Consider the following 288,358-nt stretch of genomic DNA (forward strand, 5'->3'; position numbering starts at 1 on the left):
AAGGATCCATTTTTTTCAAAACTTGCCGGATTGTCTGATGTGTGAAAGTAGCCTTAAGCTGAAACCAGGAGCTGTAATTATGCTCCTGCGTAATCTTAACAGAATGCGTGGCCTTTGTAATGGCACAAAACTTTATATGCAAAGCAAACGTTATTCATGCCGTTGCTTTATATGGAAAAGCAAAGAGTCAGACAGTTCTTATTCCAAGAATTGACCTGATTTCTAATGATAACAACTTGCCAGTCCAGATGCGACGGCGTCAGTTTCCTGTCATGTTGGCTTTTGCAATGAACATCAATAAATCTCAGGGACAGTCCTTGGATATTTTAGGAATTTATTTGCCTCTCCCAGTGTTTTCACACGGGCAGTTATATGTGGCTTTCTCCGGGGGAAGGAAAAGCCAACAAATAAGGGTCAAAATATTTGAGACACAGAAGGTAAACTTATTCCGAACGTTGACAAAAAGTTTACTGTCAACTGTGTTTTATTAAAGGGAACCTGTCACCTGAATTTAGCGGGACCAGTTTTGGGTCATATGGGCAGGGTTTTTCAGGTGTTTGATTCACCCTTTCCTTACCCGCTGGCTGCATGCTGGCCGCAATATTGGATTGAAGTTCATTCTCTGTCCTCCGGAGTACACGCCTGCGCAAGGCAATATTGCCTTGCGCAGGCGTGTACTCCGGAGGACAGAAAATGAACTTCAATCCAATATTGCGGCCAGCATGCAGCCAGCGGGTAAGGAAAGAGTGAATCAAACACCCAAAAACCCCGCCCATATGACCCAAAACTGGTCCCGCCAAATTCAGGTGACAGGTTCCCTTTAAGCTTTTTAACAATTGTAAAAGCCAAAAAATGTTGTACACAAAAGCGGGACTAACTCCTAGCCGCATTCTACGGACCAAACATTGGACATGGGCAGGGCCTTGGGGGCAGATTCCAAGTGCGCTCAACCATGTGAAATAGCTTACGCTCAGGAACATTGAGGAATAGCGCTATTGGATAGCTCTACCCGTTCATTTCCATTAGGAATAGGGCTATGGGATAGCTCCACCTGTTCACTTTCTTCATGGATAACGCTATCGGATAGCTCTACCCGAACAGTATTTACTGCAGAGCTTTTTCATACACAAGGTAGGAGTGGCAGGGGCGGTACACCAGTTAAGTATGTTTGCTATTAGTCTGCACATACGCCAGTCTGGAGCGTGGGTACATTGCGAGGTCAGTCTGCTGCGTGATTACACCCCATTGCGTAGTTTGTAATCACAGCGCGCGCCATAAGGGCGCGCAATCACTTGTTTATGCTATGTTAAACAAATAAATATGAATAGCAAGTCATAGGTAGAGATGAGCAAACCTTTCAAGGTTTCATTCGATTCAGATTTGTCAAACAGACCACCATTCGCCAAACGGTTCGCCTATCGGTTCGTAGAACTTACCTGAACCCCATTAGATTCAATGGGAGGCAAAACCAAATGTATAGACAACACCTTAAGGGGTGACAAAAAGCTTCCCAAACGGCTAAAACTAGGGGCAGACACCATGAAAATGGGCATCAATTGACCCAGAGTAGAAATTTGCAAATGGCACAGCAGCAGTCAGCCATGGGCCATGCATGAGGTATCAGGGCCTGGCCCAGCATTTACAGCTTGGAATTAAAGTTTTAATGAGGACATGGTGATTAAGGAAGCGGTGTAAGCCTTCTTAGGTTCGAGACCTCATACCTCGTGTAACACCTCCATTTTTTTTTATTCCAGCCACACTCAGATGGCACAACCATCAGTTTCATGGACTACTATTGATAGAAAAATGTAAGACTAGTAACACAGGTAGTTGACTGATCAATTGACCCACAGTAAAACCTGTTATAATTGCACACAAACAGTCAGCCATGGGTCATGCATGAGGTATCAGGGTCTAGCCCAGCATTTACAGCTTGGAATTTAAGTTTTATTGAGGACTTGGGGGTTAAGGGAGTGGTGTAAGCCTTCCTAGCTGGGAGACCTCACACCTCATGCAACACCTCCAATTATTTTTTATTATTTAGTCCAGCCACACTCAGATGGCACAAACATCAGTTTTACAGACGAGTGATAGAAAAAGGTAAGAATAGTAACAGGTATTTGACTGATCAATAGTGTTGAGCATTCCGATGCTGCAAGTATCGGGTATCGGCCGATACTTGCTGTATCGGAATTTCCGATACCGAGATCCGATATTTTTGTGATATCGGGTATCGGTATCGAAACAACATTAATGTAAAAATGTGTAAAAGAAAGAATTAAAATAAAAAATATCGCTATACTCACCTGTCCGACGCAGCCTGGACCTCAGCGAAGGAACCGGCAGCGTTGTTTGTTTAAAATTCGCGCTTTTACTTGGTTACGTGAATTCCCGGCTTGTGATTGGTCAGGGCGGCCATGTTGCCGGGACGCGGACCAATCACAGCAAGCCGTGACGAAATTACGTCACGGCTTGCTGTGATTGGTCCGCGTCCCGGCAACATGGCCGCCATTAACCAATCACAAGCCGTGACGTCACGGGAGGCTGGACTTGCGCACTTTTTAAAAAACGCGCGTGTCCAGCCTCCCGTGACGTCACGGCTTGTGATTGGTTAATGGCGTCCATGTTGCCGGGACGCGGACCAATCACAGCAAGCCGTGACGTAATTTCGTCACGGCTTGCTGTGATTGGTCCGCGTCCCGGCAACATGGCCGCCCTGACCAATCACAAGCCGGGACGTCACTGGAGGCTGGACACGCGCGTTTTTTAAAAAGTGCGCAAGTCCAGCCTCCCGTGACGTCACGGCTTGTGATTGGTTAATGGCGGCCATGTTGCCGGGACGCGGACCAATCACAGCAAGCCGTGACGTAATTTCGTCACGGCTTGCTGTGATTGGTCCGCGTCCCGGCAACATGGCCGCCCTGACCAATCACAAGCCGTGACGTCACGGGAGGCAGTGACGTCTTCTAAGGTATTTCAAGCGCTTGAAAGACCTTAGGTGACGTCACTGCTTTGTGATTGGTCGCGTAGCAGTCACGCGACCGCTACGGACCAATCAGAGCGCAGTGACCTCATCTAAGGCCCTTCAAGCGCGCATTCTTAGGTACAACGGCTCCCGGTTACGGCGGTAAAGTCCAGGCTGCGTCGGAGGGTGAGTATATCCCTATTTTTTATTTTAATTCTTTCTTTTACACATTGATATGGATCCCAGGGCCTGAAGGAGAGTTTCCTCTCCTTCAGACCCTGGGAACCATACAGGATACCGTCCGATACTTGAGTCCCATTGACTTGTATTGGTATCGGGTATCGGTATCGGATTAGATCCGATACTTTGCCGGTATCGGCCGATACTTTCCGATACCGATACTTTCAAGTATCGGACGGTATCGCTCAACACTACTAACGACCTGGGCAGAGTTAAATAGGGAAGCGAGCAGAAGCAATAAATGAGGGCAGCTGAGAAAGCCAACCACAAAGATCAGCAGTTCCACTCAAAGCCACCAGAGGGTGTCCAAGGACAGAACTCACCAAAGTACCATTCACGACCACAGGAGGGAGCCCGAGAACGGAATTCACAACAGTACCCCCCCTTGAGGAGGGGTCACCGAACCCTCACCAGAGCCCCCAGGCCGATCAGGACGAGCCAAATGAAAGGCACGAACCAAATCGGCAGCATGGACATCGGAGGCAACAACCCAGGAATTATCCTCCTGACCATAGCCCTTCCATTTAACCAGGTACTGCAGCTTCCGTCTCGAAATACGAGAATCTAAAATCTTCTCCACCACATACTCCAACTCCCCATCAACCAACACCGGAGCAGGAAGATCAACGGAAGGAACCATAGGCGCCACATATCTCCGCAACAACGACCTATGGAACACATTATGGATGGCAAAAGAAGTTGGAAGGGCCAAACGAAACGACACAGGATTGATAATTTCAGAAATCTTATAAGGACCAATTAAATGAGGCTTGAACTTAGGAGAAGAAACCTTCATAGGAACATAACGAGAAGACAACCAAACCAAATCCCCAACACGAAGTCGGGGACCAACACAGTGACGGCGGTTAGCAAAACGTTGCGCCTTCTCCTGAGACAACGTCAAATTGTCCACCACGTGAGTCCAAATTTGTTGCAACCTGTCCACCACAGAATCCACACCAGGACAGTCAGAAGACTCAACCCGCCCTGAAGAAAAACGAGGATGAAAACCAGAATTACAAAAAAAAGGCGAAACCAAAGTAGCAGAATCAGCCCGATTACTAAGGGCGAACTCGGCCAATGGCAAGAAGGTCACCCAATCATCCTGATCAGCAGAAACAAAGCATCTCAGATAGGTTTCCAAGGTCTGATTGGTTCGTTCGGTTTGGCCATTTGTCTGAGGATGGAACGCTGAAGAAAAAGACAAATCAATGCCCATCTTAGCACAAAAGGACCGCCAGAACCTAGAAACAAATTGGGAACCTCTGTCCGACACAATGTTCTCCGGAATGCCATGCAAACGAACCACATGCTGAAAAAATAATGGAACCAAATCAGAGGAGGAAGGCAATTTAGGCAAGGGTACCAAATGGACCATCTTAGAAAACCGATCACAAACCACCCAGATGACAGACATCCTGTGAGAGACAGGAAGATCAGAAATAAAATCCATGGAAATATGTGTCCAGGGCCTCTTCAGGACAGGCAAAGGCAAAAGCAACCCACTGGCACGAGAACAGCAAGGTTTGGCCCGAGCACAAGTCCCACAGGACTGCACAAAAGAACGCACATCCCGTGACAAGGAAGGCCACCAAAAGGACCTGGCAACCAAATCTCTGGTACCAAAAATCCCAGGATGACCAGCCAACACTGAACAATGAACCTCAGAAATAACCCTACTAGTCCATCTATCAGGGACAAACAGTTTCTCCACTGGGCAGCGGTCAGGTCTATCAGCCTGAAACTCCTGCAGCACCCGCCGCAAATCAGGGGAGATGGCAGACAGAATCACCCCCTCTTTAAGAATACCAGCCGGCTCAGGGACTCCCGGAAAATCAGGTAAAAAACTCCTAGAAAGGGCATCAGCCTTCACATTCTTAGACCCGGAAAGTATGAGACCACAAAATCGAAACGGGAGAAAAACAGTGACCATCGAGCCTGTCTAGGGTTCAACCGCTTGGCGGACTCGAGGTAAGTCAGATTCTTGTGATCAGTCAGGACCACCACGCGATGTTTGGCTCCCTCAAGCCAATGTCGCCACTCCTCAAATGCCCACTTCATAGCCAACAACTCCCGATTGCCGACATCATAATTACGCTCGGCAGGCGAAAACTTTCTAGAAAAGAAAGCACACAGCTTCATCAAGGAGCCATCAGAACTTCTCTGAGACAAAACAGCCCCTGCCCCAATCTCAGAAGCATCAACCTCGACCTGAAAAGGGAGCAAAACAACTGGCTGACGCAACACAGGGGCCGAAGTGAAACGACGTTTAAGCTCCTGAAAGGCCTCAATGGCCGCAGGGGACCAATTCACCACATCAGCGCCTTTCTTCGTCAAATCAGTCAAAGGCTTAACCACACTAGAAAAATTAGCAATGAAGCGACAGTAAAAATTAGCAAAGCCCAGGAACTTCTGAAGACTCTTCACAGATGTAGGTTGAGTCCAATCATAAATGGCCTGAACTTTGACAGGATCCATCTCGATAGTAGAAGGGGAAAAATGAAGCCCAAAAAGGAAACCTTCTGAACTCCAAAGAGGCATTTAGAGCCCTTCACAAACAACGCATTAGCACGAAGGACCTGGAACACCATCCTGACCTGCCTTACATGAGACTCCCAATCATCCGAAAAGACCAAAATATCATCCAAATATACGATCATGAACCTATCCAGATACTTCCGGAAGATGTCGTGCATAAAGGACTGAAACACAGAAGGAGCATTAGAAAGCCCGAATGGCATCACCAGGGACTCAAAATGGCCCTCGGGCGTATTAAATGCTGTTTTCCATTCATCGCCCTGTTTAATACGCACAAGATTATACGCCCCTTGAAGGTCAATCTTGGTAAACCAACTAGCCCCCTTAATCCGAGCAAACAAATCAGACAACAGAGGCAAAGGGTACTGAAATTTGACCGTGATTTTATTGAGAAGGCGGTAATCTATACAGGGTCTCAGAGAGCCATCCTTCTTGGCCACAAAAAAGAACCCTGCTCCCAACGGCGACGAAGACGGGCGAATATGCCCTTTCTCCAAGGACTCCTTTACATAACTCCGCATAGCGGCATGTTCTGGCACAGATAAATTGAACAGTCGGCCCTTAGAGAACTTACTACCAGGAATCAAATTAATAGCGCAATCACAGTCCCTATGAGGAGGTAGGGCACTGGACTTGGGCTCATCAAATACATCCTGGTAATCCGACAAAAACTCAGGGACTTCAGAAGGAGTGGAAGAAGAAATTGACATCAAAGGAACATCACCATGTATCCCTTGACAACCCCAACTAGACACAGACATTGATTTCCAATCCAGTACTGGATTATGAACCTGTAACCAAGGCAAACCCAACACGACAACATCATGCAAATTATGCAACACCAAAAAGCGGATATTTTCCTGATGTGCGGGAGCCATGCACATGGTCAGCTGAGTCCAGTACTGAGGTTTATTCTTGGCCAATGGCGTAGCATCAATCCCCCTTAAGGGAATAGGACTCTGCAAAGGCTCCAAGGAAAAACCACAGCGCCTGTCAAACTCCAAGTCCATCAAGTTCAGGGCAGCGCCTGAATCCACAAATGCCATAACAGAGTAGGACGACAGTGAGCAAATCAGGGTAACAGATAAGAGAAATTTAGGCTGCAAAGTACTAATGGTGACAGACCTAGCGAACCTCTTAGTGCGCTTAGGACAATCAGAGATAGCATGAGAGGAGTCACCACAGTAAAAACACAGCCCATTCTGACGTCTGTGTTCTTGCCGTTCAGCTCTGGTCAAAGTCCTATCACATTGCATAGGCTCAGGCCTCCGCTCAGAGGACACCGCCAAATGGTGCACAACTTTGCGCTCGCGCAAACGCCGATCAACCTGAATGGCCAAAGACATTGACTCATTCAGACCAGCAGGCGTGGGGAACCCCACCATAACATCCTTAAGGGCTTCCGAAAGACCCTTTCTGAAAATTGCTGCCAGGGCACACTCATTCCATTGAGTAAGCACAGACCACTTTCTAAACTTCTGGCAATATACTTCTGCCTCATCCTGACCCTGACATAGAGTCAGCAAGATCTTTTCTGCCTGATCCACAGAATTAGGTTAGTCATAAAGCAATCCAAGCGCTAGAAAAAATGCATCCACATTAAGCAATGCAGGATTTCCTGGCTCAAGGGAGAATGCCCAGTCTTGCGGGTCACCACGCAACAAAGAAACAATAATCTTTACTTGCTGAATGGGATCACCAGAGGAGCGGGGTTTCAGAGCAAGAAACAGTCTGCAATTATTTTTGAAATTCAAAAATTTACATCTATCCCGAGAAAACAAATCAGGAATTGGAATTCTAGGCTCTAACATCGGATTCTGAACTACATAATTTTGAATACTCTGTACCCTATCAGTGAGTTGATCCACACAAGAGGACAAACCTTGAATATCCATATCTACACCTGAGTCCTGAACCACCCAGAGGTTAAGGGGAAAAGAAAGACAAAACAGGCTGCAAAGAAAAAAAAATTGACTCAGAACTTCTCTTATCCCTCTTTTGAGATGCATTAACACTTTGTTGGCCAGCTGTACTGTTATGACCTAGTGGTTAGGAGCACCCGAAGTGACCTGATGGTTAAAACAGAAAACCTGGGACAAGCTCTGAGGGAGTTGTAACTCTACTGACCGCAATCCCTAATCCTATCACACACACTAGAAATAGCCGTGGAGCGTACCTAACTCTCCCTAGACGCCTCTTCACAGCCTAAGAGCTAACTACCCCTAAAGATAGAAATAATAGCCTACCTTGCCTCAGAGAAATTCCCCAAAGTAAGGTAGCCCCCCACAAATATTAACTGTGAGTTAAGAGGGAAGTGACAAACACAGGAATGAAACAGATTTTAGCAAAGGAGGCCGAATCTTCTCTAGAAAGACAGAGGATAGGAAAGGGAACTATGCGGTCAGTATAAAAAACTACAAAAACCACGCAGAGTGTGCAAAAAGACCTCCACACCGACTCATGGTGTGGAGGTGCAGCTCCGCACCCCCAGAGCTTCCAGCTAGCAAGGAAATATCATAATAGCAGGCTGGACTGAAACATAACATGTACTGAAAAATATATTCAAAAAACCAATGAACAGCAAATGATTAGCAAGGACTTAGCTTCTGCTGGAGTAGTCAGGTCATCTGAGAATTCCAAGAGAGATCTGAACCAGTACTGAGACATTGACAGCTGGCATGGACTAACGACCTGGGCAGAGTTAAATAGGGAAGCGAGCAGAAGCAATAAACGAGGGCAGCTGAGAAAGCCAACCTCAAAGATCAGCAGTTCCACTCAAAGCCACCAGAGGGTGTCCAAGGACAGAACTCACCAAAGTACCATTCACGACCACAGGAGGGAGCCCGAGAACGGAATTCACAACAGTCCATCACCTCATCCTCCTCAATTTGTTCCTGCATCTTAACAAACAGTTTGTCTGGTACCATGAACCCTCTTGATCATTGTAAGCCACCCTCCCATGGCCCCGCCTGTGCGACGACAGTCCGGAAACTTGAGATATTGTTATCCCTTATGCATCCTCCTCTGCTTCCAACACTTCCTCTGTGACCATCACCTCTTCATGCAGACTATTCAAAGTGTGCTCCAGCATGTAGATGACCAGAAGAGTGATGCTGATTATGGCATCATCAGCACTAACCACCTTAGTAGCCATTTCAAAACTGTGCAAAAGGGTGCAGAGGTTCTACACCTGTGCCCACTCCGCAAGTGTGATTTGCACCACATCCAGACTGCATTGGCCCAGGCTTTGCAGAAGGACAAACTGCTCCAGCCGCTGCAACATGTGCAGAGTGGAACTCTACCGTGTTGGAACATAGCTAATAAAACAGTTAAATGGTAGGCTGAAAGACCTCTGTAGCGATGCAAGTCGATGACCTGTGGGGTGAGATCATCAGAAGTGAGCCCACAAAGACAGTGCTTTCTGTAGCAGGCGCATCTAGGCTGGGATAGTGGGGTAGAAATTGCTGAACCAACAGGTTGAGGACATGCAAGTCACATGTGTGAGGTTGCAACGGCATAGGGCTGCCACCAGGTTTGCACCGTTATCGCATACGGCCTTCCTTGGCTCCAGGTTTAGCAGAGAAAGCCATTGCTCTTGAGTTGTGTCACTGCGATCTCCAAGGCATATTAATTTAAACACTGCCTGATTGCGGTGAGCCATGGCTGTGCAGTACAGAAATGGGGGAGATACTATGCATTGTTAGTACACATGTCTGATTAAAGGGAACCTGTCACCCCCAAAATCGAAGGTGAGCTAAGCCCACCAGCATCAGGGTCTTATCTACAGCATTCTGGAATGCTGTAAATAAGCCCCCGATGTATCCTAAAAGATGAGAAAAAGAGGTTAGATTATACTCACCCAAGGGCAGTTCTGGTATGATAGGCGTCGCAGTCCGTTCCGCGGCCTCCCAACTTCAAATGATGACGTCCTCTTGTCTTCACGCTGCAGCTCCGGCGCAGGCATACTTTGTCTGCCCTTTGAGGGCAGAGCAAAGTACTGCAGCGCGCAGGTGCCGCAAAAAGGTCAGAGAGGCTCGGCGCCTGCGCACTGCAGTACTTTGCTCTGCCCTCAACAGGGCAGACAAAGTACGCCTGCGCCGAAGCCGCAGCGTGAAGACAAGAAGAGGACGTCATCATCTGATGAAGATAGAAGGTACCGGACCGCAACACCCATCGGACCGGACTGCAGCAGGAACACCCCTGGGTGAGTATAATCTAACCTCTTTCTCATCTTTTAGGATACATCGGGGGCTTATCTACAGCATTCCAGAATGCTGTAGGTAAGCCCCTGATTCTGGTGGGCTTAGCTCACCTTCGATATTGAGGGTGACAGGTTCCCTTTAAGGGAGAGGTTGAGGTCACAGGTGGAGGCCCTAGAGGTGGAGGCAGAAGCAGTGGAGGAAGTGTTAGATACAGAGGTTTGTCCCACAAGCATTGAGGATTCAAAGACTTATGGAGCAGCCCTTTGACTGCCTGCCCTCACAGCCACCAGAATCACCCAGTGCCCAGTCAGTGAGATGTAAGGCCTCTGCACATGTTTGCTCGTCCAGGTGTCAGTGGTTAAATGCACCCTGGCAGACATAGATTTTTTCAGGGAATGGGTGATGTTGTCGGTGACATGCTGGTGTAGCGCAGGCACACCTTACTTAGAGAAGTTATGGTGACTGGGTAACTGCAACAGCCATAAACTTTCGGAAAAAGTCTATATCCACCAGGCACAAAGGCAGCATTTCCGTGGCCAACAGATAGGAGATGGTGGAGTTCAAACTCTTAGATTTGCCATGTGTAGGAGTAAGCATTCTTTTACGTGACCACAACTGTGCTACCGAGAGCTGGCTGTTGTGCTGAGAGTGGGCGGAGTAGAGACCAGAACAAACTGCTGGACTATGAGTGAGGTGCAGGCAGAGATGCTATGGTGGATTGAGAAAGAGGTGTTGTGCTAGGTGACACAAAAGCAGCATTATGTCTACTTCCATAACAGCTGACCGGCTGTCACTCACCCCGACTGTGGTGGGTAAACAATTGTAGTTTCTGCTGCCAGAGATCTATGTGTGAAGACTTGGAATGGTGATGGAGCAAGAAGCAGTAGATGGAGTTGATGGGGTGGCATAGACCATTAGTCTGCATTTTAGCTTAGTGAGATTCCCACACTAAGGCATGTGTCGGGCCAGGCATGTAGTTGTCAAATTATTGCTATTTTTTACTCCACTGAAGTTTTTTTTTTTTTTACAAATTTGACAGATAGCATGTGTTGGGTCATCCTTTGCGGTCTCAAAAAATGCCCAGACTAGGCAATCCTTGCCTCCCCTGTGAACTGCATACTCGCAACCGGTGCTGGCCACAGAGTTGGGGCTGAGGATGCAGTGCTTGTCGTGGTTGCATCACTTTCATGTCTGTGTGAGAAGCTTCAATGTAACCTCTTCATCTTCCTCTTCCCCCACCTACTCTGCTGAGCTACTCAGCCGTGTACCTCTGAGTTCAGACCAAGTGGGATCTACAACCTCATCGTCATCTTTTCTGTTCTCACACTCCTTATCCTGAAAATCACCCTCCACCACTTCCTACCCTGGCGCCACAGTACAGTCCATGTGCACCTCTGGCATCTGAGTCTCATAGAAACACCTCCACCCTTGGTGGTTAACATCTGGTGATGAGGGTCTGGATTCTGCTTGCATCCTACTTAGTCCGGCCCCGGATACAACATGAAAAAATGTGGGCATTGGTGCAAATGCTTTCCTTCTCTGGATTCTGATTCTTTGGAGCAGACCTCTGATGCCCATGGAATACAATGTGTGAACAGCAATTCAGAATTGCCCATCTGAGGTTCCCCATAGTCAGCGTTTGGAAATGTTTGACGTGGGGGGAAACCAGGGTCATTGAGGTGCCACCTCTGAGGGTTGTACTGTGTGCGATGTCAAGGTGGAGGAAGAGAAGAGGCCACTTGATGCAGTGCTTGCCATCCACTGGAGCACATGCTCTTTCTGAGCCTCATCTACAAGGCATACCGCTGTGCGGCTGCCAAAGAAAGGGAGTCGAGAAGGCCGGCCAGTAACAGATGTTGTCAGTGGTCTTTGAATAGGACGAGACAGTGTTTGTTCAGTTGAGCTTTCATTCACATTAACACCTAACCCATGTACACATCGAACACCAAGTCTATTCCCCCTTCCACAACAACCTCGTCTTTTTCCATTCATGTTGTAAGTAGTCTTCCCCTTTTCACAACATTAGGCCTGCATCTGTCAGTCACCTGTCACTAAATGAAAAATCACTATTTATTTTCTTAGATAGTGTGGCTGAACCACACTGTTATACCTAACTATTTTTAAGTGGAAATCCGGCCTTCTGATTTGCCACTGAAATACAGTTTTAGCACAAACGAATTGGAGCAGCTAATTGGGCCTCGTGGTTGCACAACTATATTAGGTCTAACAATTTTTAAGTGGAAATTTGGCCTTGTGTTTTGCCACAGAAACACAGTTTTAGCAAAAATTATTTGGAGTAGTTAATTGGGCCTCGTGCCTGCACCAGTATACTAAGCTTAACAATTTTTAAGTTGAAATCTGGCCTTCTGTTTTGCCACTGATACACAATTTTAGAACAAATGATTTGGAGTAGCAAATAGGGCTTCTGGAGATTGCAACACATTTTTTCCCCACAATCTACTTCACACAGGACCAGTTTACGTTCAGAAGCACTAGCACAACAGCAACCTCTCTGCACTGTGACACTGAGCAAATGTCCACTTTTTATATGGCCAGGGACATGTGACTTCGGCAACCAATCACAGAAGACCTTGTGTCATGATGTTGTAGATGGTTTCTGGGCCCTGATTGGTTGCCGGAATCAATACACATAAAGTTAAGTGAAAAAAAAGCCGCTCGTGTAATCTCTTTAGATGTTCCTTTAACCTCTCCACACACCCTCCCCTCATCAAATGCATCAGCTTGTCCCTCCCACTCATCATACAGCACGATTATTCTAGCCAAAGTCATACAAAACCATTATTGGAAATGCGATGATTTACCGAACTGTGACCGACTTTTGCCGACTTTGAGTAAAAATGCTTGTGAAAGCGAACACAAATCCGAATGGCTATGTTCGTGCCGAATTTGAGATTGGCAAACCTTTTCTGAACATGTTTACTCATCTCTAGTCATAGGTCCACTTTAAAGGTAAGTAGATTGATGTTGACTGGACTATAGGCAGCAGGCTCCAGTAAAATAAATATGTATGATTTATTCTGAAACAGTTTGTACAGGGAACTGGGAACCAAACTATGAGATGACAAGTCACGAGGGGTGGGTCCCTGCCGACTTTTTCTTGCCTGACATTTGACATTTCTGAGGTTTGACAGTTACGAGCTGATATACAACCCCCAATTATCAAAAATCTACTTACTATATAAAATAGTCATCTTTCTTTCAGTCTCAGAATCAAGTAGACATGTTTATTCTTACAAGAAAGCTTTTAAGATGCTGGAGCATGAGTTATGGAGGAACAGAAGTTTATAATTACACATTTTTAGGGATGACCTGTTCTCCCATGCACAGTAAGAACTACATTGTGCAAATACCTTATTACAAAGAAATTGGACCTCTTTCTGTCTTACTGGACCGATTTTTCACTATTAAAAAAAAACTATTGTCAAAAGGTTGGATTAGAATAAGAAAAGATAAAAATTAGATAAAATTTGATAAAAAAAGACAAATTCTGCATGTTCCGTGAAGGCCTCAGAGGTTTGTTTGAGAGCATTAGGGATCAAAAGCATCATGGAATTCAAGGAACACACAAGACAGGTCAGAGATAAAGTTGTAGAGACGAGAAAAGCAGGATTAAGTTATAAAAAAGATAGCCCAAGTTCTGAACATCTCACTGAGCACTGTTCAATCAATCATCCAAAAATGAAAGGAGTATGACAACTACAAACCTGCTAATACATGGTTGTCCATCTAAACTGACATCCCGAAGAAGGAGAGCACTAATTAGAAAAGCAGCCAGGAGGCCCATGGTCACTCTGGAGAAGCTGCAGAGATACATAGCTCAGGTGGTAGAATCGGTCCACAGGACAACTATTAGTTGAACATTCCACAAATCTGGCCTTTAGAGAAGAGTGACAAGAAGAAAGCTATTTTGAAAGAAAGTCATAAGAAGTCCCGTTTGCAATTTGCTAAATGTCATGTACGGGACACAACTAGCATATGGAAGAAAGTGCTCTGACCAGATGAGACCAAAGTAGAACTTTTTGCGTTAAACGCAAAACGCTATGCATGGCAGCAAATTAATTACTGCAAATCACTCTGAAAACACCATTCCTGCCATTAAACTTGGTGGTAGCAGCATCATGCTGTGACGATGCTTTCCTTCAGCACAGACAAGGAAGCTGGTCAGAGTTGATGGAACATAGATGGAGCTAAATACAGGGCAATCCTGGGGAAAAAAAACTGTTAGAAGCTTCTTATGGCATGACACTGGGTCGTAGATTCACCTTTCAGCAGGACAAAAACATACTGCTAGAGCTACTATGGAATGGAATAGATCAGGGGTGCACAACTCCAGTCCTAAAGGGTCATCAACATTGCAAGTTTTCAGGATTTTCTTGGTAATGCACATGTAATAATTAAATCACCTGCAGAGGTGAGGATTCCAACATCTTGTGCAATGCTAAAAAAATCCTGAAAGCATGTGTTGTTGGTGTCCCTTGAAGACTGGAGTTGTACTATACTGGTTTATATCAAAGCCAGGAGAGCAGCTACTAGGGGGGCTGGATGCCCATAGAGTTAAAAGTACTGATGAGACAGGAAGCCCTCTCTCATCATTCTCCCTCTGCGTCTAACGTGAGTGACGCAGACACTGAATAAGGTCACGATGACGTCATTACTTGGCGCCCGCTGTCCTGAGAAGAGTGGGTGCTCTGAGGAATGGGGAACCAGGAGTGAGTATTGCATTTATTTAGTTTTTTTTATGGAGAGTACATTTTACTATATAGAGTCTACCTATGGGGAGTGCATTATACTACATAGAGTCTGCCTATGGGGGTGCATCATACTATATAGAGTCTGCCTATGGATGTGCATTATTCTATATACTTCACAGAAGAACATTAAAAAAGGATTATTTACGGTTATAGCATGCATGCTGTGAGGGTTTGCATATTCAATGCCTATTGACATTTAGGGACTAGTGATGGGCGAACCCCCCGATGTTCGGGATCGGAGGGTTAGCCAGAGTTTTTTGTAAAGTTCAAGTTCAGGGCCAGAGATTATGTGAACTTGTTTCCGAACCCCGAACTTGGACTTTACATATATGGGATGGGGAGGGGGAGCTGTAAAAAAAAAGCAGAAAATTAATAATAAACATTATAATTATACTTACATGTTCAGCGACGCGTCCACCTGTCCCGTTGTCTCCTGGCCGCATCTGCTTCTGGGGCCCCTCATTAACTGCCGGCAGTATTCATGGCACTCGGCAGTCTTCAGTTTTTTCCGGCAGTGTTTGTGCGGTGATGTCAGCCCGAACTGGACCCGAACTGTAACACGGGTTTCCCTTGGAAACCCATGTTCGGGACCGTGTGTTCGGTACGGTCCCGAACTTTACAGTTCGGGTTCGCCCATCCCTAGTAGGGACTGCATATCCATGTGTATGCTATTCTGTGTTATATAATTTTTGCTATATGCACATTAATATTACTATTTTAGAATACTAATTTAATCATCACTTTGTAGCACGTCACTTTATTTAATACCACAGAGTACTAGCATTAAGAGGAGTATTGATATATTTATATTTAAGTAGTGATCTATATTCCTTTGTGATTCCTACTATTGATTTTGCACTTTTGCACATACAGTACCTGTCCACAGCATTTTTTACCTTTTGCAATATCATACTGATCAACCACACTGAATTAGTATGGAATACATCTCCTATTCATCCTTATTTACTTTATTACCCTCTAATCATGTATTTTACTATTTTGTGATTTTTCGTTTCCCTTACTGATGTTATCATTGTACATATATGTGACTCAAAATATTTATGTTGATTATTATTATTGTGTCATGTTAATAGGTAATAAAAATGCACATTATCAAAGCATCTAATGGCACCTTTTAGCTAATGAATATGTACACAGTGATACACTTGCATATAGCTTTGTCAGAAAGTCATATCACACAATTTACTACAAGGCTCATATCTGAACGAAAATGCTTACAAAATGAAATTTATCAATATAAAAACATTGTACTTTATAACATTGTATTAGAATTTACAACACATAATAGTATAGGCCACCTAGAAATGGTAGTAATTAGTGATGAGCGAACGTGCACGGATAAGGTGTTATCTGTTCATGCTTGGGTGCTAACCGAGTGTCTTCAGCATGCTCGAATAATATGTTCAAGTGCCCACACGTCTCGCGGCTGTTCGGCAGCTGCAACACATGCATGGATTACCTATTTGCTATATGTTGAACAGCTGCGAGACATGCAGCCACTGGGACTCCAATATATATTTTTTTAGAATGCCGAAGACACTCGGTTAGCACACGAGCATGCCCAGGACACCTTATCCAAGCATGTTCACTCATCAATACTAGTAACGTCTAATTTATACATTTACTCTGGAGAGTTTAAATGTTGTGGAACTATGACCTGCACTAATTCTACAGGCTCACTAGGAATGTTAAATTGCTTATACAATAGTCTCAATTTTATTAAGACAAAGCATTCTACAATTGTAAGAAATATTTGCATCAATGTAGTACTACAATAGAGTAGATAGCAAATGATGTTGCCATAAGGAAGCCTGCATGTGTGTAACATTGTAACCTTGCTGTGTAACTCATGACATGATGACCTTCTTCCAGTACAGTTCATAGATGGTTTTTCACTGTTATTCCTATTATTCCAGTTTGCTGTATGTTCAGTAACAGAGTTGTCTATTTCATTAATATGTTCCGTCGGAGAAGTGATAGTAGAGGTCATCCTGTCATATGTACTAAAATTATCCCATGAATTTGACAATGTTGTTAGCATATAGGAACTGCTCTCCTGCCCTTTAATTGTTATGGAGGGACAAAATATTGCTCCTACTGCCATTACAGGTATAGCCTTCGACACCGGAGGGTTTATACAAAGAAGTGCCATATGGTTCGCAATCTTTTCTGTGTTGTTTTCTAACCAGGACTTAAAGTCTTTCAGCTTGCAATCACACATCCAAGGATTGTCCTCAAGATGAACCCTTTGAAGCTTGGGTAACACACTGAACAAGTTTCCTGGAAGAGTAGTTATTTTGCTATTATTCATATACATATATTGAAGATTAGGAAGAGGTTTCAATAAGTTTTCAGGGAGGTCATCAAATGTATTATTGTACAGTGAAAGAATTTCAAGACTTCGTAGATCCTGGAAGAGTCCCACAGGAAGAGAGCTTAAGCTGTTGGTGTGTAAATACAGTTCTACAAGGTTGGTCAGACTACTGAAAGTATCTTTTGGAAGAGAGTATAGTTTTGTGTTCTTCGTTAGGACAAGAACTTTCAAATTCGTTAAGTTGCTAAAAATGAAATTCGGTATCGTTGAAAGGGAAGTGCCCCATAAACTTAAGGACCTGAGGTTCTCTATTTTACCAAACAGCACATTCGGCAGTTCAGTTAATGGATTTCCATATAGTGACAATGTTTCTAACTGATACACGTAGATAATCCGTCAGCCAATGTTTTTAGATGATTTTTTTGCAGTAATAACTTTTTTAATTTTGGAAGCTGGTAAAATGCTGCTTTGTCAATAATCTCAATTACATTTGACTGTAGATGAAGTTCAACCAGTTCCATGAGGTTATCAAACATCCAATATAGGATTTCTACCAACAGATTATCATTGAGCATGAGAATTGTTAATTTAGACAAGGATTTAAAAATATTTTTAGGCAAAGCTTGGATCTTATTAATAGACAGGTTTAAGATTTCCAATCTGCTCAATGTATTAAATATGGATGGATCAAGGTAAAATAATGCATTTTCATCCAGGTACAAGTGTTCTAGGTTCATTAATGCACTAAAGGTTCCAGAAGGCAGAGAGCTCACATTGTTTTTCGATAGCCTAAGTGTTTTCAGCAGAGGAAATTTTTCAAAAGCTCCTGGTTTTATTAGAGAAAATTGATTGCTCTGTAAGAACAGGCGTACAGTAAAAGGCATTTGTTGGAAGCTGGACTCTGTTAACTCTGTAGCTTGTGTGCCACTTACACGGACATATGTAAAATTATGAGGAATATTGAAAGTGGCTATGTCTGTAACTGCTTGATCCTCGCAAGCTACGGAATCTTTCACAATGCATTTGCATCTATCAGGACAGACTGTAGCTGCAGCAGCAAAGCTTGGCATGGTTAACAGAAACAATAAAATCATGACTCATGAAGACCCTAGAAAGCAGAATGAATAAAGATTGTGCTTTAGTATTAAATTATGAAATGCATAAAATATAAAAATGTATTACACTTATTTAATAGTAAATTATAAAAAAAAATAGATTAAAAAAAAACAAAAAAAACAACAGCAGTGCATGCACCTACAGAATATAAATTAGCCTACCTGTGCAGACACTGTGCCACATTAAAGAGAGATGTCATAAAAAGAATAAACTATGGGTCTGCCTTTATATAGAAAGGCAACAAAGTGCATCCTGCTGATAAAGCCAATGCTGTCAAAGGTCTAAAGACAAAGTTAGAAATATCATCCTCACATCCTTAGAAGAAACAGAACAAAGGCAAATGAAAGTTGGCATATTCATTAGCTTATCACAAATAAGAAATTGGCAATAAAACATTAACTTATTACATGCAAAATCTATGTGCACACGTAGAAAATGTGGTGCAGAATTTTCTGCACTAAATCTGCATCTGCAGATTTGATGCAGTTTCTGTGCAGTTTCTGTGCAGTACAATGTAAATCAATGTGAAAAAAAAGAAGCTGTGCACATGGTGCAGAAAAATCTGCGCAGAAACGCTGCAGAACTGCACAAAAGAAGCGACGTGCACTTCTTTGAAATCTGCAGCGTTTCTGCACAGCTTTTTTTTTTCACATTGATTTACATTGTACTGTAAATCACAGTGCAGTTCTGCAGCGTTTCTGCAGCAGAAAAACCTGCAGTTCTGCACCAATTCTGCACTAAATCTGCATCGTGTGCACATACCGGTTCAGAGCAATAGTATTGAAACATCTAGGATGGAGAACAAGCGTTTATGGAATGAAAATGACATTCTCTGTTACTTTTTGGGAACAGATGAAACATAACATATGCATAAATAAATATGTCTTACTACCTAAAGCTGATCATAAAGAGAGATGGGTGAACCTGAACAGTAAAGTTCTGGGTCCGTACCAAACACTTACTGTTCAGGCACAGACCCCGAACACAGACTTCTCCAGGAAGTACATGTTACTGTTCAGGTTCAGCACCCTGAACATCTGGTGTTTCCCACACTGTCATCTGCATGACAGCTCGATCGGCGGTAAAATTACCACTGTTGATAATGCTGCAGGCTCCCAGATGACAGCTTGAGCCAGCAGCTGTGACCGGAGGTAAAAAGTTTACCGCCAGTCACAGGTGTCAGATGATGGGAGTACCACTAATAACAGCGAGAGCAGGCGGCGGCATTTGGGAGTATTCATCAGCCAGCGCCTGCTCTATAAATAAATTACCAAATAAAAAACAGTCATGGGCTCCGCTATATTTCTGATAACCAGTATGGCAAAACTTACAGCTGCGAGTTGCAACTCTCAGCTTTATTATGGCTGGTTATCAAGAATAGAGGGGTCCCCCCATTACCTTTAATTATTTAACTAAATTATTTAAAAATGGCTTGAGGTTCCCGCATTTTTTACAACCAACCAAGCTAAGGGGACAGCTGGCGGCTCATATTCTCAGGCTGGAAAGGGGCCATGGATATTTCCCCCAGCCTTAAAGTATCAACTCACAGCAGCACCAGAAAAGGTGCATCTATTAGATGCGCCAATTCTGGCACTTTGTCCAGCTCTTTCCACTTGCCATGTGGTGATGGCAAGTTGGTTTCATATTTGTGAGGTTGATATCAGATGTTATATGGCCGTTGACAAAAAACCCACAAGATAGCAATGGAGAGGCATTTATAAGACGCCTCTCCATTACCAACTCCATAGTCAGATTGTATATAAACACACATCCAGAATAGTCATTTATTTGAAATAAAAATACACACCGTTTAATCTTATTTAAAAATAAAAAACAAAGTTATACTCACCTTATGCTCATTCCATTGAAGCCCTTGTCCCCTGTAAAAAAAACCCTGAAAATAACAAACAATATTACTCACCTAGTGCCCAGCCCATGCCATTGAATGACAAAATACTGACTTTCACTGGAAATGCCAGTCAGTCTTTTGTCATTTGTATATTATCTCTCTGACCAAGCACTCCGCCCTCCAGCATGTGGTGGATTTTAATTGCAACAGGGTCCTGCCTACCCATAAAATTAGACTTTGAAGAGAGGTATTCACATCTATCCAGGAATTCAGACTTAAGTCTTAGAGTGGTATTCACACTAGACATGTAAGACCCAGCAGATTTGAGACTGCCTTGTCGTTGGCTGCTGGGCATGCATGAATTGGTTAAATTATGTGCTAAGCATCTCATTTGTTTCCTAGTATCCAGAAGCAGTATTTATATTCATATTTCATATATTTCATATTAACATACTTTAGCACTACAGCATGCAACTTAATTTGGTTCATTCCATTGAAGCCCTGGTCCCCTGTAAAAAAATAAATAAATAAAAAACAACCATATCCCTCACCTGTCTGACATACTGTCGCACACTATAATCCATGTCTGCAATAAGTGGTTTTCAACCTGGACAGTCCCAAGATGTGACCATCCAGGTTGAAAACCATGGTAGAATGAGCTGCTGCGAGTGGAGCATTAGTGACAGCGATGAAGTCATCGCGGTAACTATAGGTCACTGAGGCTGAGTTCCCAGCTCACTTCAGTGTGAGCCGGGCCAATGAACTGCGGTGACCTCAGTGAGCACCTAAGGCAGTGTTTGCCGCACTGTCTTGCAGATGACAGAGTGGCAAACAATGGAAGTTCATCTGAATGGGGTACTGTTCTGGTACCTGAACCAAACTTTTTTTTTTTCTGTTCAGCCGAACTCGAACATCCACGGGTTCGCCCACCACTAATCATTAATATAAGAATAACGATCGGCCAAAAAATAGATAATCGTACACCAAGTTGTTCTAAATATTTCGTACACCGCAATACTAGCCTAAACTGTCAAATCAAAGACATAAAACAAAAAGTGTAATGTGCTTGTGGAAATGTAGCTGGACACTCATGCCATAAAGGACTAGTTTTAGCTGATTAAAAAAAAGGAAAAAAATTCCTGCATCACAAAGCATTGCAAATGATAGTTTTGATGTAATTTTAACACTTGAGTAAATTAAAATAAATATTTAAGACAGACAAGTGGATATCATCTTTCATGTAGTTTATTTTAATCAAAACGTACACTTGACAAGCCAAAGCATTGTTCACAAAATCTACTAACACTACATGTTAAGACTTGCTTAAAGAGGATGTTTCAGCAGTTTGAGCATGGTAAACTGGCCAAATCATGGAATAGTGGCTACAAAGCCAAGTAAAATGCAGTTTTAATTTTTTAATTTGTCCTCGCCGTTGCGGAGATATTAACTTGTCAAGCTTAGGTTCTTATTTATGTTAAGTCCAAATGGGTGTTACCAGATTCTACACTGGTGGCATGTACTTTTTTTCCTATTGACCAATCATAGACAGGCAGAAACATGATGGGGGAAAAATAACATGAACCCACCGTAGCTTAGAACAGGCTTTTTTCCTGTATAAGACATGTGATGACCGACAGTCAGATCCCACTGTTATTACTGCAGAGCTGTGTGTGATTACAAAGGGAACATAGCAGAAATGAGTAGGAGTAGAGATACATTAGAGCTTTCATCTCACAACAGTTAGTGTAGAGGGAGGGGGAATACTGCAGAACTGAACACAACAGAACATAAATTACACATTGAGCTTTCATATAACAGCAGTCAGTGTGGGGGAGGTGGATACAATGGAGCTGACAGAACTGTTAGAAGAGAGCTGCAGACACAGAGGTGTTTATAATGAGACAAAGTTCAGCTCTGCTCTACTGCCCTTTCCACACTCTGACTGCCCGAGATAAAAGTCAAAAGGGGATGTAATAACACTAATCTCTGCTTTGCTCACAGCACTCGTAAATCACTCTGCAGCGAGATCAGAGAAGGGATTAGACTGTCTGTCATTACATGTCTCACATATAAAAACCTGTTCCTGTTCTAAGCTATTGTGGGGACCTATTCTTTTTTCACCAGTTTGTTATTGCCTGCTTATGATTGGTTAACGTCAAACAGGGGAAGAAATGCACGCACCCAAGAAAATTCCTGGTAATGAACCCTTATCCTTAGCATAAATTATAATCTAAATTGGAAAAGCTAGTATCTCTGCAAAGGAGAGGAGCGATTAAAATGTAAAACTGTTTTACTCAGTTCTGTCGACAGTTGTACATATTTAAACTGATGATGAAAGGTCCTCTTTAAAAATTACACTTTCTGCTTAAATATTTTGGCCTGGAGAGAAAGAACTCAATGGAATTAACATGCGTACTAATATTACAGGTTGATTAAAAATATGAAAGTATTCATAGAGTTTCCTAATTTTCAGCAAGCTGAAGCATGTTACAAGTACATAGAATATTTGCATTAACAAGTTGAACAAAATAACAAAGTAAATGATTTTGCCATATGGGAGATCATATCTAAAAACCTTTCTAGCCTGTATATTATGTGAATCATTATCAAAGAAAATTCTTACAGTGGTTGTATTCAGATTGCTTAGTAACAGTGGACTTGTACTGTTATATAGATGCTGGTCTAAGGAAGCATCAGACATAGAAACACCTATTTTGCTTACAGCATGATCTATTACAGTAGAGTTCACCTCCTGGTCAGGGTGTAACACAGTAGGAAAACCATGCCATTGACTAGCAGCAGTTGACGAGATATAGTAGTCCACCTTATTCATAGTAGTATAGGGACATATCAGTTCCTCAGCTTTGAATATGGGTATTCCTGCCAGAATTGAAGGACTGTGACAAACAAGGGAGGAAGTGTTGTATACCTTCTCCACATTCTGTGCTAGCCACACCTTGAACTCTTGGAGTCTGCAATCACACATCCAGGGATTACCATCAAGATAAGCTTTTTCAAGAGTCGGTGCCAACTCGAAAATTTTTCCTGGCAGGGTCATTATTTTACTATTATTTAAATGAACAGTTTGAAGATTTAAAAGTGGTCTAAAAAGATTCTCTGGGAGATCACCAAAATTATTACTGTACATGGAAAGCTTCTGTAGACTTTGTAGATCCTGGAAGAGATCTTCAGGAAGAGAAGTAATGTTATTTGTATGCAAAGATAGACCCTTAAGTCTGCGTAATCCACTGAAAGCATCTGATGGAAGGCTAGAAAGATTTCTGTTTCTGGTGAGGATAAGGATCTCCAAATTCGTTAAATTACTGAAGATAAAATTTGGGATTGTTGAAAGTGTTGTGTTATAGAGCCACAGAGAGCTCAGAGAGTCCATTTTACCAAACAGTATATTAGGAAGTTGAATTAATGGATTTTCATAAAGTGACAATGATTCCAATTTATTAACAGAAAGAAATAATCCATCAGCCAGTGTTGGAAGACAATTTTTATGCAAGGCCAATTCTCTTAGTTTGGGGACCTGATTAAAAGCATTTTTATCAATTACTGTGATTAGATTGGAATACAGACTAAGCTTGACCAATTCGGTGAGATTCTGGAACATTGAGGGTGTTATCTCTGTCAAAAGGTTTTCATACAGTGTTAGGCTTGTTAATTTATATAGAGAGCTAAAAATATCTTTAGGTAAACTAGACAACTTATTTCTAGATAAATTTAGAATTTTTAGATTTACTTGATGAGTTAATAAGTCAGTAGACAACTCTGTAAGGCGATTTCTGTTTAAGGCCAGTTCTGTTAGATTTGTTAAGTTCTCAAATATATCTGGATCGAGGTACAACAATAAATTTCTATCCAAGAACAACTGTTCTAGATCAATTAATGTATGGAATACTCCAGAAGGTAGAGAGTGTAAAGCATTGTTTGAAAGCTTGAGTGACTTCAGTAGTGGAAAGTCTTGAAAAGCTCCTGGTGTTATTGTGGAGAGACGGTTACTTTCCAAGGAGAGTCGTAAAGTAATCGGCATTTGTCGGAAACTGTCATCAGTCACTTCCATAGCTTGAGTGTCACTTATATGTACAAATGTAAAGTTGTGAGGAATGGCTAACTTAGCAATGTCAGTAATGGATTTATCCTTACAATACAGAAGATCTTTCTTTGAACAGTCACATTTAACATGACAGAAGGCTCCAGCTACCATAAACCTTGCCATCACAAGCAGGAAAATCATGACTGTCACCGATTGTACACGAATCTAAAAAAGAATGAATTAAGTTAAATTTGTGTTCCTTTTCTAAGCAAACAGTATATTTGTAAAAAAAAAAAAATTCCAATGGAATAAGAATATATTAAATAACAATATATTTATAATAATTCAATTCTTACCTGAGCTTTGTACCACTCCTGGGTATGAAGAAAGCATGAAGCATATGGAAAAGGGAAGGGCAGAGTTTATACAGTATGATAAGGGAGTGCATCCTGCTGATAACCATGTAGCTGTCATCATTCTATGAAGGGAACCCAAAATAGAAGCTACTGCTCTTCACTTTTTAGATGAAAACAAGAGTGGAATAGGCACCCAAAGGTGAAGCAGATTCTTTCGATTTAAGTAAATCCAATAAGAGAGAACAATATACCTAGCAGAAGCAATACATGTACAACAATAATACAAAGTTTACTGCAGGAGCGAAATAGATATTGGGGAAACATCTTGACTCTTCCAATTGCAGTGTGCACACAGGTACCTTGCTGCAGCAGAGTTGAATGAGCAAACATTGCTATGAATGATTAGAGATGAGTTGGTAGATGGCATGTGGTTTTAGTAGAGCTGGATCTGTGGACAGAACTCATGATCTGCTCGGTAGACAACAACTAGGCACATGGCTGTAGCACAGACAGGGAGGAAGTGCACATAGTAGCGGTGCACAACTGCATGAGCTTGCAGTAAAAGACGGGAGATGATGACCTCAGAGTTGTACGCCGGGTTACAATTGTAATTTGGCATGGACTAGCACATAGGAAATCGGATGTAGGGGTAAGGTAGAAGCACAGCAATACTTGGGACCTAGACAAGGCAGAAGCAACAGCGCAGTGTCTAGCAACTGCACATACTCCACAGTATCCAAATTTTTCTTTTAATAAAGTTTGTATCACGGGCATGTTAACTATTCTTTTTGCAGTGATATGGCTGTTTTATATAACCTCTAACAGTTGGCAGCTAGCTAGTGGGCCAATGTGAACTAATAAGTATTGCAGTCAAAATACTGCAATTACAAAACCTACAAAAGCGATTGCAATTGTATAAAATGATAACTTTATTGTTTCAAGTAACATAAAAAATAAATAGTAAGGGGTGGTATCATCACGGAAAAACACGCACCAAACAAGACATACGATATTACAACTGGTATGTAAGCAACAATCTCAAGCAAATGCATAAACCAGGCATGTGAAGAAAATCTGCTATAGATGATTAATATCATACATTCAATAAGGTGTAGAGAAATATACGGGATAGATCAAATTAATCCGAGAAAAGTACAGTAGGGAAAATAAGTATTTGATACACTGACGATTTTGTAAGTTTTCCCACCTACAAAGAATGGAGAGGTCTGTAATTTTTATTGTAGGTACACCAACTGTAAAAGACAGAATCTAAAAATATAAAACAGAAACTCACTTTGTATGATTTTACATGTTTAATCTGCATGAAACAAGTATTTGATCACCTACCAGCCAGCAAAAATGCTGGTTCTCACAGACCTGTTAGTTTTTCTTTAAGGCTACTTTCACATTTCCGTCTTTCTGCTCCCGTCGCAATACGTTGATTTTTGAAAATGCAGGATCCTGCATTTTCCCATAGACTTGTATTAGCGACATATGGACTCACATTTTGCAGGATCCAGTGCACGGAGGACAAAACATGACAGCCCGTCTTTTGCAAAAAAAACGCTGAAGGGAATGTTTTTCTGTACGTTGTATCCTGTGTTTCCGACTGCGCATGCCCGGCAGGAAATCTTGCTCTCTCTCTTTCCTCCCCGGGGACTTTAGACTGGACGGTGGACCCGTTGAAAAACTGCGTTCGCTGCTCACGATATACACTATTTCACAAACGTCCATCGGTGCTTTGTGACGACCGACTACCGTCAAAAATGTGAAAGTAGCCTAAGAAGCCCCTTTTACTCTGCACTCATTACCTGCACTAATTGTACCTGTTTGAACTTGTTACCTGTATAAACGACTCCTGTACACAGTTATTCACACTCAAACCTCTCCACCATGGCCAAGACCAAAGAAAAAAACAAGTGTGAACAGGTGCAAGCTAAGAGAGCTATTCTATATAACAAATGAAATCTGCACTCTGAAACGCTATATTATGTAAAAACTGAATATGTGAAATTGGAACTGCATTACTGCTGTAGAAAGCATGTTAAAAAATGAATGTACTTAGCGCACAAATTGGCCAATTCGTGTGAACCCAACAGCCAGTGACAAGGCATACCCCTTTGTCGGGAACATGTGGGAAATGTTACTTATTATGTATTTTGTGTGACATATCTCTGTGACTTAAGGGTATAAAAATTAAAAGTTGGAAAATTGTGAAATTTTCAAAATTTTTGCCGAATTTCCGTTTTTTTCACAAATAAACGCCAGTAATATCAAAGAAATTTTACCACTATCATGCAGTACAATATGTCACGAGAAAATGTCAAAATCATCAAGATCCGTTGAAGCGTTCCAGAGTTATAACCTCATAAAGGGACAGTGGTCAGAATTGTAAAAATTAGCCGGTCATTAACGTGCAAACCACGTTTGGGGGTTAAGGGGTTAAAATACTTGAAGAGGTCACATTGCCTTATGCTGAAGAGGAAATGCCCTTGAAATGGGTGTTTGAACAAGACAACGACCCTAAACACACCAGTAAAAGAGCAAAATCTTGGTTCCAGACCAACAAAATTGAGGTTATGGAGTGTCCAGCCCAATCCCTGGACCTTAATTCGATAGAACACTTGTGGGGTGACATCAAAAACAGTAATTAGACTTACTGGTAATTGTATTTCCAGGAATCCATCCTGACAGCACACTGGAGGACGTCCTTCTTATCCATGATGGGACAGGAAACACGAGAGGTTAAAAGGACCCTCCCCCTACCACCCTTCAGTGTTTTTCCAAAGTAACACATCTGGATGGATGCAAAAAAAACAAGTTTTATTCCAAGAACATAATCAATCATACAAATGTTACATCACATAAGTATAAAGATCAAACAATAGGGAGGGAACTAACAGTGCTGTCAGGATGGATTCCTGGAAATACAATTACCAGTAAGTCTAATTACTGTTTTCCGGGTCACCACCTGACAGCACACTGGAGAAATACCAAAGGAGAATGGTATTTAGGGTGGGACCACTGCTTGAAGAACCTTTCTACCAAAGGCCAACTGAGGCGAAACTACATCTAACTTATAGTTTTTAGAAAAGGTACTAAGATTAGACCATGATACAGCTCTACAGATCTGGTCTGCCGTAGCCCCCCCTTTCTCCACCCATGATGTGGCCATGGCCCTAGATGAGTGGGCCTTAAGATTAACTGGGGAATTCAGACCTTTAGCTTTGTAGGCTAAATTAATTGTAGATTTTATCCACCGTGCGATAGTCGCTTTAGACGCTTTTTTCCCCTTATTTGGACCCCTGAACTGAACGAACAAGTTATTGTCCCGTCTCCAGGGTCTAGATAAATCAAGGTACCTGAGTACTGACTCTCTTACATCAAGGTTATGGTAAAATCTTTCTTTTTGGTTTTTAGGGAATTGGCAAAATGATGGTAAAACAATCTCCTGATTCATATTAGTATCTGAGACGACCTTAGGGAGAAAGGCCGGATCAAGCCTTAGTACTATTTTATCCTCAAAGATCTGTAAATACGGGTTCTGTACCGAAAGAGCCTGTAGTTCCCCCAATCTTTTTGCCGATGTGATCGCAACTAAAAACGCGGTTTTAAGAGAGAGTTTGTTAATATCTATGTCTCCAGTTATATCCCAGGACTGATCACACAGAAAATTCAGGACCAGATTAAGATCCCACGGCGGGACTGATTTCCTAATTAATGGCCTTAGCCTCTGGACTGCTCTAGAGAATCGACTAATCCAGGGGTGGGTAGATAGAGAAAAATCAAAAAATACACTCAGGGCCGCTATCTGGACTCTTAATGTACTTGGTCTAAGACCTTTTTGAAATCCTGACTGCAAGAAGTCAAGAATTTTTGGGATATCTGGATGGTCAGTATCAACTGTCATCTCCCCGCAGAATCCACAAAATCGTTTCCATATTTTTGTGTAGATAGCAGATGTCACCGGCTTTCTGCTGGCTTGAAGGGTAGAAATGACGTCATCTGAAAGACCTTTTGCCCTCAAGACCTTCCGTTCAGGATCCAGGCTGCCAACTGAAGTGCTCCTGGGTTCTGGTGTAGAACTGGACCCTGTAGAAGAAGATCCTCTCTTTCTGGTAACAGGAGGGGTTCTTCCACTGATAATTTTTTTAACAACGGAAACCAACTTCGTTTCGGCCAGTGAGGAGCTATGAGAATGACTTTGGCCCCGTCCTCGCAGATTTTCCTGAATGTTCTTGGAATCATTGCCAGAGGCGGAAACGCATACAGAAAACCGTTGTTCCAGGGTTGTAACAGGGCATCGATCGCAGCTGGGCTTTCCCAGGGGTTTAGGGAGTAAAAGGTTTTGACCTTTGCGTTTTGCTTTGTAGCAAATAGATCCACCGTCGGTTTCCCCCAACGATGACAAAGACCCCTGAATACTTCGCTGTTCAGTTCCCACTCTGTAGGGGATACACTTTTTCCTGCTCAGGAAATCCGCCAACTGGTTCTTGGATCCCTCCAGATGTACAGCCGAGATTGACAGTACCGACTTCTCTGCCCATCTGAAGATCTGTTCCGCCAGATCTTGTAATGCCAAATGTCTTGGGCCCCCCTGATGTCGAAGGAAGGCTCCAGTCGTCGTATTGTCTGAGAAGACTTTTACATGCTTGTTCTCCAGCAAGTGTTGTGCCGCCGTTAAGACCTCCCAAACCGCATGCAACTCTCTGTGGTTTGATGACTTCTTGCTGTCCTTTCTTTCCCAACGACCTTGGAAATATCTTCCTAGGACATGACCTCCCCAACCTTGCTGACTTGTGTCTGTCGTGACTGACACACTCGGGGTTTGAAGCCATGGTACCCCCAGCCGGAGATTTTTGGAGAGAGTCCACCACACCAGAGATCTCTTGATCTGAAATGAAAGATTCAGTCTTTGATTTAGAGAGTTCTGTCTTCTGTTCCAGCTCCTCAGAACTCCCTGCTGAAGCTGCCGGGAATGAAACTGGCTCCATCTTACGCAAGGGTTGCAGGCCGTCATTAACCCCAGTATTATCATCCCGTCTCTGATCGTATTTCGGCCTCGGGAGAAGTGATGGACCTTTTTTACTATACCCTTTAGCCTGTCTTCCAGAAGGTAGGACATTCTTGTTTCTGAATCGAGCATGACTCCTAGGAATTTTATTCTGGATTTCGGAATTAGATCTGATTTCTTCCAATTTATAATCCATCCGAGACTCTCTAGTGTGGAAATGAGGGATTGACAGTTGATCCTGAGCTGGTGTACTGACTCTGCCGCTACTAAAAAGTCGTCTAAATAAGGGATTACCATCAAATCCTGATTTCTCAGATATGCGACCACCTCTACCATAAGTTTTGTAAAAACCCTGGGAGCCGACGCCAGGCCGAAGGGGAGACAGCGAAATTGAAAGTGGTAGATCTTCCCTTCCATGTTTACCGCGAACCGCAGGAACTTTTGGTGGTTTAAGCAAATGGGAACATGGTAATATGCACTCTTTAGATCTAGAGTGCACATCACCATACCCCTTCCCAACAGAGGAATGGTAGACCGAATTGACTCCATTTTGAATCTTTTGTATACCACCCAATTGTTTAGGTGCTTCAGATTTATTATCGTTCTCGATTCTCCCGATGGTTTTGTTATCGAGAAGAGATTCGAGTAATGACCTCTGTACTCTTCTTGAGAGGGGACCGGAACAATTGCTGCCATTTTTAGGAGGTCCTGTATATCCGACCACATGGGGGATGATGATTTTAGATGTGAGCTGGACACCAGAAACCTTTCGGGCGGAAGGGAGGTAAATTCGATTTTGTATCCCTGGGACACCACCTGTAACACCCAAGGACTTGTTGTTATTTCCCTCCAACCTTCTAGGAATCCGGCTAGACGACCCCCTACTTTGATGGCGTCATTTTCTACGGTAGCTCGATCTCGGACCTGAGTAACTCGAGTCCTTGGTTTTGGGTCTACTATCCCCCCCTTTCTGGTAGCTCCATCTACCTTGTTTTCCTTTACCCCTGTAATCTGGTTTTTGATTATAGCGGGGTCTCCGAAAGGGCTGGAATTTTTTAGGCTTTTCTTCTGGGAACCCCTTTTTTACATCTGAGGCCTTCTCTAAGATATCGTCGAGGACCGGTCCGAAGACCCTGCCCCCAGAAAAGGGTATGGAACACAATTTATTTTTGGAGTGCATATCACCCGACCAGCTTTTGAGCCAGATAGCTCTTCGGGCTGCATTAGACAGAGATTGACCTCTAGCCGCAAACCTAACAGTCTCTGCGGACGCGTCTGCCAAAAAGGTGGTTGCCAATTTTAACAGAGGCAGGGATTTCAGGATAGTATCCCTAGGAGTTTTGGCTATTAATTGATTCTGAAGATCATGTAGCCACAGGTCCATGGAGCGAGCCACTGATGTCGCTGCAATATTTGCTCCAATAACTGCCGAAGAACTCTCCCAGGCCCTTTTTAAAAGGCCATCTGCTTTCCTATCCATGGGCTCTTTCAGATTGGAAGAGTCCTCAAAAGGGATTGAGGTTCTTCTGGATACTTTAGCCAATGGAATGTCTATTTTAGGAATATCGACCCATTCTTTAACTTCATCTGGGTCAAACGGCAAGCGGAGTCGGAAATCTTTAGGGATAGTCAGCCTCTTCTCCGCCTCCTCCCATTCATCCAGAATCATGGATCTGATATGGGAATTTACCGGAAACACCTTCGCAGTCTGCGAGCGCAAGCCACCAAACATTTCATCCTGAACCGAACAAGATGGTTGTGGTTCCTCAATTTGCATAGTATGCCGAACAGCCTCCAACAGTTCTCCTGTGTCCGCCGCGGAGAATAAGTATCTTCTCCCTTTCTCCGGAGGGTCTCTGCTCTCCTCTTCCTCCTCTATATCCGACACAGAAGATGACGAGTCTCCTGAAGAGTAATCGACCCTCTGCCTTTTGCTCGGTCTCTCCGAAGGTGAGGCTTGAGGTAGTACCAGACCTGATACGGAAGCCTGAACCTCCTCTCTTATCATGGCTCTCATATTTGACATAAGAGAAGCCTGCTCCTCTCCTATGATTCTGCAGGTGCACGCTTCACATAGGGGTTTCTGCCAGGTATCTTTCAGCTTGGCTGCACAAATAGGACACTTTTTGCTTTTGCCAGGCTTCTTTAACGGTTTTTCAGGTAATGAGGCCGCCTATAGGAAATAACAAACTCTAGCATAATGCCCCATTTTTTTTTTTTTAAGATATCCATAATACAGGGTCCCTGCTCTACTTACTAGCGCCGTGGACTCCTGCCCCTCTGCTCTAGCTGCGTCCTCCATGATGCACTGGAGATCGCTTACTGCCCCGCACATACCTTTATATTTCTGTTCCTCTGTTCATCTGTACAGCGCTCCTGCGCTCACTACCGCTTCCTGTTGCAGTGACGCCGCCCGCCCCCCTCAGCCGCAAACCGGAAGTGACGCGCGGCCGGAAAGAGAGGATGGTGCAGCGAGGATTTGCTTCCCCATGCCGGCCGCATGGAGACACCGACATCAGCAGAGGCCGCCGCTGGGATCGCATGCACCAGGGGGCGCGACGGAAGGATCGAGAGCCCCCGGCAGGGAGAAGCGATCCTCATACCAGGAGCAGCGCTACACTGGTAGGCAGAGGGACCCTCGGTCGGGTGTCGGCCAGCGGGTGCCTCCTGGAGGGAAGGGTGAGGCAAAGCCCCCCCGATCCACATCCCCCCGCACAGAACGGTAGCTTCCTCTCGTCCGTTCCTATCCATAATGGGACAGGAAAAACACTGAAGGGTGGTAGGGGGAGGGTCCTTTTAACCTCTCGTGTTTCCTGTCCCATCATGGACAAGAAGGACGTCCTCCAGTGTGCTGTCAGGTGGTGACCTGGAAAATTCTGTTTCAGAGGCAAAGCCAACAAATGCCAAAAAATTGTGGGACACAGTCAAAGCATCATGGGTTGGAATAACAGGTTCCAGAATTTGGTTGACTCTATTCAACATACAGTGAAGGAAATAATTATTCGATCCCTTGCTGATATTGCAAGTTTGCCCACTGACAAAGACGTGAGCAGTCTGTAATTTTAAGGGAAGGTTAATTTTAACATTGAGAGATAGAATATCAAAAATAAAATCCAGAATATCACATTGTATAAATTATATAAATTTCATTTTACAGTGAGAAATACGTATTTGATCCCTCTGGCAAACAAGGCTTTATACATGGTGGGAAAACCTTTATTGACAAGCACAGCAGACGCTTTTTGTAGTTGATGATGAGGTTTGCGCACATGTCAGGAAGAATTATGGTCATCTCCTCTTTGCAGATCATCTCTAAATCATTAAGATTTTGAGGCGGTCACTTGGCGACTCGAAGCGTCAACTCCCTCCATAAGTTTTCTATGGGATTAAGGTCTGGAGACTGGCTAGGCCTCTCCATGACCTTAATGTGCTTCTTTTTGAGCCACTCCTTTGTTGTCTTGGCTGTATGTTTTGGGCCATTGTCTTGCTGGAAGACCCAGCCACGACCCATTTTTAATGTCCTGGCGGAGGGAAGGAGGTTGTCACTCAGTATTTTACGGTACATGGCTCCATCCATTCTCCCATTGATGCGGTGAAGTAGTTTTGTGCCCTTAGCAGAGAAACAGCCCCCAAAACATGTTTCCACCTCCATGCTTGACAGTGGGGAGAGTGTTCTTTGGGTCACAGGCATTTCTGTTCCTCCAAACACGCTCAGTTAATGCCGAAGACCTCAATTTTTGTCTCATCTGACCACAGAACCTTTTCCCAATCACTCACAGAATCATCCTGGTGTTCATTGGAAAACTTCAGACAGGCCTGCACATGTGCCTTCTTGAGCAGGAGGATCTTGCGGGCACTGCAGGATTTTTTAACCTTTACGACATAATGTGTTACCAATGGTTTTCTTTGTCACTGTGTGGTCCCAGTGTAGTTTTTGGCTTATCTCTCACCTTCCTCTTGATCAAGTATACCCCACGAGGTGAGATTTTGCATGGTGCCCCTGATTGATGTCGATTGACAGTTATTTTGTATTTCTTCCAATTTCTTACTATTGCACCAACAGTTGTCTCCTTCTCACCCAGCATCTTAGTTATGGTTTTGTAGCCCATTCCAGCTTTGTGCAGGTCTATGATCTTGTCCCTGACATCCTTATAAAGCTCTTTGGTCTTGTCCATGTTGTATAGGTTAGAGTCTGACTGATTGAATCTGTGGACAGGAGTCTTTTATAAAGGTGACTATATAAGACAGCTGTCTTTAATGCAGGTAACAAGTTGATTAGGAGCGTCTAACTGGTGTGTAGGAGTCAGAACTCTTATTGGTTGGTAGGGGATCAAATACTTATTTCTCACTGCAAAATGCAAATACATTTATATAATTTATACAATGTGATTTTCTGGATTTTATTTTTGACATTCTCTCATTGTTAAAATTATAGACTGTTCATGTCTTTGTTAGTGGGCAAACTTACAAAAGCAGCGAGAGATAAAGAGATAATAATTTCCTTCACTGTAGAGGTGAAGCAGCACTTAAAAAAACTGTAGTTATACAAATAAATATTAGGAAAGTAATTCACAGGAATGCTAAATCCTCAAAAAAAGTACACATTGTGAATTTGCAAAGAAAAATGCAGACGCTACATTTTTTTTTCTTTTATAGAACTGCCCAATGTTCATTTTTGTTATTCTCTGTAGTTAAAAAATATATATATATTTCTCTTCGTGTTTTGACTTAGAAAACAGTGTGCAATGTTCCCAATGCATGGAAATAAAAACTAGTATAAAGATTTTGTGATTAACTCATGTGTTTGTACACACTGCTATTATGTTGAACACTACTTTATGAAGCACCTGGGGGTTCAAGGTGCTCATTACACACCTAGATATGTTCCCTGAGGGGGCTAGTTTTCAAAGTGGTGTCACTTTTGGGGAGTTTCCACTGTTTAGGCACATCAGGGGCTCTCCAAACGCGACATGGCATCCGCTAATTAATTCCAGCTAATTTTATATTCAAAAAGGCAAATGGCAATCCTTCACTTCCGAGCCCTGCCGTGTGCCCAAACAGTGGCTTGCCTCCACATATCGGGGATTGTTGTGATCAGGAGAAATTGCACAGCAAATTGTATGGTCCATTTTCTCCTGTTACCCTTGTGAAAGTAAAAAAAAAGTCTAGTAATATTTTTGCTAAAAAAGTTAAGTTTATTTTTTCCTTTCATATTTCATTAATTCCTGTGAAGCACCTGAAGGGTTAATAAACGTCTTGCATGTGGTTTTAAAGGGAACCTGTCGCCCCCAAAATGGAAGGTGAGCTAAGCCCACCGGCATCAGGGGCTTATCTACAGCATTCTGGAATGCTGTAGATAAGCCACAGATGTATCCTGAAAGATGAGAAAAAGAGGTTAGATTATACTCGCCCAGGGGCGGTCCGATGGGCGTCGCGGTCCGGTCCAGCACCTCCCATCTTCTTACAATGACGTCCTCCTCTTGCATTCACGCTGCGGCTCCGGCGCACTTTGTCTGTCCTGTTGAGGGCAGAGCAAAGTACTGCAGTGCACAGGCGCTGGGAAAGGTCAGAGAGGCCCGGCGCCTGCGCACTGCAGTACTTTGCTGTCCTCAAAATGGTAGACAAAGTACGCCTGCGTCGGAGCCGCAGCGTGAAGACAAGAAGAGGACGTCATTGTAAGATGGGAGGCCCCGGACAGGACCGCGACGCCCATCGGATCGGACCACCCGCATGAGTATAAATCGAACCTCTTTCTCATCTTTCAGGTTACATCGGGGGCTTATCTATAGCATTCCAGAATGCTGTACATAAGCTCCTGATGCCGGTGGGCTTAGCTCACCTTTGATTTTGGGGGTGACAGGTTCCCTTTAAGCACCTTGAGGGTGCAGATTTTAGAATGGTGTGAATTTGGGGTATTTTTTGTCATATAAGCCCCTCAAAGATACTTCAAATGTGATGTGGTTTCTATAAAAATTGGTTTTGTAAATGTTGTAAAAACGAGAAATCTCTTAACTTTTAACCCTTTTAAGTTCCTGCCAAAATTTTATTTTTTTTAAAGTAGACATGCGGGAAACGTTACTTATTAACTATTTTGTGTGACATGACTCTGATTTAAGGGCATTAAAACTAAAAGTTTGAAAATTGCAAAATTTTCAACATTTTTGCCAAATTTCCGTTTTTTTTCCGCAAATAAACATATTTCAGATCAAATAAATTTTACCACTATCATGAAGTACAATATGCCTTTCAAAAAAATAAAAAAAAATCTCAGAAACGGTGGGATCCATTGAAGCGTTCCAGAGCTATAACCTCATAAAGTGATGGTTGTCAGAATTGGAAAAATTGGCTTGGTCAGGAAAATGAAAGCAGGCATGGGAGTAAATGGACTTAGAGAAATTGACTTCTTTCTCGGCCAGAATTAATCAGCAGGAGCTGTGGTATGATCTGACCATGTTCCTGCAGGGTCAGACATGGCCATTACACAGTACACAGCAGGGGCACATGGAGCTTTCACGCTCAATTCAAGGCTTAGATCTGTAATATCTTTTAATTGAAGACAGATTTTCCCATTACTGATATGGAGGATGACAGTTGCTGCTCATCAGATTCTATGAAGAAAAAGAAGCTGAGAGAGGGAGGAGCTACTGGTTTTACTTATGAATTGAGTTAAAGTTCTACCCAGGAGCAGAAATATAACAGATTTCTCAAAGACAGGGATTCCCAATCTGTGGCTCATGGCTGTCTGCATCCTCGGAACACTAGTATTGTGTATAGCAAACCGCTATGAGCAAGACAAAGAAGTGGAGGACAAGCCCTGAAAAGGTTTCAGCTGCCTCCTCCTCCTTGCTGGTGACATCGTTCCCTCTCAGCTTGCTCCGTCTCCTGATGTGTGTGTGCCCTCAACATTGCAGGAGAGGTAGGGGACACCGGCACGTCTGTGAGGGGAGAACACAGAATAATTTACAAGTGCTGCCGCCACTGTTTATCGAGTGCTAGTAGGAGCCTGTGCAAACACGGAGACTGTCAGCAGTAGGAGGCCGGTTCTATCCATGACATCTAATGGTGCCGAGTATCAGTCTCATTGCCTGTGTGGGGCTGCTACTAGCACTCACTGGAAAAGCAGTAGGACACCGCACAGAGGTTCCTCCAATCCACCACCACTTCCAAGAGATGATTGTTTATGTCCCTCCTTTGTCTGCTCATAGTATGAAAATGCAGAGCTGCTAATCAGAGGGGAGCACTGAGGGATTTATGGTCGCCTCCCACTCAGATAAGCGGCACATGTAGTCACTGAACAGCCCTCATCACCTTGTATTAAGGGATGTCTACTTTTAGTAAAAATAAATACCAAAGTGTGAAAAGTACATAACTCATCAGGTACTCCCCCACAACCTTCAGGGTGCAGAGCCAGCTTCCAGCCACCACTGCAGTCCTGAGGTTGTGACCAGTCACATCAACACTCTAGTCAGCCACTGTATTCCGTGCTCGTGTAGATGTCGTTGGCACACGATGGCACACGAGGTTGAGCTCAATAAGTCGGCGACCAGAGGGGTGACATCACCCCTTTAATCACAACTCCAGCACCGCAGCTATGGCAGCACCCGATTTAGAGAGATAGAAATGGCTCCAAAAGGTTGCCATAATGATATGTCTGCCCCGGTGTTACATTCTCATATGAGATAAAGGTCCTGGCTGGATATTCAGTTTCTGCATAGACTGAACAGTGTGGAAAGCTTCAATGGCTAAAGGAGGAGCATGACAATTAGTCCTCGTGGACCGAGAATGTTTGGTTCCATGGGGGTCTCCCTCTTCAATTATTTTATTGGCATAATTTGTATATGTTTTGAAATGTATAAAAAAAAACAAAAAAAAAACAATTTTGTCTACTATTTGATTTGAAAGCTGGACTTTTTTGTCCTCCTCAAACTTTCCACCCACTCTTCACTTTTCCTACTACTCATGTGCCCTATAATTGGAGCTGCCCTAGTTGCCTGTTACAAATTGATATGGCCCTGACATGTGACAACTCACAGTAAGGATTGTGCTGTGGGTGATTAAACCCAGGAGAACTGTCAAATGTCCAGCCATCCAGCAAAAAAGCTCAGAAAAGCATGGTACTCGTACATGTGAATGGAGAAGGAAGAAATTATCCTTGAGGTGGTATGTGTGAGGACATCGTCCGGTTGCGCACCATAACCTTGGGCAGACATACAGGGCCCTAACAACCTTTATAAGCTCCTTATAGAGATTAAGGGGAAAACGCTGTGTTCTAAACTGCAATTTGTGTAAAACCAGAAAGTGAGAGCATACACTTTATCATACTAGTTCCTTGTTTCAGTGTAACTGCCTGTGTCCCATTCCTCTTCAGTGTGTGTGTCACCATTCCCCCAAAAAGGACAGTGAACATGTAAGAAAACCCAATACGGTTAAGTGCAGGATCAGGTATTGAAGAAGGAACACCTTTCAGCAGCAAAAAGCAAAAAAAAACAAAACAACAAACATTTGAATTTTGTGTTTTTATTTAAAAGGGCTTTAATCACAAAATTATTTTACATGACTATATACATGATATATTTACATTTTTGCAGGTATGGTTTCTTTTTTACAGTAGGGTACCATAAAGAGCAGCACTTTGTTCATTTTGATATGCAGCATCCATTTCTTTTGTATCTCTTATTCGTGGGCAAAAGCCATAAAGGTTAAATTACAAGCAGTTGAGATGCAGGGCACAGTGTGGCAACAACAAAAAATCCCCAAATTATACTACTCAGTGGAACTGGAATGTTCTACTGTAAAAAGAGGCATTCCAATCTCAAAGATCCTATCCCATCTAAATAAGTAGTAGGTATAATAATAATCATATTAGCAAATACCTAAAATTAAAAATATAGTATAGTTCTCCTGATTCACCATGGCGCTTACCCCATGTGCAGGGAATTCCAGTAGCTTTGGTATCCATGGTTACATCTACTCATAGTGACCGTTAGTTGTTATTGGCCGTAACAATGGATACCTAAGCTACCACAATGCCCTGGACATGGGGTAAGCGACATAGTGAATCAGAAGAACTATACTACATTTTTAACTGAAGCATTTGCTAATATTATATCTACTACATATTGCGAAAGTATCTTGGCGATGGTAATATGCCTTTAAAGTTTTTTTTGTTTTCTGGCTTGAGTAGAATTGACTTAGTACTTTAATATTCAATTTTTTAAGGGGGAAAAAAGAAAAGAAAAATGGTAAGCGTTCATAACAAGAAGTTACCATATGGTTTAAATGAATGCATTAACAAACCATAACTTAAGAGGCCCTGTACTCTATTTGTAGTTAAACAGGCATGTAAACTGCAAGTCTACTCAGGTAAGTAACTAATGACATGCACAAATACAAATATGGAGGACATTTAGCAACTTTAGGTTGGAGATCACAAGAGCCTATGTTTTACTACAGCACAATTGTGGGGATTAAAGAGTGGATGGCCACTGTAGGAAATTCACAGATTTATGTGCCAAGGGTTAACCATCTGAGCTCACATAATTGCAATATAATGACATATCAGCCACAGACGCCAACCCTACATATACAGATCGCAAGAAAAGCCTTCAGTGCACGTAGACAATGGGTGACGGAGTCATCTGATTATATCATGATCATTGATCTATCATCGTGGCTACATTATTTACATAAAGCAGTGGGTTTTCTACACTGGTTACGTGGCTAAAAATCGATATATACAAATCTAAAATGCGCCTTCTAAAATGTTACTTTGTTCTAGTTTCTAAATGAAAAGGTCTTGGCGTTTTAGGCAGTTTCAACTGTCGCTTGCCACTATTATGAGATCTAATTAAAATGTGATGGATTAGGAGGTCCCCGCTTTGGTCTGTGCTTTCACAAGCCATGTCACTATGTGCAGTGCATCATCAACATAGCTAAAAGGACTGTGCTTAAATTTGAGTGTCCCACAGTGCAATGGTTTGTAGCAAAGAGGATAGGACATAACCCTCTGTATGGAAAGGATACTGCATGACTAAGATTTAAAAAAAAAACAAAAAACACCACATTTATAATACAACAAACATATTACAGATTAGCACAGTCTGAAGCACAAATGAGGAAAACAAATAAATAAAATAAATTATTGAAACAATTATCAAAACACACACAAGCAAATATGAAAGAAAAATGCAAAATCGAACCCACAACATCCCACCCCCCCCGGACGGATTGTTAAGCATCGCAAAGTTATATATATATCTATAGGCAAAGGGGAAAAAAAACAAGTCTTCTGGGCAGTGACGCAGGTCCTTTATTTGAAAGAACTGCAGAATGTTTAAAGAAATGTAAAATAAAAACAAAACACAATACAAAGCATTACTGAGCATTTAAAAGGGGCGTTCAGCTCCAAAAGTGGAATTTTCAGCAAACACTGTAGCCTGCTGAATCCTAACGGTTTATAATATACAATGTTAGGGCTCGTGCAGCATGCGCGATCTGCATGCGATAACTGGCTCACACTCGGTCATGCAAGTCAGTGAGTGCATGGAAGCATCGGCCTGCACTCGGATGACATCCCACTTAGGTGCCATTTGCATGGACTGACAGAATGGAGAAGATGGAGATTTTTTTCCCCCCTTCTTCTCATCCAGGAGAATTCGATCACACTCAGTGTGATTAGCACGATCGGACCGATCTTTCTCAGATGAGAAAATACGGTCGTGTGATTCTAGCTTTAGAGTTCGGATCTGATGCCAGTTCTAGCATTCATCACATGACCACAAATGTGTAATTTGCATACTTGTAGTCACATGGCAACTAGATTTTCATCCACTTTGCTCAATAGAACATCGAAAGAAGTGGATGAGAATCTAGTCGGCATGTGACTTGAATATGCAAATTACCTACTTGTGAAGGCCACTGTAACCGGCAAACGGAGCTGAATTCTGTGTGTACATTACACACTGTTAGGATTCAGCAAGACACCACGATGGCCAAAACTTCCACCGGGTCGGACAATGCCTGTAACATATTGCTTTGTGGTAGCTTAATTTACATTATATTATTCCAGAGTTACTTAGAGTTGGCTAAACAAGCATACACATCTGTGAAGATTAATTTCAGCCAACATTCTATGCGTGGCAGAATTAATATACTTGTATAAATAGAATAAACTGTTACTACAGCAACCATTTATGTTTAAGAAAAAAAAAAAATTGTTTAAAAAACTTAAAATTGCACTGTGGTTGCTATGAGCGACAAGGCCAGTTTAACCAATGGCAAATAAGCAGATTCTTAATTCTCACACAGTGGCTATAGCAGAAAATTTACTAGTGAAACACAGGGGGCTTACACCAATCATTCATAAGTAGCCAGTTTGGTTTTTTGTTGGCTATTGAACATAAAAGAAATGTTAGTACATTGCCTACATACCTGGTGTATTGTTCCTTAAAGGGGTTTTGCCACCATAGTAACAAATTACTCATCTCTAGGTTTGGCTATTACTTAAGGTGTCCATAAACATCAATTGTAAGAAGGTCAAAACCACCAAGTTTGGTGGGATCGGTCTAATTATCGAGGTGTATAGGTGTTTCCACACTATATTTGGATATATTCCGATAGCACTGAAAATGCTGGAATAGCGGTTTGCTATATACCACTATATAATGTGTATGGGCCGCTTAACTAACTGGTGGGAGTCCGAATGCCAGGAGACTAATCTGGAACTTGAAAGGACCAAGGCCCCTTTTTTGATCTAGATCAGGTTGGACATGCACCAGACGGTTGGCTATAAGATATATTAGCAGTAAGCCATTACATTCTATGACAAAAAAGACCCTTTAAAATAAAATTAAATGTGTGCCTGCCTAGTATCCGTTCTATCCAGGTGTATTCCTATAGCTGGCCAAGAATGAGGCACTGAAGCAGGAACCTCGCCAATATGAAAGGGTACAAGAACTAAGACTACAACTTGTAGAGAGCACAGGGATAAAGCAAAAACATTCTGCATGTACAAACGCAGGAATCAGTTCTGCAGTGCACTTTAGCAATTGCTAGTTTCAATGAAATAAAATTAAATTAAATGAAAATGTAAAAAATAAAAACCCTGAGGGGTACTTATATTTATTTCATAGACAATACAAGAAAAATAATCTTAATATATTTATATAGAACACATTTTGTTGCAAAAGCTAGAATTCTTTTTTTATACATTTGTGCGCTCATTTTATCCAGCAAAATATACATACTTTGCTTAAGTACAGAACCTTAGAAAAGGGAGAACACGTGGTTTAGCTGGTTAGCAACTGTACTGTTGAACTTAGGAACTGCAAGAATTTGCAGAATGACCACAGTTTTATCAGACAGAATCACTAGTTTGTGACATTTTCACGCAGAAACTCTACGGCTGTTGGTGAGCCTGCAACAACATGAAATCGTTAAAAAAAGGCCACTTTTCAAAGCCCTTATACAGAAAATGAGCTGCCTTTTTCTTGTACATGTTTTGGGGTGAAGCAGGCAAACAAACACGCAGTCATTGCCAGTCAGAATGGAAAGCTCCAGGCACATAAAGGGTTAAATCGTGAAGGCACAAACCAGCGCAATACACAAGGGCAACCGATACCTGCTGGCACACCTGGCTGCGATGGATAGGTTCAGAGTTGGGGATAGTCATGGAATACAAAGGGTTAACATCAGAATATATAACATTATTATTATCCCACCGCAGTGTTTCACTTTCAATAAATTATATTCATGATATATGTTTAGAATGCAGGACTTTTGTTTTTAATTGTATAAGTTACTTAGAATTGCTAAATAAATGTACTGTACATTGTCCTATACACATTTTTACAAGGCATCGCCTACGTACATATGCATGTATATTTTTACACGCATGCAGATTTTTTTTTTACCCCTTCACGATCTTGTGATTTTCCGTTCTTGTTTTTTTGGTCCCCTTTTTCCCAGAGCCGTAACTTTTTCACTTTTCCGTCAATATGGCCAAGTGAGGGCTTGTTTCTTTTTTTTTGTTTTAGAGATGAGTTGTAATTTTGAACAACACCATTGATTTTACCATATAATGTACTGGAAAACAGGAAAAAAAATTCCACATAAAAATTGGGGAAAAAAAGTGCAATTCCACACCTGTTTTTTACCATGTTCACCAAATGCTAAAACTGACCTGCTGTTATGATTCCCCAGGTCATTAAAAGTTTGCAGATAACAAACATGTATAGGTTCTTTTTTCTTAAATGGTTAAAAAAAAAAATTCCGATGTTTGTATATAAAAAATAAAAAAGCGCCATTTGTCTATTTTTCAGCTGAGGGCTTATTTTTTGCGTGCCGAGCTATTTTGGGGTAGATATGATGTTTTAATCGCCCGTTATTGCATTTTATTGCAATGTTGTGGTGACCAAGTAAACCCGAAGTTCTGGTGTTTTGATATTTTTTTCTTGTTACACCATTTACCAATTGGATTAATTTATTTTACGTTTTGATAGATTGGACATTTCTGAACTCTGCGATACCAAGTATGTATTTTTTTTTGTTATAGTTTTAATGGGGCAATAGGGGTGATTTTAACTTTTGTTTTTTTTTAATATATTTACTTTTTTATTTTTACGGTGTATAAAAGTCTCCTTGAAGCTGCGATCAGCCTGTGCATCAGCACTGCTATGTACAGCAAAAATCAGGCGCTCCTATGAACACCGGCCACAGGCCAGCGTTCACAAAAGGATTGTGAAAACAGACAACGGTGTTCAGCAGACCCCTGGCTGTCATTACAACCCATCGGCGCGCCACGATCACGTGTTGGGCAGGATCAAGCGTGGGTTAAATGTCCGTTAGTGATTGACAGTGACATTTAACTGGTTAACAGCTGTGGGTGGAACAGCGCTCCACTCGCATCTGTTAGAGGCACTTGATGACTAATTAAATCAGCTATCAATTGCGGGGAAAGATGCAGGCTCAGCGTGAGCCCACATCAAAGCAGGCACACAGTCAATGACGTGCATGTAAGTCATCGGTCGTGAAGGGGTTAATATAAGCAACAGGTCATGCAATATTAAGAAAAACAAGCTGTTCTACCCTAAATTAGATCCCTTCAGACTGCCAAGCATGGCAGGTGGTGAGAGAGGTAGCATAACGAAAAATAAGACAATGCAAATCACACACACACAAACAAAAAAAAAAAAATAGAATTTTGTTTCAAAATGTCAAGAATATGTCTTTAAAGTCGTACCCTTTAGGTTATGTGCACACGTTGCAGATTCCACTGCGTATTTTCCCCCGCGGATTTTGTGCAGTTTTAGTGCGGATTTCGCCTGCGTTTTTTTACACCTGTGGATTCCAATTATGGAATAGGTGTAAAACGCTGCAGAATCCGCACAAAGAATTGAAAATAATCCGCTGCATTTCTGCGCGGAATTATCCGCAGCATGTGCACTGCGGATTTGGTTTTCCATAGGTTTACATGGTACTGTACACCGCATGGAAAACTGCTGCAAATCCGCAGGGCCAAATCCGCTACGTGTGTACATACCCTTAGACTCTAGGTCAGTCTTGGACTTGAGCTCAACATTTGTGTTTCACTGACAGTGTATGGACCACAAGGCCCAGACTGACCGAGGGTCTTCTGACTCGCACTAAAAGCCAAATATGCATATTAGGCTGTAAATGCAGGTCACTAGGTAAGCACATACAATTCCTCTGGTTCACAGACCCTGTCTGTATTATCTGTTGTGTGCGGTGTTTAAACTTTCCAGTGTATTTCAACAAGACGTTGTTTCAGGCATTGTCATGTGTATCCAGCTTCTAAAAGAGAACATGGAAAAACCTATCACAAGCAGGAGGCAGGGGAAAAATCTGAAGATTTAACAAATATGAACACAGGTTCTAGAGCAGTGGTGCACAATCTTTTCTTACTGTACTTAATGTGAGTTGCTGAAATGGGTTTCATTACTCCCATAAAACTACATTGGAGAAAAAGTATCATGCATGTATGACCACCTCTCCACATCACCTACTCATTCCTGGAGTGCTACAAAGGGGACAGGACACCCACATTGTGCTAATATTGGGGGGTTCCAGAAAAGGACATGTAGTGAAACCGATACTTATCTATCCCTGCACTGCAATATACCAAACTTTTCTCTGGCAAGGAATATACATGACAGAAACCAACAGACACAGACAAGCAAGTCCATTACCAGAGGTTTTGGAGTTGCATAGAACAAGGGAACAATGATAGAGGGCAAGAAAAACTAAACAAAATGGCATCTACAGCAGGAGTCAGAAACCTGCAGGACTCCAGCAGTTGTGAAACTACATGTCTCAGATTTAAAAAGGGCTAAGTTTGTCAATTGGCACAACTTTTGGTTTCACAATGTCCAAGGATGGGTTTACATTATGAGATCTGTGTTGCTAAACGATCACCGATGGGTAGATATTTCCTAATCATTGGTTATTTAGTAGTCTGTTTAGGAAGGCAGACTGCAAAAAACTGTGCACATGGTTTAGACTTACCACTGCACTCCATTATGAAAGCCAGAGGAACTGGGTCACCAAACATGGAAAATGTATGGTCAATTTTCAGTCCTGGCATAGAAGGTATTTTTAAAAATGTTTCCCACTACAAACATATAGGCTGCTGTATCCTCTACTGCGGGCAGTGGTCGTGCATATGAACACAAACTGAGTCCACAAAAGTTAAGTATGCAGTTGAGAGAGTGCTCTCAGCTGCTTCTATATCTCACATTAAGTCAATTGGGTTATATCAGGAAGACCCCAAAAATTCCTTATCCTCAACTGAGTTGTGATGATGCTGTCAACAAGTGTTAAAACTACTACAGATTTAGCCCTGTTATATCTAGTAGTAATGTTACATTATATATATTTAAAAAACGTTAAAATGTAGGTAACCTAATACTCATCTCTATATCATGATGAATACTGTTGCTTAGATTAAAAATGGGCCAAGCCCATTGATTTAGGCATGACCGTATGACCATCCAATGTGTATAGAGGGGCCTCATAACACAACATTGAGTAATGATCTTAAAAGGGGAACTTTAGGGATTGTTGAATTTCAAAGCTCGGTTCTTTTGCTCTCAGGGAGGACAAGCTGTCACTAAAGATTTCTAGCAGTTGCTTACTCCACTCTCCCCACTGGAAACACTTGCACCCTTGACTGAGCGTGCATGTCTAAGGAGGGTTTGGGAGACACAGCATTTGTCTCAGTTATCCAAGGTACATATGGGTACCTTTAGGAACACACAGCAAGAAAATTTACCACATGCTGCTAAAGATTTATACGCATCCCATATAGAGACAGATAGATGCGATTTGGTTTATGCCCATCTTTAACTCTTTAGTGCCTGGAGAAGGAGCAGAGAGATCTTTTGAAGTACAGCAGGGGTGGGGACTCTTTGTCAATGACCATTTGGATATTCATACCATCGTTCAGTGGCCATACAAATCATGCGCTAACAGCCCTCAAAGTACGTCCTGATGCTGGCACTGGTGTCAGGACAATCATTCATTGCACATGCCTCTGTTCGGTAGTGAACGCTGTGTGTATGTGAGCACAAAGCAAGAAGAAATTAATGGGCTGATGGCCATCACAAGCACTGCGGTCTCTGGGAATCTGCCTGGGGCCGGATAAAAGGTCATCGTGGGCCATAAACGGCCTGCGGTCCTGAGTTCCCCACCCCTCTTGTACAGCATCAGAACTCAACACAGCAAAATTCACAGCTCTAAGGTCTGAAATGCATAGATTTATAGCTGGAAAAAAAAATAGAAATTTTAGTTTTCTTTTTACTGGTACATTTATAAAACATCTACTCGCTTTCATAGAATCTATTCCAAAGAATTCAGAAATGACTTCTAGTGCAAACACTTGATGGTTTCAGGGAGCAATAAATGGAAGAATTGTAAGCAGAGACCGCCATTACACAGACAATGTATCCTCTGAAAATATATCCAGTATCACTGCATGTAACAGAAGTCTAATTACTACAACAAGCAACTGATGAAAAGTTACAGGCGTCGGGTGTAAAAATAAAAATAACCTCAAGTAGATTCTTAAAAACGTGAATACGGGTGACAGACTATAGCGTAAAAACGGAAAATTAATCTTTGGTACTGAACATGAGTTGTTAATGCAAATGAATCAGGGTGGATGGGAGATTTAACTTAAAAAGGCACGAAGGTAAACATTATATGCAACTTTAAAAATGAGGGGGTAAAAAAGTCAATATTACAGCAGTGGGATGCTAGCAGCGCAGTAGGATAGCCTCAGACTGTGTAAGCGACCTCAATGCTTACGCCGGTAGAGTAATGCAGGGTCAAAAATGAAATCAATAAGAGAACATTGAAAGACTATGATATTATGTTACAGCAAAAAGTTTTATTTAGGCGCCATGGAAAAAAGTAAAAAAAATAAAAAAAAAATTTACAAATGAAATAAAATGGTCCCAAGGTCTGATGGCTGCTCCCTTCACCATCAACACACTGAGTGCTGCAGTGGTACATAAAAAAATTATTTCATTTCTGAAGTCTTTGCAAAACGTTATCCGTTCAGACATAATGTACAGACATGTGTATGAATGGAGGCATTATGAAAGCGGTCCAGGGCTCTGCGGTGAGCTGCTCCACAATACAATGCAGACATCCCATGCAGCGCGCACAAATTACCCATCCTAAAGACAATAGGACTAATAAACCCGATAGTAGCTGCTACGTAATTGTGACAACTTGGTAACTGCCATTCTCCAGAGAAGGTGGCTTTGCTTCTGTAGTAGTTCTTGGCTTAGGTGGCCAGTCTGGATCGACCAACAGCTCCTGTGCTAAGTGCATGTATTTGGCTTTAGGAGTCTTCTTTTTACAGAAACACAAGAAGGACAAGAATCGCGCTGCCCACAGATCATTTGCCTCCTATAAAAACAAAAAAACATCTGATCAACGCACTTTGAAATAGCAGACTCCCTAATCTGCAGACAGAATGTAAATGGACAACTATGATCACAAGTCTGTTCTGTATGTGGTAGAATAGCTCAAAACCAGAACCCGGAATAAAAGGTTTCGTTATGTGCATTTGTTAGTACAGACCTGAGGAGAGACTTTATTGCAAGCATTTACATGAAAAGCAATAGCTGCCCTTCCACCAATGCAATCCTTTCACCAAGTCACACACCATGCAGTAACACAGATGGAGTGAGGAGATGAGCAGGCACACAGATAACAAGCACATGACACCGCTAACACAACAGATAAGGGGGCCGCAGAGCGGAAGATGCCCGATACATATGAACAGTGAGGTTCCAACCTGTGGGGGGTGGGTGACCTTGTGGGACTCTCCCTGCTTGTCTCGGTTGAACACAAGTTTCCAGAGTATGATATCAAGGACGATAGTCTGCGAGAAATTGTGGGTGGGTGGGAAGAATTAAAAGCACCAGTTCATTAGAAACATGCAAATTAGATCAAATATTTTACAACAGGTCAACAACTCATTAGGACACAATCACAGTGCTCAATTAACAGGTACATGGGAAGAAATACTTGTATGGTAGAAATGCTTGTGATTTCACGCCTTCACTCTATTAGAACAGAGCAGATTGGTGACATATTGACACTTTTGCCAAGTGATTTTGGAATTTGAAAAATACTAAAATCTAAAATTGACAAGGACATAAAGTCCATTCTCACAGCTAAAGAATATAAATGAAATATAAAGCCACTTTGCAAATTGTTCGCATGATGTGTCCTATCAATTTAGTGCTATGCATCACAATGGACGGCTACAACAACCACCCACTTCTTGCCAAGGTGCAGCCACACTCGTTTGGCAGAGTCCAGATCAAAGCTAGCAAGAATTCGAGAAGGTACAAAGAGTATGGCAGCAGGGTCAGAGGACACATTTTATATTTTGCTACCTTGTGAGATGCACAGGTCTGAATAATGGCTGTATACACAAAATGCAGGGACACCTTTAATTCAGGACTATTTGCAAAGTTGATTAATTTTCATTTGAATTGTACGGGGATGATGAAAATATGTTGCAAAAGTTTACCAAACCTTTAAAAAACAATAAAATTATGGGGTTATTCAGCTTTCATTTTTTCTGTTTTAAACAGCAGCAAATGGTATAAAATAAAATCGCAAACAATGTCATTCTGCAGATTTTTCTTTCCAACAGCTCTGTATGTGCCCGCTAAGGACATTTAGTGGCCACAGTGTTTATGTTCCGTACTACTGGAATAACATGCTGCTCACTTGTAACCAAATACCAGAAGGACTGGCGGAAAGAAGAGGAGAGTATACCGTATATACTTGAGTATAAGCCGAGAGGGGCACTTTTAGCCCAAAAAAATATTGACTGAAAATCTCAGCTTATACTCAAGTCATTGTTCCAGGGGGTCGGCGGGGGAGCGGCAGCTGTCACATCATACTCACCTGCTGCCGGCGCGGTCTCCGCACGTCCCTGCTTCTCCGATGGTCTCAGGCACCTGCAGCTCTTCCTGTGTTCAGCGGTCACGTGATACCGCTCATTAAAGTAATGAATATGGACGCGACTCCACTCCCATAGGCGTGGCGCACATATTCATTACTTTAATGAGCGGTACCATGTGACCGCTGAACACAGAAACAAGCTGCCGGCGCGCCGGAGACCATCAGAGAAGCAGGGACATACAGAGAAACCGCACCAGGAGGGTGAGTATGACGGGGGAGGGTGAGCCATGCGATATTCACCTGTCCCTGTTCCACCGCCACGCTGTGTCTTCCACATCCTCTGGCTGTGACGTTCAGGTCAGAGCGTGCGATGACGTATTTAGTGTGCTCCCTCTGCCTGAACAGTCACTATAGAGACCCAGAAGACCGCGGCACGCGGTGGTGGAACGGGGACAGGTGAATATTGCAAGTGCCAATGTCCTGAGCCAGCAGCGACTCTGGCACCTGACCCCCATAGCGCACCGGTGTCCCCGCCAGGCCCCCGACACTTGGCGCCCAGCGATGAGAGGAGAGTATGTCTTTTTTTTTTTTATCGCAGCAGCAGCATCAGGGGCATATTATTCTATGGAGCATTTTATGGAGCCATCAACCTTTGTGTAGCATTATATGGGGCATAATATTCTATGGAGCATCTTATGGAGCCATCATTAACCTTTTATGCAGCATTATATGGGGCCATCATTAACCTTTTATGCAGCATTATATGGGGCATATATTAATATGGAGCATCATATGGGGCCCTTTATGAACTGTATGGAGCATTATATGGGGCTCCTGATTCAATATGGATATTCAAAAACACTTAACCTACTGATGTCTCAATTTTACTTTTATTGGTATCCATTTTTAGTTTTGAAATTTACCAGTAGCTGCTGCATTTCCCACCCTAGGTTTATACTAGAGTCAATAAGTTTTCCCAGTTTTTTGTGGCAAAATTAGAGGTCTCAGCTTATACTCGGGTCGGCTTATAATCGAGTATATACGGTAATTTTCGCTGTATTGAACACCATTGACAGCAGTATTTAATTAAACGGCATCTGTCAATAGGATCAAAGACCTCCAATGTCATCTATATGGACATGCAGGTGATAGGAAGCTGAAAAACGATACCTTTATATCTGCGATTCAGTGTCTTATTCCAGAGAAATCAACTTTTTCTTAATATGTAAGGTCTATGGGCCGGACATAGATCTCCCCAAGAATCTCCCTCCATAGCTTATTGTAAATGAAAGGGGGCACTGCAGTGAGATCAGGCTGTCAGTCATTACATGTCTCACACTGGTAACTCCACCTTTCATTGAAAATGAGCTCTGGAGGCAGATTCTCTGGGAGATCAGTGTTAGACATCGGATCGCATACAACATTTTAATGAAATTTATGACTGACAGGCCCATATAGATGGCTTGGGAGGGTTGTTCCCACTAACCGATTCCCTTTATTAAAAAAAAAAAAAAGTTGAGACATAAGAAAAGTTAGTACTTAAGAGTAAGTTAAGAACTTATTCCTGATATCACACCCAGTGAAACGGAGTAACAAGGGTGATAAAAGTATTTAAAGGGAAAACCCCTTGAGTTAGACAGTGAAATATGTTTGGCTGTTCACCATTCACTTGGCAAAAGAGAATTCAGTAATATCTGGTTAATTCATTCAGTTTCATTTAAAAATACAAAGTAAATTTCCCTTGACCTAGTCCATTAGATCGCTTAATAAAGGAGGATTCTGAATTATACGTGTATATACCGTATATACTCGAGTATAAGCCGAGATTTTCAGCCCAAATTTTTGGGCTGAAAGTGCCCCTCTCGGCTTATACTCGAGTCATGGTCGGCGGCGGGTGAGGGGGAGAGAGGCTGTCACATACTCACCTACTCCTGGCGTTCCTGACGTGGTCCCCGCATGTCCCATGGTCTTCGGGTGCCGCAGCTCTTCCTCTGTTCAGCGGTCACATGGTACCGCTCATTAAAGTAATGAATATGGACTCCACCCCCATAGGGGTGGAGCCGCATATTCATTCCTTGTAATGAGCGGTACTAGTGACCGCTGACAGAGTTAGAAGCTGCCGTGCCCGGAGACCATCTGTCCGGGAGAAGAAGCCAGGGACCGCGCCGGAGCAGGTAAGTATTTCATATTTACCTTCCCTTGTTCCACACGCCGGGCGCCGCTCTGTCTTCCCGTCCTCTTGCTGTGACTGTTGAGGTCAGAGGGCGCGATGACTTACTAGTGTGCGCGCCGCCCTCTGCCTGAACAGTCAGTGCGGAGAGACGGGACGCCGAGGAGCAGCGGGCAGCAAGAGAGGTGAGGATGTCACTTTTTTTTTTTTTTTTTTATTACAGCAGCATTAAATGTGGCACAGTTTTATTTGGAGCATCTATGGGGCAATAATGAATTGTATGGAGCGTCTATGGGGCAATAATGAATTGTATGGAGCATCTATGGGGCAATAATGAATTGTATGGAGCATCTATGGGGCAATAATGAATTGTATGGCGCATCTATGGGGCAATAATGAATTGTATGTAGCATCTATGGGGCAATAATGAATTGTATGGAGCATCTATGGGGCAATAATGAATTGTATGGAGCATCTATGGGGCAATAATGAATTGTATGGAGCATCTATGGGGCAATAATGAATTGTATGGAGCATCTATGGGGCAATAATGAATTGTATGGAGCATCTATGGGGCAATAATGAATTGTATGGCACATTATATGGAGCATCTATGGGGCAATAATGAATTGTATGGACATCTATGGGGCAATAATGAATTGTATGGAGCATCTATGGGGCAATAATGAATTGTATGGAACATCTATGGGGCAATAATGGATTGTATGGAGCATCTATGGGGCAATAATGAACTGTATGGAGCATCTATGGGGCAATAATGAATTGTATGGCGCATTTATATATCTATTTTTATTTTTGAAATTTACCGGTAGCTGCTGCATTTCCTACCCTAGGCTTATACTCGAAACCTATAAGTTTTCCCAGTTTTTTGTGGCAAAATTAGGGGGGTCGGCGTATACTCGGGTTGGCTTATACTCGAGTATATACGGTATATAGCAATTTTGATTTGTGCTCACTTTTGTTTTTTGTTTTTAATGTCAATGAAGCAAAACAGAGTGACATGGGAACTTGCATTTGAGGGACCAGAGTGAACAAAGGCCTTGGTATATTACACAACTTTAGTAGTGGCATTTTTATTCCAATCATAAAACATTGCACTGAGGTTTACATTCTGCAAGTTAATGTTACCCATATCCAATGTTATGTTCTCCAAGGGGCTGACGAGTTACAGATTTCACACATGGGGGAATAAAAGGATTCCATGATAAACCATCAACACATGGGAAATGGAGGAAGAGAGGTTGCTACATATTATATTGTAGAGAATTCGTAGCTGGCACCCTTTAGAACAGAGGCCTGCAAACTGGGAAGCTGACTGCCGTGAAACAAACTCCCAGCATGCCATGACAACTGCAGGCTGTATGTGTCTGTTGGGAGTTGCAGGTTCACAACAGCCGAGTGCCAAAGCTTGCTGACCACGGCTTTAGAAGCTTTTGGCATATAGTACATGTTATTTGGGTATAGATGCGATTCTCTCCTGATAAAGTGAGCATTATGATTAGATCTCTTTTTGGGAAAGGGACATAACCAGACATTTCACGATATGTAACAAAATACTGTAAAACACTAGAGTTGAGCCAAAAGATCTGCAGGACCTTGTTTCAGTGGCTAGGTCAGTAGCCCGTGAGCACCAGACGAGAGCCCCGTGAGCCTCCTCCTATCTGCCGGCATCTCTGGTGTCTCTTCGGACATCGTTTTGACACTATGCCGAACTTTGCTCCAAGCCTATTAATCAGAATATGTGTTGGGCCCTGAAAATCTTTTTGCTCGACTGACACTTCTACTGTTAACAGTTTTTTCTCTATGGCCAGCAGCAATCAAACATTACTGAACAGAAAACACCAGAGTCTCCAAGTAAGGGTAAAATAAGCCATAAATAAGTAACCAGCCCAGCACAAACGGGTACCCGAAGTCTGACCGTATGACAAGATGTGGGCAGACTGTAGTTTTCACATGCTGATTAGGAATACATGGATGCACAGAACACTTCTGACAATATATGACTGCGCTGAAGTATATGAAGGCGATGGGTGTCGCTGAGCAAACACACAACCAAAACAATTGAGCAATATGCAGCATGCCGGAAATGCAGCAATGTAGAATTTGGTGCTATATAAGCATTAGGCAATCGGAAAGCACTTTTGAGCTTAGCAATAAATATGTATAACAATCATACTTTTCTTCATTTTTGCCAATACGGGTAATAATTTAATATGAGAACTATCACAATATATCAAATAAGTGAAAAGTTTATTGAATTCAATTTGCACATATTTTTATAAGATAAAAAAAAGTTTTACAAACAGAATTTCTTCCACTTCTCTCTACATTAGTCATGCTCCAGTTACGTGTAATATCTGCCTTCTGCAGCTGCCCTACTTCCCAATCTTTGGGAGAACACTTCCTGTTTTGTGGTCTTCTGGTTCAGCGTCCGAACATTGGGTGGAATCAAACCGCCATCGGTACATCGGTCACTGTGACAACACGGAACTTCACACCTCCTAAGGCAATTCCCATTTAGGTTTGACCTCTTCACCTCAAAACTACATCGAAGAGGAGACCTTGGAACATCATGTTTGGCCGTGTCCACACTTACGTTCTGACATTCCTCTTGTCCCATTCCAGGAACAGACAAATGGATGCAATATCAAAAACAGATCTGTTGCATCACAGATGCCAACAGAAAAGGAGACAAACGGATTATTATGGGGTGCGTCAAAAAAACTGACCAGCACCGCAAGTGTGAACAGGAGCAAGCTGTGACTATACGATACACAAACCAAAGGATAAAGCAGCACTCCTTATACGCTAAAAAGTATGCAGACATTGAATATATGAAATTTAGACTGCATTACTGCTATAAAATGAAGGTGCTTTTTAGAAGTAAACTATTTATCAGCACCACCGTGTGTGGTTCCACCATTACTCCAAAGCAACATGGCCGCTGCCTTGGGGTCATCCTTGATTCCGAGCTTTCATTCACCCCCCACATCCAATCACTGGCTCGCTCTTCTTATCTGCATCTCAAAAACATTTCTAGAATTCGCCCTTTTCATACTTTCGACTCTGCAAAAACTCTTACTGTTTCACTTATTCATTCTCGTCTGGACTATTGTAACTGTCTACTAATTGGCCTCCCTCTTACCAAACTCTCCCCCCTCCAATCTGTCCTGAATGCTGCTGCCAGGATCATATTCCTCACCAACCGTTACACCGATGCCTCTACCTTGTGCCAGTCATTACACTGGCTACCCATCCACTCCAGAATCCAGTACAAAACTACTACCCTCATCCACAAAGCACTCCATGGCTCAGCACCACCCTACATCTCCTCTCTGGTCTCAGCCTACCACCCTACCTGTGCCCTCCGCTCCGCTAATGACCTCAGGTTAGCATCCTCAATAATCAGAACCTCCCACTCCCGTCTCCAAGACTTTACACGTGCTGCGCCGATTCTTTGGAATGCACTACCTAGGTTAATACGATGAATCCCCAATCCCCACAGTTTTAAGCGTGCCCTAAAAACTCATTTGTTCAGACTGGCCTACCGCCTCAATGCATTAACCCAACTATCCCTGTGTGGCCCATTAAAAAAAAACAAACAAAAAAAACAATAAAACAATCAGGTTCCTCGCATCATGTTCTCATACACTTTATGCAGTTAATAGCCCTCTGTGTCTGTACTGCTACATACTTAGGCTGTTAACTGGTTCATGCAGCTTTACATGAACACCCGAGCCTTACACTATGGCTGGTCCAAATAACTGAAGCAATTGTTACCATCCACCTCTCGTGTCTCCCCTTTTCCTCATAGTTTGTAAGCTTGCGAGCAGGGCCCTCATTCCTCCTGGTATCTATTTTGAACTGTGATTTCTGTTATGCTGTAATGTCTATTGTCTGTACAAGTCCCCTCTATAAGTTGTAAAGCACTGCGGAATATGTTGGCGCTATATAAATAAAATTATTATTATTATCATCAATACAATGTAAATTTCATATATTTAATGTTTGCATATAGTAATCAATAGGGTCCCACTGCTTCCGTTTGTGTCAGTTACGCAATGGATCAGTTTTTGACAGGGTTATTCCCATCTCCAAGATGTTTTCCCAATAAGTAGTAGGTGTAATAACAACATTAGCAAATACCTCCAATTAGAAATGTAGTAATGTTTTTCTGATTCACTATGTGACTTTCCTCATGTACAGGCATTGTAGGACCTTCGGTATCTATGTTTACAGCCACTTACAACTAGCTAACCGTCACTATATCAGTGGTCGTAACCATGGATACCTAAGGTCCTGCAAATGAGAAAGAGACCTAGTGAACCAGAAAAACTATACTACATTTCTAATTGGAGGTATTTGCTAATATTATTATTACACCTACTACATATTGGGATAGGATCTCGGAGATGGGAATACCCCTTTCAGTTTCTGTTCCTAAAAACAAAATAGAAAAGAAGTGTCCTAACAGGTGTCAATGGTAGCATCAGTAAATTTAAGTGATTGAGACTAGCAAGAATAATGTGTAAAAACGAAAAAGGAGACAAAACGTCTAAATACCAGCTTTTGATATAATTTATATATACACACACATTTCTTTTGTTTGTTTGGCTGTACATGATCAGACAAAAAAAAAACATTGCAAAAAGACACACACTGGAGTACTTTCAACGAATTAGGTCAAAACACTTCATTTGGTCTCTCCACCTCCAAATCTATAAAAAATGTCACTATTTAACCCCTTCAGTGAATAATGTGTAAAAAACAAAATGTGGCAACAAACTATTCTTTTTCATCATACCGCCGAAGAAGTGTGATAAAAGGCAATTAAAAAGATGAATGTAAATAAAATTGGTATCTTGTCCATCATCTTATCCAGCAAAAAAACAAGTCCCCATACAGCTTCATTAGAAGAAAAATAAATAAAATAAAAAAACACCTTTAAGCTCTCAGAATATAGCAGTGTAAAAAAAAAAAATTTTCTTAAAAGTTGAAAAAGTCAAATGGCGCTCCTTCCCTTCCGAGTCTTGCACCCAAACAGTAGTTTTCCCCCCACATATGGGGTATTTGTGTATTCAAATTGCACATCAAATTATATGGTTTATTTTCTTCTATTATCTTTATGAAAATAAAAACTTAGTGGCAAAAACAACATTTGTGTGGAAAAAAAGTAAAATGTAATTTTTTTCCTTACACGTTGCTTAAATTCCCGAGAAGTACCAAAAGGGTTAATAAACTTCTTGAATGTGTTTCTGAGGACTATGAAGGGCGCAGTTTTTAGAATGGTGTCACTTTTGGGTATTTTCTGTCATACAGGCCACCCAGTCATTTCAAATGTGATGTGGCTAGAAAAATTGCAAATAAAAATGTTTCAAACATGATGATGTAATGTAGACATGTGGTAAGTGTTATTTATGTTATGTGATATAACTATTTGGTTTAAAAGCATAAAGTTGGAAAATTGCGAAAAATTCACAGTTTGTCAAATGTTCTTATTTATGAAAATATCGTCCAAAATTAATTACAACTATCATTAAGTACAAATTGTCAAAAAAAAACCCACTATCTCAGAATCACTGGGATATGTTGAAGCGTTCCTGAGTTTTGACCTCATGAAGTGACACTGGTCAGAATTGCAAATTTTGGCCTGGTCAGGAAGGTGATGACAGACTTGAGGCTGAAGTGGTAACGTTTTATCAACAAAAAGGTAAAAAAAGGAATGTTTTTAATATACTAAATTCTTCACGTTACAGCTTTGTACTTTTTAGCAGTGAATGGAGACATTCCTATTTACATCAAGAGGCTAGCAAAAGTGCAGGACGTGGCCAGTATGTCAGCCTATTGTGCACTTGTGAGACCAGCATGGCAGCGCTATAGGTTTTCAGACTGAGTAATGCAAGTTACCTCACACCGACTGAAGAGACTAACTTTTTAGTATCAGTATACCACAAAAATCTACTGCCCAAAGTATTTCTTGGACTTACCTCAACAAGAATGGAGACAATGGCATTACCAATAATAATGAAAAGCATTACAATCCGCCATTGAAATGGAACACAGACCAACTACAAGAATAAAATAGAAGTGTTAGAATCTACATGAACAAGGTAATTTACATATGTAGAAGGAGGAGACAAATGGGTCATTACCATATATCTTACCTCAAAGAAGTCGTCGATCGATTCAATGGGATACAGCATGAAGAATAGTATTAAGGCATAAATAGCCAATACAGAGATTACAAATAGATCTATGGAGAGACAAGAGCAGGGGCTGTTACACATTTTATATTGGTTTGCAATCAGTATTCTATAGAACATATCTTGTACGTTAAAGGGAACCTGACAGCTGATCCATGCTGCTCGACCCGCGGACATCATGCATAAGCCTTGTATGTCTGACTCTGAAACGCTACATGTGTACAGGGAGAGACCTGATGGGAAGAAGCCATCAGAGACCCAACTGTTCAGCGACTTACCCGAGCGGCTCGGTCCCCAGCGGCTTGTAAAGTAGGTTTTTCTCCGAGACGCTGCAGCGTTTTTGAGTCAATCAAAGATGGCTGAAATCACACAGCCAGTGTCTCATACATGCTTTCTGTGGTTCGGGCAACATGAGCCTGGTGTTCGGTTACCTTTAACAATTAGGCCAGGCTCACATTATATCTATGTCCCTGTTCAAGTCTTTGCCAGGAGGCGTACGATGTGTCACTGATGGATCAATTGACTTCAATTAGACTGCATTAAACCTCACTGAAATCAATGGCTGCATCAGGCGCCCGTCTGAATCCTCTAAAATCAGCCCTCCCACAAAAGTTATGAATGGAAACAAAGAATTAAAGGGGTTTCTATTACATGGACAACCCCTCACAATTCACTATGTTTTCCCTAATTAAAATAACTCCTATACTCACCTCCGATGCTCAGGACAGCCAAAGTCAAAAATGCTGGAATGGCGCTGGCACCGGAGGGGAGTATAGGTGTTATTTCACTGGGGGAAACATAAGGATTCAGTAGGGGTTGTCGGAGTAATGAATAACCCCTTAATGTGAACTCAGCCTTACCAAGACAATTTACCCCACATGGAGAAATGTGTTTTTTACTGAATACAAGTTGAGACAATGAAGAGTGTATGAACGTATTAAGGAATTAAAAGGCACGTGAGCGCATCATAAATGCAGATACTATAGATCAGTCTGCTGCCATCTTCAGATACTATTTTGACAACTGATTATGTAAACCTTTTGGATGTAATGAAGTCTTTAGTACTGCATTATCATCACTGCTACAGTTGTGGCCAAAAGTATTGACACCCCTGCAATTCTGTCAGATAATACTCAGTTTCTTCCTGAAAATGATTGCAAACACAAATTCTTTGGTATTATTATCTTCATTTAATTTGTCTTAAATGAAAAAACACAAAAGAGAATGAAGCAAAAAGCAAAACATTGATCATTTCACACAACTCCAAAAATGGGCCAGACAAACACCGGATTACGTACCGGTAATGCTCTTTTATAGAGCCACGACAGCACCCACTGAGAGAGGGGATCCGCCCCTAGGAACAGGAAACCCTACGGAGAGATAAAAGGGGCGGCCCCCCCTCGCTCCCACAGTTTGGGTTACAGAGATTGCGAGGAACCGCCCACAAGTTTTAGTAGGTCATTCTATATTAACATTTCATCTTTGACTTAATCACGTATATTTACAAGAACCAATCACCCTTATCAGTGCTCATATGTAAACTAATATATAAGGGAGGGAAGTGAAGGGGTGCTGTCGTGGCTCTATAAAAGAGCATTACCGGTACGTAATCCGGTGTTTTCTCTTCGCCACGACAGCACCCACTGAGAGACTTTCAGAGATAGCTATTTGGGGGGGATTATCGTGTTAAGAACTGATCTACCGAAACACAAATCAGTGGAAGCAGATAGATCTAATCTATAGTGACTATAGAAGGTAATAGGCGAAGACCAGGTTGCGGCCTTACATATGAGTTCTATTGGAACCTCTGCTCGCTCTGCCCAGGATGATGCTATTGCCCGGGTTGAGTGTGCCTTTACAGTCTCGGGTGGATCTTCCCCTTTAGATGAATAGGCCAGGTATATCGCCTCCCGAATCCATCGAGATAATGTGCCTTTTGTGACACCAGCTCCTTTCCTTTGACCCTGGAAGGAAACAAAGAGAGCCCTGCTCTTCCTCCAGGCGCTAGTCCTGTCTAAGTAAGTCATTACAGCCCTTTTCACATCTAAGGTATGGTATTTCTCCTCTTCCTGATTTGTAGGATTATCATAAAAAGTAGGAAGAAGAATTTCTTGAGATCTATGAAATTTAGTACATCTCTTAGGTAGGTAGGAAGGGTCTGTTTTCAGGACGATTCTATCTGGAAATATTGACAGAAAGGGAGGATCTACTGATAGTGCCTGTATGTCACTTACCCTTCTTGCCGATACTAATGCGACAAGAAGAGTAGTTTTGAGAGTAACGTGTTTAATGTGAGCTGAGTGTAGTGGCTCAAATGGGTGACCTGTCAAGGCCTCAAGGACTAGATTAACATCCCAAGGCGGTATGCGGGGAATCTGAACTGGTTCTGACCTCTGGCAGGCTGAAATAAATCTAGTTATCCACCTATCACCCGCTACATTGTGACTATACAATGCCCCTAGAGCAGAGACTTGTACTTTTAAGGTATTAACTGAAAGACCTAAGTCACGTCCTTTCTGGAGAAATTCTAAAATGTTAAGTATAGGAATTTCGTTTGACAAGGCCAATGGATAAAGACTTAGAAACTTCCTCCATACTCTTACATATATAGAAGTAGTGGATCTTTTCCTACTTAATAATAGAGTATTAATTACTTGATCAGAGAAACCCCTTAATTTCAACAATTGCCTCTCAAATTCCAGGCTGTCAACCGTAGACCCTTCACATGAGGGTGGTTGAATGGCCCCTGGAAAAGAAGATCCTGATCCTCTGGGAGAATCCATGGATCTGAGATGGACATAGCTCTGAGCAGGGAGAACCATGGTCTCTTTGGCCAAAATGGGGCAATCAGGATTATATTGGCTTTGTCCTCTCTTATCTTCCTGATTACTGTTGGTAGAAGTATCAGAGGAGGAAAGGCATACGCTTTCTGAAATGTCCAGGGTACCTGGAGAGCATCGAGAAAATCGGGTTTGTCGGATTGGAACATTGAAGCGAACTTTTTTAATTGCCTGTTGTCTCTTGTAGCGAAGAGATCTACCTCTGGTAAACCCCATTTTACGGTTATCATTTTGAAGATTCGATGATTTAAAACCCACTCCCCTTGGTGGAGGGTATGGCGACTGAGGAAGTCCGCTTTTGAATTGTTCACTCCTCTGACATGTAGTGCTGATAGAGACAGTAGATGTTTCTCGGCTATAGTTAGGATGTCTTCGGCTATAGACATGAGTGTTCCTGATCTTGTTCCTCCTTGATGATTGATATACGCTACTGATGTCATGTTGTCTGACAGAATCCTTGTATGTGTTCCGTGTAGCTGCGGAAGGAATTCACAAAGAGCGTGATGGATAGCTTTCAGCTCTCTTATATTAGACGAGTCGTCTGACTCCGTAACCGACCATAGACCTTGGGCTACCTGATCTCTCATATGTGCTCCCCAACCACTAGGACTGGCATCCGTGAATATTGTGTTTGAAGGTTTAACTACCCAGGGGACCCCACTAACCAAGTGATCTGGTTCTAGCCACCAGGATAGAGATTTAATTACGTCTTCAGAAAGGGAAATTTTACCGTCTAGATGACCTTGTAATTTTATTTCCTCATGTAAAATTGCATATTGTAAACACCTTGAATGAAATTGGGCCCATGGTACTGCTGGGATACATGACGTGAAGGAGCCAAGGAGGGACATGCCTTGTCTTAAAGATATTAGAGGTTTATCTATTACCGACTGTACCTTATTTCTTATTGTCAATTGCTTGGATTGTGGTAAGAAACATTTTTGGCTTATGGAGTCTATTATAATCCCCAAGAATGTTTGTCGAGTAGTTGGAAGAAGTCTAGACTTTTCCCAATTCACCAACCACCCTAGCCTCTGCAGGGACGAGACCATATTACACAATCGTTGGTGACATTGTGATGGGGAACTTCCTACCACTAAAAGATCATCAAGGTACGGAATTATGAGGGTATCTTTTACTCTTAGGTATGACATTACTTCCGACATTAACTTAGTGAATACCCTTGGAGCTATTGATAGTCCAAAGGGCATTGCTGTATACTGAAAGTGTCGTATACGTCCATTCAACACAATCGCCACGCGGAGATATTGTTGATGTTCTATAAAAATTGGCAGATGGTAATACGCATCTTTTAGGTCGAGTACCGTCATAAAACAATGGGGAGACAACAGTTTTATGGTGGATCGGATAGACTCCATTTTAAAGGTTTGATTCTGCAAAAAGGTGTTCAATTTTTTAAGGTTCAATATGGTTCTGAAAGATCCATCTGGCTTTGGGATTAAAAATAGAGGGGAATAGAACCCCTTTTTTTGCTGAAGAAATGGGACTTCCACCAAAACCCCTTTGGCTAGAAGGTTCAATACCTCCTGCTCCAAAGCCTCCTGCTGTAACTGGGTTTTTAAAGAAGTCAATAGAAATGAGTCCGGCGGGACTCGGGAAAATTTTAATTTTAGGCCGAAGGTGATGATACTATTTGCCCAAATGTTCGAAGTTATTTTCTGCCATTGATCTGAGAAGGAAGACAATCTACCTCCGACAGGCAGATCTGTTCTAACGGGGTTTTTCCTCAGTTTTGTAAGGGCGCTTCCCAAAAAGTGCTCCTCTCTGTCTGGTGTCTCTAGTGGCCCAGCGATCTTGGCTCTTGAAATCCTTCCTCTTGTTAAACATGGGCTTTCGGAACGCCCTCCTATAAGATGGAAGGTAATTATTATTAGGGAAGCCCTTTTTCCTCTCCCCTGCTTTAGTCAGGATCTCGTCCAGCTTAGTACCAAATAGGTACTCACCCTGACATGGAAGACCACACAATTTGGATTTTGTCTGGGGATCGCCTTTCCAGCCCTTAAGCCACAGGGCTCTATGTGCTGCATTAGTCAGCCCCGCCGACTTGGCCGCTAATCGTATTGAGTCAGCAGATGAGTCTGCCAGGAAGGCTGTAGCACCCCTAATTAAAGGTATAGAGGCTCTCAACTTGTCTCTAGAGAGACCGTTTTTAAGTCCTTCTTCCAAGTCATTTAGCCAGACTAGCATGGACCTAGCGGTGCATGTAGCTGACACAGCCGGTTTTAGGGCTCCCGCACAAGATTCCCACGCTCTTTTAAGGAGAGAGTCGGCTTTGCGGTCCAAAGGATCTTGTAGTGAACCTGAATCCTCCACAGGTAGCAGGGATTTTTTAGATGTGGAAGCCACTGCTGCGTCTACTTTTGGGGCTTTTGACCAGGTCGAGAATTCCTCATCATTAAAGGGATAACGTCTCTTTGAAGATGGTGGTAGTCCCCTCTGCCCCTGGCTTTCCCACTCTTTTTTAATTAAATTTTTAACTGCTTCTATCACCGGAAAGGAGGGTCTTTTCCTTTCGGACAGCCCAGCGAACATTATGTCCTGCTGTGTTTTAGGGGTCTTAGAATCCTCAATGCCCATAGTGTTACAGACGGACTTCACCAGGTTATCTATACTGTCGGTGGGGAAGCACGTATCTTGATCCTCATCCGAGGAAACATAATCCCTAGAAACATCCGAATCTGCATTCTCTAATTCGGAAGATTGGTCAGATATGGGTGAAACATACTCTCTTGTCCCCTTAGGACGCGTTTCTTTTCCCGAACTATGCAGGGCTTGTAGTTCTTCTCTAATCAACACTCTAATGTCCTCAGATTTAACCGAGGCCTCTTCCCGTAAGGTGGAATCAATGCATGGTTTACAAAGTTTCTTTGTGTAACTATCCGGAAGGGGCTGAAGACATATCGCACACTGTTTGTGTTTCGTTTTTTCAGTACATTTTGCCTAGAGTGTTAGAGAAGAGGGGACAGCAATCAGCTTAATAGGGTAGATGTACACTCACCCCAGTGAAGCGTCTGTGAAGGTACCGGCTGACGGGGAGGAGACTGCAGAGGCTTGCTCTTTTTAGAAGATCCACTCCGCTTGGAGCGGCTGCTGCTGCTGGCATGGCTGCGAGGAGTAGTTGCGGTGGCCTCAATAGAAGACATCGCAGGGTCCTGTGCCGAATCCATATTGGACGCCGGAGTGTTACCGCCGGCGTCCTTTTCACATGGGGGCCGCCATCTTCTTCCTGTTGAACCCGGAAGTGCTAATCACTTCCGGGTCGCGGCCATATTCCATATGCCCGCGCTGTCACCGGCACCAGCGCCGTCTCCTCCCTCTCCTCGGAAGCTTTTCAGCTTATACTTCCGGGGGGCATACTGGGGCTCCACGCCGTATAAGCGCTCGCCGAGGACGGCGCAGCGTTCCCCATTACAGCGCTAACTCCCCGCAGACGTTCCGGATGACTTTCTGTGAGCCAGCACTCTCCAGCCCTGGCCTCACAGCGTCTGCCAGCAGAGGGGGGAAGCTGACACCAGGACCCCCGACGCTGCTTCCAGCTCTGGAGCCCTTGCCGTCCTCACAGGTAAACCGCGCAAGCGGCATCCAGGCTAGGCATCCTCTTCTCCGTGGATTTCCCATAGGAACAGGAAACCAAACTGTGGGAGCGAGGGGGACCGCCCCTTTTATCTCTCCGTAGGGTTTCCTGTTCCTAGGGGCGGATCCCCTCTCTCAGTGGGTGCTGTCGTGGCGAAGAGAAAAAGTATTGGCACCCTCAGCCTAATACTTGGTTGCACAATCTTTAGCCAAAATAACTGCGACCAACCGCTTCCGGTAACCATCAATGAATTTCTTACAATGCTCTGCTGGAATTTTAGAACATTCTTCTTTAGCAAACTGCTCCAGGTCCCTGATATTTGAAGGGTGCCTTCTCCAAACTGGCATTTTTAGATCTCTCCACAGGTGTTCTATGGGATTCAGGTCTGGACTCATTGCTGGCCACCTTAGAAGTCTCCAGTGCTTTCTCTCAAACCATTTTCTACTGCTTTTTGAAGTGTGTTTTGGGTCATTGTTCTACTGGAAGACCTATGACCTCTGAGGGAGACCCAGCTTTCTCACACTGGGCCCTACATTATGCTGCAAAATTTGTTGGTAGTCTTCAGAATTCACAATGCCATGCACACGGTCAAGCAGTCCAGTGCCAGAGGCAGCAAAGCAACCCCAAAACATCAGGGAACCTCCACCATGTTTGACTGCAGGGACCGTGTTATTTTCTTTGAATGCCTCTTTTTTTCTCCTGTAAACTCTATGTTGATGCCTTTGCCCAAAAAGCTCTACTTTTGTCTCATCTGACCAGAGAACATTCTTCCAAAACGTTTTAGGCTTTTTCAGGTAAGTTTTGGCAAACTCCAGCCTGGCTTTTTTATGTCTCGGGGTAAGAAGTGGGGTCTTCTTGGGTCTCCTACCATACAGTCCCTTTTCATTCAGATGCCGACGGATAGTACGGGTTGACACTGTTGTACCCTCGGACTGAAGGGCAGCTTGAACTTGTTTGGATGTTAGTCGAGGTTCTTTATCCAACATCCGCACAATCTTGCGTTGAAATCTCTTGTCAATTTTTCTTTTCCGTCCACATCTAGGGAGGTTAGCCACAGTGCCATGGGCTTTAAACTTCTTGATGACACTGCGCACGGTAGACACAGGAACATTCAAGTCTTTGGAGATGGACTTGTAGCTTTGAGATTGCTCATGCTTCCTTACAATTTGGTTTCTCAAGTCCTCAGACAGTTCTTTGGTCTTCTTTCTTTTCTCCGTGCTCAATGTGGTACACACAAGGACACAGGACAGAAGTTGAGTCAACTTCGATCCATGTCAACTGGCTGCAAGTGTGATTTAGTTATTGCCAACACCTGTTAGGTGCCACGGGTAAGTTACAGGTGCTGTTAATTACACAAATTAGAGAAGCATCACATGATTTTTCGAACAGTGCCAATACTTTTGTCCACCCCTTTTTTTATGTTTTGTGTGGAATTATATCGAATTTGGCTTTAGAACAATTCTTTTTGTGTTTTTTCATTTAAGACAAATTAAATGAAGATACTAATACCAAAGAATTTGTGTTTGCAATCATTTTCAGGAAGAAACTGAGTATTATCTGACAGAATTGCAGGGGTGTCAATACTTTTGGCCACAACTATACATACGTTCTGTCTTTAAAGGGAATCTCCCTCTGGGACGTATATGACCTATTAATATGGGCATACAGGTAATAGAATTGTTAAACTAGCCCAACCTGTATGCCTCATATTAATGGTCTTGTTGTAGGGAAAAGTTATATTCTTTCTTTATGCTAATGATTTCTTCCAGGCTCCGGGGTGTGCGGTGCCTGGAAGAATTCCCTTCCTTCTGTCTTCATTGTAATACTACCCCAGAAGATCCCCGAATGCAGTGCCAATAGAAGGGAGAAAAAGGTACATAATGTGGAGGGAGTGCAGTTGCAGGATTCCAGCGCCACAACTGACGTGCATGGGATGGGGGTAGTATTACAGTGAAGTCAGGAGGCAGGGATTTCTTCCAGGAACCGCACGCCCCAAAGAATGGAAGAAATCATTAGTATACAGAAAGAATATAACATTTCTCTACAACAAGATCACTAATATGAGGCATACAGGTAGGACTAGTTTAACATTTCCATTACCTGTATGCCCATATTAATAGGTCATAAATGTCCCAGGGGGTGACAGATTGCCCAAAAAGCAGCAGATATGGCACAACTGCACGAGTGCAGGGCTACAAACGTCCATTACAACAATTTTTACAAAGCTGCAACACTGTAATATAGCTGCTAGTAGTAATGTAGCAACAAAAGAGTAATGCAACATAACATTCCAGGCACAGCCATTGTCTTGTTTTATACAGAAATTATTTAATGTTTCAGTAGAAGAAAAAAATTTAAGTTAGAACGTAAACATTACAGTATAACAGAACGGGAACACGTACAATTTCTGTAGCTGGGTTGGCGAAAAGGTTTTCCTTTTGAGAACACAACTGCCACAATGAGGTATTGGAAGCAGGACACGTAGAAAAGAGTGGTGTTTTCATAGTTCTTGATGTTGTGCTCATCATGTTCAGTGTGATTTTCATGGTGACTCTCCATGGATATATTACATGCACTGAAAAAACAAAACCGTAAGTATATATTGTAAAATGATTAACTATCTCTTAATGTTCACTTTCAGGCGGCACCACTCACTTGCTGCTGGGGCTCCAGACCTCGTACCAGGGCTCCTGTTTTACCAGCAGAAAAGCCATGGTCTGGAATGCCAAGCAAATAATGATTTGGGACAGGACAGAGAAGAGAAGGGCTGCCGAAATGAGGCCAGATGGAGGTCTTTGTGCAACCAAGTCTTTCCAGGCTGGGTTTAAACTCACTGGAAAAGAACAAAATGTCATCTTAAACCTTGGAACATACTTTTCATTTGATCTAGAAAATAAAACTAAAAACGGTTCTTCATGTAAATATATGTCCACCAGATGCAAGAAACATACATTACTTTAGTTACCATATATGATATAAGTTACCAAATGAAATTGGTGTGACACAAATGACAATTATGGCCGTTAATTCTACAGAATTTCACGGGAGAACAGTAAAGGACATAGGACACATGGAATAAATTCTGCCAGGAAAAGCTCACAGAGAAAACAAAAAAAATAGTTAAGTTGAATGTAAAACATGCATTGCCTGCATTTTAAGAGAAAACCACAATTTTCAATTTTTTTTTAGCCACATGTGTAACAGATGGAATAACTCCCACCCCAAAATATCTTCCCAGTAAGAACTCCACTCCACAGCATGTACTTTTTGGCTAAAATCCATGTATTATACTGTAAGAATATCTATTTATTTTCTAGTAGCCATGCACTGGAGTGTGAGACATTGGAGATAGAGGACAGCTGACCCCATAATGTGACTGCATTACAGATATAATCCTGGGCACAATTACACAGCCCTACAGGGAAACTGTCTGCCAACCAGGGTAGCGCAAAATAAGAGATACCTCAAAGCTGGCTGCTATAGGCAAAAGAGTCATTTTACCGGGTTCATCTTCCTCTTCCTCCAGAAGAGCATAAACAGGAGAAGATCTGTAAGTCTTGCTCAGATGATCAACAGATTATACCAAAAATGGCACTAATGCACGGCAGAGACTAATGAGCATAAGTACATACTTTGGATGGATTTGAACAAACTTACCTGATAGAAAAAGCAGATACATCACCTTTCAGATGATTAATGTAGTTAGCATTAGTTCTTGGTAATATACATATACATAAATACATATGTATCTTATAGTCCGTATTTTTCGGACTATAAGACGCACCCCAAATTTTCAGAAGGAAAATATGTAGAAAAAAAAAATGTGTCAAATGGGGGTACGTCTTACAGTCCGAATTCAGCTTACCAGGGAAGGGATCGGCACAGGTGAAAAAGTGGTCACAGGGGTCGTTCGGTGGTCCAGGCTGATGCACTGGCCTCTGGGAAATCCCATCCCAGGCTGGTGTGGTGCTGGTGCTCTGTGGGGTGCCTGGGATCTGTGAGGCGGCAGCACTCTGTGGTGTGGTGGTGGCGGGGCTCTGCCGGCATTTCGTCAAAGCCCGGAAGCCCCCACAACTCCGTTGCTGCGATGCGGCGGCTCCGGGAAAATGGCCGTCAGGGTGGCGCATGCTCAGATTCAGATCAGCCCCGCCACCACCACACCAGCCTAGGAAGGGAGGCTACATCGGGACCACCTCCACAGGATTTGTAAGTATATTCCTACCATAAGACGCACCCCCATTTTCCCCCAAAAAAATGTTGGGAAAAAAAATGTGTCTTATGGTCCCGGAAATACCGTACCTCGGCGTATACACAAGTCATTGTCCCAGAGGACGGCAGGGGAGGGGAAGAGGCGGATCACAGGAGAAACGAGCCGGCTGCTGCAGCTATCTCCTGTGCCCGCTGCTAAAGAGAAATGAATATTCACTGCACTGGCAGTAAACATTCATTTTTCTTATAGCGCACACAGTGACAGTAGCCGGCTTCCAGCAGCTGCCGGGCTATCACGGGTGTGCAATACTTAAGAGTTATGAATATTCACCTCTCTCCACTCCCATAGGCGTGGAGTGAACATTAATTAACTTAATGAGCAGGGACACGTGATCGCCTGTCCACTGGAGCTGTGGGCACCAGAACAAGATGCAGCGAGGGCATGCAGGGATGGCAAGTTTGATTTTTTTTTTTTATGTATTTTTTTATGCATGAAAAGTCATGCATACAAGGATAGGGATGAGAAGCCAAGCATACAAAGATGGGGATGAGGGGGCCATGCATACCAAGATAGGGATGAGGAACCATGCATACAAGGATGGGGAGGAGGAGCCATGCAGACAAGGATGGGGAGGAGGAGCCATGCAGACAAGGATGGGGAGGAGGAGCTATGCAGAGAAGGATGGGAATAAGGAGCCATGCAGACAAGGATGGGGAGGAGGAGCCATGCAGACAAGGATGGGAATAAGGAGCCATGCAGACAAGGATGGGAATAAGGAGCCATGCAGACAAGGATGGGGAGGAGGAGCCATGCAGACAAGGATGGGAATAAGGAGCCATGCAGACAAGGATGGGGAGGAGGAGCCATGCAGACAAGGATGGGAATAAGGAGCCATGCAGACAAGGATGGGGAGGAGGAGCCATGCAGACAAGGATGGGAATAAGGAGCCATGCAGACAAGGATGGGGAGGAGGAGCCATGCAGACAAGGATGGGAATAAGGAGCCATGCAGACAAGGATGGGAATAAGGAGCCATGCAGACAAGGATGGGGAGGAGGAGCCATGCAGACAAGGATGGGAATAAGGAGCCATGCAGACAAGGATGGGGAGGAGGAGCCATGCAGACAAGGATGGGAATAAGGAGCCATGCAGACAAGGATGGGGAGGAGGAGCCATGCAGACAAGGATGGGGAGGAGGAGCCATGCAGACAAGGATGGGAATAAGGAGCCATGCAGACAAGGATGGGGAGGAGGAGCCATGCAGACAAGGATGGGAATAAGGAGCCATGCAGACAAGGATGGGAATAAGGAGCCATGCAGACAAGGATGGGGAGGAGGAGCCATGCAGACAAGGATGGGAATAAGGAGCCATGCAGACAAGGATGGGGAGGAGGAGCCATGTATACAAGGATAGGGAGGAGGAGCCATGCAGACAAAGATAGGGATGAAGTTACGATCCATATCCGGCTTATACTCGAGTCAAGTTTTCCCAGTGTTTTGTGCCAAAATTAGGTGCCTCGGCTTATACTCTCTCTGGTCATATACACATATACATACACACAGGTATATTTTTCACACTCTTCACCCACAAAATATTGCTAAAAGCTGGGGAAAAAAAAGAAACTTACTTGTAAACACTACCACCAAGATAATTGCCAGGTCTATAAAGAGAAACTGGAAATCTCCAAGGTTGCTGAGAATCTAACAATCAAAAAAGATTTGGAAATAATCATGCCCTTATTACTATACTGTAGGCAATGTGCATTTCACAGGAGAAGACATTAAGGAGCTATTTATATTATGTCATAACTAAACAGAGGAGCTGATCTTCAGCTATAACTTTTATTAAAGGGAACCTGTCACCCCCAAAATCGCAGATGAGCTAAGCCCACCGGCATCAGGGGCTTATCTACAGCATTCTGTAATGCTGTAGATAAGCCCCCGATGTAACCTGAAAGATGAGAAAAAGAGGTCATATTATACTCACCCAGGGGCGTTCCCGCTGCGGTCTGGGTCCGATGGGCGTCGCGATCCGGTCTGGGGCCTCCCATCTTCATATGATGACATCCTCTTCTTGTCTTCATGCTGCAGCTCCGGTGCAGGCGTACTTTGCTCTGTCCTCAACAGGGCAGACAAAGTACTGCAGTGCGCAGGTGCCGGGCCTCTCTGACCTTTCCCGATGCCTGCGCACTGCACTACTTTGCTCTGCCCTTAACAGGACAGACAAAGTACACCTGCGCCGGAGCCTCAGTGTGAAGACAAGAAAAGGACGTCATCTGATGAAGACAGGAGGCGCCGGACCGCGACACGGTGGATGAGGATGAGGAAAAAGCCAATATGCTAAATGACTTTTTTTCATCAGTATTTACACAAGAAAATTCCATGGCAGACAAAATGTCCAGTGATAAAAATTCCCCATTTAAATGTCACCTGCTTAACCCAGCAGGAAGTACGGCGGCGTCTAAAAATCACTAAAATTGACAAATCTCCGGGCCCGGATGGGATACACCCCCGAGTACTGCAGGAACTAACTATAGTCATTGATAGATCATTATTTTTAATCTTTAAAGACTCCATAATAACAGGGTCTGTACCACAGGACTGGCGTACAGCAAATGTGGTGCCAATATTCAAAAAGGGGACAAAAACTGAACTCGGTAATTATAGGCCAGTAAGCTTAACCTCTACTGTGGGTAAAATCCTGGAGGGCATTCTAAGAGATGCTATACTGGAGTATCTGAAGAGGAATAACCTCATGACCCAGCTTGGGCTGATAAATGGCAAATGAGCTTTAATGGGGATAAATGTAAGGTCGGGTAGAAGTAATAAGATGTATAACTATGTGCTTAATTCTAAAACTCTGGGCAAAACCGTCAATGAAAAAGACCTGGGTGTATGGGTGGATGACAAACTCATATTCAGTGGCCAGTGTCAGACAGCTGCTACAAAGGCAAATAAAATAATGGGATGTATTAAAAGAGGTATAGATGCTCATGAGAACATAATTTTACCTCTATACAAGTCACTAGTTCGACCACACTTAGAATACTGTGCACAGTTCTGGTCTCCGGTGTATAAGAAAGACATAGCTGAACTGGAGCGGGTGCAGAGAAGAGCGACCAAGGTTATTAGAGGACTGGGGGGTCTGCAATACCAAGATAGGTTATTACACTTGGGGCTATTTAGTTTGGAAAAACGAAGACTAAGGGGTGATCTTATGTTAATGTATAAATATATGAGGGGACAGTACAAAGACCTTTCTGATGATCTTTTTAATCATAGACCGGTGACAGGGACAAGGGGGCATCCTCTACGTCTGGAGGAAAGAAGGTTTAAGCATAATAACAGATGCGGATTCTTTACTGTAAGAGCAGTGAGACTATGGAACTCTCTGCCGTATGATGTTGTAATGAGTGAGTCATTACTTAAATTTAAGAGGGGACTGGATACCTTTCTGGAAAAGTATAATGTTACAGGGTATATATAAGATTCCTTGATAGGGCGTTGATCCAGTGAACTAGTCTGATTGCCGTGTGTGGAGTCGGGAAGGAATTTTTTTCCCCAAAGTGGAGCTTACTCTTTGCCACATGGGTTTTTTTTGCCTTCCTCTGGATCAACATGTTAGGGCATGTTAGGGTAGGCTATGGGTTGAACTAGATGGACTTAAAGTCTTCCTTCAATCTTAATAACTACGTTACTATGTTACCCATCAGACCGCAGCGGGACCGCCTCTGGGTGAGTATAATCTAACCTTTTTCTCATCTTTAAGGTTACATCGGGGACTTATCTACAGCATTCCAGAATGCTGTAGATAAGCCCCTGATGCCGGTGGGCTTAGCTCATCTGCGATTTTGGGGGTGACCGGTTCCCTTTAACATCATTTTAATGAACACACAACCTAGAAATGACTAAAGAAGTACTCCTCCCATCAACGTTTTTATCTTCTTAATATATTGCAATCACCACATTATATAGCACTGTGTACTTACTATTGCTCATTTTATCTTTCTATCTAGCAACTTCACTTATCTGCTCTACGTAGAAACAGGAAGTCTCTTTTTCCAGCAAAAATCATTCCCTTCTTCAACTCCTGGCCTAGTTGAAAATTATAGAGGCGATAAACACGTATGTACAAAAAAAAGCCTCAAAATCTGGTTGGTCAGGAACGGGGAAAGATGACCCCGGTCACGAACTGGTTGTGGAATAAGTCATCTAGACTTCTACTAAATGAGGGGCAAGAACCTAAATTAGGTATCTGCAAATGCATGTCTTGCTTTAGAAGATTCTGGCTTGGCTTTATGTCATGTCGGTAAGCTCATCTTCAGTGGTACGTCACTTACTGGGCTCCTTGATGTAGTTTTGATATCATCCCCATTATCTGTTAGTCCTCTCAGTGGCAGCTTTCTGGCTATGCAGTGCACAAGGAAAGCTGTCACTCAGTGGTGGGGGTAGGGATAGCTAGAGTTCACCAATATCAAGGACTACATATCAGGAGCTCATCATTGACAGAAATAACAGGGCAGCAGCAGATGTACAGTGTTTTATTAAAACTACAGCAAAAAGCAACAGTGGTGGAATCAGGATCTCTGCCCATTCTTTAAGTTGCTCCAAAAACATGGTAACTAAACAACTGTAGAACCACACACACCAATATACTAATACCCAGAGAGTGAAAGATATGGTGTACAATATATACACACATACATATAATGTATATAACAAGTATAATATAACAAATATAATGGGAGAGGGGGAGAGAGGGGGAGAGAGGGGGGGGGGGGGGAGAGAGAGAGAGAGAGAGAGAGAGAGAGAGAGAGAGAGAGAGAGAGAGAGAGAGAGAGAGAGAGAGAGAGAGAGAGAGAGAGAGAGAGAGAGAGAGAGAGAGAGAGAGATATATATATATATATATATATATATATATATATATATATATATATATATATATATATATATATATATATATATATATAGGTGAGTGGAACCCACTTAGTGCATAGAGTAAAACCAAAACCCAAGAACAAGGACTAAAAGAGGGAGAAATACCAGGCTAGGATATGCATACATTTTTCTTTTTTTTAATAGCAGATGGTCAAATTACATAACATGATAAACAGTAAATGAAAAAAAGAAAAAAAAAAAGAAAGAAGAAAGGATGTGCACTACAGGACATATAATAATATTGGTAATGAATAAAAAATGGTAACCCACAATGAAATGTTAGGAGACCTGATACTAAAAAACGTATGATGTTAAAAATAAATAACAAAATATTTTGTTTAAAATTTACACAAGTGCATGTAAAATTGGCGTATAATTTAACTATTTGGTGCACTTAATTATTTAATTATATGCCAATTTTATATGCACTTGTGTAAATTTTAAACAAAATATTTTGTTATTTATTTTTTTTAACATCATATTGGATGTTTCTCACTGTCCTTTGTTCACCTCCTTTTACCACACTTTTTTCTAAGTTTTTTTAGTATCAGGTCTTCTAAGATTTCATTGTGGGTTCCCATTTTTTATTCATTACCAATATCATTATATGTCCTGTAGTGCACATCCTTTCTTCTTTTTTCATTTACTGTTTATCATGTTATGTACTGTTTATCATGTTATGTAATTTGACCATCTGCTATCAAAATAAAGATAAATATATGCATATCCTAGCCTGGTATTTCTCCCTCTTTTAGTCCTTGCTCTTGGGTTTTGGTTTTACTCCAAAAACATGGTGACAGGTTCTCCTTAAAGGATCAATATTGACATCTAGGATTGCTATTTTCGATAGGAGGCGAAAGAGACTATGTTCTCTTCCTCTGTGAGAATAATTGCATATTCTTTTTCCAGGGAATATTGCATGGCCTATAAGTGTCCCTACACTTGCTTGCGGGTCTACTTATTGAGAAACTCTTTCCCATTATAAAAAAATAAGTTAACGGGGTAGCGGTGCCAGTATAAACATATGGGAATAGCAGCGGGTAATGTTCCGTACCACACAAAGGAATGGATAATTATAAAAAAGTAAAAATTATGTGTTTACCTGCGCTATGGAATAAAATGCATTCGCAGATGTTTGTCTAATGCATTTTATTCCATAGCGCAGGTAAACACATAATTTTTTCTCTTTCCCATTATACCCAGCTTTTCTTTTAGTAGGTATATGACCAACTAATTATACACTAAAAATTAGTGAAGGATGTCAAGAGCTATCAATCCAAGGATAGCTGTATGATGCCCTAATAGAGAGTTATATTGGCAGGCAATTACCGCAAGTGCAGAAACCCCTGGATAACATTCATAGGGAGCAATAATCAAAGATTATAGTGATGTAATCATATAATACCTGCAATAAATACTCACAGAATACAGTAGAGTAACTGTGAAGTACTGGATAATACTGTACAGAGCCATGAACTTAAACACACAGAAAGATGTAATTAGCGCTGCCCGTCCTTCCCTGTAACAAGAGAATAGAGTGAGAGGCATGTCATGGAGTCCTATGGAAACATGTACACCAATCATTCAAGCTCTGCACGGAAATTCATTTTCTGTCCATCTGATTGGTCAATTCCCCTTGTTGCTATGATGAGCTTTTTTTGCAGCATTTACCCCCATACATTTTGGGAGATTCTCAAGTTTAGGAGTGGTCCCCTATTTAGGTGGAAATTACGCTATTACTTATCATTGATATTTGGACACAGGCTTTTAACTGCTACCTAATATATAACATATGGACAAATATGACTCCCTGCATGAAAGAAGGATATTTTTTACAAATTGTTCTGGAAAAAAAACGAAAAAAAAAAACCATCTGCCTTCTGAAGAGCAAGGAAGAAGCAGACAGGAGCCCTACAATCATCTAGAAATGTGTGGAGAAAGAAAGCTGCACAAGGGAGGAAGAGATCACCCAAGCTGAACTGTATTCACGTATGAAGGAGGGAAAAAAAACCTGCTGACTGATTCCCTTTATGTAAGCATGTAAGCTAGAGACAGCAAAGGCGTAAGTTCACACTGGGCGGTTTTTGTCTGCAGCAAAACCTGATTTCTTGGCAGGAAAGAAGCTGGGGAAAAACACGTTTGCATTTTTTTCATGCGTTTTTGGGGCTCTCTCGTGTCTTTGTGCATGCTAATAAAGTGGAGAGCCCCTAGAGAAAAAGAAAAAACCTACTTCCTGTAATACCGTACCTCTAGATCCTTTGAAAAGCTGGCAATTCATATGCCGCGTACAGTAAAATCAATGACAGGTTACCATAGAGTCGAAAGAATAGATATAAACACATAGAATACATAGATGTATAGATGTCAGTGGCACACACGTATATCTATGTATATATATATTACATGGATAGATAGATGAAAAGCCGGTAATTCATCTGCAGTGTTCGGTAAAATCACTGCAGGAGCCGACAGGATAGAAGAGATGGATTACACACAGTAAATACATATAGATATACAGATGTCTGTGACAAAAATGATTAATACAGTGTGTGCAGCTTACTGTACATGTATTTAATTATTAAAAGATTATTTTTCTGAAAAAAATTGCATGGGCTCCCGAATAATTTTCTTAACCAGCAGACGGAAAGCCGACGGTTGGGGGAAGATGTTTATAGCCTGGGAAGGGGGTAACACCCATGGAGCTTCCCAGGCTATCAATATCAGCTCACAGCTGTATACTTAGTCTTTACTGGCTATTAAAATGAGGGACCCTAAAAGAAAAAAAAGAAAAAATGAAAATGACGTAGGGTCCCCCTACAATTAATAACTAGCAAAGGCTATGGAGACCGCTGTAGGCTGATATTAATAGCCTAGGAAGGGGCCATTGATACTGCCCCCTCCAGGGCTAAAAACATCAGCTCTCAGCCACCCCAGAAAAGGCGCATCTATAAGATGTGCCAATTCTGGCACTTAGCCTCGCTCTTCCCACTTGCCCTGTAGCGGTAGCAAGTGGGGTGGGTGATAGGTGGGGGGGGGGTTCATGTCACCTTTGTATTGTCAGGTGACGTCAATCCCCAAGGTTAGTAACGGAGAGGCATCAATAAGTCACCCCCATTACTATCCCCATAGTCATATTGTAAGAAAACAGACACCCAGAAAAAGTCCTTTATTTGAAAGAATGACAAAGCCTCCTTTAATAATCTTAATTAAACCATACTTATGACTTTGCCTAATTCCACCAAGGCCCTTGCTCTCCTGTAATAAAGCAAAAATAAAATACAACAATGTCCCTCACCTATCCAACATTCTGTCCCATGTCGTAATCCATATCTGAGGGATAAACAGTTTTCAACCTGGACGATGCCAAGATGCGACCGTTCAGGCTGAGAACCACTGGTGAATGAGCTGCTGGGAGCGCAGCGTCAGTGACCGGCGGTTATGTCATCGATGTTACCTCCGGTTACTGAGGCTCCGTTCCCAGGTGGGCCGAAATGCAGTGACCTTGACGAGATGCCCGCTAGCACCGGGTGAAAGTCGCATGGTGCAGAGGCGAATTCACCGCAGTTGAAATTCACCACAGTGAAATTCTCCAGGAGAACTTGACTTTGCACCGTGCAACTTTCTCACGGTGCTAGCGGGGATCTCGCCAAGGTCACCGCAGTTCAACCCAGCTGGGAACGGAGCCTCAGTGACCGGAGGTAACCTCGATGACGTCACTGACGCGGCGCTTGCAGCAGCTCATTTACCACTGGCTCTCAGCCTGGACAGTGGCACCTTGGCACTTTCCAGGTTAAAAACGGTTTTTCCCCCAGATATGGATTACGGCGTGGGACAGAACAACGGATAGTTGAGGGATATTGTTGTTTTTTTATTTTTGTTTTATTACAGGAGAAAGAGTGCTTCGGTGGAATAGGCGTTAGGTGAGTATAATTGTGTTTGTTATTTTTAAATAAAAATGGAAAAGTGTGTTTTGTTTTATTTCTATTTGTTCTGGCTGTGTCTTTATTTACCATATAACTATAGGATTAGTAATGGATAGGTGCCTTATAGACACTTCTCCATTACTAAGCCATAAGCTTGATGTCACCTGACAATACAAAGGTGAAAATGTGACAAACCCCACAAATATGAACTCCAAAATTGGCACATCTAATAGATGTGCATTTTCTGGGCAGCTGCGGGCTGCTATTTTTAGGCTGGGGGGGTTGGGGGGGGGGGTGCAACATCCATGGACCCGTCCCAGGCGGAGAATACCAGCCTCCAGCTATCGGCTTTAGCAAGGCTGGTTGTCAAAAACAGGAGGACCCCACGCAGGTTTTTTTAAATTATTTATTTAAATAATTTAAAAAACAGCGTGAGGACCCTTCTATTCTTGATAACTAGACTTACTGAAGCTGACAGCTGAGGGTTGCAGCCGCCAGCTGCGAGTTTTACCTGGCTTGTTACAAAAAATAGGGGGAACCCACGCAGGTTTTTTTTAAATTATATATTTACAGCGTAGGAGCCAGCTAATGAATACATCCATCATCCGCTCCTGCTCTCCCTGTTATTAGCGGCAGCAGGTGTTGGATGATGGGAGCAGTAGTACCATCGGCTGACACCAGTGAGCGGAGATAAACTGTATACCTCCGATCACAGCTGAGTGCTCCCTCTGTCTTTTGACAGCGTGGGAACCGCGGCTCTCTGACCAGTGGGGATGGTTTCACCGCTGGTCAGAAGCGGTGTTTGCTGTGCTGTCATGCATATGACAGCGTGTCAAACACTGTAATGTCGGGCCCCTCATTCAAGTGAATGAGGTTTGGGTACGCTCTGCTGGATGACAGGCCGTATTGATGCATCATGCAGCCTGCCATCTAGTTGTAGATGGGGCTGACTGTGGGGTCACATCCTGCTGTCCTTTACTTTTCTGCAGCAAATACGCTGCAAAAAAGTCAGCCTGTGTATTTGCAGGGTTTTCTCACTATCCATTCATGTCAGTAGGTGAAAAACGCTGCAAAAACGCTGAAAGAAGTGACATGCTCTAAGTGAAAAAAAAAAACGCTGCAAAGCACAAAATCCTGATGACAAAGAAAACTGTGTGTGCATGAGATCTCAGAAATCTCATAGGCTTTGCTGGTACTGTAAACAGCAGCTGAAAATTAGTATAAAAAACGGAGCAAAAACGCCCAGTGTGAACTTACCCTAGGGGTTATATAAAAAAAAATAAAAATAAAAAAAAAAAGATTTCAGCAATGCTTTTTTTCTTTTTTTAATATCAAGCTCAGTGGTTTTGTTTGTCTGCAATGATTGTCTTAGCTTCAGTAGGTTATTGTACCTCCTGGTCCGATACCCTCCCTCCTGAGATAGGCAATTGTCTGTGGACATTGTATATACAGAGCCTGATGTGGGCGGGGATAGCTTCCTCAGCTCTGCTTCACTGCTAAATCTAGAAGCTCTGATTGTATCAAAATGGCTACACCCAGTAATCAAGCGATACATCGTTGGATTTACGGTCTCTCTGCCTACATAATACAATTTTTAAAAAGGTATTATCATTATACCAAATGCTCATGGCTCTTAAGATTTTTTTTTCACAGGACTGGAATATAGATAAATTGTTGTTGTAAGGAAGTAGATGATTATACCGTATCAGGTCCGGCACACATTTTATGTTAGGAGTCTTGGAGGTGAAAGGTGATGCTACAGACGCCTCTAATTCAGACAATGATATCCCTCCATGTGCCCTCTTCAGTGCCTGAGAACATATGCAATGTCATAAACAAGAACACGTATCAAAGTCAGAATATGTAAAAATAGTGTTTCTAAGCTACTACTAAACGTCATCAGCAATCAGATTACAAAGCTCTAGTATGGGAAAACAACATATTTTGTAATATATGCCTCTTCATAGATCACCCCATTGGATGGATTGCGGCCAGAACCAGGCCTCATTTCACTGCAGTAGCTACATCAGCCTGATCTAGCGAGATGTTAAAGAGATGAACAAAAAGGTCTATGAAAGAATATAGCTATTAGACGTATCACTTACCCCACAATCATTTGCTCCATCTCCACACATGCCAACATAGTAACTGTAAAATAAGTAGGCAAGCCATTAAAATACATAATACTATGATGGGCCAGGAGTAAAACAAAACAAGATTGTTATTTGGGTTCTGCAACCAAGTTCTAGGACAGACAGTTACCGAGGACCTCAAACGTACCGTAATACCCTAAAAAAATGGCATACTCAACCATAATATGACTGGACACGCACTCTAAAGATGTTCAAGATTAGTGATGAGCGAATATACTCGTTACTCGAGATTTCTCGAGCACGCTCGGGGGTCCTCAGAGTATTTTTTTTAGTGCTCAGAGATTTAGTTTTTATTGCCGCAGCTGAATGATTTACATCTGTTAGCCAGCATAAGTACATGTGGGGGTTGCCTGGTTGCTAGGGAATCCCCACATGTAATCAAGACCATTTTAGGTTTTTCGCATATCTAGTTTGAAGCGCTCTAAATGTCATTTTTATACAATTTTTTGAATCAACTGATATCAGGGTGAGGGATGGAATTTAAAAGGGAAAAAAGTCATAGTTACTCACCGTTAACGGTGTTTCTCGGAGCCCATGACAGCACTACGGAGAGAGGGGATCCGCCCTTCAGGGACAGGAAACCTACAGATAAAAGGGCGGTACCTCTCCCTCGCATCAGTTGGTTTACAGAGCATCAGAGGACCTCCAGGTTAGTTACAACAGAGAGAACATTATATTATAACATTTCTTAAAAGAGGAACCCCGTGCCTAAACTTATAGTATATACATCATATAAATTATATAAATTATATTTTAGAAAAGTGCTCACCGCACTCGTGATGGGAGGGAATAAGCAGGTGCTGTCATGGGCTCCGAGAAACACCGTTAACGGTGAGTAACTATGACTTTCTCGGTCTCCCATGACAGCACTACGGAGAGAATTGCAGAGATTAAGCTTAGGGAGGGACCACCGCCTCAAGGACCCTTCGTCCGAAGGTTAAGTCAGATACAGAGGCTAGATTTAGTCTATAGTGCCTAAAAAAGGTTGATGGTGATGACCAGGTGGCCGCCTTACAGATTTGCTCTATTGATACCTCTGACCTCTCAGCCCATGAGGTAGCTACTGCTCTTGTGGAATGCGCTTTTATACCATCCGGGATTGTATTCCCCGAAGATGAATATGCCAAGGCTATTGCCTCCTTAATCCATCTGGCTAAGGTCCCCTTGGACGCCCGGAATCCTTTTCTGGGACCCTGAAAACAGATAAACAAAGAGCCTTCCTTCCTATACTCCCTGGTGGAATCTAGGTATTGGACTAGGCATCTTCTAACATCTAGATTATGGAAGTTTAGCTCTTTCTCGTTTTTCGGGTCTGGACAAAAGGATGGTAGGGATACCTCCTGTGACCTGTGAAATTTTGATGTCATCTTTGGCAAGTAGGCTGGGTCGGGTCTAAGAATGACTCTATCATCCAAGATTTTAGTGAAAGGTGGATTAGAGGAGAGGGCTTGGATGTCACTTATACGGCGCGCAGATGTTAGAGCTACTAAGAGAATAGTTTTAAGTGATAATGTTTTCATGGAAATCGTTTGTATGGGTTCAAATGGAGGGCCCGTTAATGCTGAAAGGACTAAATTTAGGTCCCATGAGGGTGTTTTTTGAATAACTAAGGGTTTTGATCTTGTAACCGCCTTAATAAATCTTATTACCCATGGGTTAGCAGCAATGTTTTGGTTATATAAGGCTCCTAAAGCTGCTATTTGTACCTTAAGGGTACTGACTGCCAGCCCCTGCTCCAGACCTTTTTGTAGGAACTCCAGAATTTTAGGAATTGAAGGCCTGTCCTGGATCTTTACCTTGGAGACAGATAGGAATTTCCTCCATGTTTTCCCATAAATTTTAGTGGTGATGGGCTTTCTACTTTTTAAGAGTGTAGCCACTAAGTTATCTGAGAAACCTCTTTCTCTTAATAGTCCCCGTTCAAAAACCAGGCTGTCAAATGGAGGTTCGACTCCTGTGGGTGGAAGATTGGACCTTGATGTAGAAGGTCTGGCATATCCGGTAGAACCCACGGGTCTGATATCGATAGTATCCTTAGCCAGGAAAACCATGCTCTTTTTGGCCAGAATGGGGCAATCAGGATCATTTTTGTTTTGTCCTCTCTGACTTTCCGAATGACTGCTGGAATCAGAATGGTTGGCGGAAAGGCGTATGTCAGTTTGTGTGTCCATGGAATCAGAAAAGCATCCAGAGCCTGGGGATTCCCTTCTGGGCTTAGAGAACAAAATTTGCCTACTTTTTTGTTTTTGCAATTGGCGAACAGGTCTATTGTTGGTGTCCCCCACATTTTTGTGATCTGATTGTAGATGGATTGGTTTAGGGACCACTCGCCTTGTTTTAACTGAGTCCGGCTCAGGTAATCTGCCCTTTCGTTGTTTGAACCCTGGATGTGTAGTGCCGAGAGGGATAGTAAGTTTTCTTCCGCCAGTTTGATAATTTTGGCTGAAGAACTCATCAGTGAACGAGACCTTGTTCCCCCCTGGTGGTTTATATAGGCTACAGTCACTTTGTTGTCCGAAAGAACTCGGACATGGTGTCCCTGAATATCGGCTAGGAAAAAAAGAAGAGCATGATATACCGCCCAAAGTTCTTTTTGGTTTGAGGATGCCAATAGTATTTGATCTGACCAATTTCCCTGGGCTATTTTGTCCCCCAGGTGGGCCCCCCACCCTTTGGGGCTCGCATCGGTTGTTATTATCCGAGAGATGTTTGGTACCCAAGGGACTCCCTTTGACAGGTTTTGGTCTTTTCCCCACCAGAGAAGGGAATGAATAACTGACGAATCTAGGGTGAGCCGGCTTTCCAATTTGTTTTTTAGTAATAATTGCCATTCCAGGATGTGCCACTGAAGCTCTCTTGTATGAAATTGCGCAAAGGGTATCGCTGGTAGGCATGAGGACAGAGAGCCCAGAAGCGACATTGCCCTCCTTAGAGTCATTGAGGGATTGTGTAATGTTCGCGCTATCATGGACAGTATGTTGTCTTTTTTGGGACCCGGAAGTCGGCATTCTTGGACCCGAGAGTCCAATGTCAGTCCTAGGAACTCTTGTACTTGACAGGGTTCCAATTTCGATTTTTTTACGTTTATAAGCCATCCCAAGTCCGTCAGGATGGTCATCACTTGGTCTCTCTTTTCTCTGCAACTTTGTGCTGAGTTGCTTGCGATAAGAAAGTCGTCCAGGTAAGGGACTATTAGTATATCTTGTTCCCTCACGTGGGCCATCATTTCCGCTATTATTTTTGTAAATATACGTGGGGCTATTGAAATCCCGAATGGAAGAGCTTTGTATTGAAAAAACCTTATTTGGCCCTTTATGGAGACTGCCATCCTGAGGAATTTTTGGGATTGATTGTGGATGGGCACATGATCGTATGCGTCGGTTAGATCTATTACGACCATGTAGCAGTTCGGGAAGAGAATCTTTATAGTGGACCTTATCGTCTCCATTTTGAATTTGTAATTTATGACGTATCTGTTTAGGTTTTTTAGATTTATAATTGTCCGAAAGGACCCGTCGGGCTTTGGTACTAAAAATAGAGGGGAGAAAAACCCCTCCCCTACCTCCTGAGGAGATATTTCCCGAATCACCGATTTTTGTAGTAGGGTCATGATTTCCTCCTCTAATGCAGTCTGTTCTGCAGCCGAAGATCTTGTTTTTGTTATCACATAGTTCCGGGGAGGGAAAGACACAAAATCTATTTTTAGGCCATACCGTATGAGATTTAGGATCCAGATGTTGTTGGAAATTTTTTCCCAGGCGGGAAGGAACGATGTTAGTCTTCCTCCCACCGGAGGATAAATGTCATTTGGAGAACTTTTTGTCACGGGAGGTGTTGCCAAAGAGGTAACCCCTATCCCTTCTCCTTCCTTCTTCCCACTTATTCTGCTCTCTGGGGGGTCTACGACGAAAAAATCTGCGGCTCCGAAAAGACTGTTTAAAAGGAGTTGGACCCAGATTTGGAAACCCCTTCTTCTTATCCCCCGCCTTTTGGAGGATGTCATCCAGGGTTTCTCCGAATAAAAAATTGCCCTCACATGGGATAGAACATAACTTTAATTTTGTCTGTAGATCTCCCGGCCAGCTCTTTAGCCACAAGGTTCTTCTGGCAGCGTTGGAAAGAGCAGCGGCCTTAGATGTTAGGCGTACAGAGTCCGCCGAGGAGTCTGCCAGGAACGCTGCTGCTGCTCTCATTGCAGGGAACGAATCCAGCAATTGTTTTCTGGGTAACCCGTCTTTGATCTGACTTTCCAGCTGGTCGATCCACACCATAAGGGATCTTGAGGTGCAAGTAGCTGCAACAGCAGGTCTCAGGCTACCCCCAGCTGATTCCCACGCTCCCTTGAGGAAAGTATCCGCTTTTTTATCTAGTGGGTCTTTGAGGGTACCCATGTCCTCGAATGGCAGCGCGAATTTTTTCGAGGCTTTGGCCACTGCAACATCTAGTTTTGGTGCCTTATCCCAGAAAGAGGAAGCCTCATCCTCGAAGGGATATTTTCTTTTAAGGGAGGGTACCGAGGAATTTCTTCTGTCCGGTTTCTCCCACTCTTTTTTAATTAATGTCTGGACATTAGGATTTAGGGGAAAGGTTCTTCTCTTTTTTTGTCCCAGACCTCCAAACATCACATCTTGGGCCGTTTTGTCGGGTTTGGGATCTTCCACCCCCATAGTAGCCCTAACTGCTCTCACTAAGGAATCCACTTCTTCTAGTGGGAAGCAATGTCGGCCCGACTCTTCCTCAGATGAGGAAAGGGGGGACTTTGAATCGTCCGAATCAGCATTTTCGGATGACGATCGGGCCGAGTGGGAATGTACTGATTCCTTCACCTTCTTCACCTCTTTTTTGGAGGATAGAAGGGCATTCTGAACCTCAGATCTGATTACGTTTTTAAGTTCAGAAGCGAAGTCGGGGGTCTCCTCACATAGTAAGCGTTGAATGCATGACTTGCAAAGCTTTTTCTCCCAGGTTACTGGTAAAGCTTTGTTACAGGTGGGGCAGACCCTATTTTTCCTTTTCTCCGTGCTCTTCTTACCCTAATAAGGGAGAAGAGGGAGCCCCATTATAAATATGTACATTCACGAAGATCACTCACCACCTGGACGTGGAGGCAGGTACCGGTTCTGGAGGGGGACTCGGGCCTGTTAAGGAAGGTGCTTGAGACGGAGTATCAGTCTTCGCAGCGGATCTGCTGCGCCGTGTGGAACGGCTGCTAGATCCACTCCTGGTGCTCTTTTGGCGCTGCTGCCCTGGCTGCAGCTCCTGTGGATCGCTGTCCTCCATGGTTACAGGGAGAAAGTGCGACCCTCATGTGCGCACAATCTCCCTTTTTGAAACCGGCGCCAATCCCCCGGCGTCTGCCGCACTTCCGGTTCCTGCTCCCAGGGAGAAGATTTTACTGCGCATGCGCGCGCGATGACCCGGAAGTCCTTGCCGCATTTCCGGTGCGGCGGCCATCTTTGTACACCCGGAGCGTGCAGCAGTCGGCGCAGGAGCTCCGGGTGATCAGCGCCCCTTCTTCCTATGGAGTCTGGCGGCGTTCTCCCCTCGCTCACCCTGAAGGACCCCTCGGTCCCAGCGGTGGCGGCTTCGGGAGCCGGACAAGCCGTGGCAGGAGCCTCCTCGCTGCCAGAACTCGACCGCCCGGTCCCGGTCTCGGTCCATCGGTCTTCATGTCAGGTACCGTCCGATAGAGAGGTTCCCTGTCAGGGACAGGAAACCAACTGATGCGAGGGAGAGGTACCGCCCTTTTATCTGTAGGTTTCCTGTCCCTGAAGGGCGGATCCCCTCTCTCCGTAGTGCTGTCATGGGAGACCGAGAAAATGAGCATTATTATCCCCCTTTTTTATATACCATATATACTCGAGTATAAGCAGAGATTTCCAGCCCATTTTTTTTAGGCTGAAAGTGCCCCTCTCGGCTTATACTCGAGTCATTGTCCCAGGGGGTTGGCGGGGTAGGGGGAGTGGTAGGAGTGGCGGCTGTCACATCATACTCACCCCCTCCTGAAGTGGTCTCTGCACGTCCCTGCTTCTCAGATGGTCTCGGCGCCAGCAGCTCTTCCTGTGTTCAACGGTCACGTGATACCGCTCATTAAAGTAATGAATATGGACGCGCCTGCACTCCCATAGGCGTGGAGAGCATACTCATTACTTTAATGAGCGGTTCCATGTGACCGCTGAACACAGGAAGAGCTGCTGGCTCCGAGACCATCTGAGAAGCAGAGACTGCGCCAGGATGGGGTACGTACGACAGGGGAGGGTGAGCCATGTGATATTCACCTGTCCCCGTTCCACCGCCGGGCTCTCTTTTGCGTCCTCTGGCTGTGACGTTCAGGGTGTGATAACGTGTTTAGTGCGCGCCCCCTGCCTGGACAGTCACTGCCGAGACCTGGAAGAGACAGCGGTGGTGGAATGGGGACTGGTGAATATCGCAAGTGGAGGAAGCCTGAGCCAGCGGTGACTACGGCACCTGGCCCCCATAGCACGTCTGTGTCCCCGCCTGCTCAGGACATCGGCACCACCTGGCCCCCAGCAACGAGAGGCGAGTATGTCATTTTTTTTTTATCGCAGCAGCAGCAAATGGGGCATATTATTCTATGGAGCATCTTATGGGGCCATCATTAACCTTTGTGCAGCATTATATGGGGCATATTTTAATATGGAGCATCTTATGGGGCCATCAACCTTTATGGAGCACTATATGGGTGCACCGATAGAAGAAAAAAAACAATCATATGGACCAGAAGTATACGGGACAAATAATATTAGTTTAAAATATTAATTTATTAATACAAAAATGTGGTAACAAATGACACCATTTCACAAGGGTGTCGGCACAGAAATGAAATTGAATAATTATACAATAAAAAAATTGATTAAAAAAACTCAGCCAAAACAGAAGCCACCAGGTAATCATCTATATTCTAAAGTGGAAAAATATGTATGCATGTGCCTACTAAAAATAAAAAATAAAATAAAGAATACACCAGCAAATATATAACATCGGAAAGGGATGATTTAGAATACAATTATTTGCTACTGTTTCATGGAGTAGTGGCACTGTGTAAATATTCAGATATCTGAAAGGGAGACCATGGAGCAAGCTGTTGAACAGCACGCCCATGAACATCAGGTGTCGAGTCGGGATGAGGGAAGACTTTTCCCTGTTGACTATCCAGCCATGACTAGCAAGACTTTGATCTGAAGACTGAGGAGGATGGACCTTTAATCATCAGATCGTTCAGATAAAGGATAATGAGTGTTCCCCTGGATCGAAGAATGGCCATGAAAGTTGCCATAACATTTGTGAAACACCCTGGGGACAGATGCCAGGCCGAATGAAGCTGAAGGAAATGGCTATGAATTGGTAGAGCTCCTCCTGGATAGCGAACCAGATAAATCTCTGATGTTGGGTGCAAATAGGGATGTGCAGGTAAGCATCCTGAATGTCCACCGAACAGAGAAACTCCTCGTGTTTCATAGAGGCGATTACCGAGTGCAGAGACTCCATGCGGTAGTGATGAAGACGGATTTAACGATTTGATCTTGTAACCTGAGGTCACAATCTCTCTGAACCAGGCGTCGTTGACCACCGACAACCATGCATCCCAGAAGAAGAGAAGCCGGCCCCCACCCTGGGAGAATTCAAAGGTGGGAGTGACCATTTCAGTTATGTAGAGTAAAACCTGTTGGAGTGGGACCCTGAGGGCTTCGAGGATCGACCCATTGGACACCAGTGAGGGGCTGGCTTTAAGGATGGCTTCCTCATCTCCCGCTGGGCAGGAGAATGGTCCTGATGGGATAAGGCCCCGAGAGGGGTAAAACGGAAGAAAGGAATGAAACTGGAGAGAACATTTCCTGGTGAAGGGGTGTTTTGGCTTAGGCTGAGGAAGGGAAGTGCTCTTACCGATGGTAGCGTTTGAAATGATCTGATCCAGCTTGGACCCAAAAAGCCAAGAACCCTGGAAAGGAGGATTGGTAAGAGACTTCTTGGAAGGTGGATCTGCATTCCAGGCCTTTAGCCAAAGAATCCTTTGTATGGCAACGATATTGCTGGTAACACGAGCAGAGCAACCGGCAGCGTCCGAGGACGTAGTCAGTAGATATTTGCCTGCATTAGCGATCTGATCCGCAAGGTCAGCTAGCTTGTCAGGAAAGGCTGCCGATAAAATACACTGTCGGAGGAGTTTTGGCCAGGCAGAGATGGACTTGGCTACCCAGGTGGAAGTGAAGACTGGACAGAGGGAGGCGCCAGCAACATCAAAAGCTGGCTTAACCAGAGATTCGATCTGTCGGTCAATGGAGTCCTTGAGGGAGGATCTGTGGCAGAAATAGTGCTGTCCTTGAGGACAGCCAGGAGACTGGTGGATCGACGGTCGGGAACTCTGTCCATTTGTTAATGATATCCAAACTAAAGGGATAAAGAATATCCAGTAATTTCCTACTAGGTAAAAACTTTTCTGGATGTTCCCAATGTTTGGTGAAGAGTGCCTCAAATTCCCAGTGGTTGGAAAAACGTCCATGAAGGAGGCATTACCCTCTTGGGTTGAGAAAATCATCCTCTTCAATAGGAAGGGTCTGGTTAATGACCATTATGAGGCTGTCAACCATATCCTGTAGTTTGGAGTTCTGGTCCATGTCGGGAACAGATTCTGACTGGGAATCTGGATCAGACCCCAGGTCCACCCGGGAAGAGGAGGCATGGGATATCGAGGAGAATGTAGAGGGCCCCGTAGAGCTGGATGAGAAACTGGCGTTAGTCCGCTTTCTGGACTTAGTTCTTGAGGGTGGTGTTTAGGTGCATGGGAATCACCGTTCAGAGCACTGGTGGAGGCGGACAAGTTTGGTAAGCAGCGTTCTAGAACTTAGACCACTATGACATCTTGGTCAGGTCAGAAACTGATTGCGACATAGCAACAGCCCACTCTGGCTGATGGGGTGTGCTCTCATCCCGGGCGGTGGAGGGTTCCTGTGATGCAGGCAAGATAGAAGGGCTGCAAGTCTGGCAGAAGGATTGAAGGCACAGGCGTAGTGGATTATAGTAGGAGCGGGGTTGGAATGGCCATCCCTGGGATTGGGCATAAATGAGGGCCTTAGGGATACTGCTGTGGAGGGCTATGCCCTGAAGAAAGAGGTAAGCGACAGTCATGACAGAGCCTACATGATGTCAGTGACGGTCCAGCTGTAGCTGCGTGGGATGCGGTGTCCCCCAGATCCGTGTCTGTAAGCTGAAGAGAGCAGGGCTGCATGCAAGCTGTAGTGTCCCCAGAACTGCAGCTGGAGCTGATAGAAGAGGCAGGCACTGGACGCTGTGGAGATGAGCAAACAGTTGTATAGGCTGGGTAGGGCACGTGTAAGGTCTTGCCTGCTGATTGGCGGTCCCGCCAAAGACATGGACTGGTCTGAAAGAAAAGGCCTTGTGATAGGCCAACTCTGCAATGATAATCTAAAAAGTCTAATCAGAATTGGAGGATTTTTCCCATGAAGAATAGATCTTGGAATAAGAAGTTGCACAATTGGATGTGTTTTTTTTCAAGGTTCCTGTGCTGAGATAATCTTCTAAATGTGTCCCTGCTGTGTACTGTGTAATGGCCGTGTCTGACCGTACATGAACATGGTCTGATCATATCACAGCTGCTGGGTAGGGGAGGCAAAAGCAACGGAGAGTACACAGACCGGACAGCAGGAGATCAAAGCTGCTGGTTTATATGAGGTAGAACATTTTTCTGCCTGTCTAAAAACTTGTTTTACCTCAGAAACAAACCTGTAACTCCATGCTTTAATGTCTGTGTACTCGCTTTTGCATCCTCCACGGTCCAGGATTTGTGGTATGATCAGAACGTGTTCCTCCACCATGAGACATGGCCATTACACAGTACAAAGAAGTGGCACATGTATAAGGTTACCTACCTCAGCACAGGAACTTTTTGTTTTTTTTCTTTAAACATATCCATTAATAAAATGTACTTTGTTCATGGAACAACCCAATTAAACACAGAAAGCCCAGACGTTTAAAATCATTGGGCAGTTATTAGATTTGCTAGCAGCTCTCAAAAATTACAGTATACATGTCTAAATAAACCTCTGATATTTATTTAAAAAAAAAAACAAAAAAAAACAACATGACTACTTCTTTCAAAGTGAGCCCACCAAGGCGATCAGCTGTTGCCCCCACGTTACCGATTAATTTTGAAATGTAGCTGCAATATGAAACCACGAAGCATGAGCTATATTGTAGAGCTATACCAAGTGTAACACACACGATCGGAAGTCATTACTTACTCTACATTCTGCAACTCTTCCACCAGCTGTGTCTTTTGATCTGGTGCCATCCGTGCAAACACCGTGCCATGCAATACCAACTAAAAACAAAGTCATACATTATGACACTTGTATATTAGGGAAGAACATTTCTTAGATGATAAATTATCTACCGTGTTTTTCTAATATGTGAGAATTCTCACATATTTGCTGTAATAGGGTCCATTGAGCGAGTCTGACAATATACAATTAATTTGCAATGTAAAGTGTTTTTTTTTAATCTGTAATATCCTGGCTTACCTTTGGAAGCAGGTCCTGAAAGTGTTCCAAGATGACAGCAAAAGACTTTCCATTCATTGCAAAATGGTAATCAATTGCCAGATCCTCTTCAAGACTGTCATTCTCTGGCTTTATAGGAATAACCTGAGGATTGAAGAGGCATGAGGTTTATGGGGTTGTCCACAATTTGGACATCATTCCTCACGTTTGGCCTCGTTAAAATAAAAAAACGCACAGTACAGACCAAAGGTTTGGACACACCTTCTCATTTAAAGATTTCTCTTTATTTTCGTGACTATGAAAATTGTACATTCACACTGAAGGCATCAAAACTATGAATTAACACATGTGGAATTATATACTTAACAAAAAAGTGTGAAACAACTGAAATTATGTCTTATATTCTAGGTTCTTCAAAGTAGCTATCTTTTGCTTTGATGACTGCTTTGCACACTCTTGGCATTCTCTTGATGAGCTTCAAGAGGTAGTCACCGGAAATGGTCTTCCAACAATCTTGAAGGAGTTCCCAGAGATGCTTAGCACTTGTTGGCCCTTTTGCCTTCACTCTGCGGTGCAGCTCACCCCAAACCATCTCGATTGGGTTTAGGTCTGGTGACTGTGGAGGCCAGGTCATCTGGCGTAGCACCCCATCCCTCTCCTCCTTGGTCAAATAGCCCTTACACAGCCTGGAGGTGTGTTTGGGGTCATTGTCCTGTTGAAAAATAAATGATGGTCCAACTAAACGCAAACCGGATGGAATAGCATGCCGCTGCAAGATGCTGGTTCAGTATGCCTTCAATTTTGAATAAATCCCCAACAGTGTCACCAGCAAAGCACCCCCACACCATCACACCTCCTCTTCCATGCTTCACGGTGGGAACCAGGCATGTAGAGTCCATCCGTTCACCTTTTCTACGTCACACAAAGACACGGTGGCTGGAACCAAAGATCTCAAATGTGGACTCATCAGACCAAACCACAGATTTCCACTGGTCTAATGTCCATTCCTTGCGATCTTTAGCCCAAACAAGTCTCTTCTGCTTGTTGCCTGTCCTTAGCAGTGGTTTCCTAGCAGCTATTTTACCATGAAGGCCTGCTGCGCAAAGTCTCCTCTTAACAGTTGTTGTAGAGATGTGTCTGCTGCTAGAACTCTGTGTGGCATTGACCTGGTCTCTAATCTGAGCTGCTGTTCACCTGCGATTTCTGTGGCTGGTGACTCAGGTAAACTTATCCTCAGAAGCAGAGGTGACTCTTGGTCTTCCTTTCCTGGGGCGGTCCTCATGTGAGCCAGTTTCTTGTAGCGCTTGATGGTTTTTGCCACTGCACTTGGGGACACTTTCAAAGTTTGCCCAATTTTTCGGACTGACTGACCTTCATTTCTTAAAGTAATGATGGCCACTCGTTTGTTTTTCGTTACTTAGAATTTGTATTATGGCAAGAAAAAAGCAGCTAACAGTCTATTCAGTAGGACTATCAGCTGTGTATCCAGCAGACTTCTGCACAACACAACTGATGGTCTCAACCCCATTTATAAGGCAAGAAATCCCACTTATTAAACCTGACAGGGCACACCTGTGAAGTGAAAACCATTCCCGGTGACTACTTCTTCAAGCTCATCAAGAGAATGCCAAGAGTGCCCCTATATAAAGCCTTTCTGTTCTCCCCTCTTGGTCACTTTCAGAGGAAGCAACTTGTGAAACGCACATTGGGGTGTATGGCAGGGGAAGTGGGAAGTCGCCATTTAATATAATCACAGGTCTGGAACGATGGTTTTGATTTATTTTTTTTTTACAGGTCTCTGTCTATATTGGTACCCATGGGATTATATCCATACTCTTTATGAAATTACTATTGCACTTGCACTTTACTTTTGCACTGAAACATATATTAGATCGCCAGATAGATTACATAGTTATACCCATATTTATGTGTATTTCAGTCTGCATCATTGACCCATGAGATTAGTCTTCAATTACCATTGTGGTTTTGCACTTGCACATTATATTTTGCCCTGAAATATACAATTTATTATATACTATATTAACGTGCATTAATTATATTTTTGTAATTTAACTTTGTAGCATTCAAAATTCTTGTCATTTCTATATTTCCATGTTTTCATTACATTTTTTCATGGTCTTCTCATTTTTGTATTTACATCATGGTTTTTTGGCGACATTTGTGACTGTCATTTTCAATTTTCTTTTTTGCTTTAATATATGATATAATTGGTATAATTATTAATATTTGATGGAGTATTTTTATTATGTGTCTTTACAATGTATCAGCTTAAGATGTGGGGAAACATATGCTATTAATCCTTCTGATTAAAACACTAACCTCTTGGTTTATTGCATTCAGATTGTTCCTTGGCATGGTGTCTGCATAGTGCCAGTTAATCTTGGCAGCTTGGCCATCTTTAGGAGGTAGTGCTTCAGCTACAATAACTTTATCATGAGGTAGGATCATTCCGCAGTCTCGGGCAACAGAAATCGCAGTTAACATGTTGTCTCCTGTAGAAACAGATCCACATAAGAATACTATTTGAAACCCCCAAAAATTGTTGCTAAAAGAAGGGCTTTATATAACAGTTTAAACTTAAAGCTGGAGTATAACACACCAAATTTATTAAGGGGCAGACACCTCACAACTTGTGTGTGCTTTAGGTGGTCCCAGAAGTTTACATCTAAGGCTGTCATGAGCTGGCCTAGATTTGTGCTCAAGTTTCAGCTAATTTCTTTCGCGTGACAAAAAAATTTAAAATTGGTTGAACCAAAAATCACTTCACCCTCTCCAGCCTTACCCCAGACACCCTTCGCATAAAAAAAATAAATAAAATAAAAAAAAAAGAAAAGTTAATTACATTATTTGAGCAACTATGTATCAAAATGTGCGACTTTTCCAAATCACTAATGCAAGTGGTTTAATATACTCTGGTGGAACGTTTTCATTCTGCATTTGCTCGGCTCACCTGTGACCATGACCATACGGATATTGGCTTTGCGCAGGTCTTCAAGAACAGCTGGAGTTTCTGGTTTCAGCTTGTTTTGCATAATGATCAGACCCAAAAACGTCATGTTGTTTTCAATGGCATCCCTGCAGAAAAGGTTTCAGAAATTAATCCTTAGACTAGCCAATTTTAGTTTTTATACTCGCAATTTTTTCCATCTTCCTCCAGCCATTTTGGCTGACATAGCCATGTGAGGGTTTGTCTTTTTTATTTATATTTTTAAAGGACAGGTTGTAGCTTAGAATGACACCATGTACTTTACCACAACATGTATAGAAAAAAAGTGATGGGTTTGGTTTTTACAACATTCAATGTATCGTAAAAACAATCTAGAAACACGATTTTCTTTTGTGGCCATTTTTCACAATTGAGCTGTGCGTTTTTGTTTTGTTTTTGGATGTGGATCTTACAGTTTTATTGATACTAATTTGGGGTACATACAATGTTTTGAATTATTTTATTCTTTTTTAGCTTTAAGAGAGGATCAGTGAGCGAAAAAAGAAATCTGGCGTTTTGATTTTTTTTGCCATACATGTGAATCATTTTGCGCTACCATGCTAAATTGTACAATGTACTTTCTCCACTTTCCCAGAATCAGTTTTATTATTTGGACCTGACATAATGACTTTGGGGGCCCTAATTGATCTGGGATGGAAAGGACGACACTGGCGTTATTAGCACTGGATGCAAACATCTTGTCCATGTGCAGAGAATGTTTAAAATCCCAAAAAGGCTTCCGAAGCACGAAAGCCCCAGAGATCAGCCAGCTGGGACAAAGCTGCAAGTCACACTGCATTAAAAAAGAATACTACATGTACTCTGCTAGTGATTTTAAGTGAAGCTTGACTATAAAGACTACAGATTATTATACATTAATGGTTTACTGGTAAGGCTTCTTTCAGACTTCAGTTGTTTGGCGTCAGTCTGCTCCGACAGTGACGGATCCGTCACAATCGTTGAGAAAACGGTTCTAACGGATCCGTTTGTTTTTTTGACGGATCCCTTACTTGGGGGTTGTCTGGGAAAAGTATCTACTTTTTGCAGCATGCGCAATTGAAAAAGCGGATTGGGGCGACGGATCCGCCGAAATGATGGTCGCGACGGATCATAGGCGGCCATTCTATGGAATGGCGGACGCGACGGATCCGTCGCGAACCGCCATTTCGGCGCAGACAAAAAACGTTATAGTGTCCGTCTCTGTCTAGATAACGTCCGTCAAATTTCGACGGATCCGTCACATGGCGGATGGAACGGACGACCATCCGTCACTAATGCAAGTCTATGGGAAAATAGCGGATCCGCCAAAACAAAAATGGTGGATCCGCTATTTGATGAAAACGGCGGATTCAAACGGACGCCAAAAGACTGAAGTGTGAAAGAAGCCTAAGGCTTCTTTCACACTTCAGTTGTTTGGCGTCAGTCTGCTCCGACATAGTGACGGATCGACGGTTCCGTCACAATTGTTGAGAAAACGGTTCTAACGGATCCGTTTTTTTGACGGATCCGTTACTTGGGGGGTTGTCTGGGAAAAGTATCTACTTTTTGGAGTATGCGCAATTGAAAAAGCGAAATGACGGTCGCGACGGATCCGTCGCCCATAGGCGGCCATTCTATGGAATGGCGGACGCGATGGATCCGTCGCGAACCGCCATTTCGGCGCAGACAAAAAAACGTTCTAATGTCCATCAATGTCTAGACAACGTCCGCCAAATTTCGACGGATCCGTCGCATGGCGGATGGAACGGACGACCATCCGCCACAATCCGTCGCTAATGCATGTCTATGGGAAAATAGCGGATCCGCAAAAAAAAAAAAATGGCGGATCCGCTATTTGAGGAAAATGGTTTCAAACTGACGCCAAAAGACTGAAGTGTGAAAGAAGCCCAACGATCATTAATGTAAACCTTTTAAAATACAAACACTATCCAAGATACATACTGGTACAATTCTGCAAAGCAATGAACACAAACTCTTCATACCTACGAATGTTTTGTACTTTGTGCCATGAAATTTTTGATTCTAATTTTCTGTGTGCAAGTGCAATGACACGGTATCCCTGCTTGGTGTAGTCTTCTAAAACAATGGCAAAGTCAGAAGGTACTGCAAGAAAAAGAGAATCATGTGGGCATGTACTAGTTACTGGAAAAACGTATGATAAAAAAAAGAAATGTTGGAAGGAAACGTATGACATTCGGTATCTTTATTATGGATTCCTGTCCCATAACTTAGTGGGCAAACATTTTACTCTTGATCAGCGGTTCCCAAACCAAAAGTTTTCAGGATTCCCATAGAGTTGCATAGGTGAGAGAATTCCTGATGCCTTGATGGATACTTCCATCACATGGGCAATACTAAGAAAATCCTGCGAACATGATCTGTTGGGGGCCCTGAGGACTGGAGTTTGGGAAACACTGATCTATTACACAAGTATTCATTGCAAGTGATAACTCAAAGGGGAAAAAAAGGATTACAAAATTATTACTGTTACACAAGTGACATGTCAGGAAAAAACCCAATATATAATAATGGGGACGTTATATTTCACACCCATTCACGTGTAAGAAATAAGAACACCTTGGTGTATGAGCTTCGACCTCAGTGGGGGAAATAAGTATTTGATCCCTTGCTGATTTTGTAAGTTTGCCCACTGTCAAAGACATGGACAGTCTACAATTTTAAGGGTAGGTTAATTTTAATATTGAGAGAAAGAATATCAAAAATAAAATCCAGAAAATCACATTGTATAAATTATATAATTTGCATTTTGCAGTGAGAAATAAGTATTTGATCCCCTACTAACCATTAAAGGTATGTGCACACGTTGCGGATTTCCTGCGGATCCTCAACGTTTTTTGCAGTGCAGAAAAGCTGCAGATCCGCAAGCGATTTACAGTACAATGTAAATCAAAGGAAAAAAAATGCTGTGCTAATGGTGCGGAAAATTCCACGCGGAAACGATGCGGATTAAAAGAAGTAGCATATCACTTCTTTTTTGCGGATCTGCAGCGTTTTTGTACCCATTCCATTATAGAAATCCACGGGGTAAAAAACGCAGTAAATCCGCAAAAAAATCAGCACAAAATCCAATCAGCACAAAATCCGCAGCAAAACCGCACAAAAAACATGTCAAATCCGCACCTGCGTTTTCTGCGAAGAGATGCAGAATCCGCACCAGAAATTCCTAAGCCTAATCCGCAACGTGTGCACATAGCCTAAGAGTTCTGGCTCCTACAGACCAGTTAGACGCTCCCAATCTACTTGTTACCTGCATTAAAGACAGCTTTCTTACATAGTCAGCTTTATAAAACACTCCTATCCACAGACTCAATTAATCAGTCAGACTCACCTCTACAACATGGGCAAAACCAAAGAGCTTTATAATGATTTCAGGGACAAGGTCATAGACCTGCACAAAGCTGGAATGGGCTACAAAACCATAAGTAAGATGCTGGGTGAGAAGGAGATAACTTTTGGTGCAATAATAAGAAAATGGAAGAAATGAAAAATAACTGTTGATCGACATCGATCTGGGGCACCAAGCAAAATCTCACCTTATAGAGTATCCTTCATCATGAGGAAGGGGGGAACTTGTTAATGATCTCAAGGCAGCTGAGGTCACAGTCACCAAGAAAACCATTGGTAACACATTACACAGTAAAGGTGTAAAATCCTGCAGTGCCCGCAAGTTCCCCCTGCTCAAAAAGACACATGTGCAGGCCTGTCTGAAGTTTGCCAATGAACACCTGGATGATTCTGTAAGTGGTTGGGAGTAGGTGCTGTGGTCAGATGAGACAAAAATTGAGGTCTTTGGCATTAACTCAACTATGACCCAAAGAACACCGTCCCCACTGTCAAGCATGGAGGTGGACACATTATGTTTTGGTGGTTTCTCTGCTAAGGGCACAGGACTACTTCACCGTATCAATGTGAGAATTGATGGAGCCATGTACCGTAATTCCTGAGTGACAACCTCCTTCCCTTTGCCAGGACATTAAAAATGGGTCGAGGCTGGGTCTTCCACCAAGACAATCACCCAAAACACAGTCAAGGCAACAAAGGAGTGGCTCAAAAAGAAACACATTAAGGTCATTGAGTGGCCTAGCCAGTCTCCTGACCTTAATCCCACGGAAATTTTATGGAGTTGAAGCTCCGAGTTACCAAGCGACAGCCTCAAAATCTTAATGATTTAGAGATGATCTGCAAAAGAGGAGTGGATCAAAATTCCTCCTGACGTGTGCAAACCAACTACAAAAAACATCTGACTGCTGTGCTTGTCAACAAGGGTTTTGCCACCAAGTATTAAGCCTTGTTTGCCAGAGGGATCAAATACTTATTTCTCACTGCAAAATTCAAATAAATTTATATAATTTATACAATGTGATTTTCTGGATTTTATTTTTGATATTCTGTCTCTCAATATTAAAATTAACCTACCCTTAAAATTACACACTGTTTATGTCTTTGTCAGTGGGCACACTTACAAAATCAGCAAGGGATCAAATACTTATTTCCTTCACTGTACGTTTTCCAACAATGAATGATCTCTACACAATGCTTTACCTCCTTTGGCACTCAGACTTCAAGTTATTGGAAATCTGACAATTTATTCGAAGGGAAATTGAAGATGAAAATTTTGTTTAGAAACTTTTCTTACATATTGCGTTGGCACTGCTCAGGCTTCATAAGGAACAAAACTGTCAGTTCCAGAAATTAGTGGAGGCCCTAGAACACCAAGCCATCAAACTGAACTTCCAAGAAGGATCATTTTGATAGTATTTCTACTCTATGTGGTTCTACACTGTCACGAAACTTTAGAGAACGGTATGGTTGTGACACAAAAAAAAAGCACGCAGCTGACTAAAAGCCGTTTTAGCACACAGAAACCTGGTCACACTGGGTTTATTAACCACATGGGAAAAATCTAAAATTATAACTTCTTTATGGTGGATATCCGGGCCAATCACCTGCTAAAAAACTTGCAGTACTTGCATGTTTGTTTATGTAAAAAACACCATGCTGTCATCCACACACTATTTTTACGTATCAAGCCTTTCCGTGTAACATTTTGCTCATTAAATAAATTGCTGTTAACCTGTTTCTGGCCTGCATAGACCAGCTACCACTTCTGGGGCCCCCTTCACATAGGCATCCATGCGTTTTTCTCCAAGTACTTTGGCAACGACTGCCATTCGCTGCAGAGCTGACGAGAAGGGAAACTGTCGTACAATTCCAATTTCATAAGAGGTCTGTAGGTGAAACAGAGGAAAACAAATCAATAATTCACAACATCCATGTTTTAGGGTCATAACCCAAGAACACAGCACCATAGTAAAGTACTAAGTATCTAAGAGGATGTGTCAAAATAGCAGGATGTTTAAAGTCGCAATACAGGGAAGACAAGAAGGTGCCAGGGGTATCTGGCAGAGGTTTTCCCTCCTCTCACCATTGTAAATTCATCAGTGCTCTGAAAAATATTCATGTTCATGGCGGAATGAGGAGAGAACTTTTGGCACTCCAATGTCAAAGTAAATCAGTCATCAGGTTTCACAATACAGGCTGTATAGATTATTAAAACAGCTCTCTTAAGCCTGATGAGCCTGGTGTACTTATTTTGAGAATCCATGACAAAGGCTGTATATTCCTAATATTATAATGAGCATTCTAGAAATCCAGCTGGAGCTTTACTATTAGGCAAGAGAACTTTCAAATAGAACTATACAGTCACCTATCATGGATTTTCAAAGTCAAGTCTAAGAAATCTATTTAAAGGGAACCTGACATGAGATTAATGCAGCCTAAACCCCTGGCAGCATGAATCAGGCATTAATGCAACCACATATGTTTTACTTGAAATGTTGTGCTGTTTCAGAGCTAACATACGGTACTTTGCAAACCAGCCATTTCTGACGACTTGTCCAACGTAGGTCCCCAGTGGCTTAATCCCACCCTACTCTCCTAGACACACAATTACAGAGACCTGTCAGTCATGGGAAGTGGGGCGGTGAAAAACTACTGGGAGCCGCCCTTGGACAAGTCTTCCAAGATGCATTGACCCCTGCTGGTTTTTTAAAGTATGTTTTCTCTGAAACACCGTTGTTTGGGCAGCAGTTTACATTGTGACATCCGGTGACAGATCCATTTCAAACTAAATCTTGCATGCCAAGAGATTAAAGTTAGATACATGTTATATCTGGAATGTGAGAACAAAAATAATTGTAGCTCCACAATTACAAGCAAGGAAGACTAACACTTGTGATATGCTCCCATCCTTAGGACAGTGATGTGTCCGACTGAGACTTCAAGTGTTCTTCAACGAAGAAAATGATGGAAACATCTGAATTAAAAGTTATTGCTAAGCATCCAGAAGGAATCAGTCCAGATTTTCAGTTCACTGCTTAGTAATGGGTCTTAAAATAAACCTTTTATTAGCATACTCCCATAGTCCATAAATTGTGTGGTTACCATGTGGCCATTTAATACACATTATTAATGTAGGGATCGGTCCTTTCCTAAAGCTGCATGTTTATTCCATTAGGTCACCAGCCTCCCACTCACGCCTGTGGTCTGTAACCAGTAAGATCACAATGCTACTTATAACCGGACATAAGCCTCACAGAAAAAAGGTTCCGAGAGCGATGAGAGAAATCTTGGACACTGGCTTAGCGGTAAAGGACAGTTTACACTCAAGCTGCAGATGTGATCGCAGATCAGTCCACGAGCCTAATCTGCACTCCACAGCTGGAGGACATCAAGGTCTCCATCTAATACGTTAGGAGGAAAGAAAACAACAAAATGTTGCAGACTGTAAATTACCACTAGAAACAAAGAATGACTTATTTTATAAACTGATAATTCGCAGCCTGAAAAAGGTTCACACATCCAAAGTTTGCAGAGGAAAAAAACTGCACTAATAACCACAGCATAGCAGATTTTGGCCAATACTTGGACAGATTAGTTGGCACGTGGCAAAATTCAGACTGAGGCCAGGAGATCTCAATATAAAAACAACGCCAAAAAAAAGTAAGTAAATCCTCCAAAAATTCAAGAATTAGGGTATGTGCACGCCGTGGAATTTTCTGTGCAGATTCTGAATCTCTTGGCAGCAAACGCAGGTAAAAATCCGAGCAGATTTCATGCGTTTTTGGTGCGGATTTTCATGTGGATTGAATGTGTTTTTGTAAGCTAAATAAAGATCTATTTAAAAAAAAAAAAGAATTGTGATGTAATTTCTTGTCCAACCGCTTCATTTACATACTCCATTGAAGAATAATGTTTACACACACAGATAGAGGATAGATAGATAGATAGATAGATAGATAGATAGATAGATAGATAGAGGAGCTCTGCACGCCACTGTTAACCAATTAACCTCTGCAGTCAATCTCTGACAGTGGCATTTAACACCTGCCAACAGGAGCGTGTGTTCTACGCTCCCATCAGTGCGCCCGTGATAGGATTGGGGTGCGCCAATGAGTTGTCGTGACAGCTGGGGGTCTACTGAAAACCCCAGTGCCTGTCATTATGACCATCCAGTGAAAGCTGGCATGTGGCTGGCATTAATAGGAGATTGTGATTTTTTCTATAAACAGCAATGCGCTAGCCCTGCGATCGCATGATCACAGCATCAAGTCCCCTTACAAAGAAAACAAACAAAAAACACATTTAGTGTCACTTTGTTAAAAGTCCAATCTATCAAAATATAAAATAAATTAATCTGATCGGTAAACGGCATAACAAGAACAAAAATAAAAAAATTGAATGAGATGCAATAAAAGGTGATCAAAACAACTCTGCGCCAAAATGGTATCAGTAAAAATATCTTCAAGTCCACAAAAAAAGAAGCCCTCGCGCAGCCAGAGATCCTGAAAATTGCAAACATTAAGGGTCTCTATAAATACCACAAAAGCAAAAAAAATTCTTACAAACTTTCAATTTTTTCCCATTTTTTTCCATAAACTTTAAAAAACAAACAAAAAAAAAACCCCACACATATATATTTTTGGTATCTGCGTACTCGTACTGACCTGGAGAATCATATTACCAGGTCAGTTTTACCATATAGCGAATATGCTAAATAAAAAAATACAAAATTGTGAAAATGCTTTTTCTTGCAATTTCACTGCACTTAGATTTTTCCTGTTTTCCAATACACTATGTCATAGAATGAATGAGGTCATTCAAAAGTCCCGCAACTTGTCCCGCAAAAAAACACGCGAGGGGGAGGATAAAAAAAAAAAAAAAACACCATGGCATAAAGAGGTTAAAAGGCATCAACCACTGAGGACTCAAATTTTAATATTTTTCTATGTATTTCTTTGCGCATACAAATAATTTAAAAAAAAGATAATAGAATGAAGGTTGGATCCTTACATGAAGGCCTTTAAGATGTGCTAATTTGTAAATCTTGGAAAAGAAAAAATAAATATACTGCCATCTATTGGATGAAGTGGACATTGTAACATTTGTTTGTTCATTCCTTTTACAAATTACCTTATTTTTGTTTTCAAGCCAAATTTTTCAAAGACATTGTGTCTCATCTGCATGTAGTCTTGCTGTTATTGCCTAGACCCCTGAACTGAATGAGGGGGCCATTACCAGCGACCTGACAGTGCAGTTTTTCTCTGTGGGGACATGGGCAAACACAGAAATCACACTGTGAACCCAGCCTAAATCGCCACACATGAATGGAGATGGATTTTGCAGAATTTAGTGGCAGGTTTCACTCACTGCAGTAAATATCATCTACAGGGACAACATGCAGCATTTACATGGCAGACCGGATATGCTCCAGGCCCAAAAATCCACAGCATGTTTAGACTAAGAGTGGATGGGGAGGGGGGTGGAAAACGTTTCCTAGTCATTTCCATTGGAAAAAAAGGAGTTTTCTCACATACAAAGTACATTTTAATCACTAAATCTTAGAATAATAATAAGTTCCACAATTAGACGTGTTAAGAAAAATGTTCCTGTGCGGAGCTAATCTTATAAATGTGCCCCTGCTGTGTACTGTGTAATGGCCGTGTCTAACTGTGCAGGAACATGGTCTGATCATACCACAGCTCCTGGGCAGGGGAGGAAGCAAGAGAGTATACAGACCAAGACTGTCCATCCCCCAGCTTTTCTGTAGATAGGAGAAAACTTTTAACTTTAAGAATGCCCCTTTACTCTTGGTGGGAAGAAAAAACAGAAGTGAATAAAGCGAGTGTCAATTCTTTGAAGAGGATTTTGCCGGAAACCACACCAAACTAGCCACTCAAAAATTAAGCTGCAAAGAAGGTTTCACAAAAAAGAAAACCTCCTCCAAAAAGTGAGTTTTCTGGAGCGGTTTCCGCTTGAAAAAAAAATAAATAAAAAAACAGATTTCTGAAGGCCTCAAAAAACCTCTGCACAAACATAGCCTGAGAACCGGAGGCAGATCTCTAATGCCAACATTGTGCCTTACATTATTGCAGAATTCCGGAGCAGTTTCTACAACAAGTGTCATGTTCGAATCCAGCCTAACGCAGAAGCTCCACAGACTGCAATGCTGCTTTGTCACTATGCATTTAATGGTTCCCTATGGAACTGAACTGAAACTAGGTGCTAGGCAGGGAAACAACAGCTCAGCAAGTGCTCCCTCATGCTCAGAGCACTTAACGCCACATTTGCATAATTATTTATATGCCAATTTCTCAGGAATCCAACAAGGGGAGAGGGGAAAATGACATTCTATTTAAAGCAGTAAATGTGAAAACATGATAATAGTTACCTGTAATTCGAACAGTTCCTGGGGAAAAAAAAAATAAGACATTTTGAGAGGAATGAAAAATGTGATAATCTGATAACAATAGATACATGTGTGGGAATTAGCAGCTTTAAGTCATTGTGCCAAAATGGAAAAAAAATATCTGCAGTGAAATTTACAGGGAACATGGAAACCTTCCTTAGATTTCCAGGCGTCAATGGCACCCAAACCCTGCCATGTCAGGACAGGGCAGGGCAGAAACAGGAAAGCCCCCGTACCATCTCCTCGCTGTCGGCAGGCTTGGGCTCACTGGCAGGCTGTTTTGGAGGTTTGACAACAGTTGGCATCATCTTGTTGTGAAGGGCGGTCTCTTCTTCCGTGGCTTCTTCCAGAATCTAAGCAGGAAATACACACGTATTAGAGTAATGATTTCACAATGTAAGGCTGCAATATACTGCCTTATGTTAGTGCTACTTTCTCATAATCCACTGTATATGAAGACGGAAATGTGACAGCCAATAACAGCCACCAAGGTGGATCAGCATAGTGATGGTGCAATAATGTGGGGTCAGATTATACAGGTGGATGGGGACCAGCGGTGTAAGAACAGTGCAGGATCATTAAGGGGTCATTGCCAAAATTCAATGTTATTAGCAATAGGCAAAAACTGATCTGTAGGGATCAGACCACTGAGACCCCCATCAAACTAAGTCAACACTAAAGGCAATAAAGTGACCACTGTTCTATTTTGAAGGGCAATTTCCGAGCGCCATTCTCAGAATCAGTGAGAGTTCCAGTGGTCATACTCCCATTGATCAAAAAGCTGAAAGTTATTATCCACAGAATAGGAGATACCTCAAAGGGTTACACCCAACATTGAAAATTAAAAGGGTTGTCCATTCTTTTAAAGGGAACCTGTCACCCCCAAAATCAAAGATGAGCTAAGCAGACTGGCATCAGGGGCTAATCTACAGCATTCTGTAATGCTGTGGATAAGCCCCCGATGTATCCTGAAAGATGAGAAAAAGAGGTTAGATTATACTCACCCAGGGGCGGTCCTGCTGCGGTGGGCGTCGCGGTCCGGGGCCTCCCATCTTCTTACGATGACGTCCTCTTCTTGTCTTCACGCTGTGGCTCAGGTGCAGGTGTACTGTCTTTGGGAAAGATCAAAGAGGAGCCGCAGCATGAAGACAAGGAGAGGACGTCATCGTAAGAAGATGGGAGGCCCCGGACCAGACCGCGATGCCCATCGGACCGTACCACAGAGGGACCGCCCCTGGGTGAGTATAATCTAACATTTTTCTCATCTTTCAGGATACATCAGGGGCTTATCTACAGCATTACAGAATGCTGTAAATAAGCCCCTGATGCTGGTGGGCTTAACTCATCTTCGACTTTGGGGGTGACAGGTTCCCTTTAAGTCTGTGGTCACTCTATATGACACTTTAATCCTGACCGTGTGCAGTCAGGTTTTACCAGTGAAAGACGGTGGTCATGTGACTAAGTATACAATTTGCATGCATGCGGTCACATGCCAACTAGACGTGCTCAGCCTCTCTTAATTCACTTGTATGGAGTGAAGCAGGGCACGTTTATTTGGAATGTGGGTGGAACTGACAAATCGTGTATTCGTCAGTCACATGATTGTTGTTCCTAGTATTGTGAGTTAGGGAGCAAAACACAAGACCCATGGGCAGATTTAAAGCCTGATCTTTTAGGAGATATTCTTCTGCATGACATTTGGAGCATTGTAACTGAATACCCAACAATTTAAGAAGCCATCACATTTTTTTTTAAATTACTACCACTCTGCACGTGGTTAATATATTATTTTTAACAATTAAAAAAATATATTATTTACCCTTTGATTTTGCTACATATGATATTAACCATGATATGCCTATTCTGCTAATTTTCGGCAGTCACCCTCCGCCCTCACAGACAGCAGGGGATATCTTGATCGCGTGCGCACCGCTTGCTGTCAGAATTCAGGAGCCTATAGTTATGTAGAGTGACTTCAGACGCAAGTCCAGACAAACCCTTTAATAGCGCATTATTTGTTCCTTTTCCAGTTTGCGGGAAGGATGAAATGACCATATTGCAGGAGTATTTTCTAGTACATAGTCTCCGCTCTCGTGACTTGAACTAACATTATCGTATAGGTCTTTGGTGCTGTTAATACAAAGTTCAAAACCTGTGGTATGTCCATGGAATAAGACAAGTATAATGTTCTCCCAATTAAGGGATATCTATTTATTATACGTACACAACCTGCACAAATGCTTCTCACCTGGTTATATCTGCCGAAACAGTGAGAAAGTTGAAGCATCACTTACCCATCCTATGGCTTCAAACATTTTTAAATCAAGGGGGTCGCCTGAAATCACTCCATCAATTTTTGTGAGCGAATGACATGTTGCCATACAGGCAACAAACTGAGATTTTACCAAGCTCTCACTGCAAGCTTTTTCCTCTGCCAAAAGGAACCTGAAAATCCCCCAAAAATAAAGATCTTAAAATATGATACTAAAATGAGGAAAGAAAAAAAAAAAAGTAATGAGCACTTTCCAAATAGTTTGATAGCAGTTTCAATAGTCATCAACATGTAATGATCACATAAGACTATTAATTTCATACAATAGCTGAACGTTCTGTGAAGGACAGTTTACAGGAAAAACATTCTTGCTCATTGCAGACAATTTTACACACAGAAAATACACTAAAAAAAAAAAAATAGAAAAACCAACATTTTCCAATGTACATTTTGACCCACGTTCTGTTTATGGAGTATTCTGCCACTTTATACAAATGCAGGGCAAATTGTCCAAAAAATTTTGGTGCCACAGTGGAAATAAGCAAGTTGCTCCTAGCGGTCAACATGGAAAAGATGATGAGTAACCCCATTACTGACAATGGGGCTAATCCAGTGATGGATCCAGTGTATTGAGCACTGCAAATGCAGGGTAGATATACAAGAATCAGCTGTGGATTTCTGCAATTACCATAATACCCCATCATTGAATACATTGTGAAACACTGCAGTGTGGTTAGAAGACCTTTCTCCAGGAAGCTGACAATGGGTAGAAAAAAAAGTGTTGGCTCACATGGCAAGACTGCCGTCTTGAGGAATGGAAGTTTGATGTCTGACGGCTCTATCAGAAGAAAGGAAAGCTGAAGAAGAGCAGCTCCACCCCTGAATCTGTAGGCATCCACTATTGAAGACCAAACAAGTGTGATAAAAGCGTCAAGGACAACATCTGCAAGGAGTCTGTATGTTCTCCCCGTGTTTGTGTGGGTTTCTTCCGGGTTCTCCGGTTTCCTCCCACATTCCAAAGACATACTGATAGTGATTCTAGATTGTGAGCCCCAATGGGTACAGCGATGATAATGTCTGTAAAGCTATGTAAGGGAGTAAAATAAATAAATAACATCAAATCTTGCAGACGAACAGAACTAGCAGGGTGTGCCAGGGATCACAAAAGCTTTGGCATGCCCGAGAGATTTTTTTTTAACCAATAGGAATATTCCAATAACCCAGACCAATCCAGACAGTGCAGGAAGCACTAACAAAACTGGAAGGCAGAAACAAAATAATTACCTTTATGAAAAGAAAAAAGAACCATGGCAGAGAAAGTACAACGCCGCTAAAAATGGAGAAAAGGGTAAATCTGCAGTAGAACCAAGCTAGCATGGAGACCCTGAAAATAATGGTGGTCATCAAAAAATGACAAGGAAACAAGGAACTGACCTAAGTTCAAACCAGGCTGGAGAAGGAATTGATTCTAAGATTGAAACATATCATAGGATTGAAGCCCAATAGCTCATGCTTTAATGAAAATAAGACTTGTGTGCAGGGATAAACCTTGCCAAACTGAGATTACAGACCTTAACATATGACGTACTGGTATGTCATGTCGCGTCCCCTTCTTTCAAACAGGCTCAAAAGCGAAGTCTGCATTATTCCTGGCAGATGATGGCTGTGTTAGTCCAGCATCATCTGCTCTAAATGTAGTGAGTGGAGCAAAGCTCAGCACATTGCTGGTGACCTCTTGAAAGCCGTTGTGAATCTCTGACAGTAACATTTAGCGTGTGCTCTGGGGGTATGCTGTTACAAGCGATCGCAGAGTGCCAATTTGTTGCCAATTACAGCAGGCGTCTGATGAGGTCGTGACAGCACTTCTATGAAGACTAGTCTGCTGCTGTTCATAGGAGACAAATGTATCATATATAGCACCCTTTTCTGCAGTGAAGATGCACAGTGCGGGTGCCCACAGAGGGGAGCTCTCCCAATTGCAGTGATGAAACTACAGGAAAACTGTAGACCTACTGAAAATTTTAGTGCCTTTGAAGAACTGAAATGGGTCTGACTTAACTCTATTTCTTTCCAGTGGTGGCTGGGTAAAGTGGGGTGTCTAGCCTGTGGGTGCACATATGGAATTGATAGCCCACCTGATGTAATAGGAGGGGCGTCAGTAATAGGCTGTTATACGTATAGAGGTGCATCTCACGTAATGGTGTGAACGACACCCTACGCAGACATGTGTGCAATTGAAATACTAGACAGCCGCCCCATGGATGTTTGGTGGGTTAGTAAGTGGCTTGTATTCAGTATTTTGTACCTGTGCTTTCCTTGCTTCTATTCCTTCTATCTTGGCGGACCTGCTGCATCCTGTTTGTGCATTTGTGTCAGGACATGATATTACAAATGTGACTGCTTTCTTTTTTCTCTCAGTGATATTGTTAATTTTTTTTTCTTTTTACAGTAAATTTTTTGACTTAACCATTTGGAAACAAATTATGAAATTGAAGTAGTACCCCAGGAACTAATTTGGACCACAGAGAACCTTGGTGACCCAACCTAGCGCAAAAAAGGAATCCGAATTGAAGACGGGTCAATTGCCGTAACCAAGCGGGTCACTGGAGGACACCATGTCGAATAACACAAGGTGATGGCACTAGTGGACCATTGAAGAACCACTTGGTCCTAAAGGGAAGAGGATCTTAGACACTGTGGAGGCTGAGGGGATTCTCTTATTCATAAGAGAATAGAATTTTAGTCCCTTAGATTGCATCAATCTTCTGTATTGAGCAGACCACAACGTCAGATAACCACAAAATGCTACTTCATGAAGATCCAATCCCTCTGAAGGTAAGGGGACCCTAGGTAAATTGGAAAAGGGCATGAGTTTCAAGATGCTTCCATTCCTTTGAGGGCCAGGCTAACAGAGCATATAACTAGGAAAACACACCTATTGCCGCCAACAGAAAAACTTCCTCCTAGAAGTGGAGCCAGAGAAAAAGGTCCTGATGTTTAATTCAGTGTACACCGATGATGAAAAGTAGCACAGGCAGAGCAGACTGCGATCCTGAGGTGTCTTAGGGAGAAGCTTTTTGTATGGCAGAACACCATTTTCCCACTGTAAAAACGGCATTTGGAAGATGCTGCCCTCCAAAAAGAACAAGGTGTGATAGGGGGATGGTCAGCATGCAGACACGCTCTGTAGGAAAAGAAGGAATATTGTGGCCTAGTTCTGGCAGAAGCTGGGGGAAGTCTAGGTGCCAAATAAATGCAAAATATGGTGGATGACAGAGGACGTGAGATTGATCCACTGGGACCCCAACAGATCACTAGTAGTGCAGGAGAAGCCCGCAAACTGTCTTGAAACTGGGGTTGAGAGGCTGCAGGAACGCCTATGGTGTCAGGTCACATCTGCTATGGGGCTGGCTAGGGAGCACAAGAACAAGGAGTTTCCAATAGGGTGGCCTTCCTAGTATTCAACAGAAACAAGGTGGGAGTCATCCATACCACCTAATAAAATGAGCAATCTTTAAGGCAAAAGAAGGCAAAACATGCTGCAGACCTGATGCAGGTTGTGTCTGCCTCCCACACAACTAAGCTGAAACTTAACAGGATACTGAGGAAAGGTCATAGCCAACACATTTTTCTTCTACCTTGTGTCAGCCTGCTAGCGGCAGTGGTACTGTGTCCCCGCAATGACATCAATGAGAAAAACAAGTTGGATTTAATCCAGGAGAACAAAGCCAAATGTGGTTACATAAAAGACATGAAGTCATCAACGTCTCTTACTGAGAATTCTCCACTCTTTGGATTCCCCAGAGGTCCAAACCGTCTTCAGTGAGAGTGCCAGTCTAAAACACAAGAAGCTTATTAAATACCAAGCCTTAGTTATACTAGTTTTTTGGCTAAGCATATTCTTGTCATTTTAAAGTCAACATATTTCTCATAACTCAGAAAACTGTCCATGATGTTCACAGCAATCAGAGCCCAATTTTCACTTCTTAAAGAAGCAGTACAAAGAATTTTTTCCATCCTTGCACTCCGATGGTCACATTCTGCACTTATATATGGTGTACTTGCATTTTTGCAGTTCAGCACTGTTTTCTTCACTTTAGACTCCATCTTGATTCCTAGATTTGACCCTGCATTTTATTCCTGTTTTTTACTGTTAATTCCACAATGCATCATTACAGCACCACATTATCAGCTAGAGTCACTACCAGCTCTGTCAGCTGTTCAACAGTGTGATTATCCTACCTTTTATATTCTCCTAACTAATCTAAAAGATTATAAGAAAACAGTCACAGACTGAACTATGATCTACTTAACCCCTTCACCCCCAAGGGTGGTTTGCACGTTAATGACCGGGCCAATTTTTACAATTCTGACCACTGTCCCTTTATGAGGCTATAACTCTGGAACGCTTTGACGGATCTTGGCGATTCTGACATTGTTTTCTCGTGACATATTGTACTTAATGTTAGTGGTAAAATTTATTCGATATAACTTGCGTTTATTTGTGAAAAAAATGGAAATTTGGCAAAAATTTTGAAAATTTTGCAATTTTCCAACTTTGAATTTTTATGCCCTTAAATCACAGACATATGTCACGCAAAATACTTAATAAGTAACATTTCCCACATGTCTACTTTACATCAGTACAATTTTGGAACCAAAATTTTTTTTTGTGACGGAGTTATAAGGGTTAAAAGTTGACCAACAATTTCTCATTTTTACAACACCATTTTTTTTTAGGGACCACATCTCATTTGAAGTCATTTTGAGGGGTCTATATGATAGAAAATACTCAAGTGTGACACCATTCTAAAAACTGCACCCCTCAAGGTGCTCAAAACCACATTCAAGAAGTTTATTAACCCTTCAGGTGTTTCACAGGAATTTTTGGAATGTTTAAATAAAAATGAACATTTAACTTTTTTTCACACAAAATTTATTTCAGCTCCAATTTGTTTTATTTTACCAAGGGTAACAGGAGAAAATGGACCCCCAAAGTTGTTGTACAATTTGTCCTGAGTACGATGATACCCCATATGTGGGGGTAAACCACTGTTTGGGCGTATGGCAGAGCTCGGAAGGGAAGGAGCGCCATTTGACTTTTCAATGCAAAATTGACTGGAATTGAGATGGGACGCCATGTTGCGTTTGGAGAGCCCCTGATGTGCCTAAACACTGAGACCCCCTACAAGTGACACCATTTTGGAAAGTAGACCCCCTAAGGAACTTATCTTGATGTGTGGTGAGCACTTTGACCCACCAAGTGCTTCACAGAAGTTTATAATGCAGAGCCGTAAAAATAAAAAATCATATTTTTTCACAAAAATGATCTTTTCGCCCCCAATTTTTTATTTTCCCAAGGGTAAGAGAAGAAATTGGACCCCAAAAAATGTTGTGCAATTTGTCCTGAGTACGCTGATACCCCATATGTGGGTGTAAACCATTGTTTGGGCGCATGGCAGAGCTTGGAAGGGAAGGAGCGCCATTTGACTTTTCAATGCAAAATTGACTGGAATTGAGATGGGACGCCATGTTGCGTTTGGAGAGCCCCTGATGTGCCTAAACATTGAAACTCCCTACAAGTGACACCATTTTGGAAAGTAGACCCCCTAAGGAACTTATCTAGATGTGTTTTGAGAGCTTTGAACCCCCAAGTGTTTCACTACAGATTATAACGCAGAGCCGTGAAAATAATTTTTATTTTTTTTCTCAAAAATGATTTTTTTAGCACCCAGCTTTGTATTTTTACAAGGGTAACAGAATAAATTGGACCCCAAAATTTGTTTTCCAATTTGTCCTGAGTACGCTGATACCCCATATGTGGGGGGGAACCACTGTTTGGGTGCATGACAGAGCTTGGAAGGGAAGGAGCGCCATTTGGAATGCAGCCTTAAATGGATTGGTCTGCAGGCGTCACGTTGCATTTGCAGAGCCCCTGATGTACCCAAACAGTACAAACCCCCCACAAGTGACCCCATATTGGAAACTAGACCTCCCAAGGAACTTATCTAGATGTGTTGTGAGAACTTTGAACCCCCAAGTGTTTCACTACAGTTTATAACGCAGAGCCGTGAAAATAAAACATCTTTTTTTTCCCACAAAAATGATTTTTAGCCCCCCAAATTTTTATTTTCCTAAGGATAACAAGAGAACTTGGACCCCAGAAGTTGTTGTTCAATTTGTCCCGAGTACGCTGATAACACATATGTTGGGGTAAACCCCTTTTTGGGCGCACGGGAGAGCTCGGAAGGGAAGGAGCACTGTTTTACTTTTTCAACGCAGAATTGGCTGGAATTGAGATTGGACGCCATGTCGCGCTTGGAGAGCCCCTGATGTGCCTGGACAGTGGAAACTCCCCAATTCTACCTGAAACCCTAACCCAAACACACCCCTAACCCTAATCCCAACGGTAACCCTAACCACACCCCTAGCCCTGACACACCCATAATTCTAATCCCAACCCTAATCCAAACGTAAATGTAATCCAAACCCTAACCCTAACTTTAGCCCCAAACCCTAACTTTAGCCCCAACCCTAACTTTACCTCCAACCCTAGCCCTAACCCTACCCCTAACCCTAAACGTGACTGAAATACGTGGCACTGAAATACGTGGCACTGAAATACGTGGCACTGAAATACGTGGCACTGAAATACGTGGCACTGAAATACGTGGCACTGAAATACGTGGCACTGAAATATGTGATACGTGGCACTGAAACACGTGGCACTGAAATACGTGATACGTGGCACTGAAATACGTGGCACTGAAATACGTGGCACTGAAATACGTGGCACTGAAATACGTGGTACTAAAATATGTGGCACTGAAATACGTGGTACTAAAATATGTGGCACTGAAATACGTGATACGTGGCACTGAAATACGTGATACGTGGCACTGAAATACGTGGCACTGAAATACGTGATACGTGGCACTGAAATACATGGCACTGAAATACGTGGCACTGAAATACGTGGCACTGAAATACGTGGCACTGAAATACGTGGCACTGAAATACGTGGCACTGAAATACGTGGCACTGAAATACGTGGCACTATGACTGTCAGAAAATGTTCATTAAACGGTTAGGGGTGAGGTTAGGGGTAGAGTTAGGGTTAGGGTTTGGATCCCTTTATCACCTTGATGGTGGTGGGTGGCTTTTCAGTGTGTTTTCTGTTTTTTTTCTATAAAAATGCATGCGTTTTTAACGCAAACAAACGCATGTGCTTAAAAACGCAAGAAAATACTGCAGGTTGTATTTCTGAAAATGAACGCATGCAGAAAAAAACCGCATGCGTTTGAAAACGCGACCAAACGCGTACAAAAAAACCGCATGCGTTTTCAATGTTAAATATAGGGAAAAAACGCATGCGTTTTTTTGTGCAAAAAACGCTGCAGACAAAAACGCAAGTGTGAAACCAGCGACGCTTTTTATAGCAAAAAAGTTTTTGCGTCTCCACATTTTGAGACCTATAATTTTTCCACATTTTGCTCCACAGTCATGTGAGGTCTTGTTTTTTGCGGGACGAGTTGACGTTTTTATTGGTAACATTTTCGGACACGTGACCGTTTTTGATCGCTTTTTATTCCGATTTTTGTGAGAATGACCAAAAACCTGCTATTCATGAATTTCTTTTGGGAGAGGCGTTTATACCGTTCCGCGTTTGGTAAAATTGATAAAGCAGTTTTATTCGTCGGGTCAGTACGATTACAGCGATATCTCATTTATATCATTTTTTTATGTTTTGGCGCTTTTATACGTTAAAAACTATTTTATAGAAAAAATAATTATTTTGGTATCGCTTTATTCTCAGGACTATAACTTTTTTATTTTTTTGCTGATGATGCTGTATGGCGGCTTGTTTTTTGCGGGACAAGATGACGTTTTCAGCGGTACCATGGATATTTATATCAGTCTTTTTGATCGCGTGTTATTCCACTTTTTGTTCGGCGGTATGGTAATAAAGCGTTGTTTTTTGCCTCGTTTTTTTTTTTTTTTTCTTACGGTGTTTACTGAAGGAGTTAACTAGTGGGGCAGTTTTATAGGTTGGGTCGTTACGGACGCGGCGATACTAAATATGTGTACTTTTATTGTTTTGTTTTTTTTATTTAGATAAAGAAATGTATTTATGGGAATAATATATATTTTTTTTTTATTATTTATTTAGGAATTTATTTTTTTTTTATTTTACACATGTGGAAAACATTTTTTTTTACTTTTTTACTTTGTCCCGGGGGGGACATCACAGATCATTGATCTGGCAGTGTGCACAGCACTCTGCCAGATCGACGATCTGCTGTGCAGGGCTGCAGGCTTACCAAGTGTCTGCTCTGAGCAGACACTCGGTAAGCCACCTCCTTCCCTGCAGGACCCGGATGCCGCGGCCATCTTGGATCCGGGACCTGCAGCCAGGAAGGAGGTAGGAGACCCTCGCAGCAACGCGATCACATCGCGTTGCTCCGGGGGTCTCAGGGAAGCCCGCAGGGAGCCCCCTCCCTGCGCGATGCTTCCCTATACCGCCGGTACACTGCGATCATGTTTGATCGCGGTGTGCCGGGGGTTAATGTGCCGGGGGCGGTCCATGACCGCTCCTGGCACATAGTGCCGGATGTCAGCTGCGATATGCAGCTGACACCCGGCCGCGATCGGCCGCGCTCCCCCCGTGAGCGCGGCCGATCGCGTATGACGTACTATCCCGTCGGTGGTCATACGGGCCCACCCCACCTCGACGGGATAGTACGTCTGATGTCAGGAAGGGGTTAATTACAAACTGTGTAAGGGTACCGTCACACAGTGCCATTTTCATCGCTACGACGGCACGATTCGTGACGTTGCAGCGTCGTATGATTATCGCTCCAGCGTCGTAGACTGCGGTCACACGTTGCAATACACGGCGCTGGAGCGATAATTTCATGACGTATTTGCGATGTAGAAGCCATTGGTTACTGTGCGCACATCGTATACAACCTGTGTCACACGATGCAATCATGCCGCCACAGCGGGACACTAGACGACGAAAGAAAGTTTCAAACGATCTGCTACGACGTACGATTCTCAGCGGGGTTCCGGATCGCAGTAGCGTGTCAGACACTACGATATCGTAACGATATCGCTAGAACGTCACGAATCGTGCCGTCGTAGCGATGAAAATGGCACTGTGTGACAGTACCCTAAGGAGAGCTGTGCAATTATAATCAGTAATAGTGATAGGTGTCTCTGCCCAGTACTTATTTAAAAGTAGATTAGCATTAAAGCCTTGAATGGCATGATCTACTTTCAGAATCAGAAATTTAACCCTTTTCCATACTGCATCGTACAGCAGAAGTCAGAAGGAATTGTATGGGGTGATCTCTTTGGTGTTACCAAATACATTTCATGATGTCGTTAACATAAAATAACCAGTTCTGCAAAAACAAGCCCTTATAGGCTATGTCGAGAAAACGTTAAAACAAGAGTGGATGGGGGGGGGGTTTAAAAGTCCTTCACAGTGCTGTTAGACCAGCTAGTAAATGCCCTTAACACCTCCACACACACAGTAATAACTTATTTTCCAATATCCGGCATCATTAAAAGGACCTAAAAAAGTACTATTAGAGACAAAAAGGCGGCTGTGTAATAAGTAGCATTGGCTCCAACTCATTATCGGGCAGCATGGTGGCTCAGTGGTTAGCACTGCAGCCTTGTAGCACTGGCGTCCTGGGTTCAAATTCCACTAAGGACAACATCTGCAAGGAGTTTGTATGTTCTCTCCAGGTTCTCCGGTTTCCTCCCACATTCTAAAGACATACTAATAGGGAATTTAGATAGTGAGCCCCAATGGGGACAGCGATGATAATGTGTGCAAACTGTAAAGAGCTGCGGAAGAGGTTAGCGCTATATAAAAATAAAAATTATTCTTATTATTCAAAGCTTGTGAGCAAGTTACAATTGGATAGTACAGGGCCTTTTACACATAGAAAATCTGAGGAGATGGGCTTATGTGGCTGCTGGGTTCAAGGGTTTTTAGAAGCTAATCTACTGCTAGCAAAGAAAAATAAATCATACTTGCATACATTAATAATCCTAAAGCCTTTTTTAAGCCAATGTTCTGCTGTTCTATGCAAAGGAAAATAAATCTAAGAAGGATATTACCTTGTCAAAGCATACGAGGTTTAGCTGTCCACAAATGTTTATCCGCTGAGGACTGATACAGAAGATGCCAAGTTTTTTCAGACGCCTTTGTGCATACACAATCCCAGCAGTCATGGCCGCAGGAAGAGCGGGAGGTACTGTGATGGTTATAATGTCAAGTGACTCGATTACAATAGTGCTGGCTGGGACCTAGAAGAAAGGGACAAACATAATAAATGAGTTACTGTAAATCAGCAACAAGTTGTGGGGGGGGGGGGGGTTAATGAGACAAAAGATGCCCCTACCTGATTTAAAATACTATTTACAACAGTGTACAGAAACCCTATCCCAGCCACCCCCACGAGACACAGCAGGAACAGGTAGGCATCTCTGTAAAGCTTGAAGTCTGTGGGCTTTGGATAGAGTATGGAACGTATAAGCTGTCCTTTAGATGTGCTGAATCCTGGAAGACAAAAGACGAGGCATCAACATTTCATTCCAATAACAGATGGGAGCAAGGAAGGGAGAAATACAGAATAATAAGAGTTCCCAGTATAAGCAGAAGGCTATTAACACATGCTCCATGTTCAGTGACGGGATAGTCTCCATTCCAGTTACTCTTGATCCCCAGGTGCAGTTTGTTATAAGAAAAACAAAAAAAGCACTGTACTCACCATTCCCAGGTCCACCGGTGAGTCTGCACCGCTACTCTCAGTGTCTGCCTGCCGCGCTGACATCAAAGAGCAGCAGCCAATCACCAAGCTCAGAGCTTTGTCCGTGTAGAACGCCCTACTCACCCCACTGAGCTCACCGATTGGCTGACGTACTGCAGCATGACATCAGCCAGATGGAGAGCAGTAGCGGAGACTTGCTGGCTGGCCCACGTAGTGACCGTAGTGCGGTTTGTTTGTTTTTTTATAACAAACTGCGTTCATGGACGAAGAAAGGAACAACCCTGATAAAGCATATGGGCACCATACCTGTCCGGACAATTATGGCTTTGACAGGCTCTCCAGCATAAAATCTGGTCTGGATGACATTGGTCCCACAAAACAAAGTGTGACGTTTGTGAACTTCTGTGTTATAGTTCTCATCCTCCACTCCTCTGGAATCTGAACATGGGTCTGGCAAGTTTGTCTTTGTCACCGGCACACTTTCACCTAAAAGTAACCATACAAATTAGGGAGTGTCACACAAACGCCATTGAGAAGCCTTCACATCCACAACATTACCTGTTAACATGCTTTCATTCACGATGCAGGTTCCACTGATCAGGACGGCATCACACGGCATAATGGTCCCGTTAGGTGGGATTAGCATAATGTCCCCAGGTACGAGATCAGTAGACATGATTTCTTCAACTTCTGAATTAGAGAGAGACAATATTACTGATGCATCCACAAAAGCCACATGACATCAATGTTCTAGCAACAAATAAAAGTGAACCCTATATAGAGGGCAACAAGGCTACCTTTACAACCTTCACAAATGAGCATGTATACCATAGTTTTGAAAAAAAAAAAAAAATTAGCTCTTGTAATACTGTTTTAATAAATACTTTGTTCCATATGAAATGACTCTGGCATCTCCAATTACAGTTCTGTGCACTGCAATGCTGCAATTCTTCTTCCTGAAGAACTGTAGATAAACTGAGGACAGGATTGCGCCATTTCTCTTTTCCATACGGTATGTTCAGAAACACTCCCACACTGCCCAATAAGTGCTGACAAAGCACGACTGCGTCGGGGCAAGCTTTACAAGTGATATAATAAGCTGAGAATTTATTCACACATTTCCAGGAAAGGCGCCACAGAGAATTCTAAGAAAAGATGCCAAATTACAGGCCCAAGCGTTATCCAACGCAAAAAGGAGCTAACGACACCAGGTGCTGGAAAGTCAACAATGCCATCAATTTCATCCCGGCGTACGGCAACTGGGAGAAATCCTGGGAAATGACGTACCTTTGTTTGCATGACACACGGTCACTCTGACAACACTGTGAGCTGCAACCATGTCATGTAACATTATATATTGCTAGAAAAAGAAGAAACAACAGTGGCATTAGCAGATGCTAAGCAGATTCTTCATAAATGCAACATACGGTACAAAGACCAGTTCACACACCGCCGTTTTAGAGCTTTTTTTTTTCTGTGCTTTTATAACCAAAAACTTTGAGTGCCTGCTGTCGGAACTCTGTGGTTTGGGAAGTGTGACCTGGCGTTTAGGGTCATGTAGGTATGAAGCCAGGCTACAGAGAATTAAACCGCCCCACTAGTTACTAAAGACAAATGGTTATACTGCTACAGGGGACCACATTAGAATTGCTTTTCTAAATCACGGTTATTGCCGGACTTCACTATAGTCACCGCAAGGGTGAAATCAACTACATTTACATGCTTCAGATTATAAAAACTGGATTATGTGTCAATTTACCTGTGGGAAATATCCACAGTGGGGAACATTTATCAAGCTAAATGAGACAGAACTCTGGCATAAATTGAGCCAAAAAATGGTCTTATGATTTACACCATATTAATGGACAGCACTGCAGCCAATCATTGGGTTCAGCTAGTTATTAGCTGCAGGCGGGACTGCTCAATCAGCGACACCGTGGCAGAGACACAGGGTTGGACCTATGGAGGCTGAGAAAAAGAGGATTTACATAGGCCCACTTAGTAAATGATGTGGGGCTCCCAGCCTGATCGCTTCACAGACACTAAGTGATCCTATACCCAGCACCTCTACCGTAAGGGATCCTACACATGCTGTACCACATGCTTCCTTAAACATGGCCAGAATATCAATTCACTGGGATAAAAGTAGTTGTACAAACAATACTGAGCTGAAAACCAACAAGGACCGTAACCTAATGGAAGTCCAATCAGTAAAGAAGTCGCTCACCTTTTTAATAGTGTACAGAGAACTGATGATGGATATTACAGACATTAACACAATGGCAGATGCATAGTAGTAATATTCATCTGTGCTCCACAAAATAACACTGAATAGTTGAAAAATGTAAAAAGGATTGAGAACCTGGAAAAAAAATACAAATATGGAAATATCAAAGTAATGCAATTAACACATTACTGTATGCAAGAAGACAGCAGGACCATGACAAGTGGCTGCAGCCGAAGGTGCAAAGGGCAAACACGGATGGGATTTATCGCACGTAGACCCTCAATACGGCGTCACTGCATTCTCATGGGCTAGTCCCTGTGACGTATAGCACACTAAGCTAAGTAATAGAATGATCAATAAAGGAAAACGTGATCGGTCTAATGTAATCTCACTCAGAGTGATACAGTGTGCAATCGTATGATTGTGGGCACAGTTTATTCAGAGGCCATACTTTCAGGTGCCTGTGCCACCAGCCTAGCCCAATGGCAAGATGGCAACTCTCAATAGTGCTACCGGTTCTCCACAGAGGGGATACAGGCAGCAGGCATAATCTTAGGGGACATTAAAAAAAGCCTGTAAACGCCAAATGGTGCAATTTTTTTAATTAAACCAAATAGCAAAAATGATTTATACCCCTAACTACCAGGGAGGGGCAGGAAACCCATAGAAGTCCCCATACACTTCTGATTTACATGCTAAAAAAAATTATATGACTGTCTGAACTGTAAATTGCTTTACTGGACGTTTGCCGTACACTGTATACTGTAGACACGCATCCTTGTATAAACTGCAGATACAGAAAGCAGAACGAAAACCAAGCAATAGACTGCCCTCTGGTGGCAAGCTGCAGCACAGGACCAGCAAGGACGTACATACTGACGTAAACGGAACCACGAAAATCTCCAACTGACCAAAGACACCACTCACCTCCTTTATTAGAAGCTTAAAAAGAGAAGGCACTTTAACAGTAATTTCATTAATTCCATAAAATAACTTTCTGAAAAAGAACACAAATTAAATGTTACCTTAACGAATATCAAGCAAGCTGGTAAACAATGACACGAATGGCACATGACAAAAAAAAAAGGGGTTAAGGCATTATAAGCGAGGACCCACTATTGTGTATGTGCTCCTGCACGTGTCTAGTAGTCAGTTTCCCGTATCTCGCTTTATTTCATCTACTTCCCATGTGTCCATACACTTATCACACAGCACTGATAAATTCATAGAAAACTGGGTATTTATGTCCAGACCTGGAGAAAGTCACCAGAGAACAGAGAGGCCGTCAGTGATTACGGAATGGAAGCCGTGGTTATCGGTGGAACTTTTGGACTGTTACCTTGACCTGAGCGCACAAGTCAGTGTGAACTCGGAGGCATTTTCCAATATTACATAACACATTTAACCATTACAGTAAACTCGCTGTAGTTTAGCAGTAATTATACCCTGTTCTTTTTCCACTCCTGGTTTTCACTTAAAAACAGAAAATACGTATCAGATACAAAAGTGTGAATGAAGCCTTAAAGTCAAAAAAGAAGCGCGTATGTTTCTAAGGCAGGAGAGGACAACTGCAAGCAATCGCCAGCAGCCAATAAGAGAGGAAAAATTAGTGAGGAGCAAACATGCTAGGATAAGGTGTTATCTGAGCATGCTCGAGTGTGAATAGTGTCCTCGAAAATATGCTCCAGTCCCCACAGCTGTTTGACAGCCGCAACACAAACAGATTGTCTGCTAGGCGATCCCTGCTGTCAAACAGCCACGAGACATGCAGCCGCAGAGACGCGAACATAGTATTCGAGCACGCCGAAGACACTTAGTACATGAGCATGCTGAGATAACACCTTAACCAAGCATGTACACACATCACTAGGGTTGAGCGAAACGGATCGGACAAATTCAAAAATCACCGACTTTCGGCAAAGTCGGGTTTCATGAAACCCGACCCGATCCTAGTGTGGGATCGGCCATGCGGTCGGCGATCTCCGTGCCAAAGTCGCATTTCATATGACGCTTTCACCGCCATTTTTCAGCCAATAAAGGAGGATGCAGAGTGTGGGCAGCGTGATGACATAGGTCTCGGTCCCCACCATCTTAGAGAAGGGCATGACAGTGATTGGCTTGCTTTCTGCGGCGTCACAGGGGCTATAAAGGGGCATGCACGCAGACCGCCATCTTACTTCTGCCGATCTTAGCATAGGGAGAGGTTGCTGCAGCTTCAGCAGAAGCAGGGACAGAGTTAGGGAGGGAAGATTAACCCCCAAACCGCTTCTGCTGTAGCGATTTCCACTGTCCAACACCACCTTTTTTTTGGCAGGGACAGTGGAGGCTATATTTTTGTGCATCAGCTCTGTAGATTATAAGGCTGCCTTATAAGGCTCCCTGATAGCTGCATTGCTGTTTGTATGCCGCTGTGCAAACCAACTGCTTTTTTAAAAGCAAAAATCCTGTTGCTCCTTTCTGCACAGTTATCTTGTTTATTTGTCCACACTTTTGTGTGCAGCAGTCCTTTTTATTGCTGCCATACTTGTCCTGAGATCATTGTAGGGAGATTGAAATTGTACTACAGTCCTTGTATTTTTTCATATATCTTCCAGCCACTTACATTGTGTTGTTTTATGCACAGGGCCTGAGTTTTGGTTCAGTCTCCCCCCAAAAAAGGGAGATTTAAATTTTCAACAAGTGTATATACACCTTCTACCTTGTTTTACAGTACCATATAACGGTTGTTATTTTAGTTAGGTTTTCCAAAAAATGAGGAAGTCTGGTGGAAGAGCCCGTGGGCGGTGGTTGCCAGCTGGTACTGATGGTGGTGGTGGTGGTGGTGGTGCATCTGGTGGTAGTGGCAAAAGCACAATAGCACCTAAGGCTGGAGGTGTTGAGCCAGCGTCATCGTCTGGCTACACAAGGCCTCGAAGGCTCCCTTATCTGGGAGTAGGAAAACAGCTTTTAAAGCCGGAGCAGCAGGAAAAAGTTTTGGCTTTCCTTGCTGACTCAGCCTCTAGCTCTTTCGCCTCCTCTTCAGAAGGTTCCAAATATAAAAGCAGCGAGTCGTCAGTGGATGCTCCCAGTCAGGAACAAGACGTTTCCTTGTGTCCTTCACCCAAACCAAAAGTGAAGGATGCGTCAGGCGACACTACAGGTTACTCCATGGAGCTCTTTATACATACCGTGCCTGGGTTAGAAAGGGAAATTGTTAACTGCCCATTACAAGATGTATCGGACATGGAGTGCACTGATGCACAGCCACAGCTAGATTATTATGCTGTTCCATTGACTCAGATCACTACATTGCCCTCGCAGTGTACTGAGCCAGAATCTGACCCTGATGAGACTATGGTGCCCCGTCCCGAACGCTATAGCACCTTACACTGTGACACAGAGGAAGGTGCACATGACATTGAACAGGAGGTGATAGATGACCCAGTTGTTGACCCAGATTGGCAGCCATTGGGGGAAGAGGGTGCCGCTGCCAGTAGCTCAGAAGCAGCCATCTACATCACAACAGCTGTCATCTGGCAGGCACTTATCAGGCCAAAAACGTTTGTCAAAAACAAAAACAGTTTTAGGACAGCGTGGCCATCCGGTGAAAGTAGCACAGCGTGCAATGCCTGAAAAGGTATTCCATAGTAGGAAGAGTGCAGTGTGGCAATTTTTTAACCAATATCCGAATGATCAGTCAAAAGTTATCTGTAAGAAATGCTCAAAGACCTTTAGCAGAGGGAAGAATCTTCAAAATTTAAATACAACGTGCATGCGTAGACATTTAACCAGCATGCACTTGCAAGCCTGGACTAACTACCAAACGTCCCGTACCGTTGGTGCACCTGCTCAGAATGAAGGTAGTCAGCAACGCTACATTGCTTCCCTCACTGTAAGCCCACCAGTTAGGACACCACCAGCAGCAAATGTGGAGGTATCGTCGCAAGGCCAAAGCAGTCAGGGAATCACAAGGTTATTGGTAGGAAACACTGTATGTAGGCCAACATCAAGAACACCATCACCAACCCTCTCTCAATCCGCCATGTCCACCACCACCACCGCTAGTTCCACCATATGCAGCTCTCCAGTCCAGCTCACCCTACAAGAGACTTTCATTAGGAAAAGAAAGTACTCATCCTCTCATCCGCGTACACTGGGTTTGAACGCCCACATTGCTATACTAATCTCGTTAGAAGCGAAGACCTGATGGCCTACGCAGTACCACGGTATGACCTACCCAGTCGGCACTTTGCGAGAAAAGCAATTTCAGCCCTCCACCAGCATGTCAAAGATCACATTGTCCATGCACTGAGGCAATCAGTCAGTGGAAAGGTGCACCTCACAACGGATGCATGGACCAGTAGGCATCACGTGTCCATCACGGCGCACTGGGTTAATGTGGTGGATGCAGGGTCCACAGGGGACAGCCATAGTGGGACAGTTCTGCCTAGCCCACGGTCTAGGAAACCGTTGGCTGTAGGCGTTCGCCACTCCTCCACAAGCGAAAGCTCGTCCACAGAGCGCAGTCGCACGACCACTCCATCCGCAGCTGCCAGTGTTGCACACGAGGTGTCCCATTATCGAACAGCTAGTGGTAAGCGTCAGCAGGCTGTGTTACAAATGAAGTGTTTGGGCAACAACAGACACACCGCAGAAGTACTGGCCGAGTACTTGCAGCAACAAACTCAGTCATGGCTGGGCAGCGTACATCTTGAGGCAGGCAAGGTAGTCAGTGATAACGGAAGGAATTTTATGGCTGCCATAGCCCTTTCAGAACTGAAACACATACCTTGCCTGGCTCACACCTTGAACCTGGTGGTGCAGAGCTTCCTCAAAAATTATCCGGAGTTACCAGCCCTGCACCTGAAGGTGCGAAGACTTTGCTCGCACATCCGCCGGTACACTCCAGCCGTATGCTGAACCATCAGCAATCGCTGATTCTTCCCCAGCACCGCCTAATAATCGACGTTGCAACAAGGTGGAACGCCACACTGCACATGGTTCAGAGGCTGTGAGAACAGAGGCGTGCTGTAATTAATTTGTGGGAAGATACACATACACGGGCAGGCACTTGGATGGCAGACATGGAGTTGTCTGGTGTGCAGTGGTCGAAGCTACAAGACCTCTGTGAAGTCCTTCAGTGTTTTGAGGAATGCACACGGCTGGTAAGTGCAGACGACGCCATTATAAGCATGAGCATCCCACTTATGCGTCTGCTGATGCAAGGTTTGACGCACATTAAGGAGCAGGCGTCTGCAGCCGAGGAGGAGGGAAGCCTTGATTAAAGTCAGCCATTGTCTGCTCAGGGAACTCTCCTGGATGAGGTGGCAGACGAAGAGGAGGAGGAGGAGGAGGAGGATGATGGGGATGAATATTTATGGGAGGAGGATGCTTCTCAGGGGGCAATAGAAACTGGTGGCGTTGCAAGGTCAGGTAGAGGGTTTTTGCGGGACACAAGATGTTGATTTGCAAGAAAGTGCTCCTCAACCCAGCACAAGCAGTGAATTGACACCTGGAACATTGGCCCACATGGCTGAGTATGCCTTGCGTATCCCAAAAAGGGACCCCCGCATTATCAAAATGATGACCAATGAGGATTACTGGTTGGCCTGCCTCCTGGATCCACGATATAAAGGAAAAATACAAAATATCATGCCACATGAGAACCTTGAGCAAATATTGGCTACCAAACAAGCAACTCTTGTAGACCGTTTGGTTCAGGTATTCCCAGCACACAGCGGCGGTGATGGTTCTCACACGAGCCGCAGGGGGCAACATGGCAGAGGTGTTAGAGGTGCACAAATCAGAAGTAGCGTTGGACAGAGGGGTTTTATGACAAGGTTGTGGAGTGATATCGCAATGACCGCTGACATGACAGGTACTGCTGCATTGATTTTAAGTGACAGGAGACATCATTTCTCCAGTATGGTTACGAACTACTTTTCCTCCCTTATCGATGTTCCTCTTCACAGGTCATTCCCCTTTGGTTACTGGGCATCTAAAATACACCTGGCCTGAATTGGCAGAATATGCATTACAGGAGCTCGCTTGCCCTGCTGCTAGTGTGCTATCAGAAAGAGTATTCAGTGCTGCTGGTTCAATACTGACCGAAAAAAGGACACGTCTGGCTACCCAAAATGTTGATGATCGTTATAACCTTCATTAAAATGAAAAAATCATGGATTTCAAATTATTTTGCCCCACCTTCCCCTGCTGACACGTAGCTTTCCTGTAAAAAGGTCTTGTTTTTGGCCTCCTCTTACTGACTTCTCCAATTCCTCCATTTGCAGTTGCTGAATGTCCACCATAGGCCATTTTTATACCTCCCTAAATGGGCTGACTCCCCCCACAGGGCCGTGGTCACCACCTGGCGCAAGCCTGGACAGGTGGGTGTGCCCACTCTTGGGGGACGGCACTGGCACAGGGTCCCTCATAGTACAATGAAGTGTCTGACGGTGGTGGTGCACAACCAACGTCAGACACACCGTCGTAATATGAGGGGCCCTGTGCCAGTACCGCCGCCCACGAGAGAGTGTTCCCCCCCCCAGCTCGAACAGTGCTCTACCACTTGCAATACTTACCTCTCCCTGCTCCACCACTGTGTAGTCTGGGCTGTTAAATCCTTCAATGGCACTGCCAATACAAATTTGTTGAAATGATAGATGATAGTTAAAATATACAGGGGCCCTGGCCTCCATTGAGACCAGTTATACTTTGCGCCTACTACCACTGTCTGCTACTCAGCAGAGGAGCCCACCCCTGTGCCTAGCTATGTCACCTGTTTATTTATGAACAATTTTTTGGCAGACATTTAGCCCACTATTATTTGGGCCTACTAACGGTGTCTGCCACTCATTACAGTTTTCCTCCACTGAACAAAGCACTGCCGCCTGTTTAGTCCTGTTACCACATTTGAACTGCATTTAGCCTACTTTATTATTTGGGCCTAGAACTGTGTCTGCCACTCATTACAGTTTTCCTCCACTGCACAAAGCCATGCCGCCTGTTTAGTCCTGTTACCAATTTTCAACTGCCTTTAGCCTACTTTATTATTTGGGCCTATATCTGTTTCCTCTTCATCCTGCCCATTGCCCAGCCACTGCTAGATGAGTCTGCTGGTACATTGACTTAGACCACTACATTACCCTTGTACTCTACACAGCCAGAATCTGACCCTGCTGAAAGTCAGGTTCCCCTTCCCGCATACTATACCACCTTACACGGGGACAAAGAGGAAGGTGCAGATGAAAGTGCAGGTTCCTTCATCAGGGGGGGGGGGGGGGGGGGGGGGGGCATACTCGTTGGCGACGTCACTGGCACAGGGCCCCTCATAGTACGCAAAAGCGTCTCTGCCAGTGGGAGGCGGCACCCTTCGTCAAACACACTGCCGTACTATGAGGGGCCCTGCGCCAGTGCCAACGAGTGGGCCCCCCTGCTTGCTCAGGATCACAGCACTTGCAAAGTTGAAATACTTACCTCTCCCTGCTCCACCGCCGTGACGTATTCCGCGTTTCCTGGGCCCACAAAAATCTTGAGCCAGCCCTACCCCCTCCCACAGCTTTAGCCAAATGACCCCCAGTTTTCAATGCCTAACTATTATTATAAAGTAAATTAAGATTGACAAGCTAAAGTAATAAGAATTGATGTTTTTGGCATTAAAATGGGCACTGTAGGTGTTTTCCTGTCCTCCACTCACTGCCGACTTTGATTCCCCATTGACTGGCATTGGGTTTCGTGTTTGTCGGCCCCCGACTTTTCGCAATAATCGGGCCGATTTCACCTGACCCGACTTTTGACTAAGTCGGGTTTCGCGAAACCCGACTCGATCCGAAAAAAGTAAAAGTCGCTAAACCCTACACATCACTATGAAAAATGCAATACACTCGTCACCACCTTGAATATAAAGACTTCAATTCATCATACACGGGGTTGTTGGGTTTTTTTCCTGCTTTTTAAGTCATTTTTTTTTCTTGTAGTTTTCAATCAAGTTTTTGCACCAAATCCTTCAAAATGTGCAGACTGTTCATGAGTTTTGTGCACTATCATAAACCACCTTGTCTTTAAACTGACACTTCAGGGCAGTAATTTGCACGTTCTGCTAAAATGTTGGATTCTGTGTGTAAAAATATCTGGTTTACATAAAGGGGAGATTTTTCACAATCAATCTGAATTAGCTGAAAACATCAGGAAAACAAAATACTCTGCCCACAAGGGCGAACAAAAACAGACAAACTTATAAAATAAGGCACAAATTCCAATTAAGAATACCAAAACCTAGACAAAAAATGCACAAATGCAACACAATGACTCAGGCATGAGTTCCTCATTCTTCAGGATCTGCTCCCACCTGCTGACATTGTGCTGCTCTTAACTTTGGACAATTGGAAACATTCTGGAGAACATTACTCAGCAAGGAGAATTATATTGGTCCTAATCTCCTCCATAACAGATTGAAAGGCAGGCTGTCACCCCCAAAATGGCATTTCAACTGCCTAAACATTTATATAGGGGCCCTAGATCCTATTTAAGCCATACTAAGCAAGCATAGGTTAAAGGGATTGTCTGGCCTTAGGCTACACTGTGACTGTACACTTGTGAATCCTCACACTGCCTGCACTGCGCACTGAGTATTCTATGATGCCGGGAGCGGCAGACGCACGACTAAGCATGAGCTTTGTATACATTCAGTAACATGTCAACTAGATGGACGCGACCTCGCTCAATAGTGTATTTAACGAGGATGGACACAGTCTAGTTGGAATGTGGCTGTAAGGCTATGTGCACACTTTGCGGTGTCCTCTGCGGGTTCTCCCGCAGCGGATTTGATAAATCTGCAGGGCAAAACCGCTGCGGTTATCCCTGCAGATTTATCGCGGTTTGTTTTGCGGTTTCCGCTGCGGGTTTCCGCCTATACTATTGATGCTGCATATGCAGCAATATGCAGCATCAATAGTAATGTTAAAAATAATAAAACATGGTTATATACTCACCCTCTGACATCCCGATCTCCTCGGCGCTGCACGCGGCGGTCCGGTTCCAAAGATGCTGTGCGAGAAGGACCTTCGTGACATCACGGTCATGTGACCGCGACGTCACGGTCATGTGACCGCGACGTCACCGCAGGTCCTGCTCGCACACCAACCCTGATACCGGACGGCCGCGTGCAGCGCTGAGAGGGGAGTATATCATTATTTTTTATTTTAATTCTTTTTTTTTTTTTTTACACAAATATGGTTCCCAGGGCCTGGAGGAGAGTCTCCTCTCCTCCACCCCGGGTACCATCTGCACATTATCCGCTTACTTCCCGCATCGTGGGCACAGCCCCATGCGGGAAGTTAGCGGATCAATGCTTTCCTATGGGTGCAGAATCGCAGCGATTCTGCACAAAGAAGTGACATGCTGCGGAATGTAAACCGCTGCGTTTCTGCGCGGTTTTTCCCGCAGCATGTGCACAGCGGATTGCTGTTTCCATAGGGTTTACATGTAAATGTAAATGCTATGGAAACTGCTGTGGTAAAACCCACAAAGTGTGAACATGGCCTAAGGGTATGAGCACACGTCAGGATTTCTTGCAGAAATTTCCTGAAGAGAACCGGAAATTTTCTGCAAGAAATCCGCATGTTTCTTTTTGCGTTTTTTTCCCGGTTTTTTTTAGCATTTTTCAAGCGTAATTAGCTTGCAGAATGCTAAAGTTTTCCAAGCGATCTGTAGCATCGCTTGGAAAACTGATTGACAGGTTGGTCACACTTGTCAAACATAGTGTTTGACAAGTGTGACCAACTTTTTACTATAGATGCAGCCTATGCAGCATCAATAGTAAAAGATAGAATGTTAAAAATAATAAAAAAAATAAAAAAAATGGTTATACTCACCTGCAGACAGCTTATCTCCTCAGCGGCGTCAGTTCCTATAGATGGTGTGTGCAGGACCTTCGATAACGTCGCGGTCACGTGACTGCGACGTCATCGCAGGTCCTTCACACACACCAGCTATAGGAACGGAAGCGGCAGCGTGCACCTGAGAGGCGAGAAGACTGCGGGGGCCATCGAAGATGAGTATATGACTTTTTTATTTTAATTCTTTTTTTTTTTACCAATTATATGGTGCCCAGTCCGTGGAGGAGAGTCTCCTCTCCTCCACCCTGGGTACCAACCGCACATGATCTGCTTACTTCCTGCATGGTGGGCATAGCCACATGCGGAAAGTAAGCAGATCAATGCACTCCTAGGTGTGCGGAATCCCCGCAATTCCGCAAATTTAATGAACATGTTGCTTTTTATTCCGCAATGCGATTTTTTCGCGGAAAAAAATGCAACATTTGCACAAGATACGCGGAATAGACTGAAAATAATGGGAGGCATATGTAAGCATTTTTTTTCGCTTTTTTTAGTGAAAAAACGCGAAAAATACTGAACGTGTGCACATGGCCTAAATATGCAAATCACATACAAGTTGTCACATGAGTGCCCGCTCCCAGCACCGGAGTGACTGCGGCAGATGTCAGGAGTGCCAGCAGCTGTTGTGTTCATCCATGGTCAGTGTGCAGGACAGGAACTACAGACCTAGGCCTTAGAGAAGTCAAGCAATGTGAGGTGCCGGCTTTATTAAGCAAATAGGAGGGCTTGACTATACGTTACAGAATAGGCCAGGCCATCATTTACACATCAAATAAAAGTTGATTTTTATTTAAGGATAAAGTTAAGCTATACTTGTGTAGTATGATTTCAAAAGTGGCTACATCCCTTATATTTGTTTAGGAAGTTTAAATGCCATTTTGGGGGTGACAGACTGTCTTTAAATTACGTGTATTGGAAAAATAATTGAGAGTATGTATGTACGGAGTATGTACGTACGGAGTATGTACGTACGGAGTATGTACGTACGGAGTATGTATGCATTGAGTATGTATGCATTGAGTATGTATGCATTGAGTATGTATGCATTGAGTATGTATGCATTGAGTATGTATGCATTGAGTATGTATGCATTGAGTATGTATGCATTGAGTATGTATGCATTGAGTATGTATGCATTGAGTATGTATGCATTGAGTATGTATGCATTGAGTATGTATGCATTGAGTATGTATGCATGGAGTATGTATGCATGGAGTATGTATGCATGGAGTATGTATGCATGGAGTATGTATGCATTGAGTATGTATGCATTGAGTATGTATGCATTGAGTATGTATGCATTGAGTATGTATGCATGGAGTATGTATGCATGGAGTATGTATGCATGGAGTATGTATGCATGGAGTATGTATGCATGGAGTATGTATGCATGGAGTATGTATGCATGGAGTATGTATGCATTGAGTATGTATGCATTGAGTATGTATGCATTGAGTATGTATGCATTGAGTATGTATGCATTGAGTATGTATGCATTGAGTATGTATGTATTGAGTATGTATGGAGTATGTATGTATGTATTGAGTATGTATGTATGTATTTATTGAGTATGTATGTATTTATTGAGCATGTATGTATTGAGTATGTATGTATGTATTTATTGAGTATGTATGTATTGAGTATGTATGTATGTATTGAGTATGTATGTATATATTGAGTATGTATGTATGTATTGAGTATGTATGTATGTATTGAGTATGTATGTATATATGTATTGAGTATGTATGTATGTATGTATTTATTGAGTATGTATGTATTGAGTAAGTATGTATGCATGCATGCATGTATGTATGTATTGAGTATGTATGTATGGAGTATGTATGTATGTATATGTATGTATGGAGTATGTATGTATTGAGTATGTATGTACTGAGTATGTATGTATGTATGTATGTATGTATGTATGTATGTATGTATGTATGTATTGAGTGTGTATGTATTGAGTATGTATGTGCATACGTACGTACATACATACAGTGCTCCTCACTATTATTGGTAGCCCTTCATTTTCTCCATAGACTGTACAATATCTTCAGAAATGAATGGAAATGTACCAAAGTTATATCCTCAGGATTTTTTAATTAGTAGTCCAAAGTCATACAACAATAAAACATTGCTTTTCAACTTACATGATGCAATTTCAAAGAAGAAACAGAAGAAACAGCAGTAAAAGGCACCCCTAATTAATACTTGGCTGCACACCCTTTGGCATTGATGACAGCCTCCAGATAATTTGTGTAGCCAACAATAAGCTTCCTGCACTTCTCAGCTGGTATTTTCTCCCACTCTTCCTTTGCAGTTTGTTCAAGCTCTTGATTGCTTGCTGGGTTCTTTTTCCCAATGGCAAATTTCAGTTCACTCCAAACATTTTCAGCGGGATTGAGGTCAGAACTCATTGATGGCCATTTTAAAATAGTTCATTCTTTCATTTTCAATCAATCCTGTGTACTTTTGGATGTGTGCTTTGGGCCTTTGTCTTGCTGGAGGACCCATGTTTTCTTACATTGGGAAGGACATTTCCCTCTAAAATCTCTTGATAATTCTGATTTCATGTTTAACCCACCAGAGCCACGCGCAGCCGCCCGCACTCACCAGAGCCACGCGCAGCCGCCCGCACTCACCAGAGCCACGCGCAGCCGCCCGCACTCTGCACAGCCGCCCGCACTCTGCACAGCCGCCCGCACTCTGCACAGCCGCCCGCACTCTGCACAGCCGCCCGCACTCTGCACAGCCGCCCGCACTCTGCACAGCCGCCCGCACTCTGCACAGCCGCCCGCACTCTGCACAGCCGCCCGCACTCTGCACAGCCGCCCGCACTCTGCACAGCCGCCCGCACTCTGCACAGCCGCCCGCACTCTGCACAGCCGCCCGCACTCTGCACAGCCGCCCGCACTCTGCACAGCCGCCCGCACTCTGCACAGCCGCCCGCACTCTGCACAGCCGCCCGCACTCTGCACAGCCGCCCGCACTCTGCACAGCCGCCCGCACTCTGCACAGCCGCCCGCACTCTGCACAGCCGCCCGCACTCTGCACAGCCGCCCGCACTCTGCACAGCCGCCCGCACTCTGCACAGCCGCCCGCACTCTGCACAGCCGCCCGCACTCTGCACAGCCGCCCGCACTCTGCACAGCCGCCCGCACTCTGCACAGCCGCCCGCACTCTGCACAGCCGCCCGCACTCTGCACAGCCGCCCGCACTCTGCACAGCCGCCCGCACTCTGCACAGCCGCCCGCACTCTGCACAGCCGCCCGCACTCTGCACAGCCGCCCGCACTCTGCACAGCCGCCCGCACTCTGCACAGCCGCCCGCACTCTGCACAGCCGCCCGCACTCTGCACAGCCGCCCGCACTCTGCACAGCCGCCCGCACTCTGCACAGCCGCCCGCACTCTGCACAGCCGCCCGCACTCTGCACAGCCGCCCGCACTCTGCACAGCCGCCCGCACTCTGCACAGCCGCCCGCACTCTGCACAGCCGCCCGCACTCTGCACGCAGGATGGGAGCAGCACATGATAGGATGGGGGCGACGGATGGAACAGCACATGACAGGGTGGGGACACAGGATGGAGCACCACATGACAGGATGGGGGCGCAGGATGGGAGCACATGACAGGATGGGGGCGCAGGATGGAGCAGCACATGACAGGATGGGAGAGCAAGATGGGAGCAGCACATACCAGGATGGAGACCATATACCAATATAAATGCTCGCCACCCGGGCGTAGAACGGGTTCAATAGCTAGTATATGTATGTATGTATTTATATATATATATATATATATATATATATATATATATATTTTGGTCATTGGTTGGCCTTGGCTGACTTTTTTTTTTTTTTTTTTTTAACACTAAGCACTGTGTTGCACCTTATTTGACAATTTTCTACCATATGTTGTCTAAACTCTGTACTCACATTTTTCACTTTATTATGTATTTTTTGCTATTTTGCACAGTTGGTATGCATAACTGGATAATATAGTAGAGAGGTATTTTTGTACCGATTCTTCTGAGGTTGTTGCTAAAGATTATAATTATATGATTCATGCTTTTTTTTGTAGTCTTGTCTAGTGCACTTTTGTATTTATATTTTTTTAATATTGTGTAACCATTTGCCACTTCTATAGAATAAAGGCACATTTTTTTAAATCCTATTTTAGCCTGCACGCTTTTTGGTGGTCTTCATGTTCTGTATTTGCTTTGGTTAAACCCTATTTCTATAGTGGATCCCTCTAATCCCTCACAGCACACCTTGACATCCTCCTGTTTCTTTTATACATATATAATAATATTTTTTAAATACACATATATATCATATTTGTTGGATAGTTTTGGGTGTTCTGTGTGCTTCTAAGGTATTCTTTGGCAAAGATCAGTTGTTCCTTTTTATGCCTTTTTTCAGCAATGGCTTCTTCCTTGGCCTTCGCCCATAAAGCTCTGCTTGGTTTAGTGCGGTGCGTATGGTACTTGTTGTAACCATGAGCCCAGACTGTTCCAGGTTGGCTTTCAGGTCTTTGGATGTTTGACGTATTTTTTCCACCATTCGCACAAACCTTTGAAGACATCTCTTGTGAATTTTCCCCTTCCCCCCCCCCCCCCATGTCTAGGGAGGTCCTTGACGGTTCTGTAACAACCCAGGGTCCTGGTTGTTACAGTGGCATTGCTTTCCTCACGGGGAGAGTGATGTCACGCTTGGAAGCAAGGGAAGATCTTTTCTATCAGGTAACCACTAACATACAACATGTTCACACTCCAGGCCAGAAGGGGAGGTCTGATGCAGCTTGTGGTTGTCTCCCCTGGATAAGCATTCTGGTCTGGAGGGAAAGTCACTGAGTCTGTCAGGAGGACAGAGGAGAGTGCAGTCAGACAGCGAGTGTCGGAAGGACTGAAGGGGCCGTGTAGCCATAGGTGCTGCAGCTCCTGGAGAAAGAATACAGAAGGAAAGAACAAACTGTAGACAGCGTGCAGGAGAGCGAAGCACAGGAGTGTGACAACTGGGAAGGATAGCTGTGACTGGGCTACCTCCCTGCAGAGGTAAAGGGGACTCTGAACTTGCTTCCAAGCCGGCCGGACCCTGCCTGTACCTGTGATCTGGTGCCCTGGACTGCGGTTGCCTGAAGCCTTCAGTAAACCAGGTAGAGAGACTGCAAACCTGTGTCCTCCGTTTCTTACCGCACCACCCACCATCTTCACCTACACACCGGGAGCCCTGGGGACCTATTTCACCTGTGGGAAGTTATACTATCTTAGTTGCCATAACATCACCCCAGAGGACCCCTTTAAGCAGCGTCGGTTCCCATTGACCGAACACCACAGGTGGCGTCACAAACACAAACTTTATTCATAAAACTCCCTTAAAGACTTCCCCCTTTATTTGGGCGCCCAGGGACACGGACTGGGTCGCTGCCACCATGATATCCCCTTTAAGTACCGTACTGAGTACCGCACGGCCCTGGCAGGCGACTCCGTTTCATGCTTGGCAAACGTCTTAACATTATGTACTGCTGAAACGGAGATACCAAGGTCTTTGGAGATGGCATTATACCCTTTGGAAGTCTTGTGTCTGCGAATAGCAGTTCTTCTGTCCTCAGACAGCTTCTTGGTCTTCACCATTGTAACAAAAAAAACAGGGCCAACCATGTGGCTTTTTAAAACACTGAAGTCATCATTCATTGGCTAATTCATGTCATATGGGCACCGACAATTAATCACAGGTGATATTCATTTGGAATTTTCCACAGGGGAGTCAAAATGTGCTCCCATACTAATTAAATGTAAAGGGAGCCAATACCAGTGTCACAGAAAGCTTTAGGTTTTTCTTCATGGGTGCCAATAACGATGAGCAGGACTGTATGTACAGTATGTATGTATAAAATTTCACATCTCAAAGAGATATCAAGTGGACGAGAAAGTAACACGACCTTGTAGTTTGAGCAGTCATCTGTGATAAAAGGAAGAATTTGACAGTATATCGTATACACATACATACAATTTGAGTTCAGATATTTTCTAGAAATCTTTCATATTTCAAATTCCCATTTTAGAATATTGACAATTGGCATGATAAACCATCAATATTTGACCACTGGGGATGCGATTCTTTTTCAACCTTGCTGATCAGTGGTGTTAGGACAAATGGCACCAGTTTGAATGCGGATTACCCTAAGTGAATGGGACAACACCATAACACCCTGCACTGTAGACAAATTAGAGGCTGCAGTTCTCACGAGAGAGATGAGACAGACATCCTCAGTATTCTGACCCTAGAAAAGCCCTTTAATCTTAGCTTGACTACCTATGAAGCACTGCAGAACACTATGTATCAGCAGACAACAATCTGATCTGATAATGAAGAAGCATCTTACCATTTGTTCTACACATATTAGCTTTTGTTGCAAAAATGTAAAAACAAAATGCACAAAACATGTGAAAGTAGGGACATGAAATACCACACAGAATGCCCTTGAAAGCTGGGCCAGCAGTGACCACTTACAGAATGATTCATTTACACAGCACAAAATGCTACCTTACCACACACAAATAGGAGGACATACCTATAATCGTGGAGTTCTTTGCTTAATCCTTTGCTGTGCTCAGTGTGTATGGCAGCACACGAAACCCTATCATCTAGACCCCTATAGAGAAAGAGTAAAGAAATGTCAAGACTAATGTTAGGAAACAGAACATGGATTCCTAAGCACAAGACCTAAATATACAGTAATACATGAGAAATTACTGCAATTGCTCCATGGTGACCGCCCAAAGTAAGGAAAGTCCTGCAGAGTTCAGGTTTACAACTTTAAAAACTTTAGCAAAGCTTTTAAAAGGTTTTTAAAGATGTGTCCAGCGCACCTCCCTGTATTTTACTGGTGTGTGTGCTGAAAAAAAAAAAAAAAAAAAAAAAAAAAAAAAAAAAAAAATCGCACAAACTCATCCATCAATCCTTGTCTTTTCTCCTACTTTTCCGATGTTGTCAGTGAGCAACTGCTAGACACAATCAGTGGCCACAGCAGTAACCAACACATTTATCAAATTAAAATAAGCTAAATTCTTACAAAGACGGAAGAACCACCACACTTCTGTGTCACACCACCGAAATAGAGGCCACGTGGACTCCAAAGATCTGTCTGCCCCATTACACTGAATGGCTTTATCAGACTCCCATTCTTCAGGGGTTTAGACAGAAACAACAATGAAAGTGCTAAGTGTAGCGCACAGGATAAATGTGAATTATGCCCAATGTGTAAGGGGGCTTCCTACCTCTGTTCCAGCAAGTGACAGAAGCATCAGGCATGATGTGTCCAAATACGCTCGTTCATGGTGCAGGTAAGAAAAAAAATGTCATCTTTCAAAAATTGTGTAATGTAAATGAAGATGGTTTGCTCATTCCAACCAACGATTAGACCATCAAAAAGGAGGAGTGGGAATTCAAGTCCTAAAGAGTTCTGGCTTAGGCCACGTTCACACTAGCAGTATTTGGTCAGTATTTTGCCTCAGGATGTGTAAGCCAAAACCAGGAGTGGGTGATAAATACTGGTGACATGTTTCTATTATACTTTTCCTGATTGTTCCTCTCCTGGTTTTGGCTTACAAATACGGAGGTAAAATACTGACCCAATACTGACAGTGTGGACATTGCCTTTCAGTGATTGGTTGATCACATTTCAAAACAGTTGCTCAGTAGTAGTTGGGAGCATTGGAGTGTATATAGGTGTCATATTATTCTTCTTATAAACCCAGGTAATTTATAAGCAAACATTTTATTGATAATTCGATTAAATATGTTTGTACTATAATTTATACAGTCATGTATTGGAAATAGCATAATTTATGGGATTGGAATGTTGAACACAAATACTCTTCATATGTGTGTGATCACAGTGCACCATGTTGGAGGTTATAATGTAACAATCGCTATTCAACCTCACGATTCTTGTCCTGTATAAACACTTATCTGACCGTGTGCTTGTCGCAAGTTATGATCGCACCACTCATCCCTTTAGACGATTATCCAGCTGCGTGAACGAACACTTGGGTAGCATTAAAGGGGTGGTCGGAAGTCCAAATTAATTTTTATTCTAGTTCCCCATCTATTTAATTCCATAATGTAAACCATTTTCTAATATATCTGAATTAAAAATTCCTTATTCGTCGGTAACTACACTATCTACCGTAACTGCGTTTCTTTTTTCTTCCACTTCCTTGATGATGACACTTTGAGAATCCCAGTGCATGCTGGGATACTCAAAATAAGCATCAAGGGTGGACCAAGACAGAGCACGAAGACAAAAACATATACAGGAATCCACAGAAGTCAAATTGTATGCATCTTGAAAACAGAAGAGGCAGGAATCTCCCTACACAATACATGATTGTGTATGTGCAGTAATCCAGCCCTAGTATGACCATGTCACATAATAGTCACTGGACATAACACTGCGTGTATATATGTATTATATTATGTAGAATTTGGCTCAGATTCAACAAGACCAGAGAGTCACGCTTCTTAACGATTCAGGACCATTGGTCAAGTGTCATGCACCTCCGTGTGGGCATCGCCACAAAGTCTACTCCAGTCTGGGACTGTAGCAAGTTTTGCGGCATAACGAACGCTGCCGCCCATCAGGAGTTTGATGAGCTGGGGTTGCCATCAGGGCTGTGGAGTCGGAGTCGTGGAGTCGGAGTTAGTTTTGGTTGGAGTCGGAGTCGGAAGAAATGTACCGACTCCAGCTTTAAAAAAAATGTATTAATATTTCATAATTGAACTTTCATATGAATTTTATAAAGGTTACTCAAATATATATGTTCTATCAAACTATGAACAACAGTGATAAGCAGTTCTGCTGGAGTTAGAGACATTTCTTACTTCTTGTGTGTCACTGTTCTCCACTGCCCTTATCTAATCTTATACTTGGTTAACCTCATGCTGCCCCAACCCCCCTACTTACAATGTATGAAACAAAGTGAAAATGTGTTGCAAATTCTTAGTAGTAAAGCTCCTCCTCTAGACTAGATGATTACTAGGTGTGCGTCTTCCAAGCATCTCACAGCTGCTACTCAGAAGAGGAAGACTGTAAGAAGTATTATCCTTTCAACAAACTTTGCATCAGTTAACTGTGAGTACATGAGGAACAACAGTATTACTGACCACTATATCAGTTATACGACCTGGCAATAATTTTGTACAATTGTTTTTAGGAAAAACAATTGTCATTTGGAATGTGAATGCAGAATTAAAAACCTGAGAATGTCAAAGAAGCGTCACATTAAATCAGCTGTATTTGAACATTTCACCATCACTCAAGATAGAAAACATTATGTCCGTCAGTGTATGACAAATGATCCAGACAAAAACAAATGCTGTGAAGCCAAGATCAGTGCATATTCAGGCAAAGATAAAAAATGCTCCTACCAGAGCTTCTAATCTAAAGATACATTTACAGCGCTTTCATCCAGAAGTACTGAAAGCAGTGGATGAGAAAGACTGCATCCAAACCAATGAACCAATGCCCAGCAATTCCAGCCAAACAAAGGAGCAGATAACTTTGCAGCCATCAGTTGCAAGATATTTTGTCAGTGACAAAGTTACTGTGACAATGACAGTAGATACATTTAAAAAACAGATCACAGAGCTTGTTGTAAAGGATAGTGTGCCTATTTCATTATTTTCACGACCAGCTTTTATGTGTCTGAATGGGGAAATGGCCCGCAAGCTTGGTGTTTCTCTGGAGAGAGAGAGAGTATTAGAAAATTAGTAATCGAAGAAGCTTTTAAACAAAAAGAAGAACTTAAAAAAACTCTCAAGGGACGCTTCCTGTTTCTTAAAATGGATGCCTGCACAAGTCACAGAGTGAACTATTTTGCCATCAATGTCCGATTTGTTTGTGACAAAAATGAAATAGTTACCAAGACACTGGCAGTAAAAGACACCAAAGCTCATCACACCAATGAGTTTCTCCAGGTCTTGGTGGAAAAGGTTCTGCAAGACTATGAACTTAAAAAAGAGCAAGTTCTTTCTGTCGTAACTGACAATGCTTCAAATATGATAAGTACTATTAAGCTAATGAATGAGAGTAATGACGGTGACCAGCAGCTAGAAGAACATTCTGGGTCCACAGACACAGAAATGTTTGAAATAGAGGAACACAGTATTGTAACTGAGGAGCAAACTGAAGTTGCTTCAGATGAACAGCAAAATGATAGTTTAGAAGATCTTGTTGAAACTGTCAATACGTTCTTTCATTCATCACATGCGCTGTGTTGTGCATACGCTACAGCTGGCTATAAGAGACAGTCTGCAAGAAGGACATGCTGCTGCACTGATTGGCAAGGTGAGAAAATTGGCTACTGTTGCCAGAACCCCTAAAGTTGACTCAATTTTGAAGAGACGTGCTGGAAAAGGGGCAATTATTGATCAAGCCACACGATGGGGCAGTACTTACTTAATGATTCAGCGCTTGGTTGAACTGAAAACCTTTCTTGTAGACATGGGTAACCCTCAACTGACGCTAAATGAGTCAGTGGAATCAGGTGACTGAGCTGGAAAAATTGCTAGAGCACCCATTTACAGTGACTAAAAAATTACAAGCAGAGGATTTAACTCCAGGTATTTTCTTAAAGGAGTGGAAGAACCTGATGTTTCGCCTGTCCCAAAGAGGAGGGTTAATTGCAAGTGGCATTGCTACATCAATGAAACGGAGAGAGGAGCTATTATTACAAAATAACATTCTTTTGGCAGCTGTTTATGTAGACCCAATGCATCGGATTCTTCTAGATGATCAACAGCTAACTAAAGGAAAAGAAGCTCTGTTTGAAATAGCTGTAAGGATGAAAGGGTTGCAGAACAGTCAGGAGGAACAAGAAGAATTTGGTCGTCCTGCCACATCTTCACCCTCATCAACTGATGAAGAATTTAATTTCGAAAAATATTTGGATCAAAGGACCGTGCAAAGCGTTCCCGCATAGAAGAGTCATCCCCATCAAAGAACACAGCCAGTATATTTCATCAGAATTTTTCATGTGCACTAAAAGAAATTGAGAAATTTGACCGTTCATCAAAAATAACAGTGCAACAAGCGATTCCTCGGTATCCTGACTTTGTCAGAGATGTTGCCCGAGTGGTTACTGCTTTGCCACCAACCCAAGTTAGTGTAGAGAGGTTGTTCTCTGCTCTCAAAATAATTAGATCACATTTGAGGGCATCCATGAAGGAGGATCTGACAGAGGCGATACTTTTTCTGATTGTAGATTTCTTCTTATTAACTGCATAACAGTGTTTATTGCATATTTACTTACAAGAGTTTAGAAAAGTTTATAAAAGTTATTTGCTATATTCTAATTGTATTCTAATAAATACAGTTTTTGCTCTAAGTGGTCTGATTACTTATATGATAGTGAGAAACTGAATAAGCACGATGTTAATATTTTACAACAGTAAATTTATTGTTACGAATTGGCCATTTATGAAGGAGTCGGAGTCGGAACCTGATAAAATCCAGGAGTCGGAGTCGCAACTGTGGCTTACCGACTCCACAGCCCTGGTTCCATGCCCCCCCAACCCGTCCCAGTTCCATCCACTATGTTAGAGCCAGGCAAAAATGGCATGAGAACGCCATAAGCGGCAAAACTTTTGTACCCAAATTTTGCAGCTTTTTATGACAGGATTGTGACGTAAAAGCTTTGATGAATCAAGCCGTATGTCAGTGAATGCGAGTGTGCAAGCCACAATGGCAAGCAACGGTGAGTGTAGGAGTGAGAACCTGTTCCATGCAGTATCCCACTAATATGAATGGGCACTGTATGTTTAATTTCATCATGTATTATAGAGGATCAATGGGGGTCCCAGTATGGGGACAAGTAATCAACTCAATGGATTATATAATCATCTCTGCCTTTCATAGCCAACAAGGGGGCTAACTGCTGCCTAGTCCCAGCCACCAGAGGCCAGAGGATTATATCATCCCCGCCTTTCATAGCCAACAAGGGGGTTAACTGCTGCCTGGTCCTGGCCACCAGAGGCCAGAGGATTATATAATCATCTCTGCCTTTCATAGCCAACAAGGGGGCTAACTGCTGCCTGGTCCCGGCCACCAGAGGCCATAGGATTATATCATCATCTCTGCCTTTCATAGCGAACAAGGGGGTTAACTGCCGCCTGGTCCCGGCCACCAGAGGCCATTTGCATAACTGTTACGTGTGGCTCTAGTTGTAACGGAGCCTATGGGTGGCCAGGACCTGGAAGCAAATATTCCCATCTCAGCCATGATTTGTAGAGATGGGGAAAAACACTAATATCAAGAGACTCCTCTAACAAGTAAAACCTCCTTCAGGACCATATAGTAATTAATGACCTTAAACAAAGGACAAAGATGTTACCATTTGCACTGAGGCTGCAATCACACAGAGGGAAATGGCCTGATACATCACTGACATACACAATACTTACGTTAAGTAGTTGAATGTTTGGTGCAAATCATTCCAGTAGTAAGTCACACTGTGATGCACAAAATAATGAACCTGTGGGAGACAAGGTAAAAAGTAAATCAAGAGTCAGGACTAGGAGCAGTCAGAAGCCGACATCCCCCAGCCCCCATATATCTGAGAATTATACCAGGTACAAATGATGACGGTGCCATCACTGGAAAGGTCACAGAAAATAAAGTGGAGGCAAACTATTCCCCTGAAAACTACCGATTTATAGATATAAACATGTGCCAAGCTGCATTAATTTAAAGTTTTAATTTCCCATGTTGGTTGGCACCCTGGTGCCCAGGATAAATGCCAGAGACACGAGGAGCTTCTGTCTCTGTGCAGAGCCATATTTAGCAATGCTGCAGCCATATCTACACAGTAATGCCATGTCAGCCAGACCGCACCACAATCCTTCATATTGGGAAACAGACACAGACAAAAAGAATGCAGATACGGCGATTTACTGTAAATCAGAGCGGTTTTCAAATTTACTGTAAAGTCCTGGTGATAAAAGTGCTGTCTGGCTGCAAAATTGTGCCCCTATTAAAGGGAATGTCAGCAGGATTTCACCCGCCAAACTACTTATATCAGCATGTAGTTCCTTCAGAGACATGGCCTTTACATGGCCAATCCATTCCTCTGTTACTGAGAAAACTGTTTGATTTGATATGCAAATGAGGCTGAAGAGCTACTTGTAGATCTCAAGCCTCTGTCACTCCAGCTCTATTCCCTGCCCAGCGCTGCCACCTCCTGCTTGACTGGCAGCCTCTATACTGTGTAACTTCAGGCAAAAGAACCGTCAGTCAAGTAGGAAAAGGTGGTGCTGGGCAGATAATAGAGCTGGAGTGACAAAGGCTTCAGATCTACGGCCTCATTTACATATCAATGCAAATGCTGATTTTTTTCAGTAATGAAGCAACAGACCAGACATGTAAAGGTATTGCTGGGCTTGCCTTGCAATGAGCTACATGTACATATAAATAGTTTGTGGAGTGAAATCCTGCTGAAAGATCCCCTTTATGGCTTAGGCTACTTTCACACTTGCGTTGTGCGACGTACGTCGCAATGCGTCGTTTTGGAGAAAAAAAGCATCCTGCAAAGTTGCCCGCAGGATGCGTTTTTTCTCCATAGACTTGCATTAGCGACGCATTGCGACGTATAGTCACACGTCGCATCCGTCGTGCGACGGATGCGTCGTGTTTTGGCAGCCGCGACACACAAAAAAAGTTCAATGTAACTTTTTTGTCTGTCGGTTCCGCTTTTTCCGACAGCGCATGCGCGGCCGGAACTCTGCCCCCTCCTCCCAGCTCATCACACTGGGCAGCGGATGCGCTACCCCGACGTTGTGCTACATTTAGTACACTGTCCGTCGGGCCGACGGTTTGCGACGGCCCCGTACCGACGCAAGTGTGAAAGTAGCCTTAACAGTGATATCTGCAGTTCTGAGGTCTGATATTGAGCATCAGACCACGGCTATATCTGCATAATGTCTGCGTCTTTGTTCCATGCTTCCAGTAAAATTGACATTCCGCAAAATGAAAAAAACTGCAGCATGTAGCATGGGCTTGTCCTGTTACAATGGGATGAGGTTTGTGAAATACTGAAGAATGTGAATTCCCTCTATCACTGCCAAAGTTTGTAAACAGAAATAAAACTATTCTATGATTTTACAAAAAAGTATAGACAATACAAATCCATTCCATAAATTAGATTTTTCATGATGCTGCAGAGATTTAAGCCAATCTTTTATTTCACTTTGTTTCAAGATGTCAGCTATCTTGTTACATTTATATTGTATGTGATATACTGTATATAATGCCCCTAACACCAGATACATACAAGCACTATGCAGGATGCACATTAAAGGGGTTATCTGGTCAAGACCTATAAGTCTGCAGTCATTCATTTTGACCGGACAACCCCTTTAACAGGTTTTCACAAGCAACATTAGAATATAATTTTCACCTCGTTTAGTGGGACTGCTGCATTGCTCATGGGATGATCTTCAGTGTGCTCGGAGGGGCTCTCAGGGAGGTGGCCTGTGTGACCATTGATCACTTTGCTTGCTAGGGACTCAGGACTTTGAAAGGGATCTGTTCCTGGACACAAACGCATTCGTACTTTTGCACAAAACCATCTTTTGAACTCATCCTGGTTATAAAAGAAAAAAAAAATCCACTGTAAGCAGGAATCACTTTCAAATTGGACTGTATATGCCGACAGCCACATGTTTGCAGGTTTCAGCATTTGATAGGCAAAGCTATATATCTGAAACCAACAGAGGGCAGTATAGGGCCACATGATCTGCCACTTAGCGCCACATATAAGCAGCTAGAACCCAACATAAAAACAAAATGAGCAAATACTCTGTATTAAGCAAATACATGGTAAAAGGACAATAAAATAAGATAGGGTACGTCATTAACATTGTTTTCTTGTGGGCAGCTTGTACTAATGTCATCACATGGCTCTCAGCAAATACTGGATTGGCAAATTTGCTGACTCCGCATTGCTTCCTTTCACATTTTGGCAGGATAAATCCCGGACAGGTGCACTAGTGTCATCATGTACTTCCAGATCCTAACTGAAGGCCGTGAAGTGGCATCACCTAATGCTTTTGGAACTGCAGTCTCAGGAGAAGCTAATGCAAAACACGTTTAGATTTCCAAAACTAAAGAATGTGAAAAGGCAGAGAAATAGCCAAAATATATATATATGTATACATACATACATACATACATACATACATACATACATACATACTAGCTATTGAACCCGTTCTACACCCGGGTGGCGAGCATTTATATTGGTATATGGTCCCCATCCTGTCATGTGCTGCTCACATCTTGCTCTCTCATCCTGTCATGTGCTGCTCCATCCTGCGTCCTCATTCTGTCATGTGCTGCTCCCATCCTGCGCCCCCCTTCTATCATGTGCTGCTCCCATCCTGCGCCCCCCTTCTATCATGTGCTGCTCCCATCCTGTGCCCCCACATTCTATCATGTGCTGCTCCCATCCTGCGCCCCCCCATTCTATCATGTGCTGCTCCCATCCTGCCCCCCATTCTATCATGTGCTGCTCCCATCCTGCGCCCCCATTCTGTTGTAATGTGCAGCACCCATTCTGCCTGTTCCTGTTTCCACTCTGCCATATGTTGCTCCCAACTTTCTCTCTCCGGCTCTACTGCCCGAGGGCGGCTGTGCTGAGTGCGGGCGGCTGTGCGTGGCTGTGGTGAGTGCGGGCGGCTGTGCGTGGCTGTGGTGGGCACCGAGTGCTGGGGGCCTGAGCAGGCGGGGACACTGGCGCGCTGTGGGGGTCAGGTGCCGGAGTCGCCACTAGCTCAGGCCCCCGGCACTTGCTATATTCACCTGTCCCCCGTTCCACCGATGCGCGCTGCTCCATCCTCCACATCCTCTGGCCGTGACTGTTGAGTCAGAGGGCGGAACGCGTTAAGCGCGTCATCGCGCCCTCTGAACTGAACGTCACAGGCAGAGGATGTGGAGGATGGAGCAGCGCGCATCGGTGGAACGGGACAGGTAAATATTGCATACTCACCCTGGCACATCCCTGCTTCTCCGTTTGAGATCGCGGTGTGCGTTCAGTGCTTACGCATACCGCGATCTCCTGGGAGCGTCACTCTGTGGGGTCCAGACTGCGCCGGCGCAGTCTATAAAGGCTTCGGAGAGAGTGATGCTCCCAGCGTTATATTATAGATATATATATTTTTTTTATTTTTTTTTATTACATCAATTTCTTAAGTTATATATAGGCCAAAACCCTGTTAAGGTTAGATTTAAAAGAAAAAAAAAAAAAAAAGGGGGGGGGGGAATAATACTACTACAAGTGAAAAGTAAATCTTTGGCTCCTGGGATGTTACAATGAAAAAATAATTGTGTCATTCTAACAGTTGACAAGAAAATGGCAAGTCTTTAAGGGGTTAAGAAGGGAGAACAACATGGGATGGGGAATTCAAGAGCAAAGGAAACAAAGAGCACATCATGTACTGTACATTGTGATACCATGCATGGCTAGCTTCATTCAGCTGAAAAGCTCGAGGAGAAAGAAGGCCACTTACATGTAACCCTTCAAGCCTATTTGGGCAATGAACAGAAAACTACGGAATGCCTTATTTCAGCACAAGGTATTCTTATATTGATATAAGCCATTTCATTCACCACTGAATTCTTCATTGATCACCAACAAAAAGGTAAAAAAAAATAAGAGCAAAACCTTTTGAAATGTGGAGTGCGTGGATTTGAGTACTAGACACTTCAACACATTGGTTGTTAAACGGGGCAAAGAACAAAGATGTCTGAAACAACACTTAATGCGGGAATTTGTTACCAATCATGCTGCTTTCTATATGGCAGGGAGAAGCACGATTACTGCTCTGCCACAAAACATAAGCCAACACAAAAGGTTCAGAGAAAAGAAGACAACTTCTATACATAATATAACTATCTACACACTGACCACGTCACAAGGTCCCAGCCTTTTAAGCCCAGCCAGAGGTAGGGTTTTCAGTCATTCCCATATTCCTTAAGATATACCACTCGGCCCGCTTTAGCCAGACGTAGACTTACAGTTGTTCTAAGCAGCACAACGTCACAGTCTTTCAATGTCGTCCGAGTACATGTCGCTTTCACGCGCCACTTAGGCATCCAATAGAGAAGGAGGAGGAGAAATCCTCCAGTGCACAGCACACCCACAGCTACCAAGGCCAACTTCCACCGGCAAAGATTGTATCCATCAATCTCCTGTAATCAGATAAAGGACAATGGTTACAAAAACTTTATAAATGGAGATTTCTGATAAAACCAGCAGGTGACTAACTTTAAAGGGATATTCAAGACTTATTTTTGTGTATGTGGCGAAGACCTAACATGGAGGTAGTTTCACCTACCAGTCTGTTCATCATGGGAAAGATGTCAGCCATCGATTCCCCTGCTTCATTTTTTCTCTGAGCTGACAAATATTGGTATTGGGCAGAGCAGGCAGGTAATTTATTATTTGCCTGTTGGTTCTTAGCCCCATAAGCAAAAATAATAAAAGTCCCAGAAAACTCCTTTAAAAATGACATTTCACCAAATTGTTAATGTTGAACTGGTCACATCATTGAATGGTGGCTACAGAGTGAAATAAAAAGTGTTTTTTGTTTTTGTAATTTTCATTTCGACTCTCCATTGCAGATTGCAAATATTGCTACTAGTTACGGTTATTGTTACTAGTTTTCAATGGGGGCGTGAACTTCTGCCTCCTGTATAATGCTGACCAATCATAAGCAGGCAACATAGAAGTGCAGAAGGACCTGTGATAAGATCAGGGTCATATGACTTGAATCCACAGGTCCTGCCAGACAGAGTTCATACAGGATGCAGAAGTACTTGATTTAAGTAAACTCATTAGATGCCAAACATTTGATTGATTGGTGATCTCTCTACAATGAAGAGGTGAAATTAAAAAATAAAAAAAAATTAAAAAAAGCAAAGAAAAACACATTGAATTCCACTCTGCAGCCACTATTATATTGTGCGTACAGTACAACACGAAAAATTTGGTGTAAGGTCCTTTTTAAATGAGAACTCTACATGTTCAATGGCATTTATGACTATGCATTTTTGGATGCCATAAAGCACTGTGCACATGAACCCTGCTATGTATGTTATATAGCCAGTATGGTCCATGTACCAGAGGCTACAGATATGATCTGATGATCAAATTACCCAGTGAACATACAAAGCACAGTGTAAATGCCAGGAGCTGGTTAGCCACTGATGGCAGCCTAACCCGCAGAGAGATTATTTCTATTACATGACCATTATATGATATACTATATGGAGATGCAATAAAAGAAAAAAACTCACAAGAGAGAACTGGGAAAAGACTACTTTCGTTCTAATTGCAGGATATCCTCATATATTAGCTTGATGAGTAACTCTGAAAAGAAAAGGCTACTTAAAGGGAACCTGTCAGCAGGATCGTGCTAAGCAAACTACAGACAGTGTCAGGTGGGCGCCGTTATACTGATTCAAATTATACCTTGGTTGATGAAAGCTGTCTTTTTGTCTAACCTTTATTTTCAGTTTTGAGTTAATGTTCTGCTAGTGCTTTGGCGCGGCCTGTGGGGGTGGGGTCTTCATGTGCTGCTCTGATTAGGTATTCACCAGTATGGCTTCTGTCAGGTCACTGGTCCTCACTGACCTGCCCCCTAGTTCACAATATAAATTTAAAAAAAAAATCCCTTCTGCAGGTAGGTGCCAGCGGCGTCTGCACTGCGGCATGATCGCATCTATAATGTGCATTTATTTATTTCTTTAAGTCTTCACTGCGGTTTCTCCCAGATCCACTAAAGTGGACAGCGAGGGATGGGGGCGCGATGCCACAGCCAGTCTAATTCATGGCGAGCGGTGGTGTTCCGAGATATCTAGTACAGTGCACAGGGGCGCATGTCACTCCAGAGTCAGGAAAACGCATGCACCTCTTCATGAATCAGGAGCGTCTGACTGCAGCATGCCCACTCATGAAGACCAGGGTGAATCTGGCCCTGTGTTTCTGTGCCCTTTTGAAAAGATGACCAGTTTTAGAAAACAATACATTCATTTGAACTCTATTTGCGTCATAAATCTCTGGCTCAGTCAGGGTTTCATACGAATTCAGTTTTTAAAGGGATTTAGACAGAATCCCTGAAAGCACTGCAGAAACAGTGTGAACAAGGTCTAAGACCTCAGTGCTATTGCATCACGTCCTCATCAGTGGCCACAGGTAAGTATGGCTTTCAGCAGCCATTGCCATACAATAGCCATTTCCATGTAATTGCATTTATCGTAGATATGTGGACGACCACCATAAAACACAAAGTAAATCCACTCACCATCTCATCCTCTTGCCCCTTGTTGATCTTCTCCCCATTCTCCATTTTCACAGAGTTCAGATAGCGCCCCTCCTCCAAACTTCAATATACCGGACTTTTACGCTGTAAAGAAAACAAAACTTTAGTATAAAACACACAAACAAGCAGCCAGCACTTAAGACACAGGCGAGTGTTCCTGGATTATGGGGAATCTGGAGACTACTGTAGATCCCCCACAATAAGCTCCATTCTGCTGAGCGCATTAGCTTTTATTGCATACGATAATACAGAACGTATGTAACCTTATTCAAGGGCTTGTGCACACATGCATATTGATAGAAAGCACCCTCTCTCCACAATGGATCGGGGATTAAAGAGGCACAGTCACTGACGGGCATGCCAAACTGCTGGTGACAGGTTCCCCCTAATTACTGTAACTGGCATTTTATGGGGGGACTCTGATGCTGTGCAGGATATGTACACCACAAACAAAAAATAAACATCAGATGCCTATTCCCATGTGGAGGGGATGGAGATGCGCGTCATGCCCCGGACAGTCACCACACTGGACGAATACCAAGATACCCGTTTACCACAAGGACACATTTTAAGAACAAAAAAATACTGTATGCCACACAAAGTTTCTTCTCAGTGTCTCTATACACACTCATCCAGCAAACATTGTAAGCATTCGTACCTGCCAGACGGCCTCGGTCTGGGGAATAGGGCCTATGGGACACCACCTAGAACTACTGCCAATCACGGCACATACAGCTTTCCAGATGTGTGACAACACATCAACAAATGAATACGGCCACTGGCTGGACCCACATGTGCTACAGTGCGCCATTTACCATGTGGCAAAACCAAATGAGTTACCATGGTTTTCACATGTCTCATAAGAACGCCAAGGTCAGGAGCAGTTACTAGAGCTTGGCCATGTGCTTACTACCACTGTGTGTGAACACGGCCTCCAGGATCTTATAATTGCTGTGAATTCTGCTCATGTCAATATATTCTGCAGCTCCAAACACTGGCCTAAGAAAGCTGGAAGATTGAATGACTTGTCCAGACATATAATATGGATTCCCTATCGTCAGGACAGGTAATCAATATCAGATCAGTGAGGGTCCGAAGAGTAAATCTGCAGTTCCCAGCAGCGGCCACTACACACTGTACACATCCAGCCACCCCGAATAACAGCTGATCGGAGAGGATGTGGCTGACAGACCCCCACCAAACAAATATTGATAACTTATAAGATAGGGTATTAATCTGACATGTCCTCACAACCCTATTAATATCATTAACCCCTTTAATTTAGAAACAGGATTAGAATAATGGAAACATCTATATTGTGTGCAACGCTAAAAAAGCATAGGCTCTTCTATACATGTGGACAGGTGGAAGGCGAGGTTACGCAATAGAAGACAATAATGGTGCGTGTACATCACAGAGCTCTGCTGATTGATGTCGGTAGTGACAGGGTTAAGTGGTTAATGATTCAGTGGAAGGAGATGTGGCGCAGGAGTCATTCATAAAGAATGTAAGACAATATTAATGGTAAAAATAACACTGGACTCGTCACTCTCCTCCTGTCCAAACTAGGAGAACTAATGGAGCGTCACAGACTGAAGCCCACCACTACCCTGACTCACACATGTAGCCCGTTTCTCAGAGCCAGGCAATACAAAACTATCAGAAAGGAGATGTAGAGCAACACAGAGGATCCCAACCAGACCAAAAGCTGCTAAATCACAGCTTTCAATAGGCATACAGCAGTCCACACAGCCAGGAGAGGCTCCACCTACACTCCCTGACAGAAGTTATGTCGCTTATCCACGTTATGTAAATAAAAGCTTATAACCGGATGTTAAATTCATCCATTGGTTGTATAAATTATTCTTTTGAAAGCTGAAACCCTCCGAAATGTGGTTTAGGTTAAGAAAATAAATTGGCATCAAGGCAGAAATATTGATCAGTTAACGGACACAGAATGGTCAGATTTTAGCAAGACAAAAGTTTTGTCGCCTGGTCAATCCTAGTTTACATCCTCACCTGTGCTCAGTAAATGATCGGTTAATGTGTGTGTGTGTGTGTGTGTGTGTGTGTGTGTGTGTGTGTGTGTGTGTGTGTGTGTGTGTGTGTGTGTGTGTGTGTGTGTGTGTGTGTGTGTGTGTGTGTGTGTGTGTGTGTTTTCAAGTGTCCGGCAGACCCTTCAAGACAACTGCTCAGGAGGAACGTTTGTTGGTTAGAAAATCCAAAGCAAGCCCCTCTTCCACTGCAGCAGAGCTCCAACAGGCCTGGTCACCTCAAAGTCCCTGTGTCAACTAGAACAGTTTGTATTATTCTGTCTCGAAATGGCCTCCATGGTCGAATCAGTGCCCAGAAGGCAGCCCTAAACAAAAGGCAAATAAAAAATGTGCGGCATTTGCAAAGTCCCATAGCCTGCTAAACAGATGGATGCTGGAAAAGTGCCAGAAGGTGGATTTCTCTGATGAATCTTCAGTAGAATTACACCACAGCCTCCGCAAATACTGCAGGAGACCTACGGGAGCCCATATGGATCCAAAATACACCCAGAAAACAGTTACATTTGGTGGTGGGAAGATCATGGTCTGGGGTTACATTCAGTATGGGGGTGTGCAAAACATTTGCGAGGTGGAAGGCAATATCAACAGCCTAAAATATCAAGAAGTACAGTATTAGCTACCTCTTATATTCCAAATCATAAAAGGGGTCAAATTCTGCAGCAGGATGGTGCTCCATCTCATACATACATCCATCTCTACAACAAGTTCCTCCAGGCAAAAAAGATCAAGGTGCTCAAGGACTGGCCAGCCCAGTCACCAGACATGAACATCATTGAGCATGTTTGGGGTAGGATGAAAAAGGAAGCTTGGAAGACAAAACCAAAGAATCTAGATGAACTCTGGGAGGCATGTAAGACTGCATTCTTTGCTATTCCTGATGACTTCATTAATAAATTGTATGAATCATTGTTGAACCGCATGGATGCAGTCCTTCAAGCTCATGGAAGTCACGGAAAATATTAAATATGACTAATAGCACCACAACTTCATTCACCAATGTTATGCAACATATATTTGTATTTTAGGTTAATTATTTGTTTAAATATCACATTACTTTCTGTGGGCGACAAAACTTTTGTCTTGCCAAAATCTGACCATTCTGTGTCCATTAACTGATCAATATTTCTGCATTGATGCCAATTTATTTTCTTAACCTAAACCACATTTCAGAGGGTTTCAGTTTTCAAAAGAATAATTTATACAACCAATGGATGAATTTAATGTCCGGTTATAATCTTTTATTTACATAACATGGATAAGAGACATAACTTCTGTCAGGGAGTGTACACCAGTCACCCCTAGCATGTCACAACATGGAGATACTCGCGCTTTATAAATCTGCACAATGTGGCTTGATAATCATTATGTGAACAAATGTGATTTTATCTGTCCTGCTCACAGTAAAGCCTCATCACTAGGAATATTCAAGTCTGAAGTGGGTCCAAGATGCACCTTAACGCCATTCTCTCCAATAACCAGATAATTAAAGGGATTTTCCAACAAAAGAGGAGGTTTCATGCATGAACAGGTTATAAAGTAACTAAATCCGAAGGCAGGGGTCCCCATCCAATGGCTTGTGAGCCCTTGTGTGGCCCACGGCTGTCTGCGGTGGTGAGTGCCACTCAACTGTATTGAGTACCAGGGGTACCATTACGTCTTATGGGAGCAGCCGGGCATCATTACTTATCAGGTCATTACTACATTTTAAGAGGGTACATTGAGGAGAGATTATTACTTTTTAAGGGGAAACATGGTGCATTATAATTTAATCAAGGGGCACTCAGGGCATAAGTACCATAAGCTGGGGGTTATAAGGGGGCATTTGCAGCATTCTCACTTTATGAGAGGGATACTTGTGGAATCTTGGCCTCATACAGAAAGCACACAATATATTTCTCAGAATGAGCTTCGGCATATTATACACTGCATTATAGATTTCCAGCTCGCTTCAAGCAATCATCAATCCAGAGATCACAACCAGCAGAATTACAGCATGAAATCATCACTACGTGAACCCACAATTCAGGAAAATAATCCAGAAAAAGCTGTAAAGTGATTAACTCGCCCACACAAGGCATTAAAAGGGCTGCTGTGGCCTATGCAAACAACGCTGCACAACTACGTCATTGTGGAAAGACAGAGTCCCCACTGTGCGGTGGGATCTCACAGCAGACTAACATATGCTGGCATTTTACAAAGCTGGGCACAACCTAAGCCGACTGGCACAGAACAAGCAATTGGCCCCAAAAAGGAAAAGTAACTTCCAGAGTCACCGTTGGAAATCTGTTTCTATGACAACCGCTCCTATTTGATGATCCTGCGGAGAGGTGGTGTACTTTTCACACTTTGTATAAAAAAAAGCACTTTTGTTATAACAGGTGAAAATGTCTCTTTTCGGGACAATCGACCTGCCAGTAAATCAGCAGGGAAAGCCTCGCCTGTGCGTCTCCTATAAGCCGCAGTAGTTCAGCATACACACAGACATCCCCAACATTTACTATCCAATATTCCAGAAATCGTGCAAGGTTACCTCTTCCCAGCCACTCTTTCAGCAGTCCAGTGCAATTCCTCCTGTCATCAATGGCCAAGTGAAGCCGTGCTCAGCAGCCCACAGCATATCAGTAAGGGAAGTCCTGCCACTCAACTATTTTGTCTAAAATCTAAAAAAAGGTCTCCAAGGACCTTTCAGACTTCGTTATCAAAAGATTACAATATCAAAGAAATTTGGCACTGTTTGTTTGTTTGGAACAATTGCAACCTCTAATCGGGCCCTCGTGGAGGATGTGCCTTCAGCGCCCAGACAAGTGCTGCGGCTCAGTCTATTCAACCCTATGAGACAGCGCGCGGAGGCCTCGGACACAGCTCCATGTGCATGCATGAGCCCTGATGTTATCTACCGGGGTAAAGCACTGTAGGATATTATGCTGCTGACCAAACCCTTCCTTCCATTAACAATGACCAGATCTACGGTAAGAAAGAACAAAAAAAAGGACAAAAAGTAAAAGAAAAGAAAAAAAGCATACACGGGGCATCTAGGGTGGGCCGGGAATGTCCCCAGCATGGAGAAACGTGTGGTCTTACCAGCACTAATCATAAAATGTATTAAGAAAAAGGAAAGCAATCAGTTTGGTTCTGAGGTTACATCTGAAGGAACACTATACGAGGAGGTGACAGTAACATAAATTATAACTACAACTTACTGACCCTCATGTATCACAGAAGGAGAGTCGGGGCAGGTTGTCCCTTCAAATAAAAATATAGCATTTAAAAAAAAAGTTATGTATCTGGATGATGCAAGGATTAATTCAATGTGATTCAAATATTAATATATACAACTTACTAATATACTTGCATTAAGAAAGGTACTCCAACCTCAAGACGTCAGCGCTGGTCCGGACAGCTCCACATTTAGTGATGGCACGTCCTCAGAGCGGTGTGTGAAGGGGGCTGGCTGATTGGCTCATTTTCACAGCTCAGCCAGCCCCTCACCCATCTATACATTGGATGTGAAGTGGACAACCCCTATAATGGTAAACAGGCTTTTCTAAAGAGTTAATCTCTTGAGCATGATAAACTAATGTACTCAGTCAGTCATTGTATGTACTGCCTTCCTCCTAGGTGGCTAACCAATACAACACTTTATCTATGGGTAAACGCAGACCCCTACGGATCCATACTGGTCCCACAGTGATGTAACTGCAGCAGTATAACAGAGGGGCCGTGTTATCCTACCACACAGAACGTACTCCGCTCATTGTGGCCGCAGACATAAGACTCCATGATGACCATCAGTGTTTGGTCTACTGATGGAGGGTGATCAGAGATTGCTCGACACATCAGGACACAATGGAGGTCTAAAGATTAAATATGGCCAATAACAGACGGCTTATACACCCATAGACAAGAGGATTATTTACAAAACTTATCAAAGATGGTGGCATATTTGGTAATAATCACATCTTAATGATCACTGTTATAACTCCCAAATATAGAGGACAGCCATCCTGTTAGACCAGGGGTGGGGATTCTTTTTTCTGCGAAGGGCCATTTAGATATTTACACCATCCTTCGGGGGCCGTACAAAATCTGACCACAAAGTACATCCTGAATCTGGCACTGGTTTCAGGACGTACCGTAGTTTTCGGACTATAAGACGCACCGGACCATAAGACGCACCCCAAATTTGGGGTGAAAATTGCAGAAAAAAAAGATATTTTTATAAGATGGGGGTCCGTCTTATTGTCCGAATTTACAGTATCTTACCTGAGGGCTGGCGGTGGCAGAGCAGGGTCACAGGAGGCATGGTGTTGGCAGAGGTGGGGTGATGTGGTACGGCGTGCACCTGAGCAGGGTCCCTTCCTGCTTAGGTGGGCGATGCCACGGCCTGGTGTTCATGGGGGGGGGTTGCAGCAGTGGTGTGGCGACAGCAGAGGTGCGGGGATAATGAGCGGTATAGCGTGAGCCGGGACCCTTCCACAGGTGAGGTATCGCAGGGGCCCGGTATCCAATGTGAGCAGCAGAGCCGGATTAATTACCAGTTTCTCGGTGGTGGCGGCCATCTTCCTGAGGCCGCGCGTGTGCAGATCGAGTGCTCTGCTTCCCATGACTTCAGGAAAATGGCCGCGGGAGGCCGCACGTGCGCAGATGGAGATCGCGGCGGCCATTTTCCTGAAGCAGAGATCTAAATCTGCGAACTCGGCTTCAGGAAAATGGCCGCCGCGATCTCCATCTGCGCACGCGCGGCCTCCTGCGGCCATTTTCCTGAAGCCCCGGGAAGCAGAGCACTCCATCTGCGCATGCGAGGCCTCAGGAAGATGGCCGCCACCACAGATAACGGCATGATTCACCCGGCTCTGCTGCGTCACCTTAACTGTGGAAGGGACCCCGCTCACGCCATACCGGTCACTGCGCCTCCTCATCCCCGCACCTCTGCCGGTAAGCCTGTATTCCAAATATAAGACGCACCCCCCATTTTCCCCCCTTTTTTGGGTGGGGAAAAGTGCGTCTTATAGTCGGAAAAATACGGTAATCTTTCATTGCATGCCCTTCAGTGTTCAGTAGTGAACACGGTGTGTGTGTGTGCTAACAGAGCAAGAAGAAATTAATGAGCTTGTGGCAATCAAAATACACCTCCCTGCCCAAGAATGTGGTCCCCGAGAATATCCTCGGGGGCCTGATAAAAGGTCATCGAGGGCCATAAATGGCCCTGAGGTTCCCCACCCCTGTATTAGACGGTATCAAGACCCACTGAGTTATAGATGCTAAGAGGAATAGAAAGACCTGACTGCTTTCTTCTAAGACCCGTGTCTATGGGCAGAGCTTCTGGTCACCTACTGCAGGCCGGGGCTACACAGCAAATCGTGCTGGGTGACAAAGATCCCAATGTTATCGGCAACGTGTGCGCACACAGCCTTTTTCGCATTTTTTCCCCTATAAAAACGCAAAAAAAACCGCATACATTATGCATCCCATCATTTAGAATGCATTCCGCAATTTTTGTGCACATGATGCGTTTTTTCCACAAAAAAAACGCATCGCAGTGAAAAACGAAGCATGTTCATTAATTTTGCGGATTTTTTGTGGATTTCCCACTAAAAATTGCATTGGGAACCTCCGGAAAAATCTGCAAAAAAAACCCCGGTAAAAACGCATGCGGATTTCTTGCAGAAAATGTCCTGTTTTGCTCAGGAAATTTCTGCAAGAAATCCTGAACGTGTGCACATAGCCTAACATAGGAAATTAACCCCTTTCTGCCAGCTGACGGAATAGTACGTCAGCTGGCAGATCCCCTGCTTTGAGGTGGGCTCCGGCGGTGAGCCCACCTCAAAGCCGCAACATGTCAGCTGTTTTGTACAGCTGATATGTGCGCACAATGAGAGCGAGCGGAATTGCGATCCACCCGCACCCATTAACTAGTTAAATGCCGCCGTCAAGCGCTGACAGCGGCATTTAACTTGCGCTCCCGGCCGTCACATGATCAGGGGTCAGCGGTGCATTGCCATAACAACCAGAGGCCTCTATGGTTGTTGATGGCCGATTGCTTTGAGCGCCACCCTGTGGTCGGCGTTCAAAGTACACCTGCATTTCAGCTACATAGAGGTGATCTGTACTTCACCTCTATGTAGCAGAGCCGATCGAGTTGTGCATGCTTCTAGCCTCCTATGGAGGCTATTGAAGAATGCCAAAATTAAAAACAAAAAGTGTTTAAAAATATAAAAAAAATAAAAAATATATAAAAGTTCAAATCACCCCCCTTTCGCCCCAATCAAAATAAAACAATTTAAAAAAAATCAAACATACACATATTTGGTATCGCCGCGTTCAGAATCGCCCGAACTATCAATAAAAACAAATGATTAACCTGACTGCTAAATGGCGTAGCGAGAAAAATAATCAAAACGCCAAAATTACGGTTTTTTTGGTCGCCACGACATTGCATTAAAATGCAATAGCGGGCGATCAAAAGAACGTATCTACACCAAAATGGTATCATTAAAAATGCCAGCTCGGCATGCAAAAAATAAGCCCTCACCTGACCCCAGATCATGAAAATTGGAGATGCTACGGGTATCGGAAAATTGCGCAAATTTTTTTTTTTTTTTTAGCAAACTTTGGAATTTTTTTTCACCACTTAGATAACAAATAACCTAGACATGTTATTAGGTGTCTATGAACTCGTAATGACCTGGAGAATCATAATGGCAGGTTAGTTTTAGCATTTGGTGAACCTAGCAAAAAAGCCAAACAAAAAAACAAGTGTGAGATTGCACTTTTACCCTTCGCCATGACAGCACCCACTGGAGAGATAGGGATCCGCCCCAAGGAACAGGAAACCTACAGAGACATAAAAGGGGGCGGTCCCCCTCTCCTCCTCAGTTTAGGTTTCCTGTTCCCAGGGGACATAGTCCATGAGCCGGGCCAGATATCGGTACCACCCGGAGTGACTAATTTTCTTTGGTATTTTTAGGTAGATGCATGTCTGTAGTTTATTTTTTGATATGATAGCCCTTACATATACGTAGCTTATTAACCCCTTCAGCCCTAGGCCTATTTGTACCCAAGTGCCTAAGCCAATCTGACCTGTGCCACTTCATGGGCTAATAACTTTGGAACGCTTTCACCTATCCAAGCCATTCTGAGATTGTTTTCTCGTGACATATTGTACTTCACGTCAGTGCTAAATGGGAGTCAATATATTTTACCTTTCTATATAAAAAAATGCTAAATATTCGGAAATTTTGGAAAAATCGGCAATTTTTTAACTTTGAAATTCTCTGCTTTTTACAAAAATACTGATACCCCCCATAATAGTTATTAATTTACACTCCCCACATGTTTACTTCATATTGGCATCATTTTGAAAATGAAACCTTATTGTTTTACGACGTAATAGGGCTTATAGTTTTATGCGCAATTTTTCACATTTACAGCAAAACCCACTTTTCAAAGGACCAAGTCACTTCTGAAGTCACTTTAAGGGGCTTACATAACAGAAACCACCCATAAATTACCCCATTTTGCAAACTACACCCCTCAAGCTGTTCAAAACTCATTTTTAAAAACTGTTAACCCTTTAGGTGTTCCACAGGAATTTTAGCAGAATGAAGGCGAAATTTCAAAATTTCATTTTTTTTCCAGATATTACATTGTAATCCAATTTTACCTGCAACCTAGCAAGGGTTAACGGCAAACCCAAACTTGGTTACCCTAATTCTGCAGTTTATAGAAAAACTTCCTTCCATGGCTAGAAGAAAACCATGCAAGGGACCTTCACCATCTGGATGAAACACTGAAGAACATCACAAACTTTCGCATCAGTGTGTCGCAGGGATCCTTCGAAAAGCTCTTGGATAATGAATCTTGCACACTTACCCTGAAGCTCTTTCAAGTTTATCTTGAGACCCTCAGAAATGAACAACTCTCAGCATTCTGGATGTCATACTTGGACATGGTCGAGACCATGCTGGCCCTGGTTTGAGCTTCAAGAGAAGGCAACTGGATGCTTCACCTAGGAGCAATCCGACAGATGATACCATGGTGTTTTGCCTATGACAAGGTCAACTATGCCCGATACCTAACCTATTACTATGCCACAATGTCTCGGCTGCCCATAGAACACCCAGAGGTCCATGAATACTTCATGCAAGGTGGCTTTTCGGTCCAGATCGGTAGCAAGAATCCTTTTGGACGAATTCCTGTGGACCAGACCATTGAAGAGACAATCAACAAAGACACCCAGACACCAGGGGGCACAAAAGGCTTCAGCCTCAAAGTTGGAGCTGTTTCCAGGTTCTACCTGACATCAGAGTACCGCAGTATGTACTTGAGGCAGCTGAGGGCCCTGGTAGGCCAACAATATACTGACTTCAGCCATTCAGACCTACAGGTGTCTAGGATTAGAAGAGATGAAGCCGATGTCCAATCTTTCGTTCAACTGCTGGAGACAGGTTGGGTGAACCCCTTCAACAAAGAGCATAATGGTGAACTTATCAGTTTGTCAACAGCGACTGTAGCACCACCAGATGTAGCCAAAGACCTTCAAGGGGCATACAGTATAGGAGAGGATGCATATCAAACATTCAAGGATGAGCGTTTGGGTACCGATAAGCCAACTACATTGTTTCATGACAAGATGACGAAGAACAAACTTAAAACGTTCTCTAACATCCAAATGAAGACACGCAGACAAGGTCTTGGCAAGGAGGTAATTTTGAAGGCTGACAGAAACCTATTTGGCCAGATGATACTTGTAGCTGAGAACAGAAAGCTACAAATGAGTGATGTCTTGACTCATCCCCTGGGTCCATTGCCATGGGCACTTGCCAATGGTGATGGGTCTATCCGCAAGACCAACAAGGCTGCCCTCGCAAGGGAGTTGGAGAGGAATGCTCGTCCTGCAGAAGTGATCCCCGAGCCCTCTGCAACCATCATTGATGGGATGAGCCTGGTTCAGAAACTGAAGGGAAACAATGCAACATTTGGCCAGCTAGCAGGCACAGCAATGAGTCGCGCTATCCATGAGGGTGCTAAGAGCAAGCGCATTGATATTGTCTTTGACGTCTACAAGGAGACATCCATCAAAGATACAGAAAGAGTCAACAGATATGAAGGCACAGGGATCCATTTCAAGAACATTCAACATGGGCACAACATCCAGCAGTGGAAAAAGCTTCTAAGTAGTTCCTCCAACAAGGCAAGTCTCATAAAGTTTCTGGTAGAAGAATGGAAGGCGAAACACCACAGGGAGAAGCTTGAGGAGAAGGAGCTGTATGTCACATGTGAGCAGCTCTGCTTTAAGATCACCAAAGAACAGTGGGAAGAGGCTGCTGACCTTAAGTCAAATCAAGAAGAAGCAGACACACGCCTCCTTCTCCATGCTCTTCATGCAGCAGAATCTGGTTACAAGTCGGTCATCATCACTTCGGAGGATACTGATGTCATGGTCCTGTGTCTGGGCATGTGCCACAAAATCCCATCCCACCTGTTCCAGAAATGCGGTACACAGAACCGGACAAGATTCCTGGATATCACCACTCTGAGCCGAACATTGGGAGGCAGCGTATGTGATTCATTGATTGGTATGCATGCATTTACAGGCTGTGACACCGTCAGTGCATTCGCTGGCCGTGGGAAGATGACGACACTCAAGCAGTTGAAGATGAACAAGACATACCAGGATGCCTTTCAGGAAGTTGGTCGTTCATGGGAAGTGTCTACCGAACTTTTTGAGAAGTTACAGGAAATCACCTGCCACATGTACCTGCCAACTACCCAAACAACTGAGGTAAACAGGCTCCGTTATCAGCTGTTCTGTGCCAGACGTGGAGTGGTAGAGTCAAGTCAACTCCCTCCTTGCCAGGACTGCCTTTTCATGCATGCACTGCGTGCAAACTACCAGGCTGCGATCTGGAGGAGAAGTCTGCAGAGCCAGCCATGGGTTGCAAACCCAACAGACTGCGGTTGGATGATAGATAACGACGGAAAGCTTGTTGTCAAGTGGATGCAAGGGGCACCAGCACCAGAAGCTATTATACAGCTACTGTCCTGCAAGTGTGTGCGGTCATGTGAACTTCCTCAGTGTACTTGCCTCAGCAATGGCCTGAAGTGCACAGACATGTGCAGATTACAGACATGCCAGAACAAGGGTACTGAAGACGAGCCAGTAGAACAACAGTCAGATTCAGAGTCTGATGTTGAAGATATTATGGAGTAACATATATATATATATATATATATATATATATATATATATATATATATATATATATATATATGCACATGACATGTTCAGTGTGTATTTACATAACTTGGATTAAATTTTGTTACAAATACTACATCTAGTCACTCCGGGTGGTACCGATATCGTCATATTTGGTTCTTGGCTCATGCTAAAATTCCTGTGGAACACCTAAAGGGTTAACAGTTTTTAAAAATGAGTTTTGAACAGCTTGAGGGGTGTAGTTTGCAAAATAGGGTAATTTATGGGTGGTTTCTGTTATGTAAGCCCCTTAAAGTGACTTCAGAAGTGACTTGGTCCTTTGAAAAGTGGGTTTTGCTGTAAATGTGAAAAATTGCGCATAAAACTATAAGCCCTATTACGTCGTAAAACAATAAGGTTTCATTTTCAAAATGATGCCAATATGAAGTAAACATGTGGGGAGTGTAAATTAATAACTATTATGGGGGGTATCAGTATTTTTGTAAAAAGCAGAGAATTTCAAAGTTAAAAAATTGCCGATTTTTCCAAAATTTCCGAATATTTAGCATTTTTTTATATAGAAAGGTAAAATATATTGACTCCCATTTAGCACTGACGTGAAGTACAATATGTCACGAGAAAACAATCTCAGAATGGCTTGGATAGGTGAAAGCGTTCCAAAGTTATTAGCCCATGAAGTGGCACAGGTCAGATTGGCTTAGGCACTTGGGTACAAATAGGCCTAGGGCTGAAGGGGTTAATAAGCTACGTATATGTAAGGGCTATCATATCAAAAAATAAACTACAGACATGCATCTACCTAAAAATACCAAAGAGAATTAGTCACTCCGCTTGGTACCGATATCGTCAAATTTGGTTCTTGGCTCATGGACTAACAGGATCTCTGAAGACTACAGAAGATCTTACCTGGGCTAGGAGCATCCGCCTGTGCGGTTTCTGCGGGAACGGCAGGGGATGCAGTCCAGATGCAGCGTCGGGGGAGATTCCGTTAGACGGCTCCCCCCTCGTCTGGCCGGCATGTGGGATGGCTGAGTCCGGGGGAGACGACGCCGATTCCACAAGAGCAACGCTGCAGAGGTGCGGCCTTGAAGAGGCTCCAGACGCGGACCACCAGGTAAAGGGTCCGGGATCTGCGGCACAGCTGCAGCGGCAGCCGGTACACCGCTCCATAGCGCAGGCCGGGATAATGGCGGCCGCACATGCGTGGAGCGGTGTAAGAATCCCCAGAATGACCCGGAGGTAGAGGAGCACTTCCGGGTCACTCACACAGCGGTGGGGGAAAGCGCGGTTTCGCGCATGCGCAGTGCACCGCTGTGAAAGAAAAAAAAAAAAAAAGTTTACTGACCGGATCCTGGCCTATAAAAAGGGGGAAGTTGCAAACGCACAGGCGATGCAACATGTCGTCCCCAGGCAAGACTGTGGACCCAGCAGGTGAGCCAGCCAGCAGAAGGTCCTCAGATGCCAGCCACAGGAGTGAGACCAAGGATTCAAGATCCAGAAAGTCGCAGCCTCCTATTTCGGTACCGTACAGCTTCACTGGGTGAGTGTAATTTCCCCTCTGCCTATAAAGCTGACACCCTTTTCCACAAATGTCTTCTTCTCCCAGGCCAAAAAGAGACAGAAATCTAAGCACAAGCAATGTGCGTTATGTGACGAGCCTCTCCCAGATTCCCACCCCAAAAAACTCTGCAATCAGTGTATGGCGGAAACAATGCAGAGTCCATCTATGTCGGTCACAGATATACGGGCCATAATTAGAGAGGAATTACAGGCCATCTCACAAGCCAGTACCCCCCTAAAAAATCCGGGAAAGAAAAGGCTATATCCAGCTCTGAGTCCGAGGAGGAAGGCGTTATCCACTCAGACTCCTCGCAGGCGTCATCCTCTTCCTCAACACATTCCGACATTGAGGGTCGAGCTTGTTTTCCCCTTGATGGGGTGGACAACCTAGTAAAGTCCATCAGGAATACTATAGGTTGTGAGGATACAAAAGACGACCAAACTGCACAAGACATCATGTTTGCAGGGTTGGCGGAGAGGAAGAGAAGAGCATTCCCAGTAATTCCTGCGGTTAAGGCACTGATAAAGAGGGAGTGGGAGAAACAGGACCAGAGAGGTTTTCTCCCGTCAGCCTCCAAAAGGAAGTACCCCTTTAATGATGAGGAGTTAATTTCATGGACTAAAATCCCTAAGGTGGACGCTGCAGTCGCCTCCACCTCAAAACAGTCAGCTCTACCAGTCGAGGATGCAGGCCTACTTTCTGATCCTCTAGATCGGAAGGCAGAATCGTCACTGAAACGATCATGGGAGGCTTCCACGGGCATATTTAAGCCATCAATTGCCAGCACGTCCACAGCTAGATCCATGCTTGTTTGGATTGATCAGCTGGATCAACAGATCGAACAGGGGGTCTCCAGACAAAAATTGCGGGATGCGATACCACTAATTAGAGGTGCAGCAGCATTCATGGCCGATGCTTCAGCTGACTCTCTTCGCCTTGCAGCAAGATCAGCCGGTCTAATTAATAATGCCAGACGTGCGTTATGGATGAAGAGCTGGAAGGGGGATACGCAGTCAAAGGCTAAGATCTGCGCTATTCCGTGTGAGGGTGAGTTTTTGTTTGGGAAAGCATTAGACGAGATCCTCAAAAAAGCAAAAGAGAAAAAAGCCTTCCCTGACCCCTCAATTCCTTTCTATAGGAAGACCTTTAGGAAGAGGCCGTTCGGGAAAAGAACACAAAATGAAAGATCGTCACGATGGGCCACAAGAGAGGGAAAACAGGGTGGCACTATGTTCAAAGGCCCCCCCTTCCGTAGAGACAACAAATTCTGAAACACCAGACACCCCAGTAGGGGGCAGGTTAAAATTTTTCTTTCCCCAATGGCGAAAAATCACGTCAAGTTCCTGGGTGCTAAATATTATTAAGGAAGGAATGAAAATAGAATTCCTCCAAATTCCCCATGATTCCTTTATTTTAACAGCCCTTTCCTCACCAGTGCAACAGAAGGCCCTTGAACTGGAAATTAGAAGTCTTATAGTTAAAAATGTTTTAGTTAGGGTGCCAAAGGGACAAGAGGGTAAAGGGTTCTACTCTCCGTTATTTTTAATCCCTAAACCCGATGGTTCATTTCGAACAATTATAAATCTTAAAAAACTCAATACGTTTATTAAAAATTATACGTTTAAAATGGAGTCTATTAGATCGGCCATTAAGCTCCTTTTTCCAAATTGTAGAATGGGCGGCATTGATTTAAAAGATGCCTACTACCATCTCCCTATCCATAGTAGGTATCAAAAATACTTAAGAGTGGCAGTAACTCTTGAGGGGGAGATTCATCATTTCCAGTATACAGCCATGCCCTTCGGTCTCTCCACGGCACCCAGGATCTTCACGAAGGTAATGTTAGAAGTAATGGCCTACCTTCGCCAGAGAGACACATTAATCATTCCCTACTTAGATGATTTTTTAGTTGTAGGAAATTCGTCCCTTCAGTGTGCGGAACGATTAGCTGACACTGTCTCGTCCTTAGAAAGCCTGGGCTGGATCGTCAACTATAAAAAATCCAGACTCATCCCACTTTCTCTTCAGACATTTTTGGGATTTAATCTAGATTCCATAAAGCAAAAATGTCTACTTCCCCAAGAAAAAATATCTCTTATAGAGGGTAAAGTTGTGGCGGCCATTCACAAACCTCAAATGTCCCTGAGAGCAGGAATGTCCTTACTAGGATCCCTCTCCTCCTGTACTCCAGCCGTTCCGTGGGCACAACTTCATACCCGAACATTACAACATCAGATACTTCGGGAACAGAGAAAATTTCTGGGGCACCTTGAATCGAAAATAACTTTATCCGAGAAAGTCTTATCCTCCTTAGAATGGTGGCTAAATAAAGACAACCTAGCGGGGGGTGTCCCTTGGGTAATATCACCATCCCACACGATAACTACGGACGCTAGTCCCCACGGGTGGGGCGCACACATGGGAGATAGATTCTGCCAGGGAACCTGGGATAAGAATGAGGATTTATATTCATCAAACCTGAAAGAATTGAATGCGGTAAACTATGCACTGCGTCAATTTCTCCCACAGCTACGAGGAAGCCACGTCAGAATCTGTTCAGACAACACTACGACAGTGGCGTATTTAAACAAACAAGGCGGCACAAGATCAGACGCTCTAATGTCTTCCGCAAACAGTACCTTAATCCTGGCCGAAAAGCATCTGTTGTCCCTCTCGGCAGTCCACATCAAAGGAGAGGACAATCAACAAGCGGACTTTCTAAGTCGACACACTCTTCATCAAGGAGAATGGTGTCTCAATCCTCACATTTTCCACAAGATAACATTGTTATGGGGCAAACCCCAAATAGACCTGTTCGCTACAAAACAAAACAAACAAGTCCACAAATTCGCATCTCGGTCCCGTGCAGATCACCCGGACATTCTAGATGCTCTTCAAACACCATGGCAATTCAAGCTGGCGTATGCTTTCCCTCCGATAATTCTGCTTCCACAAGTAATACGGAAAATCAGGGAAGAGCAGGCCAGGATAATACTGATAGCGCCATTCTGGCCCAAAAGACCATGGTTCTCGTGCCTGCGGTCAATGTCGGTGACGGATCCTTGGGTCCTTCCCTCAATCCCAAACCTTCTCTCTCAGGGACCTTTCTTCCACCCTCAGGTGGACAGCCTCCACCTGACGGCCTGGAATTTGAAAGGCAGATATTAAATTCCAGGGGGTTTTCAAAAGGCCTAATTGATACACTCCTGCTTAGCAGGAAACCATCTACGACAAAAATTTACACCAAAGTATGGAAGAAATTTCTACAGTTCCATACTAGCTCAAACCCCTCTGAAGTCTCAATAAAATCTATATTAGAATTTCTACAGAAAGGGAAAGAGTTAGGTCTGTCAGTTAACACATTAAAGGTCCAGGTGTCTGCTCTGGGTGCCCTCTATGGCCATAATATTGCTGGTAATAAATGGGTATCCCGCTTCATCACGGCCTGTGAACGAGTTACTCCTGTCCACATACCTAGGGTAGCTCCTTGGGACCTAAATCTAGTCTTAGACTCTCTAACAGAATCTCCGTTTGAGCCTATAGACACAGCATCTTTAAAACACTTGTCGTTAAAAACAGCCTTCTTAGTAGCCTTAACATCGGCTAGAAGAGTCAGCGACATTCAGGCCTTGTCGATAGATCAACCTTACCTTCTCACATTTCATGACAGACTAATCTTAAAACCGGACCCCCTATACCTTCCTAAGGTAGCAGGGAAGTTCCACAGGTCACAGGAGATACATCTTCCTACTTTCTTTAAAGACCCCTCTACTCCTGAAGAACAAAAATTCCATACTCTAGACGTCAGGAGAGTAGTTTTGCAATATATTGAGAAAACTAGTAGTTGGAGGCAGAGTAGGGCTCTGTTCATATCCTTCCAGGGCAAAAAGAAAGGTTATGGAGTCACAAGAGCAACATTATCCAGGTGGATAAGAGACGCTATCCGGTTGGCCTATTCCATGAAAAATGAAGAACCTCCGGAGGGCATCAAAGCACATTCCACCAGAGCCATGGCTTCTTCCTGGGCCGAAAAAGGGAACGTGCCAATCGAAGATATATGTAAGGCTGCAACTTGGTTGGCTCCTTCCACTTTCTATAATCACTACAGGCTTGACCTGTCTTCCGACTCTGACCTACACTTTGGCAGGACTATCCTCAGCACGGTGGTCCCCCCCTAGGTGTTGGTCTCTGGAAATCTCTCCAGTGGGTGCTGTCATGGCGAAGGGTAAATAGCCGGATTACTTACGGTAATGCTCTTTTAATGAGTCCATGACAGCACCCAGTCACATCCCTCCCTAATAAAAGCCAATGTAATTACTTCTATGAAGTTTATATTCTGATGATACATTGTGATGATTGACTAACACTGGCGGTCCTCCGGGTACTCTGAAATTAAACTGAGGAGGAGAGGGGGACCGCCCCCTTTTATGTCTCTGTAGGTTTCCTGTTCCTTGGGGCGGATCCCTATCTCTCCAGTGGGTGCTGTCATGGACTCATTAAAAGAGCATTACCGTAAGTAATCCGGCTATTTTTTGCAATTTCATCACACGTTTTCTGTTACACGGCATGGTAAAACCAATGGTATCGTTCAAAAGTACATCTCGTCCTGCAAAAAAAAACCATGGCCATATTGACGGAAAAATAAAAAAGTTATGGCTCTGGGAAGGAAAACGAAAAAAAAAAAAACAGAAAAAGCTCCGGGGGTGAAGGGGTTAAATGGTCTTGTAAATGATTACTAGCTGCAGCTGTAACAACACAGATTGTACATGGCCTGCACACTGATAACAAGTGAGGAAAAAAAAATGGTTTTACTTTTCTGAATTAATCTGATTATTTCTACGCTCGTGTGAACCTACCCTAAAGCGAAGCGTGCTCAGTTGCCAATTGTCAGTATTCGCTACAGAAATGCACGGGAGTGAGCAGAGATCGGCCAGTCTAAATGCATCTTCACAGTATATCCTGTTGATATCCCATAAATGTCCCATATTTGTCAAGCCCTTTAGGCTATACAAATGGACTTGGGTATACTAATAGATCACAGACTGCACATGAGTCAACAATGTGATGCAGCAGCAAGATAGGCAAACAGTTCTGGGTTGCATTAACAGAAGCAAACAGTTTAGATCAAGTGACGTTAATATTAACCCCTTCTACTCCTCTTTGGTCAGGCCTCATCTGGAATACTGTGTCCAGTTCTGGGCACATTTAAAAAATAAAAAATAAAAAAAAAATACATGAACAAACTGGAGGAAGTTCAGAGACGACCGATCAGATTGGTTACTGGACTGCAAACAATATCCTATGAGGAACAGTTAGGCCATGTGCACACGTTCAGTATTTTTCGCGTTTTTTTTTCGCTATAAAAACGTGATAAAAACGTGAAAAAAACGCTTACATATGCCTCCCATTATTTTCAGTGTATTCCGCATATCTTGTGCAAATGTTGCATTTTTTTCCGGCGAAAAAAATCGCATCGCGGAAAAAAAAGCAACATGTTAATTAAATTTGCGGAATTGCGGGGATTCCGCACACCTAGGAATGCATTGATCTGCTTACTTCCCGCACGGGGCTATGCCCACTGTGCGGGAAGCGGATCATGTGCGGTTGGTACCCAGGGTGGAGGAGAGGAGACTCTCCTCCACGGACTGGGCACCATATAATTGGTAAAAAAAAAAAAGAATTAAAATAAAAAATAGTCATATACTCACCTTCGATGGCCCCCGCAGTCTTCCCGCCTCTCAGCAGTGCATGCTGCCGCTTCCGTTCCTATAGATGGTGTGTGTGAAGGACCTGCGATGACGTCGCGGTCTTGTGATTGGTCGCGTGACCGCTCACGTGACGTCATCAGAGGTCCTGCACACACCATCTATAGGAACGGAAGCCGCTGAGATCGTCTGTCTGCAGAAGGTGAGTATAACCATTTTTTTTATTTTTTTTAAATTATTTTTAACATTCTATCTTTTACTATTGATGCTGCATAGGCTGCATCTATAGTAAAAAGTTGGTCACACTTGTCAAACACTATGTTTGACAAGTGTGACCAACCTGTCAGTTTTCCAAGCGATGCTACACATTGCTTGGAAAATTTTAGCATTCTGCAAGCTAATTACGCTTGCAAAATGCTAAAAAAAACGGGGAAAAAACGCAAAAAGAAACATGCGGATTTCTTGCAAAAAATTTCCGGTTTTCTTCAGGAAATTTCTGCAAGAAATCCTGACGTGTGCACATGCCCTTAGAGGATTTGTGAATGCTTAAGCTTGTAAAAGAGAAGATAGCGGTGTACAAATATCTCAAGGACTGACACAGTGTAGAGCAGGGGTGGCCAATTAATTTTCTTGAGGGACCACACGAGAGACAATGACTTATGGAGGGCCGAACCAATAGGCTGAAAGTCTTAAGGCCCCGTCTCACATAGCGAGATCGCTAGCGAGATCGCTGCTGAGTCACAAGTTTTGTGACGCAACAGCGACCTCAGTAGCGATCTCGCTATGTGTGACACGTACCAGCGATCAGGCCCCTGCTGCGAGATCGCTGGTCGTGTCAGAATGGCCTGGACCTTTTTTTGGTCGTTGAGGTCCCGCAGACATCGCTGAATCGGTGTGTGTGACACTGATCCAGCGATGTCTTCACTGGTAACCAGGGTAAACATCGGGTTACTAAGCGCAGGGCCGCGCTTAGTAACCCGATGTTTACCCTGGTTACCAGCGTAATTGTAAAAAAAAAAAAACACTACATACTCACCATCTGTTGCCCGTCAGGTCCCTTGGCGTCTGCTTCCTGCTCTGACTGAGCCGCCGTAAAGTGAGAGCACAGCAGTGACGTCACCGCTGCGCTCTGCTCTCAGCTCTCACTGTACGGCGGCTCAGTCAGAGCAGGAAGCAGACGCCAAGGGACCTGACGGGCAACAGATGGTGAGTATGTAGTGTTTGTTTTTTTTTACATTTACGCTGGTAACCAGGGTAAACATCGGGTTACTAAGCGCGGCCCTGCGCTTAGTAACCCGATGTTTACCCTGGTTACCCGGGTGCTGCAGGGGGACTTCGGCATCGTTGAAGACAGTTTCAACGATGCCGAAGTCGTTCCCCTGATCGTTGGTCGCTGGAGAGAGCTGTCTGTGTGACAGCTCCCCAGCGACCACACAGCGACGCTGCAGCGATCAGCATCGTTGTCTGTATCGCTGCAGCGTCGCTGTGTGAGACGGGGCCTTTAGTTACTCACCGGTTAACGGTGTTTTTCGGAGTCCATGACAGCACTACGGAGAGAGGGGATCCGCCCTTCAGGAACAGGAAACCTACAGATACATAAGGGCGGCACCTCTCCCACGCATCAGTTGGTTTACAGAGCACAAGAGGACCACCAAGGTTAATAGCATACATAATAAACAATGATACAATAACTAACTATTCACTACCCGTGAATTATATAAATAAAGGAAGAGGTGTACACCCAGAACTTAAGAAGACGGGAGGGTATGTACAGGTGCTGTCATGGACTCCGAAAAACACCGTTAACCGGTGAGTAACTAAGACTTTATCGGTCGTCCATGACAGCACTACGGAGAGAATTACAGAGAGTAACTAACTAGGGAGGGACTACAGTTTGCAGCACCCTTACACCAAAGGAAAGGTCAGAAGAGGCACCCAAGTTCAATCTATAGTGGTTATAGAATGTGTTTGGGGAAGACCAAGTAGCAGCCTTACAAATTTGGTCGATCGACACCTCCAATCTTTCCGCCCACGAAGCCGCCATAGCTCTAGTGGAATGCGCTTTCAGACCTTCAGGCACCGGCTTGCCCTTTGAGATGTATGCCAGCGAGATAGCCTCCCTGATCCATCTAGCTAAAGTAGATTTTGATGCCCTGTGACCCTTCCTACTACCCTGATAGGACACGAATAGGGCGTTATCTATCTTCCAGGGATCAGTTACTGCCAGATATTCCAGGATACATCTTTTTACATCTAAAGTGTGTAGCTTCCGTTCCTTATCGTTAGTAGGATTGGGGAGGAAGGATGGAAGAATTATTTCCTGTGTTCTGTGGAACCTGGACACTACTTTAGGAAGATATGCTGGATCAGGGGATAGTATCACTCTATCATCCCTAAGCTGCATGTAAGGGGGAACCCTGGATAATGCTTGGATGTCGCCTATCCTACGCGCCGATGTTAGGGCCACCAGGAAGGCTACTTTAAGGGATACATTTTTAATAGAGGCTGATGCAATTGGCTCAAATGGGGCCTCTGTCATGGCCGAGAGGACTAGGTTCAGGTCCCATGGCATGACCCTATTCTTCACCATTGGCCTAGACCGTTTTGTCGCTCTGATGAATCTGCTGACCCAGTGATTCTCAGCAATGTTGCAGCCAAAGAGGGCCCCTAAGGCTGATACCTGCACTTTAAGTGTATTTGGGGATAACCCCATATCCAACCCCTTCTGTAAGAATTCTAAAATCTGGTCTATTGGTATTGACTGACCAGCTATTACCCCCGAGTTTTGAAGGAACTTCTTCCAGATCCTAACATAAATCTTTGTGGTGATTATTTTTCTGCTCTTCAGCAGAGTGTTAATGAGGCCCGGAGAGAACCCCCTATCCTTTAACAGCGCCCGCTCAAAATCCACGCCGTCAGATGAAGGCCAAACACCCGAGGATGGTAGACTGGGCCCTGGGATAGGAGATCCGGGATGTCTGGCAAGACCCATGGGTCGGATATCGACATAGCCCTCAGGCATGGAAACCACGTCCTTCTGGGCCAGAAGGGGGCAATTATTATTACTGTGGCTTTGTCCTTCCTGATTTTCCTCACCACCAGAGGAAGTAGAGACAGGGGAGGAAAGGCGTAGGCTAGCCTGAAGTTCCAGTCTATGAGGAGGGCGTCTACTGACAGAGGATTTTCTTTGGGGTTGAGAGAGCAGAATTGTGCCACTTTCCTGTTTTCTTTTGTGGCAAACAGGTCTACCTCTGGTTGACCCCATCTTTCCACGATGAGGTTGAAGATGGAGTCGTTCAGGGACCACTCTCCCTGCCTCAATGTGTTGCGGCTTAAGAAATCAGCCGTAGTGTTTTCTGCCCCTCTTATGTGAAGAGCCGTCAATGAGAGAAGATGTTGCTCTGCTAGATGGAATAGACGATCTGCTACGCACATTAGGGATTTGGAACGAGTCCCGCCTTGGTGATTTATGTATGCCACAGCGACCAGATTGTCCGAGAATACCCGCACGTGGTGGCCCTGTAGTTAGACAAGGAGTGATTTAACTGCCTGTTCCACAGCCGTTAACTCCTTTAGGTTGGAAGACATTTCTATCTGATCCCGATCCCAAAGCCCCTGGACCAACGTATCCCCCATGTGAGCCCCCCACCCAGAAGGGCTAGCGTCCGAGGTGACTATACGAGTTACATTATATTCCCAGGGGACCCCTGTGGACAGGTTCTCTTGGTCTAGCCACCATCCGAGGGACATAATAGCGTCTTGGGATAGGGTCATCAGGCTCTCCAGACATCCCCCCAACCTTTTTTGTTGTAACAGCACCTCGCCCTGAAGTATCTTCGTATGATACTGGGCCCATCGGACCGCTGGAATACAGGATGAGAGAGAGCCCAACAGAGACATGGCTCTTCTAAGGGACATGGTGGGGTTTTTAGAGGCATTCAGCACCTGAAGGTGCAGGCGATCAATTTTCTCTTGAGGCAAACGGCATTCCTGAACCTGGGAATCCAGGGTCAGGCCTAAAAATCGCTGCACCGTCATGGGCTGTAAGCGTGATTTTTTAACATTTAGCATCCACCCCAGACACTCCAGAGCAGACATCACTTTATGTAACTGTTCCAGACAGTGATCCGCCGTTTTACCTACGATAAGGAGATCGTCCAGGTAGGGGATTATTAGAATGTTGGACTCATGCAGGTGTGCCATAACTTCCGCCATAACTTTTGTAAACACTCGAGGGGCGACCGATATACCAAAGGAGAGGGCCCTATACTGGAAGTGTCTGATTACCCCATCCAACCTTACCGCCACCCTCAGGTATCGTTGGTGACCTGCATAAATAGGGATATGGTAATAGGCGTCCTTCAAATCCAATACTACCATAAAGCAGTTTTTAAACAGCAGCTTTATTGCGGTGTTAATAGTTTCCATCTTAAATGATTGGACGGTCAGGAAATTATTAAGAGCCCTAAGGTTAATAATTGTTCTGAAGGAGCCATCAGGTTTACTTATTAGGAATAGAGGAGAGTAGAATCCTCTACCCTGTTCTCCTTCCGGAACCTCTGACAGGACATTCTTATTGAGCAGGTCGTGAACTTCTGCTTCCAGGGCCGCCTGTTCTGCTGGAGAGGACCTGAGTGGGGTAACTCTGAAGAAGTTCTGAGGGATGGAAGAGAACTCTAGCCGCAGACCCGTAGCTATTAACCCCAAAATCCAATCACTACTGGAGATTTTGGACCAGGCCGGGTAGAAGGCAGATAGTCTACCTCCCACCGGGGCGACTAGTCATTGGGGTGGTTTTTTGACCTCACGGGATGGCTCCTGACGTCCTCCACCTCCAAACATAAATCCAGTACCTTTCTTCTTTTTCTCATCCCATCTGCTCTGGTCTCTGGCTGGTCTCCTCCGAAAGAATCTCTTCCCTGCGAAGGGACGCCTGTAAGAGGTAGTTGGTAGATTGGGAAACTTTTTCTTCTCGTCTCCAGCTTTCTCCAGCAGTTCGTCTAGGACTGGACCAAACAGGTATTCCCCTTCGCATGGGATAGAGCACAGACGGGATCTGGATTGAAGGTCACCCGGCCAACATTTCAGCCATAGGGCCCTGCGTGCTGCGTTTGATAGTCCGGCCGCCCTAGCTGCCATTCTTGCCGAATCCGCAGATGCGTCCGCGAGAAAGGCAGCGGCATTCTGAATTGTTGGCAGGAATTTCAACATAGAATCTCTGGAAACACCGCCTTCCAACTTAGACCCTAGCTGATCCAGCCAGACCATCATCGATCTGGCTGCACATGTTGCGGCTACAGCAGGTCTCAGGGCACCCGCCGACATCTCCCATGTCCCTTTAAGGAATGAGTCAGCCTTATCGAGAGGATCCTTTAGGGAAGCCATGTCGTCGAAGGGGATAGATGATTTTTTAGACGCCATAGACACCGCTGCGTCATATTTCGGCGCCTTATCCCATGTATTCACCATGGGGTCCTCAAAGGGATATCTGCGTTTAAAGGCAGGTGGAAAGTCATAGTTACTCACCGATAACGGTGTTTCTCAGAGCCCATGACAGCACACCAGAGAGAGGGGATCCGCCCTTCAGGGACAGGAAACCTACAGGATAAAAGGGCGGTACCTCTCCCCTGCATCAGTTTTGTTTACAGAGCATCGGAGGTCCTCCAGGTTAGTTACAACAACAAAAAATGTACAATTTTATCATATTGCTTAACAGGTAAACACCGTGTCTATATGAAAAGGCACTTCACACAAAATAATGTGCTCACCGCACACGTGATGAGGGGGGGAATAAGTAGGTGCTGTCATGGGCTCTGAGAAACACCGTTATCGGTGAGTAACTATGACTTTCTCAGTCGCCCATGACAGCACACCAGAGAGAATTGCAGAGATATATTGGTTAGGGAGGGACCACAGCTTGTAGAACCCTTCTTCCGAAGGTTAGGTCAGACGAGGAGGCTAGGTCTAGGCGATAGTGTCTGAAAAAGGTTGAAGGTGATGACCAGGTGGCCGCCTTACAAATTTGATCTAATGGTACCTCCGACCTTTCGGCCCAGGAGGTCGCCATAGCCCTTGTAGAGTGGGCCTTCAGTCCCTGTGGAATGGCGTTCCCGGTGGATGAGTAGGCCAAGGCTATTGCGTCTGTCACCCATCGAGCAATAGTGCCCTTAGAAGCTTTGAGTCCTTTCCTAGGCCCCTGGAAACAGATAAAAAGAGACCCTTCCTTCCTACACTGTTGGGTGGATTTAATATATTGGATTAGACACCTTCTCACATCTAGTGTGTGGAATTTTTCTTCTTTCCTATTTTTAGGGTCTGGACAGAAGGAAGGAAGGATTATTTCCTGGGACCTGTGAAATATGGATGCTACTTTGGGTAGATAGGCAGGGTCTGTTTTTAGTACAACCTTATCATCCAGGATTTGTGTAAAGGGAGGGTTTGCGGACAGGGCTTGGAGATCACTTATTCTACGGGCCGATGTCAGGGCTATTAGGAGGGCAGTTTTAAGTGATAGAATCCTAAGAGGTATTGACTCTATAGGCTCAAACGGGGGTTCTGTCAGGGCTGACAAGACCAGGTTCAAGTCCCAAGTTGGTAATTTTTTTACTGTTACAGGTTTAGACCTTGCGGCTGCTCTGATAAACCGCATCACCCAAGGGTTTGCTGCTATGTTTTCACAGTACAGTGCTCCTAGAGCTGATATTTGTACTTTTAAGGTACTTATTGAAAGGCCCAGGTCTAACCCCTTTTGTAGAAATTCTAATATTTCAGTCACTGGAACCCCGTCTTGTAACCTAACCCCGGAGGAGGATAAAAAATTTTGCCAAGTTTTACCATATATTTTTGTGGTCACTGGTTTTCTACTTTTCATTAGTGTAGAAACTAGTTTATTAGAAAAACCTCTATCCCTCAATAGTGACCTCTCAAATTCCACGCTGTTAAGTGGAGATTCTCTGACTGGGGGTGGAACACCGGTCCCTGAGACAGAAGGTCCGGAAGATCCGGAAGGACCCAGGGATCGGTTATCGATAGCATCCTCAGCCAGGAGAACCAGGCCCTTTTGGGCCAGAAGGGGGCTATTAGGATAAGTCTGGATTTGTCCTGCCTGATTTTTCGCAGAACTGCTGGAATGAGGATGATGGGAGGAAATGCGTATGCAAGAGTCTGTGTCCAGGGAATCGTAAATGCATCTACTGCCTGAGGCTTCCCTCTGGGATCTAAGGAGCAAAAGGTTTTCACCTTCTTGTTGTGCATGTTTGCAAAGAGGTCTATTACAGGGATGCCCCATAAGTCTGTGATTTTTTTGAAGATTCCCTGATTCAAGGACCATTCCCCTTGTTTTAGTTGGGTACGACTTAGAAAGTCCGCTTCCTGGTTCTCCACTCCTTTTATATGTAGGGCTGATATGGATAGAAAACTGTTCTGTACTAGGCTGAGAATTTCGGAGGTAGTTTCCATTAATGTTTGAGACCTGGTACCCCCCTGGTGGTTCAAGTAAGCTACAACTACTTTGTTGTCCGAAAAAATTCGGACGTGATGCCCCTGTAATTCTCTTAGGAAAAAACGTAGTGCATGATTCACCGCTCTCAGCTCTTTTTGGTTTGAGGAAGTCTCGAGTTCCTGACTCGACCATACCCCCTGAGCGACTTTGTTGTTCAGGTGAGCCCCCCACCCTGTGGGACTTGCGTCTGTTGTTACTATCTGAGGGTTCTCTATCACCCATGGAATCCCTTTTGATAGATTGGTGGGATTTAACCACCAGGTTAGGGAATGAATAACAGGCGAACTTAGAGTCATGCGACCCTCTAATCGACCTCTTAGCAAACTCTGGTTTTTTAAAATGTCCCACTGGAGGGGTCTCGTGTGGAGCTGCGCCCACTGAACTGCTGGAAGGCAAGCAGAGAGGGACCCCAGTAACGACATCGCCTTCCTGAGAGACATGGATGGTTTTGAACAAGCTTCCGACACTAGATGTAATATCTTTTGTCTTTTCTGCACTGGGAGGCGACATTCTTGGGAACTTGAGTCCAAAGTGAGACCCAAAAATTCCTGAACCCTGGTTGGTTCCAGTTTTGATTTTTGAAGGTTCACCAACCAGCCTAGTTTTTTCAAAATGTCTATCACTCTTTGGCAATGCTGACTGCAGAGTTGGGCCGAGCTGCTTACAATCAAAAAGTCGTCCAAGTATGGAACGATTAAAATGTCCTCTTCTCTTAGATGCGCCATCATCTCTGCTACCAATTTGGTGAAGATGCGAGGTGCGATTGATATGCCAAAGGGAAGGGCTCTGTATTGGTATTCCCTTATCTGCCCTTTCATGACCACTGCCAGTCTGAGGAATTTTTGAGAATCCTTGTGGATGGGGACGTGATAATACGCGTCGCTGAGATCTAGAACTATCATAAAACAGTTCGGAAACAGGTTTTTTATTGTCGACTTTATTGATTCCATTTTGAATCGTTTGTTCTTTACGTAAGTGTTTAATTTCCGTAAGTTTATTATGGTCCGGAAAGACCCGTCTGGTTTGGGAACCAGAAATAATGGGGAGTAGAAACCCTTCTTTCTCTCCAGAGGGGGAACTTCCAGGATGACATTTTTGTCCAATAGTTTTAGGATTTCGAGTTCTAGAGCTTCTTGTTGTTGGGGAGAAGACCTCAGTGGAGTTACTACATAATGTCGGGGGGGTAGGGAAAAAAATTCTATTTGAAGTCCCGCATTTATCAGATTTAGTATCCAGGGGCTGGTAGTGATTTTTTCCCAGGCCGAGAGGAATGGAGACAACCTCCCTCCCACCCTGTGGGAGATGTCACTTAGGGGGGGTTTCTTATCCCGTGGGGAACTACCGAAGAGGAAACCTCTTTCTCTTCTTTTCCCATCATCCCAGCGGTTTTGTTCTCTTGGCGGTCTTCTCCTAAAGAATTTCCTACTCCGAAAGGGCCGTTTATTGAACGTTTGAGGTAGGATGGGGAACCCCTTCTTTTTATCACCTGCTTTTTGCAGGATGTCATCTAGAGTCTCTCCAAAGAGAAACTTGCCCTCACACGGAATAGAACACAGTTTGTGTTTAGTTTGTAAATCTCCTGGCCAGCTTTTGAGCCACAGGGTTCTGCGTGCGGCATTCGAGAGGGCTGCAGATTTAGACGTTAATTTAATAGAATCGGCAGACGAATCGGCTAAAAATGCCGCGGCACCTCTAATCATGGGAATAGAGTCTAACACCTTATTTCTGGGTACCCCATCCCTCAGTTGTTTCTCTAAGTTGTCAATCCAGATCATAAGGGAGCGTGACGTGCAAGCCGCTGCTATGGCCGGTCTCAGGCATCCCCCTGCCGACTCCCAGGCACCTTTGAGAAAGGTGTCGGCTCTCTTGTCAAGAGGATCTTTTAGGGTTCCCATATCTTCAAATGGTAACGCGTATCTTTTTGAGGCTTTAGCTACCGCCACGTCGAGTTTGGGAGCCTTATCCCATGAAGAGGAAGCTTCCTCTTCAAAAGGATATTTTCTTTTAATAGAGGGAACTGATGCATTTTTCCTCTCTGGTTTTTCCCACTCTCTTTTGATTAAGGTTTGTATATTTTCATTTAGGGGAAAAACTTTCCGCTTTTTTTGGCATAGTCCTCCGAACATGACATCCTGAACGGTTTTGTCAGGACGAGGGTCCAATACACCCATTGTCGACCTCACCGCTTTAACAAGGCCGTCAACCTCATCTAAGGGAAAACAATGACGACCCCCCCTTTCGTCATCTGAAGAAGAGAAGGAGGAGTCCTGTGTATCTGAGTTTACGACATCAGAGCTGGAGGAATCGGAGTTCCTATAGGGATTAGGTTTTTCCTTACTGACTTTCTTTCCTCCTTTAAGGGTTTTAAACACAGATTCCACCTCTGTTTTGATTACGGACCGTAACTCAGAGGCAAAGTTTGGAGTCTCCTCGCAGAGGACTTGACCAATACACGAATCACATAACTTTTTATCCCAAGATTGCGGTAATTCTATATCGCATAATGGGCAGGTTCTGTGCTTTGTTTTTGCCGTTCTCTTCCTTGCCTAGGATAAAGGAGAAGAGGGACCCCAGTTACAAACAAATGAGCTTTCACGAAGATCACTCACCAGACGCAGCCACAGGTACCGGTTCTGGAGGAGGGGTAGGATCTTGAAGTGAGAGATCCGTAGATGGTAGCTGATTCACCACACTGGAACCCTTGCTACGTTGCGTGGAATGGCTACCAGACCGAGAACTCCGGGTGCCCGTAGAGGTTCGCTTCTTTTGTGCGTCCGGTTTCGGTCGTTGATGGTGGCGCTGCTGCTGCTGCGGTGGCGGCGGCGGCGGCTGGAGCTGCTGATCGCTGTCTTCCATGGCTCTATTACCTTGGGACGGCATGCAGCAAGGAGTCTCCTATGCGCACCATCTTGTAAGCAGAGCGCTTCTTAATAGCCCCTCCTCTGTGGCTGCGTGAAGGAGGAAGTGTCCCTTTTTTTTTTTTTTTTCGACATGCTACTGCGCATGCGCGCGCCGCCAGGGACCCGGAAATGAAGCAATCCAGTTCCGGGGCAGCGCCATCTTGGTACACCTTAGTTACAGCGCTGCCCCCGAACCGGAAGCCATCATATTACCTCCGGTGCGGCGCCATTTTGGAAACGCCGGCGTCCTGAGTGCGGCAGAGTGTCGGGAGCCCCAGCCTCCTATCCGGAGTGGCGGCTACACTTCCCCCCGCTCACGCTGACGGCCCGTCGGTCGCAGCCGTGGCGGCTTCGGACACCGCACCAGCCGTGGCAGGGGCCTCCCCGCTGCCAGGACTCGGACTGGCCGGCTCCGGATTCCAGGCTTCTTCACGGTTCCAGATTCTCAGGTACGGTCCAGAAGGTTCCCCGTCAGGGACAGGAAACCAAACTGATGCAGGGGAGAGGTACCGCCCTTTTATCCTGTAGGTTTCCTGTCCCTGAAGGGCGGATCCCCTCTCTCTGGTGTGCTGTCATGGGCGACTGAGAAAAGAGCCTTTCTTCTCTGGTTTTTTCCATTCCCTTTTGATGAGGTTCTGGACCTTGTCATTGAGCGGAAAAGACCTACGTTTTTTAGGGTCTAGACCGCCAAACATTAGGTCCTGTGTAGAGAGTTCTGGCCTTTCATCAGCCACACCCATGGTGGATCTAACTGATTTAATTAGTTTGTCCATTTGGTCCAATGGGAAACAGAACCGGTTAGACTCCTCTTTCGAAGAGGACGCTGAGGAGACAGGCGTCTGACTCATTCTCCCTACTAGGGCCAGCGGACGAATCCGAATCTGAGGCGCTAGGCTCCCTTCTACTTTTGGAAGGCTCCCGGGACAGGGATTTCAGGGAATCTTTCACCTCCTTCCTGATAATCTCCCTAAGGTTTGATGTGAAATCGGGAGACTCTTCCGCCACCTATGGGAGCGGAGAAAAAGGCTATGTAATTTATCTGGCGCTACCGCTATCAGAGTTCCCATCAATTTATTTCCTACCGTCTGCCGTACACACGACTGACAAAGTCTCTTAGGGTAGGCGTCTGGCAAAGGGCAAGCGCATAGCGCGCACTCCTTGTTTTTTGTTTTACCAGCGCTTTTTTTTCCCTACGGAAATAAACCTAGGAAAAGACTGCATCAGGGTACATTCACGAAGATCTCTTACCCAGGCAGTAGCGGTAGATACCGGATTACTGGGGGGTCGGTCCAGATCCTCTGTTTATATCTGCGACCGGGCTGGTTACTGCGTCCGCGGGCCTTCGGCTGGGGGTTCGCATGGGACTTCTCCGAGGATCTGTCCTGCTCCAGCAGACCGACGGCAGCTTCTGGCTCATCCATAGCTGCAGATGGGCTCACAAGCAGCCCTGCAGCGTTATGCTCGGCTATATATAGCCCACCCCCGAATCCGGAATATGTGCAGGTGTGTGGCCAGAATCTTTTCCTCCACCTGCAAATCCGTGGGCCAGCATGAGGCCAACGCAGCCTCCCCAGGGCCAGCATGAGGCCAACGCAGCCTCCCCAGGGCCAGCATGAGGCCAACGCAGCCTCCCCAGGGCCAGCATGAGGCCAACGCAGCCTCCCCAGGGCCAGCATGAGGCCAACGCAGCCTCCCCAGGGCCAGCATGAGGCCAACGCAGCCTCCCCAGGGCCAGCATGAGGCCAACGCAGCCTCCCCAGGGCCAGCATGAGGCCAACGCAGCCTCCCCAGGGCCAGCATGAGGCCAACGCAGCCTCCCCAGGGCCAGCATGAGGCCAACGCAGCCTCCCCAGGGCCAGCATGAGGCCAACGCAGCCTCCCCAGGGCCAGCATGAGGCCAACGCAGCCTCCCCAGGGCCAGCATGAGGCCAACGCAGCCTCCCCAGGGCCAGCATGAGGCACACACAGCCTCCCCAGGGCCAGCATGAGGCACACACAGCCTCCCCCTGTCCAACATGAGACCCACACAGCCTCTACCCATGTCCAACATGAGACCCACACAGCCTCTACCCATGTCCATGTAAGACCTCCATAGCCTCCCCATGTCCATGATAGGACCCCCCCCCCATAGCCTCCCCATGTCAAGATCCCCATAGCCTCCCCATGTCCATAAGACCCATATAGCATCCCCTTGCTCATGATAAGACATATACAGCGTCCTCATGTGCAGTCAAACATGCCATACACATAAATAAATTTAAAAAAAAAGCAAAAAAAAAAAAAACAAACACATACTTACCTTTCTCTTGTACCCATGGCGCAGTGCTATACTTCTGTCTCCGATGCCCTGACTCTCCACAGTACACAACTGGCGCAATGACATGACGTCATCGCGTCAGCTGTTTCACACGCTGATTGGTGGAGGTGGTGGCCGGAGGCCCCTCCTCCACCAATGCAGTCAGCGTGCATGTAGAGTGGAGACTGCAAAGACTGTGCGTGCGGGCGGAGACTGCAGGCAGGCATGTGGGTGGGCGGACACTACGAGCGGCAGGCACGGTGCGGTCCGTGGGCCACTGTTTTCAGCCCCTCAGTTGTCTCAGTGCGCTGGCCGGACTGGAACAGCTAGAGGGTAGCATGTGGCCCGTGGGCTGCACTTTGCCCAGGTCTGGTGTAGAGGGATCAGCTTTATTCCCATTTGCACAAGGAAAGACCAAAATAAATGGGATGAAACTGAAAGGGAGAAGACATTAGAAAAAACATTTTTACAGTGAGGGTGATGAATGAGTAGAACAGGCTACCATGGGAGGTGGGGAGTTCTCTTTCAATGGAAGTCTTCAAACAGAGGTTGAACAGACATCTGTCTGAGATGGTTTAGTGAATCCTGCATTGAGAAGGGGATTGGACCAGATGACCAACTTTACCATTCTATCTAGTGCTTTGATTGATGGCATTTGTGTCACGCGTTTGCTTCCCCAGGTTTCCAGTCCTTGGGTAAAGGTCTTGTTTGGTGGATGATCTCTAATATAGATCGAATGCTCCACTGGATACAATGTTACACTACAGTAGGTTATAATGTGTTTTGCTGGGAAACCTCTCCAACCTGGCCAGATAGAAAACGCTTTATGTAACTAATTAATAATTGGCTTAGATAGATCTAAAGTCATTCTTGCTCACTGTGAATTGTGAACAAGACAGATCTTCCTGATGAAATTACAAAATGAATGGATTAGCCAACAATAGAAATGACATAATAAAGAGCATGAATACATGGAAAATGCTCACAAAGCCCCATACTCTGAGCGCACTTTATCACTTCCCATCTGGGGACTTGTATTTTGAGGCGAGCTTTTGTTTAGTGTTTAGACTTTAGGAAGACCATTGTGTTAGTAGCCCAGGCACAAAACAGATTTACATTTCATCAGTGCTGATAGTTACTCCAAGATAGGAGAATTATTTTATGTTAATCACACAGAGAATTTAACTACCGTTAAGTAAAATCGCCAGAATTGGTCACAGATTGGGACTGTATGACATGGAGCTATTGTTATAGAGGGGTAATGCGGGTTTAATCTATTGTGAGAAAAAAGGTTTTAGAGATCGCCATAGTGTTGAAATTTTTAAAAAAAACAACACATGACTAAGGACTCAAATAGCACCAAATTGATCAAGGCTGCGCATATATAGACAAAATACTGGAGTAAATTCTCAGCAGAGATGCGGAGCTAAATGTCTCATGAATGAAACGGAATTCGCTCCATATTCCACTTTCAACTGTATGTAGCCCACAAAGGTATGGATACATCTCCCCACCACTCTCTGATATAGTTGCATGGATTGTGTTACATAACAGATGGGGAGCTGCAGGATGAGCAATTAACATTTTCTTATGCTACTTTCACACTAGCGTTAAATGCAATCCGCCACAATGCGTCATTTTGCCGAAAAAACGCATCCTGCAAAAGTGCTTGCAGGATGCGTTTTTTCCCCATAGACTTACATTAAGCGACGTATTGCGACGGATTGACACGTGTTGTGGCGGACCGTCGGGACCAAAAAATGCTACATGTAACGTTTTTTGCTCACGACGGTCCGCTTTTTCCGACCGCGCATGCGTGGCCGGAACTCCGCCCCCACCTCCCCGCACCTCACAATGCGGCAGCGGATGCGCTGGAAAAATGCATCCGCTGCCCCCGTTGTGCGGCGGAGACAACGCTAGCGTCGGGAACCTCGGCCCGACGCACCGCGAAGGGCCGAGCCGACGCTAGTGTGAAAGTAGCCTTAACTGAACTGCTCCCATTAGGGGGTCTTCAGACAGCAATTACGGTCAACAGGGTTTCCCAGTGGATATCCTTACCACTTGAACAGCTATTAAAAGGGAACCTGTCACCAGGTTTGGCCGATAAGAGATACGGTCATCACCTTTCAGGACCCATATACAGCATTCTATAATGCTGTAGATAAGCCTGCGATACGACCAGCAAGAGAAGAAAAATAAGTTATTATACTAACCTGCGGGGCGGTCCGGTCTGGTCTTGGTCCGGCGACGGTCAGTTGAGGGCAGAGAAAAGTACTGCAGTGCACAGGTGCAGGGAAAGGTCAGAGAGCCCCAGGACATGCGAACTGCAGTACTTTGCTCTGCCCTCGACAGGACAGAGAAGTACACCTGCGCAGGAGCGCCGATGCCGGGGAGACTGTGTGGATGAGGAAGGGACGCATCATCCACACAAAGCAAGAAGGAGGGCAGGGATTATAAGAAGATGGAAGGCGCCGGACCAGACCTGCGACACCCATCGGACCGGACCGCCCCGCAGGCGAGTACAATAAAAGTTATTTTTCTTCTCTTACAGGGCGGACTGGGGGCAGATATCCAGCATTATAGAATGGTGTATATCAGCCCTGAAAGGTGATGGACTTATCTCTTATCAGTTAAACATGGTGACAGGTTCCCTTTTACATCAAACCGTTTCGATGTAATTGCCACATCTTATAAAGTGACGGCATATTGCTAGAATATAGCATCCCTTTATGTGAACCACCTCCCATCATGATAATGAAGGGGTTATGGGACCCTTGTCTCTGACTGTGCAATAAAAACACATGAAGGCAAAACATAGTGACACTACAGCGCCATCATTTCACCAGTAGCCATATTTATTCTAGCAATGTTGGAAAACCTATGACCACTTGTGCCTTGTGACCATGACATTCCAGTATCCCTGTGAGCTTCTTTTCGGATCCCTTTCACTTCTTAAAAGGGTATACATCGACAATAGGTAGCAATTGTGCAATACAGATACAGTACGCAAACAAGAAGTCGCACAGAACATCTCCATCTTGTAGCATCCTCTTGGCAAGGACACCACTCAGAAACCAGATGGTCAGCATGAGATACAACGCTGAACCCCAGGCAGCAGTAGCCCTGCACATTTTGGCAGCAATCACAAGTCAATACCACTTTACAAAACTAACAGATGCCAGACAACTTGCCTGTGCCAGTTTCCAGCCAGATCCATCATACAGATGAGTCACAGCAGATAACACCGCACAGAATGAATATGGAGGGTTTATGGAAATGTTCCTAGTAACTAAGTGGCCATCACAATTACTAGGCCACCCATGGTTCAATATCACTACATTTAATTGCATAATTATTTTTGGGGCATCACATTTAAAAAAAAACCCTTACAGTAGGCTGAGAGCAATCACAGCAGACTGAAGGATTCACTATGCGATGAATTAAGTTAGTTTCCCTTGTGGCTGCGTTGCTGCCATTTGTATCTACATATTCATCAAAGTGTACCATGAGGTCTGATAGCTTAATACACCCACTTTCCTACCAACTTGTAAAAAAAAGGAGAAAAGCTTAAACACAAATAAAGGTCACAATTAATTGTGCATAAATTGTGAGTGACAGAGCATGTTGTAATGTACAGTAAAGACATGGCTGTGATGGCGCTGTAGCACTGATTACATGGAGACCTTTGGTGAAGAAATCCACTTTGTTGTTCTCATCTAATTACCATTTGAAGTTTTCAGCTTATTAGATTTGGGTGCACAGGGGCCGGACTGTACGGGGTCTTCCCCTCCTGTCTGTCATTCCCCAGACCCTCCGCTGCCTCCTCTGTGTGAACTCTCTTCTGGCATTCACAGACCGCAGACAGCAGAGGGGAGACCTATTGTACAGTCCGGCTCCTGTACACAAAAATCTAACTATATATCGTTACAGGTAAAAATGAATTACTCAAAAACATTTCTTGAATTAGACCTTTGCTTACCCAAGACTCAGCAAAAAGTTACTGTTGCTCCGATTCATTCTTCCTGGAGTACTGCAACTCTATACAAGGCCAGAGTCACATGAGCATATACATCGGACGAGTGCTTTCTAATAAAAATCAGTTTGCATGCAGACCGATGTTATTCAATGAGACAGTGCAGATCTGTACATTTTTTCTCAGATGCATTTTGCTCAAGAAAAAAAAATAAAAATTGCAGTGCGTTATAATTTCACTCCAGAATAGGTCAGTGCAAGGAAAAATAAATTAAAAGAAATAAGATGCCATACGGACCCATCAGTGTGGCATCCAATTTTTACAGATACATTACAATTCTATACTATAGGATACTGTAAATGACTCTGTAAAAGATTAGTAGCTGCTGAGAAAAAAAAAAAAACAGATTGTATGCAGACTACGCACAAATGACAAGCGAGAAAAAAAAAATCATCCCACAGTCCTGGATAAGATTGGACAGATGACAAGCGAGAAAAAAAAAATCATCCCACAGTCCTGGATAAGATTGGACAGATTAATCATACTCTAATGTGACTCTGGCCTTACTTAGTCTTCCTCTTACTAAACTCTTATAACAGTATAAAATTATCACTCTTACCAGCAAAGGTAAATCCACGGTTCTCACCACCCTACATCTCCTCCCTCATCTCTGTTTACCCATCTATCTGTCCCACTAATGACCCAAGATTAACATCCTCTATAAAGGTACCTTCACACGAAACGACATCGCTAGCGATCTGTGACGTTGCAGCGTCCTCGCTAGCGATATCGTTTTGTTTGACACGCAGCAGCGATCAGGATCCTGCTGTGATGTCGCTGGTCGCTGAATAAAGTCCAGAACTTTATTTGGTCGTCCGATCGCCGTGTATCGTTGTGTTTGAAAGCAAAAGCAACGATACCAGCGATGTTTTACACTGGTAACCAGGGTAAACATCGGGTTACCAAGCGCAGGGCCGCGCTTAGTAACCTGATGTTTACCCTGGTTACCAGCGTAAAAGTAAAAAAAACAAACAGTACATACTCACCTGCGCGTCCCCCATCGTCTGCTTCCTGACACTGACTGAGCTCCGGCCCTAAAGTGAAAGCACAGCGGTGACGTCACCGCTCTGCTGTTAGGGCCGGAGCTCAGTCAGTGTCAGGAAGCAGAGGCTGGGGGACGCGCAGGTGAGCATGTACTGTTTGTTTTTTTTACTTTTACGCTGGTAACCAGGGTAAACATCGGGTTACTAAGCGCGGCCCTGCGCTTAGCAACCCGATGTTTACCCTGGTTACCCGGGGACCTCGGCATCGTTGGTCGCTGGAGAGCGGTCTGTGTGACAGCTCTCCAGCGATCAAACAGCGACGCTGCAGCGATCGGCATCGTTGTCGCTATCGCTGCAGCGTCGCTTCGTGTGAAGGTACCTTAAGCCGAACCTGCCACTCCCATCTACAAGGACGTCACTCATGCTGCACCAGGTTTCTGAAATGCACAACCCCAGACAATCCGGTTCATTCCCAGTAACCAGTTTCAAGCATGCCTTATAAACACATTGCATTAGGCTGGCTCATCACCTGGCTAACCTAACTATTCCTTGTTCTCCATTCATGCACTCAGTAGCACTTTGTATCTTTACTTCTTCAGATACTGGCTGGTGACTGGTTCATGCAGTGTAATCTGAACGCCCTTTTTACATTGATGGCTGGACCGTACACAACAGGCACTTTTATTTTTACTTTTTGATTCCTATTTTTATAGATTTTAGTGACTAAGCTTTTGAGCAGGGCCCTTACCACGTGTTGAACTGTTACTCTGTAATGTCTTATTTTGTTTGTACGTGTCCCCTATGAAATGTAAAGTGCTGTGGAATATGATAGCGCTATACTAAAATTATAGATTATTATTACAGACACATAAAAAGCATATATTGTATGCTACAATTTTACTGCCAAGACATACATTTTTAGTTCAGGAAAAAAAAAAAGCTACAAAAACTCAACATGTCAACATACCCTTAAAAGGGTTAGAATGGCAGACACTAACATCATTCATTAGGACGCCTCTTACGCTAGTCACGGATGTCAGACGGGTGGAGCGCTGGACCTCCCCGATCAGCTGTCATCAGTGCCAGTGGCTTGAAGCGTAAACTGCATAATCAGCTGCTCTTCTTGGCATCAGCAGGCTTCGGATAAGGTGCTATGTGAGCACATCCTGTGCTAATAAGTATCTTCGGAGTGCTCGAAAACCATGTCTGAGTCGCCGTGGCTGCATGTCTCCCAGCTGTTCAACAGCCGCAACACATGAAGGGATTGCCTGTTTTGCTAAGTAATTCCTGCATGCGTTGCGGCGGCTGAACTGCAGCGAGACATGCAGGCGCGGGAACTCGGCATATTTTTTGAGAACGCTGAAGAGACTATTAGCACACTAGTGTACTCGCATAACGCCTTATCGGAGCACGCTCGCCCATCACTAACTAGCAGTGTGCAGAGCTCTGCTGGTCAGATGTTCACCATTCTACCTATCCACAGCACAGGAGCTGATACCACTGATGTTGCGTGTCTGACTCCCATTAATCTGATATGTTGTCTAAGGGTACCGTCTCACATAACGATTTACCAACGATCATGACCAGCGATACGACCTGGCCGTGATCGTTGGTAAGTGGTTGTGTGGTCACTGGGGAGCTGTCACACAGTCAGCTCTCCAGCGACCAACGATGCCGAAGTCCCCGGGTAACCAGGGTAAACATCGGGTTACTAAGCGCAGGGCCGCGCTTAGTAACCCGATGTTTACCGTGGTTACCAGCGTAAAAGTAAAAAAAAAAAACAAACACTACATACTCACATTCCGGTGTCTGTCCCCCGGCGTTCTGCTTCTCTGCACTGTGTCTGCGCCAGCCGGAAAGCACAGCGGTGACGTCACCGCTGTGCTCGCTTTCCGGCTGGCCGGCGCTCACAGTGCAGAGAAGCAGAACGCCGGGGGACAGACACCGGAATGTGAGTATGTAGTGTTTGTTTTTTTTTTTACTTTTACGCTGGTAACCACGGTATACATCGGGCTACTAAGCGCGGCCCTGCGCTTAGTAACCCGATGTTTACCCTGGTTACAAGCGAACGCATCGCTGGATTGCTGTCACACACAACGATCCAGCGATGACAGCGGGAGATCTAGCGACGAAAGAAAGTTCCAAACGATCTGCTACGACGTACGATTCTCAGCAGGATCCCTGATCGCTGCTGCGTGTCAGACACAGCGATATCGTATGGATATCGCTGGAACGTCACGGATCGTACCGTCGTAGCGACAAAAGTGCCACTGTGAGACAGTACCCTAAGGACAGGTCATCATCAATAAAGCAGTGTTATCTGACCTTCTAGCTTTACACTCCCATCAGGCATATCTCAGAAATGGAAATCCGGTAAAGGGAAGCCTTGAGAAAGTGATCCATTGCTCAAATCAGGGGCTGGGAGGGGTTACACATTTTCTTAAAACATTTGGCTTTTTTTTTTCTCTCTCATGACCTTTATTAAAAATAAAAATCTTGCAATTTTCACACTGGCCTCTAGGCCCTTGGACTAACGTCCTGTTAGAACACATGGACATTTGCCACAGTGAGCAATGCCTTACCTATTGTATTAAAGTGCCTAAGGAACCGCTGCAAAATTATTGTAAGGCGAAGTGCGGACTAGGACATGGTCAATAGTGATTGGGGAATCCAGTGTACATAGGTGTTACCCGTGTGCCATCTCTTCCCGAAAGGACAGGAAGTTAACATCTAAAACAGCCCCAGTGTTCTGTGAAAATTAAAATACATCACCAATACATTTTATCATGTTCACATGCCCTTATAGCGATGTTCGCTTTTGGATGACAAAAACGGAAATATGATTAGATCTCACTCTAGATAATTTTATGAACAGAGATAGGATAAAAAAAAAGCCCTAAAATGTCTTCTGTTTTACTGAAATCCGTTTTGTGGTTAGACAACAAACAAAAAAAAGTCTGCATAGAGCTAAAAAAAATGGTTATCAATGGGATACGATTTTATTACCGCTTTCCAACCGCTGATGGTACACATCAGTGCTTGCCGGATTTTATGCTGCACCAACGTTTTTTTCTACAGTCAGCAGTCTTGGAGTGATCAGGATCCTCACACACCTCCAAGCACCAGGATTCTGATGAGGAACATTAGCTGTGACCCCTAACCTCATTGGGACCTGATTGGCTCAGGTCATGATGATTATGATGACACTTATCTTCTACATGTTGCGACATTTATGTGCAAGATATTCAGTAATTGGCAAGGCTTTGGACACAGCACATATCCACTCTGCCCAAAGAGCTGACTTCTATTGAACGCAGGTGATTCCGCATGTGTACATTGTATGGGTGACAATTATATTGAAGAGATTCGCGCCTCCACAACATTTATAGCATGCTGCGGTCTGGAAAAATGCGCCACATGTCTGTTTCCAGACACGTAGTGGCCATGGGAATTCTTGAAAACCCATCCACTATGCTGTAACATCTGGAATCTGGATGCTGTGGGTAGGACCAACCCGCAGCGTTTACCAACCATGTGCACCTTCCCTTAGAAGACCGAGATGGAGTCTGTTCCCTCTCACCCCTCTGGCACCCCCTAGCCAAAAGGTTGTCATGGCAGCTGGAGATCAAATGATAACCTCCAGGTCCGCCAGCTACGGTGGCCTTGTCAGCAGCAGGGTCTAACAGGCGTTCTGTTCGTGTAAAGCTGGCAGGTCACATGCACTGCAATACATGTGCATGGCAATGCATGAGACCAGTGATCAGTATAGACATATACACACTTTTTTGTTTTTGCATAAACATACTGCGGTACGTATTTATTGAATATATACGTACTATATATATATATATATATATATATACATACACACACACACACATACATATATATATATATATACATACATATCACACTCAGAATAAAAGTGATGCAAAAACAATTTTTTGCTATAAAATAGTTTTTGCATAAAAGCGCCAAAACATAAAAGACTATATAAATGTGGTATCAGTGTAATTGTACTGACCTGAAGAATATGGCAATGTGCCCACGTTGCAGAATAGAAGCAGATTTTTCCTCATCAAATCCACACACCCTTGCCAAGGAAAATGCATGCCGATTTTGATGCGTTTTTCAACGCATTTTTCCCAATACAAATTCTATGGCGGCAGAATCGCCACGATTCCGCAAAATTAATCAACATGCTGTGTATTTTTCCACGATGCGATTCCACTGCGGAAAAATTTGCAGCATGGGCACAGCAATTGTGGAATGCAATTAAAATTAATGGGATGCGTTTAAGCGTTTCCACAGCGGAAAAACGCGGCTGAAACGCTTAAAAAAATGCAACGTGGGCACACAGCCTAAAGCTGCCTTATCAATTTTACCACACACAGAACGGCGTTAAAAAAAAAATGAACAAAAAAAATTCCTGAATTACTTTTTTTTTCGTTGCAACAAGCAATACACTATGTTCCAAATTATTATGCAAATGACATTTTTCTCGGATTTTCCTAAATGGTCGGTGCAAATGTCGGTGCAGTCAGTCTAATAAAAGTCATCACCTGTTAAAGTACACATCGAATTTTATTGAAGAAACCTCCCAATGATAACAGTATAATCTCCAAAATGAATAAAAACTTGAAATGCACTGTTCCAAATTATTAGGCACAGTAGAATTTCTAAACATTTCATATGTTTTAAAGAACTGAAAATGCTCATTTGTGGAATTTGCAGAATTAGGTCACATTCACTGAACAAAAAAGCTATTTAACTCCAAAACATCTTAACCGGCCAAGTTACATGATAACATAGGACCCTTCTTTGATGTCACCTTCACAATTCTTGCATCCATTGAGCTTGTGAGTTTTTGGAGAGTTTCTGCTTGTATTTCTTTGCATGAAGTCAGAATAGCCTCCCAGAGCTGCTGTTTTGATGTGAACTGCCTCCCACCCTCATAGATCTTTTGCTTGATGATACTCCAAAGGTTCTCTATAGGGTTGAGGACAGGGGAAGATGTGGCCACCCCATGAGTTTATCTCCTTTTATGCCCATAGCAGCCAATGACTCAGAGGTTTTCTTTGCAGCATGAGATGGTGCATTGTCATGCATGAAGATGATTTTGCTCCTGAAGGCACATTTCTGCTTTTTATACCATGGAGGAAAGTTGTCAGTCAGAAACTCCATATACTTTGCAGAGGTCATTTTCACATTCAGGAACCTTAAAGGGCCCTACCAGCTGTTTCTCCATGATTCCGGACCAAAACATGACTCCTCCACCTCCTTGCTGTTGTTGCAGCCTTGTTAGGACATGGTGGCCATACACCAATCATCCACTACTCCATCCATTTGGACCATCCAGGGTTGCTCAACACTTATCAGTAAACAAGAATGTTTGGAAATTAGTCTTCATGTATGTGTGGGCCCAATGCAACCATGTCTGCTTGTGAACACTGTTTAAGGGTGGCCGAATAGTAGCTTTATGCACCACAGCAAGCCTTTGAAGGAGCCTACACCTTGAGGTTCGAGGGACTCCAGAGGCACCAGCAGCTTCAAATATCTTTTTGCTGCTTTGTAATGGCTTTTTAGCAGCTGCTCTCTTAATCCGATGAACTTGCCTGGCAGAAATCTTCCTCATTATGCCTTTATCAGCACAAACACATCTGTGCTCAGATACAGCCACAAATCTCTTAACAGTACTTTGATCACGCTTAAGTTTTCGGGAAATTTCTAATGTTTTTATCCCTACATCAATGTATTGCACTATTTGATGCTTTTCAGCAGCAGAGAGATCCTTTTTCTTTCCCATGTTACTTGAAAACTGTGACTTGCTTAATAATGTGGAACATCATTTTTAAGTAGTTTTCCTTTAATTAGAATCACCTGGAAAACTAATTATCCCATGTGTTTAAGATTGATTTCAGTGATCCATTGAGTCCTGAGACCCATTACCATCCACGAGTTTATTTGAAAAACAAAACAATGAAATCTTCATCACACTTAAATCCAATTTGCATAATAATTTGGAACACCGTGTATGCCCAAAAGTGGTACCAATAAAAACCATCAACTCGTCCTGCACAAAAAAAAACAAAAAAAAAAAAAAACAAGCCCTCACTGTTGGCAGAAATATAGAAAAATTATAGCTCTCAATCTCGGGATGCAAATATATATATATATATATATATATATATATATATATATATATATATATATATATATATATATATATATATATATATATATATATATATATATATATATATATATATATGCGATTTAGTGTGTGATAGTAGCCAAACCCTATATAAATCTGGTATCGCTGTAATTGCACAGATCTGAAGAACAAAGTCGTTTAATCACTTTTACTGCACGAGGAACGGCGTAAAAAAAAAAAAAAATAAAACCAATTCTTCACCTGCTGCTGAATTGTTCATTCTGCCTCCCAAAGATCACAGTAAGGCTCGGTGCACATTTATTCTGCGCCGAGCACTTACACGGAGGTTTCCTTGTAAAGGTATAGGAGTAAAATTTCTGCGCCTTTTGCCAGGAAAAAGCAGCTCCAAAAACGTGTGTTTTTGATTGTTTTCAGTTAAGTCAATGGTGAAAACTGCAGGGAAAAAAAAAAACACTGAGAATTGACATGTTCCAGATCAATTTTTTGCACCAAATCTACAAGTCAAAAATACTCAACATGAGCATAACACTTCAGGTTTCTCATTCACTTTGCTGGCACCAGGTTGTGTCACAAAGCCGCGGAAGAAAAAAAAAAAAAACACATTACAAAAACGCAACAAATCTGCAACATGTGCACACAGCCTATATCTCTGAAATATAATTTTCAGACAGAACCCACGGCAGAAGATTCCCTATAATGAGGCAGATGGGGGCACTGTGGACGCTGTCTGGCCTACGATCTGTCCATATACGCCTTATTAAGATTGCACAAAAGCACGGTCATCTACAGTTTTGCGCACTTAGGAAAGGAAGGACAATGCTGAACACAGGCCATACAGAGTCCAGAGTAACTGCTGCCTCATAGTGAATGGACCCATCAGGGTTTCATCTGAAGTACGTCATTTGGAGATTTAGATGGAAACCCCGATGTAGGTGCTCAGCGTAGAGCACAGGATAAATGTGATGGGTGCACATCCAATTGGAAGGGTTTCAAGTGGTGTATGACAAGGCTCTGTCCTGGCTCCAGTGTTCAACATTTTTATGAACGATCTAGATAAGGGAACTGAAGGTAAACTAATCAAATTTGCTTAAAGATGGAGGGATAGCTAGAGAATACAGAGAAATACAGAGAAAGGATTCCGATGGATCCAGATAAGAGAGAACCGCAAGATTCTACATCTGGGGAAGAAACATTAAAATTACATCTACAGAATGGGAGGAATAGAACTATGCAGAAGCACATGCGAAAAAGACTTGGGTATACTAATAGATCACAGACTGCACGAGTCAACAGTGTGATTCAGCAGCAAAAAAGGCAAACAGTTCTAGGAAGTATTGAAAGAAGCATAGAGTTTAAATCATTTGAAGTAATTATCCTCTTCTACTCCTCCTTGGACAGGCCTCATCTGGAATCCTGTGTCCAGTTCTGGGCACAACATTAAAAAAAACATGGAAAACTGGAGCATGTTCAAAGAAGAGCTACCAGGATGGTGAGCGGACTGCAAAGTATGTCCTACGAGGAACGGTTAAAGGATCTGGGAATGTTTAGCTTCCAAAAAAGAAGGCTATGAGGAGCACATCAGGGGCTCTGCAAACGTGACATGGCATTCGTTTTATATTCCAGTCAATTTTCCAAAACTCAAATGGCGCTCTTCCCTTCTGAGCTCTGCCATGCGCCCAAACAGTGGTTTCCCACCACATATGGGGTATCGACGTACTCAGGAAATTGCACAACAAATTGTATGGTCCATTTTCACCCGCTATCCTTGTAAAAATGCAAAATTTGAGGCTCAAGTAATATTTTGTATGGAAAAAGAACAATTTTCTTTTTTTCCTTTCCCATTGCTTTAATTCCTGTGAAGCACCTGAAGGGTTAATAAACTTATTGAATGTGGTTTTGATCACTTTGAGGGGTGCAGTTTTTAGAATGGTGACACGTTTGGGTATCTTCTGTCATTTAAATGTGATGTGGTACCTAAATAAAATGGTTTTGTAAATTTTGTTGGAAAAATAAGAAATTGCTGATAAACTTTTAACCCTTCTAACTTCCTAACAAAAAAAATATGCTTCAAAAACTGTGCTGATGTAAAGTAGACATGTGGGAAATGTTATGTAATAGCTATTTTGTGTGATATAACTGTGTGATATAACTGCTAACTGAAAAGATGATAAATTGCTAGCTTTCAAGACTACTCTTTTCCCTTCATCAGGCATAGACTAATAGAAATTCTGAAGACAGGTGACGTGAAGCAGAATTACCATTATGTGAGTGATAAACGGTTATGTCCATAAATATTGGAACAGTTCATAGATAAGGCGTTTGAATGTTTTATTGTCCTCTGATTGGGGTCTGGTTCTATGTTATGATGCCTCCACACGGTCTGAGGAGCAAATTCCTTAATTGATGTAAAAAGACATAAATCCATGCAACACATTCATTCCTGCACTGAGAGTGTGAAAGGTCATCATCAGCTTATATTCCCAGACTCTTCTGTCTCTCTGAGATTTGAAATTACCTTTTAATACAAGTAATTTCATGTCCATAATGCTATAAAAATTACTTGTACTCTCTCTCTCTCTCTCCTTTTCCAGGAAGGAACTCACTGTAAACTCAGTGTTAAAAATAAAAAAAATAAAAAAAACAGATCTGGCAGAAAAACGGATCCGTTGCATCAGTTTCACTATTTGCAACGGATCCGTTTTTTCCAACATTTTGCCGGATTCTGCCTGAAACAGAAAACCTGATGTGTGAAAGTAGCCTAAGGCCAGGTTCACATTGCGTTAACAGCAGCCCGTTCAACACATGCGTTAGGGTCATTCCATATCAAGTGACCAAATATGAATATTTTTTTTACCTTACGTCTTTAGATTTTTTTTATTTTTTGTTTTTATGAAGTACAACTTTAGTTAATTACAAATTAAAAGTTCAGAATTTTTTTCTTCTTCAGTTAATTTTTTACAGATTTTTAAAGTTTTGAAAAAGCGCAGATTTTGGCCTGGTATGGCTTTACATTTTTTATCATATCTCGGGCTAGAATTAAGATATAGAGGTGGGAGAGGCATCATTTTTCTCAGAACGGTAGCGGCTTTCATTTGATATGTCACAAGACTATGTTTCTTTATATTTTGTTTTGGTTAAATCAAATTAAAAATTTTGATGCGCAATTCTGGAAAAAACGTATGTTTTAAAATTGTGAAAACATGCATGTGTGTTACTTGTGTCCTTGTTTATATTTGTACAGGGATTCAACTTGGGATCTATCAAATTTGAATTTTTTTGTTAAGCCTTGAATCATCTGATTTTATGTTTGTGTGAGTTTCTTCCTTTTTTCCTTTCAAATTACAACTTATTGCATTCAACATTTATATGTAACAATAAAGAAACGCAAAAAACAAATACCAAAGTGCCAGAATAAATACATCTAGCGTTGTCTCCGCCGCACAACGGGGGCAGCGGATGCATTTTTCCAGCGCATCCGCTGCCCCATTGTGAGGTGCGGGGAGGTGGGGGCGGAGTTCCTTAGCCTTAGGCCACTTTCACACTAGCGTTAACTGCATTCCGTCACAATGCGTCGTTTTGCCGAAAAAACGCATCCTGCAAAAGTGTTTGCAGGATGCGTTTTTTCACCATTGATTAACATGAAGCGACGCATTGTGACGGATTGCCACACGTCGCACCCGTCGTGCGACGGATGCGTCGTGCAGTGGCGGACCGTCGGGAGCAAAAAACGCTACATGTAACGTTTTTTGCTAACGACGGTCCGCTTTTTTCGGCCGCGCATGCGCGGCCGGAACTCCGCCCCCACCTCCCCGCACCTCACAATGGGGCAGCGGATGCGCTGGAAAAATGCATCCGCTGCCCCCGGGTTGCGGCGGAGACAACGCTAGCGACGGGAACGTCGGCCCGACGCTAGTGTGAAAGTAGCCTTAATCATCATAACACAACTTGCTCAGCATTTTCAACCTGAATTCATTGAACAAGTCAAAAGATAAAAGGTGATCACATCCTCAAGTGTGGTTTTCTAAATACAGTCTGATCCTAATTATATGTTCAAAACAAGATTAAAGGGAACCTGTCACCACGTTTTTGGAAGATGGGATAAAAATAGCGTTAAATAGGGGCAGAGGTGGGCGTTACATTAGTGTGTTTGTTATGCGTTTATTACCCACCTAAGTTGCCGAAATACCTTTGCAAAGTCTCCGTTTTCGCCTGTCAATCAGGCTGGTCTGGTCAAAAGGGCGTCTTGTCTTCCCCCAGATTTTGCGTAGTTTTCCGTTGGTGGCGTAGTGGTGTGCGCATGCCCAAGGTCCCGAATCCTCTGCCAGGGGATTTAAAAGAGCGCGCTGCTGGCCGCGGCTTCAGGAAAATGGCCGCCGCGATATCCATCTGCGCACGCGCGGCATCCCGCGGCCATTTTCCTGCAGCCGCGGCCAGCAGAGCGCCGCTTCTGCGCACGCGCGGCCAAAGGAAGATGGCCGCGCCCACCGATCACCAATGAAATAACGAACAGCGCGCTCTTTTAAAAGAACCAATATTTCTACCACCTATTTATACATGGAACAATTTTTTTTCTACTATATCACTAAACATGTCATTTCTGAAGTGTTTAAGAAGAATAGTACAGTAGTTAAATCCTCGTACTATAAAATATGAACTAATCAAACAATTAATAGTAGGTTTTTACACTGGCCTTCTATCATCAATGTGTCCCTTCTAGTGTGAAATGTCATCTTGTCCATAAGCGCTAACTAGCAATGGCCGTTTCCTTTTATGTCAGAGTATGGACGGCTGTCATGGTGCTCGGCTCCACCTGAGTTATATCTGTTTTTTGTTCACTTTTAAAATGTCTGGTTTTCTTGGATACACAAAGGACGGCGCTGGGCCAGAAGGTGCAGAAAAGTCCTTTCTACGTTTCACAATCTTTGGAAACTCCAGTAGCCGCCAGCACCGATCATATTCACAGGTCACATCACCAGTTCTGTCATCCATTGCTGATCTTGTGCCGCCTTCTACCACGTCATGGACGTCACTGTCTTTATTTCCACTACATGGGATGACAGTCCGGTATTGCTGAGTCACTGTGGTGGGTTCTGCTTCCTGTAACCGATGTTATAACAAACTCTCCTCCTCTTCTTAGTCCTGGTTTGTACAATACATGAACTGGATAAGAGTTTTTTTCTCCCTCCATTTGAGGAGTTGCCTGGGTGATAAGATTTGGTGTGAATACGGCCCGAGCTGCCGGCCGGTCATCTGCTCTGCAGTCACCGTCTACCCCTGGTCATTCTCAGCCCTAACACTAAATCTAAACCCCACACTGTTAGACCACAGGCTGAACAGATCTGAAATCAAGATTTTTGAACTGACATTGTAATAGTTTTATTTTTTAAAATATGATCCCATCATGATCCCAGCTTGTATTTTGGTATAGATGTGGCTAGGAGCATAGCAGGCACATGTGCAGCTTTTGAAATTTTTAAATTAAACGTTTTTTTTCGGAAATGCGTTTTAAAGTTTTGCGCTTGCGTTCGCATAGGTAAATTATTATCAAAGATACTCTTGTGACATATCTGGTGAAAGCCTGTACAGTTCTGAGTAGAATGGTGTTTATTTTGTTTCTCTATCTCTTTTCTAGCCTGAGTTATGGGGAGAAATGTAAAGGCAGGCAACACCGAAATTCGCACTTTCCGAACTTTGAAAATCAATAAAAAATAAAATATCTAGAATTTTTTCTTCTTCACATTTTGCATTCTCTGACACACTATTACCAAATAACAAAATCTCAAAAGAATTAAAAATATAGTGGTAAAAATCATTGGTTCACTTGACATGGAATGACCCGTTAATAGGCTGCTGTTAACGCAAGTGCCGATGTGTCATATCGCTAGCGCAGATAGAGCATCTGCTAGCTCTATCTGCGCTAGCATTGATGGACCCGGAAACGCTGCAGGCCGCGCCCCAGGGTCCATCACTCAATGACGGCACATCGCTAGCGCACGCCCATTGCGTCCGACATTGGATTCAATGGCGACGTTAACGGACTGCGTTACACCGCGTCGTGCCGCGGTGTAACGTAGTCCGTCTAACGGACGGGTGTAACGTATTGTGAACCTAGCCTTACAGAGGTGCACCCTATTTTCTCCCGTTACAGCAGGCAGGCAGAATTCATTCCCAAAAGGTACATTTCAGAGCCTCTTTGCTTCTAATCATGGCCACCAGATTTAGGGACTAGATGACATGGGCGAGGCAATAAAACACAGTCAGCTATGCTAAGAAACAGATTCCCTGGCACTAGCGGACACAGACAGAAAAGGACCCCTGTGCAAGAGCAGGTTATGGGCCATTGGTCGCCTAAGAGCTCCTAAAAATGCAAAACTGCTCCTGCATTGGAGGTAAAAATGGGCCTTCTTACCCTCTTGGGCCCTTGTGCAGCCACACAAGTTGCACCAATGATATGTCCGCCCTTGTGCCCATTTGTCTCTTGTTTTGGCAGACCAAGCCTTTTCTCATTTTACATGGAAGGCCATTCATTAGAATGGTTACAATATATGCAAGACTGCTTTCCAGGGGATTGCAATTTCCTTAGGCCACACCTAGACAAATCGGAGCCAGTAGCCACTAGGGTTGAGCGACCTTGACCTTTTTAGGGTCGAGTCATGTTTTGTGAAACTCGACTTTTTGAAAAGTCGAGTCGGGCGAAATCGGCCGATTACTGCGAACAGTCGAGGATCGGCCGGAACACGAAACCCTATACACGTCAATTGGGATTTTCTCTCTCTCTCTCTCTCTCTCTCTCTCTCTCTCTCTCTCCCCCTCCGTCCCATATTCCCCCTCCGTCCCATATTCCCCCTCCGTCCCATATTCCCCCTCCGTCCCATATTCCCCCTCCGTCCCATATTCCCCCTCCGTCCCATATTCCCCCTCCGTCCCATATTACCCCTCCGTCCCATATTACCCCTCCGTCCCATATTCCCCCTCCGTCCCAGCACAGAAAATCTCGTGTTACACATTGCAAATCCCTACTGCGCACAAGCGATAAAATGATGATAGCCGTGCACGCCCCTAACCCCTATGTCATCACTCTGCCCACACTCCTTCATTGGCTGAAAAAATGGCGCTAAACGCGTAATTCGAAACGCGACTTTGGCGCCAAGATCGCGTACCGCATGGCCGACCCCACACAGGGATTGGGTCGGGTTTCATGAGACGCCGACTTTGCCAAAAGTCGGCGACTTATGAAAATGAACGATCCGTTTCGTTCAACCCTAGTAGCCACATGTTGTAGATGGGTCTTGATAACCCAGCCCTACAGAATACATGTACTCACAGATAGAGAAGAATGCTCAGAAAAGTATTCCTTACCACCACAGCAATCAGGGCTGTGGAATTGGTAAGCCAAACCTCCGACTCCTCAATTTCCATGACATCGACTCCACCAAAATGGACTCCGACTCAGACTCCACAGCCCTGATAGCAACAAGTATATATAGCAATGCAACAGCCTAGTATAGATGCGGTGTTCTCCAGTGGCTGCTGCTCAGCTTAGCAGGCTCACACAATCTCCTGCATGGACCAGTAGTGGCTTTCCCAATATAAACCCATGAGACTCATTGAGGATCACAGAGACTTACATTAGAAGGTGACTTCCCGTCTACGAGCTGGCTAAGCTGAATATCGGCCATAAGATGATGAGAACCCCCTGGAAACCGGAGAAGATGGTGATTGTGAGGTATTTAAACACCTCCACATTATACTACAAACATATTACTAATAATTATGGGTATACATTTTCGTTTCCTGGAAGCGCATCGTCAATCATTAGATGAGCTTCTTTTTTCCTGCTGAGGACATTGTAAAAAGAAGGAAGTTTATTATTTGTAGGACCATGAAGAACAGATTTGCAGAAGTAAAATTTGCTACGAAAAGAAAATAAACTGCAGACACAGCAAACCCATAGTCAAAGTGGTGCTGAACCTAAAAGGGAACGCCTCTGGTCCCCCAAGCCTTCCCGAAGTGACCAATTACTATTCACAGCCCTAATTCTGCATTCCAATCACAAGTTTCGCATCACAGACAATAGTTCCTGTGTGTGTTAAAGCAACGTTTATTGCTGGAGCATATCCCAAAACAGACCAGCCTCAGATACTATAACCACAGATCTACCATGTTGGATTGTTTAAAAGGAAATAAGCAGGAGCATGATGTAGGGACAGATACATCGCTGGAGCTGGGCTATCACTTACGGTAGTTTACTGGGTGTAGTTGTGACACAATCATTGTTTTCTCTGCAGTAGATCTGGAAGACCTCAGAACGCAGAGTCCTGTATAACTGTCCACACCACTGATTGGGAGGTTTCTGTCAATATACTATGTACATAGAAAGCGGCCAATGAGTGGTGGGAGTGTGACTGGACCAGGAGGCACCAGAGACCTAGTCCTCCTCCAGGAGATTTTATTGAAACAGCAAAACATATCCTAGTAAGTGACACTTTTTTGGAATCAGGGTCAACAAAAAACAAAAAGCTGGCCCTAGTTTAATTTCTAGTGCAGTAAACTGCAATTCTTTCTGCTTCTAGACTCTGACCCTGATTATGTATGACACTGGGGATCATCTGCTTAAAGAACAGTTGTATGACCACTATGTAGACCATTTATTGGCTTCTTCAGATCTTATGTCTTTAACCAGCTCTAAAATTCACCTGAAGTGCGGGAGAAAAAAAAACAAAAAACACTATCTTAATTATGGCATCAGGTCTTCCCAACCTCCATATAATTCTACTGATCTGATCGCCAGCTTAAGAATCAGTTCCCATGATAACACATAATTACGCTATAAGCAGCTGAGGCGATTACTGCCCAAATAGTAGAGGGTCTTAATCACCCCTTACATTTTCTAGGCCTTTGCTTCGTCTAGATATCCTCGCATTGTCATTGAGTGGTCATCCCTATAGGAAGTAAGGTTTATCTGCTGCCAGGCTACATTTACCTACTGTCGGTACAGTACACAAGCCCTACACGAGCTGCACTCTGTCCTATCTTCAGCACAGACATCTTTATATACACAGTCATCACATGGTTGTCATGTGGACATCCTAATGACCGACAGTCACCCAACAGTTGCTCATTCGCTGCCCCTGGTGCGCAGCCTTAACGCTTCTATAAATTTAAGAGAAACAATCAACAGAAAATTACCCGTTACGTAGCTCAGTGGTTGGGACACGTGGAAAAAAAAAACATATATATATATATATATATATATATATATATATATATATATCTATATATCTGTATATATCTATCTATATCTCTGTATCTATCTATCTATATATATATACACACACAGTGGTGTTCAAAAGTCCTGCATAGGATAAATTGAATTTTCAAGTTTTAAACGTTTTCTGTCGAATATCTTCGATGCTAATATGACATATTATATATGGTTTTTTTCAGAATACAATTTTGCATTCTCTCCCTGTAATATTTTTAGCTTTTGAAGCAGTTTTGCCTGAAATTATTGCAAAAATATGGGAATAGAAAGCACAACTAAATATTGTACAGCTTCAGATCCAAAATTAGCCAATCACAGATGAGGTTCTTGTGACCAATCATAACCTGGATATGGCAGCCAATCACATTGCATTACATTGCATCATATCTGCTGCTTTGTTTGTTTGTTTTATCTGTTGGTCTATCTAGTGAATCATACTGTAGAGTTTTATGATGGGAGCCTTCAGATTTTTGTCAGTGGAGGATCGTGGGCATTGAAATATTTAAAATGGAGGAAGGAGGAGTGGGAAAAAGTGCTATTTAGTGATGAAAGCACTTTTTGCATTTTAGGAAATGATGGCAAGTCTTATGTGAGAAGGTTCCCACATGAAGAGTACAAGCCAGAGTGTTTGAGCTTCTCTGTGAAACATCCGATGAAAGTAATGGTCTGGGGCTGTATGGCAGCCAATGGTGTTGGAAGGCTTCATATTGTGGAGGGTATGGTTAATGCAAAAAAATGCATAGACATCCTTAATAAAAAAATGCTGCCTTCTGCTCAACACCTGTTTCCAGGGGATTATATCTTCCAGGATAATAATGCTCCTTGTCACAGAGCTAAGACAGTAACGGAATGGAAAAAAAAGAACAAGGTGGCTACTATTGACTGGCCAGCTCAGTCCCCGGACCTCAATCCAATAAAAAATTTGTGGCACAAGGTATCATTAGAGATATCTAGAAAACAGCCAAGGACCAAGAGTGAGTTGATTGAGGCTCTGATACAGGCCTGGAACCACATCATCACTCGTTAACATCTGCAGAAGCTTGTTCACTCAATGCCACAGAGATGCAAGCTGGTGCTCAAGAGCAAAGGCTGGCCAATAAAGTATTAGAAACTAAAGATGCACTAAAAAAAGCCCTTTTCAGGACTCAATTAAATAAAAAATAATAAATCTTAAAAAGTAAAATTTAAGTCTGTGTGAACGTGCATTGGAAGTTAATGAACTTAGAAACCTGTTCACCATTCTACACACTGTACTGGTGTAGGTATGGTTATGCTGTAAAAAAAAATATCAAAAATGGGCATACCATAACAATTTATACACTTGGGACATTCAAAAATGAGTATGGCATACAATGAGGGATTACAAAAACATATATGTTCCACCAGTTTCACTGTAGAGATGCAGACGCATGAAACATAGTTTTCTTCACGCCTATGCAGGACTTTTGAACACCATTGTATATCTCTCTCTCTCGCTCTATATATATATATATACATACATACACACACACACGGACTTTAATGCCCTGTATTTTCTCAATTTGTTTTATCCGAAACGCCACAGGGCATTAAAGTCCCTTTTTTTTTTTGTTTTCCATCTTTTTGTGCTGTTTACCTTTTTGTTTACTGTCTGGAAGGCCATTGGAATGCTGGTCAGGGAAGCGGGTATTTTTTCTGGTGCTGTACCTCTTTTTCTGCATACATATACATTTTAGTTTTTATTGAAATATTTAAAAGAAATAATAAAAAAAAAAAGACAAAAGTGTATAAACCACAACTAAAAAGGAAGTGATGATTGTGTGTCTGACACGAAGAAGAGTAATTGCCAGCGATACAGGACGGACCATAAAGCGTGCATCATTCAATTTATTTATAACACTATTCATTACAACTAGACAAGCATAGAAACAAGACAACGGGGTGAACTGCAAAGAGCCAATTGCACAAAACCGCAGAAATACAAACTAAAGTGCTGTGCAAATAGATCATGTATATTATGAGACAAAAAAAATACCTAAAAACACAAGAATGCAAGTAACAGGCAGAAAAGAACTGAGCAAATGTCCCTGAATGAGTAGTCCTAAAGAGTAAAAATTACATACAGATGCTTCAGTTTGCACACATGTTCATGAAACAAACCCCAAAAAAATAGAAATCTTGCAATTTTCACACTGGCCACTGGGGAATTTTTAGAGTAGCAGCACACGCACACTAGCCACAATAAATAGACACTGACCCCACTTTTTCTACTGAAGCATCTAATGAGCATGTGCAAAAGAAATTGTGAAGCGGTTTTTCAAATATGTAACATGTCAATTCTTTCAGTGCATTTCATCTATTCAAATTAATAGGAAAAAGACTAAGTGTAAAAACTTCACATAGCATTTTTACCGAGAACACTCTGGTCTTTGCTGCAGAAAAATCTGCTGCAAATACTGACATTACCCAAGCTCTTCAAAACGTTATAGCTGATATAGGAGACCGGTGCAAGCGATATACAATACAATTGAATAAAGGCAGATTTCATGCCCCAAACTACCGCAAATCTTCAAGAAACTTGTTTAGCTCCATTCATATACAGCAATCACAGGTGATGCATGTGATCATTAGTGAGATATTTTCTCTTATCTGTACAGCAACGTTTGTCATTGGATTGGGGAACGTTCTTACATGGCCAATGGTTGTCTGCCCAGTCATCACCCTTTAGGGCAGAGGTGTCAAACTGCATTCCTCGAAGGCCGCCAACAGGTCATGTTTTCAGGATTTCCTTAGCATTCCACAAGGTGCTGGAATCATTCTGTGCAGGTGATTAAATTATCACCTGTGCAATACAAGGAAATCCTGAAAACATGACCCTGTTGGCGGCCCTCGAGGAATGCAGTTTGACACCTCTGCTTTAGGGTATGTGCACAACTGCACACATTGCCGATTTGGCTGCGGATTCGCAGCAGTTTTCCCATGCAGTGTACAGTACCATGTAAACCTATGGAAAACCAAATCCGCTGTGCACATGCTGTGGAAAAAACACACGGAAACACTGCAGTGTATTTTCCGCAGCATGTCAATTCTTTGTGCGGATTCCGCAGCGTTATACACCTGCGCCTCAATAGGAATCTGCAGGTGTAAAAACGCAGGTGAAATCCGCACATAAAACGCAGATGAAATCCGCACATAAAACGCAGGAAATCCGCAGGTAAAACGCAGTGCCTTTTACCTGCGGATTTTACAAAAACAGTGCTGAAAAATCTGCACACAAATCCGCAACGTGGGCACATAGCCTTATACTTCCTGCAACCTGCAACTTTTTATAGTCTTTACAAGGGGGCGTGCCTCCCAGGATTCTCCCAGAGAGGGTGGGCGGGGCGTGCCTCCCAGGATTCTCCCCGAGAGGGTGGGCGGGGCGTGCCTCCCAGGATTCTCCCCGAGAGGGTGGGCGGGGCGTGCCTCCCAGGATTCTCCCCGAGAGGGTGGGCGGGGCGTGCCTCCCAGGATTCTCCCCGAGAGGGTGGGCGGGGCGTGCCTCCCAGGATTCTCCCCGAGAGGGTGGGCGGGGCGTGCCTCCCAGGATTCTCCCCGAGAGGGTGGGCGGGGCGTGCCTCCCAGGATTCTCCCCGAGAGGGTGGGCGGGGCGTGCCTCCCAGGATTCTCCCCGAGAGGGTGGGCGGGGCGTGCCTCCCAGGATTCTCCCCGAGAGGGTGGGGGGGCATGCCTTCCAGGATTCTCCCAGAGAGGGTGGGCGGGGCGCGCCTCCCAGGATTCTCCCCGAGAGGGTGGGCGGGGCGTGCCTCCCAGGATTCTCCCCGAGAGGGTGTGTGTGTGTGGGGGGGGGGGGTGCCTCACAGGATTCTCCCCGAGAGGGTGGGGGGGCGGTGCCTCACAGGATTCTCCCCGAGAGGGTGGGGGGGCGGTGCCTCACAGGATTCTCCCCGAGAGGGTGGGGGGGCGGTGCCTCACAGGATTCTCCCCGAGAGGGTGGGGGGGGCTGTGCCTCACAGGATTCTCCCCGAGAGGGTGGGGGGGCGGTGCCTCACAGGATTCTCCCCGAGAGGGTGGGGGGGCGGTGCCTCACAGGATTCTCCCCGAGAGGGTGGGGGGGCGGTGCCTCACAGGATTCTCCCCGAGAGGGTGGGGGGGCGGTGCCTCACAGGATTCTCCCCGAGAGGGTGGGGGGGCGGTGCCTCACAGGATTCTCCCCGAGAGGGTGGGGGGGCGGTGCCTCACAGGATTCTCCCCGAGAGGGTGGGGAGGCGGTGCCTCACAGGATTCTCCCCGAGAGGGTGGGGGGGCGTGCCTCCCAGGATTCTCCCCGAGAGGGTGGGCGGGGCGTGCCTCCCAGGATTCTCCCCGAGAGGGTGGGCGGGGCGTGCCTCCCAGGATTCTCCCCGAGAGGGTGGGCGGGGCGTGCCTCCCAGGATTCTCCCCGAGAGGGTGGGCGGGGCGTGCCTCCCAGGATTCTCCCCGAGAGGGTGGGCGGGGCGTGCCTCCCAGGATTCTCCCCGAGAGGGTGGGCGGGGCGTGCCTCCCAGGATTCTCCCCGAGAGGGTGGGCGGGGCGTGCCTCCCAGGATTCTCCCCGAGAGGGTGGGCGGGGCGTGCCTCCCAGGATTCTCCCCGAGAGGGTGGGGGGGCATGCCTTCCAGGATTCTCCCAGAGAGGGTGGGCGGGGCGCGCCTCCCAGGATTCTCCCCGAGAGGGTGGGCGGGGCGTGCCTCCCAGGATTCTCCCCGAGAGGGTGTGTGTGTGTGGGGGGGGTGCCTCACAGGATTCTCCCCGAGAGGGTGGGGGGGCGGTGCCTCACAGGATTCTCCCCGAGAGGGTGGGGGGGCGGTGCCTCACAGGATTCTCCCCGAGAGGGTGGGGGGGCGGTGCCTCACAGGATTCTCCCCGAGAGGGTGGGGGGGGCGGTGCCTCACAGGATTCTCCCCGAGAGGGTGGGGGGGCGGTGCCTCACAGGATTCTCCCCGAGAGGGTGGGGGGGCGGTGCCTCACAGGATTCTCCCCGAGAGGGTGGGGGGGCGGTGCCTCACAGGATTCTCCCCGAGAGGGTGGGGGGGCGGTGCCTCACAGGATTCTCCCCGAGAGGGTGGGGGGGCGGTGCCTCACAGGATTCTCCCCGAGAGGGTGGGGGGGCGGTGCCTCACAGGATTCTCCCCGAGAGGGTGGGGAGGCGGTGCCTCACAGGATTCTCCCCGAGAGGGTGGGGGGGCGTGCCTTCCAGGATTCTCCCCGAGAGGGTGGGCGGGGCGTGCCTCCCAGGATTCTCCCCGAGAGGGTGGGCGGGGCGTGCCTCCCAGGATTCTCCCCGAGAGGGTGGGCAGGGCTTGCCTTCCAGGATTCTCCCCGAGAGGGTGGGGGGGCATGCCTTCCAGGATTCTCCCCGAGAGGGTGGGGGGCATGCCTTCCAGGATTCTCCCCGAGAGGGTGGGGGGTGCCTCACAGGATACTTGGGGGGCGTGGCTCCCATGATTCTAAGAGGATGTGTCATTAGACTGCTCTGTATGGAATGATCGGAGACAACGCTATAAATAATGTTCAGATCTGTCCATCCTGGAAATTACAACCTCTCTACAATTCACATAGAACACATAGGGAGTGGGCACGGCCATCTAGAGTCCTGCTAAACATGGACTGGAAATCCCTCAGCTTTCATTTCACTACTATAGCTCAGTCGGTAACAGATGGGTTGGCGTTGGCCTTTTATCATGTAATATTGTGATATTATTTACAGGATTAGCTCCACAAAGAATAAAAATACAAGGAGTTATAGCTACTATGTATCTGTTCTCTCATATTACATACCCCTAAAGCTTCACTGATCCACACATCAGTTTTATAAACCGGTCCATGAGATTCAAAGCATGTCCCGCTCTCATCAAAGGGTCAGTGTGTGGTCAGTTTTAAAAAAAAAAGGATGTGTGAACATCGCTTTAATGGTCAATTATGTAAATAGTCTGTTTAGAGGGGAAGAGAACTAGAACTCTAGTGCCACCTATTGGAAGGTAGCGATCCTACAAGTCAATGTCAACCCTTTAATGAGCCTTGTCACATGACTTAGGGTACCGTCACACAGTGGCATTTTCATCGCTACGACGGCACGATTCGTGACGTTCTAGCGATAGTTACGATCTCGCAGTGTCTGACACGCAGCAGCGATCAGGGACCCTGCTGAGAATCGTACGTCGTAGCAGATCGTTTGAAACTTTCTTTCGTCGCTGGATCTCCCGCTGTCATCGCTGGATCGTTGTGTGTGACAGCGATCCAGCGATACGTTCGCTGGTAACCAGGGTAAACATCGGGTTACTAAGAGCAGGGCCGCGCTTAGTAACCCGATGTTTACCGTGGTTACCAGCGTAAAAGGGAAAAAAAAAAAACGTACATACTCACCATCTGATGTCCGTCAGGTCCCTTGCCGTCTGCTTCCCGCTCTGACTGACTGCCGGCCGGAAAGTGAGAGCAGATCACAGCGGTGACGTCACCGCTGCACTCTGCTCTCACTGTACGGCGGCAGTCAGTCAGAGCAGGAAGCAGACGGCAAGGGACCTGACGGACATCAGATGGTGAGTATGTACGGTTTGTTTTTTTTTCCCTTTTACGCTGGTAACCACGGTAAACATCGGGTTACTAAGCGCGGCCCTGCGCTTAGTAACCCGATGTTTACCCTGGTTACCAGCGAACCTCGGCATCGTTGGTCGCTGGAGAGCGGTCTGTGTGACAGCTCCCCAGCGACCACACAACGACTTACCAACGATCACGGCCAGGTCGTATCGCAGGTCGTGATCGTTGGTAAATCGTATATTGAGACGGTACCCTTAGGATAATAGCCAAACCAGAATCTCAATTTGCAGACACTGTTTCGGGGTATATATTTCCCAGAGGAGCATTGCGGCTTTAAGTCTCCTCATCTCGGCATGCTTAGCATGTCAATCTCCGCAAGGAGAAACGATACTTCTTAGATATTTAATGGTCAGTTTACACAAACAGAAAAGACTGCCCAGCAGTTATTTAACCCCTTATTGACACAGCCATTTTGTACTTAACGAACAGGCCAATTTTTACAATTCTGACCACTGTCACTTTACGAGGTTATAGCTCTGGAAAGCTTCAATGTGTCCCACTGATTCTGAGACACTTTTTTAACATATTGTACTTCATGTTAACCCCTTCCCGACCTATGACGCCACGTAGGCGTCATGAAAGTCGGTGCCAATCCGACCTGTGACGCCTATGTGGCATCATGGAGGGATCGCGTCCCTGCAAGTCGGGTGAAAGGGTTAACTCCAATTTCACCCGATCTGCAGGGACAGGGGGAGTGGTACTTTAGCCCAGGGGGGGTGGTTTCACCCCCTCGTGGCTACGATCGCTCTGATTGGCTGTTTCACTTTCAACAGCCAATCAGAGCGATTTGTAATATTTCACCTATGAAAATGGTGAAATATTACAATCCAGCCATGGCCGATGCTGCAATATCATCGGCCATGGCTGGCAACCCTGATCTGCCCCCCCACCGCCACCGATCGCCTCCCCAGTCCTCCTTTCTGCCAAGTACTGCGGTCCACTCCCCTCCGTCCTCCTGTCCGCTCCCCCCGTGCTCCGATCCACCCCCCGTGCTCCGATCCACCCCCCCGTGCTCCGATCCACCCCCCCGTGCTCCGATCCACTCCCCCGTGCTCCGATCCACCCCCCCCCCCCCCCCATACTTACCGAGCCTTGCGGTGTCCGTCCGTCTACTTCATGGGCGCCGCCATCTTCCAGATCTGGCAGATTCATTCCAGGTACATTTTGATCACCGTGATAAAACCTATCACAGTGATCAAAATAAAAAAAAAATAGTAAATGAACCCCCCCCTTTATCACCCCCATAGGTAGAGATAATAAAATAAAGAAAATATATATTTTTTTCTTCCTCCCACTAGGGTTAGGGTTAGGGTTAGGGTTAGCGTTAGGGCTAGGGTTAGAACTAGAGTTAGGGTTAGATTAGGCTATGTGCACACATGGTGCGGATTTGGCTGCAGATCAGCAGCGGATTGGCCGCTGCGGATTCGTAGCAGTTTTCCATCAGGTTTTCAGTACCATGTAAACCTATGGAAAACCAAATCCGCTATGCCCATGGTGCGGAAAATACCGCGCGGAAACGCTGTGTTGTATTTTCCGCAGCATGTCAATTCTTTGTGCGGATTCCGTTTTACACCTGTTCCTCAATAGGAATCTGCAGGTGAAATCCGCACAAAAAACACTAGAAATCCGCGGTAAATCCGCAGGTAAAACGCAGTGCCTTTTACCTGCGGATTTTTCAAAAATGGTGCGGAAAAATCTCACACGAATCTGCAATGTGGGCACATAGCCTTAGGGTTAGGGTTGGAATTAGGGCTAGGGTTGGAAATAGGGTTAAGATTAGGCTTGTGGTTAGGGTTAGGGGTGTGTTGGGGTTAGGGTTGTGGTTAGGGTTGGGATTGGGGGGGGTGTTGGGGTTAGGGGAGTGTTGGGGTTAGGGGGTGTATCTAGAGTTGGCATTAGGGTTAGGGGTGTGTTGGGGTTAGAATTGAGGGGTTTCCACTGTTTAGGCACATCAGGGGTCTCCAAACGCAACATGATGCCACCATTGATTCCAGCCAATCTTGCATTCAAAAAGTCAAATGGTGCTCCCTCCCTTCCGAGCCCCGACGTGCGCACAAACAGTGGTTTACCCCCACATATGGTGTACCAGTGTACTCAGGACAAACTGGGCAACAACTATTGGGGCCTAATTTCTCCTGTAACCCTTGTGAAAATAAAAAAATTGCTTGCTAAAACATCATTTTTGAGGAAAGAAAAATGATTTTTTATTTTCACGACTCTGCGTTGTAAACTTCTGTGAAGCACTTTGGGGTTCAAAGTGCTCCCCACATATCTAGATAAGTTCCTTGGAGGGTCTAGTTTCCAAAATGGGGTCACTTGTGGGGGGTTTCTACTGTTTAGGCACATCAGGGGCTCTGCAAAAGTAACATGATGCCCGCAGGCCATTCCATCAAAGTCTGCATTCCAAAACGTCACTACTTCCCTTCCGAGCCCCGACGTATGCCCAAACAGTGGTTCCCACCCACATATGGAGTATCAGCATACTCAGGACAAACTGGGCAACAACTATTGGGATCCAATTTCTCCTGTTACTCTTGTGAAAATAAAAAATTGAGGGCTAAAAAATAATTTTTGAGTAAAGAAAAATGATTTTCTATTTTCACGGCTCTGCGTTATAAACTTCTGTGAAGCACTTGGGGGTTTAAAGTGGTCACCGCACATCTAGATTAGTTGCATGGGGGGTCTAGTTTCCAAAATGGGGTCACATGTGGGGGAGCTCCAATGTTTAGGCACACAGGGGCTCTCCAAACGCGACATTGTTTGTGGCCGCTAACGATTGGAGCTAATTTTTCATTCAAAAGTCAAAGGGCGCTCTTTCCCTTCCGAGCCTTCCCGTGTGTACAAACAGTGGTTTGTGACCACATATTAGGTATCGGTGTACTCAGGAGAAATTGCCCAACACATTTTAGGATCCATTTTATCCTGTTGCCCATGTGAAAATGAAGAAATTGAGGTTAAAAGAAATTTTTTTGTGAAAAAAAAGTACTTTTTCATTGTTACGGATCAAATTGTGAAGCACCTGGGGGTTCAAAGTGCTCACTATGCATCTACATAAGTTCCTTGGGAGGTCTAGTTTCCAAAATGGGGTCACTTGTGGGGGAGCTCCAATGTTTAGGGACACAGGGGCTCTCCAAACGCGACATGGTGTCCGCTAAAGATTGGAATCAATTTTTCATTGAAATAGTCAAAATGGCGCTCCTTCCCTTCCGAGCCCTGTTGTGCGCCCAAACATTGGTTCCCCTCCACATATGGGGTATCGGCGTACTCAGGACAAATTGTACAATAACTTTTGGGGTCCAATTTCTCTTTTTACCCTTGGGAAAATAAAAAAATTGTTGCTAAAAGATCATTTTTGTGACTAAAAAGTTAAATGTTCATTTTTTCCTTCCTTGTTGCTTCTGCTGCTGTGAAGCACCTGAAGGGTTAATAAACTTCTTGAATGTGGTTTTGAGCAACCTTGAGGGGTGCAGTTTTTAGAATGGTGTCACTTTTGGGTATTTTCAGCCATATAGACCCCTCAAACGGACTTCAAATGTGAGGTGGTCCCTAAAAAAAATGGTTTTGTAAATTTCGTTGCAAAAATGAGAAATCGATGGTCAAATTTTAACCCTTATTACTTCCTAGCAAAAAAAAATTTTGTTTCCAAAATTGTTCTGATGTAAAGTAGACATGTGGGTAATGTTATTTATTAACTATTTTGTGTCACATAACTCTCTCGTTTAACAGAATAAAAATTCAAAATTTGAAAATTGTGAAATTTTCTAAACTTTAGCCAAATTTCCATTTTTTCACAAATAAACGCAAAAATTATCGACCTAAATTTACCAATAACATGAAGCCCAATAAGTCACGAAAAAACAATGTCAGAACCGCTAGGATCCGTTGAAGCGTTCCTGAGTTATTACAGTACCTCATAAAGGGACACTGGTCAGAATTGCAAAAAACAGCCAGGTCATTAAGGTCAAAATAGGCTGGGTCATGATGGGGTTAATGGTAAAATGTCTTCGCTATAACTTGCGTTTATTTACTAAAAAATGGAAATTTGGCAAAAATTTTGAAAAGTTTGCAGTTTTCTAACTTTTAATTTTTGTACATTTAAAATCAGAGAGTAGTGTCACACAAAATAGTTAATAAATAACATTTCCCACATGTTTACGTGGACGTTATAAGGGTTAAAATTTGACCAGCGATTTTTCATTTTTCCAACAAAATTTACAAAACCATTTTTTTAGGACAACCTCACATTTTAAGTGAGTTTGGGGGGTCAATATAACAGAAAATACCCAAAAGTGACACCATTCTAAAAACTGCACCCCTCAAGGTACTCAAAACCACATTCAAGAAGTTTATTAACCCTTCAGGTACTTCACGAGACCAACTAAAGAACATTTTACTTTTTTCACAAAAAATGTACTTTGGAACCTTTTTTTTTAATTATTTTATTTTCAAAGGGTATTAATCAGGAGAAAATGGACCACAAAATTTGTTGTGCAATTTCACCGGAGTACGCCAATAGCCCGTATGTGGGGGAAAGCCACTGTGGGTGCATGGCAGGGAGCACCGTTTGACTTTTTGAACGCAAAATTGGCTGGAATCAATGGTGGCGCCATGTCACATTTGGAGACCTCCTGATGTACCTAAATAGTGGACCCACCAATTCTAACGCCAACCCTAACCCTAGTCCCAACCCTAACCCAACTCTAACACAAAATTTGAAATAAATACATTTTTACCTAACTAGTAGTTGCTAAAAGAGGCAACTACCGGCCTGCTCTACCCAGCGTCGGATCAGAATGGTCATCAACCACTCCGACCGGAGATTGAACTGCTCCACGTCAACACAGCAGGTCTTCTTCCAGGCTGCTCTGTTGACAGGCAGTTAGGCAGTGGGGAGCCGGCTTGCCTTGTCAACAGAGTAGAGTGGAAGAGAAGCTGCTGCTCTGTCAAGGTAACGTCAGCGGAAGCTGCTGAAAATCCGGCAGGAACGACCTGTGACCGCTCTCTGCCAGCAGATATTGGCACTGGGTTCAACATGCAGGTAATTAACAACTACCTGCCTATAAGTTCTTAGGCCCATAGAAAACTAAATAGGCCTGGATAAACTCTTTAATATCTCATTTACACAGGCAGACTACTGTCCTGATGTGCAGTGAGGCTGCCAGCGTTATCAGCAGCACAGTCCCGTTTACAAAAGACGAGCTGCCGAGAACGATATTTTGTGCCGCATTTCACTTGAACTAGCTTCTTGCTTGTTTAGAGTAGTTGGCAGTCTGTTTAGACGGTGTGATTATTGTGAAACAAGTGTTAATAGGAAAGCTCTTTCACGATAATTATTTTTTATTTATAAAGCACCATTAATTCCATGGTGCTGTACACGATAATCTTGACTTCCAGTGTAAAAAACAATTACAGACTTAGAATTTAAGCTTTGATAAGACTATAGGAAGGCAATATAGCCCAAGTAACCTAAAAAGCCTCTTACATCTAAGGCCTCTTTCACACTTCAGTCTTTTGGCATCAGTCTGAAACCGGCATTTTCCTCAAATAGCGGATCCGCCATTTTTTGGGGGCGGATCTGCTATTTTCCCATAGACATACATTAGCGACGAATTGTGGCGGATGGTCGTCCGTTCCATCCACCATGCGACGGATTCGTCGAAATTTGGCGGACGTTGTCTAGACATTGACGGACATTTTAACGTTTTTGTCTGCGCCTAATTGGCGGTTCGCGATGAATCCGTCGCGACCGCCATTTCATAGAATGGGTGCCTATGGGCGACGGATCCGTCGCGAACCGTCATTTGGCGGATCCGTCGCCCCAATCCGCTTTTTTCAATTGAGCATGCTCCAAAAAGTAGATACTTTGCCCAGACAACCCCAAAACTATATAAAACAGGACAGGTGGGCCTCATTCCTCAATGTGCCATCAAGAGAGAACAAAGTGCCAGCCAGCAAGACAGCAAGACCCTGCCAGCAGCCAGCAAGACAGCAAGACCCTGCCAGCAAGACCCTGCCAGCAAGACCCTGCCAGCAAGACCCTGCCAGAGACTGCCATGTGAGTACTGCCATCCAGCATGAGGTGTGTGCGTGTGCGTGTGTGTGTGTGTAAATGCCGTGTGTGATGTGTGTGTGCCCGACCGCCCGCCTTGCATGTTTTTATTTTTCATACTGTGCTGGTATTTTGAATGGCTGTGCTGTGCTGTGACATGTGTGTGGTGTGTGTGTATAAATGCCGTGTGATGTGTGTGTGCCCGACCGCCCGCCTTGCATGTTTTTATTTTTCATACTGTGCTGGTATTTTCAATGGTTGTGCTGTGACATGTGTGGGTATAAATGCCGTGTGATGTGTGTGTCCTGCATGTTTGTTATTTTTCATACATTATCATACTGTACTGGTATTTAAAATAAAGAGCAGTGTAGCTCCTACTTTTCCAACAAAAAAAAAAAAAGAAAAAAAAAAAAATTTGTAATAAAAATTCCACAAAACTGTCCGTAGTATGATTTCAAGATAAATTTAAAACTGGGTCTACATTCAATAAAGGTGTTTGAGGTTCTATATACAAATGCGGAATGCAAACCTTTGGTATAGAAGATGTTATCTGGTTTTAGAAAATAGTAACTGTAGGGTAACCATAATTAACATCTTTGGGTATTGGTATTTTAACTTTGAATGAGGGAAATTTTTTATAAGGTTGAAACTGTCTGGAGGAGGGGGTGGGGTAGGTTTACCAACATGCGCATGGCGCATATCAAGTTTGAAGTAGTTTTGGTGTTGCTTTCAAGGAATTTGGGGGGGAAACAGGTGGTGGAGGGTTTTGCAGCTTGCGCATCAAGCATATCAAGTTTGAAGTTAACTGTTAACACTTTTTTTTTTTTTTTGGTGTAATAATTTTTTGGGGGGGAATCAAAATGCATGTTGGCATACCAATACATAATCATTCTAATTAAAACGGTGTTTAAATTGGAAGATTCTTAGAGGAACCAAGCAAGGGACCCAAGACAAATGCAGCAAGGACCCAAGACAGCCAGGCCCCCCAAGTTTGGAAAACAGATGTAAGTATAAAGTCCCGAAAGCTGTATCTATCCTTTTGTATAGTAGCTTAGAACTCGCTTTATACTTGCAGATTCTTAGGGACCCAAGACAAGCGCAGCAAGGACCCAAGACAGACGCTGGAAAACAGGACCATAATGTCTTCTTCTGGGAGCCCCCCTCACATCGTCAGCCACCAGAGGTGATTTTTTTTTTCTTCATAAATTTTTTTTGGTACATCTCTGGTAACATATGTTTTTGAACCCTATATGTATTTATTCTGTTTTCACAGGAAGCTCAAGCAGAGGGGCTTCCAGAAGGAGACGGGCAGGGTGGAGAAATGCAAGGAGCGGGAGCGCATAGTGTAAGTTTTGCAGAGACAGATCCTCACATACAACACACTACACCAAACACAAACATTCAGCACAGCACACACACAGTACATATGCTTCCATCCAAGCACATAATTTATTTTTTTATTTTTTAGTCTTCACAATCCGGGGCTCGACCTAGAGTTCCTCAAAGCACCTCCCATAGTCGTCTAATTCTAATCGCGGCGGTCACCGAAGAGTAAGTTCCTGTTTTGGTTTGGTGTTTAGTAAACTGTAAAATTCATGTGGTATAATCTTTACCTTTAGAATTTTTTTTTTTTGTTAAGGCTTCACAGCGTGCTCCCGAACAGGCTGAGGAAGAGGAGGGGATAGATGTGGACACCCTCATCCAAGAGGTTCAAAATCGGGAGCCGCTGTGGAACATGGCGGACCGCCGCCATGCTGACCAGTTCATCACCCGACGGCTATGGGAGGAAGCGTGCAGTGCTGTTCTGGAGAACTGGGAGGAACTCGACGCTGGGGCCCAGGATCTAGCGCGTAAGTATTCACACTTCATTAACTTAGGTTAGCATGATTTAATGTGTTGTATAGTAACCAATTTTTGCTTTATCTTTCCAGGTAACAGGGTTATCGTGAGGTGGCGGTCACTCAGGGATCGCTTCAAGAGGGAGTTTTACAAGGAGATGCAGGCCCCGAGTGGATCTAGAGGACGCAGGAGCAGGTACAAATATGCCAGAGCCCTGTCGTTCCTCCGGTCGACGCTGCTGAGCAGAAGGTAAATATTCAACACCACATGTTTTCAGTCAAACTGCTAAAATGTGTAACCTTCAATTTTTTTTGGCAAGGGCAATTGTAATATCAAGATACTAATTTTTTTTTTTTTCTTCTTTAACAGCACTGTCTGCAGCACTCGGGAGCCTGCATCAGAGTTGCACCCCTCTGGAGCGATCTCTCAGGCGTCCGCCACCGGGGACCACGTCGACCCCTCTGTATCTGTACCTTCCCTTTTGTGTGATCCCTCGGCCCCATCCACCAGCGCTGGAGCAGCAGGGCGGACTTCGTCACTTGAAGCTGCAGGTGATGAGTTAGAGTTCCCTTTACCCCACCCCTCTGACACTGCCGCAACATCTAGACCACCTTTGGGGTCAGGACGGCAGCGCCAGAGAGAGGTCAGGAAAGGAGCTATGCACCTGAGTTTTTGCATCTGAATGCAGCCTTCCAGAATGCCATCAAGCTTTTGGGTAAGCAAACATCTGCTGGGTACAATATGCTTAACAAAACCATACTTGAACTCAGCAGTCGTCTGGATAGGATGCATTCAGATGCAAACCAGTGACCAAGACACTGTTTTTTTCAGTCGGTCCTCAGGCACATGGAAAATTTAACTCCTGACCTGCAGATGCATGTGATGCAAGGCTGCCACACTGCTTTAGCCCAGGCGATGTCCCAAGTCCCTCCACCTACCCTTCATGTTTCAACATCTTTCCCCCCTCAAGCCGCCGTCCATCCTCCTCCCGTCCATCCTCCTCCCGTCCATCCTCCTTCTACTCCTTCGCCATTCCTTCCTTCCCCCCTCAGTATTTCCCAGTACCTACCTTCCCCTTTCCATTCTTCCCCTTTAACTTCACCGTTCCCAATCCCACCAACACCTTCACCATACCTCCCACAGACCACATCTGTACCTCAACTCCCTGCCCAACCTCATGTTTTCACCACCCATTCCACTTCTGTTCCTCCCCGTGATGTCCTGTCCCCCACTATCGACGCCCTGTCAGCCCCTCCGCTACTATCTCCACCCCAAATTATGAGAACCTGTAAACTTGTAAATAAATAAAACTTTTTTGGGTTTAAAAACAATTTTATTGTCTTTCCTTTTTTTTTTTTTTTTTTATAAACTGTATTAAAACCACCAAGGTTATGGTAAAAGTAACAGTAGAAAATGTGTAAAGGGGTAACGGTTCAAAACATACAATACTGCGAGGTTAAAGTCCAAAGGTTTTGTAACAAAACAAAAAACATGGTATATTTACAAGTGTGAAAAAAAAAACTATTTCGTACTGCCAGTCAACTGATCCTTGAGGAGACATGAAGTAGTCTGCAAAATTGTCCCGCATTCTGGAGACTGCTACTGGACTGCGAAAACTTGTGTTGTGGTAATCCCGCAAGGTGGTTTCTGACACATCCTCCAGGGAAACATGTTCTTTGGATAATACAAAATTGTGAAGTACCACACAAGCCTTCACAACATCATCAACAGTGTCAGTCTGCAGTTTAATTGCAGTTAGCAGGATTCTCCATTTAGCAGTTAGGATGCCAAAGGCACATTCCACAACTCTTCGTGCTCTGGTTAAGCGATAATTAAAAATTTTCTTCCTCTGGGTCAGTCCACTACTTCCATAGGGTTTAAGCAAATGTGGGGAAAGCTGGAAGGCATCATCTCCAACGCACACAAATGGTAATGGTGGACCGGTGGTTCCAGGGAGAGGTCTATGGGGCGGAAAGTCAAATGTCTCTCCATACAACCGACGCCCCATTGGTGAAGTTTTAAAAATCTGGGAGTCATTTGCGCGTCCATACGCACCGATATCCACCGCGATAAATTTGCAGTGTGCGTCGGCTATGGCCATCAATACAATTGAGAAGTACTTTTTGTAGTTGTAAAATTCAGATCCAGAGCCACATCGACTGCTCCGACACAATTTGGGAACTGGCATATTTGTTCAAAATTGTGGGCAATCTCCAGCCACCTCTCCTGTGATGGCTCTGGAATGTATTCCGCTTGTAAGCAATCCCACAATGCCCAGCAGGTCTCTCTGATGATCCCTGAGATTGTGGATATCCCAAGCCTGAACTGGAAATGTAGGGATGAAAACGATTCTCCAGCTGCAAGGAATCTGTTAACAAAAGGAAAAGACAATAATTAATAAAAACTTCAGAAAACAACATTACAGTTATAAGTCTGATGAATGAGAATCATTAAAAAAAAAAAAGAATAACTTACCGAATAGTCACCATCAGACGCTCCGCTGGTGATATGGAGAAGCGCATCTGGGTGTCTCGTCTCCGTATTGATTCTTCAACATGGCCCAACAAAATTTCAAAATTTTCCACTTTCATTCGCACATAGCTGAAGAATTTTTCAGGATTTTCCCTCAGTTCAATGTACAGTGCGGAATAAACACCACGGGCCATGCGTTGGGCTGTGATAGGATGGATCCACAGCCTTCTCTTCCACCGCTGCCGCAGGATGCGCAGTCTTTCTTCCTCCTTGTCTCGAACGATGACTGCCAACCGATTAGCCTCAAAAGTGAAATCCGCACATATCTTCACAATATTCGCCAGCACCCCTTCCATCTTTGCCACATTCTCTACAACCTTTCAGAGATGTGGTGTAAATACACTGTATATATAGTTTCCCAGTAGTTTCCAGTAGCCAATCACATTGAGATCCTCCTTGTTTAGTAAACGGATCCGTCAAAAAACTGTTACAACGGATGTAAAAACGGTCGCAACGGTTCTAACGGATCCGTTTTTTTGACGGATCCGTTACCTGGGGGTTGCCTGGGAAAAGTATCTACTTTTTGGAGCATGCTCAATTGAAAAAGCGGATTGGGGCGACGGATCCGCCGAGATGACGGTCGCGACGGATCCGTCGCCCATAGGCGGCCATTCTATGGAATGGCGGATGCTACGGATCCGTCGCGAACCGCCATTTCGGCGCAGACAAAAAAGTTATAATGTCCGTCTGTCTAGATGACGTCCGCCAAATTTCGACGGATCCGTCACATGGCGGATGGAACGGACGACCATCCGTCACAATCCGTCGCTAATGCAAGTCTATGGGAAAATAGCGGATCCGCCAAAAAAAAAATGGCGGATCAGCTATTTGATGAAAACGGCGGATTCAAACTGACGCCAAAAGACTGAAGTGTGAAAGAGGCCCAAGCCAGTTCAGAGAACGGCTTCTTCATTGTATGAGAAAGTATATGACCAGTGTGTCCCTTTTAACCATTTGCATTTTTTTTATATACACAAAAAAGCACAAATAAAATATCAAAACTTGTCTTACCCGTTACAATGCTAAAAACAGACAGTACACATACAGTCATTGATATTCATGGACCTGTGAATTGTATAAAAATCTGACAGGTCTCTGATGGAGAAACACATACATAGACTATAATGATACATGTACGATAAGAAGAAAAACAGAATACTATGTACGTGAAAAACAGACGTCAGAATGAGGTCCAAATGCTAGCACATAAATCACACAGGCACTATATGGTAAAAATGGACAGGACACGGTCTATTTGTCATATATAATATGCCATACATTCACCATACGTATCCCCTTACTACAGGAGCCCAAACAGATTAGATGAATGCTGCCTCCTGTGTCTGACTGAAAGGTCAGGGAAAACAAGTCACTGAAACAAAAGTGACCTGTCAGACCGGAGGCGAGCTGGGAATCGGGAGGGAGGTGAGCTGGGAATCGGGAGGGAGGCCAGCAGAAAGAGCTGCAAGTGCAATGTCCCACCCTGAAGCACTTGCAGCTCATGTGCATGTGATTTCAAAGCTGGATTTGCTCAGCATATGCTAAACTGATTACTATAATCAAGATATGGATTGAGCCAGTACATGGTGGGGGTTACAAAATGCCATTCCTGCACAATTCGTACAGGAGAGATCATATTTACTGTACTTGCTATGGATTATAAATTCTAGACTTCTTTTGATCCTATAGAGAACAAAGTAATAGCCCTCAATGAAACACAAAAGTATATAAAGTGAAGTGAGACAGAAGTTAAGTATAATACAAAAATACCTTTATTAATTAAACTCACTCACAAAATTAATGTGGGCATGTAGCCCAAATACGAAATACAAGAGGAGAATAAAAATGGGGGGGACAAAACAATAGGTGTCACAAAAACACCAGAGAACCTCCACTAGACATTTTAACAACAAAAAAAGTGGCCCAGAGCAAGAAAGTACAGATGTATTCTCCATAAAGAGGTCTAACCGCTGAACAGGACCCAGGAGAAAAAAACAAATGTTGCTCCATAGTGCATAGTAGGATTTATTGCTTACCCATGTGGGGGGAGGGAACCCGGCAGAGAGTGAACGCACTAGCCCCGACGCGTGTTTCGCGTAGTTGGATTTCTTCAGGGGGCTGGTCAGGCAAGTCCTCTGTAGGGCACAAGATGTGCAGCTACTACGGAAAGAGGAATGTGCAGGGGGCACAGCACAATGGGGGTCATGTTTATACAACCAATTAGCCCTATATGATGTGTGCCGACCTCCATCTATGGAAACATTCACCATCTACAAAAAATGTGATCACATGGGCAGCACTGGGGTCCCGACTTCAATCCAACCAAGGCTGACATCTGCACCTGTTTGTGTGCTCTCCCCCTTCTTGGAGTTTGGGAGGAAACCCATGTAAAGTTATACAGATAGGGAACTTAGATTGTGAGCCTAATGGGGACAGCGATGCCGACGTCTAAGTGTTGTGGAATTAATGTCACTAAATAAGCAAGTAAAATAAATAATTGTTACACGTGAATAAGATGATTCAGGGTTATATATTAAGAAGACGCTGTGGGGACACTTGTCAGAGAATGATTTTAGTGTAATACCCAATTTATTCTCTTCTGTATTAGATCCTATGCACAGTACGCAAAGCCCAGTAATCAGAGGTATCGCCCTCCACCAAGTGCTGAATGTACTGGATTATTCTGCCCCAGAAGCAGAATACCCGCAGAGCCGTCTGGTAAGACTTAGGCTATGTGCACACATTGCAGATTTGCCTCAGGAATTTTTTGTGTGGATTCTGCATCTCTTGGCAGAAAACGCAGGTGCGGATTTGCTGCGGATTTCATGCGTTTTTTACCCCTGTGGATTTCTATTATGGAATGGGAGCAGAAACGCTGCAGATCCGCACAAAAGTGACATGCTCCTTCTTTTAATCCACAGCGTTTCTGTGCGGAATTTTCCACACCATTAGCACAGCATTTTTTTTTTTCAATTTATTTACATTGTACTGTAAAGCACTTGCAAATCTGCAGCATTTCTGCACGGCAAAAACGCTGCGGATCCGCAGGAAGTCCGCAACGTGTGCACATACCCTAAGGCCGTGTGCACACATTGCGTTTTTTTTCTATAAAAACGCATACATTATGCATGCCATCATTTAGAATGCATTCCGCAATTTTTGTGAGCATGATGCGTTTTTTTCCGCAAAAAAAACGCATTGCGATAAAAAAACGTAGCATGTTCATTAATTTGGGCAGATTTTTCACGTTTTTCTCGCTATTTAATGCATTGGGAAGCTCCGGAAAAAAACACGCATGCGGATTTCTTGCAGAAAATGTCCGGTTTTGCTCTGGAATTTTCTGCAAGAAATCCTGAACGGGTGCACATAGACTTAAAGTATGTGACGGAGCATGCAGTCAACAAGTACAAAAGAGCTCATTAACCACTACAGCTGCCCTATAACCATTGGGTACAAAACAAAGCTGTAATACAGAGATCTACAGAGCTCAACTATTGGAAAAAGGTGAATTCCACATTTTGAAGTTTGACCACTACTTTTATATCAATGACCTATCATTAGGATAGCTCATCAATATAAAATCAGTTTGCGTCCAACTTCCAGTACCCCGACCAATCAGTTATCACCTCCACCAGATGTACGGAGCAGAATGGCACAGCTTCGTGGCATTGTTTGGTGGCCACTAAAGATCATCCCTCTTCATTTCAATAGGAACTGATCTGCAATTACCACTAGACAGTGTGATAGAGCTGCGTCGTTTCACTTTAAATCTGGCCACTGCTAGAGAGGATAACACTTGTTGCCTTTTATCAAATCCTCTCCCATCTGATATTGATGATCAATTCATAGGGTGATAATCAATGTAAACGTAGTTGACATCCACTTTAAGGAGCCCAAACACAAGCTAGCGCCAGCCAACAATTACCTAATACATAGAAGGCGTGGTATGTTTTCAGTGTGGATAGAGAATAAAAGCCGACAGGTTTCTCCAACTGCCATATATCTCCCGAATAAAATGATCGGTCACTATAATATTAAGGCTATGTGCACACGTCAGGATTTCTAGCAGAAATTCTCCTGACAAAAACCGGACATTTCTGCCAGAAATCTGTATGCGTTTTTTACTGCGATTTTGACGCGTTTTTCATGCGTTTTTTTCCAAATGCATAGAATTGCGGGAAAAAGAGGAAAAAACGCAAAATTAATGAACATGCTGCTTTTTTTACTGCGATGCGTTTTTTCGCGGAAAAAAACGCACCATGTGCACAAAACATGCAGAATGCATTCTAAATGATAGGATGCATAATGTATGCGTTTTTAATGAGTTTTTATAGCGTTTTTACTGCGAAAAAACCTGAACGTGTGTGTGCACATACCCTTACTGCCCGATCTCCCAGACACATCTGTCCCCAGGATGGTCGGCCGACTGCACTGTGATGTGTATGGGGGCCAGATCAAAGTCCAACTTACACAAATGAATGAAGACTATCTTCCACAGAAATGGCTCCTGGTATCAGGCAGAAATGCAGTGTGGGCAGGGTAGAGGGCTGATAAGGGGCAATTCCAGAGATTAGCTCACTCTCAGTTACTGCCATAAAGATCTCTGGTCAAAGGAGAAATCCACAGTGACAAAGCAGAACTCCACCTTAGGGTACCGTTACACTAAACGATTTACCAACGATCACGACCAGCGATACGACCTTGCCGTGATCGTTGGCAAGTCGTTGTGTGGTCGCTGGGGAGCTGTCACATAGTCAGCTCTCCAGTGACCAACGATGCCGAAGTCCCCGGGTAACCAGGGTAAACATCGGGTTACTAAGCGCAGGGCCACGCTTAGTAACCCGATGTTTACCCTGGTTACCATCGTAAATGTAAAAAAAAAAAAACCAGTACATACTCACATTCCGGTGTCACGTCCCTCGCCGTCTGCTTCCCGCACTGACTGTGAGCGCCGGCCGTAAAGTAAAAGCAGAGCACAGCGGTGATGTCACCGCTGTGCTGTGCTATACGGCCGGCACTCACAGTCAGTGCGGGAAGCAGACGGCGAGGGACGTGACAGCGGAATGTGAGTATGTACTGTTTGGTTTTTTTTACATTTACGATGGTAACCAGGGTAATCATCGGGTTACTAAGCGCGGCCCTGCGCTTAGTAACCCGATGTTTACCCTGGTTACAAGCGAACGCATCGCTGGATCGGTGTCACACACACCGATCCAGCGATGACAGCGGGAGATCCAGCGACGAAATAAAGTTCCAAACGATCTGCTACGACGTACGATTCTCAGCGGGGTCTCTGATCGCTGCTGCGTGTCAGACACAGCGATATCGTATGGATATCGCTGGAACGTCACGGATCGTACCGTCGTAGCGACCAAAGTGCCACTGTGAGACGGTACCCTTAGACCTCTTTCACACTAGCGTCGTGCACTGCACGTCGCCATGCGTCGTTTTGCAGAAAAAACGCATCCTGCAAAAGTGCTTGCAGGATGCGTTTTTTTCTCCATAGACTTTTATTAGCGACGCATTGCCACACGTCGACCGTCACCACCAAAAAACGTTGCTTGGAACGTTTTTTGGTGCGTCGTCTGCAGCATTTCTGACCGCGCATGCGCGGCCGGAACTCCGCCCCCGACTCCCCGCACCTCACAATGGGGCAGCGGATGTGTTGGAAAACTGCATCTGCTGCCCCCGTTGTGCAACGCTTTCACAGCTAGCGTCGGTGCGCCGCAACGTCGCATAGCGACGTGCAGTGCACGACGCTAGTGTGAAAGTAGCCTTATATATACCCCATCAGCTGAGCACAAAAAAAGCAAGTATTGTAGCCTAAACTTTACAGTAGACAAGCAGGGTTTGCCATCAGCTTCCGACTCCTTCAGGCTGGGAAATGACAGCGATACACTGTTGCTATCCCAATGGATGTCGTCCACGGGAATCGCTGCCGGCAGCAAGGAGAAGGTGCCATCAGCCGGGCATTGCCAGACTACAAGGAGGCGGGCTGTGTGAATTGTGGGGTGCAGGCATAGCTTGTATATAAGCTCCATACACTGTAAATGTAAGCACTAGAGTTATCCTCCTGTCACCACAACATGGAGACCAGAGCAGCAGATCTAGCGGCATGCAGGCTGTGCTCAGATCCCCTGGAATAGATGACAAATGTTACACTAAACATTGACAAGTGTCATGCGTCACCACTGGGGTCACATTGCAAATACAGGTGTACACCGCCATGTTTCCTATATATTTTATGTGGTAGCACAGTCTATTAGGCGTTCTCCTACTTAAAGGGAACCTGTCACCCCCCCCCCCAGTCGTTTCAAACTAAAAGAGCCATCTTGTGCAGCAGTAATGCTGCATTCTGACAAGGTGGCTCTTTTAGTTCTGGGTGCTGTAACTAGAGAAATAATCCGCTTTTTAATTTGTCAGAAATACCTGGTCTTCAGTCAAGGGGGCCGGCGTTTCCCCCCTGCTTCAGACAGCACACAGCAGTCACTCACATCTTCTTGGCGCCGGGCGCCGCCTCCTCCTCACCGCTGTTTTCAAAATAGCCGGCGCCTGCGCTCTTTTCCCCTGCCTGGTGCAGGCGCAGTGAGCGCTGCCCGTCTGTCCTCATATGCAGTCTAGGTGACTGCGCCTGTGCGGCCGCCCTGCCTGTGAATCCCAGCCCCGCAATGTGAATAAATCATAAGTCACTGCGGGGCTGAGAATCACAAGCAGGGCGGCCGAACAGGCGCAGTCAGCTGGGCTGCATATGAGGAAAGACTGGCAGCGCTCACTGCGCCTGCACCAGGCAGGGGATAGAAGCGCAGGCGCCGGCTACTTTGAAAACAGCGGTGATGAGGCGGCGCCCGGCGCCAAGAAGATGTGAGCAACAGCTGTGTGCTGTATGAAGCAGGGGGGAAACGCCGGCCTACTTGACTGAAGACCAGGTATTTCAGACAAATTATAAAACTGATTATTTCTCTAGTTACAGCACCCAGAACTAAAAGAGCCACCTTGTCAGAATGCAGCATTACTGCTGCACAAGATGGCTCTTTTAGTTTGAAATGACTGGGGGGTGTTGACAGGTTCCCTCTAATAACTGTCTGCAGTATACCATGGCGGCCTCACAGATCCCCATGGTTATGCTCAAGATGGGCACCGGGAGAGGTTCCCAGAATACACACCAAGCGGAGGTCACAAGAGTCAGCGGAACAGGGTCCAACTTAGGGACGGTGCACATCATGGTATATTGGTATATGTTCCATTACAGGGGTTATCCACATTTGGGAACTTTTTTTTTTCAGTTAAACACATGTATTTGGGGGTAAAATTATTTTTGAAATTAAGTTTTATTTAAAAAAAAAATTGGCCACAGTTTGCCTTCTGCAGCCTTTGTAGAAAGCTGGCTGCAATAAGAGTCAACTGACAGTCCATCAGCGAGCTGGTTGTTTATTGTGCAGGCAAACAGCCTGGAAAAGCCAAACAGGGCAACATCTGTAATGAAACCCGTGCATAACAGTGATGTTAGTGTATAAAACAAATGTAAGTGCATATAACAGAGCCCCAGAGGCAGACGGCCGGATCACTGAGGGGGTCTGTGTGGGATTGGGATTTCACCCCGAATCATCACGTCGTCGGGGCAGTCTGACAGATGGCGGTCACCCCACTTTGGCCTCCTCCACCGGTCTGTTTCGGGCAGACTAAGCTACTGAGTCCGCAGAGAAGACGGACACGGGTGGCATGAGGTCACGTGGAGTCCAAAGGTCACAGATCGCGTCATTTGCCTGAGCCAGGTGAGGATATGTTGGGGAACGTCACAGAACTGTCTTTCTTCCATGTCAGGTGGGCTGGCAGCAGGGCAGGGTGGGCTGGCAGCAGGGTGGGCTCCCCCTCACATACAGAGCTTGTGCCAGGTCTCACAGAGAGGCCCCCTCCAGCCTGTACATTACCAGGGATTTGGGGGAGCCCCAGAGTCCCCAGCACCCGCCCCAATACTCCCGGTGAGGCCATGGGGGTGAGCAGCGCTGCGATGACGTCAGCAGCGGGCCCGTTACGTCACTGATGGCAGCTCGTGTCCTCTCAGGTGGCGCCACTCTCCAGTCATAACTGGACCAAAAGCAGCGACCCAAATCCCCGCAGGGAGTGACGACACGGCGGCCACAGCACGTGGGTGACACCAGTGACAGCGGCACATGTCATATCCGCACACAGCGGACTCACCCGGCGTCAGGCCCCCGGTGCGGCGGGCGGTCAGGCCCGGGAATCCACGCTCTCCGGTAGCTCTGCTCTCCGCCCGCTGAATCCGGCGGCCGTCTCGGTTTATCACCTGAGGCCCATGGTGGGTGCGAGGCCCGGAGCCCGAGAGCGGCGGAAAGTGACAGGAGGTGAAGACAGCGAGGCAGGCGGGAGACCAGCAGCAGCAGCGAGCACTGGGGAAGGAGGAGACACCATAGAGAGGACGGAGGAGATGAGAGGACTGGGGGGCGGAGCCACGTGCTGACAACACGGGGAGGGGGACAGCACTGAGGGGCCGAGCACGGCAAGGTGAGAACGGCCGCCTCCTGGACCAATAGAACGCAGAGAAACAGTTGCCAGTAGCAACCAATCAGAGTCTAGCTTTCGTTGTACTAGTGTAGACTACACATGAAAGAGGAATGCGGATTGGTTGTTGCTGTCAAGTGCTCTACTCAGTTCTCTAGCAGTGTGGAACAGCTCCTCAGTGTGACGGCGGCAGCACAGGTGGCGAGAGCGTAGCCCAGAGCCGCGGCCCACGGACCTAGCGCTGCGGGGTTCGGGTTCTCTTTTTGATTCCCCTTTTATGTGCCCGTGTAGCGCTAACGATTTGTTTTTGCCGCCAACAGTGTCTATCAGTCCTAGTGATCGCTCCTGCTGCCGCGCGGCGGACTGGTCCGACAGGTGTGCGCCCGTGTGACACCTGTCACTCCAGCAGGGGCTGACTGGCCCAGGTGGCAAAGAGGCAAATGCCCCCCGGGCCGCTCCCCCAGCAGCTGTTCAGGGCCGGCTGCCTGGTGGTGGCTACAGCCACACAGCAAATTGTGCGCAGCCATGTCCGCTGTACTGTGACGCGGCCGGCAGCAGACACAGCCGCATAAGGCTACGTTCACATTTGCGTTGTGCGCCGCAGCGTCGGCGCCGCAACGCACAACGCAAATAAAAACGCAGCAAAACGCATGCACAACGCTGCGTTTTGCGCCGCATGCGTCGTTTTTTCCATTGAATTTGGACGCAGCAAAAATGCAACTTGCTGCGTCCTCTGCGCACCGACGCGGGCGCCGCAGCGACGCATGCGGCGCAAAACGCAAGTGCGCCGCATGTCCATGCGCCCCCATGTTAAATATAGGGGCGCATGACGCATGCGGCGCCGCTGCGGCGCCCGACGCTGCGGCGCTGGCCGCAAATGTGAACGTAGCCTAACAGCGCACACGTCTGCGCTGGGGCCAGGAGCTATGCTTGGCTGTCACCTTGACAGCTGCACAGCTTCTGCTCCCTTCATGTTCTCTATACTTCCAGGTTAGGTGTCGGGCATGCGCGATGGCATCCTCACGCACGCGCCGACATGTCCCAAATGCTAGAAGCAGAGAGGTGCTGCAGGGGAGCGACTGGTGAGGTAAGTATGAAAAACTTTTTTGTTTTCTTTATAAAATAAATTTAATGGTTGGTAACTGCAAGTGATTAAGTGGGGTGTGTAAGGAGACTGCACATGATGGAATTTGGGGGTTAAAGGAGACTGCACATGATGGAGTGAGGGGGTAAGTGGGGATGCACATGATGAAGGGGGAGTGGGGCTGGACATGATGGAGTTTAGTAGATAAAGGAGACTGCACATGATGAAGTGGGGAGAGTGGGGCTGTACATTGTGGAATGGGGCCGCACATGATGATGTGGGCGTAAGGGGGATTGCGCATAATGAAGGGAGAGTGGGGCTGCACATGAAGTGGGGAGTAAGGGGGACTGCACATGATGAAGTGGGAGGGAGTAAGGGGGACTGCACATGATGAAATGGAGTGGGGCTGCACATGATGAAGTGGGGGTAAGGGGGACTGCATATGATGAATTGGGGGTTAAGGGGGACTGCACATGATGAAGTGGGGGGTAAGGTGAACTGCACATGAAGTGGGGGTAATGGGGACTGCTCATGATAAAGTGGGGGGTAAGATGGACTGCACATGAAGTGGGGGGTAAGGGAGACTGCACATGATGAAGTGGGGGGTAAGGGTACTGCACATGATGAAGTGGGTGGGTAATGGGGACTGCACATGATGAAGTGGGGGGAAGGGGACTGCAAGACTGCACATGATGAAGTGTGTCTGAGGTGGGACTGCTCATGATTAAATGGAAGGGGGATAGGGGGCTGCAAATGATGAACGGGCACTGCAGGTGAAGTGAGGGGGTGATAGGGGACTGCAATGAATGAAGTAAGGGGACTTCAAATTAAAGTGGGGGGACTGCAAATGATGAATTCAGTGTGAGGGACAGGGGACAGCAATTTAATTGAAGGTGTGGAGAGCAAATGATCAATTGAAGAGGGGGTGGGGAGAGCAAATGATGATCTAGGGGAAGAACAAATAATGAATTTTAAGGGTGGGGGAGTAAATGCTGTATTGAATGTGGGGTAGAGCAGTTGATAATGTATAGAGGGTGGGAGAGAAAGACATGACAATGAATTGGGGGGGAGGGGCATGTAACTATAATGAATCGGGGTTAGGGTTAGAGTGGTAGGTACATAGTGGGGAGCGTTGAGGATGAAGTGACTGGTAATGAATTGGGGGAAAGAGTACAGGTGCTAATTAATTTATATATTAAATGGGGAAAGTGGCTATTTATAGTTAGTGGGTGCACAGTGGTGGATTATAATTTATATTTTGAATGATGGGATAATAATTATAATTTATTTCTATAGTGCCAACATATTCTGCAACACTTTACATTTTAGAGGGGACTTGTACAGGCAATGGACATTAAGCATAACAATAAACACATAGATCAACAGATACCAAAAGGAATGAGGGCCCCTCTCGCAAGTTTACAATCTATGAGGTTGCATAATTACCAATTATATATTGATTGTGGGTGCACCTCTGTATTCAGATGTGTAGTGTAGAAGAAAGGGAAAAAGTGGGGAATGTGCTCTGGAAGCCGTGCTTTAGGTAACTGTGTTATTTTGTGCAGAGACGAGTCCTGGCTGGAAGAAGTGATGGTGGTCTGTGCTGGATGAAAATGAAAAGCAAGGATGAAGGACTTCAGCTAGAGACATCACTAGTGAGTCAGTGTATTACCTATACACTGACACTATACACTGTATATTATATACAAAGCTCCTGTGTATAATGTCACTGGCAGTGGTGATCACTGTATTACCTGTACACCGACACCTTATACAGATCTCCTGTGTATAATGTCACCAGTGATCACTGTATTATCTTTACACTGACAGTAAATACAGAGTTCCTGTATACAATGGCACTTAGTATTGTGCTTTTTTCAAATTAATGATCAATATTGTAGTATGGTTGTATAAATTATTCTTTTGAAAGCTGAAACCCTCCAAAATGTGGTTTAGGTTAAGAAAATAAATTGTCATCAATGCAGAAATATTGATCAGTTAATGGACACAGAATGGACAGATTTTAGCAATACAAAAGTTTTATTGTCGGTCATATAATGCACCCAATCCTAGTTTACATCCTCACCTGTGCTCAGTAAATGATCGGTTAATTAGTATGTGTGTATAAAAAGAAACCCAGCATCCCAGACCTTCACTTGAACTGCAACTTAGGCTCTGACAACATGCCAAAAATCCACCCTGCGACCAAAGCCTGGATTATCAAGAGACCAGATCCACTGCAGAGGTTGCGGGCACCTTTAATGTGTCTCAGCGTCAAGTACAAAGAATTAGAAAAAGATTTGAAGAGACTGGAGATGTGTTTGATAAGCCCAGGTCCGGCAGACCCCGCAAGACAACTGCTCAGGAGGAATGTTTTTTGGTTAGAAAATCCAAAGGAAGCCCCTCTTCCACTGCAGCAGAGCTCCAACAGGCCTTGTCACCACAAGTCCCTGTGTCAACTAGAACAGTTTGTAGGATTCTGTCTCGAAATGGCCTCCATGGTCGTATCAGTGCCCAGAAGCCAGCACTAAACAAAAGGCAAATAAAAAACCGTGTGACATTTGCAAAGTCCCACAGCCTGCTAAACAGATTAACACTGGAAAAGTGGCAGAAGGTGGATTTCTCTGATGAATCTTCAGTATAATTACACCACAGCCGCTGCAAATACTGCAGGAGACCTACTGGAGCCCGTATGGATCCAAAATACACCCAGAAAACAGTTAAATTTGGTGGTGGAAAGATCATGGTCTGGGGCTCCATTCAGTATGGGGGTGTGAGAAATGTTTGCAAGGTGGAAGGCAATATCAATAGCCTAAAATATCAAGAAGTATTAGGTACCTCTTATATTCCAAATCATAAAAGGGGTCAAATTCTGCAGCAGGATGGTGCTCCATCTCATACATCCATCTCTACAACAAAGTTCCTCCAGGCAAAAAAGATCAAGGTGCACAAGGACTGGCAAGCCCCGTCACCAGACATGAACATCATTGAGCATGTTGGGGTAGGATGAAAGAGGAAGCTTGGAAGACAAAACCAAAGAATCTAGGTGAACTCTGGGAGGCATGGAAGACTGCATTCTGTGCTATTCCTGATGACTTCATTAATAAATTGTATGAATCATTGTTGAACTGCATGGATGCAGTCCTTCAAGCTCATGGAAGTCAAATAAAATATTAAATATGACTCTAATAGCACCACAACTTCATTCACCAATGTTATGCAACTTATATTTGTATTTTAAGTTAATTGTTTGAATATCACATTACTTTCTGTGGGCGTCAAAACTTTTGTCTTGCCAAAATCTGACCATTCTGGGTCCATTAACTGATCAATATTTCTGCATTGATGACTGTTAAATATTAATTATTGAGTTATTCTTATTCTGTATTGAGCACATTGCTTCTTGCTGACATTACAAACAGCTATTTCTGTGTATGTAGCTCAGAATATAAGTCAATGCCATATACAGAGGACATGTGGTCTGTGGGACATATAAATAACGTCTCTTAAGAGGGTGGGGGCTTTTGTCACGTGGGAGCTGCCACCTCCTGACTTCACCATCATCCTCCATGGACATCAGACAAGACACGACAAAAAGAAGGACTAGCCGGTAAGCATGATGACTTCAGAGTTCACAGACAGACGGGTTTTACCATTCAGGACTTTGGGAAAGATGAGTAACAAGACAAGCGCTGATATTTACACATGGACAATCTGTTCATAACTATTTCATCTACTTTTATGTTTTGCTGCAGTGTGTTTTTTCTGTGGACAATTCAATAAACCACTATACTTTTTATGAGAATACCATAACATTTTTCTTTAAGAGTAAGCACCTGGTGAATAGTCCTGATTAAATAAATGTGCAAAATGAGCATATTTAACAATGACAATTTATTTTCTTAACCTAAACCACATTTTGGAGTGTTTCAGCTTTCAAAAGAATAATTTATACAACCAATGGATGAACTTAACATCAGGTTATAAGCTTTTATTTACATAACATGGATAAGCGACATAACTTCTGTCAGGGAGTGCATGGTGGCATCATTGGTCTTTGTATAGAGTGTAGTTTCATGTAGAGGTAATGGTGATATTATAATATTATGTATTCGCTGTGTAGTGGTGATAGTACTAGGCACTGTGTAGCTGTATTGTTGTATGTATGTTTGTAAGTAAGCTCAGTTATAGCACCATATCTACGTAAGCTTGGTTCTGGTACTGTATCAATGTAGTAATCTAGATTATGGTACTGTATGTGTGTCGTAATCTCGGTTATGCTCCAGTTTCTATGTAGCAGGCTTGGTTCCATGTAGTAGATTTATTAAGCTCGGTTCTGCTCCCATATCTCTGGAGTAAGCTCGGTTCTGCTGCCATATCTCTGCAGTAAGCTCGGTTCTGCTCCCATATCTCTGTAGTAAGCTCGGTTCTGCTCCCATATCTCTGTAGTAAGCTCCGTTCTGCTCACATATCTCTGTAGTAAGCTCGGTTCTGCTCCCATATCTCTGTAGTAAGCTCGGTTCTGCTCCCATATCTCTGGAGTAAGCTCGGCTCTGCTCCCATATCTCTGTAGTAAGTTTGGTTCTGCTCCCATATCTCTGTAGTAAGCTCGGTTCTGCTTCCATATCTCTGTAGTAAGCTCTGTTCTGCTCACATATCTCTGTAGTAAGCTCGGTTCTGCTCCCATATCTGTGTAGTAAGCTCTGTTCTGCTCACATATCTCTGTAGTAAGCTCGGTTCTGCTCCCATACCTCTGCAGTAAGCTCAGTTCTGCTTCCATATCTCTGCAGTAAGCCCGGTTCTGCTTCCATATCTCTGTAGTAAGCTCGGTTCTGCTCACATATCACTGTAGTAAGCTCGGTTCTGCTCCCATATCTCTGCAGTAAGCTCGGTTCTGCTCCCCTATCTCTGCAGTAAGCTCGGTTCTGCTCCCATATCTCTGCAGTAAGCTTAGTTCTGCACCCATATCTCTGTAGTAAGCTCGGTTCTTCTCCCATATCTCTGCAGTAAGCTCAGTTCTGCACCCATATCTCTGTAGTAAGCTCGGTTCTGCTCCCATATCTCCCATATCTCTGGAGTAAGCTCGGTTCTGCTCCCATATCTCTGCAGTAAGCTCGGTTCTGCTCCCATATCTCTGTAGTAAGCTCAGTTCTGCTCCCGTATCTCTGGAGTACGCTCGGTTCTGCTCCCATATCTCTGCAGTAAGCTCGGTTCTGCTTCCACATCTTTGTAGTAAACTCTGTTCTGCTCCCATATCTCTGTAGTAAGCTCTGCTCTGCTCCCATATCTCTGGAGTAAGCTCGGTTCTGCTCACATATCTCTGCAGTAAGCTCGGTTCTGCTCCCATATCTCTGGAGTAAGCTCGGTTCTGCTCCCATATCTCTGGAGAAAGCTCGGTTCTGCTCCCATATCTCTGCAGTAAGCTCGGTTCTGCTCCCATATCTCTGTAGTAAGCTCGGTTCTGCTCCCGTATCTCTGTAGTAAGCTCGGTTCTGCTCCCGTATCCCTGGAGTAAGCTCGGTTCTGCTCCCATATCTCTGCAGTAAGCTCGGTTCTGCTTCCACATCTTTGTAGTAAACTCGGTTCTGCTCCCATATCTCTGTAGTAAGCTCGGCTCTGCTCCCATATCTCTGGAGTAAGCTCAGTTCTGCTCACATATCTCTGCAGTAAGTTCGGTTCTGCTCCCATATCTCTGCAGTAAGCTCGGTTCTGCTCCCATATCTCTGCAGTAAGCTCGGTTCTGCTCCCATATCTCTGCAGTAAGCTCAGTTCTGCACCCATATCTCTGTAGTAAGCTCGGTTCTTCTCCCATATCTCTGCAGTAAGCTCAGTTCTGCACCCATATCTCTGTAGTAAGCTCGGTTCTGCTCCCATATCTCCCATATCTCTGGAGTAAGCTCGGTTCTGCTCCCATATCTCTGCAGTAAGCTCGGTTCTGCTCCCATATCTCTGTAGTAAGCTCAGTTCTGCTCCCGTATCTCTGGAGTACGCTCGGTTCTGCTCCCATATCTCTGCAGTAAGCTCGGTTCTGCTTCCACATCTTTGTAGTAAACTCTGTTCTGCTCCCATATCTCTGTAGTAAGCTCTGCTCTGCTCCCATATCTCTGGAGTAAGCTCGGTTCTGCTCACATATCTCTGCAGTAAGCTCGGTTCTGCTCCCATATCTCTGTAGTAAGCTCGGTTCTGCTCCCATATCTCTGGAGTAAGCTCGGTTCTGCTCCCATATCTCTGCAGTAAGCTCGGTTCTGCTCCCATATCTCTGTAGTAAGCTCGGTTCTGCTCCCGTATCTCTGTAGTAAGCTCGGTTCTGCTCCCGTATCCCTGGAGTAAGCTCGGTTCTGCTCCCATATCTCTGCAGTAAGCTCGGTTCTGCTTCCACATCTTTGTAGTAAACTCGGTTCTGCTCCCATATCTCTGTAGTAAGCTCGGCTCTGCTCCCATATCTCTGGAGTAAGCTCAGTTCTGCTCACATATCTCTGCAGTAAGTTCAGTTCTGCTCCCATATCTCTGTAGTAAGCTCGGTTCTGCTCCCATAAGAGCGGCAAAAAAAAGGGCGGAGGAGTTATACTCTACATAAACAATGGATGGTGCAATCAGGGGCATGTGACAGTAAGGGAGCGCCATTGTTGCCCTAACATTGAATTGCTAGCTGTTGGCCTCAGACCTTACTATATTCCTAGAGAATTCTCGCTTGTTATTGCAATAGTGTTGTACATACCACCAACTGCAAACCATGAGACTGCAGGTGAAGTGCTGTCGGGAGTCATTGCTCGGCTCCAGTTGAAACACCCCAACTCGCTTACTGTAATCTCTGGGGATTTTAATCGGGCTAAAATTTCTACTACCTTACCTAAATTCTATCAATTTGTTAAATGTACAAGCTGAATAAGATTATCAAGAAGGCAAGTTCTGCTGTTGGCTGCAATCTGGACTCTTTTGAGGAGGTAGTGGAGAGAAGAACTCTGAAAAAGTGTATGGCAATTATGAACAATAATGCACATCCATTATATGAGCTATTCATGAGACAGAAGAGCACCTTCAGTAACCGGCTAATACTTCTGAGGTGTAAGAAGGAAAAATATAGGAAATCATTTGTGCCAACTGCTATGGGATTGTACAACAATAACATTAGGGTTAAATCATCAAGGTGAATGTCTACTTTATTTCTCTACATTTCAGTTCACTCGTTGTGTATGTCCTATTCTAATGTATAATGTATAATGTTCTTCCGTCAACTCCACTGTCATGTCAATTATGTAATTCATTTTATGATTTTTATGATTTAAGTTGTGCTGCTGTGATACCATAATTTCCCACGGGATCAATAAAGTGTATCGTATCGTATCGTATATCTCTGGAGTAAGCTCGGTTCTGCTCCCATATCTCTGCAGTAAGCTCGGTTCTGCTTCCACATCTTTGTAGTAAACTCGGTTCTGCTCCCATATCTCTGTAGTAAGCCCGGTTCTGCTTTAATATCTCTGGAGTAAGCTCGGTTCTGCTCCCATATCTCAGGAGTAAGCTCGGTTCTGCTCCCATATCTCTGTAGTAAGCTCAGTTCTGCTCCCATATCTCCGTAGTAAGCTCGGTTCTGCTCCCATATCTGTGCAGTAAGCTCGGTTCTGCTCCCATATCTCTGTAGTAAGCTCGGTTCTGCTCCCATATCTCTGCAGTAAGCTCGGTTCTGCTTCCACATCTTTGTAGTAAACTCGGTTCTGCTCCCATATCTCTGTAGTAAGCCCAGTTCTGCTTCAATATCTCTGGAGTAAGCTCGGTTCTGCTCCCATATCTCAGGAGTAAGCTCGGTTCTGCTCCCATATCTCTGTAGTAAGCTCAGTTCTGCTCCCATATCTCCGTAGTAAGCTCGGTTCTGCTCCCATATCTGTGCAGTAAGCTCGGTTCTGCTCCCATATCTCTGTAGTAAGCTCGGTTCTGTTCCCATATATCTGCAATAAGCGCCTTTCTGCTCCCTTATCTCTGCAGTAAGCTCTGTTCTGCTCCCATTTCTCTGTAATAAGCTCGGTTCTGCTGCCATATCTGTGCAGTAAGCTCGGTTCTGTTCCCGTATCTCTGCAGTAAGCTCGGTTCTGTTCCCATATCTCTACAGTAAGCTCGGTTCTGCTCCCATATCTCTATAGTAAGCTCTGTTCAGTTCCCTTATTTCTGTAGTAAGCTTGGTTCTGCTCCCATATCTCTGGAGAAAGCTCGGTTCTGCTCCCATATCTCTGGAGTAAGCTTGATTCTGCTACCATATCTATGCAGCAAGCTCCGTTCTGTTCCCATATCTGTGTACCAGCCTGTTTTTAAAGCCTGTTATCTCTGCTACTTTAATGCAGTGGCCAGATATAAGCAGGGAAATGGAGGGCCACCGCCTTGTGATTGCCCCCCAGGCTGAAAAGTGCCAGCCAGCCCCTGCACTCCAGGGCGGCGGGCGGGAGGAACCTCCGCGCACCAGGCTGTCCGACTAGGCTCCCGGCGGCTAATAAAGAATGTTTGTCTCGGAGTCCCGCAGCATTTCCCAGTCACACATACCGGGCTGCGGCCGTACAGCGGGGCCGGCTGCCTGCGGCACACGGCGGTGTCTGTCACCTGTCAGGGTCACGTTACAGAGTAACCGGCATTGTAATTTTATTTCATAAATCAATGGCACACATGAAAATAAGAAACTGTGTAATATATCCAGGGGCTGGCTGGCACTTTTCAGCCTGGGGGGCAATCACAAGGCGGTGGCCCTCCATTTCCCTGCTTATATCTGGCCACTGCATTAAAGTAGCAGAGATAACAGGCTTTAAAAACAGGCTGGTACACAGATATGGGAACAGAACGGAGCTTGCTGCATAGATATGGTAGCAGAATCAAGCTTACTCCAGAGATATGGGAGCAGAACCGAGCTTTCTCCAGAGATATGGGAGCAGAACCAAGCTTACTACAGAAATAAGGGAACTGAACAGAGCTTACTATAGAGATATGGGAGCAGAACCGAGCTTACTGTAGAGATATGGGAACAGAACCGAGCTTACTGCAGAGATACGGGAACAGAACCGAGCTTACTGCACAGATATGGCAGCAGAACCGAGCTTATTACAGAGAAATGGGAGCAGAACAGAGCTTACTGCAGAGATAAGGGAGCAGAAAGGCGCTTATTGCAGATATATGGGAACAGAACCGAGCTTACTACAGAGATATGGGAGCAGAACCGAGCTTACTGCACAGATATGGGAGCAGAACCGAGCTTACTACGGAGATATGGGAGCAGAACTGAGCTTACTACAGAGATATGGGAGCAGAACCGAGCTTACTCCTGAGATATGGGAGCAGAACCGAGCTTACTCCAGAGATATTGAAGCAGAACTGGGCTTACTACAGAGATATGGGAGCAGAACCGAGTTTACTACAAAGATGTGGAAGCAGAACCGAGCTTACTGCAGAGATATGGGAGCAGAACCGAGCTTACTACAGAGATATGGGAGCAGAACCGAGCTTACTGCACAGATATGGGAGCAGAACCGAGCTTACTACGGAGATATGGGAGCAGAACTGAGCTTACTACAGAGATACGGGAGCAGAACTGAGCTTACTACAGAGATATGAGAACAGAACCGAGCTTACTGCAGAGATACGGGAACAGAACCGAGCTTACTGCACAGATATGGCAGCAGAACCGAGCTTATTACAGAGAAATGGGAGCAGAACAGAGCTTACTGCAGAGATAAGGGAGCAGAAAGGCGCTTATTGCAGATATATGGGAACAGAACCGAGCTTACTACAGAGATATGGGAGCAGAACCGAGCTTACTGCACAGATATGGGAGCAGAACCGAGCTTACTACGGAGATATGGGAGCAGAACTGAGCTTACTACAGAGATATGGGAGCAGAACCGAGCTTACTCCTGAGATATGGGAGCAGAACCGAGCTTACTCCAGAGATATTGAAGCAGAACTGGGCTTACTACAGAGATATGGGAGCAGAACCGAGTTTACTACAAAGATGTGGAAGCAGAACCGAGCTTACTGCAGAGATATGGGAGCAGAACCGAGCTTACTACAGAGATATGGGAGCAGAACCGAGCTTACTGCACAGATATGGGAGCAGAACCGAGCTTACTACGGAGATATGGGAGCAGAACTGAGCTTACTACAGAGATATGGGAGCAGAACCGAGCTTACTCCTGAGATATGGGAGCAGAACCGAGCTTACTCCAGAGATATTAAAGCAGAACCGGGCTTACTACAGAGATATGGGAGCAGAACCGAGTTTACTACAAAGATGTGGAAGCAGAACCGAGCTTACTGCAGAGATATGGGAGCAGAACCGAGCTTACTCCAGAGATATACGATACGATACGATACACTTTATTGATCCCGTGGGAAATTATGGTATCACAGCAGCACAACTTAAATCATAAAAATCATAAAATGAATTACATAATTGACATGACAGTGGAGTTGACGGAAGAACATTATACATTATACATTAGAATAGGACATACACAACGAGTGAACTGAAATGTAGAGAAATAAAGTAGACATTCACCTTGATGATTTAACCCTAATGTTATTGTTGTACAATCCCATAGCAGTTGGCACAAATGATTTCCTATATTTTTCCTTCTTACACCTCAGAAGTATTAGCCGGTTACTGAAGGTGCTCTTCTGTCTCATGAATAGCTCATATAATGGATGTGCATTATTGTTCATAATTGCCATACACTTTTTCAGAGTTCTTCTCTCCACTACCTCCTCAAAAGAGTCCAGATTGCAGCCAACAGCAGAACTTGCCTTCTTGATAATCTTATTCAGCTTGTACATTTAACAAATTGATAGAATTTAGGTAAGGTAGTAGAAATTTTAGCCCGATTAAAATCCCCAGAGATTACAGTAAGCGAGTTGGGGTGTTTCAACTGGAGCCGAGCAATGACTCCCGACAGCACTTCACCTGCAGTCTCATGGTTTGCAGTTGGTGGTATGTACAACACTATTGCAATAACAAGCGAGAATTCTCTAGGAATATAGTAAGGTCTGAGGCCAACAGCTAGCAATTCAATGTTAGGGCAACAATGGCGCTCCCTTACTGTCACATGCCCCTGATTGCACCATCCATTGTTTATGTAGAGTATAACTCCTCCGCCCTTTTTTTTGCCGCTCTTATGGGAGCAGAACCGAGCTTACTACAGAGATATGGGAGCAGAACCGAACTTACTGCAGAGATATGTGAGCAGAACTGAGCTTACTCCAGAGATATGGGAGCAGAGCCGAGCTTACTACAGAGATATGGGAGCAGAACCGAGTTTACTACAAAGATGTGGAAGCAGAACCGAGCTTACTGCAGAGATATGGGAGCAGAACCGAGCTTACTCCAGGGATACGGGAGCAGAACCGAGCTTACTACAGAGATACGGGAGCAGAACCGAGCTTACTACAGAGATATGGGAGCAGAACCGAGCTTACTGCAGAGATATGGGAGCAGAACCGAGCTTACTCCAGAGATATGGGAGCAGAACCGAGCTTACTACAGAGATATGGGAGCAGAACCGAGCTTACTGCAGAGATATGTGAGCAGAACCGAGCTTACTCCAGAGATATGGGAGCAGAGCAGAGCTTACTACAGAGATATGGGAGCAGAACAGAGTTTACTACAAAGATGTGGAAGCAGAACCGAGCTTACTGCAGAGATATGGGAGCAGAACCGAGCGTACTCCAGAGATACGGGAGCAGAACTGAGCTTACTACAGAGATATGGGAGCAGAACCGAGCTTACTGCAGAGATATGGGAGCAGAACCGAGCTTACTCCAGAGATATGGGAGATATGAGAGCAGAACCGAGCTTACTACAGAGATATGGGTGCAGAACTGAGCTTACTGCAGAGATATGGGAGAAGAACCGAGCTTACTACAGAGATATGGGTGCAGAACTGAGCTTACTGCAGAGATATGGGAGCAGAACCGAGCTTACTGCAGAGATATGGGAGCAGAACCGAGCTTACTGCAGAGATATGGGAGCAGAACCGAACTTACTGCAGAGATATGTGAGCAGAACTGAGCTTACTCCAGAGATATGGGAGCAGAGCCGAGCTTACTACAGAGATATGGGAGCAGAACCGAGTTTACTACAAAGATGTGGAAGCAGAACCGAGCTTACTGCAGAGATATGGGAGCAGAACCGAGCTTACTCCAGGGATACGGGAGCAGAACCGAGCTTACTACAGAGATACGGGAGCAGAACCGAGCTTACTACAGTGATATGTGAGCAGAACCGAGCTTACTACAGAGATATGGAAGCAGAACCGGGCTTACTGCAGAGATATGGAAGCAGAACTGAGCTTACTGCAGAGGTATGGGAGCAGAACCGAGCTTACTACAGAGATATGTGAGCAGAACAGAGCTTACTACACAGATATGGGAGCAGAACCGAGCTTACTACAGAGATATGTGAGCAGAACAGAGCTTACTACAGAGATATGGAAGCAGAACCGAGCTTACTACAGAGATATGGGAGCAGAACCAAACTTACTACAGAGATATGGGAGCAGAGCCGAGCTTACTCCAGAGATATGGGAGCAGAACCGAGCTTACTACAGAGATATGGGAGCAGAACCGAGCTTACTACAGAGATATGTGAGCAGAACGGAGCTTACTACAGAGATATGGGAGCAGAACCGAGCTTACTACAGAGATATGGGAGCAGAACCGAGCTTACTGCAGAGATATGGCAGCAGAACCGAGCTTACTCCAGAGATATGGGAGCAGAACCGAGCTTACTACAGAGATATGGGAGCAGAACCGAGCTTACTGCAGAGATATGGGAGCAGAACCGAGCTTACTCCAGAGATATGGGAGATATGGGAGCAGAACCGAGCTTACTACAGAGATATGGGTGCAGAACTGAGCTTACTGCAGAGATATGGGAGAAGAACCGAGCTTACTACAGAGATATGGGTGCAGAACTAAGCTTACTGCAGAGATATGGGAGCAGAACCGAGCTTACTGCAGAGATAGGGGAGCAGAACCGAGCTTACTGCAGAGATATGGGAGCAGAACCGAGCTTACTACAGTGATATGTGAGCAGAACCGAGCTTACTACAGAGATATGGAAGCAGAACCGGGCTTACTGCAGAGATATGGAAGCAGAACTGAGCTTACTGCAGAGGTATGGGAGCAGAACCGAGCTTACTACAGAGATATGTGAGCAGAACAGAGCTTACTACACAGATATGGGAGCAGAACCGAGCTTACTACAGAGATATGTGAGCAGAACAGAGCTTACTACAGAGATATGGAAGCAGAACCGAGCTTACTACAGAGATATGGGAGCAGAACCAAACTTACTACAGAGATATGGGAGCAGAGCCGAGCTTACTCCAGAGATATGGGAGCAGAACCGAGCTTACTACAGAGATATGTGAGCAGAACAGAGCTTACTACAGAGATATGGAAGCAGAACCGAGCTTACTACAGAGATATGGGAGCAGAACCAAACTTACTACAGAGATATGGGAGCAGAGCCGAGCTTACTCCAGAGATATGGGAGCAGAACCGAGCTTACTACAGAGATATGGGAGCAGAACCGAGCTTACTACAGAGATATGTGAGCAGAACGGAGCTTACTACAGAGATATGGGAGCAGAACCGAGCTTACTACAGAGATATGGGAGCAGAACCGAGCTTACTGCAGAGATATGGCAGCAGAACCGAGCTTACTCCAGAGATATGGGAGCAGAACCGAGCTTAATAAATCTACTACATGGAACCAAGCCTGCTACATAGAAACTGGAGCATAACCGAGATTACGACACACATACAGTACCATAATCTAGATTACTACATTGATACAGTACCAGAACCAAGCTTACGTAGATATGGTGCTATAACTGAGCTTACTTACAAACATACATACAACAATACAGCTACACAGTGCCTAGTACTATCACCACTACACAGCGAATACATAATATTATAATATCACCATTACCTCTACATGAAACTACACTCTATACAAAGACCAATGATGCCACCATGCACTCCCTGACAGAAGTTATGTCGCTTATCCATGTTATGTAAATAAAAGCTTATAACCTGATGTTAAGTTCATCCATTGGTTGTATAAATTATTCTTTTGAAAGCTGAAACACTCCAAAATGTGGTTTAGGTTAAGAAAATAAATTGTCATTGTTAAATATGCTCATTTTGCACATTTATTTAATCAGGACTATTCACCAGGTGCTTACTCTTAAAGAAAAATGTTATGGTATTCTCATAAAAAGTATAGTGGTTTATTGAATTGTCCACAGAAAAAACACACTGCAGCAAAACATAAAAGTAGATGAAATAGTTATGAACAGATTGTCCATGTGTAAATATCAGCGCTTGTCTTGTTACTCATCTTTCCCAAAGTCCTGAATGGTAAAACCCGTCTGTCTGTGAACTCTGAAGTCATCATGCTTACCGGCTAGTCCTTCTTTTTGTCGTGTCTTGTCTGATGTCCATGGAGGATGATGGTGAAGTCAGGAGGTGGCAGCTCCCACGTGACAAAAGCCCCCACCCTCTTAAGAGACGTTATTTATATGTCCCACAGACCACATGTCCTCTGTATATGGCATTGACTTATATTCTGAGCTACATACACAGAAATAGCTGTTTGTAATGTCAGCAAGAAGCAATGTGCTCAATACAGAATAAGAATAACTCAATAATTAATATTTAACAGTCATCAATGCAGAAATATTGATCAGTTAATGGACCCAGAATGGTCAGATTTTGGCAAGACAAAAGTTTTGACGCCCACAGAAAGTAATGTGATATTCAAACAATTAACTTAAAATACAAATATAAGTTGCATAACATTGGTGAATGAAGTTGTGGTGCTATTAGAGTCATATTTAATATTTTATTTGACTTCCATGAGCTTGAAGGACTGCATCCATGCAGTTCAACAATGATTCATACAATTTATTAATGAAGTCATCAGGAATAGCACAGAATGCAGTCTTCCATGCCTCCCAGAGTTCACCTAGATTCTTTGGTTTTGTCTTCCAAGCTTCCTCTTTCATCCTACCCCAACATGCTCAATGATGTTCATGTCTGGTGACGGGGCTTGCCAGTCCTTGTGCACCTTGATCTTTTTTGCCTGGAGGAACTTTGTTGTAGAGATGGATGTATGAGATGGAGCACCATCCTGCTGCAGAATTTGACCCCTTTTATGATTTGGAATATAAGAGGTACCTAATACTTCTTGATATTTTAGGCTATTGATATTGCCTTCCACCTTGCAAACATTTCTCACACCCCCATACTGAATGGAGCCCCAGACCATGATCTTTCCACCACCAAATTTAACTGTTTTCTGGGTGTATTTTGGATCCATACGGGCTCCAGTAGGTCTCCTGCAGTATTTGCAGCGGCTGTGGTGTAATTATACTGAAGATTCATCAGAGAAATCCACCTTCTGCCACTTTTCCAGTGTTAATCTGTTTAGCAGGCTGTGGGACTTTGCAAATGTCACACGGTTTTTTATTTGCCTTTTGTTTAGTGCTGGCTTCTGGGCACTGATACGACCATGGAGGCCATTTCGAGACAGAATCCTACAAACTGTTCTAGTTGACACAGGGACTTGTGGTGACAAGGCCTGTTGGAGCTCTGCTGCAGTGGAAGAGGGGCTTCCTTTGGATTTTCTAACCAAAAAACATTCCTCCTGAGCAGTTGTCTTGCGGGGTCTGCCGGACCTGGGCTTATCAAACACATCTCCAGTCTCTTCAAATCTTTTTCTAATTCTTTGTACTTGACGCTGAGACACATTAAAGGTGCCCGCAACCTCTGCAGTGGATCTGGTCTCTTGATAATCCAGGCTTTGGTCGCAGGGTGGATTTTTGGCATGTTGTCAGAGCCTAAGTTGCAGTTCAAGTGAAGGTCTGGGATGCTGGGTTTCTTTTTATACACACATACTAATTAACCGATCATTTACTGAGCACAGGTGAGGATGTAAACTAGGATTGGGTGCATTATATGACCGACAATAAAACTTTTGTATTGCTAAAATCTGTCCATTCTGTGTCCATTAACTGATCAATATTTCTGCATTGATGACAATTTATTTTCTTAACCTAAACCACATTTTGGAGGGTTTCAGCTTTCAAAAGAATAATTTATACAACCATACTACAATATTGATCATTAATTTGAAAAAAGCACAATACTAAGTGCCATTGTATACAGGAACTCTGTATTTACTGTCAGTGTAAAGATAATACAGTGATCACTGGTGACATTATACACAGGAGATCTGTATAAGGTGTCGGTGTACAGGTAATACAGTGATCACCACTGCCAGTGACATTATACACAGGAGCTTTGTATATAATATACAGTGTATAGTGTCAGTGTATAGGTAATACACTGACTCACTAGTGATGTCTCTAGCTGAAGTCCTTCATCCTTGCTTTTCATTTTCATCCAGCACAGACCACCATCACTTCTTCCAGCCAGGACTCGTCTCTGCACAAAATAACACAGTTACCTAAAGCACGGCTTCCAGAGCACATTCCCCACTTTTTCCCTTTCTTCTACACTACACATCTGAATACAGAGGTGCACCCACAATCAATATATAATTGGTAATTATGCAACCTCATAGATTGTAAACTTGCGAGAGGGGCCCTCATTCCTTTTGGTATCTGTTGATCTATGTGTTTATTGTTATGCTTAATGTCCATTGCCTGTACAAGTCCCCTCTAAAATGTAAAGTGTTGCAGAATATGTTGGCACTATAGAAATAAATTATAATTATTATCCCATCATTCAAAATATAAATTATAATCCACCACTGTGCACCCACTAACTATAAATAGCCACTTTCCCCATTTAATATATAAATTAATTAGCACCTGTACTCTTTCCCCCAATTCATTACCAGTCACTTCATCCTCAACGCTCCCCACTATGTACCTACCACTCTAACCCTAACCCCGATTCATTATAGTTACATGCCCCTCCCCCCCAATTCATTGTCATGTCTTTCTCTCCCACCCTCTATACATTATCAACTGCTCTACCCCACATTCAATACAGCATTTACTCCCCCACCCTTAAAATTCATTATTTGTTCTTCCCCTAGATCATCATTTGCTCTCCCCACCCCCTCTTCAATTGATCATTTGCTCTCCACACCTTCAATTAAATTGCTGTCCCCTGTCCCTCACACTGAATTCATCATTTGCAGTCCCCCCACTTTAATTTGAAGTCCCCTTACTTCATTCATTGCAGTCCCCTATCACCCCCTCACTTCACCTGCAGTGCCCGTTCATCATTTGCAGCCCCCTATCCCCCTTCCATTTAATCATGAGCAGTCCCACCTCAGACACACTTCATCATGTGCAGTCTTGCAGTCCCCTTCCCCCCACTTCATCATGTGCAGTCCCCATTACCCACCCACTTCATCATGTGCAGTACCCTTACCCCCCACTTCATCATGTGCAGTCTCCCTTACCCCCCACTTCATGTGCAGTCCATCTTACCCCCCACTTTATCATGAGCAGTCCCCATTACCAAAGAACGAAAAGAGCTCACAAAAATATGTGTATAGAGGGAAATTGACCAGTATTACAACAGAGAAAACCCCCTATTAAAATCCAATACTTTATTAAATTTAATATGCAACACAAAACAAAAAATTAATTTATATACAATAAATGCCCTGTCTGATAGGTCAGCTACAATGTACAGGGAGGGTTGTCAATCCCCAGATAACCCCTGTAACAAATATATAGTTAATAGCACACGTGATATATACTAAAACTAGAAGGGTGTACAGAAAAATATATATACTATCCCTACAGGCTAGGAATCAGTACTAAGAACAAGACTACCTAGATGCGGGGGTTGGCACCCTTGAAGAAAACGAGAAATGGCGCCCCCGCTCGTCCGATGACTCTCCCTGGTCTCCTGGCTACTCCCTATAAGGGATAGATTGTGAAGCAGAATGCCAGATGGCTGTATATAACTTGTACATATAAATATGTGTAATGTCACTTTAAACAGCATCACAGGCCCTCCCTTCCAATGTGCTGTGAGGCCCAAGAATAGATATACCTATATACACACACATCCACCATTTGTAATAGAGGGCAAAAAACGGCAAGCCAGAGAATTAGAAAAAGACCAGGGAAACAAAATGATGCTGAGGACACCATCCAGATCAAACCTAATTATAGCTGACCAACAATTAAAAACATGCAAAGGTACAAATGCCACATAATAGCTAAGATGGTGCCATAAACCGCTGGAACCGATATTTTTGCAGACCCCTAAAGTGTGTAATGAACATTAATATATAGGTACACAATGAGATAATACTCATCTGCTATAGACCGCAAATAGTCCAGACGTGATGGCTCAGTTTGATGACTTAATGGTGAGAAACATCTCACCATTCCTCTCGACGCGTTTCCCCCATGTGTTTGGGTTCATCAGGAGAGATTTAGATACACATATGGCAGTGTAGATAATAAAGAAAAAGGGCTGCGATAATTATCTGAACATACCTCACATATATACACGCTCCTTAATGCGCACTTCCTGTTTAGCGAAGTGCTATGTAGTTACCGAAATGGACCAGGCACAAACCTCAGGAAGCGCAATGCTTAATTATACTGGCCGCCATATTTATGGAGCGCAGAACTGCCCCCATACTGGGGCCAGTGCGCTGTGACACTCTAGCGGCGCGCCAGGCGATTGCTACGAACGGCGCATGCGCTAACTACAGAGAGGACTGGTGACGGCAGAGGTAACTGGGGCGTTCGTACAGCCAACCAATCCCACAGGGGGGTGGAGCGCAGCAAGAAGACACACTGCAGCGCTGGCCTGACCGCATAATAAAGCCAGCGCCGTACATAGCCACCCACAATTGGTACACACACATATATAATAAAGATGGCAAAATGTGTAAAACACACCGAAACTGGGAACTAACATACATTACCACCAGTAATAGACGGTGGAAAGCATATTATGCCAATTGCAATAAATTATATCTTACTACCACATTCAAAATAAGAGCCTTAGCTCATAATAGCACCACCCCCTATAAGCCAAGCAGGGAGGAGATATAACTCGCAAAATATGTGTATAGATGAACAAAAAAATGATGAAAAGAGCTATAAATAAATAATAGAATATGCCAGGCAAAAGCCCGGACTACAAGTCTGGCCAGTGATAATGGAAAACTGACCTACAAAAAACAACAATAATTTTGCTGTTCATTCAGACCATCCGGTACAAGGGTCCGCAGCCTGAAGATCCATTGACATTCTTTTTGTAGAAGTAATTTATCCAAGTTACCTCCTCGTGGGTTACGTCGCACCACTTCAAGGACGCAGAAGGAGATAGATCTAGTATCATTTGAATGGGTCATTCTGACATGTTTGGCCAGTGGCGTGTCCCGTTTATGTTTTATATCGCCGAGATGCTCGCCAACGCGTCTCCGTAATTCTCTCTTGGTTTTGCCAATATAATTAAGAGGGCACAGGCATGTGGCCATGTATACCACTCCCTCAGACTTACAATTGGCAAAGTCCCTCATACAATAAATCCTGGCCGACATGGTACTCTTAAAGGTTTTTTCCCTTCTCACCCACGGACAGAATTTACAGTCACCACATCTGAAGGTACCACAGGGCTTCCGATCCAGCCATGTGCCTGGTGGTTTGGGTCTGTCATAAAAACTATGAACCAATCTGTCTTTTAACGATCTACCCTTCTTATATGTGATTTTTGGGGTGAGTGGGACAAAATCCCTAAGATCGGGGTCAGCTAGCAAAATCCCCCAGTGTTTTTTTAAAATATTCTGTACCGCATTAGACTTATTGTCAAACATGCCAATGATTCTAGGGACCTCAGAGACATCAATTTTAGGTGATGGATGAAGTAAATCACGACGGGCACAACCAGCTGCATACCTCCATGCCCCATCCAACACTCTACCTGGGTACCCCCTCTGGCTGAACCTATGTTTAAGATCATAGGCCTGTGCAATAAATTCTTGGTTGTCGGAGCAATTCCTCCTGATACGCAGAAATTGACCTTTAGGGATACCTCTGCGCAGGGATCCTGGATGGAAACTATCCCATCTAAGGAGACCATTGGTGGACGTAGGTTTTCTGAAGGTCCTGGTGGAGATCCCACCCCTATGATTTTTCTGAATATTAAGGTCAAGAAAATTAATAGACTCCTTATGTATTTCCGAAGTGAATCTCATATTGATATCATTATCATTAATGCATAAGATGAACCGATTGAATTCATCCACAGTGCCTGTCCATAAGATGAACACATCGTCGATAAATCTCGACCAAAATAAAATCTTAGGGAACCACCAGGCCTCATCCACAAAAATAATGGTCTCCTCCCACCAGCCCAGGAAGAGGTTGGCATACGATGGGGCACAAGGGCTCCCCATCGCCGTCCCCCTGAGCTGGTGGTAGGTCCTCCCATAGAACAGGAAGTAGTTATGATTCAAGATGTATGTCATAAGTTCAACAACCAGCTTGTTATGCGGGGTACACTGATTAGCACGAGTATTCAGAAAAAATTCCATCCCCCTGATGCCTGCCTCATGTGGAATATTGCTATATAATGCTTCCACATCAATGGACGCAAGATACGTGTCAGTCCCAATATCCATGTCCTCAAGTTTAGTGAGTAGATCCATAGTATCCCTCAGATATGAGGGTAATGAAGTCACAAATGAACGTAAAATACGATCAACATAGATCCCCACATTTTGACCCAAAGAGTCCACACCGGACACAATGGGGCGCCCTCTGAGTGGAGCAATCCCCTTGTGTATTTTGGGAAGACAATAAAAGGCAGGCACCAGGGGAAGAGATGGGGAAAGAAAATCAAATTCATCCTTAGTCAGCAACCCACAGTCTAGACCCTTAGCCAAGATATCTATGAGAATGTCAGTGTAAGGCAAGGTAGGATCCCTCTTGAGGATTTCATATGTTTTTCTATCATCCAGTATCAACTGGCACATGGTCATATACTGGTCATGATTCATCAGGACCAAATTACCCCCCTTATCGGAGGGCTTGATGACAATCTCTTTATTATTTTCTAAATCACTTAGAGCCAGTGTCTCAGATTCAGTGAGATTGGATGGTGGATCCCACCTAATATCTTTGGGGTTAATCCTCAACAGCTCCTCCTCTACCACTTTAAGAAAAATATCTACAGAGTCCAACCCACCAGCCGGTGGTGCTCTAGTACTCTTCCGTTTAAGTGACGTAAAGGGGCCCAAGCCAACACTATGTTCATTCTCACTAAGCAAGTCAGTCAAGATATTAACAGTCTCAAGGTCTTCAACTGGAATGCCCATAGTCTCACATCTCTCCCTATCTGCCTGAAGATGAAACTTATGCCACTTAAGTTTACGTGCAAAAAGATTAACGTCCTTGACCCAACCAAATGCATCATATCTAGTTGTGGGTACGAAATTGAGGCCCTTGATTAATATATTATATTCATCGTATGACAATTTATAGTTGCTCAGATTAACAATTTGTCCTGACCCCACAGGATTTAGGTCATCCTGTTTCTCAATGGGTATCCCAGTGGGGTCCTTTGCTCCAAAAAAGAGGAGGCCGATGAGGAGGGTAAGAGAGATGGGGGTATAGGTACTGTTGCCCCTGATGGTATTCCACCTGTTACAATGGTAGAGGTATTCACATGAGACCCTGTCTGTAACCGCATATCCCCTGCTGGTCCCATAGGGGCATCCAGATGTGTATTGTAATTCTGCCATCTGCGTCTCTGCCCTCTACCTCGTGTTCTCCCCCTCTGTCTCCACCTCCCTCTAGAGTTGGACCGCTCCCTGTCAGAGTTATCTGTTTCTGATGATGAAATGTCAATGCGATGTTCCCGTTGGGAGTTCAAAAAATTATACGCCCTCTTTTCTTTGAATTCCGTAAAATCTCTCGTAAATTGAAAATGTTTCCTATCCTTAATATTTGTCTGGAATTTCTCAATGGAGGTTTGCAGCAGAGATTCCCTCCTTGTAAATTCGGGATCGGATTTAAATACCAGCGTTTTATCTATAAGTTCTCCCAACACCTTTCTTGTGCGTTCAAAATTAATTTTTTCCTCTTCAATTAAAATTGTCATGAACCTACATGAAGATGCTATAGATTCCTTTTCCCAAGCTTGCATAAGCTGAGGGTTAACCAATCTTGGTGAAGGGGAGAGATTAATTCTCAGACCACTAGGTACAATATTATTTTTCAAATAATTCTCAAGGGCCTTTATTTCCCAAAATGATTTAATATTATTTTTATAACCCACAAATAGTTCATTGAACAAATTCTTAATGGACAACGAGCTGCTGTTCCTTGACGGACCACAGTCTGTGGAAAAAGCTAAATTTGCATCCTCCACCCATTGGTCAGTATTGATGGGCCCAGATAAAAAGCCAGCCATAAATATACCAAAGAACGAAAAGAGCTCACAAAAATATGTGTATAGAGGGAAATTGACCAGTATTACAACAGAGAAAACCCCCTATTTTAATTGGGGGTTTTCTCTGTTGTAATACCAGTCCCCATTACCCCCACTTCATGTGCAGTTCACCTTACCCCCCACTTCATCATGTGCAGTCCCCCTTAACCCCCAATTCATCATATGCAGTCCCCCTTACCCCCACTTCATCATGTGCAGCCCCACTCCATTTCATCATGTGCAGTCCCCCTTACTCCCTCCCACTTCATCATGTGCAGTCCCCCTTACTCCCCACTTCATGTGCAGCCCCACTCTCCCTTCATTATGCGCAATCCCCCTTACGCCCACATCATCATGTGCGGCCCCATTCCACAATGTACAGCCCCACTCTCCCCACTTCATCATGTGCAGTCTCCTTTATCTACTAAACTCCATCATGTCCAGCCCCACTCCCCCTTCATCATGTGCATCCCCACTTACCCCCTCACTCCATCATGTGCAGTCTCCTTTAACCCCCAAATTCCATCATGTGCAGTCTCCTTACACACCCCACTTAATCACTTGCAGTTACCAACCATTAAATTTATTTTATAAAGAAAACAAAAAAGTTTTTCATACTTACCTCACCAGTCGCTCCCCTGCAGCACCTCTCTGCTTCTAGCATTTGGGACATGTCGGCGCGTGCGTGAGGATGCCATCGCGCATGCCCGACACCTAACCTGGAAGTATAGAGAACATGAAGGGAGCAGAAGCTGTGCAGCTGTCAAGGTGACAGCCAAGCATAGCTCCCAGCCCCAGCGCAGACGTGTGCGCTGTTATGCGGCTGTGTCTGCTGCCGGCCGCGTCACAGTACAGCGGACATGGCTGCGCACAATTTGCTGTGTGGCTGTAGCCACCACCAGGCAGCCGGCCCTGAACAGCTGCTGGGGGAGCGGCCCGGGGGGCATTTGCCTCTTTGCCACCTGGGCCAGTCAGCCCCTGAATATATCTCCTCAGAGAAATCTGGGAACGTCCTCACCGAATGCAGATGTTACCTGAGAACAGACACTTGGCGTAGCTAGGGGTTTGGTTCGGGGGGGGCGAGACTTCTGAGTGGGCCCCTAATAGGTAACCCCGATTACTACTATGGTGACGCGCCCTAATACTGGAGGAGACCTCAGCAGATGACCGCGCTGTTACTGAAGATAATCTCTATTTAACGACCAACATGGATATTACCGCCATACGGTCAGTGGTAGATACCAGTCCTACAGAACATATAGATTACAGCACAGTTACAGATAATGACTTACCGCTGACGTTCTTTCTGATGGACTCGTTCACTTTTCCCGTCTTTTTCATCTGGCTCAGACTGACACGACAACTTCTCCAGCCACTACTTGTCTGCAGAGAAAACAACGACACATCTGACTCCTCACATTTCCTGCACTGTCTCCATCTATCCTCAACCTGCTGATACCCGAAAACTGAGCCGCTGCTGCCGTATGTGTCCCTATTACTGCCCCTGATACCCCAATACTGAGCCGCTGCTGCCGTATGTGTCCCTATTACTGCCCCTGATACCCCAATACTGAGCCTCTGCTGCCATATGTGTCCCTATTACTGCCCCTGATACCCCAATACTGAGCCGCTGCCGCCGTATGTGTCCCTATTACTGCCCCTGATACCCCAATACTGAGCCGCTGCTGCCGTATGTGTCCCTATTACTGCACCTGATACCCCAATACTGAGCCGCTGCCGCCGTATGTGTCCCTATTACTGCCCCTGATACCCCAATACTGAGCCGCTGCTGCCATATGTGTCCCTATTACTGCCCCTGATACCCCAATACTGAGCCGCTGCTGCCGTATGTGTCCCTATTACTGCCCCTGATACCCCAATACTGAGCCGCTGCTGCCATGTGTGTCCCTATTACTGCACCTGATACCCCAATACTGAGCCGCTGCTGCCGTATGTGTCCCTATTACTGCACCTGATACCCCAATACTGAGCCTCTGCTGCCGTATGTGTCCCTATTACTGCCCCTGATACCCCAATACTGAGCCGCTGCCGCCGTATGTGTCCCTATTACTGCCCCTGATACCCCAATACTGAGCCGCTGCTGCCGTATGTGTCCCTATTACTGCACCTGATACCCCAATACTGAGCCGCTGCCGCCGTATGTGTCCCTATTACTGCCCCTGATACCCCAATACTGAGCCGCTGCTGCCGTATGTGTCCCTATTACTGCAACTGATACCCCAATACTGAGCCTCTGCTGCCATATGTGTCCCTATTACTGCCCCTGATACCCCAATACTGAGCCGCTGCCGCCGTATGTGTCCCTATTACTGCCCCTGATACCCCAATACTGAGCCGCTGCTGCCGTATGTGTCCCTATTACTGCAACTGATACCCCAATACTGAGCCTCTGCTGCCATGTGTGTTCCTATTACTGCCCCTGATACCCCAATACTGAGCCGCTGCCGCCGTATGTGTCCCTATTACTGCCCCTGATACCCCAATACTGAGCCGCTGCTGCCATATGTGTCCCTATTACTGCCCCTGATACCCCAATACTGAGCCGCTGCTGCCGTATGTGTCCCTATTACTGCCCCTGATACCCCAATACTGAGCCGCTGCTGCCATGTGTGTCCCTATTACTGCACCTGATACCCCAATACTGAGCCGCTGCTGCCGTATGTGTCCCTATTACTGCACCTGATACCCCAATACTGAGCCTCTGCTGCCGTATGTGTCCCTATTACTGCCCCTGATACCCCAATACTGAGCCGCTGCCGCCGTATGTGTCCCTATTACTGCCCCTGATACCCCAATACTGAGCCGCTGCTGCCGTATGTGTCCCTATTACTGCACCTGATACCCCAATACTGAGCCGCTGCTGCCGTATGTGTCCCTATTACTGCCCCTGATACCCCAATACTGAGCCGCTGCTGCCGTATGTGTCCCTATTACTGCAACTGATACCCCAATACTGAGCCGCTGCCGCCGTATGTGTCCCTATTACTGCCCCTGATACCCCAATACTGAGCCGCTGCTGCCATATGTGTCCCTATTACTGCCCCTGATACCCCAATACTGAGCCGCTGCTGCCGTATGTGTCCCTATTACTGCCCCTGATACCCCAATACTGAGCCGCTGCTGCCATGTGTGTCCCTATTACTGCACCTGATACCCCAATACTGAGCCGCTGCTGCCGTATGTGTCCCTATTACTGCACCTGATACCCCAATACTGAGCCTCTGCTGCCGTATGTGTCCCTATTACTGCCCCTGATACCCCAATACTGAGCCGCTGCCGCCGTATGTGTCCCTATTACTGCCCCTGATACCCCAATACTGAGCCGCTGCTGCCGTATGTGTCCCTATTACTGCACCTGATACCCCAATACTGAGCCGCTGCCGCCGTATGTGTCCCTATTACTGCCCCTGATACCCCAATACTGAGCCGCTGCTGCCATATGTGTCCCTATTACTGCCCCTGATACCCCAATACTGAGCCGCTGCTGCCGTATGTGTCCCTATTACTGCCCCTGATACCCCAATACTGAGCCGCTGCTGCCATGTGTGTCCCTATTACTGCACCTGATACCCCAATACTGAGCCGCTGCTGCCGTATGTGTCCCTATTACTGCACCTGATACCCCAATACTGAGCCTCTGCTGCCGTATGTGTCCCTATTACTGCCCCTGATACCCCAATACTGAGCCGCTGCCGCCGTATGTGTCCCTATTACTGCCCCTGATACCCCAATACTGAGCCTCTGCTGCCATATGTGTCCCTATTACTGCCCCTGATACCCCAATACTGAGCCGCTGCCGCCGTATGTGTCCCTATTACTGCCCCTGATACCCCAATACTGAGCCGCTGCTGCCGTATGTGTCCCTATTACTGCACCTGATACCCCAATACTGAGCCGCTGCCGCCGTATGTGTCCCTATTACTGCCCCTGATACCCCAATACTGAGCCGCTGCTGCCATATGTGTCCCTATTACTGCCCCTGATACCCCAATACTGAGCCGCTGCTGCCGTATGTGTCCCTATTACTGCCCCTGATACCCCAATACTGAGCCGCTGCTGCCATGTGTGTCCCTATTACTGCACCTGATACCCCAATACTGAGCCGCTGCTGCCGTATGTGTCCCTATTACTGCACCTGATACCCCAATACTGAGCCTCTGCTGCCGTATGTGTCCCTATTACTGCCCCTGATACCCCAATACTGAGCCGCTGCCGCCGTATGTGTCCCTATTACTGCCCCTGATACCCCAATACTGAGCCGCTGCTGCCGTATGTGTCCCTATTACTGCACCTGATACCCCAATACTGAGCCGCTGCCGCCGTATGTGTCCCTATTACTGCCCCTGATACCCCAATACTGAGCCGCTGCTGCCGTATGTGTCCCTATTACTGCACCTGATACCCCAATACTGAGCCGCTGCTGCCGTATGTGTCCCTATTACTGCCCCTGATACCCCAATACTGAGCCGCTGCTGCCATATGTGTCCCTATTACTGCCCCTGATACCCCAATACTGAGCCGCTGCTGCCGTATGTGTCCCTATTACTGCCCCTGATACCCCAATACTGAGCCGCTGCTGCCATGTGTGTCCCTATTACTGCACCTGATACCCCAATACTGAGCCGCTGCTGCCGTATGTGTCCCTATTACTGCACCTGATACCCCAATACTGAGCCTCTGCTGCCGTATGTGTCCCTATTACTGCCCCTGATACCCCAATACTGAGCCGCTGCCGCCGTATGTGTCCCTATTACTGCCCCTGATACCCCAATACTGAGCCGCTGCTGCCGTATGTGTCCCTATTACTGCACCTGATACCCCAATACTGAGCCGCTGCCGCCGTATGTGTCCCTATTACTGCCCCTGATACCCCAATACTGAGCCGCTGCTGCCATATGTGTCCCTATTACTGCCCCTGATACCCCAATACTGAGCCGCTGCTGCCGTATGTGTCCCTATTACTGCCCCTGATACCCCAATACTGAGCCGCTGCTGCCATGTGTGTCCCTATTACTGCACCTGATACCCCAATACTGAGCCGCTGCTGCCGTATGTGTCCCTATTACTGCACCTGATACCCCAATACTGAGCCTCTGCTGCCGTATGTGTCCCTATTACTGCCCCTGATACCCCAATACTGAGCCGCTGCTGCCGTATGTGTCCCTATTACTGCACCTGATACCCCAATACTGAGCCGCTGCCGCCGTATGTGTCCCTATTACTGCCCCTGATACCCCAATACTGAGCCGCTGCTGCCGTATGTGTCCCTATTACTGCACCTGATACCCCAATACTGAGCCGCTGCCGCCGTATGTGTCCCTATTACTGCCCCTGATACCCCAATACTGAGCCGCTGCTGCCATATGTGTCCCTATTACTGCCCCTGATACCCCAATACTGAGCCGCTGCTGCCGTATGTGTCCCTATTACTGCCCCTGATACCCCAATACTGAGCCGCTGCTGCCATGTGTGTCCCTATTACTGCACCTGATACCCCAATACTGAGCCGCTGCTGCTGTATGTGTCCCTATTACTGCACCTGATACCCCAATACTGAGCCTCTGCTGCCGTATGTGTCCCTATTACTGCCCCTGATACCCCAATACTGAGCCGCTGCCGCCGTATGTGTCCCTATTACTGCCCCTGATACCCCAATACTGAGCCGCTGCTGCCGTATGTGTCCCTATTACTGCACCTGATACCCCAATACTGAGCCGCTGCCGCCGTATGTGTCCCTATTACTGCCCCTGATACCCCAATACTGAGCCGCTGCTGCCATATGTGTCCCTATTACTGCCCCTGATACCCCAATACTGAGCCGCTGCCGCCGTATGTGTCCCTATTACTGCCCCTGATACCCCAATACTGAGCCGCTGCTGCCGTATGTGTCCCTATTACTGCACCTGATACCCCAATACTGAGCCGCTGCCGCCGTATGTGTCCCTATTACTGCCCCTGATACCCCAATACTGAGCCGCTGCTGCCGTATGTGTCCCTATTACTGCCCCTGATACCCCAATACTGAGCCGCTGCTGCCATATGTGTCCCTATTACTGCCCCTGATACCCCAATACTGAGCCGCTGCTGCCGTATGTGTCCCTATTACTGCCCCTGATACCCCAATACTGAGCCGCTGCTGCCATGTGTGTCCCTATTACTGCACCTGATACCCCAATACTGAGCCGCTGCTGCCGTATGTGTCCCTATTACTGCCCCTGATACCCCAATACTGAGCCTCTGCTGCCATATGTGTCCCTATTACTGCACCTGATACCCCAATACTGAGCCGCTGCTGCCGTATGTCTCCCTATTACTGCACCTGATACCCCAATACTGAGCCTCTGCTGCCATATGTGTCCCTATTACTGCACCTGATACCCCAATACTGAGCCGCTGCTGCCGTATGTGTCCCTATTACTGCACCTGATACCCCAATACTGAGCCGCTGCTGCCGTATGTATCCCTATTACTGCCCCTGATACCCGAATACTGAGCAGCTGCTGCCGTATGTGTCCCTATTACTGCACCTGATACCCCAATACTGAGCAGCTGCTGCCGTATGTGTCCCTATTACTGCACCTGATACCCCAATACTGAGCAGCTGCTGCCATATGTGTCCCTATTACTGCACCTGATACCCCAATACTGAGCCTCTGCTGCCATATGTGTCCCTATTACTGCCCCTAATACCCCAATACTGAGCCGCTGCTGCCGTATGTATCCCTATTACTGCCCCTGATGCCCCAATACTGAGCCGCTGCTGCCGTATGTATCCCTATTACTGCCCCTGATACTCCAATACTGAGCCGCTGCTGCCGTATGTGTCCCTATTACTGCACCTGATACCCCAATACTGAGTCGCTGCTGCCGTATGTGTCCCTATTACTGCACCTGATACCCCAATACTGAGCCTCTGCTGCCATATGTGTCCCTATTACTGCCCCTGATACCCCAATACTGAGCCGCTGCTGCCGTATGTATCCCTATTACTGCCCCTGATACCCCAATACTGAGCCGCTGCTGCCGTATGTATCCCTATTACTGCCCCTGATACCCCAATACTGAGCCGCTGCTGCCGTATGTGTCCCTATTACTGCACCTGATACCCCAATACTGAATCGCTGCTACCGTATGTGTCCCTATTACTGCCCCTGATACCCGAATACTGAGCAGCTGCTGCCGTATGTGTCCCTATTACTGCCCCTGATACCCCAATACTGAGCCTCTGCTGCCATATGTGTCCCTATTACTGCCCCTGATACCCCAATACTGAGCCGCTGCTGCCGTATGTATCCCTATTACTGCCCCTGATACCCCAATACTGAGCCGCTGCTGCCGTATGTGACCCTATTACTGCACCTGATACCCCAATACTGAGTCGCTGCTGCCGTATGTGTCCCTATTACTGCCCCTGATACCCCAATACTGAGCCGCTGCTGCCGTATGTATCCCTATTACTGCCCCTGATACCCCAATACTGAGCCGCTGCTGCCGTATGTGTCCCTATTACTGCCCCTGATACCCGAATACTGAGCAGCTGCTGCCGTATGTGTCCCTATTACTGCCCCTGATACCCCAATACTGAGCCTCTGCTGCCATATGTGTCCCTATTACTGCCCCTGATACCCCAATACTGAGTCGCTGCTGCCGTATGTGTCCCTATTACTGCCCCTGATACCCCAATACTGAGCCGCTGCTGCCGTATGTATCCCTATTACTGCCCCTGATACCCCAATACTGAGCCGCTGCTGCCGTATGTGTCCCTATTACTGCCCCTGATACCCGAATACTGAGCAGCTGCTGCCGTATGTGTCCCTATTACTGCCCCTGATACCCCAATACTGAGCCTTTGCTGCCATATGTGTCCCTATTACTGCCCCTGATACCCCAATACTGAGCCGCTGCTGCCGTATGTGTCCCTATTACTGCCCCTGATACCCCAATACTGAGCCGCTGCTGCCGTATGTGTCCCTATTACTTCCCCTGATACCCCAATACTGAGCCGCTGCTGCCGTATGTGTCCCTGTTACTGCACCTGATACCCCAATACTGAGTCGCTGCTGCCGTATGTGACCCTATTACTGCACCTGATACCCCAATACTGAGCAGCTGCTGCCATATGTGTCCCTATTACTGCCCCTGATACCCCAATACTGAGCCTCTGCTGCCATACGTGTCCCTATTACTGCCCCTGATACCCCAATACTGAGCCGCTGCTGCCGTATGTGTCCCTATTACTGCCCCTGATACCCCAATACTGAGCCGCTGCTGCCGTATGTGTCCCTATTACTGCCCCTGATACCCCAATACTGAGTCGCTGCTGCCATATGTGACCCTATTCCTGCACCTGATACCCCAATACTGAGCCGCTGCTGCCGTATGTGTCCCTATTACTGGCCCTGATACCCCAATACTGAGTCGCTGCTGCCGTATGTGTCCCTATTACTGCACCTAATACCCCAATACTGAGTCGCTGCTGCCGTATGTGTCCCTATTACTGCAGCTACTGTGTGCCCTCTAATGTTCCTCCTACTGGAGCCCTAAATTCGCCTTTCATTGCACTTGTAAAGTATGATGTCAACAAAAGTGCCCCACAAACACTAAGATACTCCTACAGTGAATTACTCCACAGTACCCTCCACACGCACAGTATGATGACCCTACTGCACCCCACTCCGCAACTATCCCGGAAGAGTTTGGTGACCCTAACACAATATGATCCCCCAACTGTGATGCCCACAAAGCCCTCCATGTAGTATAATGGCACCACACCTCTCCACAACTGTATATTGCCCCCACACAGTATGATGGACCCTGCACAAACTTTCACACTGTATAATAGTTTGCATACAGTTTAAAGAATCCCACGTAAGCCTGAAAATATTTTAATAGCCCCCCCATAGTCCTCCATACAGCATAATGCACCCCATGTCCCATATAGTATAATGCACCCCACGTCCCATACAGTGCAATGCATCCCCCCATGATCTATACAGTATAATGCATCCCCCCATGGTCCATACAGCATAATGCATCCCTGCCTGGTCCTCACAGCATAATGCATCCCCACATGGTCCACACAGCATAATGCATCCCCCCCCCCATGGTCCACACAGCATAATGCATCCCCCCTGGTCCTCACAGCATAATGCATCCCCCCATGGTCCATACAGCATAATGCATCCCCACGTCCACACAGCATAATGCATACCCCCATGGTCCACACAGCATAATGCATCCCCCCGGTCCTCACAGCATAATGCATCCCCCCTGGTCCTCAGCATAATGCATCCCCCCTGGTCCTCACAGCATAATGCATCCCCCCATGGTCCATACAGCATAATGCATCCCCCCATGGTCCATACAGCATAATGCACCCCCCATGGTCCATACAGTATAATGCATCCCCCATGGTCCATACAGGATAATGCATCCCCCCATGGTCCACACAGTAAAATGCATCCCCCATGGTCCACACAGTAAAATGCATCTCCCCATGGTCCACACAGTATAATGCATCTCCCCATGGTCCACACAGTATAATGCATCTCCCCATGGTCCACACAGCATAATGCATCTCCCATGGTCCTCACAGCATAATGCATCCCTACATGGTCCATACAGCATAATGCATCCCTCCATGGTCAATACAGTATAATGCATCCCCCCGGTCCTCACAGTATAAAGCATCCCCCTCCGTGGTCCATACAGTGTACAGAATCCCCCCCCCTCATGTATAAAGCACCCCCCTCATTGTCTATACAGTATAATACTTCCCCCTATGGTCCATACAGTATAAAGCATCCCCCCTCCGTGGTCCATACAGTATAATACATCCCCCATGGCCCTTACAGTTTAAATCATCCCCCCTCCATGGTCCATACAGTATAAAGCATCCCCCCTCATATATAAAGCACCCCCCCCATTGTCTATACAGTATAATACATCCCCCCCATGGTCCATATAGTATAAAGCATCGCCCTTCCATGGTCCATACAGTATATAGCATCCCCCCTCATGTATAAAGCACCCCCCATTGTCTACACAGTATAACGCACCCACCCCCTTTGTCTATACAGTATTCAGTATAATACACCCCCTATGGTCCTCAGTACAGTTTTATCTGCACACAGTGTTCTAAAAAACAAAGTACAATACTCACCTCTCCTCCCCGTTCCTCCGCTGCTCTGGTCTCCGTAGTGCCAGCTTGTCTTCTGAAGTGTCGCACATCTCAGTGTACAGGACGCCACTTAGTGACGTCATCACGCTGAGACGTCAGACGCTGAGGAAGAATGATGGGGGAGGAAGCGTCAGCTTTCATCTGTTTCGGCTCTCAGCAGATGCCAATATAGTTGAACTTGCTGGAGGGGCCCTGTGTCAGCGCTCGAACAGCCCCCCAGCTCACGGGCCCCAAAGAGGCAGAGCGGGGAGATCGTGTCTCCCTGCTCTGCCACACTGTTTAACTCCGCACGTTGGGGATTTGCTGTTGTAAAATTCTGCGCTTTTGATACGGATTTTATACAGTTTTCTCTGCGGATTTGTAAGCTAAATAAAGATATATTATTTAACAACAAAAAAAAAGAATTGTGATGTAATTTCCTTGTCCAACCTCTTCTTTTACATTCTCCATTGAAGACCATAATATCATTACATACCATGTTCAAATATAACATTTAAACACACAAAACAAATATACACTGTGTTCCAAATTATTATGCAAATTGGATTTAAGTGTGATAAAGATTTATTTGTTTTGTTTTTCAAATAAACTCGTGGATGGTATTGTGTCTCAGGGCTCAATGGATCACTGAAATCAATCTTAAACACATGGGATAATTCATTTTCCAGGTGATTCTAATTAAAGAAAAACTACTTAAAAATGATGTTCCACATTATTAAGCAGGTCACAGTTTTCAAGTAACATGGGAAAGAAATAGGATCTCTCTGCTGCTGAAAAGCATCAAATAGTGCAATGCCTTGGTGAAGGGATGAAAACATTAGAAATTTCCTGAAAACTTAAGCATGATCATCGTACTGTTAAGAGATTTGTGGCTGTATCTGAGCACAGATGTGTTTGTGCAGATAAAGGCATAATGAGGAAGATTTCTGCCAGGCAAGTTCATCGGATTAAGAGAGCAGCTGCTAAAAAGCCATTACAAAGCAGCAAAAAGATATTTGAAGCTGCTGGTGCCTCTGGAGTCCCTCGAACCTCAAGGTGTAGGCTCCTTCAAAGGCTTGCTGTGGTGCATAAACCTACTATTCGGCCACCCTTAAACAGTGTTCACAAGCAGAAATGGTTGCATTGGGCCCATACATACATGAAGACTAATTTCCAAACATTCTTGTTTACTGATAAGTGTTGAGCAACCCTGGATGGTCCAGATGGATGGAGTAGTGGATGGTTGGTGGATGGCCACCATGTCCCAACAAGGCTGCAACAACAGCAAGGAGGTGGAGGAGTCATGTTTTGGGCCGGAATCATGGAGAAACAGCTGGTAGGGCCCTTTAAGGTTCCTGAAGGTGTGAAAATGACCTCTGCAAAGTATATAGAGTTTCTGACTGACAACTTTCCTCCATGGTATAAAAAGCAGAAACGTGCCTTCAGGAGCAAAATCATCTTCATGCTGACAATGCACCATCTCATGCTGCAAAGAAAACCTCTGAGTCATTGGCTGCTATGGGCATAAAAGGAGATAAACTCATGGTGCGGCCACCATCTTCCCCTGACCTCAACCCTATAGAGAACCTTTGGAGTATCATCAAGCAAAAGATCTATGAAGGTGCGAGGCAGTTCACATCAAAACAGCAGCTCTGGGAGACTATTCTGACTTCATGCAAAGAAATACAAGCAGAAACTCTCCAAAAACTCACAAGTTCAATGGATGCAAGAATTGTGAAGGTGATATCAAAGAAGGGTTCCTATGGTAACATGTAACTTGGCCTGTTAGGATGTTTTGGAGTTAAAAAGCTTTTTTGTTCAGTGAATGTGACCTCCTAATGCTGCAAATTCAACAAATGAGCATTTTCAGTTCTTTAAAACATATCAAAAGTTTAGAAATTCTACTGTGCCTAATAATTTGGAACAGTGCATTTTGAGTTTTTATTCATTTTGGAGATTATACTGTTATCATTGGGAGGTTTATTCAATAAAATTTGATGTATACTCTAACGGGTGATTACTTTTATTAGACTGACTGTCATTTGCACCAACCATTTAGGAAAAACAGAGAAAAATGTAATTTGCATAATAATTTGGAACATAGTGTATATAAATATATGTAATACCAAGCCCGAGGTTTAGCAGTGAACAGGTGTCCGCCAGATAACCTCATTAATAAAATGGTACATAAAGAGTTAAATAAAAGAGACACACGAAATTTGTGTGAAATGTAATATCTGTTTAATTTTCAAAAAATTTATTAAAAAAAATTGCGTGGGCTCCCGCGTAATTTTCTTAACCAGCAGAGGGAAAGCCGACGGCTGAGAGCTAATGTTAATATTCTGGGAAGGAGCCAATAGCCATAAAGGTACCCAGGCTATTAGTATCAGCTCACAGATGTTTTCTTTGCCTTTACTGGCTAGTTTACAGGGCAACCCCAGAAAAAATTGACATGGGGTCCCCCTATAAAATCAAACCTACAAAGGCTAGGCAGACAGCTGCGGGCTGATATTACTAGGCAGGGAAGGGGCCATGTATATTGACACCCCCCGAGGTAAAAACATCAGTTCTCAGCCGCCCCAGAAATGGCGCATCTCAGATGCGCCAAGTATGGCACTTAGCCTCGCTCTTCCCACTTGCCCTTTAGCGGTGGCAAGTGGGATAATATTTGTGGGGTTGATGTCAACCTTGTATTGTCAGGTGACATGAAGCCCACTGATTAGTAATGGAGAAGCGTCAATAAGACACCTATCCATTACTAATCCTATAGTTATATGGTAAATAAAGACACAAACAGAATAAAGTCCTTTAATTGAAATAATCACACAGACTCCTTTATTGAATCTTAATTTACCATACTTACTGCAAGCCTAATCCCTCACTCCCTCAATCTGCAGCAACAAAAATAAAATAATAGACCAACATATAATACTCCCTGTCCGACGTAGTCCGTTTAATACCGAGTGTTCCACAACAATCTCACGTGTAGAGCAGTCACATCGGGAGATGTGACTGCTCTACCCGGCCTCCGGTGATACACTGACAGGAGATAATTGCTCCTGCAATGCATCACTGAGAGTTCACCGGAGTTCGTGCTCTCATGGCATCGCTGCATGACAATTTTCTCACACAGTGGTGCCGCAAGTGACAGCAAGAACTCCGGTGAACTCTCACGCCGGCGCAGTAATACACTGCAGGAGGGATCACCTCCTGTCAGTGTATCGCCGGAGGCCGTGTAGAGCGGGGAATTAGGTGTTTGATGAGTATGAATGGGTTTTTTTTTGTTTTACAATTGAACACAGTCGCCGGATGATGGGACTACTGTCCCATCATCAGCTCATGCTGTCACTGTTATATGTAACAGCAGATATAGCCAGATGGGAGTGGTAGTCCCATCAGACGATGCCTGGCTACACACACACGCAGACACCCGCACACATACAGACACCTGCAGACAGACCCGCACATATTCTCCACTCACACACTCTTCCTCCTTCCTTTCTTCAGGGTTTTTGGCATGCAGACCTTTTTACACCTGCAGTTTAGCTGTGGATTTGGCTGACTCAATGTAAGTCAATGGGTGTAGAAACGCTGCAGATCCGCAAAAAGAATTGACATGCTGTGGAAAATAAAACGCTGCAAATCAGTGCAGAATTTTCCGGAGCATGTGCACACGAATTCTGGATTCCCATTGATTAACATTGCTTGAGCTATCCTTTGCGGATTTGGTGCAATTCCGCCCGGAAAAAATACTGCGGATCCGCAACAAAATCTGCAACGTGTGCACATAGCATTAAAGGACAAGAAAATGTAGAAATGAGTAAAAAAGAGATGTCTATGTAGCGCCCCCACTGCCGCAGGGCCGAGGGGTACCCGGTACCGGGCCTCTGAGTCTCTGCTCTGGGGTTGTCACGGTGGCTAGACCCGGCCCGTGACCCTGCTGAGGGGCGCACAATGAAAGGTGTGGATGGTGGGGGTGATGTAATGGTGCGGTGCAGGTCGCAGTAAATAACGAGGACACCAGGTTGCAGTCTCTTTACCTCTTTACTGAAGGCTTCGGGATCCTCAGTCCGGAATACGGTTAACCGGGCTGCGCAAGTCCGGCCGGTCTGATGGCACCTCCAGAGTTCCCTTTGCAGGTGGAAATCTGTGCCTACCTTCTAGCGCTTGTGTGTTGTGGTCCACCCCTGCTGTGCTTACGGGATAGTCCCCACAACTGTTGTGTCTGTTTCTGAAGTTCCCTCACAACTCGATTCTGATGTTCTTCTTCGTCCCTCAGATTGTATGGCTAGGACGCACCCGTATGACGGGTAGGCTCGGAGTTCTTCCGGGACCCTAGAGTCGCCCCTCTCCTAATGTTGCCCCCTATGTCTTCGTAGGTGATTTGTGTGAGACAGCCCTATAGCTGACTGTCCTGCCGTAGGTTTGAAGTATTGCTTGGAGCCTAGTACTTCCTCGGTGTTCCGGCCACCGGCTACGCGCCTCAGTAGGATGTTGCCTCGTCTTACAGCACGACTCCTACTGGTATTTCTCCTTGTTGCGTTGATCTCGTTTCTCACTCAGCACAATAAACCTCGCTTCTTGTCCTTTCTTAGGGTACCGCCGCGATCAGGTGCAGGCGCGGTCCCGTAACGTTCTTTCAGTTCGCTAGGCCTCCGTCAGGATCCCACCCCTGACAGGGACCCCCCTGAGTCTCTCCCCGCAACACCCTCTGCCACAGGATGTTGCCTGTTCGATCCCCAGTCAGCTTCTGTCTAACTTCCTATCTAACCCCCAGTTTTACCAGACTGTGGGGAGTGGCCTAATACATAGCACCCTTAGCTCCCCCTGGAGGCCAGACTGTGAAGTGTATTGGTGTCTGTGATACCTGGTCACCTGAACTCCTTCAGTGCCATCGGACGTACCATAGCCCCCCTTAGCGGCGGAGCATCAGTAATGCAACGACCAGGACTCTGGGGCGCTGCATCTACAGCTAGAAGTAGCATAGCTCCGGGTGGGCCCCCTCAGAGCTTGGGGCACGGGGCGGCTGCACCCTCTGCCCCCCCTCCCGGTAGGTACGCCACTGATAATGACTGATACATTCTGGCAGAGAAAGGAGCAGATCTCTCTGAGAAGATATATTACACAGTTCCTTATTTTCATGTGTACTATTGATTTATATACAGGGAAAGAAAGAGGATCCAGCTCCAGGAGTAAAAATATCAAAAATTTATTTGAACATGTTAAAATTTGGAAAACTGCTGACAACCGATCAATTACATCATTTGGATGGAAGCTACCATGTAGCCGCTGGACGCGTTTTGAGCACAACCGGTGCTCTTAGACTTCAGCATGAAACTAAACAAAACGATCCAAATATATGAACACTGAAAACAGGTGAGAATAATTCAGCTGATTACTCTGGGTCAATACCGTGCCGACTTTGCGGCAGGGAAAGAACCAGAGAACAGCTGCGGTAGACAATTGCAAAGACTCTTAAATGTGTTGTCAGACACGTTTCCAATGTTTCTAATCACTTTATTAGAATACATAACAGACAAACAACACATTTAAGAGTCTTTGCAATTGAACAGATATATTGTGATATCAGGGGGGAGACAGAGAAAAAATTATGAGACAGAGAAGCTTTCTGGATTTACCTGCTGAATGCTCGTGTACCATCAGGGTTAAATCTTAGAAAGGAAGCTATGTTGCATTATTAACTTGTGTTTTTGTGTTCATCTTGTATTATGTACTGTATTTTGTCCTTTTTTGCATTTATTGTTTTTCATTTGGTTTAAGTGTTTGATGAATTCTTGCATGTCTTGCTAATATCGCAGCTGTTCTCTGGTTCTTTCCCTGCCGCAAAGTCGGCACGGTATTGACCCAGAGTAATCAGCTGAATTATTCTCACCTGTTTTCAGTGTTCATATATTTGGATCGTTTTGTTTAGTTTCATGCTGAAATCTAAGAGCACCCGTTGTGCTCGAAACGCGTCCAGCGGCTACATGGTAGCTTCCATCCAAATGATGTAATTGATCGCTTGTCAGCAGTTTTCCAAATTTTAACATGTTCAAATAAATTTTTGATATTTTTACTCCTGGAGCTGGATCCTCTTTCTTTCCCTGTATACAAGCTTCAAAGTCAGACAGAGACGTTTTTTTCCTTGCTCGGACATTATGTGGACTACAGATGAATGCTTCTATTGGGTGAGCTGAAATGTTTCCCGTTTTTTCTACTATTGATTTATAAAATAAAAATTAAAATGATGGTTACACTCTAAAGGGAGCCTGTCAGCAGGATTGTGCACAGCCTACACAGTGTCAGGTCGGTGCCGTTATACTGATTTAAATGAAACCTTGGTTGATGAAATCCATCTTGTGGTTCTTGTCTAATCTTTGTTGTCAGTTTTGCTCGTGCTTTGGGCTGGGGGGGGGGGGGGGCGGGGTTCATGTGGTGCTCTAGTTAGTTATTCATCTATATGACTTATGACCGGTTACTGATCCCTCACTGACCTGCCCCCTAGTTTACATAATTCATATAATATTGTGTGGAAAAAAAATTAACATTCATCACGCAGGCGCCTGCGCTGTAGCATGATACAATGGCTAATACGCATATATTCATTTATTATTTAGTCCTATAGTATTGTGGGGAGAGAAAATATATTATGTTTTCATCAAAATGGCAGCCACACTTGCACAGTAGCATCTAGCGCGTTCCGATATATGCTACTGCACAGTCGCCGCCACTAGCGCCATTTTGATGGAGACAAGGAGAATTTTTTTTTTCTCTAGCAAAATGGCATCGAAATGCAATAGATGCTACAGCATATAGGTATATTATCTATTTTACAGCACAGGCACCGCCGCTGGCACCTGCCTGATGAATATTATTTTTTTTTCCATGCAATATTCTATGCAGTAAGTAAAATAGGGGGCAGGTCACTGAAAGGTAAGTGACCTGTCATAGGCCATAAGCAGGGCCGACTCCAGGTTTTCGTGCAAGAGCAAGAGAGTCTCAGTGCGCCCCTTTAACGCATACCACGATTAATGATGCACAAATACAACAGAGAAACATAGGGCGGCACGGTGGCGCAGTGGTTAGCACAGCAGCCTTGCAGCGCTGGAGTCCTGGGTTCAAACCCCACCAAGGACCACATCTGCAAAGAGTTTGTATGTTCTCTCCGTGTTAGCGTGGGTTTCCTCCAGTTTCCTCCCACATTCCAAAGACATAGTGATAGGGAATTTAGATTGTGAGCCTCATCGGGGACAGTGATGATAATGTGTGCAAACTGTAAAGCACTGCGGAATATGTTAGCAATATATAAAAATAAAGATTATTATTATAGGTATAATGCCAAAGATTTCATTTACTTCTTACATTACATGAGTGATATCTATTGTAATTTCTACAATAGCTCAGAAACCAAACAGTATAGTCCTCCATACAGTATTATGGGCACCACATAGTGCTCCATACAGAATAACGGACCCCATATAATGCTCCATGCAGAATGGGCTCCAGTATATAATGGGTCCCATATATTGCTCCATACAGGTCCTTCTCAAAAAATTAGCATATAGTGTTAAATTTCATTATTTACCATAATGTAATGATTACAATTAAACTTTCATATATTATAGATTCATTATCCACCAACTGAAATTTGTCAGGTCTTTTATTGTTTTAATACTGATGATTTTGGCCTACAACTCCTGATAACCCAAAAAACCTGTCTCAATAAATTAGCATATTTCAACCGTCCAATCAAATAAAAGTGTTTTTTAATAACAAACAAAAAAACCATCAAATAATAATGTTCAGTTATGCACTCAATACTTGGTCGGGAATCCTTTGGCAGAAATGACTGCTTCAATGCGGCGTGGCATGGAGGCAATCAGCCTGTGACACTGCTGAGATGTTATGGAGGCCCAGGATGCTTCAATAGCGGCCTTAAGCTCATCCAGAGTGTTGGGTCTTGCGTCTCTCAACTTTCTCTTCACAATATCCCACAGATTCTCTATGGGGTTCAGGTCAGGAGAGTTGGCAGGCCAATTGAGCACAGTAATACCATGGTCAGTAAACCATTTACCAGTGGTTTTGGCACTGTGAGCAGGTGCCAGGAAGCATGAAGTGCTCCAAAATCTCCTGATAGCTAGCTGCATTGACCCTGCCCTTGATGAAACACAGTGGACCAACACCAGCAGCTGACATGGCACCCCACACCATCACTGACTGGGTACTTGACACTGGACTTCAGGCATTTTGGCATTTCCTTCTCCCCAGTCTTCCTCCAGACTCTGGCACCTTGATTTCCGAATGACATGCAAAATTTGCTTTCATCAGAAAAAAGTACTTGGGACCACTTAGCAACAGTCCAGTGCTGCTTCTCTGTAGCCCAGGTCAGGCGCTTCTGCCGCTGTTTATGGTTCAAAAGTGGCTTTACCTGGGGAATGCGGCACCTGTAGCCCATTTCCTGCACACGCCTGTGCACGGTGGCTCTGGATGTTTCCACACCAGACTCAGTCCACTGCTTCCTCAGGTTCCCCAAGGTCTGGAATCGGTCCTTCTCCACAATCTTCCTCAGGGTCCGGTCACCTCTTCTCGTTGTACAGCGTTTTCTGCCACATTGTTTCCTTCCAACAGACTTACCATTGAGGTGCCTTGATACAGCACTCTGGGAACAGCCTATTTGTTGAGAAATTTCTTTCTGGGTCTTACCCTCTTGCTTGAGGGTGTCAATGATGGCCTTCTTGACATCTGTCAGGTCGCTAGTCTTACCCATGATGGGGGTTTTGAGTAATGAACCAGGCAGGGAGTTTTTAAAAGCCTCAGGTATCTTTTGCATGTGTTTAGAGTTAATTAGTTGATTCAGAAGATTAGGGTAATAGGTCGTTTAGAGAACCTTTTCTTGATATGCTAATTTATTGAGACAGGTTTTTTGGGTTATCAGGAGTTGTATGCCAAAATCATCAGTATTAAAACAATAAAAGACCTGACAAATTTCAGTTGGTGGATAATGAATCTATAATATATGAAAGTTTAATTGTAATCATTAGATTATGGTAAATAATGAAATTTAACACTATATGCTAATTTTTTGAGAAGGACCTGTATATACTGGGCTCCATATAATGCTCCGGTATCTGATGAGCTCCATATAATGGGCCCCATATATGATGTTCCAGTATCTGATGAGCCCCATATAATGCTAAATATATAATGGGCCCCATATATGATGCTCCAGTGTATGATTGTCTCCATATATTGGTCCAAACATGAAAAACATGAAATACTCACCTCTCCTCGCTGGCTGCTGCTTTGCTCCGGACTCCTCAGCGTCCCTGTCTTCCGGCTCTCTGCACTGCGACTGCTCAGAGCAGAGGACACACACTAATCACGTCATTGTGCCCTATGACCTGAACATCACAGAGTCAGAAGACGCTGCAGCAAAGGAACGAGGAAAGTTAAGTATTGCAAGTACCGGGGCCCTGAGCAAGCAGGGTAGGGGCCCACTTATGGGCACTGACATTAGGCCCCCATAGCGTTCCGATGTCCATAACGGTAGAGTAGGGCCCACCCGCCTGCTCAGGGTCGGCGTCACACGTGTGTAATGCGAGTACAATCCGATTTTTCACACCTAGCATCCAATTTACATCCGAGTGCATTGCGATTGCTATCCAAATGCAATGCAATTTTAACATGAGCTTTTACATACAGCAATTCTCTGTCATTTCCACATAGTTTTCAAAGGAAACATTCGTCAAAACACAAACATATATATATATATATATATATATATATATATATATTGTGAGGTACCAAGGGGAGAAGTACTAGAAAACAGATATGTTTCTCCCCGTTTCATTTCCTATGTTTCCAGGTATTAATTGTTAAGCTGTTTTTTCAATGTAATCCGGTCCTGGTTTCTTTAGTGATCAGCGTGAAAAGGACTGGTGCCTCCCCTCCACACATACAATCCAGGTTTTGACTCCTGACTGTTTTCAGCTGATATAATCAGGAGCTGCTGGGTCTCAGTCTCATCTGCTGGTCTGGGAGAGCTGACACAGTAAGACTGCATGAACTTCTTTGTTATTTGTAGGTTTATTTTGTAGTTAGAATCTTGTTGTTAGTTAGTGGCCAGACGGCCTTAGACATTTTATTTCATGTTTGATAAGTGCAACATTGTATGACAAGTTGTCACGGGGAGACTAGGTGGGCAAGAGCTAATAACCCAGGCCCCTGCAATTTCCCTCAGACTAGGGAAATCCTGACTGACCCTCTACCTAGAGTTTACACTGATGGTGTGCATGTCTAGGCCTCGACCCTCGCCCTGTCTCCTATTTCAACCCTAGGCTGTACCCACCGCCCACCACCCAGTGAAAAGATCATACACCAATACCCACAGTTAGAACAGACAAGGATAACGGAAAATATACACCACGCCGCAGTCACTCAGGAATACACTATAAATGCGCAGGGCAAAATAAATACAAATATAGGAAGGAGTAAATAAGACAAAGGGAAATACACCACCAGCAACGATACTCCAACTACTAGCTCACCACTCCACACCGAGATAACAACGCACAAGACAGAAGCTATAATCGGCGACGCCCAATGTTCAGGGGAACTATTTAAAGGCAATGGGCATGGCCCAGCTTCCAATCCGAGCATCAGGTAAATTAACCCCGGACCAGCTAGATAAAATCTAGCTGACACCAATGAGCACATAGTGGTCAAAAGCAGAATTACCGCTGTCTGTCGAACGACCTGGTCTGAACAGCGTCCGACATGACAGTACCCCGCCTTCTACGAGGGACCCCAGGGCCCTCACGGCTTATAGGACCCGGCTTGTCCGGATGGCAACGGTGAAAAAACCTGACCAGCCGATCCGCATGAATGTCCGAGGCTGGTACCCAGGACCTCTCCTCAGGCCCATAACCACGCCAGTGTACCAAGTACTGTAAAGTGCGGCGCACTACACGAGAGTCAACCACCTTGGAGACTTCAAATTCCAAATTACCATCCACCAAGACTGGAGGTGGCATAGGCGCCGCGTCCACAGAACCCACCACCTTCTTTAAAAGAGACCTGTGGAACACGTGTATCTTATACAACGTAGGAAGCTCCAATCAGTACGCTACTGGGTTAATGACGGCGGTGACCCTAAATGGACCAATAAACCATGGACCCAATTTAAGGGATGGTATTCTGAGTCTTATGTTTTTTGTGGATAACCACACCCAGTCATCCACACTCAGGTCCGGACCTGGCACACGCCTACTGTCAGCCACACGTTTGTACCTAGCACCCACACTCAACAGGCGCTGTTTAACTCTCCTCCAGACTGATGACAATTGTGCTCCTAACTGGTCCTCCTCCGGAACGCCGGAAGAGCCCCTCTGACTCAAAGTACAGAATTGAGGATGTAGCCCGTAAACACAAGAAAACGGAGACTCCCCAGACGACTCCTGGCGGTGATTATTGATGGCAAACTCAGCCAAAGGAAGGAACGTAGACCACTCCTCCTGGTTATCAGAGACAAAGCAGCGTAAGTACTGTTCCAAATTTTGATTCATACGCTCAGTCTGACCATTTGACTGAGGATGAAACGCCGAAGAATGAGACAACTTGATCCCCAGCCGTGAGCAAAATGCTTTCCAAAATTTTGCCACAAACTGAATACCCCTATCAGACACGATGTCAGACGGAACCCCATGAAGTCTGACCACCTCCTGCACAAATACCTGAGCCAGAGTCTTAGCGTTAGGCAACGAAGGCAAAGACACAAAGTGCGACATTTTTGAAAACCGATCAACAATCACCAAGATGACCATGTTCCCAGCTGAGGAGGGCAAATCAGTGATGAAATCCATGGAGATTTCCGTCCATGGCTTACTAGGTACCTCAAGAGGAAGTAGTGTGCCAACAAGACGGGAGCGGGGCGTCTTAGCCCTAGCGAACGTGGTACAAGCTGACACGTATGAGACCACGTCCTGTCGAATCTTGGGCCACCAAAACCGACGTGACACCAACTCCAAGGTACCTCTAACCCCTGGGTGGCCAGCCAGGACAGCATCATGATGTTCCGCCAAAACCTTTAAGCGGAGATGAAGCGGTACAAAAGATTTGTTGATGGGAAGCTCAGATGGTACTTCCTCCTGAGCCTCGGCAATCTCAGCCTCAACCTCGGTAGTGAGAGCCGAAACCACAACACCCTTTTGGAGGATGGGTACTGGATCCTCCCGAGGTTCTCCCCCCGGAAAACACCTGGACAGAGCATCCGCCTTAGTGTTTTTAGACCCCGGTCTGTAAGTGACAACAAAATTGAACTGCGTAAAAAACAATGCCCAGCGAGCCTGCCTGGGGGACAGACGCTTGGCTGACTCCAAATACAGCAGATTCTTATGATCGGTAATAACAGTAACCTGATGTACCGACCCCTCCAAGAAGTGTCGCCATTCCTCAAAGGCCAACTTGATTGCCAACAGCTCCCTGTTGCCGATATCGTAGTTACGTTCGGCGGACGACAGTTTCTTGGAGAAATAGGCGCATGGACGCAAATCACTCAAAGATGAGCCTTGTGATAGTACCGCCCCCACACCAACCTCAGACGCATCGACTTCCACAACAAAAGGTTTTGATACGTCTGGCTGCACAAGAATGGGGGCTGAAACAAAACTGTTCTTAAGAAATTCAAATGCGCGCACAGCAGCCTCAGGCCAAACGGAGAAATTGGTACCCTTTTTAGTCATGTCAGTTAGTGGTTTAGCAATGATGGAAAAATCCTTGATAAATTTCCTATAGTAGTTAGAAAACCCAAGGAACCGCTGAAGTGCTTTCAGGTTATCAGGCCGTTCCCAATGCAGCACCGCTTGCACCTTAGCGGCATCCATTTTAAAACCAGAAGCAGACACAATATAACCCAAGAAAGGCAACTCTTGAACAGAAAATACACATTTCTCAAGTTTAGCATACAGGTTATTCTCTCTGAGAAGCTGTAACACCTGCCTGACATGATCTAAATGAGTATCACGGTCGCCAGAATATATGAGAATGTCATCTAGGTACACAATAACGAATTTCCCCAAAACATGCGAAAACACATCATTAATGAAATGTTGGAACACTGCAGGTGCGTTAATCAACCCAAATGGCATCACCAAATTTTCAAAATTACCCTCAGGGGTATTAAAAGCCGTCTTCCACTCATCACCTTGACGGACTCTTATGAGGTTGTACGCCCCCCTGAGGTCAAGCTTGGTAAACCACTTAGCACCTGCCACCTGGTTGAACAAATCTGGTATTAGTGGCATAGGGTATGGATCACGAACCGTAATCTGGTTCAATTCCCTGAAATCCAAACACGGGCGTAATCCGCCATCTTTCTTTTTCACGAAGAAGAACCCTGCTGCCACAGGCGAGGATGAAGGCCTGATGTGCCCTTTGCTCAAACTTTCAGTAATGTAATCCTTTAATGCTTGTCTCTCCGGCCTGGAGACGTTAAACATCCTTGCTTTAGGCAATTTGGCCCCTGGTTTAAATCTGATAGTACAGTCATAGGGGCGATGTGGCGGCAACTCTGAACAACCCTTCTCAGAGAACACATCCACAAAATCCAGAAGTGACTCCGGAACGCTTGAAGTCACAGCAGACACATGTGGCCAGGCAATTCTCCTGGCAGAATTTGCTCCACTGAATTATGTCCTGAGTTTTCCAGTCAATTACCGGGTTGTGCATAGACAGCCATGGAAAACCCAAAACCACCTGAGCAGGAAGATTCCTGAGCACCTTACATGTAACCTGCTCGGAATGTAGAACCCCAATGTGGAGTTTCACCTCAGCCACAAATTCAGTAATCTCCCCCTGTGAGAGAGGAGCAGCATTGATGGTGACCACGCGGATAGGATGAGGCAGTTTTTCAATCCTAAAACCTGCTGTGCGCGCAAACTCCTCATCAATGAGATTTGTGGCTGAACCACTATCCACAAACACAGTAATTGGCAGCTCACTGCCAGCGATTATAACCTTAGCAGGGAGCATGCATTGAGAAACCACCATGGAGGATATACATAAGCTCAGATTGGTCTCCTCCACACCCTCTGAGCTTAGAAGTTTTCCGCCGTTGCGTTTTTCTTAGACAGTAGAGGACAGATGTTAATAAAATGACCAGTCTTACTGCAGTAAAAACAGGCTCCCTGCTTCCTGAGCTCAGGGGCTCGACGCTTCACATGTGATACCCCTGCGATTTGCATAGGCTCCGTGGGCTCACCTGCAGCAACCACACGTGAACCTAAACCCTCTCCCATAGGCGGTGTCTCATGCTCCCCCTGACGCAAACGGCAATCAATGCGGACAACCAGACTCATAGCGGAATCTAGAGAAGTAGGAGTCTCGTACATCAGAAGGGCTTTTTTTAACCCTTCCAGAAACCCCATGAATAAGTTGACTCCGCAGCGCTGGATCATTCCACTGTGTATCGTTTGCCCAGCGACGAAATTTAGAACAGTAATCCTCTGCTACTCGGTCCCCCTGGCGAATAGTGCGTATCTTAGATTCTGCTAGAGCCATTCTGTCAGTTATGGATATGGTTATGGTTATGGAAGTCATGGGATCCATGACAAAAAAAAAAAAGAAACTCCTTTTTTTTTTTTTTTTTAAAAGGCCGATTATAATGTCACGGGGAGACTAGGTGGGCAAGAGCTAATAACCCGGGCCCCTGCAATTTCCCTCAGACTAGGGAAATCCTACTGACCCTCTACCTAGAGTTTACACTGATGGTGTGCATGTCTAGGCCTCGACCCTCGCCCTGTCTCCGGTTTCAACCCTAGGCTGAAACCACTGCCCACCACCCAGTGAAAAGATCATACACCAATACCCACAGTTAGAACAGACAAGGATAACGGAAAATATACACCATGCCGCAGTCACTCAGGAATACACTATAAATGCGCAGGGCAAAATAAGTACAAATATAGGAAGGAGTAAATAAGACAAAGGGAAATACACCACCAGCAACGATACTCCAACTGCTAGCTCACCACTCCAGACCGAGATAACAACGCACAAGACAGAAGCTATAATCGGCGACGCCCAATGTTCAGGAGAACTATTTAAAGGCAATGGGCATGGCCCAGCTTCCAATCCGAGCATCAGGTAAATTAACCCCGGACCAGCTAGATAAAATCTAGCCGACGCCAATGAGCACATAGTGGTCAAAAGCGGAATTACCGCTGTCTGTCGAATGACCTGGTCTGAACAGCGTCTGACATGACACAAGTGTGCACAATAAATACGCCTGGCTCATACCTGTGTGGAACTCGCCATCCTGTTATTGTCCATTGTGACTCTATAGCCACCTGCTTGGGCCAAAGCAAAGATCCCTGACGAATCCTATTCCCACAAATGGTGTTGAGAATGCGGGCATAGTGGCTGTTGGACTGTGATTGCAGAGAAAGCGCTCTGTGTATGTCCTGGCTGAAAGCTCCGGTGCTTTTGAAGAGCCAAGAGTCCAGTAATATGGAGGAACTAGTGAAACAGTTATTGCAGGCAAATGTTCAACAACAGCAGACTAACACTTACTTCCAGCAAGCCCTGGACCAGCAAAACCAGATTCAGCAAGAACAGTTGAATGCAATAAAGCAGGCTTTGATTCGGCAGCTCCGAGATGAGGAAGACCGTACACAAAGTGTTGCTAGTGCGCGAAAAGCCGTACAAAAGACTCTGCTTAAAATGACTGCTGACGATGATGTGGAAGCGTATCTCACCGTATTTGAACGTATTGCAGAACGTGAGCATTTACCGGTGGACAGATGGGCTGAAGTGGTTGCTCCATTTCTGAGTGGAGATCCACAAAAGGCCTATTACGATTTAAGTGGAGTGGATGCTATGGATTATACCAAACTAAAAGGCGAAATCCTGGCAAGGCTGGGAGTAAACACATATGTACGAGCACAGAGGGTACATTTGTGGACTTTTGTGGAGCATCAGCCAGCCCGCTCACAAATGCATGATCTCATCCATTTAGTAAAAAAATGGCTACAACCAGAGACTTTGACATCCGCACAGATGGTGGAACGTGTTGTTCTAGACAAGTACCTACGGTCCTTACCTGCTAAGATACAAAGGTGGGTTGGACAGGGGGACCCATCTACAGCGGACCAGTTGGTGAATATAGTCGAACGCTACAATGCTTCTGAAAGCCTACTCCAAGGGACGTTATCACCTCGCTGGGCTCCCAAGAAATCACCAGAAAATCCTGGGAAACCTACTTCATCTTCAAAAGAAGAGAACGTTGCAATGAAGGGTAGCCGACCCACAAAGGACTACGGAGGCGGTGCGGTCTCACAGCAAGCCAGCAGACCCTATTTGGGGTCCCCAGCGAGGAGGCAAGGACCTATACAGTGCTGGCGATGTCGCGGGCTTGGCCATGTAGCAGCTAACTGCCCAATGACTACAGAGCCAATGGACTGTAACGCTATGAGGCGTCTTTCGTTATATGTACAGTCGGTCTGTGTTGCAGAGGTCCTTACAGGAAACGAACGACACGTGTGTTGCCTTGAAGTCGACGGCCATAGTGTGAATGCCGTCTTGGATTCCGGCAGTCAAGTAACTCTGGTGCATGCCAATTTGGTGGACCCTAGAGCCCTAACAAACTTAACCGTGGGCATTAATTAGTTGCATCCATGGCGATATTAAAAACTACCCCACTGCCTGGGTCACCCTTGCCACGCCACTGGGAACCAAAAGACATCAAGCGGCAGTCCTAAAGTCTATGGGACATGACGTAATATTGGGGAGAGACTTTCCCTTATTTTGGGACTTGTGGAGCCTTAAAAATGGCATGAACACTCTAGTTGAAGACGGTGCCGTGGGGCTACCCCCTGACCCATTGCAGCAAGATGAAAGGGGGCCCATCTCAGAGGAAACTCCAGAATCTGTAGACTCTCCTCTGGCTGTATATGCAAGCGAGGCAGATGAACTAGATGAGGCTATAGAAATGCCAGGCCTTGAGCTGACCCGTGGTAAGTTCGGGACCGCTCAACACCAGGATCCTACTCTGGCAAGGGCATGGGAAAATGTAAAGGTCTCTGAGGGAAGACCATTGTATCCAGGGGCTCAAAATGAGTTCCCACATGTGGCTGTGCAACAGGGTATGCTGTATCACATAGACAAAGTGCGAGGAGTGGTGGTAGAGCAACTAGTGCTGCCCAAGTCCTTCCGCCAGGTAGTTTTGGGTGTGGCACATAAACATCCCTTGGGGGGACACCTGGCCGGAGAAAAAACAAAACACCATATTCTGCAACGTTTCTTTTGGCCGGGTCTAGGGGGAGACGTGACCCGGTATTGTCAGTCCTGTCCTACGTGTCAATTGACCGCACCCATGTCACATTTTAGAAGCCCCCTTGTGCCCTTACCAATAATAGAGGTGCCCTTCGAGAGGATAGCAATGGATATAGTTGGTCCATTAGTTAAATCTGCCAGGGGTCATCAGTACATTTTGGTAGTACTAGATTATGCCACTCGTTATCCTGAAGCAGTACCCCTGCGGAATGCCAATGCGAAAGCAATTTCAAAGGAACTTGTTAATATGTTTTCTCGCACCGGCATTCCGAGGGAAATACTAACGGATCAGGGGACCCCCTTTATGTCTCGTATACTTAAGGACTTATGTAAACTATTAAAAATCTCCCACTTGCGTACTTCAGTATATCACCCTCAGACTGACGGATTGGTGGAGCGATTTAATAAAACCCTGAAGGGAATGTTGAAAAGAGTGGTAGACAAGGACGGGAGGGATTGGGATGCTCTCCTACCATATCTCCTGTTCGCTATACGTGAGGTACCCCAATCCTCCACAGGTTTTTCGCCTTTTGAGTTAGTTTATGGGAGATGTCCTAGAGGCCTGTTAGACATTGCCAAAGAGACTTGGGAACAAGCGGTGACTCCTTATCGTAGTGTAATTGAACACGTAATGCTTATGCAAGATAGAATTGAGGCAGTCATGCCAATAGTTAAGGAATGTTTAGAACATGCCGAAAGCATGGTATACAACCGAGCGGCTAAAACACGAGTCTTTCAACCCGGAGACAGGGTGTTAGTATTAGTACCTACTGTAGAAAATAAATTTCTTGCGAAGTGGCAGGGCCCATAAGAATTCTTGGACAGAATAGGTGAAGTGAATTATAAGATACACCAACCAGATAAGAGGAAAACCGAACAAATCTACCACATAAACTTGCTTAAGGCCTGGCGGGACAGGGAGAGCCTAATGGAAGGAGCTGCCCTTGATGATGGACCTCGAAGGGCACCACCATCTATGATAAATGACCCCTAGGTAGTACTGCCAGAAGTGGGTATTGCAGAGACACTATCCGAAAGTCAAAAACAAGAGACCAAGGAATTCATACAGAGAAACGCAGAAGTTTTCTCAGAACTTCCTGGCCGTACTCACTTAATTAAACATGACATTGTTACTGATCCACAGGCGCGGGTACGGCTAAAACCATATCGAATTCCAGAGGCTCGGAGACAAGCCATTGCCCAGGAAGTCGAGAAAATGTTAGAGCTAGGGGTCATTGAGGAGTCCCGGAGCGGTTGGGCTAGCCCAATCGTACTGGTGCCCAAACCCGATGGGACTATTCGATTTTGTAATGATTTTCGGAAATTAAATGAGATATCGAAATTTGATGCCTACCCGATGCCAAGAGTTGATGAACTTATAGAGAGACTGGGTTCGGCCAGGTACATATCTACTATTGACTTAACAAAAGGTTATTGGCAGATTCCCCTCACGGATTCAGCCAAGGAGAAAACTGCCTTTGTCACGCCCCAGGGACTGTTCCAGTACCGTGATATGCTATTTGGGTTGCACGGTGCCGCAGCCACCTTCCAACGTCTAATGGATATTGTCCTAAAACCCCATGTCCAGTATGCGTCCGCATACTTGGACGATATCATTGTCTTTAGTGATGACTGGGACACATTTGTCAAAAGTACAAGCCATCTTGGACTCGCTAAAAACAGCTGGGTTGACTGCCAATCCCAAGAAATGTACTTTGGGATTGGAAGAGGCTCGCTATCTGGGATATAGCATAGGGCGAGGAGTCGTAAAGCCACAGTCCAATAAAATGGACGCTATTCAGAATTGGCCACGACCGGTCACCAAGAAACAAATTGGTGCTTTTTTAGGGATCATTGGTTATTATAGGCGTTTCATCAAACATTTTGCCACTGACTTTAAACGGGAGTTTGTTGTCCAAACGGACGCCTCTAGTGTTGGCCTCGGTGCGGTGTTGTCACAGGAAGTGAATGGCGAAGAACACCCAGTGGGCTATCTAAGCAGAAAACTTACGAGGGCAGAAAAGAATTACAGCGTGGTTGAGCGGGAAGCCCTGGCTGTGAAATGGGCCCTATATACCTTACGCTATTATTTACTAGGTCACCAATTTAGGCTAGTGACGGACCATTCACCCCTAACGTGGATGTCCAGGGCAAAAGAGGGCAATGCGAGGGTGACACGCTGGTTCTTAGCATTGCAAGGTTTTAAATTTTCCATTGAGCACAGGGCAGGCGCAGCGCACGGGAATGCAGATGCGTTGTCTAGAACGCACTGCTTAGTAACTCGTGGTGTCCGACCCTACGGGCTCGAACAGAGAAAGGGGGTGTGTGAGGTACCAAGGGGAGAAGTACTAGAAAACAGATATGTTTCTCCCCGTTTCATTTCCTATGTTTCCAGGTATTGTGAAGCTGTTTTTTCAATGTAATCCGGTCCTGGTTTCTTTAGTGATCAGGACTGGTGCCTCCCCTCCACACATACAATCCAGGTTTTGACTCCTGACTGTTTTCAGCTGATATCATCAGGAGCTGCTGGGTCTCAGTCTCATCTGCTGGTCTGGGAGAGCTGACCTTCTTTGTTATTTGTAGGTTTATTTTGTAGTTAGAATCTTGTTGTTAGTTAGTGGCCAGACGGCCTTAGACATTTTATTTCATGTTTGATAAGTGCAACATTGTATGACGAGTGTGCACAATAAATACGCCTGGCTCATACCTGTGTGGAACTCGCCATCCTGTTATTGTCCATTGTGACTCCATAGCCACCTGCTTGGGCCAAAGCAAAGATCCGTGCCGAATCCTATTCCCACAATATATATATATATATATATATATATATATATATATATATATATATATATATATATATATATATATATATATTAGACTGTGGCCCGATTCTAATGCATCGGGTATTCTAGAATATGCATGTCCCCGTAGTATATGGACAATGATGATTCCAGAATTCGCGGCAGACTGTGCCCGTCGCTGATTGGTCGAGGCAACCTTTATGATATCATCTTCGCCATGGCAACCATTATGACATCTACGTCGATACTGTGCCCGTCGCTGATTGGTCGAGGCGAATTCGCGGCAGACTGTGCCCGTCGCTGATTGGTCGAGGCAACCTTTATGACGTCATCGTCGCCATGATGTGACCGTCGCTGATTGGTCGAGGCCTGGCGGCCTCAACCAATCAGAGACGTGGGATTTCCAGGACAGACAGACAGACAGACAGACGGAAAAACCGTTAGACAATTATATACGAGTATATAGATATATATATATACACACTGATAAAAATAAAAGGGAACACTAAAATCCCACAACCTAGATATCACTGAATGAAATATTCCAGTTGTAAATCTTTATTCATTGCATAGTGGAATGTGTTGAGAACAATAAAACCTAAAAATTATCAACATAAATCACAACTATTATCCCACGGAGGTCTGGAGTTGGAATGATGCTCAAAATCAAAGTGGAAAATGAAGTTACAGACTGATCCAACTTCAGTGGAAATGTCTCAAGACAAGGAAATGATGCTCAGTAGTGTGTGTGGCCTCCACGTGTGTATGACCTCCCTACAACACCTGGGCATGCTCCTGATGAGGCGGCGGATGGTCTCCTGAGGGATCTCTTCCCAGACCTGGACTAAAGCATCCGCCAACTCCTGGACAGTCTGTGGTGCAACGTGACGTTGGTGGATGGTATGAGACATGATGTCCCAGATGTGTTCAATCGGATTCAGGTCTGGGGAACGGGCGGGCCAGTCCATAGCTAGTGCAGCACCCCAGAGTCCTGGTCGTTGCAGTACTGACGCTCCGCCGCTAAGGGGAGTGATGGTACGTCTGATGGCACTTAAGGAGTTCACCTGACCAGGTATCACAGTCACACTTTACACTTCACATTCTGGCCACCAGGGGGAGCAAAGGGTTCTATGTATTAGGTCACTCCTCACAATCTGGTAAAACTGGGGGCTGGATAGGAAGTTAGTCAGAAGCTGACTGGGTTGGAACCAGGCAACATCCTGTGGCAGAGGGTGTTCCGGGGGGAAGATTCAGGGGGGTCTCTGTCAGGGGTGGGATCCTGACAGTGGCCTAGCGAACAGAACAGAACGTTACGGAGCCGCGCCTGCACTCGAATGCGGTGGCACCCTAAGAAAGGAAAAGAAGCGAGGTTTATCGTGGAGAAGTGAGAAACGAGATCGCAGCAAAAAGGAGAAAAAGCCAGTAGGAGTCGTGCCGTAAGATCGAGGCAACATCCTACTGAGGCGCGTAGCCGGTGGCCGGAACGCCGAGGAAGTATTAGGCTCCAAGCAATACTTCAAACAGCGGCAGGACAGTTAATTTTAGGTTGGCTGTCTCACCTAAATCACCTAAGCAGACATAGGGGGCAATTGTGGGAGAGGGGCGACGCTAGGGTCCCGGAAGAACTCCAGGCCTACCCGTCATACGGGTGCGTCCTATCCATATCATCTGGGGGACGGAGAAGAACATCAGATAGTTGTGAGAAAAGAACATCAGAGAAAGAACAGAGAAAGAACATCAGAGAAAGAACATTAGATACAGACACAACAGTTGTGAGGACTATCCCGTGGTGCTCAGCAGGGAGGTACTACAACACACAGGCGCTAGAAGGTAGGCACTGATTTCCACCTGCAAAGGAAACTCTGGATGTGCCATTGGACCGGCCGGTCTCAGCCAGCCCTGTTAGCAGTACTCTGGATTGAGGATCCTGAAGCCTTCAGTAAAGAGGTAAAGAGACTGCAACCCTGTGTCCTCGTTATTCATCGCGACCTGTACCACGCACCATTACCACATCTTTCATTGGACGCCCCTTAGCAGGGTCACGGATCGGGTCTAGCCACCGTGACGACCCCAAGACAGAGACAGAGAGGCCCGGTACCGAGTACCCCGCGGCCCTGCGTCTGGGGGCGCTCCAACTCAATGCCTTCATTCTGCAGGAACTGCTGACACACTCCAGCCACATGAGGTCCACTGCCAAACTGGTCATGCTGAAGGATGTTGCAGGCAGCAGATCACTCTCCACAGCATCTCCAGACTCTGTCACGTCTGTCACATGTGCTCAGTGTGAACCTGCTTTCATCTGTGAAGAGCACAGGGCGCCAGTGGCGAATTTGCCAATCCTGGTGTTCTGTGGCAAATGCCAAGCGCCCTGAACGGTGTTGGGCTGTGAGCACAACCCCCATCTGTGGAAGTCGGGCACTCAGACCATCCTCATGGAGTCGGTTTCTAACCATTTGTGCAGACACATGCCCATTTGTGGCCTGCTGGACGTCATTTTGCAGGGCTCTGGCAGTGCTCCTCCTTTTCCTCCTTGCACAAAGGCTGAGGTAGCAGTCCTGCTGCTGGGTTTTTGCCCTCCTACGGCCCCCTCCACGTCTTCTGGTGTTCTGGTCTGTCTCCTGGTAGCGCCTCCAGCCTCTGGACACTACGTTGACAGACACAGCAAACCTTCTTGCCACAGCTCGCATTGATGTGCCATCCTGGATGAGCTGCACTACCTGAGCCACTTATATGGGTTTGAGAGTCCGTCTCATGCTACCACGAGTGTGAAAGCAAAACCAACATTCAAAAGTGACCAAAACATCAGCCAGAAAGCATTGGTACTGAGATATGGTCTGTGGTCCTGTACTTGCAGAACCACTCCTTTATTGAGTGTGTCTTGATAATTGCCAATAATTTCCATCTGTTGTCTATTCCATTTGCACAACAGCATGTGAAATTGATTGTCAAACAGTGTTGCTTCCTAAGTGGACAGTTTGATTTCACAGAAGTGTGATTTACTTGGAGTTGTATTCTATTGTTTAAGTGTTCCCTTTATTTTTTTGAGCAGTGTATATATATATTAGATAGATTGATAGATAGATAGAAGAAAAGCCGGCAATTCATGTGCACGTACAGTAAAATCACACTGACTGGTTAGAATAGAATAGAGAGAATAGATATATACACATTGAATACATAGATATATAGATGTTAGTGACACACACACATATATATATATATATATATATATATATATATATATATATATATATATATATATATATAAAAGCGTGATCAGGGTCATCGGTGCGTCGGCATAACAACGAGAGGTCTCCAGCAGACCTCTATGGTTGTTGATGCCAGATTGCTATGAGCGCCACCCAGTGGTCGGCGCTCATAGCGATGCACTAATTTTGCTACATAGAGGCAACCTGAGCATCGCCCCTATGTAGCAGAGCCGATCAGGCAAAAGTTAAAAAAAATGTTTTTAAAAATATGAAAAAAATAAAAGTTCAAATCACCCCCCTTTCGCCCCAATCAAAATAAAACAATAAAAAAAATCAAACATACACATATTTGGTATCGTCGCGTTCAGAATCGCCCGGTCTATCAATAAAAAGAAAGGATTAACATTTTTTTTTTTACATTTTTTTTGTCGCCGCGACATTGCATTAAAATGCAATAACGGGTGATCAGAAGAACATAACTGCACTAAAATGGTATGATTAAAAACGTCAGCTCGGCATGCAAAAAATAAGCCCTCAGCCAAGCTGAGATCATGAAAAATGGAGACGCTACGTATACCGGAAAATTTTGCAATTTATTATTTTTTTTTTATATTTTTTTTTTTTTTTAGTTTGGAATTTTTTTTCACCACTTAGATAAAAAATAACCTAGACATGCTTGGTTTCTATGAACTCGTAATGACCTGGAGAATCATAATGGCAGGTCAATTTTAGCATTTAGTGAACCTAGCAAAAAAGCCAAACAAAAAACTAGTGTGGGATTGCACTTTTTTTTGCAATTTCACCGCACTTGAAATTTTGTTCACGTTTTATAATACACGACATGGTAAAGCCAATGGTGCTGTTCAAAAGTACAGCTCGTCCCGTAAAAAATAAACCCTCACATGGCCATATTGACAGAAAAATAAAAAAGTTATGGCTCTGGGAAGGAGGGGAGCGAAAAACGAAAACGCAAAACTGAAATAAGCTCCGGTCATTAAGAGGTTAAAAACTTTACCATGTGTCAGAGTTGACCTCAGTGTGTGAATAAGGGCAGACAAAAGGAGCTGGTCCCAATCTATGGACATCAGTCTGGGGAAGCTTTTAATTGTAATTACCAGCTCAGAAAAGGGAATCTCGTCCCAGCTTGCACAAAATGCAAAAATACAAAGAAAAACACAAAAATTGAGCTTGGATTAAGTTGGTATACATGCAGCACATAAAGTACTAGCTATTGAACCCGTTCTACGCCCGGGTGGCGAGCATTTATATTGGTACATGGTCTCCATCCTGGTATATGCTGCTTCCATCCTGCGCCCTAATCTTGTCATGTGCTGTTACCATCTTGCACCCCCTTCCTGTCATGTGCAGCCCCCATCCTGCGCCCCCTTCCTGTCATCTGCAGCCCCCATCCTGCACCCTCATCCTGTTTTGTGCGCCTCCATCTTGTCATGTGCTACTCTCTTCCTGTGCCCTCATCCTGTCATGTGCTCTCATCCTGCGCCCCAATTCTGGTATGTGCTGCCCCCATCCTGGTATGTGCTACTCCAATTCTGCGCCCCCATCCTGTCATGTGGTGCTCTCATCCTGCGTCCCCATCCGGTCATGTGGTGCTCTCATCCTGCGTCCCCATCCTGTCATGTGGTGCTCTCATCCTGAGTCCCCATCCCGTCATGCTGCTCCCATCCTGCACCCTCATTCTGTCATGTGCTGCTCCCATTCTGCGCCCCCATTCTGTAATGTGCTACTCCCATCCTGTGCCCCCATCCTGTCATGTGGTGCTCTCATCCTGAGTCCCCATCCCGTCATGCTGCTCCCATCCTGCACCCTCATTCTGTCATGTGCTGCTCCCATTCTGCGCCCCCATTCTGTAATGTGCTACTCCCATCCTGTGCCCCCATTCTGTCATGTGCTGCACCCATTCTGCGCACCCCTTCTGTCAACAATATAGTATAAGGCAGCCCCCATAGGCAGACTCTGGTACACAGAATCAGATACAGATACCATAATCACTAGATAATCCTGGAGAAACCACCCAGGACTTGGGACAATACCCTGTGACGCTTCCAAATGCATAATAACCATAGAAATTGAAGCATACCAACTCACAAACTTTTATGTTGAAAAATATAATTTTATTAACAATAGAATTTATAAAATAGAAGTCCAATAATATTATAAATTATTAATGTCCTTACCCATATTTCCATCCATTAGTGTAAACACGTGCTCCTACGCGCGTTTCGCCCACAGCTTCCTCGGGGGGCCCGCATGATGTAAGTGTAAGTGTCCCTAATATTCGGCTTTTATAGCCCTCTGAATTATGTTACCATGTGGCTGCGCATGTCTCTGATGAGATCGGGTGCCGCACATCGCATCACTCCAGGCGCCAACATGACAGTCCCACACTGCCATGTTGGCACCTGGAGTGATGCAACGTGCGTATAAGGCAGCACCCCCCCCCCACAGGCAGACGCTGCAGTATAAGGTGTTACGCCGGAGGCGGCGGGAGACAAGAGTGGACCCACTGGACCGTGATACCGAACCTCCTCCGAACGAACGAACCAGTTTGACCAACCCCTATACAGGGATAGTTAGGAAGCAAGCTCAGAGGCCTCTCTCTCTGGACAGCCCCCTCCAGTAAATAGAGCCACTCCTCCAGAGCCATTTTTATGGCTAACAACTCCCAATCCCCGATGGAATAGTTGCACTCCGCAGATGAAAAGGCCTTAGAAAAGAACCCACAGGTAACCAACCGGCCAGTAGAAGACCTCTGAGACAGCACCGCGCCGGCACCAATGGAAAATGCATCCACCTCCAGAACAAAAGGTTTGTTCGCCCTGGGCCGGTGTAAAATAGGCGCAGCCGCAAAAGCGTGTTTTAGACTTAGAAAAGCATCTTCAGCCTCCGGAGACCAGGTTGCGGTACCGACTCCTCTCCGTGCAAGACACGAGATTGGCTTAGTCACAGATGAGAAATGCGGAATGAACTGTTGGTAATAGTTGGCAAAACTGAGAAAGTGTTAGATAGCAGATAGCCTTTACTCCAACCGGCCGAGCCGAGGCCACTGGAGGATAGCGGAGAGTTTTTCAGGATCCATTTCCAGTCCAGACTCAGAGACGATATACCCTAAGAAGGGCAAAGAAGCTTGCTCGAAGATTCATTTTTCCATCTTAGCGTATAGCCGGTTCTCTCGCAGATGTTGCAGCACAAGACGAGCGCTCCTCTGGTGGTAGGATAAATCCGGAGAGAAAACGAGGATATCGTCAAGATAGACCACAACGCAGGAGTATAGCAAATCCCGGAAGATGTCATTAACAAACTCCTGAAATACTGCGGGAGCGTTACATAGACCGAAAGGCATGACGAGGTACTCATAGTGACCGTCCCGGGTGTTAAACGCGGTCTTCCACTCGTCACCAGGGCGGATTCAAATGAGATTGTAGGCTCCACATAAGTCTAATTTAGAAAACACACGGGCTCCTGTTAGGCGGTCAAAAAGCTCAGGAATAAGTGGTAGAGGATACTTAATCCTTATCGTAATATCATTCAGACCCCGGTAATAGGCGGAAGGCAATCCAACAGGACCAGAAGAAGATTTAGAAGGAGTGACCGGATGGACAGACGTTAAGCATCTCTTTTGACATGAATGTCCCCACCGGAGGACCTCACCGGAGCACCAATCTAAAACGGGTACGTGTGTCCGAAGCCACGGAAGGCCGAGGAGTAGCGCATGAGACAGATAGCGCAAGACATAGAAGGCGATCTTCTCTTGATGTAAGGCCCCTACTTGAAGAACCAGTTCTTGTGTGACCATGGCGACAGACTCTTGCAGGAGTCTCGCATCTACGGAGGCAATCATACGAGGGTGCTCTAAGGAGATCACGGGAATCCGGTACTTCTTCACCTCCTTTAGCTGAATGAAGTTGCCTGCCGCACCCGAATCCACATACGCCACCTCTGTGCCACGCTTGAGACCTTGGACAATCAAAAAAGAAAGGGTAAGGGGTGGAGAGGAATCAGATACACCTAAGGAGGCCTCTCCTACCTGGCCTAGGTGGAGGCATTTCCCGGCCTCTTTGGACATGAACGCAAGAAGTGAGACGTTCCACCGCAGTATAAGCACAAGCCCTGTGCCAACCTCTCTCTCCAACGACGTTCAGCCAATTTAACCCGGTCTACTTGCATAGGCTCAGGACTAGGACTGCAGAAAGAACCCGAAGACCGAGGACTAGGTGGTCTAGGGACAGAGGAAGAAGATGACGGCCTAAAGGATCTCCTCTCCCTGGCAGCCTTTCGAGAACGCTCCTGAAAGCGCAAATCAATGCGCGTGGCAAGAGAAATGAGATCCTCCAGAGTAGTCGGAGTATCTCGTCCAGCAAGTTCATCCTTGATCTTGCCAGACAACCCTCTCCAAAAGGCCCCAACCAAGGCTTCGTTGTTCCACCCCAGCTCGGAAGACAGTGTGCGGAAGCGGATCGCGTATTGCCCGATGGAGAGGGTGCCCTACTGTAGAATAAAGAGAGATTCAATGGTAGAAGCGAACCTCCAGAAGGTGTCCAGAAAGACGGCAATACTAATCACTACAGGGTCGTCTCGTTCCCAAAGATCCAGGATAGGGCCTCTCCGTCCAAGTGGGAAACGATAAAAGCCACCTTAGCCCGATCGGTAGGATACTGCTGGGAAAGCAGCTCAAAGTGGAAGCGACATTGGTTAAGAAAACCTCGGCACAGCTTGGGGTCACCGCCATAACGAGGCGGTTTGGCAAGACGGGGGAAGGAGCAGACACGGGATCAGAGGCGCGGGATGACGCAAAGAGGTAGACTGCAAAGAGAGCAAACGGTCATCTATAGAGGCCATATAAAATAAAATGTGAGCCTGGTATCACGCTGCTGGACCAACTCTTGCTGGAGACCGGCTAACTGAGAGGCATTACCTGGATCTGCGGCCTGTAAGGCAGGCAAACGGGAATCCATTGTCTTCATAAAAGACATAATGTAAGTCTGGTTCTCTCGCAGAAATACCAGCTCCTTCTGAGCGGAGGTCCCGGCGGGATCCATGGCCTGATTGTACTGTTACGCCGGAGGCGGCAGGAGACAAGAGTGGACCCACTGGACCGTGATACCGAACCTCCTCCGAATGGGCGAACCAGTTTGACAAACCCCTATACAGGGATAGTTAGGAAGCAAGCTCAGAGGCCTCAAGTACCACTGATGCCAGGACCAGGGATCGGCTCCAGGAAAGAAGACGGGGACGAGAAAGGAGAGCCTGAACTGGAAAGGAGCAGGGTTATGACCCAGCGAGATTGGGTCTAAACGAGAGACCGTGAGACGGGCCCGGAAAAGAGAGCCTAACACCGAGCAGAACTCGGAGCAAAACTCAACAATAAGGTGCCTCCACAAGGGGAGGGCGGCCTGAAATACTTAATGCTTGCCCCCTATTGGCCCAGCAATGGGTCCAGATGCCGGGTCAGGTCGCAGCGCAGGATAAGGAGGAGGAGTGTGCCCGGTCCCTAAGGTGAGGATGAGAGGAGACAGGACGCATGACAGGCAGCAGAGGGGAGGCGCACCGATGCACCCAAACAGACACGCGTCGGGAGCCAGACCATGAAGAAGCAAGCAGTGATGCGGGAGCGATGACCGAGGAGGAGGAAGGAGCAGCAAGCGCGGCGCCGTCAGTGACAGCCCCGGGACCGACGGTGGTAAGTATGGTATTAACATAAGGCAGCACCCCCCACAGGCAGACCCTGTAGAGTAAGGCAGCACCACCCCCCACAAGCAGACCCTGTAGTATAAGGCAGCACCCCCCCACAGGCAGACCCTGTAGTATAAGGCAGCACCCTATAGGCAGACTCTGTAGTATAAGGCAGCACCTCATAGGCAGACTCTGTAGTATAAGGCAGCACCCCATAGGTAGATCCTGTAGTATAAGGCAGCACCCCATAGGCAGACTCTGTAGTATAAGGCAGCACCCCCCACAGGAAGACTCTTTAGTATAAGGCAGCACCCCCCACAGGCAGACTCTGTAGTATAAGGCAGCACCTCCCCACAGGCAGACTGTAGTATAAGGCAGCACCCCCCACAGGCAGACCCTGTAATATAAGGCACCACCCCCCACAGGCAGACTCTGTAGTATAAGGCAGCACCCCCCCACAGGCAGACTCTGTAGTATAAGGCAGCACCCCGCCCCACAGGCAGACACTGTAGTATAAGTCAGCACCCCCCACAGGCAGACCCTGTATTATAAGGCAGCA

The 288,358-nt window shown here is 44.7% G+C and overlaps 2 protein-coding genes and 1 pseudogene across 3 annotated transcripts; all 3 read right to left on the bottom strand.

The window, feature by feature from the left end:
- Nucleotides 1-15,578: 15,578 nt before the first annotated feature.
- On the bottom strand, nt 15,579-18,339 carry LOC143808085 (uncharacterized; annotated as a pseudogene).
- A 2,972-nt stretch (nt 18,340-21,311) lies between these two features.
- On the bottom strand, nt 21,312-24,443 carry LOC143810000 (uncharacterized). Its single transcript, XM_077292927.1, has 2 exons — nt 24,416-24,443; nt 21,312-24,284 (listed from the first exon to the last, which is right to left on the bottom strand). The coding sequence occupies exon 2, from the start codon at nt 24,258-24,260 to the stop codon at nt 22,383-22,385; it is 1,878 nt and encodes a 625-aa protein (XP_077149042.1). The 5' UTR covers nt 24,261-24,284; nt 24,416-24,443; the 3' UTR covers nt 21,312-22,382.
- Nucleotides 24,444-42,887: 18,444 nt separating this feature from the next.
- Nucleotides 42,888-225,028, bottom strand: ATP13A3 (ATPase 13A3). Of its 2 annotated transcripts, XM_077290355.1 has the most exons (33): nt 224,707-225,028; nt 146,764-146,865; nt 144,476-144,649; nt 141,858-142,043; nt 139,867-139,937; nt 133,976-134,056; nt 118,455-118,524; nt 117,528-117,662; nt 116,588-116,660; nt 115,859-115,990; nt 115,607-115,786; nt 114,932-115,089; nt 114,648-114,836; nt 108,288-108,349; nt 104,536-104,686; nt 102,478-102,594; nt 102,224-102,241; nt 97,568-97,721; nt 94,455-94,575; nt 92,437-92,561; nt 91,806-91,978; nt 89,487-89,609; nt 89,208-89,287; nt 78,880-78,922; nt 78,476-78,585; nt 74,274-74,370; nt 69,542-69,614; nt 66,360-66,537; nt 66,107-66,279; nt 57,231-57,319; nt 57,054-57,134; nt 47,752-47,838; nt 42,888-47,360 (listed from the first exon to the last, which is right to left on the bottom strand). In XM_077290355.1, exons 2-33 carry the CDS (start codon nt 146,806-146,808, stop codon nt 47,163-47,165), a joined length of 3,747 nt encoding a protein of 1,248 aa, XP_077146470.1. In that variant the 5' UTR covers nt 146,809-146,865; nt 224,707-225,028; the 3' UTR covers nt 42,888-47,162. The 2 variants fall into 2 exon arrangements, with proteins under 2 accessions (XP_077146470.1, XP_077146471.1); XM_077290356.1 differs by lacking the exon at nt 47,752-47,838.
- Nucleotides 225,029-288,358: the final 63,330 nt, after the last annotated feature.

The sequence above is a fragment of the Ranitomeya variabilis genome, chromosome 2 (assembly GCF_051348905.1).
Source record: "Ranitomeya variabilis isolate aRanVar5 chromosome 2, aRanVar5.hap1, whole genome shotgun sequence".
Taxonomy (NCBI): Eukaryota; Metazoa; Chordata; class Amphibia; order Anura; family Dendrobatidae; genus Ranitomeya; species Ranitomeya variabilis.

Bases quoted from the DNA above. Each gene is read 5' to 3' on its own strand.
- LOC143810000 (XM_077292927.1), bottom strand. From the start codon at position 24,260: ATGATTTTCCTGCTTGTGATGGCAAGGTTTATGGTAGCTGGAGCCTTC.
- ATP13A3 (XM_077290355.1), bottom strand. From the start codon at position 146,808: ATGGAGAATGGGGAGAAGATCAACAAGGGGCAAGAGGATGAGATG. The intron at 57,135-57,230 runs GTAAGATATATG...TTATTCTTGTAG, and splicing joins CGATCGACGACTTCTTTGAG to TTGGTCTGTGTTCCATTTCA. The intron at 47,361-47,751 runs GTTGGAACCTCA...TTGTTTTTATAG, and splicing joins AGGTCACCCACCCCCCACAG to GAGGCAAATGATCTGTGGGC.